Raw genomic sequence first — 212,917 nt, forward strand, 5'->3', positions numbered from 1 at the left:
CAGGGTGGGTGGGTGGCAACCTGTTTGCACTTATGATTGTTGCCAAGTGCCCTGTGATCCTTTGATTGCCATTGATCACCTCCAGTTTCCCCAGAAAGCCAAAAGGGAAGGCGGCACGGAAGATCACAAGTCACTGGGATGTGTCCCCCACCCCTGTACACCCTCCTCTTGCCCCTGTGCGTCTGTACTGACCATTTGTGCAACCTGTCTAATCCAAGCAGCAGCACCTGCAGTCTTGTGGTTTCTAACTTGATGCCTTAACCACACCACCAAACTGGCTTCATATTCTAATAGGCATGACTTGAGATGTTTATACGTTTTTGGAATATTCACCTCCAGTTTAGTTACATTCTTGCCTAATTCCAGTCATTTGATGGTCAAGTTGCTGGCACTGTAATAATTGATTATATTTTTGACTGTTGCCAATAGGATAGAAAGAAAATGGGTCCCAGTTGATTAGAAACTTGCTGCTATTGTGCCCATGGTTAAATAGTGACAGGACACAATGTGAAAACTGTCATGGAATCAGTCTTGTCTGATTGAAAAGGTCCTTGCACAGATTATCAGAACTCTCCTATAGCCAGTGAAAATCCTCAAAGACAGTAGTACTGCTTTAAATCAATCCGTGGCTATGTGGACCAAAAATTATTTCTACCAGGCAAGTACTTGAGAAACATACTAATTGCTGTGTGTCTTTGAAAGTATCCACCAGGATTCCAGATTATTGTTTAATGTAGTACCGGTAGGCTGGACTAGACAACCGATGCGCCATTGGGGTGTTTTCCCTTTTCTTGGTGTATGGGGGTGTGTGGGTTGGGAAGGTTGAAGAGTATAAGAGGTGCAGTGCAAGTCAGGGATGGTACCGGGGATGGCGCAGCGCAGGTCAGGAAGGATGTGATGGTGCCCAAGTTTCATGGGTTGGGGAAAGTGTACAGGAGGGCTGCAAGAGGTGTGAGTCAGGGACGACACGGGGCAGCACAAGTAAAGTATGCATAGGGTGCACAAAAAGTGCTGCATGGATTGGGGGAGGCACACGGATAGCGAGCTGGAATGTTGGAAACGCACAGGGTCATGGGCCAGGAAAGGTGTATGGAGTTCCTTTCTCCCTGTACCTCCCTTCCTTCCCTACAGATAGGTGAATGGCTCCTGCTGGGGTGGTGGTGATGAATGGGGTTGCAAGACTGGCTGTGAAGGTCACAAAACATTTAAAATGAAGAAGATACGACCGCAGCAGCAGCCAGTAGCACTGAAGCAGCCACCAACTTCCCCAGATTTCATTTCCTCAGGAGTCATAAGTCCTGGATTTTGTTCACATTCTGTAATTTATCTTATTTGAGGTATCTTGCTTCTAAAACTGTTGCCCTATGATGCACCCTTTTAAAGGTTATGGTAAGGAGAGTTTTAGAAGTAGATAGATATTGGGAAAAAGCTGGTTATACAGCACTTCAGTGTGAAGTGGATGAGCTGAACTTCATAGATACAGCATATATCAATGGTATTTTCATAGAGGAATCAACAGGAACTGTCAGATGTCCTAAGAGTAGAAAGATATAAAAAAGACCAATGTGTTAGCTGATAGCACCAACTGAGCCAAGTGGGTGAGTTCAAATACCTAGCCTGTTCAACTTCTGTATCAATAACCTTCACAACCACTAATGTAGTTGAAGAAATTATTATGCTCAAGTGGCTTTCACCAGTTTATTAATGCTGCCTCTGGAATATATGAGTCGGGGGGAAAAATTCAATAGCCACTTTTCTGTGGAATGGAAATGTGGATAGGTTACCTATAAAACCTTAAAGTTGCGTGATCAATTGTGGAAGCAGGATGTGATAGACAAGGAATCAGCAGATCATAGATGAGAACCACGCCTTCGTTTGGGAATGGATTTATCATGGTTCCTTGGATGACTGCTGAAAAAGCAACAGTTGCTTGGTTGGAAGCTAACATCCCTGTGTGACTCCCCCCCCCCCCCCCAATGCACGGTGGAGCTGAGCTGGGAGACAGTTTGTGTGCCCACAGAGAAGGCTCCGTGTGCCACCTGTGGCACGCATGCCATAGGTTTGCCATCAGGGAACTAGATGCTGGGTTTTTATCTATTTTCATTTTTGATAACCAATCTGAATGCTCATCTGAGCAGAAAACTCACGTATAAATTAAATCTCTACCAATCTACCTCTTTAATACTTATCAGCCATAATATGAGAGGATAGTATATACCAGTGATGGTGAACCTTTTTTGGCTTGCGTGCCAAAAGCAGGGGGGTTGAGCGTGGGCGTGCCACACCCATGTTTAGCACACGACTCCAACACGCTTGCACGCACAACCAGCCTTCCCCCCCCCCCCCCCATTTTTGGCATGTTTTCTTCGCCCTCGCCAGGTTCCAGAGGCTTTATAGGAGCCTGGGGACGGCGAAAAGTTTTCCCCGCCCTCCCAGAAGCCCTCCGGAGGCATGAGGAGTGTCCTGAACTTCCAGTTTGTCCATAGGGCTGGTTTTTCGCGCTCCGGAGGCTTCAGTGAAACTCCTGAAGCCTCCGGAGGGTCAAAAATGACCTCAAAAGAAGGCCAAAGTCAGCTGGCCAGCACGCACATGTGTACTGGCCAGCTGACAGAGCAAGCCTCATGTGCCCTGACAAATGGCTCTGCGTGCCACCTGTGGCACGTGTCCTCTAGGTTTGCCATCACGAGTATATACCATCCCAAATGTCTTCCAACATTTTACAATTAGGAGTTCAATCACTTTGCTAAAGATAGATATCAAATAAATGCAGCACATTACATTACATATATGGGAACACAAAATAGTGGCTGAGGAAAATATTGCATTTTTCAGAGAAGATGAAATTCTTTTCTCACTCAATAAAATATGCGCATCTATTTTTCTAAGTTGATTAAGGCTTATGTTCACTGGCCTCGGGGGATAAAGGTCTGAATGTAGACAGATCTGATTCCTGTGTGATTGAGCTCATACATCACACTAATCCACAATGTGGATGTCATTTTAACGAAGTGCTTAATTCATTAAAATAATTAAAATTAATTAAATCAGTAAAATGCATTTATTGCATATTTATTAGGCTTTAGCTGTTAGGACCCTCAGAACCAAATCAATTTTTTAATGTAACTTGTGACAGAACAAAAATGATTGTATTGCCATCACTTCCGTCTTATAGGTCTGGGAATGGTTGCAAACCTTCCAGTATTACTATGTGAAGCTCTAAGGACTAACTAGCTGTGTAAGAAGAGTTGGATTTACTGGAATATATATGGTATTTTTTGGAGTATAAGATGCATCTTTTCCAAGTGGGTGAGAATTTGGGTGAGTCTTATACACCAAATATAGCCCCACCCATCCACCCCCACCAGAGGCCAAAAACGCAAGGTGTGGAGGCAGCGATGGTCTGTGAGATCCCTGCAGCCTGGAACAGCTGATTAGGGATATTCTAGCAGTCCAATCCACAGAATCAGGCTGCAATCAGCCATGCAGAATCAGGCTGACCTGGCTGGTCAGAGTTTGCAGCAGCAATCACATTCAGAAAGAGCAGGATTCAAAATAATATACATTACCGAAAGCAGGTTTTCCAAAGTAGCAGTAAATACAAGCAAAGCACAAGCAGTTTCACTTTCAGTTCTAGGCTAAGCCCGGTTCCTTCCTGTCTCCTTGCTTCATTGGGTGACTTAGTTGCTATGCCTATCATTGGTTGAGCTTGTTACCATGTGTCAGCTGAATACCATGGATGTGGTAGGCAGAGGCAGGTTTTTTTTTTATTTTCCTCCCCAAAATTAAGGTGCGTCTTATACTCGAGTCCAGAGCATCTTATACTCCAAAAAATACTGTAATTCTTTTTAATTTTTTAAGAATGAAGGCATTAGTTATCCCGCTAAATATTTTGTCACCTATAAATCTGTTAAGCATCCTCTCTTCCTTCAAAATAAAATACGATTAAAAATCCCATTCAATTCCTCTCTCCAATTTGGTAAAGAATGACTGATGAGCACTTTTTAAGTCTGATTTTTGAGTCAGCCTTCTATCTACAATGGATGATATCCTAGTCTGTAGACAGTCCTTATCGCAGCTTTACAAATTAGGACTATTTCTAAGGATGTAGTTTCTCCCTTATTTTTTTAATTTAATATAATGCTCAAGTTTTAAAAGAAAACTTCTATTTGTCCTGGTATCTAATATTGCTAATTATTATGTAGTAAAAATAAAATTGATAAGCATAGTAGATTCAATGATGAATTATTTTTATTTTTTCCCTAAAGCCAGTCTACCTTAATCTTTGAAAGATTACGTACCTAATTAACAACATATATAAATATGATGGAAGGGTACAAATAGAATTCAATCCTTTGATTTATTAAAATGCTCATACAGGAAGTTATTAGATAAAAAATAAGTTTAAATGTATTCATACTACTTTTCAGTTTTTTCTTTACCTATGAAATGCTTATAAAGCCACTGTTTTAACAGTATTTATTATAAAGCAATGTTTTTAATAATATAAACTTTTATCTTGTGCCATGGGACATGGCTAAACCATGAGATCCTGCAGCTTCAGTTAACTATGCTGATGCCTTTAATGTCTTCCAGTGTATTTGCATTTATCTGAAGAGTGAGTTCCTGCATTAGTTTAGAAACAGAATCTTCTCCGTCTCCTGCTGCAGCACATTCCATTGTTTCTTCTGCTGTAGTGCCCAGCTGTTCAGAAGGCTTCATAATTGTCACTCCGTAACCATTGTTACTATAAATATGGTTATTTTTCATTTTTAGTTTAGGAGCAGGGAGGACCTGTTAAAGAATTAACATTTTAATCATTTCAATCTTTTTCTATTTAGTTATCTATTTAAACATGGACATCATTTCAAATTTTCCAGTCTGTCAGTGATATTTGATGTGAAGTGCAACTGAATTCATAAACTGGGCTTAGGGGAAGCTTATTAGTTTAGTATGTAATCTGAGTCCAGTCAATTACAAAAAGTAAACCATCACATATGGTTTAAGACAGAAGTGATTTAACTCACAGCTCAAGTGTGGCCTGCAAAACCACTTTACAACTCTTATGCCTTCCCAAGTAAGCAAGCTCAATAATTTCACTTTTCTTTTAAATTCTTTGACCAGGAAAATGCTGTAGACATAATTTACTTAGATTTCAGTAAGGCTTTGATGACATAGTCCATAACCTACTACTTGGCAAGATAGATACAGTTGCAAAAAAAAGTATGTGAACCCCTTGGGATTACATGGAGTTTTGCATGAATTGGTCATAAAATGTGCCCTGAACGATATCTAAGTCACAACAATAGTAAAACAGTCTGCTGAAAATAATACTACACAAACATTAGATGTTGCCATGGTTTAATTGAACATAACATGTAAACATTCACAGTGCAGGGAGGAAAAAGTATGTGAGCCCCTAGCCTAATGACTCCTCCAAGAGCTAATTGAAGCCAGGAGTGAGCCAACCTTGACTTCAATCTATCTGATGATATTGGATGTGTTGCTGTCCTGCCCTTTAAAAACACACACACGTTTTGGCTTTACTGGTTTCAAGAAGCACTGTCTGATGTGGACCATGCCTCGCAGAAAAGAGCTCTCAGAAGACCTACAATCAAGAATTGTTGACTTGCATGAAGCTGGAAAGGGTTACAAAAGTATCTTCAAAAGCCTTGATGTTCATGTGTCCACGGTAAGACAGATTGTCTACAAATGGAGAAAGTTTAGCACTGTTGCTACTCTCCCTAGGCGTGGTCGTCCTGTAAAAATGACTGCAAGAGCACAGCGCAGAATGCTTCATGAGGTAAAGAAGAATCCTAAGAGTGTCAGCTAAAGACCTACAGAAATCTCTGGCACATGCTAACATTTTTGTTGACACATCTACAATAAGGGAAACATTAAACAAGAATGGAGTACATGGGAGGACACCACGGAGGAAGCCATTGCTGTCCAAAAAAAATATTGCAGCATGTTTGAAGTTTGCAAAAGAGCACCTGGATGTTCCACAGCACTACTGGCAAAATATACTGTGGACAAATGAAACAAAAATTGAGTTGTTTCGGAAAAACACACAACATTATGTGTGGAGAAAAAAAGGCACAGCACACCAACATCAAAACCTCATCCCCACTGTAAAACATGGCGGAGGGAGCATCATGGTTTGGGGCTGCTTTGCTGCCTCAGGGCCTGGACAGATTGTTGTCATTAATGGGGAAATGAATTCGAGTTTATCAAGACAGGAAAACGTACAGCCATCTGTCCGCCAACTGAAGCTCCGCAGAGGATGGGTGATGCAACAGGACAATGACCCAAAGCATACAAGTAATTCAACACAAAAATGGCTTGAACAGCACAGAATACGCCTTCTGGAGTGGCCCAGTCAGAGTCCTGACCTCAACCCGATTGAAATGCTGTGGCATGACCTTAAGAGAGTGATTCACACCAGACATCCCAAGAATATTGCTACACTGAAACAGTTTTGTGAAGAGGAGTGGTCCAAAATTACTCCAGATCGTTGTGCAGGTCTGATCTGCAACTACAGGAAACGTTTGGTTGAGGTTATTGCTGGCAAAGGAGGTTCAACCAGTTATTAAGTCCAACGGTTCACATACTTTTTCCTCCCTGCACTGTGAATGTTTACATGTTATGTTCAATTAAACCACGGCAACATCTAATGTTTGTGTAGTATTATTTTCAACAGACTGTGTTTTTCTATTGTTGTGACTTAGATGACGTTCAGAGCACATTTTATGACCAATTCATGCAAAACTCCATGTAATCCCAAGGGATTCACATTCTTTTTCTTACAACCGTAAGTATGGGTTAGACAGCATCACCACCAGAGGGATTTGTAACTGATGGAACAACTGCACTCAATGTGTAGTCTTTAATGGAACTGTGTTTACAGGGAGGGAAGTATGTAGTGGGGTACCCCAAGGTTCTGTTTTAGGCCCAGTACTCTTCAATATCTTCATAAACAATTTAGATGAGGGAATAGAAGAGAAACCTCCAAGGTCCCTTCCAACTCTTATTTTGATTTTTGTGAACTAGGGAGGTGCTAAGGAAGAAAATAAGTACATTAAATCAGCTACCTCACACAAGTCTAAAAATATTGGCTTATTTGTTCTTCACATTAGCAATGTGTCTGAGGCAGAAAGAGCAACCATTTGAAAAACCTTCATTATTGAAATCTGCAAATGAAGTTTAATAAAAGCAAATTAAAAGTTGAAAAAATTGGCTGATTCTACTATGTGAGCACCAGTTTATGAGTGACAATCCTGTCAGCAATGATTTACCTTTATGTTAATTCCACCAAGACTACCCCGTGAAGAATCACTCATTCTGAAGTTATTGCAATGGTGAATTTTGTTATCCTCCAAGGTAGCCACACTTCCTGGATATAACTCAACACCAGCTCCCTGGGTATAAAAACAAATGTTAATATAGCAGTGATGAATGAAAATTCTAGTAGTTCATTGCAAAGGAAAATGAGATCTGGTTAGTCAGAAGAAAATGGAGACAAACTTGTCTTTTAATAAAACCCAAAATAGTCATGAGCAAAACAAAAAGGAAATCAAAATAGGTTTTTCTTCTTAAAGATGCAGTAACAAAATGTAACTAAATAAATCATAGACATAAAATGTCCATAACTCATGCTCTTTATCTTTCCTTATATATTTAGTTCAAAAAATAACTTTTTGAGTTGGTTGAATCGTACTTAAATCATACTATGTCATAATTATTGCTTACACACCCACAATATACACAAATAACTCTATTATGTTTAATGCACTCAGGTTTAAACCCACAGGTGATGGAAATCAATGTTTCCAATCATGATGTAATAGCAAACTACAGCTGTGTGAAAAAGTCTTGCACGCTTTACAGTTTACTACATTTTTTTAGATAGGCCATTGATTTTATATTTTATGCTAACTGCTATGCAAATATTGTTATATTTAAATAAATACTGGTGTTTTTAAGTGAAAAGCATAAGCTTTTTGCAATTTGGTGCTGTTTGGATGGGGATTGTGAATTATCTTGTATGCTTACAATGACTTTGAAAACAGATTAACTGATGCATACCCAGTGGCATATGTTTTGCAATTACTAAGGCCGATGCTAGTGTTTTGTTAACACTTTTATTGTTTGTGGCCCTGAAAAGGACCGTTTATGTAACCAAACATGGTTACTAATATGAAATTGGCCAGCCCTTATTGCTTATAAGGAGGCATCACTTCAGCATAGATTGTATAAGCCTTTGCACGTGATCTTTGGTGACAATGTGGTGTCAGGCTGCAATAATGGATTCCATCAGCTCCTGCTTGGTCTTTGGATGCTTCTTGCATATTTTGTAACCAATCTTGGCCCACAAGTTCTCAATTGGGTTCAAATCCGGGCTCTGAGCTGACCAATCCAGGAGTCGAACACCATGCTTCTTCATCTACTGCTGGACGGACTTGGCTCGATGACAAGGAGTGTTGTCATCCTGGAAGTAAAAGTCCTTCCCTATAAGTTGCTGAGCTGAAGGAAGCATGGTCTTTTCCATACTGCTTGGAATTCATGATTCCCTGCACAATTTGTATCCGACCAATACCAGAAGCAGCGATACAGCCCCAGATTATCACATGCAATGGATGCTTCACAGATAGATTCAGGCAGTACGGCCTAAATTCTTCAGCTGGAAATCTTCTGACATACTTATTGCATTGATTCCCAGTCAAGTAGAAATTGCTCTCGTCACTGAAGATGACCTTGGCCCACTGTTCGTTGGTCAAGTTGGCATACTTCTTGGCCCACACAGGTCGACGAAAGCAATGAGCATCTGTGAGCAAAAGTTTTCTTCGAGCCCTGCAGCCTTTGAGCCCTCTGGCAAGCAGTCTGCAACACACTGTGCTTGTGCACACTTTTACATCACGTTTCACCCCAAATTCTTGTAATCTGAGTTGAGGTGAGCTTCCTGTCAGCCATTGGAATGCATTGCAGAGCCCGGTCTTGCTGTTTTGTTGAGTTTCTTGGTCTTCCAGAGCGGAGCCTGTCATCAACTGAACCAGTTATTTGGTATTTGTCAACCACTCTGCTCACTGTGGTGAGATGGCATTTCACTCTCTTGGCTAACCCTCTTCATGAAGCACAATGATGCGATGCTGCTGCTGAGTACTGGTGAAAGCAAAGGCCTTCATCCTTGCCCGCAGCCAGAGCTAAATTAAATTTCTTGATGCTTTTCATGCCTATTTATAGTCAGAGAGTATAACAACATTGATTGGCTCATAGATTTAGCCTCTGTGTATTTTGATTGGTCAGCCAAAGCTCGCTACTGATTGGCTACTTTCGATCCTAACATTCTCAAAAATTCAAGTTGTTTGTTTTAGCACATAAACTCACTCAAAACCTTAAAAAGACTTTGACTATATTAATAAAAATTATGCATTTCAATCCAACTACAGAAATTTTCATCAAAGTACTAATGTTGTGTGGTTTCTATGAGTGAAAAGCTGTTTAAACATGTAAATACAGCTTACAACTGAAAGCGTGCAGGACTTTTTCACGCAGCTGTACATACTGTAATCCCTAATGAGTTTTGTTGCAAATTAAACTTCCAAACCCACACCCAAATGTCTTAACTGCTGTCAAGTGTGTTGTAACTACTTTGTTTATTGCCCCATACTCTTTTCTCCACAAAAAAATTAATTCCCTCCTTGGTCATCTGATCACAGTTGTGGCGCTTGGAAACCAGCTCACACTTTTGATCAGTTGCAGCATCTTGGAGTTATATCAGGGGGTCAAACTCACGTGTCGTGGGCCGGATGCATCACATGCAGGTCACCTACCCCAGCTCCGTGGAGGGGAAATACATCTTGAAACATCCTGTGATGCGGTGAGTTTGACACCCGTGGGTTATATGATCATGATTTACAATACATGGCCGCTGGGGAAGCTGGATTCACTTAACAACTATGGATTTATTTAATGACTGCATTAAAAATTGTTATAAAATCCGACTTGACTTATAATTGGAGTGATTTATGACAGAAATTTCTGTCTCAATGTTTGCAAGTTAAGGAGTACCCATAATCTTTAAATATTTAGACTGAAAATGTTTTCAATTGGTATACATCCCCTATTCTTAGGGACTACAACCAAGAGCAAATCTATAAGGGTTTCCTTGAAGCATCTGCTGATTCTACTGCATCAAGAGCCTATTTTATGTCTTTCACCTCCCTTAACAGGACTGGGTGAAATATAACTGCTAACCATCTTTTAATAATCAATTTCCAAGATTTCCAAGATAAGAAAATCTTAGAAAATGATATAAACTGAAATTTCCCTTTGTTGGGGTGTTGGCAAATCTTTCTTATAAGCTCTAACTGCTCTGCCCAAAGTATGAATTCAATCACCATTCAATTAATTTTACTGCCTATTGTTCAAATCTATTTATTGGCAATATTGTTGATTAATGACTTGTTTTTAAAAAGAAAAGGGATAAAAAAAATGTTGCAGCCTAGAGTTGTGATGGAGAACCTATGACTTGTGCCCGAAGTGGCGAGCGAAGCCATGTCACCTGGCACCCCACGGCATTGCCCGTTCCTCTTCCAGGTTTCTGATTGGCGCATGCGCGTGGGACAATCAGCTGGCCTTCGTGGGTGCGGAAGTGCCAGAAACTGGAAGAACTGGTCTTCCATTTTCCAGTGTGAACATGTGTGCCGGCCAGCTGATCGTCCCACGCACATGCGCGCCAGTAAATAGAAGACTAGCTGGAAACCAGAAGTTCATTTTCCAGTGTGTGCATGCCCGCTGGGCAGCTCCTCTTTCGGGTTGTATCCCAGACGAGCACGAGGTTCGCCATCATTGGCCTAGAGCAGTGTTTCTCAAACTTGGCAACTTGAAGATGTCTGGACTTCAACTCCCAGAATGCTGGCTGGGGAATTCTGGGAGTTGAAGTCCTGACATCTTCAAGTTGCAAAGGTTGAGAAACACTGGCCTAGAGGAAAAGGAACCTGAAGATGCAGGAAAACTAGGGGGAAAATGCTTAGTTCAGAGTTTTTGCTGCCATCTAGTGGTGGGTAAAATATTTAATAATTAAGGATAAAATGACTAGCTTATTGCATTAAAAAACTGGACGTCAGTCAACAATCAATATTTACATTAAACTAAATCTAAAAAAGACGTATCAATTAAGACTGCCTTTGGAATCTGTTTTGCATCTTACTAGTTTCATATTTTTGAAAGGATTTGAGAATGGCCAAGAGATTACATTAAAAATTTGGTTGGAAGGTAGCTACCAGATTGTAACTGCAAAAATGATGGTTATTAGATGACAACAAAAATTAAATGTTTGCATTGTCCCTATCTCCCTTCTAACGTATAGGTACTTATTGCTCAACTTTAGTAAATGTTTTACATTCATGCATTCATGCAGTATCTTGAATGAACTAAAAGCAAATATACCTGTGCTCCAGTAATTTCACTATTTGTAATTGTCAATGAAGCCCCGACGAGTACACAAACACCAGTTCCTTCACACTTCAATATACAATTCTCCACAACTGTGTGTCCAGATTCAACTACAATAATTCCATCAACAGTCCCTTGCTGAAGCAATGTAATATTCATGAATTTGACATTTTTAGCCCTAGATACTACAAAACTCTCATTAGCAGGTTCTGAAACTATCACAATTTCCTCTGGTTTTCCAACTCCTGAAGGAGAAAATGATATTAAAAAGCAACTTAGTATTTTAACACATCCAACCGCGAAAGCAAAATTATGATTATATTTTATTGTTTTCAGAAATATATATTTTATGGTTTTACAGTTTTTATAAATAAGCCATGTAGGGTTGCCTTGAGGCAAGATTGGGCAACAAACAAATCTAATACATCAAATTGATGATGGATGGATAAGATATAGATCAGGGGTTTCAAACCTGTGGCCCATGGCCGGATGCGTTACATGCTGGCCACGCCCACGCCCGGTTTAGTGAAAGGGGGGGGGGGAAATCCCGATACGTCACGTGACCCCACCGTGATGACACAGGTTTGTCACCCCTGATATATATATGTATTTCAGAAATACCAAATATGAAGTGTATAGTAGTGCTAAAATAGTACAATTAAAAAAAATAATGCAATCTTATGAGAACATGCACAGACTGATGCAATAGCAATTCCTTGGCTGATTTAACAATCCAGGGTGCACATATGCTAATCAAATATAATCAGCAGCAATAGTCATGATACCTTAAACTCATTTAAGCCAGACTCAAAGTGGTGGTGTTGGGGAAGTTGAGGTGAATGTCAGTTAAGTTTAAGTTTATTTGATTTATAGACCGCCCCCTCTCCCCGAAGGGACTCGGGGCGGTGTACAGACATCTCATTAAAAACCGTATACAAAAATAAATACCCTTAAATTCCCATAAAATCGAATTAAACAATAGGCTGTACAAAGTGATAAAAATTAAAACAACCTAAAACCCACCCCTAAAAATTTAAAGTACAGACTTGAGGGACTAAGCTGGGATTAGGCCAGGCCGGCTAAATTGAACAGGTCAGAATAGTTCCCTCAATAATTTTGGCTATTCAAATGGTTTCAATATATTGTATATATGCAATTACTTTAAGCATGCATTAAGAAGCTGTGACAGAGTAAAACGACAAATGTTTTCATATTTAAATAAGTCTCTGAAAAATTTACAAACCAAATTTACAAAGGCAAATTGTTCTATCCAATATTTTCTTTCACCTCAACAGAAAATTACAATATTCTTTCAATCTGGCAACTTTAAATGCAAAAAAGAGAGAAAGTATACTAATGCCTTTAATAATAATATCTTCAGTTAACATGGACAGATTTGCTGCTTTATATTCTCCAGGGAAAATAAGCACATTATCACCACTATAACAGCGGTCCAAAGCTATGTTTAGGTTCTCATTCTGTTGAACAACTGTATCAGAGGATAATTCTTTAGCCTAGACATATGAAAGAGAAAAAAAAATAACATTGAGAATATGTATGTATGTATGTATGTATGTATGTATGTATGTATGTATGTATGTATGTGTTTGTTTGTTCATCCTTCCACGGTTGGTAAATTGAGGACCCAGATTGTTTGCACCAATATGTTGACTGTAAACCACTTAGAGCAGTGATGACGAACCTTTTTCATCTCAGGTGCCAAAAGCACATGCACCCTATTGCATGCGCCTGCATGCCCACACCCGTAATTTAATGCCCCCTGTGCTGTGCCCCTGCGCATACGCATGTGACCTCCCCCCTGCTGCCCCACGCATGGCTTTCCTGGAGCTGGGGAGGGTGAGAATGGCCTCCCCTTCTCCCCAAAGGCTGGAAACGGCCCGTTTTCTGACTTCCGGTGGGCCTGGTAGGTCTGTTTTTCACCCTCCCCAGGCTCCAGAGGCTTTCTAGGAGCCTGGGGAGGGCAAAAAACGGCCCAACGTGCAAACTGGAAGTTCGGGAACAGACTTCCAGTTTGCGTGTTGGGCCGTTTTTCGCTCTCCCCAGGCTTTAGGAGGCTTCCCTGAAGGGAGCCTCGATCAGAGGGCAAAAAATGGCCAAAACCCAAGGACAAAAATCAGCTGGCCAGCGCACAGGGCAACACCTCGCGTGCCCTCAGAAATGGCTCTGTGTGCCCCCTGTGGCACGCTTGCCATCGGTTCGCCATCACGGGCTTGGAGAATGCTGTAGAACTCCATGATGCAGTATATAAATGTCATTGTTATTGCTATTTACTCTTTTAGAGTCACCTTAATATAAAATTTAGAAATTTAACACAAAATTCAAATAATGTTGCAATGATTCTTATGTTTATTTCAGTTGTATAAGTAGTTCCTGGGGAACAAAGCCCAATGTATGTAATGGAACTTAAGTAGTTATATTCTATATTGAGAGTTAGTACTAGATTGAAATACAACATAAAAATATTTTCTACAGACTTTTATAAAACATTTGCAATTTTAATTTATCAGCAATTTTAGAATCTAAGTTACTATATTGAACTAGTGTTTGCAAAGTTTTATTAAGACAATTCTTCCATGCAAGAACTCTTATGCTAGCATTTAATCCTGTTGTGCAGACTTTTGTATCAAGCCTGCAACTATCATCTTTTTATTATGGCACTGAAAAATACATTAAAACAGAGCAAATATCTTCCCAATGACCCGAAAGAATAGTCTTAATGCCAAATTATACTTCTTTGTATAATTACACATTATACGAAAGGCTTCTGCTAGTGAATGCAGCATTAAGGAACATCTATCAATCACTTGAACATTTCTTACCACTTCTGCTGTCACTGATTTTGCAACAATGTAAGTTACAATTTCCCCATCATGTCTGTGTCCTTTTCTACGCTTCAAGATCCTTGGGGCCAGGGGGCCATGAGCTCTAAAATTAGAAATAAATTCTATCACAATTAACTTTAGATCTGTGGTTCCCTACCAATGGTATCCATAATTACCGGTTAGACAAGTAGAATACAGAAAAAGGCTTTGATTAGCTCTTTTAAATAAATCTAATAATATGTTTTAAATATAAATATGCACCACTTGAGGGGAAAAAAGGCTTTTTGCTTCCGTCATAGTAACCTGAAATTCTTTGATATACTTAGTCAGAGAAATCCACTTCAGAAAATACATCTCAGATATATGTAAAGAAATTAAATCCTAACATATTTTCTTCTGAAAAAATAATTGTTTTAATACTCAAAATTTAAACTGCGGCTTAAATAACATTTGAAACCACTTTACTATTCTAAAAATTATTTAAAATTATTAGCCAAGCCTTATTATTTGTATAAGATATTCTGAAAGGCAAATTATTATTATTTAAATGGGAAGGTATTAGAATTATTAATTACTGAACTGGGGATACAATTAGCAAGAGATTTTAGAATATTTTTTTCTGTAATCAATTTTACACAATTTATTTAAGTATAAATGTTTACTTTTTAAAAAAGATGAAAAACAGAATCTGCTATTAATTTCCAAGTTAAATTAGCTTACATATTTTTAAATGAGTTTAATTTTTACAGCTTAAAAAGTAGCGTGAAATTCAGGGAAATAACATTTATTCACAAAATACATTGAACCAGGACTGAATAACACTAAACAGTAATTTTTTAATCTGCAGAATTAAATGTATTTTATTTTTTTATTACTCTTATGTCCTAATGCTTAATTTGAGCAAATAAAGGCAAAAACTCCTGGAACAATATTTTAATAAATTCCATTTAAAATAAATTTGCACTTATCAAAGGATGGTCTATTATTACTTATGAAAATACTACGGTAGTATTTTGAAAATGTATTAACAGATATCATTGTTTCTTAGGAGGTTGCCCCTTTCCAAATTACCAGAACTGGCATTTGAAACACATTTATTTATGGGATGAGACCTACTACTCAGATGGACAAAATCAAGCTGACTGGTACTAGCTTGGATCTTTATCAAACAATGAATAGATGCAAATGATTAGAATTTAAAACTGATGTAGTATAAACAGAACTAGCATTAGATACATTAGAACTAGCTTATAAAATGATACTCAGCATTTCTACAATAAATCATTGTAGAAGTTCTTATATTATTGCATTCCTGTTTATCTCAAGCTTGCCTAAATGTTTGTCTCAGTGATTTTAATGGAAATTTCATTAAATAAATAAAAATTACAATACATTGAATCAATCCTTTATTAGCATAAATGGGAATTATAAACACCTGAATTCAATGGAACATTTTTGAAAAAATATGTAAATAACATTAAAGAATTAGCAAATTTTCTAAAAATAAAATTGTGTTGACAATTATCAAATAAAAATTGGATAACACAACAAATGAAATTACCTTAAACGTAAATCTTCCCATATTTTCAACAGGCCACATAGCATTATTAATTCATAGTATTTTTTCCAACACTCAACAGCTTCTTCTGCTGTGGGTTCCTCCTTGACGTTACTTTGGTATTGAATTAATTCCAAATGCATGCTCTTGTATTTTTCCAAATTTCTTCTAAAGCGATGGGCAATTGGAGCTGGAATAATTCCATTCTGAATATCACACCAACTAAAAAAATTGTCAAACAGAAATTTAACTTTTGAAAATGCATATCATAAAATCAATTTTATAACTGGTAATAAGATGATGACTATGGGTTGGAATACTACCGTGCAATCCCCAATCCAACTCTCAAGTGTACGTTTGAATCCCCTATGTCTGAGAGTAAAACTGTAAAATTGCAACTTGAATGTGTGAAGAGTAGTTTGTTCCAGTAGGTCCTGCAGGTTGGGATAGCAATAGCAATTACTTATATACCCCTTCACTGTGCTTTACAGCACTCTCTAAGTGGTTTACAGAGTCAGCATGTTGCCCCCAACAATTTGGATCTTCTTTTTATTGAGCTTGGAAGGATGGAAGGCTGAATTAATCTTGAGCCGGTCAGAATCGAACTCCTGGCAGTGAACAGTGAGTTAGCCTGCAATACTGCATTCTAATTACTGTACCATGACAGATGCTTAAATGTTGTCTCATGTTTTGGATTATTTGTCAGATATAAATCGGATGATTCTGTGTTTATATGTACAGGTAGTCTGACTTTGGTATAGTAATGTTGTTATATTTTAACCAGATTTATCAATGTTGGATAATTCTAAGTGTTATCAGTGATTGAAGTAACATATAAACTTAGTGAACAAATAAAAATAAATTGAAGATATTCACACAGGCTGCTTTACTATGAAAAAGGTTAATCTTTAATGTGGATGTCAGAGAGCATGTATATTTTGGTAGGGAAACATTTTAATATGAAACCTTCTAGCACTACCCCAACTATGATTGTTAAAATTCTGGCTTAACACTTCATTTCCTGTTAGTGAGAATTAAGCCTACTTAATTCTACTTATGTCTACTTACATTTTAATTCTCTCTTCCATTAATGCAGCATAGGTCTCACTATTTTCATCATCATCCCAATCTCTCCAAAGGAAGTCATAGAAAAATCTAAGTAAAAACCATAATGATATTACATTTATAGTTTAATGTTCTATAAAAAGGGTGCAGGGAGTGAAAAACAGAAAAAGTATTTAAAATACAGCCTTTGTTGTAATATTTTCAGAACAGTATTTATACATTGACCCCTTTCATTTATCTCATTATTTATGCTATAGTATGGTAGATGGTGCATATTACGTTGTTCATTTCACAACTGAAACATTTTATTATCAGTTTCTTTTTTTATCTTACAATCTACTTCACCAAATGTGAATCTCTCTATATATGTAAATGTATATTAAAATTTTGTTTTGAGCTATTCTTAAAATATTCTTAATTATTTTAAATTAGGGAATAACATCAACATACTGTAGTTTATTTGGACCTCAGCAGAAACTTTTAGAGAGTACCTCATAATAATGTTTAATAAAATATAAACAAGGTCTAAATGAGATTACCGTTAGACACATAGTTGCCAAAATGTCCGAAGTCAGAGAGCTCATTAATAGTTCCACCAGCTGAAAGGCAAAACTGAGTGGATTGCTATATGACTCTGTACCAGAGGTGGGTTGCTGCCGGTTCGGCCGAACCAGTAGTAGCAGCGGTGGGAGGCTCCACCCACCCACCCGGAAGCACAAGCGCGCACAGGAGCGCGTCCGAATCAGTAGTAAAAAAAATAGCAACCCACCTCTGCTCTGTCCTATTCAACTTTATGTTTTATCAACACCTTCTTTCAAGAATTTCAGAGACTTATACAGAATACAGATGACATAAAGTTGAAAGGGGCATTAATACTTTAGATCAGAAAGGATTTTAAAAGATCTAATAGGATGAAATGAACAGGATGGATTCTAACGTCAAGATAATGCCATGGATGGAGAAAGAAAATCCTTAATACCAAAGCAATGAAAGAGGAAATATTAGTTAAATGCAACAATGAAGCAGGTAGACAGAGAATACAGCAATTTAAATCAGTTTCAGAAAGGGAATGGGTAAAGCATAAGCAGACTTGCACAATTGTATTACTATAATCAAGCTTTAAAAAAAAACACCTTAGCTTGGAAGTATTTCTTGGTGTGATTTACATTTTAGATCTGATATTGAGAGAAACTGCATCTAGGTATGAAAGTGTAAGGCATAGGTATAGGAAAAGAGAAACCAGGTCGGGAAGCAGTGCATGTGAAAGGGAGCTGAGTGTCCTAATAAAACCACAAATTAAACGTGAACCACAGTGTAATGTAGCTTCTAAATAAGCAAATGGGGTACAATACTAGGATTATGGACTCCAGATCATGGGAAGAAATTATTCCACTATACTCTGTCCTGCTCAGATTTCATTTAGAATACTGTGTATAATTGTATTTATTAAATTTATGCATTACAGTTCAAAAAGGAAGTGACTAATTCATAGTAGCCATCAATAATACACAACAGAAGCAATATCAATATTTAGTAGAATTAAATCATTAAAAATATTAAGAGCACTGTATTCTAGTAAAGTATTCTTTTTATTGTTTATCAATCCATCTCAGTACTGTTGATTGCTAATAAATCTCCAAAATTTAAAATAGATGCTAGGGCCAACTTTATATGCTCTGTGGTGGTTACTGATTTCTTTCCCAACTTTAGGAGTTATGAAATAAATGTTCATAATATCTGAATCTTAATGAAATGTTAGCTTTAAAATCAACATATTAAGTATAAAACAGATTAACATCAATTTAACATAATATAGTAAGAAACATTAAAATTCATAATTAAGCTTGAGAAAACATACCTCACAATTTCTAAAGCTTTGGCTATATCAAACACTACACTATCCTGTCCCTCAACAGGATATACTTCTAAAAGAGGCACACAATAGTCCATTTCTTCTAATATTTCATCAACTAACTGTTTTGGAATATTTGCAATATTAGAGGAAAAAGGTTCAGCTATAGATATGGAAACATTGAAATTAGCTGAAGGATTGCTGGGCAGTTTACAAGTAACCTAGAATGTAAAACAGAAATAAAACAATTATAAAATATAAACTTCTATACTTCCTAAATCTTTTGATTTTTATAATATAGAAACCCAATTCAGGGCAGTCATATATTTGAAGTATATAGCAGTTCTTTCATTATTTTACATCACTGCTAAAGAAATATGAATCTACCCTGGCCACCTCCCCTTATCCTGGTTGAAGACAATTCAATGTCTGTAGTACAAAAGATCATTGTTCAAAGTTTTTCCGTGGCTGCTTTCACAAACAAATTTCATTCACGTATACAATATTGCCAAAAATATTGTCCACTCAGCATGTAATCGCAGCATATATCAATCTTTAAGGTAGTGGGAATGATTTTCCTTATCTAAGCTTAAGGAGCAACCTTTTGAAAGACTGAAGTCTGAAACATAAGATGATGAGGAGGAGATATTCCTTTTAAATATCCTCACATATCAGTTTGCTATTTATAAAAACCTCTATTAGTATCAATAAATTGGTTTGGATATTGCAATATGAGACCAGAAAGCCCTTTATATCAGAGACATGTTGGGTTTCTGGGAAGAAAAAGGTAGCAGAGCAGATGTGAAGCCCCAGAGAACATATCCAACTTATAGGTGGAAGATCTTATGCCTGGAAAAGCTCTACCCGTATTGGTATTCAATAACATTTAAGCCATTCTACACACTAATTGTTTAAGCTACAACAACTTTTAAAATGTGCTATAATTAAAATTCACTATGTCAGATCCAGTCAATATCTATGGATTGGATTAAAAAAAAGACCATTGTGTCTGGTTGGCAGAAGTTATGCAAACTATTGACAGTCTTTTTGATGATAGCTATAGTTTTATTAGAAAGCTGGAAAATATTAAAATATATGTAATTACCTCAACAAGCACCCCAATAAAAGGTATGGGAATTTCTTCAGAATTGACAAAAAAAAGTTCTGGGTTGGTTTTCCAAATTCCAAGCCAATTTTCCTTCATCTTCAGTTTTCCTACAAGATACTTACTCACAGCTTCATTGGCATCTTCTGCCTTTTAAGTAACAGAAATATATATATATATATAATGTCCAAATTAGCACTTTCATTCAATGTTAGATCTGTATTTGACAATTGCCTCGAACTGCAAGATGGGCAGAAAATAAATTTATTAATAAGACCATTGCATTGACAAATTCACCATCAGTCGGTTGAAAAAGGCAGCTTATATAAACAAAAAAAAGAAAGGGATGCAAAGTCTTCACTAATGAGTTCTTCTCATAATTCTGTCCTTTTTATTCTTTTGCTTTTCTTACCTCAGATTGAGGTATTGTGTAAGAGCTTAGAGAAGAAAGTTGTAGTAATGCATTCAGACCTTCCCCAATCAGTGCCATGATAGGTGAATATTTTTACCATCAATTGCTGATGCACTGAAACCAACCATTTTGTTTATCAATCACTAAGTATGGAAAACCAGGACAGCATCAGTAAGCCGTGAGTCAGAGCAGAATCAATGTCACCGGGATAAGGACTAGCAAAAGGAGCAGCTCATTTCATGCTATTGAGTTTATTGCTGTCTAAAGGGTGGGTAGTTAGCACTTTAACGTGAAGAAAATCCTGTGGATAATACATTTTAAACAAGCCTGACTTGTGTTTAGTATTACTGATTCCATATACTAAAGAGTAGTAGTAGAATTAGAATAGAATAACAGAGTTGGAAGGGTCCTTGAAGGTCTTCTAGTCCAACCTAGTCCCTTCTTAGGCAGGAAACATTTACAACTTCTGGAGGCAAGTTGTTCCATTGATTAATTGAAGAGGGACTGCATCTCTTTTTGAGAATCAAATTCAAACATATCCAAAGGCTTAAGAGATTCTCTGATACTGAACACTTTTTAGCCACCATATACTGATATCTCTGGTATGTTTTATCTGGGGGGGAAACAGTTTTATCTATAGTGATCCATATTCTAACCAGAACAAACTGTTTATGCTTTAATATTCAGAAGCCATCATTACAAAATATGACAGTGAGAAACTTTACCAGGACTAAGTGGTTAATTTCAAACATGTCAATTACTGATGCTACCTCCCACTTAATTTCTGGGATGAATTCCATGGTGTCGCTTTCCTTTGCCTTCCTATCTAATTCACTACGCAGTCTCTCAGCCTCAACAACCATGTCTCCCTCTTTTTCTCTCTCTCATACACACACTCACAAACGTTCAGAAAATGAACATTTTCAAAAAAGCACCCCTTGCGTACGTTCCTCTGGAAGAACACAGTTAGAAACAGGCAAGCATAATGTGTACAATCAATGGATCCTTTCGAAGAAGTTCAGGAAGCTGCCACCGTCACACGAGGCCGGGGGTGGGGAGCGCAGAGGGAAAGCTTCACCGGTTCTCACCGCTTCCGACCCACCTTGCAACCCTTCAAGAGATCGTCGCAATACAGCGCCACCTTCTCCCGGCCGGTCAGAGCTCCCAGGTATGACGGGAATTCTCTGGGCAGGGGCCCAGCTTCCTCCTCCCCGTGGTCTTCCTCCCCGCCGAAACGAAAGAGACGGTGGCCCTTCGCCTTTCGAGGTGGGCTCTCCAATGAGACTGGAGACGTGCCGGCAGCAGCTCCCTCTTCTTCTTTGGCCACACTTTGTTTCTGTAGGTGGTCCGAAGCGCTCGACGCCATTTCTTCGCCGCCCTCGCGCCTTATTTTTGGCGCGCGACCGCCACGGCACTTCCACGAGGATGTCACGCCATTCGCTCGACTGGAACTAATTATTGGGGAACAAATAGCGCGTCGATGCGCGCCCACCAATCAGAATAGCGGAAGGCGCGCGCCCATGGTCACAAAGGGCGGTTAGCTGTGGTCTTCAAACGGTTACGTGCTCTCGAAGCGGATATTTCTTTTATTTTTTAAAAAAATTTGAATGTATTCGCCGCCCAACTCCAATAGATTCTGGGCGACTTACAAAAGTAGGGGGGAAAAAACACCAAACCACGTTAAAAACCACAAAAAAGACGGATAGTTTGGACTAAAGTAGCTTACCCCGCCTCAGATATTGCAAAATTTAATGCGCCAGGACTACCGAAAACAAACTGTACAAACTGTTGATGCCTATATAAATAGGGGGGGGGGGGGGGGAATGAAGCAACTGACCAATATTGCTTCAATTTGGAAAACTCCAAAACCATAACAACTCTTCTTTGAGCTGACCTACACTTTTAATAAACAAAAAAGCTAACTAAAAAAGATGAGAAGAAAAAAGACACTAAAGCTAAAAATGCAGAAAGAAAAGAAAGACAAAAATATAGTGTCAAATTAATCCGTGTCTTTTTTTCTAATCAAAGCTGTTAATTTTGCCATCTTGGCAAGTTCCATTATTTTCGCCATTATGGGTAATGTTAAATTTTTCCATTATTGCATCTAGAAAGCCTTGCTGCTTTTACTATATGCATTTAAAGTGTATTTTTTCCCTAACTTTGTCAATCATCCCCCCAAATAAAGTGGTTTCAGAATATTAATCTTTAAAATCTAAATTAACAAATGCATTGGAAGCCATTAAAAAAAAATTACATGTCCACCAAGCATGATAAATAGTCCCTTCTTTTCAGTGTGAATTCAAAGTACCTTTACGTTTTTGATATTTTTTCTGGTGACAAACTAATGAGACACTATTTCATACAAATTCTCTTTTTTTTTCTCTTTTCCATTTGTATATTATAGCCAGATTTTGTAGCCTATGTTATACAGACATCCAGTTTGGTCTGGGGGTTAAGGTACCAAGCTAGATTGGAATACAGCTTTTCACCTAGACCCAGCTATAAAGCAGGAGACCATGATTTCTAGTCCTGCTTTAACTACGGTGACCTTGGACCAATCCCTCACTCTCAGCTTAACTTCACCTCACAGGGTGGTGGTTGTGACAAAAATAGGAAGATGAAGGTTTGTTGGGTATATTCGCTACCATAAGTTATTTAGAAAAATAAATAAGGATATTAAAAAAAGAAAATACATTCTTTTAAAAATCTTATAAACAGCAAAATTGAATAAGACAAAACACGACCCCTAGACAAATAATAAAATATCAAACCCAGGCCTGGGACCAAAGTTTCAGGGCTTTATAGAACTCCTCTAGGAGAGGACATCTTCCTAGAGGGATGCTGTTCCAGAGGGTGGGAGCTGCAATAGAAAAGACACACTTTCTTGGTCCTATAAGGTGACAGTGTTTAAGGAAGAGGACCTAAAGGCACTTACTCTGCCAGAATGTACTGGAAAGGCAGAAATGATTGAAGACAAGTCATCTATCGGATACCCAGGTCCTGCCTATGCCATTTAATACAGGATCTGACAGGTAATAACTAGCACCTTGAGTTGCACTTGGAAGCCAACTGACAACCAATGCCACTTGTATATCAGTGGTGACATAAGCATACCTAAGGTGACCATTACTACACACGGCGCTGTATTTTGAACAAGCTGTATCCTCGGGGGGTGGGGGGATGTCTTCAAGAGCAGCCCCATATACAGCGCATTTCAATAATCCAATCGTGAGATGAGCAGGGCATGAGTAACTGTCTGAAGGTTTAATAAGCCTGAAGGTATGTATTGTGTACGTATGAAAAATAAAAAAAATGTGTATACATATAAAAATGTATGGACAGCCAAGTGATGTTTTAAAAGTAATATCTTTTAAAAATATTTATTACCCTTCCATTATTACCTATACCATCTAAAGAACTGTGATTATTGAGCAGACTTCAGTACAATCAATCAAATTATTTTTTAAAAAAGTTTCTGATGCTGAAAATGGCTCCCCAGTCCCTGGAAAAAATTGAATACATCCAGCTGTAGAGTCCAAATTACCAGTTCTTAAATAAAGATTTTTATATTGCATTTTTTTCAAGAAGTACCAAAATACTGTACTTAAAAGAGTATTTATATAATTTTATAAATGTTGTAAAATAAATGAACATGGAAGTAATCATTACCGATAAAAAGCTTCTAGGAAATGATCCATGCAGTGCCTCAATCCTGGCAGAGCAATATTCAATTTTATCTAGTTGTTGGCTAATATTCTACAGTATGTCATTGCACAAAATCTAGATTGCTACTTGCAAAATCACCTGAAGATGATGACATCACACAGCTTTATATATTTTTTCCTTTTCTTTCATGCATTTTTCCAGGGAAATATTCTGAATAATCCACGTAAAAATAAGCTCCAGTTAAATGGGTTATTTATTTTTCTAAATGTGCTTAAGATCAGGCTACATTATTAGAGAATTCAGCCCAGATGTAGCTAATCCCTAGATGGCAGTGGAGTATCACACTAGAGAGCCTATCTATTGGCACTGAGATTGGCTTCCTGTGTCATCAATACTTATCTTATGCACCTTTATGTGAGATTTCTGATCCATATGAAAATAATTTCAGAATTTGACATTACTTTTTATGAATAACTTTGTTTTGTTTTTCTGATAGTAAAACTAAACAAACACAGATTAAAAAAAGAATGAAAAATAGAAAAGCAGCACAGGTTCTTTAGGAAAACAAATGGAGGAATAGAATCCAAAGTTTATTATTTTATTTACTTTATATATCTCAAACAGGTGATTCTGGGTGGCAAACAATCAACAATAAACCAATTAAGAACACAGTACAAAAAGAAAAACATACATGCATACATATATTAGCTGATATTGCAGTCTGTAGATGTTCACATTATCAAGAAATGGGGCCCTTCACACACTTGGGACTTTCCCCCATTTTTTTGTCCAGGAGGACTGGCTTTTCGGATGTAGACTGCTTTTTAATTGGAAACTCCATTAAGCTAGCTAATTAAGCAGGACCGATTGATGCACTCATGATCTGGCCTTTGGAAGCACATTTTCAATGGGTGACCCTACTTCCCTGTCTCTTGGGTCAGCTCGCACCATTGTTTCTGCTTAGGTGAAGACACCTTCCTTGTGCTCTTATCACAACATTAATTCCTTAACATCAGAATTTGTTTCTTTATCACTGTTCAGCTGAGTTATGCTTCTCAGAACTAGGCAAATTAGCCAATGTGAAGTTAAGGCAGAGAAGTGAGAAGTTTCCCAGAAGGCTCCTATGGAAGGCAGAAAACTTCATGAGAAGGCAGTGCAGACAGAGATGCTTCAGTAGGAACCGATTCTTAGTGGACCAGAAAAGGTTTGGTCTGTGCTGTATCCCTGAACAATTGCATTTGGGAAAAGAGAGAGTTCCTTTTGTATAAATCTCTTCCCTACCATTCTCTTCTCCGTTCCTCCAAAAGGGCAAAAGGTCTTCCAACCACAATGCTCTATGGGTTGTTTGGAGCCTGATATCAACATTTTTTTATTCCTTTGCTGTACATAGTGACTGGTATCTTGCACTAGATGTATTGTTCCTTCTGCACAACTTTGAATATCAGCTCACAGGTGTCTTTTACAATCAGTTTCCCCACACACCTTCTCCTTCCAAAGGGAAAAAAAAACTGAGAAAAGCCATACCTCAGAAAGGCAGAAGACCAAGGGCAATAATACAGTTCAGGAAAACATGCCTAATTTATGGCAAGTTAAAGGAAGTGTGGGATCCCCACATGATTACATATGGTCAATAATTAAAAGTAATAATGAAAGGAATTGGGTGTTTTCAGGAACACATCTCCCAGCTTTTCTTTCCTACAAAAAAGCATTTTCATCCTTGGAATACCTTTCTGATAAAATGATTACAAAAAGAGGGAAGGTCTTTATTATCCAACAGCCCTTCAGAAAAATAATTTACATCTTGGAAGACATCTTCATTCTGGTAACTGATAACTGACAGTAACTGACAGTTTAGCCTTTCAATTGAATGGATGATGTCATAAAGTCATTAGAATTTCCAAGAACATGAGAGGCCTCCTTTGGGTTTCTGCTGAAGGTCACCTGCTCCATCTTTTCTATATACACCATTGCCAGGAATATGTCTTTAGGAAGCTACCAAATAAATCACCAAAGCTGCATATTTCTCATCTTTTGGCACAGAATGCATAGCTCTTTGGATGTAGCCTGCCTCTTTAAATAGAAGCTCCACTAAGCTAGCTGACTGGGCAAGACTCATTGATGCAGCTCCCAGTCAATTTCTAGTCTGATTCCCCTTGTGAAGCCGTACTGTTGATTTTTCTTCTTCTGCCATTCCTCCCTCCAAGCTGATTAGGTGCAGATACCTTTTTCTGCAGCCTTAAGTATTGTTAGATGGTGCTGAGTTTAAGGAGAGAAGGGAGGGAGGGAGGGAAAGAGAGAGAGAGAGAGAGAGAGAGAGAGAGAGAGGAGAGGAGAGAGAGAAAATTATGTACCTTGAGTTTTAACTTTAGAAGTCATTTCTTTTATAGCAATCCGGGACAGAAAAAAAATCTCTGCCAATGCTCTATAGCAAGATGCTCTATATAGCTTAAAAATACTGAACCCCAAGACACACAACCCTCTTTTAACCAAGTTCCAAGTGTTATGGGATTTGGCTAACAAGGGAGCCAAAGTATTAGATTTTTCCATTGGGAAGAAGTCACTGTTCTGGACTGGCTTGGTCAACCTTTTTGCATTCCAGCCAGATAAATGTTGTGTCTCCAAACAGATGCCCTGAAAGTTTCTACTCTTCATTTCTGGCTATAGATTAAGTATATGAGGCTTTTCAATGACATCTCTACATGGCCAGAAAGATACTAAGCTGGATAATATCAAAATTGCATAATTTTCAGCTTCCTTTTTCCAACAACAATGTAATGATTTCCAACAGAAAACTGATGAGCAGTAAACATTGGAAGGGAGTTTTGATTCTCCTCCTTAAGTTGGAGAGAATCTGCTTTTTTCTCTGAAGTCCTAGAAAGAGCAATGGGCATGGGATCTGATCAAGGCCAAGATGATGCCTCTTAGAACCACACTAACGAATCATACAGTCTATATAGTGAGTTTATAGTTACTTTTCAATTTTATTCTCACCAGCGTCTGATACTTGGAGATATGCTATTTCTGTTCAAAGGAAGTTGAGCTCGGCTTGCATTCCCTCTTCCTTTCAACACCCCAAGGCAGCTGTCCTGTGCATCTCTATTATCAGGACGGCAAGTTAGGTGCCTACTTAGGTACTGAGGTACTGATACATACCTCTTTCCTCACATTCAATAATTATTTTATTTTTGGGACATGTGAAGTGTCCAGTCCCTGGTGCACTGCCCATTCTGCAGAATTTTGAGGATTGCCTCTTCAATCTCTTTTAGTTACAGGTGTTCTTTGGGAATTCTGTCAACAGCCACCTGTTCCACTGTTTTCTGCATACCAGCACTGCAGGAAAATGTCTTTAAGAAGATATAAAACAAATTAGGAAATTACCGGACCAAAAATTTCCAGTAATAGAATGCTTTCTAAATGTGCAAAGATCACATTCATTTACAAAATTATTTTTAAAATGTGGGACAATCGGGGTGGTGGGTGACAGTTTAGAAAACCTCCCTCAATAGTTAAAAAGCAGAAACATCTCATTATAACAGAAATAAACAATTGGCAATGACATGGTTCACCCAAAACATCTCTGGAAGGACAATTTGCTCTCAGGAGAAATTATGGCTCATATGTAGATATATATCCATCATACTATATCCTCTTAGGAGGATATAGCATTATTATGGAGTTTGACTTGGTTGCCATCGAGGATTTGGACAGAATGCGTGGACGACTGCGACCTACCACATGTTTACTGGACCCGTGCCCCTCCTGGCTTGTACTGGCATCCTGGGAGGTTACACGTGACTGGCTCCTGGGCCTAGTGAACGCTTCGTTGAGTGAGGGGTCTCTTCCGGCCGCCTTGAAAGAGGCGGTGGTGAGGCCCTTGCTCAAGAAGCCTTCCCTGGACCCTACGGAGCTGGCCAATTATCGTCCTGTCTCCAACCTTCCCTTTTTGGCGAAGGTTGTAGAGAGTGTGGTGGCTTATCAGTTTCCACGACATCTGGAGGAAAATGATTATCTAGACCCGCGCCAGTCTGGCTTTCGCCCCGGGCACAGCACGGAGACGGCCTTGGTCGCGTTGGTGGATGATCTCTGGAAGGCCAGAGATAGGGGCTGTTCCTCTATCCTGGTCCTATTAGACCTCTCGGCGGCTTTTGATACCATCGACCATGCTATCCTGTTGCACCGGCTGGAGGGGTTGGGGGTTCGGGGCACTGTTTTGCGGTGGTTCGGCTCCTACCTTTCCGGCCGGACGCAACGTGTGTTGGCAGGGGAGCAGAGGTCGACCCTAACCCACCTTACTTGTGGGGTGCCACAGGGGTCGGTCCTCTCGCCACTCCTGTTCAACACATACATGAAGCCGCTGGGTGAGATCATCCGTGGGTTCGGGGTGGGATACCATCTGTACGCTGATGATACTCAGCTGTACATTTCCACCCCGAACCACCCCAACGAGGCCGTCGAAGTGATGTCCCGGTGTGTGGAAGCCGTACGAGTCTGGATGGATGACAACCGACTCAAGCTCAACCCCTCCAAGACGGAGTGGCTGTGGGTTCCGGCCCCCCGGTTCAACCAGCTAATCCCATCCCTGGCCATCGGGAGCGTACAACTTGCCCCCGTGGAGCGGGCGCGCAATTTGGGCGTCCTCCTGGATGCCCGGTTGTCCATGGATGACCATGTGACAGCTGTGGCAAGGGGGGCGTTCCACCAGGTTCGCCTGGTGCGCCAATTGCGCCCCCTACTGGACCTGGACGCCTTGCGCACAGTCACTCATGCACTGGTGACGTCTCGCCTGGACTACTGTAACGCTCTCTACATGGGGCTTCCCTTGAAATGCACTTGGAGACTGCAGTTGGTCCAGAATGCGGCCGCATGGGTAATTATGGGGAGTACAAGGTACTCCCATGTGACACCTCTCCTGCGCGAGCTGCACTGGCTTCCTGTGGTCTATCGGGTGCGTTTCAAGGTCTTGATAACGATCTTTAAAGCGCTCCATGGCTCAGGACCTAGATACCTGCGGGATCGTATTCTGCCCCATACATCCCTGCGACCAATTCGCTCACACAGAGAGGGACTTCTCCAGGTGCCGTCCACCAGACAGTGCCGGGGGGCGGCGCCTAGGAGCAGAGCCTTCTCTGTGGCGGGCCCAGCCCTGTGGAATGACCTCCCCCCGGATATTAGGATTACCTCTGACCTCCGCGCCTTCCGTGTAAAGCTCAAGACCCACCTATTCCAAGTAGCTGGCCTGGCTCAACCATAGTTTGATGATATCGCTCCTGACGGGTTTTTTAATTTTGTGATTTTATTTAGGGGATTTTAAACTGTGATTTTAATTGTTTCCATCCATCTGTCTACCTCCTCCATGTATATGTCTATTTTGTGTATGTATTTTCCATATTTGTATTTTATATGTTTTTTATTGTACGCCGCCCCGAGTCCTTCGGGAGAGGGTGTGGCTAACAAATAAATATTATTATTATGATTATGATTATGATTATGATTATGATTATGATTATGATTATGATTATTATTATTATTATTATTATTATTATTATTATTATTATTATTATTATTTTATGCAAATAATTTTATGCAAAATTAAGAAGTAAGAAACTGTATGCTGTTAAAAATCTTACTGTACAATTCACACTCTATATGCATTTAGTAGCATGTAAGCAATGATCTGAAAAGAAAACGAACAAAGCAAGGAAGGAAATGAAGTAATAAAAAAATATGAAGATGCCAAAACTGATTGTTAAAGAATTTGGGTGTGGTGATATAAAGCTAAATGCCCCTGTCCTCTATACCAAGATGTGGTGGTTGCACTCCAAGACCAATAAAGAGAATTGACAGATTGAAATACTTCTAAGTATCTATCTGCAACATGTCCACAAGAGGGTGTAAGATGTCCTGAACTTGGAGTTACTTTATGTTATTATCTTGTTTTCCCCTCTATTTTACTCTAATTCTATTTTATCTTATGTTTCATACAGTGGTGGGTTTCAATTTATTTTACTACCGGTTCGCTCGTATGTGCATGCTCGCGGAATGCTTCTGCGCATGGACGTCTGGGCACAGCCAATCACCGCTGCCACTACCAGTTTACCTGATCCAGGGCAAAACGGCAGAAACCCACCTCTAGTTTTATACTGCTTGACTGTGTTTTATTCAATTTCTCTGTTTCCACAGTTTTGGAACATACATTTTTTAGGTTTTATACAACTGTTACACAGTGGGGGCTGTATTAGTTTGTTACTTGATCATTGCTTTTAAGCTTTTTCTTTTATTTTATTGGACATTGACCATAATTAAATAGACTTGATTTGACTTGAGAGATTTAGGCTTAGAATTTTGTGGAACTGTATATATGAAACCGTAGACCCAAAATCAAGCAGATCATTTAAGCATTTTCTATCATCTTACAGAAATTCTGTACATCCAACAACCAGACTGGCCAGGCTTTGATCTGGGATCTTGAGGAAGATGATTCACATCTGATGGTTGTTCCAGTGAGATTGACACCCACATCATTTACCTTATTGTTCCTGTTATTTTACCAATGTGGCATGTAGTTATCACATGCTTTTCCTGTAGGTACATCCCCTACTTTGCTGAAGTCTTTTGTTAAACTGTTTTTATCTGCTGCTAAGCCTTTCCAGACATGTTGCCAAGCTGCTTTCCATTCTTGTCTCAGACATCATAGACTCTTTGTTGCTGTTTCCAGGCTGTTGTGGGTTTTTTTGTTTTCTTCCCTTGGTCAGTCAAAATTCATCATGTGTCTACTTCAGTTTGTTCTTCAGATGTTTTCTATAACATGATTAATGAGCAAGCTTGAACCAGCTGAAAACTAAGCCAGGAATTGAAGGCTGGCCATGAAGTGAAAATTGTACATCAGTCAGTAAAATCTATCTAGCTAACCAACAAGCAAAAAACCGAAGTGCAGAGTAAATTTGGTGCTGGCACCCTATGAAAAGAGAGGGATGGATAGAAAACTGGCTGGAAGACATTCCATGTACACACAACATGACTCTCAATCTGTCTTCTCCATTCTTCTCAGGCTTCTTGATCAGTTACTTTGATGAGTCTTGGTGAATGTAAGAGGTGCTGTGTGTATGTATGTAAGCAAGGCCTCATTATATTGCAATCAATAAAGCTAGGAGATTCATAAAAATGTCCTTGTGTACTATGTGTCATATAGTGAGACTCACTAGCCCTGTGGCGAACCTATGGCACATGTGCTACAGGTGGCACGCGGAGCCATTTGTCAGAGCACGCGAGGCAATGCCCTGTTAGCTGGCCAGCGTGCATGTGCGCGCTGACCAGCTGACTTCAGCCTTCTTTTGAGGCCATTTTTTGCCCTCCAGAGGCATCCCTGAAGCCTCCAAAGCACAAAAAACTGGTCCTACGGGCAAACCGGATGTTCAGGAACAGACTTACGGTTTGCTCATAGGGCCGGTTTTTGCCCTCCGGAGCCTTCAGGGAAGCCTCCTGAAGGCCCCTGAAGGCTCCGGAGGTCGAAAATCGTTCCTACAAGGAACTCGGAAGTTCAGGAATGGTGACTTCCGGTTTGTCCGTAGGGCTGATTTTTGACCTCCGGAGCCTTCAGGGAAGCTCCTGAGGCCTCTGGAGGGCGTCCAGGGGGGAGAGGAGGCTGTTTTCACCCTCCCCAGGCTCCTAGAAAGCCTCTGGAGCCTGGGGAAGGTGAAAAAACCACGGCAAAGGTGGGATGGGGTTGGGTGTCGCTGATCGTGCGCATGTGATCAAGGAAATGGCAAAAGGGAAGCAGTATACTCCCTCCCATATTTGGCCATACCAGGTGCTTTGACATAACACTTAATCATTTCCTTGGCTCAGCTGATAAGGGAGGAAAGCCCGTGGCTTAGTGGCTAATACAACTGCCTAATATGTAATACAGTCCAGGTTCACTTCCCAGTAAGGGTATGGCTAGCTAATGAGAGCTAAATAGCTTGAAATAGATCTATACTAGTCTCCCTTTATTTATTTATCAGCACAAATGAAACACAAATGTAACAAAGGCAACATAAAAAAATGGTTTTCTGCCTGGATGGCTCCTAGGGTGAGCCGAAAGACAGAAAAAGGGAAGCAGTATGCTCCCTCCCATATTTGGGGATACCAGGGGTTGTGACACAATACATATACATGTTGCATTTGTGCTGATAAATAAATAAAGGGAAGTTTAGCATATGCTGATATTTACAGAAGAATGAGTGGAATGCTTCTGTGGTAGGGCTGCTATCAATGCTCTTCTGGGAGGATTAAACTGTTATGCATCAGTATTACATGCAAATCCCTTGGAGCAGGACAACCAGTTCACACTGTCACTGAAAAAGCAGATGCAACAGTGAAAATCCTCTAGGCTTGAAATATTACAAGTTCAATGGACGTATCCCTGAGCTATTCTAAAACGTTATTGTGTGTGTGTGTGTGTGTGTGTGTGTGTGTGTGTGTGTGTGTGTCCTGACTTATCTAAAATCCTAAAGGAACATAATAGCAAACTACTTCTACAGCATTTCCCAAAAAACCCTCCATGGATTCAGTCACAAAGGATTAAGGAAAAATAAAATGCTTCCACACTGATGCTTGAAACACAGCATTGATGCTTCGATGTATCAATCTAGTCAATTTTGCCTCAAGGTATTCATTACTTTTATCTATCTAGCATGTAGGGCTTGAATTCTCTACATAGAGATTTGTTTCCCATTTCATCACTATTTTGAAAATACATCAAAATCACATACCTTTAATAAGAGTGAGGCTCTGAATAGTAATAACTGTGTCAACAGTATTTTCTATAATTCTGGGATGTTATGTACTATATTCTCACAACTTTCAGTTCTAAGATAACACAATCCATGCCTTTTGTTGTCAAAATGGCTGAGATTGGGCATTGTGTCACACCACCAACCACAGCCTAAATGGGATGCCTAGCATCCCTGTTTATAGCTCCTCCAGTATTCCAACAGCAATGATATGCAAATTGAAATTGGCAAAATAATGGTGGGTGTTCTCCCTTAGAAGGTAAAATTATCCCGGTCCACCCTTAAATCCTTCTAATTTTGGATAAGAACTAGCCTCCCAGCTAAGAAAGGTTACCCACCCATTAAAAATTGCAGTGGCCAGGATCACACACTCAGAGACACACAAATGCACACACGGTGGCATGTTTAGGACTTATCACTAGGCTCAGAATTTAACTTCCCTATTGCATGAGGATCCATATTAGAAAAGGTTTCACTGTTCATTTAAGAAGAAATGTTATTTTTCTTGTTTCTGAATGCTGGTTTGCATTCTGTCCAAACTGTACTTTCTTTAGACTATGTATTTTATTTTTACTTCAATAATCATAGTTTCTCCTTCTAAAATCTGAATGATACTATGGATTATTCTGCAATTGCGAGGTATTTATATTGGGTCAGAGCAGTTCAAACACTTACTAGTCTTGTTCAGTGTAGTACCGTGTTTCCCTGAAAATAAGACATGCCCTGCTAATAAGCCCAATCAGGCTTTTCAGAGCATGTGCCATAATAAGCCCTCCCTCGAAAATAAGCCCGCCCCAACTATTTAAGCACATGCGCAACTGGTCCCCGCCATTACCACTGTACCACCTACCGGTACAGCTTGCGGGGAAAAAAGAGGGCTTGCCGCAAAAACAGCAGCAGGTGAAGCAAAGTGCTTCCACCTCCCGCCCTTCCCTCCCACACAAAAAGAGTCCGGCACAAAAACAGCAGCAGGCGAAGCAAAGTGCTTCCACCCCCCACCCTTCCCTCCCATGCAAAAAGAGCCCACCGCAAAAATAGCGGCAGGCCAGCAATGTGATCACCCCCTCCCGCCTGTTCCTTCTCATGCAAAAAAACCCACCTCCCACCCCAATGGTAAAGGCAGCCTGCCTGGCTTTTTACAAGGGGATTCAATGGGCGAAAGGGCAAGGAACGCGACAGAGCTGGAAAGGTAAGAGGCGCGCCTCGCGGCCCAACAGCAAGGGGTGGCAGGTGGTGGGGAGAAGTGAGACGTGCGTCCTAGTGCTACCAGAGACTGACAGCTCCGCTGCATTCCTCGCCCTTTCGCCCATTGAATCCCCTTGTTAAAAAAAACCTTGCTAAGGGGACGGCAGGGAAGGGAACCAGGCAGGCTGCTTTTTACCATTGGGGCGAGGTGGGCGGTGTTGGGCCGTGAGGCACGCCTCTTACCTTTTCAGCTCCATCACGTTCCTTGCCCTTTCGCCCATTGAATCCCCTTGTAAAAAAACTGATTCAAAACAAGGGGATTCAATGGGCGAAAGGGCGAGGAACGCAACGGACCTGGAAAGGTAAGAGGTGCGCCTCGCTTCTCCCCACCTACCTGTCACCCCTCGCTAAAGGGACGGCAGGGAAGGGAACCAGGCAGGCTGCCTTTACCATTGGGGCGAAGTGGGTGTTGTTGGGCCACTAGGCGCGCCTTTTATCTTTCCAGCTCTGTTGCGTTCCTCGCCATTGTGTTCAGGGAAGCCCCTGGTAAAAAAAAATATATCTCGCGATTTCAATAAGATTGATTGAACTCGCAAAAAGGTTTTTTTTTTACCAGCCACTTCCCTGAGCACAATGGCGAGGAACGCGACGGAGCTGGAAAGGTAAAAGGCACACCTCGCTTCTCACCTGCCCCAGAAGATAATAAGCCCTCCCCTATAATAAGCCCAAGGCCATATTTCATGGGGCAAAAGAAAATAAGCCCCTGTCTTATTTTCGGGGAAACACGGTATACATCCTGCCCTTTATTAAAGTGTGGTTTCAATGGCACTGATTCTTCAGTGCTCCATGATGTGTTGTTCACAAAAATCAGTGGAATGTAGGTAATAACTAGGGATTTATTCTCTGTCTCCTTTACCTATCTGCTCTTTGTCTATAATATATAATCTCAGATCATGTCTTCCTGTTTTTGTTTCTGGGTATATATGCATGGAGTACATGCTGCCTCTTCTTTTGGTAGGATGTTATTAATTAGGTGTTAGGCTTTCCCTTTTTCTACAACTTATTTCCATAAATAAATCTCCTTTCTGTTATAGTGTAAGGCCTGCTTCATTAATCATGGCTCCAGTCAGATCTTTGTTCTCAGATATATTCACATGGCCACACAGTGAAGTTCAACACCTCGTCCCTCAGATCTAGCAAAATAACTAGCAGCAAGAAAGGTAAAGACAAAGACTAACAATGAGTAAGCAGCAGTTTGATATGAAACATGTTGAAGCTGGACTTGACGGAGTCGTGGATGTCACTAAGGTCTTATTTACTCATGAGAAGATTCTTTTGAAGGATTCTCTTTCTCAGAAAGGCAAAGAATCATCAGAAACACACTTCACATTCAAGCATGGTGCATCCAGTAAAACAGTATAGCATAGAAACCGAGTCTGAGGGGAATCATTTGTCAAGCTCAGTAAAATTGACTGAATGACCAGTAGCTGGAAAGGTAAGGTGAAATGACAATGAATACAGTAGCAATTATTCAGTCATTTGGCACAGAATGGTTGTGCAAGAAAACCCTATTTAGCAGTAGGCCACTAATTCTTAGCTCTCTGTTTCACAGACAGGCATTGCCCTGGGAGACACAAAGTCCAATGTAAATCCAAGATGTTGATGAATCCAACAGGCAATAGAAACTGAGTCCAAATGGAGACAAAAGGCAAGTATAGTGATAATGACAAAGTGAGCCAAAGCCAACATCAATTGCACTTTGTTGAAATCTGGAATTCCAAGTAAAGTACCCCATCTAGGGCTCAGAGATATATTTTTCTCATGGGAAATCTCAGTTTCTCCACAGATCATGATCAGTACTAGAAAGCATTGATCTTTACCTGTTGTTTCCTTTTCTCTAAACTTCCCTTTGAGGACATATGGGAAGCCGTGTCTTCCATCTCAAAGTCAGCTGTGTTTGGATAAGATATGGAACCTCCTACTGTATCTTGGCCAGAGAAAGAAGCTGTCTGTATTTGGCTTCACTTCTTTGTGAAGTTGCCTGAAGAACCTCCTCCAGTTCTTCATTCATCACTGATGGATTCCTGGCAAATTCATCTTTTGTCCTCCAAAACTTCAGGTTATTCTCTGAGTGGGAATTCTCCGGAGCAATGGAACCCTGGGGAAAAAACACAGTGTTGCACTTTTTCTCTTCCTCCTCCTCTTCCTGTAAGTCTTCCAAGATTAAATCATCTGCGTGCAACTGGGAAAAAAAATCTTGATTTATTCTAGTTTCTCTGTGCCTCAGCTCTTCAAGAAGAAAAGTGCAATTTCAAATCTATCGGCTATGTTTGATTTGAATTCTAATTAGTCTTAGGATTCTAGTTGAAAATGAAATTGAATTGAATGAAATCAATTCCATTCCCAAATGAGATGATTTTCAGAAAGAGTGAGAGGGAGGGGAGGGAGGGAGGTAGAAGAAATCTCTGGGTTCTTCTGAGGGAATCTATTTTTCTTAAGTTATACTAGAGTAAGCCTGTTCCTTCTGGTCCGTGCTTTCCTAGAAGATAGGGGAAAGATGCACTCCCCACCCCACCCCCGGTGGCTTTCCCCAAGGAGTACTTATCATGTTTCCCTGAAAATAAGACCTACCCAAAAAATAAACCCTAGCCTGATTTTCATGTGTGTGCCTAATGCAGGGGTGTCCAAACTTGGGAACTTTAAGACTTGTGGACTTCAACTCCCAGAATTCCCCAGCCAGCATGGCTGGCTGGGGAATTCTGGGAGTTGAAGTCCACAAGTCTTAAAGTTCCCAAGTTTGGACACCCCTGGCCTAATATAAAACCTACCCCCAAAATAAGCTTTAGTGAAGGGGAATGGGCATGGCCAGCAGGGAACTGAATTTGTATTTGCAAACAGCTTTATTTTTTGCATTATGAAGGCATAAATACGGAAAAGTTACTTTGCTGGGGAAGATGGCTTTTAATAGTTCTCACAATTCCTATCATGCTAGAAATCCCTCCAGTTACATTCCTTGGCTACCTAAGAGGGAGATGGCATTTAGAGACTTTGGCCAGGTAGAAGCAATTTTCAATTTTAGGGTGGTACCACAGGGTGCCTAAGAAGATGGAAAGCAATTTGAATGGCACTGCTGGACCTGTGAACATGTGAGTTCCTCCTCATGGTTGTCATTTGTTGAAGAAAGAAAAAACAGTTTGAGTTCTCCGCCCTCTCTTCTTCCATAGCTCTACCCAAGGCTCCAAGCCATGTCAACATATGGGAATAGTTATAGCAAATGCTTCCAAAATTGTAGCATGCTCTAACAGGCTATCACAGCAAGTGGTGACTGACCTATTGTTCTCTATTCCAAAACTATCCAGAAAAGTTGGGGTTATGGAAAGAAATAGCAGCCCAGAATTCTTGCATGGTTTTTTGGCGGTGTTTATCTGCCACCCCACATAACAACCTAGCTACCAATAGTAACATTTTGCAAGCAATAGGCGCTCCTTTTTCAGTTTGTGGAGATGTGTGTTTCTCTTGATACCAATCATTTGTAGACTGCATCAGTCCATGTTCTTTTAAAGCTATATTCTAATTAGCCAAAGTGTAATTTTTGGCTCCTGAAATAAGTTTTCTTGATGAAAATTCTCTTCTACTTCCTCCCACAGATCAAATTTCTACTCTCTTCTTTTTAACTCTTGCATTTAATAAAAACAGAAGATGGCTTAAGCTAGGGTCCCCTTCCAGCAAACTCTTTAGTATTAGCGCCGTGATATCTCAAGATGGCTGGAAAAGATAATGAAAGGAAAAAGAACCAATATTTGGAAGCTGAAGACTCATATCCATCAACATTGGCCAAGAAATGACACTCTTTATTTTGTTTATTTCATAAGACTTAGCAGTACAGGCAGGCAGGAATCATGGCTTAGTTTGGATTGGGAACAGCTTTACTTCCATCCTACACTCCTAAGCCATTCAAATTCCCTGATTGTTGACTAACAACAGGATCCTTGGCAGATTTTATGAGAAGTAAAAAAAGTTGCAATTGCACAAGGTCCATCTGTGACATTAACTTGAGGAGACCTCCCTCAGAGTTGAGATACAATACAATAGCAGAGTTGGAAGGGACCTTGGAGGTCTTCCAGTCCAACCCCCTGCCTAGGCAGGAAACCCTATACCGTTCCAGACAAATGGCTATCCAACATCTTCTTAAAGACTTCCAGTGTTGGGGCATTCACAACTTCTGGAGGCAAGCTGTTCCACTGATTGTTCTAACTGTCAGGAAATTTCTCCTTAGTTCTAAGTTGCTTCTCTCCTTGATTAGTTTCTACCCATTGCTTCTTGTTCTACCCTCAGGTGCCTTGGAGAATAGTTTGACTCCCTCTTCTTTGTGGCAACCCCTGAGATATTGGAACACTGCTATCATGTCTCCCCTAGTCCTTCTTTTTTATTGTTTTAATTAAACAAAAAAAAACACACAAAAACATTCTTCATTACATCTTCCAGAAAGCATGTCGATTGGTTACAAATAAATTTCGTCCTTCTTTCTATTAAACTAGACATACCCAGTTCCTGCAACCGTTCTTCATATGTTTTAGTCTCCAGTCCCCTAATCATCTTTGTTGCTCTTCTCTGCACTCTTTCTAGAGTCTCCACATCTTTTTTACATCGTGGTGACCAAAACTGAATGGAGTATTCCAAGTGTGGCCTTACCAAGGCATTATAAAGTGGTATTAGCACTTCACGCGATCTTGATTCTATCCCTCTGTTGATGCAGCCTAGAGATGGGGGAGTGAGGACCCCTACTTGTAGTGGAAGAGGGGTCTCAGCCCTGAGACATTAGTGGGGCATCGTCTGGGGAGAACCAACATACACAGTTGGTTTACTGAGTATGTATGTTGCAATTGCAGCTAATATAGTGACCTATTTTCCTCTTTCACTGGTATTTTGAAAATGCATCAGAATCATAGGCCATTTAATCATCCCTTACAATGGAGACCCTGAAGAGTAATCAATATACAATGGCATTTTCTACAATTCTGGGATATTGTACAGGATAAATCACAAAAATCTGGAAAATCTGAATTAGATAAGTGGTTAGTATTTTATAAAGTGTAAGACAGCCAAAATGAAGTACATTTTTATGTTAATAGGACATTTTAACCACATTTTTTTTGTTACAGTACATCTTCTCTTTTGCATCTTTTTGACTTTATATTGTAGATGGCTGTATTACAATCAGAAAAACTATCCAAAAATATACACCTGCATTGTAGGTTTTTTTTTTTTTAAAGTTAAAATTAAGAATGGCTCCTTTTGTTAACAGAATCAATTTTTAAGCAGTTTCTCAATATCTAATGGCCCCAAATGTATTGGATGTCATCCGTAGCCTGAGGCCTTGGAAATGTCCAATATTATGAGTTCTGCTTGCTTACATACATTTATTCTACAAGCACCTACATCCTTCTTTTATCACTTGGACTGAGTCTAATAAAAGCTTTAGCATTATTCTGCTCCTGTGTTGCCTTGTGGAAAACCTTTTTGGGTGAGATGAGAGAACAGTGGAACATTGTTTTTGATCACATGTGGAATATGTTTACTAAGGTATTAATTTTAGTTTTTAGTTCCCTGGCCGTGGAGCTTAATTTGTCACATAATTTTCTCATTGATTCATCTGAGCCAGGGTGGCGCAGTGGTTAGAATGCAGTACTGCAGCTAATTCTGCTGACTGCAGAAGTTGAGTCTTATCAGCTCAAGTTTGACTCAGGCTTCCATTCTTCCGAGATCGGTAAAATGAGGATCCAGATTGTTGGGGGCAACAGGCTGACTCTATAAACTGATTAGAGAGGACTCTAAAGCATTGTGAAGTGGTATATAAGTCTAAGTGCTATTGCTATTTTACAAATAGCATTGCTAAATATAGAATATTGCCATTCTTTGGCGTCCCCTGATGGATACAAGCATGTGGTAAAATTTGGTTCATCACTTGAAATTATCATATACATTCCCAGTGTCTTATCGTTACAGATGAAAATATAAGCATGTATCCGGTTTCTTTGAGTGATCCAGTTGCTTGGCTTACATGTACCTTAAATCAGAAAACTGGAATGAATTTAATTTTTTGTCAAGTTACCCAACTAAGAAGTTGCAAAATCTGTATCTGCGACATTTAGCTGATTTCTGTACATGGCTGTAATGTTCTTTTGAAAGAAAAATCATTGGGAGAGCAATTATCCTGCTTCATCCTGTGCCTCGTCTTCAGCGATTCAAGACCCATGTTGAGAATTGGCCCAAATGACAAGTCACAGAAATGGAGGAAAAATTTAGAGGAACTTTGGAGACCTTCCTTCCCGCATCACTTCTTTCTTCTCCCACGTCCATTTTCTGTGCCACTTATATAAAAATGATTACCTGGACCTATTTGTGCCATAATGGGAAGGAGAAGCTGAGGATGAACTCAGACTAGCTGAAATAAGTACACTACCTCCTTAAATAAGTTCCAGTATACATTTAGATTATTGCCAATCACCTGTTAAACCTATTTTGTCAGGTAGATTCTCCTTGCTTTTTTTTAGCACTATCCTCAGCTTTATAGAACATACAAGATAAGTGAAAGTTATCAGGAAGCTCAACTGTTGCCTTGCCCAATTCAACTATGGCAGTGATGGCGAACCTTTTTGGTACCGAGTGCTGGCCGCAACCTGGAAGAGGAGCTGCCCAGGGGTCATGCGCATGCCAAAAAAGTTTTTGTTTCTGGCGCGCATATGCACGTCGGCAAGCTAGTCTTCCGGTAACTGGTGCGCATGTGCATGCAAAGATCAGGTGGCGGAGTGCATGCTCACACTGGAAAACGGAAGACCAGCTCTTCCAGTTTCCGGCACTGCTGCATGCACAAAGGCCAGCTGATCATCGTGCAATCAGGAGCGCCAGAAACCCAGAACAGGAACGGGCAATGCCGCATGTGCCAGAAGACATGACTCCATGTGCCACTTTGGGCATGCATGCCATAGGTTCGCCATCACGGAACTATGGTCTTCTCTGATGTCATTGACTTAGACAGCAAATTAGAATACTATTTTTAGTAATTAAACTCACTTTTCAAAGTTCCCTATAGGGAATTGTGGTTATAAACTAGTTTTTATTACTTTCACTGTTGTAGAAAAAGATTGCCTTGCGGATGAAATTTGGGAGTATACCAAAGAGTAATTCCATCTATATAATTCAGAAGATTTTAAAAACAGACTTACAATGGAAACCAGAAACTTTTCTTCTAGGATTATTAGATAAAGAAATGGGAAAAAAATAGAATTTAGTAATTCCATCCATGCAGGTTTCTCAGCACAAGGTCGATTTATCAAAACTTTTGGGGGCACTGTTGTGCTACATAAAAACCCAGGGCTTGCTACAAAGTACCACTCTTTTTTTTTTGCTGAACAGTCGACTGATGTTAGCACAATTTACCCCTCTTGAGCTGGTCAAAATGTGAATGATGAATTATGGACACCAAGGCATTCTGGCTGGATGTATGCATCACAGGAAAAAGTTATTTGCTTAACTGTGTTTTATTGAATAAACCATACATTCACATTTCAAATTAAGCCAAAATAAACAAACCATGTAAGGGATTAGCAGATACTGTAACTACAGTTACTGCTATTCATAGGTAGTGGTTGGGTTCACATGTCACTAATCCCGAATTAACCTATTTTGAACAAGTGTATGTTATTGTTTTATATTCTTATTATGCTGATCCTGGAGTCAATGTCTTTGTCCAAAAACACATTGCTCAAGAAGCTGGTGCTTCCCAAGTATTTGAAGCTTTTACATTTGTCAGCTGGATATAACCAATAGCGATTTTTGGTTCTATGGGCTTGGTATTTGGCACAAACTGGTAAAGTACTTCAGTCTTGTTCAGCCTGATAGTCAAGCTGAAGAGCATAGCAGCATCTGAGAATTTGTTCAGCATCAAATGTAGATCATTTTCTTTGTGCACCAGAAGTGCACAGTCATTAATTAAGTTTCTTGAATGACTCTACAGAGGCATTTCACCCAGGTGTTCAAGCAGCAAAAATAAAAAAGAGAGCCATCCAAAGTCTCTCAGTTGGTACCTGACAGCTTGTGACAACATGCAAATGAGAACAGATTGAATAGGAAACCATTTTTTGCATCACTGGAAAATGGCAAATGCAGCTGCAATTGAAAAGAACTTGACTTGTCATTCCATTGTTGAGTAGCTAAATCAATTTTGTGAATTTCCTCGAGCATCTATAATGCCTCAGGATGATCCAGAGAGCCTCCCTGTTTACAGTGTCAAATGCCTTTGTTGGGTCAATGAAGACAGAATAAAGAGTCTTGCTCTGTTCAGTGCACTTCTCCTGGACTTCCCTTACAGCAGATATCATGTGTGCTATATTCCATTCTGATTGAAAGCCACAGTGCATCTCTGCAAAGTCCCTTTGTGAGACAATGACAAGTCTATTCAGGAGAGTGTGGGCAAAGATCTTCCATGCAATGATCAGCAATGAGTCCATTTGTATCGTTTCTGCTGTCTGATTTGCGTCCCTTATTCATGAAAAGAACTATAATCGCCTCTATGGATCAAATGTATTCCACACTTAATAATAACAACAAAAACAACAACAGTATATTAAAGCAACAGCAACAGTGGCACATCACTTTCCATATTTGTGACAGAAAAAAACAAAAATATTTGTTAGATTGGGTAATGGAAAGGCACACACAGGCTTAACGGTAACAACAGCTCTTTATTAAGTACAAGTGAGAACAATCCAGCGAAGGTTGAGTCTGACAACAGCCCTTTTATAGGGAGCTGTCAGACCCTTCGACCAATAGGATTAAACCTTTCTTCCCGCCGGAACAGAGGACCTTGGTGGAAACCACTGTAGTTAGAACAAGTATCTAACACCCCTCCCCTCTTGGATGGAACAATCCTACTTGTTATGTAGTAACGCAGATAGGCGGACTTTTGGGTAGCTTTGCCTGAACTGCACAGTTCAGTAGGAAGGGTTTCCTTAGACAGGTCGGACGGACATGTTTGCTCCGCAGCTCCGCTTGGTGGAAACTCCTGGAACCCTTCACAGGCTGCGGCTGGAGCTTCTAGAGCCGGTTCGCTCGGAGCTCGCTGCGGGCCTGCAACATAACCAGATAAGTTTCCCGGTACCCTTGGGCTTGAGCTGGCCATGGAAGGAGCGAGTGCTTGGTCCGTTTGGGTAGGGCTTTGGCTAACTCGTGCAGGTATTACCTCTGGTTGTCTAAGAGTGGAGTTGGAGAGGCGGCCACGGAGTTGGTCAATATGCCTTCTCCAATTCCTACCATCCTCGAGCTCTAGGAGGTAAGAGCGAGGGCTGGTGATGCCTATCACTCTGGCAGGAATCTACAGAGTTCCCCTGGCGTAGTTGTGGGTGTATACCGAATCCCCTATGCTAAATGTCCAAATCTTGCTTGTGGAGTCTGGGGGCGATGAAGCAGAATAATTGGGGTGTAGCGGGTCTACGTGGGACTTTAGCTGGTGATCCATGAGAAGCTCAGAGGGGCTTCTCCCTGTAGTGGCACTGGGTGTGATGTGCTGAATTAGCAAATAGTGGTCGACCTGTGTTTGCCAATCTCCCCGGGCCCATCCTAGAGAGGGCCTCTTTTGCAGATCTCGCCATTCTCTTTGCCTGACCATTGGAGGCTGGATGGAATGGCGCGACCAGGGCGTGCCTGATTCCCTGAGCTGCTAGGAAGGTCTCAAATTGCATGGCCGTAAATTGGGGACCGTTGTCAGAGACCAAGACATCGGGCAGCCGTGCGTGGAAAAAAAGTCTCCATCGCACCTTGATGACTGCTTCTGCCGTAGTAGAGGTCATCAGGACTACCTCTGATGTGATGACACTGGGGTAGGTCGGTCCCCAGCCAGTAAGCCCAACAACGGCTTGTGGTCCGTAACCAGTTCGAAGTCACGGCCATATAGATACTCATGGAACCTCTTTAATCCGGCCACTGCAACCAAAGCCTCACAGTCCAACTGGCTGTAGTTCTGCTCTGCGGCAGAAAGGTCCTGGAGTAAAATGCAATAGGGGCTTCGGTTCCATTGGGCATGCGGTGGCTGAGGATGGTGCCGACGCCGAACTGGGAAGCGTCGCAGGTAGAGCACCAATGGCAGGGTCTGGCTGTTTTGTACCAGAAAGGAGTCCGCCGACAGGAGTCCTTTTACTGCGGCAAATGCGGCAGCCTCGGCTCTGCCCCAGGACCACTTTGCGTTCTTAGCCAGGAGATGGTGTAAGGGCTCAGCAACGGTGGCTTTCTGACCCTTTGACCAATAGGATTAAACCTCTGTTCCTACCGGAACAGAGGACCTTAGTGGAAACCACTGTAGTTAGAACAAGTATCTAACAATATTTGTCCAAAAAATAATAATATTCCTTGTAGTCACAATTAGCTAAATCATTTTCAGGCTGATGTAAACATCTCAAACTATATTTTCTAAACATTCATAAACTTGTAAAAATATGTATTGAAAGCATCATATTCTGAAATGTTTATTCTGTCTTACAGCTAATAAATCTGCCATGCCATTAATACATTGTATGATGGTTGTTGCTGTGTAATGAAAACTAAAAACAATGCACAAGCTGTATTTTATTCCTTTCCCCATCAGTTTGTACCTCAGTTCTACAGTAAATCGGTATACAGAAATCAGCTTGCCTTCCCTACCTAGCCTGTCTTCCTTAGAAAGCAAACAGACATCTTACACAACAGCTAACTCAATCTTTGTTTGCATTCCTGAATCTTAAAAGAGCTATGGAGATTCCATGGTGATAACTGTCTCTGACTTAGGAACAATAAATCACAACTAGTCCTTAGCCCTGTCTGGCAGGACCAATCTACTATAGAGATGACAATGCTATCATTTAAATCAGATCATATCTAGGATAAATTAAACAGGAACAAGAGAAATGGAAATGTGCTATCATTTGGCTGCTTATGTTGACACATTGATAATATCAGCAGCAATATCTATTATTGATTGCTTTAAAAAAACAACTAAGAATGTTGTGTGTGAAAAGCTGCTGGAGGCAGTGTAACCATAAGAAAATATTAAAAATAATCTGTCATAAATGCAATCAATATATAAAAACCAGACATCTTGTCACACATCACAATGATTGAGAACAAGAATCTGGAATGCAGTTGGGAAATTATGATTATCTTGATTCATAATACCTGGAATCATCAACGGTTAATTTCCATACCAAGAATATCCATTAAGAAAGAGATTGTGTGTGTATGTGTGAGTTATACCCAAAATTTCAGTAGCTATGGCATTATTTAACCTTATGAGAATTAAGAAGGATTGAGTGGATATATTTACCCCTAGAACAAGATTCTTCATTAACATTTTGGTTGAACCTAATAGTAACCAACCTAGTCACAATCTAAATAAGATCACAAAACAAGATCATGTCACTAAATTCTACCTTTATTAGTTACCTGCAAATGTCCTGTTTGCTAAAGAACTAGCATAACTGTTGCTGTTTATTGTCAAAATGACCTCTGGACTTATATATCTTGCTCAAGAGCCATGCATTCTCCAATTCTTTAACTTGGAAATGCAGCTTAAGAACTGGAAGTTGAACCTACATAATTAGGGCTTGCTCTATTGCCATATTTTGGGGAGAAATTTGTGTTTTCTTCTGGCCTAGGATACTTGGAATTTTTCCACTACTGTTTTAGGAATTCTGTAATTTTAGGCATCTTTAACATATCAGGCCAAAACATCTTGATTTGCAGAATAAATTCCTCACATATTGTTTATGAACATTTGAATTAGGTTGCCCCCCCTCCCCCCAATAAATAGGCAAGGATGCAGACTTTCAAATAATTACATTTCTTTAGGAATTCAACTTGTAATATAAAGTGCAGTACTGCAGGCTACTTCTGCTAATTGCTGGCTGCCTGCAATTTGGCAGTTCAAATCCCATCAGGCTCAAGGTTGACTCAGTCTTCCATCCTTCCGAGGTGGGTAAAATGAGAACCCAAATTGTTTGGGGCATGCTGAGTCTGTAAACCACTTAGAGGGGGCATTAAAAGCACTGTGAAGCGGTATATAAGTCTGAGTGCTATTGCTATAAATGTGCATATTGCCTCTAGTAATCTGGATCCTAATTTTGCCTATTGAAGTTATATTGTCAAATCTTGTTTGTATAATTCTTCCTTAAATAGTTTGATATCATTTTTAAAATGGCCTTGAGTTAAATCATTATACGCAATGTTCCCCACAAATGTTCCCTCCTGTTGAAAGAGCACATTGAAAAAAATGCTTATGTGACTGGTGAATGTTTGGAAAAATACATACCATCAAAACATTACTTACTACAAAATCAGGAACTATAGTTCCATTATCACTTTGGTTTAAAATAACTGACAGGGATCCTTTTAAGTTTAAAGCAGGGGAAAAGTCGAAGTTGACTTACAGTTTGATTTGTTGTATATGAAGTATGAAACGGAATTTAAGGTTTTTTTCTAACTAAATATAAGCCCAACTGCAGGTAATTTATATGTTTTCATTTTAACCCATGATTAGCCAGACTATTCTTTTCTTCATTTGTTTCCTTTCTCCTGTGTTGAAATAGAAATGGTTGGCTATTTGGGACAAGATCTTCACCGTCTTCAAATGTTGGAATGATGGTACATAAGTGATATCCAAAATGTATGTATATCCAAGATGTATCTGGCCATGTGTGCTATTTATTTATTAAATGTTTATGCTGCCTGACTCCAGTGACATGGAGGTTCACAGTTAAAAACACATAGAACAATTTAAAAAATAAAATAACAAAAACCAAAGGATAAACGTGGCACAAATTTGACAGCAAAGAATGCATAGCTGTATTATCCAGGAAGGAGCTTCAATCACCCACATTAAAAACCTATAGTATATTATATGCTATAATCACTTTAGTGTTACAATAATTAACTGTGAACCCAGAACCTTCAAATCTCTTGAAAATTTACCATATACCAAATCAGAGCTAGTTTGGTATGTTAGACATCAGGCTAGAAACTGGGAGACTGTGAGTTCTAATCCCGCTTTAGGCATGAAACCTACCCTTTCTCTCTCAGCCCATCCCACCTCACAGGGCTGTTGTGGGAAAATACATGATTTATTTATTAGATTTTTATCTCACCTTTATTACTTTATAAGTAACTCAAATTAGCAAATATATCTAATAGTTCTCCTATTTTGGAGGACTATTAGATATCTTCATTAATTGAGTTACTTATAAAGTAATAAAGGCGAGATAAACATCTAATAAATAAATAGTGTATTTATAATATGCATTATAAATTGTGTATTTATAATATGCAGCTTGAGCATTTACATCTCAAAAGATTGAAATGTAAGGCCGTGCATTTTAAAAAATGTATTATGGAGTGTATGTTTGAATAAATGACAGATCACTTCATAGGAACTTTTGTCAACTGAGTATTTCTCTAAATGATTGAATTATGAGTGATTTAAAATATTTTTAGAGTACTACTGGTTTATGTCAATGCATCCCCCCCCCCCCCCCAATAGGATGACTTTAACATTTAAGAAAGCATGATTAGATTACGGTACTCAGCCAAGATACTTAGAGTAAGTGTGATTCAACTATTGGCTGTTTCACCTTCAAATCTGAATGCAAGCGTAAAAGATTGGCAACTATGTACTCATGCTTTATTTACTTGTACTAGGTAATCAGAGCCCATTCCTATCTAACAGAGACCGACTAAATGTAGATAGATTTGAGGGACATGGGACTGAAGTCAAATTGACTCATATCCGAATAAACACTGAACATCTTGTTGCGACTACTTATGCTCAGAGAGCAAATTTAATCAAAACGATTTTCTGCTTTAATTTCCGCCGAGTCTTAATTTGGGTATCTTTTAAATGAAAGCAAAAAACAAAACTCAAGTTCACGTCTTCCCAGAGAGCGGTAGTGTATCTTTTTTCTTCGCCCGCCGAGACGTCCAACTATTTATTTATTTTTAGTAAAGCCGTTTATAAAACCAACGTACAGTTGAGAAATCAGAGCCGGCGGGGTTTGCGAAGGCAGCGGCGGCGGCGGACTGTACTTCCAAGTCAGACCACAACTTCCAACTGCTGCGCTTTTCCTTACTTGGAAATAAGTTCCTCGGGATTCTGCAGGACTTCCTTCCGCGTAAAAACGCGCAACGACGGCAGAAGCTACATTCCTGCAGCGAGGGGGCCGGGACTCAAGTCGGCGCGCAACAACTTTTGGTTAATTTAGAATAGATTAATAAATTAATAAAATAAATAATAAAGTAATAAAATATAATAAACAAACAAATTAATTAACCTGGCCTGGCGGCGGGGTAGGAAGTTGAAGGCTTTGCTGCTATCTCTTCCTTTCTTCCCCTTACGGGCTATTTTTTCTGTTTGGCAAAAAGTTCCCACGCGGGAATCCTTCCCCATTCAGGACATTCCAAAAGGGAGAGGCGGAGGCGGGGGGGGGGGGGAGCCCGAGCCCGCGCCCGCGCCTGGAAGGACCCTGGTCAAGCCCTCTCCCCCCCCCCGCCTCCCCTCACCCTCCGCCTCTGCTGGAGGGCTGCGTATCCCAGCGTGCAATGCGGTGCCCCCACCCTTTAGCAAAGAGAGCGGAGAGTGGCTGCGTGCGTGTGTGCGCTGTAACTTTCTATGCACACTCGGTGGATGTGAGCGCTGCTGCAGCGAGCCGGGGCCCTCTTTCCTCGGGAGACAGCGGAGAGCAAAGGGCAGGCGGGCAGGCAGGCGAGCCACTTTTGCGGGGAGTGGCGCTTCTGGGCTCCGGAGAAGGAAGGGAAGCCGCAGGGATGGACGTCCGCTTGAACCTTGGGCTGCTCTTGCTGCTGCTGATCGGGCCGTGCGGCGGCGCCATGGACGAGTGCGCGGATGAGCAGAGCGGGCGGCCCCAGCGCTGCATGCCCGAGTTCGTCAACGCTGCTTTTAACGCCACCGTGGTGGCCACGAACACGTGCGGTAGCCCGGCCGAGGAATACTGCGTGCAGACCGGCGTCACCGGGGTCACCAAGTCCTGCCACCTGTGCGACGCCTCCCAGCCTCACCTGCAGCACGGCGCTGCCTTCCTCACCGACTACAACAACCAGGCCGACACCACCTGGTGGCAGAGCCAAACCATGCTGGCCGGCGTCCAGTACCCCAACACCATTAATCTTACTCTCCATCTCGGTGAGTGGTACCAGCCGGGCGGGGTCGGGGTGGACTAGAGGCTCTCGAAGAAGCCCTTCTCCTGATCCAGCCAATATAGCTGCTGCATTGCAGGCTGCCAAGTTCGACAAGGCATCTATCCTTCCCCCCCCTTTTTTTTTCTTTGATATCTGGCTCTCTGCCGACACTTGGATTTTGTAGCATCCCCTGGGCAGGAATTTGGGAAGGGTTAGGCCTCTGAACAGCGATCATCCTCTATGAAACTCTGGGGATGCCGTTGAAGTTTTTATTCAGGATTCTAGTAAGCAGATGTTGGAAGATAGTTTCCTCTTTGATCTGCCTGGTGGTGGATTTCTTTCTTTCAGTGGAGTAGGAAATGAAATGACTTTCTGCTCCCAGTCTTTTAACTTGTGTATAGTTGGTGAGTTGGGGTGAATTGGAGCGGCTTTCGTTGCTTCTTGATATCTGAGCACCAGGAAGTTGTGTTCTAAATGATGGGATTTTAAGCATGGGAGTGGAAAAAAGACTACGAATAAATGCAGGATCTCTGTACTGCACCTTGCCCAGGGTAATATTGTGGGAAAGAGAGTCAAATAGCACAATTGGCAGTTTCTTCTAACCATGTACATTATTTCTTTTCAGTAGCCTGCCAAAATATCTTGAGTTTTTCTCTCTCTCTCTACTTTTCCTAGTACGATTGTAAAAATGAATGATCACAAAATATGGGCTCTAGGTACATTGTGTATAGAAGTTGTTTGGCATACTTTTCGAATTGCATCTGTTGAGTGGGTGTCTGCACAGCATCTTTCTTGATTTCTTTTGGATTTTACTGAAAGGGCGATGGAAGGAAAGTCTGCATTATTCGCTTTGGTTGCTACTTACTAAAACAGGTGTCTAGAAAACAAAGAAACTTCATTTTTCAAATTAGAGAAATCCAAATGTACTGAAATAGCAGCCACACCCAAGATTAAGAGAGGCATATACTTTCACTTGTTTTGTCCAGTGGCGGCAATTAGTAATGTAAATAGCCATTGTGTTCACTGCCAGATCTGGAAAACTACCAGGTATAAGTCAGTGGCTATAGTTTACATACTAATTATATAGTTTATAATTAATATACTTTTAAGTTGCTAGATTTCCATGCCTTGGGCAGTAGCAGAGGGAGCCTATGGAAAAGCACTTCTGGATGCCTTTCAGAATGGGAGCAATTATATAATTTGCAGGAGTACCACAAGTAATAGTTACTTATCAAAAGCCATTTGTAGGTGTTTTTTTTAAAGGCATGAAGATGAACATTCTTTACTTTAAAATTAGAGTGTAATTTCCATTCTTGCTGTTCGTTCAGCAAAGTCTTCTCCAGCTTTGTGCATTCCAGTGCATTACCCTAACTAGGGAAAAGTACTAGTTGAGGTCCAGAAGTGTGAGGAATACCAGGTTGAGAAAGTTCGCTTGAAACTGTCGAAAATGAGCCTCACTGGCACATGAGATGACATATTGGGCACACCGTGATGCTTCCCTATTATTCATATTGATGTCATGCTCTTTTCCCGCTGAATTCATGATCAAATGCATGATGGAGAACTTTCCTACATATCCTTATAACCTGCAAAGAAGGATGGGTTTAGACAGAGCTTGGTTCACAATTTAGCTATGGTTTGCGAGATCCAATCTGGGTTTCCCAGACCAGAGGTTTAGTCTTCTGAGTTTTTGGATTCGTGCTGGAACCCATCCTCAGGGAAGTTCTGTCTACCAGAATGTTTAACAAACTATGGTCTGTTAAATCACAGTTTGGTGGAATATGCTGAGCTAAAAATGAAGCTATATTATGCTAAGTATGATACATGAACCTGGTTACCGATTTGTCCTTAGCCAGTGAATTTCATGGACAGTCAGCCTTGGTAACTTGGCACCCATTGTTAGATCACTGTTCTGTGATTACATTGGCGCTCCACTCTGCTAATCCTAATGAACTTAATTTAATTCTGTGAACTCTCCCAATCTGGCTTCCTCTGGGTATATTGGATTTAATTGATTTTTAATTAAAAGATTCTGAAAGTAAATAACCTGACATCTGACATCTAGCCAGGCAGGTGTCCATAGATTTTTGCCTGGGGACTCTTGCTGTGTATCATTATAGTCATCCTGAACTCTAACCCTCTGTCATTTTATCAATTCCTTTCTGAAACCCATGGTCCTTTCTCTTCTTACATTTAGGGACGGAGGCATTAATGAGCCTCTCTGGTCTTGCATCTTTCTCTGGCTAAAAGACAAACAATAGGCAAGATTTCTTTTGCTGTCTGTATACATATGTAGCTAGTTGGAATTTACTTGTTAAACTTAGACATTGTGGATTCCCCTAACTAAACAAGCTACTTTAGCTTTTGCCCTCTCATTTATTATTTCTCACTAACAGTTTCTTTCACATCAGTCCTGAACACTTTTGCCTGATAGCAGATTTATTTAATTATTCTGTATCTTTTATAAAGAGGCAGTTTTATCCTTTTCTCATTTCCTGTGCTGGTTGAACATGCATTCTTCATTTTCCTGTACAAAAACTCAATTTCCTTTTCTTAACTCTTCCACCACCATTCCTTGCCATTGTGGCAGGAATCTTAACTTTCCTGTCCCTTAACCTAATTCCTTTCTGCTTTCTTCAAAGTACTGGAGGGTTACTTGTACAGTTACTTGTACAGTTACTTGTACAGTTTGACAAATCGGTCTTCCTTGGGAAGATAATTTGGGGTAAGGGGAGACTTTCAGGTTAAAGATTGACTTGAGGCAGCAACATAAATGTAGAAAAGTTAAAACAGTCACCACACAAATTCTTGTTGCTTTAGGGAAATTGGTGGAGGGGAACTCTTCCATGTCACCTTTGTACATCTGGAGAGACTAAATACTTCAAAGAAGTATTCTGTCTCAAAGGTTAAATTGTAGCTTTGTAGTACTGAAATGGAATTTAAAATAGGTAACAAAGCAGTTCCACAGTTTATCCCATGTAGGAAAAATACAAAGGAAATGAGTTGTCTGAAAGAAATAATAAATTGTTGAGGCAGCATCTTAGCAGTTTATTCCATTAATTCTTTCTTGGTTCTTGCTTTGAACAATGTGTGTGGTGGAGAGAGATTTTGAAGTCTTGGATGTAGGGTTTAAAAAAACGAACTTTTTTTTAACAGAAAGTAATCATTTCGGAAGGATGCTTTTGACACTTCCTGACTGCAAACATTCAAATGTTTGCACACCTGTAGTAAGTGCAGTAAGTGTTTTTGGAGGGACTTTTATTCAAATATTATGATCAGTAGAAAGAAACAAAAAAAAGAACAATTGTTCATTTAGCAATTGCCCTGAATTTTGCCTGCCTGCATTTCACATTTTGAAGGAGGATGTTTGAGTTTCTGTTATCTGGATGGTAAACAGTGAGGTCGGGAATGGAACAGTGACTTATTCATTTGACTATATTAAAAATTATTTTCTACTTTGTTGCCATTTCTCAAGGCAGGTTTAACAACAGCACTGGGTTAATTGTAAAACTTGTTTCAAATGTCAATATTACTAAAACGTTCCTAATATTAATAGAACTGCTTATTTCTGACTTACAAAATTTGCAGACACCAAAAGAATTGTACTCTGGAATGCTACTTAACATGTTTCTGAGTTTATCAGTCAATATAAAATGAATACACAAGTTTAAAATGCTCTAATAAGCTTTAATGAAAAGCTATAGTTTTTTTTCCCCCTTGTACCTTCAAGTCAGTGTTGGTGGACTGCAAGTTCCTGCAGTTTTCTTGGCAAGATTTCAAGTCATTTGTCATTGCCTGCTTCCTCGGGTTGAGAGAAGGTGACTGGCCAAAGGTCACCCAGCTAGACTTGTACATAAGGCAGGACTTGAACTCACAGTTTCTTGGTTGCTAGCCTAATGCTTTAACTGCTATACCACACTGGCTCTCAGCGAAGGGAGTACAGGTATTCCTTGGTTACTGACTGCCTTTAACAACTGTTTCAAGTTACACAATGTAATGTTGCAGTTTTCTGCAGTCATGATCGCTACCTGTGGACTTTGCAACCAACTTGTGACAAGAAGAATTAAAAGAGAAGGTATAAGAAAATGAGGGGGGGTCACATGATTTGACGCTTAGCAGCTGTGCCAGTTAGCAACCAAGTTGCCATTCCTAGTTGTTGTGATTAAGCAAGGACTACCTATAAGGAATCTCACCACCACCACCCCCTTGAATATTCACATAAAAGTTTTCTTGGCAACCACATGGTAGTAACTTGCTATTGCTTTCTTGTGGATTGGACAGTCTAGTTCACAACCTAGAGATCTTCTTATATAGGTAGTCCTAGATTTAAAACTATTTGTTTAGCAACTGTTAAAAAGTTATGGCAGTACTGAAAAAAGTGACTTGTAACTGATTCATTGCAACATCCCCATGGTCACATTATTGCAATTCTAGTGCTTGGTGATTGGATGTATTTAGGATGGTTGCAGCATCCCTGGATCATGAGATCTTCTTTTGCAACCTTCCCAGCTGGTTTCTGTCAAGCAATGTCAATGGGGGAAGCTGGATTTCCTAAACGGCTGCATGATTCACATAATGGCCACAGCAAAAAAGGTTGTAAAAAGTCATGTGATAACTCATTTAATGGCTGCATTGCTTAGTAACAACTTCTGGTTCCAATTGTGATCATAAATCAAGGGCTATCTGTAATATCTTCAAGTGCTCTGCAGGTAATTAAAATACATGCAGAAGAACGGAGTGGAGAATTGGTTTGAAGTACATACAGTTCCTTTTTAAAATTTCTATTATATTAACAGTGTAGTTGAGCCCATGAATAGTAGTTGCAGATAGCTGCGCAGCTTTTGTTAGTACAGATTATAATTACTGATGTGTTGGCTGGGAATTGTTAGAATTGTTGTTTCATCATATCTGGAAGGCATTAGCTTAAGGAGAGGCCATATTCCAAATTCCATCAGTTTCCATCATTTGTGGCAATAAAAGTTGGGCTATCTATTCTTGACATTTTTACTGATTAAAGACAGTTTATGTTCTTACTGCTTTAGATGCATTGATGTTGTTATCCTTATTTATTACTTTAATTTTCCATTTGTATTTTGCATGTGTTTTTTTTCTGCCCTTTGCATCACCTTTGATGTTGGAAAAGAAAAAGAAAGTTAATATAAATATTCTGCAATTATGTTTGGGGATCTTGGTATTTTCTATATGCTGTTAGTGAAACAAGGCAAGCTATATTTATTGAAGATAGAAGAGTATATAAATGAGGACTGCTTTTAGCAATGAAATAGTACATCAGTACTGAGCTATTTTTGTATTTTGGTCATATTTGACATATACGGTATTAGCAAATCTTATTCGTTTTCTTTAAATGAACAATCAGAGTAAAAAGAAACACAGCTCTATGTATATCAAATCAATCTTTTTGTGGTGAAAATGCACAAAGAAAGTAAATTGCCTTAAATCAGTTTAGTGATAATTTGGAAATAGCTTTCTATCAGTGTAATTATAAAGCCAGATTAGAAAGAAAGACAAATTAAATCATCCAACTACTTCAGGTTGTTGTTGTTAGTTGCAAAGTTGTGTCCGACCCATCGTGACCCCATGGACAAAGTTCCTCCAGGCCTTCCTGTCCTCCACCATATTCTCGAATCCATTTAAGCTCACGCCTACTGCTTCAGTGACTCTACCCAGCCACTTCATTCTCCAGCACTATAGTTCAAAGGCCTCAATTCTTTGGCACTCAGCCTTTCTTATGGTCCAACTTTCACAGCCATACATTGCATACATTGCAACTGGGAACAGGTAGCCATCACCTAATAATGGTAATGGGGACCAGAATTTCTGTTGTTCAGCAACGTGGTCAAAAAGCATAATGCTGCGTGACTGCTTAATGACAGAAATTGTTGCACCTCCTCTTACTAAGTGAATCATTGTGGGTCATTAAGCAAGAAGGTCATGTGATCTCTGTTTGCATCCTTTTGCCTCCTTCCTCACTGACTTTGTAGGAAGCCAGCAAAGAAGATGGCAAATAGTGATGACAAGACTGTAGGGACGCTCCAATAGCTAGAATTTTGAGGACCAGTTTTAAATATCATTCATCCAGCACTGTTGTAAGTTTGAACAGTGTCTGACCAAGTGATGGTTAAGTGAGGACCAACTGTAATTTCTTCTAATTGCTCATAAGAGGTCTATCTCATGACCTGTTTTTTCCCTCCTTGCTTCACTTCCATTTGCTCTTCTTTGTTGTCAAGGTTCTTGTAGACTCCAGTGGAGTGTGTGTGTCTTATGTAGACAATGACCCAGCTGATTATGCAGCTGTCTGTCAAAGTGGGTAGAAAAAACACACACCAAGAGACCTGTTGACACTGACAGCATTAAAGCTTTTTCCATAGTCCAACACCTTATCTCTCTCTCTCTCTCTCTCTCTAGCCATTCTCCTTGGATTAATTTATTACAAGGATGGAATGAGTGGCGTGGCTGGGTCTGTATTTATTACAATTGGAGAAAATTAAAAAGCAAAACATCTATTTCACTAGGTTAGTTTGACAAAGGTGTGCTTGTTGTATATTCTGAGTTTGTTTCTTTTTAAAATTCAACAGATGCTATGACATGGTAAGCAAGAATTCTCCAAATCATTACAAGTGATACCTTCTGACTCTTATTTGTTCTTCTTGAAGTGTGATCCACTCTTCCCCATTCCCACTGGCTTATTTCAAGAGAAACAAATTGTAGCCAATCTTTTGGGCAGAACAGTCCATGCTTTGAGGGCTGTGGTCGATAGGAAGGGAAGCCAGTAATTGCTTTATCATCGCCTGCACCATTACAGTGTTCAAATTGCAGGTAGGGCAGAGTTGGGAAGTGTGGCGTCATTTGATTCTTTTCGCAGTATGGCAGCAGTATTGATGGGTAACATAACCACTACAGCATATTCTGCCTTTACATGAAGGTTTCTTCTATGAACTCTCAGATATGGTGTGAGAGGTCAAAGGTTTACTTACGTCTTTTATTAGATTTATATTTGGTCTTTCTTCCAGAAATTCAAGGCAGCAAACCTAGCGCTCCCACCTCTACTTTTCCATCTCCTCAATAACTTTATGAAGCAGGTTGTGCCAAACTTTATGAAGCAGGTTGTGCAACTAGTCAAAATCACTTAGTGAACTTTTATAGTTGAGGGTGAACTTTGAACTGGGTCTCCCTATTCCTAATCCATCACTTTAGCTTCTATGCTACTCTGTTTTCCCCAAAATAAGACCTCCCCCAGATAATAAGTCCAATTGGGCTTTTGAGCGCATGCGCTAAAATAAGCCCTTCCCTGAAATAAGCCCTCCTTGAAAGTATTGCAACACAGCAGCAGCCATGACCACACTTGCTGCCTCCTGCACCTCAAAAATAATAAGACCTCCCCAAAAATAAGGTAAAGAGTTTATTAATAAGACTCTGTCTTATTTTCGGGGAAACATGGTGCCCTGGCTGTCTTGTTGAAGGTGTTAATGTTCTCATAGTTTCTGAATTTGTAACATTCTTTCAAATGTACTCCATTTCTAGTCCTTTCCCTAGAGAAAAGCTGTAATATAAAATATTGTTCTGTTAGTCTGCAGGGAGGACTAACTATTACTATAGTTCAGGGTTGCCATGTTTTCCATTGGACTGTTATGATTCTGCTTTGCTGTATTGTCAGACATTGCTAGAGGAAGCAGTAAGATCTGTCTGGCTCCTCAGCTGGAAATGCTCATGCATTTTGGGAGTCATTTGGTAGAGAACAACCAAGCTGAGCAACCTTCATGTCTTGTGCCCAGTAAGTAGATTCCTGATTTGATTTAGAGTTCTACTACGGTATTTAAATATAAATTTGGCTGAACTCTGTCTCTTCTGGTGAAGATAAATCAGATAAATTTACTGCTCTATCAGTAAATAGAGCAGTGATCCAGATATGCAAAGAGCTTAAAAGCAATTCACTTTTAAAGTTACTAATTGGTAATCTGGTATTGACATCAGTATTTATGGCACTCAGAAACAGATTTAGTAATTTTGCCTTACAGCTTCTTTGCAAGTTTTTATTCCTATTACTATAGTTCAGAGTACTAATATTGTAATTACTGTATTTTCCAGAGTATAAGACGCCCCTTTTTCCCTCAGAAAAGAGGCTGAAAATCTGGGTGTGTCTTATACACTGAATACAGCATTTTTTTGCCTCCCGAAACTGCACCCCTTCACCAAAATGGCCATGCATAGCTTGTAGGAGGTTTTCTGAGAGCTCCTGGGGCTGGGGGGGGGGGGCAGAAATGAGCAAAAAATGGGCCGTTTTTTGCTCAATTCTGCCCCTCCCAGCCTCAGGAGCAATCTATAAGCTTCCTATTGTTCTATTTGTGACAAAAAACAAAACAAAAAAACTATTTGTGACTGTTTTTTTTTTGCTCATTTCCCCCTCCCCCCCCCCAGAACATTCTACATGCCTCCTAACAGCTATTCATGCCCTTATTTTGGAAAAAAAACGGGCCATTTTTAGGAGGTTTGCAGAGTGCAAAAACTTTTTTTTTAAAATTTGCCTCTTCAAAACCTTGGTGCACCTTATACTCCGGCGCGTCTTATACTCTGAAAAATACCGTACATTTCTGGAGTAGAGCTGAGGGCAGCATACATAGTTTCTTTCTCATAATTTACCTCTCTTTTTATTGCTTACTCTAAAGAGGTGAATGTCCCTAAATTTCTTATTGACAATTGAATGCTGATTTATCCTGGTTAATTTAGATCAAATTCAGCACATTTGGCCACATTGAGTGGCCTCAATTATTCTCCAGTGTTCCTTTCTGTTATAGATGTGGCTGTTTCTTACTCCGTGGTTGTATCACATGGTCCCAATAATGGATACCAGTGCCTAGTTTGGAGGTATTCCAGAAGTCATCATTGTCTTTAGAAGACAAGTTGGTGTCTTCTGATAGGAGCACTTCTTCCCAGCTTCAGTTTGTATACACATACCAACTGTGTATATTCCTGGACAGGATTGATTTAGCAACATTTGTTCATATATTGATAGTCTCATATTTTAATGATAATAATGTGCTGCATGAAGAACAATATTTGCACGTCAACCAAATGTTGCAGCTAATGCAGGATGTGTTGACTGAACGGTTGAGTAGAGTACCTGACTTGGACATGTAGTTGAAGTAACTATCCTGATACAAACCAGGGATACTTACACCCAGATTGAGTTACTAGATACAAGGCCTTGACCAATTTGCGATCAGGATAACAGTCAAATAATCTCTGCCATTATAGACATGGCTGGTCATGAGGACAACCAAGGAGGTCCTTCTCCATGTATTGAGATCTGAGATAATGCTTCTGGCATCTATGGCATGAGAACCATTTGAACCTTAGATGACTTCTCCCTTCTTGCTTAGTGTAAGAGAATCAAAACAAGCTTAAGGTAGGTTATAAGGTTTGGTGAAAAGATTGGAAGAAGCAATTCTTGCTTAGACAGCTAATCTTAGCCAAAAAATTCAGTCCATAAGCAAGGCTGCCATTGTTGGAGCTCCCAATTTGCTAGTCCATTTTAAGTTGTATTGTGAAGATCATATAGTTATGTTATTTTTAATTCCCAAGTTATTTTATAAATGTGGGATTTCATTGTGTTCCATTTGCACAAATCTCTTCTATTTAAATTTGAAGGGAAAGAGGTAAATCAGGATTCATAATGTTGTGTACATAGCCAGCCTCCTTTTAGAAGTTATCCTTCTTGAATTGCAGATCTAGCAGAGTTGTTTTTAAATTATACTTCAGTTTCCATCTTAAATGTAACATAGTGGTACAAGAGTGAAAATAACTTTAAATTGGATTGCAGCCTATTAACTATTAACTGCTTTACTGTACACAGTATGTGTCCCTTTTGAACTGCATAGGAACGTATTTTGTTTCCTGCTTTGAAAATAAACCACAGGCTTGCAGCCAAAGAGTTGGCTTGTTTTCCAGTAGAGTAGAGGGAGGGGTCACGCGAGGGTTATAACACAGCCTGATTGGTCCATTAGACTGAGAGAAAACTTCTTAACCTTCTGTCTCTCTTGTTGGTTCCCAATTTCCTCTCAGTCTGGACCAAGCACTGTGTTTGGTTCCTAGATAGTGAGTTTGATTGATTATTGATAGATTAGTTAGAAAGTATTCGGATTTGTCTATTGGCTATGCTAAATTCAAAATATGTGGCTGCGCCCAGACGAACAGCTCGTTCCTGTCCTCTGCAGGCAGGGAGAGCCCTGTGGGGAATCCTCCTCTCCCTGTCCGCGGGCCGGGCGCCTGGACTGATTCCCGGGTTGACGGGCGTGCCAGGCGACCCCTGAAGCACCAGGAGCCTTCCTCAGCCGCCCGCAATGCGCCTCATCTAGGGACCGAAGATCGAGCTGAAAAGCCGATTGGCGCAGCGCGCGGAGAAGCGCGTGAAGAAAAGCCGCCGCTCCACTGCCTTTGCCTGACTGCCTCCTGCCACGCCAGCTCACTCCCTTGGCCGCGCAGTTTAAAGTTTTTCCTTTTCGGCAGTCTGGGAGGCTCAGGGGCGAGCCGCTCCATTCAGTAGCGAGCGGCTGCCTGAAGAAAAACAGGCGAGAGGCTCCGGCGGCCATTTTGATTGCCGCCACGTGCACCAGGCCTACAGGCCCCAGGGAGCACTTGAAACAGCAAACGAATTCAGAGCCTGAGGCCTAAGCAACCTCACCGCGGGCCCTCCAGGGACCAGTTGCCTAGCCCTGTCAGCTGGCATTCGGCTCTCTGCTTCCTGCAGGCCCGGGAAGCTCAGAGGGACCTTGTCAACGAGCACGTGAGTGGGGCGATGGCAGCGCGTGCTGTTTTGGCTCAGGCCGCTCCTGTTATGGCCCAGGAAGACGGGGAGGGCTCCTTAGAACAGCCCAACGCCAGATCTTCCTCCTCAAGGCCTCTGGCTTCACATAGGCCTTCCAGGGCCACTGAGAAAGATGAGCTCAGGCGATCCAGGGCTTTGGAGAAGACCATTGCTAGGGCTGAGAGACAGGCCCAGTCATCCAGGCCCAAATCCAGATCCAGGTCACCCAGGGACCCCAATCCAAGCCCTTCTCCCCCGCCTCGTAGGGGTTTTAGCCCTTCTTCCCCCTCGGTGTCCCCTCCCAGGTCTTACCGAAGTACAAGGGGGACAAGGTCACCTTCCATCCTGGGGTCTCCTGAGGGAGTGGAGGTAGAAACAGTGGACCCTCTGGAAGGCACCTCCAGCGGTTTCCACCCTATCGGGCTCGGCCCCTCAAGGTCCGGACCTTTACCAGGATGAGGAGGCTGATCTGGATCACCTCCTAGAGAGTATAAAGAGGCTCATCTCAGCAGCCATCTCTCGTGGCATTGCCCAGAGGGATAGGGCCCCGACACATGCCAGGGGCCACTCCTACCATAGGTCTCGATCCGGGCCCTCATCCCCTTCCTTAATTAGTGAGGTCTCTTCCAGGGGGGAGGACAACCGAAATGACATGGGGTTTTCGGAAGACGAAGATGCTGCACCCCCAGACTCCCCCTCTTCTTTGAGCCTACTCCCTCCAGCCATGTTCAAGCCATTACTTCACAAGGCTAGGAAGACCACCAAGATCGGGACAGGGGACCCCACAGTCCCTCCTCCCAGGGATCCCGACATGGCCATGTGCTCTAACACAGCTACCAATAAGGAGGAGATCCCTGCACCCCCGCTATTTATGGAAGTGGTCAAAAATCAGTGGGCCCGCCCTTCCAACTTCTCCACCCCTGGCAACAACGATCGTCATGCCTATAATCTGGAACAGAACTTTACTCAGGCCCTCCAGCTCCCCACTATCGATACGCCGATAGCGGCCCTTGTCACCTCTTCCCCTGTCGTGTCAGGAGATGTGGCAGACAAGATGAAGCCGGAGGACAAGCAGGCGGAGTTGACCCTGCGGAAGAACTTTAACGCTTCTGCGTGGGCGGTCAGAGCAGCAGCCGCAGCTTCGTACTTTAACCGTACAATGGTGATGTGGCTCCGCTAGCTCCAGGATCGGATCCCAATCCAGGACGACCGCCTCCATCAGGACATCACTAAGCTTATGGCTGCATCCCAGTATTCCGCTGACACGACGCTGGATGCGGTGAAATTCGCTTCCAGCGCCTTGGCCACTTCTGTCACCTCCCGTCACCTCCTGTGGCTATGCAGTTGGCAGATGGACAACAAGGCAAAGTGAAATCTGGCCGCAGCCCCCTATTCAGGCCCCAACCTCTTCGGGGCGGCCCTGGACCCCATAGTGGTGGAAAATAAGGACAAAAAGAAAGTGATGCCTTACACCACCAAGAAGAGTGACTCCCGTCACCAACCATACCGCAGGCCCTCCTTTAGGGCCCTCGATCACGACCTACAGCAACGGTATCAGTCATTCAGGCAGGACAGACAGTTTCCGCGGTCTTCCTACCAGGACCGCTCCCGGTTCCAGCCCCAGTCTAAACGGCGCTTTCACGGAGGGGGCGACCGTCCCTTCCGCAGAGGGAAGTGACTCGAAACCGAGTCCTCCCATTGGCGGCCGTCTAGCTCTGTATGCGGACCAGTGGGACAAGGTCACCACAGACGCCTGGGTCAGGGCCACCGTCCGGTACGGTTTGAGGTTGGAATTTCTCACCAAACCCCCAAGGTTCTTCAAGATTTTTCCCCCCTCCAGGAGCCCGGAGAGGCGCCGCCTCATGGATCTCGCCGTGGCGCACCTCCTGGAAATTCGGGCAGTGGAAACCGTCCCGACTTCGGAACGCGGGTGGGGCCACTACTCAAACCTATTTGTGGTTCCAAAAACCTCAGGGAGTTGGAGGGCCATTCTGGACCTCAAACGCCTGAACCAGTTCCTTGTCTATCAGAGGTTCAAAATGTCTTCCCTAAAGTCCATTCTGGTGGGGATCAGACGGGGGGATTATCTGGCTTCGGTGGACCTGACAGAGGCCTACCTCCACATCCCAATACTCAAGGCCCATCGCAAATTCCTGCGCTTTTCCCACAGGGGAAAACACTATCAATACCGGGCCCTCCCCTTCGGACTGGCCTCAGCCCCGCGCACCTTTACGAAGGTCCTGGCGGCATTGGCGGCTCACCTGCGCTCGGTGCCAGTGACACTCCAATGCTACCTAGATGACATTCTAGTTCAAGCAGGCTCTCCCCTGGTGAAGCGTTTTCTCAAAGGGGCGGCAAACTTACGACCCCGCCGGTCCATAGATTTCCGACCTGGGATCTTCCCCTAGTTCTTAAAGCCTTAACGGGATCTCCATTTGAACCTCTTCGGGAGATTCACATGCGTCTGCTCACTCTTAAAGTGGCGTTCTTAGTGGCCATCACTTCGGCCAGACGCATATCGGAGTTGGGGGAGCTTTCTTCCTGGGACGACCTCTGTCTTTTCCATCAGGACAGGGTGGTCCTTCACCTCGATCCGTTTTTCCTCCCGAAAGTGAACACACCCTTCCATAGAGCCCAAGAGATCATACTTCCTGATTTTTGTCCTAATCCATCGCATGAGCGTGAGCATTTATGGCATAGGTTAGACATCCGCCGTGCTCTCCGCATTTATCTGAAGCGGACGGGGGGGGGGTGTACACGTAGGATGGAGGCACTCTTTGTGTCCTTCCAACCGTGGTCTCTTGGGAAGAAGGTGTCCTCCACCACCATCGGTAGGTGGCTGCGGCAGGCCATAGTCGAGGCTTATGGGGCTTCTGGTCGGGTTCCTCCTTCGGGTATTACAGCCCACTCCACGCGTAGCGCCGCGACCACGGCAGCCTGGGCTACTAGGGCTCCGTTCGAGGACATCTGTCGGGCGGCCACCTGGGCTTCTCCGACTCCCTTTATTCACCATTATCGGTTAGACATTTACGCCTCGGCTGAGGCGTCCTTTTGCCGGAAGGTCCTTCAGCGGGTGGCGGCCGATCCTCCCCCTAGGGCCCAGTCTACCCTCCCTGGGACGTAGCTTAGGTATGTCCCTCGCGTGACCCTTCCCTCTACTCTACTGGAAAAAGAACGTTGGTCTTACCTGAACATTTAAGTTGAGTAGAGGGAGGGGTCACATCCCTCCTTAGTTATGTTGAGTCAGGGACTGGGTGGGGGAGGACCGGGTGGCCCCCGGGGCTTGTTCCTTTTGTTTTTGGATCTTCAGATGCAGACTTCAGCATCAAGGAAACTGGGAACCAACAAGAGAGACAGAAGGTTAAGAAGTTTTCTCTCAGTCTAATGGACCAATCAGGCTGTGTTATAACCCTCGCGTGACCCCTCTCTCTACTCAGCTTAAAAGAAACGTTCAGGTAAGACCAACATTCTTTTTTTCTAATCTGTGAACTTTAGTTTTCTTCATTTCTTTAGGTTCTGACTCTCCACCCACATATTCTCTCCCTCTTTGCCTGTTTCCTCTCTTTAGTCTCTTCTGACTCGATCTTCCAATCATTAAATCTTCCATTGAAGACTTCCTCCTCCTCCTCTTTCTCCGCCACCGTTCAATTGCTAACACCAGTCTTTCAGCTATACATTTGTTTCAATTGGGCTATAACATAGTTGGGGGAAGAAAGAAGAAGAGACAGACTTGGATGAATAATTTCAGAGAGAATATTGGTGGAATTCCCAAGTGAGGAACAAATTAACCACCCTGGTACTCCAACCTATATATTTATCCATGGTGATTATTTTGAAAGTTGCACCTAACTTTGCTATTAAAAAAAACGAAGAGTCCTTTTTAACTAAAATAGTTGTTCTGTATTGTAATGATAGAAAATCCCAGTAAAGCATCAGATTGTATACTGGATAAATTGAAGTGAGACTCCTAGGCTATAATCAAAGAGAAGATCCATTCTCATTGAAGAGTGGACATGTTCCTGAACATTGTCTTTAGAGTGTCATCTTAGCTGAAATATCAATTCTGTACTTATTTAATCTTTCTTAGAATATGTACATAATTTGGAAGAAATCTGAGAACTCTTTCTAACTGTACTTTTTGTCAGGAAATCTTTTGGAGACTTTGTGAAGATCTGGGAATAGCTTTAGTGATTTCACTGAGGTATTTGTGGAGCCCTGAGGGGACACTATTTTAGTTAGACTCACAAAGGCTTGATTTATACATTGCAAGTTTCAACTTGAGTGCTTAAGGGATCTTTTTTTTAAAAAAATGGCCAGCAGTTGTTCAGTTCAGTTATATAAAGTTGCTGTTCAGCTCTTGATCTCTGCCCTGAACCTACGTTTTTTTTCTCCAAACCTCTATCCCTTCATCCTCACACCACTGGTGCCTCTGAGACACCAAGAGACACTTGATAATACTAAGCATGGCTGAGAATTTACTTTCAGGAATAGAATGAGTGGGAAATTATTTAAGGAGAAGGAGGTGACTGCGTGGCATTTTGCTATACAAAATAGCTGCTATTTGTGGTCTTGGACAGACTTGTGACAGAGGGATTTATCGCTAGTGCGGGCATTTATAGCTGTCCCCTGGCATTTTTTAATCTTACCTTTTATCTACTCTTAATACTTCTGCACTTACGTTAAAGGGTTTGTGAAGGTGTACTTTAAATAGAATGAATGTCCATGCCTTGGCCATTATTTTGTGTTGTTGCTACCATTGGTAGTTTGCAAATCTACTGAAAAGCATGTAGTGACTGACTGAAAGCCATGATATATCAATTCAAACATCAGACCACATTGTAGTTAAATTTAATCATTTGATGGGATATTTAAAGAAGCCACAGTGATGATTCCTCCATTATAGTTAAGAGATTTATGCTGGTTTATGGCTGTAATAGTTTTGATTTGATAGTTAAAAGATTGTATTTTCTTTGTCCAATATCTCTTTCTGTTGATTGTATCAAGTATAGTTAAAATTTATGTGAGGATGATGTTTACTAGGTTCTTCAAAACACTTTCTTATGGTTGGCTTATAAATCCAGAAAAGTTTCTAGGGCATAAATATTTTTTCTAGCCTGCTTATTTACACACTCCTATAACAGTCATTTGTTTGTATTGGTACTCTAAAAAGGATCGGAATGAGGTCTTATAATTCTTTTCGGGTTTATAAAACATTCACTCACTGTTTGTAAGAGTTGTTATTTGTTAGAGATGAGTTGCTGTTGGTAGCATGAGGAGTAAGAAATTGAAAAATGCTTGTTTATGTAATTGGAACATAACACACTTAATACAAAGATGCTGAATTGAATAGATGGGCTGTTTATGGGGAATGGAGGAAGATGGAAAATGTACTTCCTTGGTATTATGCTGAAATAGTGATGAAATGTTACTTAGAAGCCTGCAGTGTAAGCAGTAAAAGGCTTGGCTTGTGTTACTATGGCTTTTGTTATACCACAGTCCTAAAAACTGCATTTTACAATGCAGCCCAATTTCTCTTTTCGGTTTATCTTTACTGTGCATACAATACTATAAATAGAAGATGGAAATGTTTTAGCGAGGCCAGGATACATCACAGTATGTATTATTTCAGCAATCCTGAAATCACCATGTAAGTATTTATAAACAATTATCTCTATGTCCCAGAAATAGGCAGTATTTTTTTTTGTGACGAGTGAAGGCAAATATAGGTGCCCCATGATAATGTTGCAAGATCCAATCTGGGTTGGTCACTGGGACCAGAGGTTTAGTCTTCAAAAGCTTTGCTGGAGCTTAAGGAACTTCTCTCTACCAAAATATGTGTTTTGGGCTAGTCTGTGCTTCGTATTTATATGGTGCCTTCCTTTTGGTTCATTGGTGTGTTGGTGGCCAACGATTGGCTGTTGTTCCCTTGTGCTGCCAAGTCCTCAGATCCTAAGTCAGTGATGGGTTGCAGGCAGTATGCCCCAGTACGGGCGTACCGGAGTCTGCCCAGAGCACCGTTCCGGTACAGTGCTCCGGAGGGCCCACCTGAGCTCCTTACCTGTCCTTTAAGCCTTTGGTGCTTCCGCGAACGCACATGGAGCATATGGTGCCTGCGCGATGCTCCGCTGAGCAGTTGGAGCATCGCAGAGGCTTGCGGAGACGTCGCGCAGGCACACGCGTACGTGTGGGCGCCGATGTGGGCAAATCCGGAACCCACCACTGTTCTAAGTACCTGATAACCTTGTGGTAAATCAGCATTCCTGCTGATTGACAAGGGGCCTGTTTCTCAGACTTCAATCATTTCCGTGGTTATCTTTGTACCTACATGACCAACAATCTTAATAGGTGCAAAATTGAGTGTATGTCCTTGTTCATTGCAATGTGAGGCTACCAATAAGTTTGGGTTTCCTTGTCTGACTGCTCACTTGTGTTCTTGCAATCTGGTGGCTAGCTTCCACCCCCGTCTGTCCTACAGAGTTGCAGGGGGAAATCCCTGCAGGGGAATCTTGCAGGTTATCTCCAAGAGATCTTTGCAGTGCATGATTTGTCCTTGTACGGCAACCTCTGGGTGTTGTTCGATGCACACTTGCAGATGTATCTTTTGTCTGGAAAACATGGATTGAATGCAGTCCTTCTTTTCCACTTTCAAGGGCTTCAGGAAAGTATGATGCTGATTCTCTAAAGGGGCAAAATCATTTTTTTTTTACTTTTTTATTTTGGGGAGGTGGAATACGTACATTCAGAAGAGATACAGGAAGTTTATATGTGCCTTCACACAGGAAGTCTTCAACTTATAACCAAAATTGGGACTGGAATTTTAGGCACTAAGCGACACAGTCATACAGTAAGATGTCATAGGACTGTATTGCTTAGTGATGGCAATCCTCGCAATCCCCATTGTTATTGTTATGTTAATTTTTCCAGTCATTAGCTGAAGATCCTTCTGAGCTTGGTTCCTCCTAACCATAAGCCGCAATAAAATAAGGAATTCCTTCTAACTCCTCCTCTCCCCAAAGGTCTCTTTCCCACTTTTTTGCATTGCAAAGCCAGCTATGTGGCCCAGCAACCAAGCCAGCCATGCCTTGTCAGCAAGGAGATGGTAGCAAATTTCAGCTGGGAAAGTGGAGGACCAGGTGGCAGGGGTCCAAAAGGATACCATTGGCTGGAGATAGGTGGGTGGGTGGAGTTGAAAGCACTCCTGCATCTTAAGTATGAGTGGGATGCCAATTTTGATCACATGACTTAAGGGGTGATACCACAGTGTAACTCCAGACATGGGTTGTAAGTCCATTCAGCACCATCCTACCTTTGAATGGTTGCTGAATGAATGGTGATAAGACCAGGATTTCCTGTATTTTAGCAATTTATTTTTAGGTGTTTTTTTTTAAAACCAGAACAACTGTGTGTGTGAAAATGAAAGATTTTATCACAGGATATGATTCCATGGTGGGAAGAGTTGCTTAAGCCTTTGCTACCTTCTCAACAGAGCAGTGTTTCTTAACCTTGGCAACTTAGGTTGTGTGAACTTTGACTCCCAGACTTCCCCAGCCAGCATGGGAATTCTGGGAGTTGAAGTCCACACATCTTAAAAGTTGCCAAAGTTGAGGAACACTGCCCTGAAGGGCAATTAAGAGCACCAGGTTAGAGACCGGGAGATTGTGAATTGTAATCGTGCCTTTGACACAAAGCCACTTATTTAGGTGGCTTTGGGCCAGTCATTCTCTTTCAGATGTAGGAGGAAGGCAGTAGTAAACCACATCCGAAAATCTTGCCAAGAAAACTGCAGGGACTCGTCCAGGCACAATTGTCAGGAGTCTCGACAGCAGCAAAAAAAGCACTTTAACTTAAAAAATCCCAATACAGTATTCTTCCTAGGAATGGCTTGGAATCATTTTGAAGGCAGGCCTGCACAGGCACAATTCCCCCCCCCCCCTCCTGTTTCAATAACGAAGTATCTATGGACCTCAGATGCACTGATTATTGTGCAGGGTTCCCTTCCATGGGTGTTTGTTGTGCTAATAAAACACAGTGAGAAGAACAAAGGGATTTAAGCCCTTGTACAGAACCCTGGCAGTAAATAAAGTCACTACTTATCAAGTCAATCAGGAATAATGGGGCAGGGCAGCTCTGGCATCCTGCATGTTGCATCTGTGGGGAGGAAGTATAATTGCAGCAGCTTTTGACTGACCAATTATTTGTCTTCAGATGAATGTCACTTAGATAAGTTTGCAATACATATGCATAATGACTTTTCTTTTTGCTGAACTTGTAATCTGATTATGATTTATTTGAACAGATTTGCAAGCAAATAGGAAGTAAGAAGGTATTATTTCTGAATGAGTTTTCTGAAATGTACACAGTTAACCCAACACTTAGGTGAAAGGGAAGGAGTTAGTAATTCAAATGGATATTTAAAAATGTATTGCATGCATTTTAACTCTAATTAGTTAATAGCTAATTAATCGGTTTAATGAGTTAATTAAACATTTGTATGTGTATATAACTGTATTGAGTTTTTGAATCAAATAAAAGTGAGAATGCATGAAACACAAATAATAAAGTTAATCAGTTTTGTTTCAAAAGTTATATATCTAAAAAAAGATGCAAACTAAAAGAAAACAAAATGTGTACATAAATTGTAAGCTTTTTAAACTAGTTAACTAAACATAGCTTAATTCTTGCTTAGTCCGCATATATCTGTTTCTGTTTGTTATCAGAAAGGATATAAAAATCCCAACAACAGGAAGGACATGAACATTCTTACAGCAGGAAATCTTGTGTACTGTTTGACTTCAAAGATTCATATGGCATTGCCAACACTCCTCTTGATTTTTTCTCTAGTCACATTTTTGTGACCCCATTTTTGCATGCTTTTTTCGCCCTCCCCAGGCTCCAGAGGCTTTATAGAAGCATGGGGAGGGGGGAAACAGCTTCCCCCGCCCCCCTGGAAGCCCCCCGGAGGCTTCAGGGACCTTCAGGAGGCTTCCCTGAAGCCTCCGAAGCAGTCAAAACTTATGACCGTTGCTGTTTCCCAAGGCCCTGTGATCACCCTTTGCATCCTTCTGACACAGAAAGTCAATGCGGAAGCCAGTTTCACTTAACAACCATGTTACCAACTTATCAGCTGCAGTGATTCACTTAACATTTGTGGCCAGGAAGGTTGTAAAATGGGGCAAAATTCACTTAACTAATGTCTCACTTAACAGAAATTTTGGGCTCATTTGTGGTCGTAAGTTGAGTACTACCTGTAGTTAAGAATCACTTGAGTTTTGCTTAGCTCTTGGTGGAGCGATATACTTGATCAAATATTTCCTACTACCATAGCAGCAACAAATAATTATCTTTGTCCATCTCCTCAAATCACACAATTAAAATGATGAAAATTTGATGACTCTCAAGTGGAATTGTATGTGACGAGTTGAGCTTAGTTGTTATACAGCAAACAGATTTCTGGCTTAAACTTGTTCTCAAAAATGTGCTCCATAAGTCCAGAAATTTATTTGCATCATTTGAAAGTTATCTTCAGCAGTAATCATAGTTATCCATGAATAGCCAAGGAATACACAATGGAAAATCTGCATTGGCCATGGTTTGCTGGTTCCCATCCCTGCCCAGCTGCTATCCTAGCAACCTTTTGCAGTGTCTGGTATCTTGAACTTTGAAATGGAAAAAGCAGATCCACTGTGCTCTGTCAGATATCAGAGTCATTACATACCAAGGTAGGGAAGGATAATCCTCTCTTCATTTCCTTTGTTTTGACAACCCTCCTCCCATCACTAGTTTATGTAACAGTAAAAGGAGAGAGTAGGGGTACTCTTGAAATTTGTCATGTTTTGCTGGAAGACTAATAGCCGCTTCACCCTATTCACACATGCCTAGATCAGGTAAGCCAAGAACAAAGAATGCTTTGTTTAAGGGTGTGTAAATGTTCCAAGTGTGCAATTGGTTCTACTTTGTGGATCTTGGTGCTCTAATTAAAAGAACGCAGTTGTATAAATCTGGGCTAACCATCTAATTGTACAATACTAGGTACTGGATTTATATCAGATCAGAATACGCTCGATTCTAGCCCTTTTTATTTACTTTGATCATCACTCAGCCTTAGGCAGCTCCTAAAATCACATACAAGTTTAGTCTAATCTGGAAGCAAAGACTTCCTGATTCATATTGATTTTGTTGATTCCACAACAGTCAGGTGTCCACTTATTATTTTAGTACAGCATTATCTTGTTATGCTATTAAAAAGACAGACCCTTCAACAGGAAAAGCAGAAATAAGACTTTTATGTCAGATCAAATCCCTGTAGAGTTTTCAGGGTTGTCTGGAACAGCCTCCTGACATTTTTATTAATTTTTGAGAGATTAGATAGTTGGCATCTTTTGCAGACAGGGCAAGTTCTACAATTTCTGAAAGCATAGAACAGTGATGGAGAACCTATGGCACACGTGCCACAGGTGGCATGCAAAGCCATTTGTCAGGGCACGCGAGGTGCTGCCCTGTCAGCTGGCCAGCGCACAGGCTCGTGCTGGCCAGCTGAGTTCACTCTTTTTTAAAGCCATTTTTTGCCCTCCCCGGTTCCAGAGGCTTTATAGGAGCCTGGGGAGGGCGAAAAGAGCCCCCCCACTCCCCCGGAACTTTGGGAAGTGACTTCTGGTTTGCTTGGAGGGTCGTTTTGACTGCAACCATCATAAATGTCAATTACCAAGTGCCTGAATTGCAATCACAGAACTGCGGAGATGGCGTGATAGTTGTAACCTTGAGAGAATGGTCATAAGTCAATTTTTCTGAAACCATTAAACAAATAGTTGTAAATTGAGGACTATGTGTATTATATTTACAAAAAGATATTTTTACAAAAAGTTTTATATTTACAAAATATAAAATGTAATACAATATAATACAAAATTTTTGTATTATATTTACAAAAAGATATATAAAAAGATATATATATATATATATATATATATATATATATATATATATATATATATATATATATATATATATATATATATATATATATATATGTTTTCTGAGGTTTTCGCGGGTGTTTGTATGTATGTCTTTGGTTGTTCGGGTTTTCTCCCGCGTAGAATTGGAAGTGTCTTCACGACGTTTCGATGAAGTCTCATTCATCATCACCGATAATGACCACAAACCAGAAGCCAGACCACAAACCAGAAGCCAGACCACAGCTGCATTATTAGCCACTTTAAACCCCTCAGATCCATACATTAAGCAAACTGATGCCCACCACGGAGATGTGGCACGACCACAAACACGAAGCCAAACAACAGTAAAGCAGCTCACCAGCTCAAGTCCCTCTGCAACTCAGACTAACACAAGCACAACCAGGCCCCCACCCAAACAGAACACGCCCCCATCCAATCAGAGCACAGCCAAACTCCCATCCAATCAGAACACAGCCAAGCCCCCTACCAATCAGAATACACCTCCACCCAATCAAAATGCAGCCAAGCTCCCACCCAATCAGCACAAACCCCCACTGGCAGTTAAAAGGAGGAACCGGCTGAGATCTCACATTGCTCCTGGAAGCACCAAGCCGGAAGCACCAGCCTGAAGATGATGAATGAGACTTCATCGAAACGTCGTGAAGACACTTCCAATTCTACGCGGGAGAAAACCCGAACAACCAAAGACATACATGTGTGTGTATGTATGTATGTATGTATGTATGTGTGTGTGTGTATGTATGTATGTATGTATGTATGTGTATATATATATATATATATATATATATATATATATATATATATATATATATATATATATATATATATATATATATATATATATATATATATATATATATATATATATATATTGCAAATAATAGTTTAAAATAATGTATGTTAGCTAAAGATGTATTATTTCACTATTTAGTATGTTTTTCTTCAAGAAAAAAAAACCATTAAATATTATTTCATATTTTTCTTTGGCAATGTCCTTAATGGATTTTCATCTAACTTTCAAAGGAGACTATCAATAGGCAGGGCTCGTCACCTATTCTCTGTTGTACCAAAATATGCTTCAGTATTCGCTTTTCAGCATTAGGAAGAGCTCTAAAAAAAGGTGGGTAGAATTTAGATGGGAATCATTTGGTTAATTTCTGGGGGAAATTTGCAGAATGACACAAAGGGTTCTAATTCCTCGTTAACTAATGCCAACAGCATTTTCTCCCTGCTTGAAATGAAGAGAATTTAAGTAATCTCAACAAAGGGATTAGAAATATTCTGTACTTTGATCCTAACTCCTGATTTAGGGTTTGTTGGGTCTATTGCTTTTATTCGTCTTAAGCAAATCTATGTGACCTGGTTGCCTTTTTAACATTGCCACTTTTTATCAGAAGCAAAGTAAAGGAAGGAAGGCAATCAATGCTGTGTTTTTTAGAGATTATGGCGGATGACCATACATAGGGCTGAGAATTTTAGAAAAGTTTCTTTTCTCCCACTCCCTCTTAATGTTCCCTCCAGGCAGGAGTTAACTGATTAAATTGCATTACACGACTCACTGCTCCTCTGCTTTTTAAGCAGCCTAGTTATACATACATCTGCACATACAGCTAGTTTCTCACACCCTGGATTTTTTTTTCTACTCATGGTCTCAACCATCTCCTTTGCTTTTTCCTCTTGGAAGAAAACATTGATTGTTAGCATATAGGTTTTCTTCTGGTGGGTTAAATAATCTGGCATCTTCAAATTAACTATGTATACAGGAAGTAGATTCTTACTTTCTTCAGACTATATAGTATGTAATCCATGTACCTTTTTCAATAGTCACCATAACTGTGTGAGACATCATGGCTTGTTTGTACTGCCTCAATATATGCTTATATGTTAAAGTTTGGCTAATGCAAAATAAAACCACTTGTAATCTACCCTCCTATTCCCCCTCCTCCTTTTTCCATCCACACGCACGTGGCCTTCCCTCAGCAGAATTCTTGGCAGATTGAATGCCTCTTCTCTCATACAGTCCCCCACAGACCTGAAATTTGCTTTTGAAATTTGAGGAACCCTCTGAAGCAGGTTTCAGGGGAAAGGGCTTCAAAGGGAGGTAAGGGGATTTTTTTTTTTTTGCAAAATCACTGGATTTCTTTCATGTGCCGATGCAGTGTTACCGAAGCACAGCATCAGTGCTTCCATTTTAAAATTTACCATGTACTTAGCAGGTAGCCTTAGCATGTGTAGAACTATTAATCAGAAGAATTGTTGAAAACTTGGTTGCTTTTCCAAAAGGCCCTGAAGATATGGTTTTGCCAGCAGGCCTGGGGACCATGAACTGAGTGATCAAATGGGTGATTTGATTGTACAGGATTGCTGCTGCTTGTGTAATGACGGTTTGATGGCTTTTATGTTACCAATTTTTAAAGCTGCCCAGAGTCACCTATGTTTGAGTTGGACAATCATATAATTTTGTTTAATAAATAAACAAAAACAAATCTGGGCCCAGCATGTTTTACATATAGTATACCCTTATGGTTGTGTGGACTGTTTGAGATATTCAGAAAGATTACATGGAAATGAAAGAGTAAGTTAAAAATGGTGTTCAGTTTGAGAGATCAGTTGGCTTATGCCAGGGAATTTAGCCTAGAGTTTTCCATATGATGACTTATTTAATAATAAATCGAATATCCCAAAATAAATGGTGAGTTGTGAACAGGTGTGTGGGTTAAGTTCATTCTGTACCAAACTTAGCTCATCTTGCTAGGATGCAAGTGAAGGAGAAAGGCCCAGTAACCTTGGTCCTCTGGAGGCTTGTGCTTGATATTCTGCACAGATTCACAGGGCAATTAACCATTGTCGGAAGAAGGACCACCCAAATACTCCTTCACCAGCTGAAGCTTTTATTGGTGGCAAAGAGAGTTCAGGGCAGGTACTGGTGATGTGTAGCATCAGTGAACAATCACTTAGAAAGAGAGGATGAGATTCCAGGCTAGGGTAGGGTAGTCCATTTAGAGCAGAAAGGTTGGGCAAAGTCCTCTGCTTACAACCACAATTGAGCCCAAACTTTCTGTGGCTAAGTGAGTCATTTGTTAAGTGAGTTCTGCCCCATCTTATTACCTTTCTTGTCACTGTTGTTAAGTGAATCACTGTCCCAGAGGTGCTTTTTCAGGAGGCAACTGGACTTCCTTGTTTTTTCTTTGAAGACATTTCGCTTCTCATCCAAGAAGCTTCTTCAGCTCTGACAAGATAATGAAGCTATCAGAGCTGAAGAAGCTTCTTGGATGAGAAACGAAACATCTTCAAAGAAAAAACAAGAAAGTCCAGTTGCCTCCTGAAAAAGCACCTCTGGGACAACCATCTCTACAGATAATCACAGCAGTTGTTAAGTTAATAACACGATTGTTAAGTGAATTTGGCTTTCCCATTGACTTTGCTCCCCAGAAGGTCTCAAAAGGTGATCCCATGACCCTGGGACACTGCAACCGTCATAAATATGCACCAATTGCCAAGTGTCTGAATTTTGATCACTTGACCATAAGGATGCCACAATGGTTGTGTGAAAAATAGTCATCAGTCACTTTTTTCAATGCCGTTGTAACTTTGAATGCCACTAAACAAACTGTTGTGAGTGAAGGACTACCTGTACCTTCTTGAATGTTGATAATTTGCAAGGGAATATTTAATTGAATATTTAATCTTAATTGAAAAGGTAAACTTGTCTGTTTAATATTGCAGATAGAGGCTTAGGTGATGGAGCCATCAAATCCTTCCACTTAGAAAATTGAAATGACTGAGAAAACTACATTTTAATTATTTTGCTTGCCATTGGAAAATTCTCTGGTGGTTTATGAATGGATTTGTACTCTATTCACAAACTCAAACTAAGAATTACCACACCCATTACAGTGTGGGGAAAAGCTGATGAACATGAGTGTTATTACTTTATAGAAAGTTATCTTGGCAGAGGCTGAAAAATAGAGGAGATTTTTAGTGGAACGTATTGAATGCTACCTGATACTGTATTTAAAAATCCTTTGTAGTGGAATGTATTAAGTGCTACCTGATCCTGTGTTTCAAACAGGATAATTTCTACAGTTTTGGAGACGCATAGAAAAAGAGGAAAAAATATGCATTGATTACGTCATTTACTCAGTTTATACCCCAATATTTTCTCCAGAAGGCACAGGGTGATGAGCATAGATTGTAGGATTTTGAGAATCTTTCTAACAGTTTCCTTTGAAGTTTAGGGAGTGAATTTCTAGGAATCACCTGATTTGAATGACATGAAATAACGAATCCCATATTATGGACTTGAGTGTTTTTATATCTTTTTATTCCTTTTTATAGGTGATTATAAAATTGAAGAGTTTTATTTAAGCAGACCTAAATCACTTGTCAGGAATGTTTTGTAAAGCATTTTCTGCATTTGGTGAGAATTTCAGTAAATGATTTTTGATATCACCTTCTAATATTTTTCTTTTTCTGATTTGATTCTGTTGAAAAGAATGGTGGAATCATTCATAATTTGCATGAGTTTCGTGGTGAACCAGTTGCAAAAGTGCCCACCCATTTATTTTTCTTGGTGAGAAGCTTCTTATGATAGAGAAATATATTAAGCCACAAAAATGATTTTGTGTAAAAACAGTGGCAAAAAGCAGTTTCTACAGAGCTGTTTTCTTGATGTTCTTTTGGCAACTATGCTGTTTCAAGTTACAATAGTATGTTGGAAAAGAGCTGCTGGAATATTAAACTTATTAGAGTTTTTCTTCCTATTTGCACTGAGTAGAATAACACAACAGTTACTGATTTCGCTACTGTATTCTAATAATTCACCAAATCATAAAGCTGTCAACTGCTTTTTAATAGAGAGGGTTGTGAATGTGTTTAGTTTATGGCTATGTATTGTTTAAAACAAGAATATTAGGCTGGATAAACTGAGGGTCTGTTAACAGTGGGTAAAGGTATGCGCACAGTTTATTTGTAATTTCAAAAATTGTGCTTATGTTTACATGGTCATATCCCAGCATTGTAGCAAAGGAGCAGTTAATCACTAATATCGGTACTTTCTTTTGATTGATTGATTTCTGTGGTAATCTTGCTGAAAAGAAGGCTATCAAATTCAGCGGATGAACAGGAAGGAGGCTGAGACTTACCTGCACTGTGCAATTTACAAGATCCTTTTTTTTTGTTTGGAGGAAATTTGTGTTCTTGTTTATAACACATAGGGATTAACAGAAGAATCTCAAAGATGTTTGGACCAGCTGTGCTGCAGCTGCAGGAGGATTTGTTTATGGCCTTGCAATTGCTGTTGGAAACTTAATGTTTGTTTACAAGTCTTTCAGAAGTATTGTGCAAGTTGTCGCTGGCTCATTGGTGCAGATCTGAAAGATTGCAAGAGGATATTGACAGAATGTATCTCTACTAAGCATCTTTACTCTGGTTGAATGCATTTGCCCTTAAATACCCCGATGTGTTGCTTTAATGATGTCAGTCATATTGGGCAGCTGGAATGCCATTTCTATCATCAAACTTATAATTAAGGCTTTCCCCCTTGATCCCTGTTCCTGTCCAGGAACTGGGATATATGTGTGTGACTGTGTATGCATTTAGAGTTTTATCATTAATTGTATGCCTTCAATGCATCCATGATTTTTCTTAGGGAAATGTATGTTTTTCAGTTGTGTACATCTGAAAATAATTCCAAACATTCTAATATACATTTCTATGTAATATTTTGCATTTGTTTGGATACTATTTTTTGGGGGGGAGGGCAGAACAATTCTATAATATCTACTATTTAGAACTATACATCCTATTGAATGCCTTCCCAATTTAATCACAGGTAAATAAATACAGATTGCAGCCTAAATTTATTTTTTACGGGGAGTATTCAGCCATTAACTTTGGGGGTGACATGCATACCATAATGGAGCCTTCCCCAACCAATGTATGCAATCTTTTCAGTAGTATTTATGCTGACTGGGAAGTCTAAATTGGAAGACCACACATCTAGGAGATGCCCATGTTGAAAAAGGTTGCTGTACAGCATCTGAAATTAACCCCCGAGTTAGTGGGGCTTGCAAGAAATGGCAAAGATGCCAAAATGCCATGCCTATGATTATGCAATCACATAAATGCCATAATTATGTCTTTGCATCAGGTATTCTGATATTAACACCTAAGTTGTGGTACTGTAGGAATTACCTTGTCCTTTACCCATGATGCAAGCAGTATAAGGAAAGCAATGCCCAGATACTGTAGATAGTATAATAAGAAATTACCAGTGAACTCTGAACTCAACAAACAAATTGCAGGCCAGGAAACAGCTATAATGACACTTGAACTCTTCCCAAAAACATGGAGTATTATATACCGGAAGTAGAGAACAGGAGCAATAGGTGGTGCAAACACCCCTTTTCAGGACCTCTGTAACATAGTGTTTAAAATGGCATACACTTTTAGCCATTACGTGTTGTGCTGTAAAGTGTCTTGATTTAGGGCAGTGAAAGATCTCTCTGGTAGCACCTGCTTTAAAGCTATTCAAAGAATATATTCTAGGCTGCCATCCCAGCATGTGGATGCTGTGGCATGTTAAATATTGCCGAGCTCCAAAATCCCAGTGTCTTCATCATGTCTGGTTGATTTGGTGCTGGCAACATCTGGCACTTTGGTTGCTGTTCCTCTGCTACCTGCTGATGGATCATGGGTGTCAAACTCAATCGTGACGTATCATAACATTTTTGCCTCTACGGGGCTGGGGTGGGTCTGGCCTGCACGTGACGCATCGGGCCCATGGGCCACCAGTTTGACAGGTCTGATTTAGATGCTTTGGTCATCTAACATCAACATTCAAGAGGTCCCTGTGATTGAGACTCTGATTTCAGAGCCACAAGCATGTTCCTTGGCTTGCTATCTTTGTTAGACTTTTTCATCAACTGGTATCAGAAAAACTCTAGTGGTTTAAGGAAAACATCCCAGGACGTTTATCCGATGCTCCTGTTTTCTTGATAAGCTTCCACAAAGCTTTCTACAAACCATACAATGACTCTCGTGTGATTGTATGTTTCAGGGTTGATTGGAAAGGGAGAAGACTAGACTTTGGTCTCTTGAATCTTTCTAAATGTACATTACAGTGTTATGGATCTTAATCTCATTTGAAGCCTTCTAACTGCTGCTGAGTGGCAGACAAGAGGTAATAATTCAAATCTGTCACATTGGAATTCAAGTACTGCCTGGCTTCTGTTGAGGATTATATAAACAGTTGCTACTAAATTGCTTGTAGAATGGCTTATAAAACTGCTTTTCCCATTCTGGATCTTTCCATAGTTGTCCCCCCCCCCCCTCTCTCAGTACAACTCATGTCAGTCCCAGCAACAGGCTGTACTTGAGGAATGATGGGAGATCTGCAAAACATCTGGGCAATTTGTGGCTTTAGTACAATCTAAACCACTGTAGCTAATTTAGCAAATTATAGTTAAAATAATTTTTAATACAAGACATCGCTAAGCATGATGTACAGTAAATCTAACACCTATATTGTGCTAGTATTCTGTTTTTTAAAGAAGCTTGTTGAAATTGTTAATTGTGCTCTTAAATAGGATGAATGTTATACAAAAGCATAAAATTATCACTTGAACTATATTAATCAAGCCATTTAAAATATTAAGATTCCCCCCCCCCCCCAAATTTGGATAAAAGAAAACTCAAGTTTGAAGATTACTGGTAGTAAAAAAAAGGGCAGTTTTTCAAAATGAGGTAATGGAATCGCAAGGAATCAAGGAGAATGGATAAGGATTGATTTGTGGTATCTTATGATAACTGAGAACTAACAATAAATAATAAGTAATAATAAATGAAAAAAGTGATTTTGTTGGGGACTGTCTTACACATACAGATAAGTAGTTTCTCGTAAATGTAAATTAAAGTGGAAAGTACCTGAAACCCCTGTGTAATATTTATATTTTTGTATAAAAACTAATCGGAAAGTCTTGAGAAATTTGGCCTCTTTGCAAAGCCTTTGTTGTCCTTTGATTGTGGTAGTTGTTGCTCTGTTTAGTAGGAAATAAAGGAATGTACTTTCTTATCTAATCTCTGCATGATTCATTGCTCTGGCTTTGACTTCTTCCAGTCAACCGCTTTAGGGAATAGGTAAGCATGACATAGCTTTGTGACTCTTAATTCCACTGGGCTTGATTCAATCGGAAGCCCCATGGAATTATTTGCCTTGCTTGCCCATTATCTTGGTCAATATGTCACCTGATTAGACTTGCTTCCTTTTCATGGGCAACATTATTCATTCCAAAATCATAAATTACCTTTAAAAATATAACATTGAAATTATCTCCACTTTGAGTCGCCCACAGTCCATGCCTGCACTGAGCCAACTGAATGCATGTAGTGTGGCATGAAGTGGCTCAAAATCAGCCTATATTAGGTGCAGGCAGACAAAGGACAACGTAGTCCCTGTTTCTGATGCCCAGCAGTCAGTTTTATTTTTAGATTTACTTAGTTATTTTCTTCTGGGTGAGAATTTTGTTTGGGTTGTCCATTTGTAACAGTTCCCCAGTCGCTTTCGTGCCTTCGTCATCTGGGAGCGCTGACAACATTTCTGCCTCCGCCCTCCGCAGCTCCCGGGCGCGGCCGGATGGATGTAGCCACAGCAACACCGAGGCGGTCCGGGTGGACGAAAGAGCAAGTGAGGCAGCCTGATCCTCGGTCGCTCGCCCGCCGGACTGCCTCGGTGCCATTCTGGCTACCTCCATCTGGCCGCGCCCGGGAGCTGCGGAGGGCGGAGGCAGAAATGTTGTCGGCGCTCCCGGATGACGAAGGCACGAAAGTGACTGGGGAACGCCGAGAACCTTCCTGCCTCTGCTGGAATTCGCGCACTCCTCGCGACTGATGGTCCTGGCAGGAGCTCCAACACAACATCAACTGGCTGGAGCTCCGGACGATCCATCTGGCACTTCGATATTTCCGGACCGCTGTCAAGGGTTATCATGTCCTGGTCCTCACCGACAACATGGCAGCCAAGGCCCACATCAATCGGCAGGGTGGCACATGTTCCAGGGCATTGCACACCGAAGCAATGTTGCTGGGCAGCTGGGCAGAGAGACACCTGCGGTCGATCCGGGCGGAGCACATCACAGGGATCGACAACCATCAGGCCAACTGGCTCAGTCGAGAGATGAACAACAGAGAGTGGAGCCTGTCCCAGGAGCTGTTCCAGAACATCTGCTGAAGGTTTGGATGGCCAGTAGTGGACCTCTTCACCACTCTGGCCAATACCCAGCTTTCTTGGTTCTTCTCTTGGTTCCCAGGTCGTGGAACAGAAGAGGTCAATGCCCTTCGCACAAGGTGGCCAAGGGGGCTACTGTACGCTTTTTCTCCCCTCCCCCTCATTCCTGGGGTAGTTCAGAAGCTAGTCATGGAGCAGGCAGAGCTGATCCTGGTGGCTCCTCACTGGCCGAGGAGACCCTGGTTCGCGGACCTCAAGATCCTGTCAGTCCAGCCTCCATGGCGGATTCTGGAGGGGGAAAAAGAGCTGCACCAAAGGAAGCTAATGCACCCGGAGCCACACTGGCTGCAACTAGCCGTGTGGAGATGGAGCGGGAGTGCCTAAAAGGAGCTCAATTTTCTCTCTGGGTGATTAGAACCATAGAGGCCTCATGCAGAAATTCTACCTCAAGGATCTATGACTCTACATGGGTTTCCTTCGTTTCCTGGTGTCAGGCAAAACGGATTGAGCCCACCAGGGCCTCAGTCCCGCAAGTCTTGGAATTCATCCAGGATGGCTTAGAGAAGGGACTCGCCCGGGGTACTGTGCGCAGGCAACTAGCTGCCCTTGCCACGATTCTCCCACACGAGGGCCCGGTCCCTCTCACCCAACTACCCGTTGTGAAGAGGTTCCTTTGGGGGGGGGTCTCCAACCTGCACCCCCCAGTGGTGCCTAGATTCCCCATGTGGAATCTTCCCACCGTGTTACGGGCTCTCATTGAGGAGCCCTTTGAGCCGTTGAGAACAGTTAGCTTGAAGCATCTAACCCTTAAGGTGGTATTCCTAGTCACTATCACATTGGCTAGAAGGGTGTCACAGCTAGGAGCGCTTTCCTCCAGGGAGGACCTGTGCATGTTCCACAACAACAGAGTTGTGTTGAGGTTAGACCCAGCCTTCCTTCCTAAGGTGAATTCCATCTTCCGCTGTTCCCAGGAACTTGTTCTCCCGGATTTCTGCCCAAATCCGGCTAGAGAACGGGAACAGCAGTGGCACCAGTTGGACGTAGGACGGGCCCTGTGTATTTACTTGAAGCGGACGGCCTCCTTCCGGAGGTCAGAGGCATTCTTCCTATACTTCCAACCTTCGTCTCTGGGTAAGAGGGTAACGCCTTCCACCATTAGCCGGTGGATCCGCTTAGCCATCTCCCTAGCATATGAATCCCAGAGTTGCCGGTGCCGGCTGGCATCACGGCACACTCAACAAGGAGCGCTGCCACCTCGGCAGCTTGGGCCTCCCAGGCCCCGATAGATGACATTTGCAGAGTGGCTATATGGGCATCCCCATCGCTGTTTATCTGACATTACAGGTTGGACGCGTTCGCATCGGCTGATGCGGCATTTGGGCGCTGGGTGCTACAGCAGGTTATTGCAGAGCATGAGTTCCCCGCCCATGGGACTTAGCTTTGGTAGGTCCCAGCCACTCGCGCCTCCTGTCCCTCGCTCTGGAAAATGGCAGTTGGTCTTACCTGAACTGATATTTTTGGGGCTCGGACAGGAGGGTCCAGTTCCCGCCCTAGGTAGTAGGATAGCTGGGGTGGTGGGAGTTCTCCTTTGTGCCTTGTTTTCAGGTCTGGGGGGAGCTCACTTCGATGAACTGGAGAAGAAAGGGTGGAGCACAGAGGCGTGTCTTCAGCTTCATCCCAGTCTCGTGGCCAAATGGGCATGTCAATACTATCCACTGGAGCCTCCTGTCTGAGCCCTGAAAATAGCAGTTCAGGTAACACCAACTGCCATTCTTTTCAATTGAATGTACAGCAAAACTGAACAAATCCATTGAAAGAGATTCTTTGGAACATATGGGGGGAAAATGAAGCGGGATAGATGTGCATGAGCATATTTTTGATGAAACTACACAAATATGAGGTTTTTTTTTTTTTTTTTTTGCTATTTTAATGAAAGAAGGCATGCTTTGGACTCTGGCCAATTTAGTTTCTTTAACAGTATTCAACTCGTTCTGTATTATTTCAGAATGGAGGTAAAAGCTAGTATCCTTAAATGCTCTTCAAGTAGTAAACTAGCCTGAGTCGGAAGAAATAATTCAATTTCGGCCAGTATGCCTTTCAAAAGATTAAGTGCTTTAAATTATGCTTGAATGGGAATCATTATCTTGCAAAATGATACTGTACTTTCTCTACCCAGTGATCCCAATCCTAAAACTAGGCCATATCAGCGGAAAAACAAATTGCTGTGCAGTAAGCCAGAGACCTGTTGGTAATGCCACCTTTTTAAGGCAATGTAGTAGAACGGTGATTGAGGAAGAATATGTTTTATATGAATGAACAAATAAACAACAGATAAGATATATAGAATAGACCAGGTTCCCCAACTTCCAGGCTGTGGCCCACTACTGAGCTGTAACCTGTTCAGAACTAGGCTGCGCAAGCGGCAGGCGAGTGCATGCGCTCATGTGCAACGCTCCCATCACATGAGCAGTGGCCATCTTATGCTCGCGTGCGAAGATCCCCTCGTGTGAACGGCAGCCATCTTGCGCTTCCCTGCTTGCCAGTAGCAAGACACTATCCCTTCTCCCTCCCAACGAAGGTTAGGGACCGCTGGAATCTTCATCCAATTTTTTTAAGTTATGGGTATTTTTCTGTATTGCCTGGACTGTTTGTACTGTAGCACCAATGATTAAGGACTAGCATTGTGTGTGAACTTCCAGAGCTTGCCACAGCGGGGTGAAGTCTGCTGTACCAAGAAGAACATTTCTTTGGGGCATACACTTCCTTTGTAACTTAATGAGCGTTCAGATATGGTGATCAACGTGCGTTCCATTGGTCCCTGCTTCTGGGTTTAGAATCATGGGTTATATATTTGGCAGTGTAACATTGCAACAAAAATGTTCATCTGAAGCAGCAGCTTGAAATACTTAAAGCATGTGTGAGGGCGGGTAACATTACAGGAGCGATGTCATTCACTTTAAGTAAATACAGTATTAGAAACAAAGAATTTCTAAAAATTGCTTGCTAATTTTGTCCTGTTCTGTGGGCCTTCTCTAAATCACAATGTCAGTTGGCCACATGCCACTACGCTCCAAGTACTATCGCAACATATTTGTTATCATGTTAACTTTTTATTGTTTAGCTTTAGGTAAAAAAGGAACTTTTAGCATTTTACTCATAGACATGGATTGCTATATAAGTGTCCCAAGAGACAAAAGTTAGTGATTCCATTGCTTTTCCAGCTCTCCATTTCTATCCACATTTACTTTTGGTTCATTCAGTAGTTGAAGATAATAAGTAATTCATAGCTCTTCCAAGGACATTCTTTGATCTCATCCGCTCTTCTTATCCATTGTTTCCCACTTCCTTCAGTCTTGCTAAACATACTGTAATTCTTTTCTCTGGTACATTATCTGGAAGGTTATCTGCTTGCATTAGGTGTCTAAAGTAGGAATTTTTGTTTACTAGGCAAACAAGGGAAAAAAATCGGCCTTGATTTGGCCCAGGGCTCACAAATTAGCCTTTTTGGAAGCTCCTAATGCTTATAGTTATTCAAATCTGTAATTTGACAGCATCTGTCTTATCTCAAGTGTTTTTTATTTTTAGTGGCCAGCTTTCCCAGCCATACGTTACTGAGAAAATATTGAATTAAGTGTTTGGATTTTTTACTGACATGGAAGTAGCCTTACCCTTTATGATCCTAAGTACCGGTATATGTCATTGCTTTCCTTCCAAGTCTTAATTTCTTGATTAAGTTCTCCATTGTTCTCTAGTTTTAATTGTTGTTAAACCCAAGAAAACAAAACTATCTTCCATTTCCTTTTCTTCTCTATCAAGTAAGGAAAGATATTTGTTTTTGAGTTCTTAATATTGTGCTTGATGTTTATTTTTCACTTTCCAGTTTGACTTCATAACAAGCTCTTCTAAGTCTTCCGTCTTGGCTTGAAAAGTGCTGTTGTGCGCATATCTCACATGGTTAGAGCTTTCACCTCCACTTTTCTTTTGATGTCATCTCTTCCAGCCCTGCAATTCTTACGCTGTGTTCATTCCGGAGGTAAACAGGCACCAGGACAACCCTAGCTCACTCTTTTTCCCTACCCTGAACCTCAGTTTCTCTAAATTTAGTTCTAACAAATCAGAAAGTTTTCTCCAGAGAAGTCCAGTAGTTCCTTTGCAGACTATCATATTTTTGTTAAAAGTTTTCATGAACTGCATAAAAAATTATGCAGTTTTCTGAAAATACGTTGGTCTGAAAAATTGCTTCCAAACTACTAGTTGTTAGCTACCACAGATTAATATGGCCCTCCTCCTACAATGTCCCCAAAGCAGCAGCAATTATGAATAGTTTTGGCACTCAATTTTTCCTATTATGGAGTTTGTATGAGAAAGAGATAGCAAAGAATTAAAAACTCTTGGCAGAATTAGGTCCAGCCTGTTAAAAAAAAACCTGATAAAATAAATATTTATTCAAATAGTAACTGAGAAAATCAAACAAACTTCAATTACTTCCAGAATTCCATTCTCTCCTTTTCATAGAAAATTGGCACAGTGAGTAGCAGCTTGTGAGGAATGATTAGAGAAGAAGACACGGCAGGTCTAAGCTGACCGAAGAAAGCCAGTTTGGTGTAATGATTAGAAATGGGGAGGCCATAAGCTCCAGTCCTGCCTTAGAAACAAAGTCAGCTAAGTGATCTTGGGTCAGTCCTAGGAAGAAGGCAACGGCAAATCACTTCTGAAATGCGGCCAATAAAACTGTGTGCATTTGGCCATACAGTTGCCAGAAGTCAACCCGGATTCAGAGGTACTCCTACCCCCCTGGAAAAAAACCCCACAAAAAACACTGCCTGAAAATTGATGAAGGTTGACATTTCCCAGTATTTGTGTTTTGAACTCATGTAAAATTGCATCAAAGTCCTGCTGCTACTATCCTATTCCACTAGGGATGCTTTGAGGATGCATTTTCTTGTTTATGGATCATAGGAAGAGGAAAATAAAAGCCTCCATAGGTAGTTCTCACTTAACGATCACAATTGGGACCGGCAACTCTGTAGTGAAGTGACAGTTGCGAAACAAAAGATCATGTTACTGTGTTGGACTCATGGACTCACTTCTGCTGTGGTCGTTGAGTAAATCACCCACAGCCATTAAAAGTGATGTCACATGATTGCAACTTGCAGTTGTTCTGACTTCTAAGTTGACTCTAATTGTTTTGAAGCCTACTTCACTACTTGTGAAGTGTGCAAATAGTGATCCCATAACCATAGAATGCTGTGACAGTCATAAATGCCCATTGGTTGCAAATCCCACATGGCTGTGGGACTTTGTGACAGTCATAAGTGCGAAGACTGGTTGCAAATTCACTTTTACAGCGTCATTTAGCAATTTTGGTTGCAAAACAGGGAAGTAAATTATACCTTATAGAGAACTGCACTCTCCAGTCCATCCAAGTGGTGAGCCTCAGAGAAAGAGGACTAGCTGCTAGATGGGCTGGAGAGCAAGTGGCTTCATCTCCTGCATTGCAATTTGAAAGGTCAGCTGTTGGATCTCTAAAAATATTTTAAACTTCAACGGATAGTTGATAAATTTGGCACACACAGTCAGATAATCTCAGCTGTTGCTTAAGTGCTTTAGGAAAGAAAGACTAAAGCATTTAAATTTGTTTCATTAAACTTGTTCAGTACATTTACAGAAATCTGGGTTTTGTTACTTCCCACAACCCCAATGATGGAGTTGACCCTTCCACTTAAGTTTGCTCTGCTTCAGGACTGGATAGATCCTGCCTAGATATCATCTTGCCACTCGTTTTAAATGCAGTGGGTTTTTGTTTTTGCTCAAGACACTATCCCATAACGTTCTGCTGAGTAGTGAGAAAGTGATCATGAGATAGTTTTGCATCTTATATACATCCTAACTTAATGGTTAGGCTGTGAATGTGCCTGTTTATCTTTCAAATGAATCCAGAACCGTTTGTTTTGGAAATGTCTGCTAAAGACAGGATGCTTAAAAGATTTTGTTTGCGTCAGTCTGAATGCCACAAATTGTTTAGTAAAGTGACTTCTTCATTCATTGTTTAAATATAATCATTATGACTAATTAATAAAAAAGAGAGCTCTGCTAGCACTTGTGATAACCTGTAGTTACCAGTGCAGGATTATAGTATCTTCCACTATATCTACATCCAGAGGCAGATGCTCTTAAAATTACATTTCTTGGTAAACTGTTTCAGTTGCTTCTGTTAGAATGGTAGTATTCATTATGTGGTACATGAATTGTGTTATGCAATCTGTTGAACATTGCCTTGTGGTTTGTGGCCTGCATAATGAATATATTTATGGTTTGGTAAGAAAGAGGAGACTGAAATGAAGAGATCCTAACTGGGAAGTAAAGCAGATGGTTAGAATAGAGAAGCTTCCAGGTAAAAGTCCTTTGCCTGTCAGGAAAGCGATCCTAAGTATCAGGATTGCAGAATGATCTCTCCTGGATATACTGCAGAGCAAATATTGCTGATCTCTCAGTAACATCCCAGGAAACAGAAAGCTGCCGAACATGAATACCAAACATATGGCTACTATGGTGAGGAGAAAGACTGGGATCCTGAAAGAAAGCTGCCAGAGTCAGGAATAGGAAACATATTGGCATGGAAAATAAGACACCCAGAGCTGCAACAGAGTCTGCATTAGGAATCTTTGTTGGAAGAGACCCTTAAAATGGATCAGTGACTCAACACCCTCTTCTGATAGTGGGTAGTCCAAATAAATGGCTGGAGTAAAGTTTCATTAAGTTTCATATTAAAATAAACATGTTTAGGTCTGTCGAGGTAACAGACTTAATAGGATGAGCTGTTGTGACATTGCTCATTCCAGAGGGAAAGATCATCCTTACTTTGAGGCTGGTTCTCAGTGACTGCTGGCACATAAGGTTTACATTTAATCTGCCTTTTTTGGTCTTTGTTTGGAGCAAGACCCAATTCTGTTTTATTTGTGGTCTCTATGGCTTTCTGCTTGCAAAAATATTAGTCCTGAACAAACTATTCTGCAGTTGGATGTGTATTCACATTTTTAATTGTTTTTAATTATTCTTTAATTGCTAGTTAACGTATCTCAATTTTTACCCCTCATATTTTGTTCTTTAGGGTAGCAGCAAAGACTACAGTGATGCTTTAGCTGCAATTTTAAGTATGTCTAATCATATGAATTAAATGGAGCTTCTTATAATACATATGTGTAATTTAAGTAGTATTTGTTTAGAAAATTGTGCTGTTAAAAAGTACAACTGGGATAAAAACTAGACATTCTACCTCATTCCCTATGCTTGAACTGAATTTGCTTAAACTTTAAAGCACATAACACAAGGTAGCAATTTTTGAAATGTTTTTAAAACTGTTAGGTGTTTGTTTAGATGGACACATGTTTTTCTTGCCTTGTAAATGGCCTGCTGACTGTGGAATCTGAATTGATACCTCCATGCCAAGAGGTAGCTTCCTCTTCCCTTCCCTTCCCTGCAGTGTTCCTTGGGAGTTCAGATCTCCTTTGATTAAGGATAAACCAAACCCTCCTTTGAGTTCAGGAGTAGAGATCAGCACTGTTTTGCAATATGGACATGTGGCCATTTATTTGAGTTATGGAGAACAATGATCCATACTTTCCATGGTGTTCTGCAGCCCAGTTACCCATTGGGATTTCTACAGAGAGATTGTTTTTTAGCTGCAGCTGTGGTACTCTCAAAAACAGAGGAAAATAAACCACACCAAAGAAGCAAAGTAAAATAACAGGACAAGATGTACTTTGTCAGATGTTTAGACACTGGGCCAGTGAACAGATGTAGCAGATCTACTAAACGTATGAAGTTGGCAGTCCTCTTGGTGACCATTCCCACCTGCAAAGATGAAGGATGTATCTTTTTCAAGATCATTGTTCAAAGAAACTATATGGAATAACAGCTTTAACCCTTTTGTTATCTTGAATACTTTGAATTAGAAAAGGTTTCCTTTTCAGCCTTACTAAAATTTGTAGCTTTAATTGAGGTGCAAAGGGTTGTCATAAACTTTTATTTATTTATTTATTTTATTTATTAAATTTGTTAGCCGCTCCCTCTCCACAAAGGGACTCGGGGCGGCATACAATAAATAAAAACACATATTATAAAATTACACATTGTACGGAGGAGGTATAAAAACACAATACAATCATTATAATAACATAGAAATATTAAAATAAGTTAAAATTAAATACCCCAATGGAGATTACAAGTTTAAAAATTGCCAGGAGGAGTAAAATGGAACTATGGTTGAGCCAGGCCTGCTAGTTGAAAAAGGTGGGTCTTGAGTTTTGAACGGAAGGAGCGGAGGTCGGTGGTAATCCTAATATCCTGTCCATCTGAATGGGCTACTTCTTGAACTAGGTTTAATGTTGAGGAAAGTGGGAACAAGCCAGAAGCTGCCTTTGAGATATCAATGTTCGCATAAGTTTTTTCCTCTTAAATTCAACTCCTGAAGCATCTGGGGAGCTACACAAATCCAGTGTCCTCTAACTTTCTCCATTAATGATGCTCCTAGCTAGAATCCACCCTTGAGGATAAAAATCAAAGTAAGAGTCAACCAAATGCTTATTACTTAATGCAATCCCGCATTCTGTTTCTTGGTCATACTTGAGTATGGAGAAAACCTAAAAAGTTTGGGTTTGTTTGTTTTTTCTTTGATTTTAATTACCGGTATATGAAATGTTCCTCAGACCAATAATATCTGTTTGCTGCAGTTTTGTGAGAGATTCCTAGGTGCTTTCTTGTTCTGTCTGAAATTATAATTGCTGATAAAATTTAATGCAGTATCATACTAATAGTTGCATGTTTATTTACTTTAATAATAATAATAATAATAATAATAATAATAATAATAATAATAATAATAATAATAATAATAAATATTTATTTCTTAGCCGCACCCTCTCCCGAAGGACAATAAAACATATGAAATAAATATATAGACAAGACATACATATTACAAAAACATATACCAAGACATGTACTTTAAACATTTATATAGCTGCCCATCTTATAACAAACTCTGGGTGACTCCTAATCAAGCTACTCTACCTTGAACAGCAGTCTAAATATATATTCAAATAAAAATAAATAGCAGATATACAACAGATGCACAGATTATGCGACATTTTAAGCAACAAATTTTAAGAATTCTGTCAACATGACAAATTGCAAGTTTCCCAAGGAATCAATTTAATCAGGAGATAACAGCGGGAATTGGGTAACAATGGGAGAAATAAGGGTTCCAAATTTAATATGAATAATGTTACTGTGATTACTTAGACCTTATTCCATTTTGGATAAAAACTAAGGGAAAAAAATTCAACCTTCCTCTAGCTAGTCTCTTTGGATGTGTTGAATTGATTTATAGATATATTCCACAATCTAGACATTTCCAGAGGCTGCACTTAAGGGATAGGAATAATGCTCATAGTCACTTACAACTTAGTCACTCCTGACTGAACTATTGTAATGCAGTCTACATGGGGTTGCCCTTGGAAACTATCAGGAAGCTTCAATTAGCCCAGAATGCAGTATTGAGTATAATGGTAGGCATATCTCATTATGTCCATGAAGGTCTACTACTACGTAAGCTGCTTTGGCTTCCAGTAAGTTTCCAGGTGCTGATTATCACCTTCAAAATTTTACATGGCATAGGAACAAGTTACACAAAAGACTGCCTTCTCTGAAGAACATCTGCTCTCCCTATACACGCTAATTGCAAAGGCAGACGCTCCGAGTCTGATCGAACACAGGTAAGAGCCTATTTACGGACCTACCTTGTGGCATTGAGAGCGGCCAAACGTAGACATTGTGCCACTCTTATTGCGTCCGCGGATAACCGCCCTGCTGCCCTGTTTAGGGTGACCCGCTCTCTCCTGTCACAGGGGACGCGGGGGGCACCCTTGCAGGGTAGAGCAGAGGAGTTTGGGGAATATCTGCAGGACAAAGTCGCTCAGATCCGGCGCGGATGGGCCCCCTCCAGTGGGCCGGACGAGCCGTCAACAGTGAGTCTTGTGAGACCATTCTGGGAGGAGTTTGACTCTGTTGCCCCCGAGGATTTGGACAGGTTGTGTGGACGGCTGCGACCCACCACATGTTCAATGGACCCATGTCCCACCTGGCTGGTACTGGCATCCTGGGAGGTGACACGAGGCTGGCTTCTGGGCCTGGTGAACGCCTCATTGGGTGAGGGCTTCCTACCAACTGCCTTGAAAGAGGCGGTGGTGAGGCCCTTGCTCAAGAGGCCTTCACTGGACCCAATGGAGCTGGCTAATTATTGTCCAGTCTCCAACCTTCCCTTTTTAGCGAAGGTTGTTGAGAATGTGGTGGCATAGCAATTTCCATGACACCTTGACGAATCCGAATATCTAGACCCACGCCAGTCCGGCTTCCGACCCGGGCACAGCACAGAGACAGCCTTGGTCGCGCTGGTTGATGATCTCTGGAGGGCCAGAGATAGAGGTTGTTCCTCTATCCTGGTCCTATTAGACCTCTCAGCGGCTTTTGATACCATCGACCATGGTATCCTATTGCGCCGGCTGGAGGGGGATGGGAGTCGGAGGCACCGTTTTACGGTGGTTCGGCTCCTACCTCTCCGACCGGTCGCAATGTGTGTTGACAGGGGGGCAGAGGTCGACCCTGAGGTCACTCACTTGTGGGGTGCCACAGGGGTCGGTCCTCTCGCCCCTCCTGTACAACACATATGTGAAGCCGCTGGGAGAGATCATCCGTGGTTTTGGGGTTGAATACCATCTGTACGCTGATGATACTCAGCTGTACGTTTCAACCCCAAATCACCCCAGCGAGGCTGTCGAAGTGATGTCCCGGTGTTTGGAAGCCGTCGGGGTCCGGATGGGGGACAACAGACTCAAATTCAACCCCTCCAAGACTGAGTGGCTGTGGCTACCGGCACCTCGGTTCAGTCAGCTGACTCCAACACTGGCCATAGGGGGCGAACAACTGCCCCCCGTGGAACGGGCGCGCAATTTGGGCGTCCTCCTTGATGCCAGGCTGTCAATGGACGACCATGGGGGGCATTCCACCAGGTTCGCCTGGTGCGCCAATTGCGCCCCCTTCTGGACCGGGATGCCCTACGCACGGTCACTCATGCACTGGTGATGTCTCGCCTGGACTACTGTAATGCTCTCTACATGGGGCTTCCCTTGGGACGCGCACGAAGACTGCAGCTAGTCCAGAACGCAGCCGCGCGGGCAGTCATGGGGAGTACTAGGTAACACCGCTCCTGCGCGAGCTGCACTGGCTACCTGTGGTCTTTCGGGTGCGTTTCAAGGTTTTGACCACCATCTTTAAAGTGCTCCATGGCATAGGGCCTAGTTACCTGCGGGATCGCATCCTCCCACATACATCCCTGCGGCCAATTCACTCTCACAGGGAGGGGCTTCTCCTGGTGCCGTCCACTAGGCAATGCCAACGGGCGACACCAAGGAGTAGGGCCTTCTCTGTGATGGGCCCAACCCTCTGGAATGACCTCCCCCCCGACATTAGAACCACCACTGACTTCCGCTCCTTCCGGCAGAAACTGAAGACTCACCTGTTCCGACTGGCTGGTCTGGCATAATTCTTAACGTCTACCTCCTGGCATATATATTTCCTACTGGTTTTTTAGGGGACTTAATTTTATAAGACACTGGGGTTTTAAACTTTGTATATTTTAAATTATTTATTTAGCAATTACAGTTCTGTCTATTTTATCCTCCTCTTATTTATGTATTTATCCATTTAATAATTTTTAATTGTTATTATGTATGATGTTTTTGATATGGACTGTACACCGCCCCGAGTCCCTTTTGGGAGAGGGGGCGGTCTAGAAGTGCTAATTAAATTAAATTAAATTAAATTAAACCTCTGTTCATTTTTAAATCTTGTCATCTTATAGGACAACCATGGCGAACCTTTTTTGGCTCGCGTGCCACAAGTGGGGGGAGCGCAAGGGGGTCGTGTGCGGGCATGCCGCACCCATGATGCAATGTGTGACACCCCCCCAGTGCGCATGCGTGCACAAGAGGCGTGGACCCCCCATTTTTACATGCTTTTTTCACCCTCCCCAGGCTCCAGAGGCTTTATAGGAGCCTGGGGAGAGTGAAAAGAGCCCCCCCGCCCCCTGGAGGCCCTCCAGAGGCTTCAGGGACCGTCCGGAGGCTTCCCTGAAGCCTTCGGAACGCTTAAAATGACCCTCCGAGCAAACCGGAAGTCACTTCCGGTTTGCTCGGAGGGTCGTTTTAAGCGCTCTGAAGGCTTCAGGGACTGTCTGAACGGTCCCTGAAGCCTTCGGAATGCTTAAAACGACCCTCTGCGCACTGGCCAGTTGATAGGGCAGCGCCTCGCGTGCCCTGACAAATGGCTCTGCGTGCCACGTGGCACGCGTGCCATAGGTTCGCCATCACTGTTATAGGACCTAAAAGTGTATCTATCTGTGGTTACCTCTGTGTTCTGTAATGATTCCCCACCCCACCACCCAATCCCTGGATAATATAGCAGAACCAACTCTGCTTGCCTTTAGGAACTTAGTTCTTCCCCCAGGCACTAGGAATTATTTGAGTGAGAATCCTTTTTTGATTGTTTTGTATGTTGCCATTTTTTATATTGATAAGCTTGTTTTGGTTTTAACTTATTGTTGTTTTTTTATGCTGCTCAGAATCACATTATTTGAGTTGGGTGCCTTATAATGAGATAGACAGCCCAGTCTTGAAGGATTTGAATTAACGTGAGCTACAGCATATTTTCAAAATATATTTAAACTCATTCAAATTGGTAGGAATATTTCTGTCATATATCATCATCATCATCCCACCACCATCCTCCGACCACCACCAAAAAACTCCAACTAACCTAGCCATTGGCCAGGGTTCACAAAAATTGCTTACTGCCCAGATTCTTTGTGTTCCTCAAACAAATTTCTTCAATTCTCTTGACACATTTATGGGGCTAGGAAAAGCCAGGTTTTCTCATTTGTACAATCTGTTCTGCTATTTTTAACCTCCTCCAAAGTTAAGAACAAGCAATGTGAGTTTCACTAAAGGCCAAGAGTGTTTGCTCCTTGCAAGCTGGTGATTATTTGAATGTCTGCCAGCGAATCTGGTCTAGTGACTGACTAACCAGAGTGTAGAATAAGTAGAGACTTTTCTTTTAAAAAGTCATCAGAACTAAGCATCAATTATAAAGGGGAAATTGCTTGCCAAGAACATAATATAGAAGATTCTTGGATATTTTTTCCAGTGCAGCATTTCGTCTTGGGAAAATAATTACACATTTAAAAAATGGTCTTGGATGAAAATGGCTATAATTCATATTTTTGCATGGGAAAAGTATAATATCACATCAGCTGCATGACATTACAAGCTGTTATTTCATTGGCAGAATTCTGATTGCCCAATTCCTTTAAGTCACTTAAATTGTTAAAATTGTTTGTCAGTTGTGGTTGACAAATGGTTGTGGTTGTCCAGATGTTGAACCATTGATGTGATTAGAATCAGGTTTTTTGTTTTATAGTATCTCTTGTACTAGGAATTATCTGCTTTTGGCTTTATAGCTCAGATTGATAAATTGAATACTCTTTTTAAAGGCTATTTAGCAGGTATATGTCAGCATCTAGGGAAATAATTTACTGAATATTTGTACCTAATATAATATTGTTGATATCATTGTGTCTGTGATTAAATTTGTGGCCAAGAAGAATGCAAAAGAAACAGTTTTATAAGCTTAGTAGAGAAGAAAAATGTGTCAGGCTGTATGTAATAATTCTTAATACTTGCATGTAACTCAGTGGTTGCATGCAGCATTGCATAAACCACCTGCATAAACCCACAATCTAAAATAATGTAGAAAAATATGTGAAATTTAACAAGGCTAGAGAAAAATAAAGCCAAATAATAGAAAATAAGTAATCATGTATTTAAATGAAAGAGATCTTATTTTGAGGCTACAGAGGGCATACTATAAAGCCAGGATGGCGAACCTATGGCACGCGTGCCACAGGTGGTACGCAGAGCCATTTGTCAGGGCATGCAAGGCGTTGCCCTGTCAGCTGGCCAGCATGCATGTTCTGCCTTTTTAAAAGCCATTTTTTGCCCTCCCCAGGCTCCAGAGCTTTATAGGAGCCTGGGGAGGGCGAAAAGGGCCTCCTTCTCCTGGAGGTCCTCCAGAGGCTTCAGGAGCTTCCCTGAAGCCTCTCGAGCACAAAAAAACGGCCCTATGAGCAAACCGGAAGTGACTTCCAGTTTGTTTGTAGGGTTGTTTTTTGCCCTCTGGAGGCTTCAGGGAAGCCGCCTGAAGGTCCCTGAAGCTTCTAGAGGGCCTCCAGGGGGGCGGAGGAGGCTGTTTTCACCTGCTGTTATTTTTCCTGCTCCCGCCCCCTCCGCCGCCTTTCTACTGGCTTCCATGGTGGCGCTGCCATCGGGTTCCTCCTCGCCACCTCACCTTTGCCAGGGCTCCGGTGCCCTTTTCCCCTCCCGCGGTCAGTTTGCACCTGCCGTACAGCTCCCGTCCCGCAGGAAAACAAAGGCCTCATGGCTCCTCAAAAGCACGGTGGCAGAGGAGGAGGAGGCAGAGATAACGTGGGGCCCAGCTGAGGTGCTCCAAGCGGAGGGGGAGGCACCGCCGCCGCTGCCATGGGTGGGGGCACCGGCAGGAGCTTTGGCGGCTTCACCTCAGCTGCAGCGCCGGGCAGCAAATCCAACAGTGCTGTTGGAGGAGGAGGCGGCAGCAGTTATTCCAGTGGGGGCAGGGGCTTTGGCGGCTTCACCTCAAACAACACAAACTACCGTCAGTCGCCCCGTGCTCATCAAAGCAAGTGTGTGGAGATCCTTTGTGGGCGGCCACTTCTAGCCGCCTGCAAAGGACTACCCTGCGCTTGCTTTGCTGAATACGGGGTGACTGACGGTAGTTTGAGCGGCGCAGCCGGCCCCTAGGAGGTCCTAGGAGATCGGCCATGCCACATAAGCTCCTGCCGCCACCCCCACCCCCGTGCCCATGCTAACCCTAACCAGGACAGAAAATCTGAGGCCCCTCAGCTTCCGGAGCCTGTGACATTAGAAATCACTGCGTGGCAGTTGGAAATTGCTGCACGGTGCTTTCTTGCCACATGCGCGGCCGCGCACCCACGCACCTTAGAGGGAACATTGGGGGTCACACATTGCATTATGGATACAGCGCACCCGCTCATGATCCCCCTGCGCTCCCCCCTTATGGCACGCAAGCCAAAAAAGGTTCACCATTGCTGCTATAAAGCATGGACGGCAAACAGCTCATCTACAAACTGGCTATCAAACCAAAGAGCAGTTTTGGCAATTCTCTCAGTTTTAATCAGTGATTGTAAAAATGTCTGTAGACAATCTGACATGTGTATAATCTCTTGGCCCTTGGTTGAATACACATGCATTCCGTAATGTATTCTACCTATGAATTGGAGAGGATCAGTTTTTCTGGGCAATCCTCAAAAAAAAATATCGGTCTTGGGTAACCCATACAATGTAAATGATTCAGGATGTTTGTTTTTGGCCCCCTTTATTTAGACCAGGGGTGGTGAACACGCGGCTCGCGAGCCGCATGCGGCTCCCGGCCAAAATAAATGAGGCTCTTTGCCTCTTATCATTATTTAGTATACACGCGCTCCCTTTCGGAAGCTGGGGAGGTCCTTTGCAGGCAGCTAGAATGGGCCGCCTGCAAAGGACTTCCCCAGACTTGCTTTGAGGAGCATGGGGTGACTGAGGCTAGTTGTGAAGCCCCAAAGCCCCCACCGCCACCGGAAGAACTGCTGCCACCTCCTCCTCCTCCTCCTCTAACAGGCAGCACTGCCGGATTTGCCGCCCGGCGCTGCGGCTGAGATGAAGCCGCCAAAGCTCCAGCCGGCATCTCCGCGCGTGGCAGCGGCGCCTCCCCTCCGCTCGGAGCAGCTGAGCTCAGTCAGCGCTGGGTTACCCCTGCCCCCTCCTCCTCCGCCGTGCTTTTGAGGAGCCATGAGGCTGCAGGAGCCAGTAGGAAGGCGGGGGGGGGAGCAGGGGAAAAAAGCCTCATGGCTCCTCAAAAGCACGGAGGAGGGGGAGGGGGCAGAGGTAACCCAGCGCTGAGCTCAGGAGCAAATCTGGTGATTCTGTTGGAGGAGGAGGAGGTAGCAGCAGTTATTCTGGTGGCAACTCGTACTCGTCGGCATCTTCAGCAGAAGCCCTGCCCACAATGAAGAAAGCAAAGATGGAGCAGATCCACGCAGATGACATCGCTGCAACATGACTGGAGGAGGAATTCTGGGAGTTGAAGTCCACAAGTGTTAAAGCTGTCAGGTTTGAAGACCCCTGGGGGTTTTTTCCCTAAAGGGTTAGGGGTGCAAGGGTCTTGTAACTTGACAGCTTTAAGAGTTGCGTGCTTCAAATGCCAGAGTTTCTGAGCCAACATTTTGGTTGCTAAGCAGGAGCGTTGTTAAGTGATACTGATATTATATAACACTTTGAATTAAGCGGGTACCTTGAAGAAACATAACTTTGAGTTTCAAATAATACTGATTTCGTTGTTGTCTTAGGTGACATCTGTGAAAAAAATTAGGGTGCTCAGGCATGAAAATGTGCCGCTCAAACACTATACTTTTCTGCTCACATCGAAAAAAAATTAGAGGGAACATTGCTTCCGGGTCTGTTTTGGCAGGTCACTGCGTGGTGTGGCTCTCTGACTCTCACAGTTTAAAATTTTGGCTCTTTTTGTCGAACTTGTTCGCCACCCCTGATTTAGACAGTGTGTGGGAAAACATTTGAAGCATTCAGTGGAAGATTTTGCACAATTATTTAATAAAACATGGATTTTCTGTTGACTGCTTAATACCCTGATTAAGTGAGTAAAAGGGGAAGATGGCAACTGGGGACCCATGCTACAGCTAAAGTTATTGAATTGGTTGATTTTATGTTTTCTGGTAAATGCTTATATACTCCAGATTTTAAACATCAATATTTTTGGACTTTTACTTCCGGTGGCACCATAGGCGTTGAAGGACGTTCCTTTGGGAACACCAGCCTCTTGATCACGTTTAAGCTGCTAGAACAGCGTAAATCAGCTGTCAAGCGGCTTGAAATCTCTCCCCTTGGGAAAAGAGGGGGAAGAGAGCAGCCGGGCAAGGATAGAGCTCCCCATAGACCCCCAGGAGCAATTCTGGGGCTCGAAGGGTGAGAGCCCCCCAGCAGCCCGACAAGGCTCCGCATTTCGGACGCTTCTGCTGCTGCAGAAACAAAATGCCACGACCACCCCTGCAATCAATGTTTTAATCTACAGTATCACTTCCTTCTGTGAAGATTGAGGAGAACAAAGGGTAATAAAGATGGCGTCTGCAAGTCAAAGGGTGTGATCAAAGCAAAACTTATAAGGAAAGTATTAGTTAAGTGTTTGTTAACATCATTAAAAGACTCAAGACCTCAAGATTAAAGAAAACAGTTTTGGTTTACTAATGAGCTATACGATTTAACAAGTTTGGGGATTAAGTGGACTTTTTGGACTCAATAATTTGGTTGTTGGAAAGTGTGATTTGAATATTCGGAAATGCCTTCAAAACAAATCGAAATAAGTGCCTCTAAGAGTGCTGGAAGTCACCCGGCCCAGCCACCTAAATTGCAGTCTTTATTATCTTTAGTGGATACACAAACAGTGACATTTGAAGCTCTCCAAGGCGCTTTAAAGGCACAAGCCTCGTTTTTGCAAGAAAAAATTACATTTGCCCTTAAAGATGTGTCTGATGAAATGTCTGAAATTAAGGACTTAATTTAAACCCCCAATCAACAAATAAGAGAGGATATAGTGGATGCGTTTAAGGGTTTGTTTGCTTTTGTAACATCATTGGACGACAGGATGGAAGAAATTACTCAGTCTAATGTGAATTTGGAGAATAAAGTTGATGAGATTCAAACCAAGATTGAAAAATCAGAGGCAGGAGTTACAATGATACAATACAGAGCGATGGAATTTGCTTTGAGAATAAAAGGCCTGAAAGAAGATAACCAAGAAAAATTGAAAGAAATCTTTGCAGAAGCTTTCGCTCAGTTAATTGGTGAACCAAAAGCAGAATATGATTGGCAGATTGAAAAAAATTATCGTGTTAACTCATGGATTGCCAGACAGAGACAACTACAAGAGATATTATAATCTACTTTGTTACCAGGAAAACAAGGAATGGAATATTACAAGCGACTTAGGAAAGCAAATTACAGGTGGCAGGACAGGAGGTGGCAGTACTGAAGGAAATTCCTTTTAAAATATTGAGATCCAGAAAGGATTATGCATTCCTAGTTGATGAACTTAGAAATCGCCAGATACAGTATAAATGGGAGGCCCCAGCCGGATTGGTGGTGAATTATTTAGAAGAAAGATATCGTCTTAATTCAGTTTGGAAGGCAAAAGATTTTTACAGTAATGTACTAAAGGCTGGATATCCACCATCCAAAAGATCCAAATCCAAAAGAAGAATCAGAAAAATAACAGGATGTGAGATAGTAAAAAAGGTTATCCACATAGGAGTCTATATTACAATTTTAAATGGGAGATTACATAAGTATAATTATGACCATTATGGCACAAAATATAGATAGAGATGTATTAATGGGAGAACTTACAATAGTTTTTGCTGGGAAGGATAATAGTAGTAAAATGAAAGTTTTTATTTTTTCTTTAAATGATACCAAGATTTTTTTTAAAAAAAAAGGGGGGGGGGGAAGATGCAAATATGGAAGAATGGTAGAAAGGTATTGATAATTTTGTTTAATAATGATGGGAATATGGGAAAAGATTTGGGTAAAAAATGAAAAATTTATGCAAGATTAAAACTTGATAGAGAGTTTTTATAAGATGTTTTATAGATGGTCTTTAGCTCTTAAAAAGTTAGCTTGCGTGTATCCCAATTTATAATTTAAATGTTGGAAATGTGATTGTGTTGATGCTATGTATTATTATGTATGGTGGATTTGTAAAGAAGCTAAAGCATTTTGGATAAAAATATGGTGGATTATTTAAAATATTCTCAAAAAGAGGATAAAGTTCACTCTTCAGTTGTTTTTGCTAGGTATAATTACAGACTGTACAATTATAGAGACTAATTTGATTCTGAATTTAATAATGGCAACAAGATTGCTGGAAGAAGGAAGAATTGCTTACTATTCAAGATTTAGCAGAGACGGCTAAAATTTCAGCATATTGGAAAGACTACTCAGAGGAGAAACACAAGCTGGAATGGAGAAGATGGATTGACTATATTCAAAATAATCATTGGACTAAGGAACTTCAATTAGATTATGAATGAATAAGGAATGCTATAGTTTATCCAAACTTAGCTTAATAAAAGGGGAGTTAAAGTACAAGAGGGAGGTAAGATGTTATAGTTAGCTTATGTTAGTGTATGAGTATGTTAAATGTTTATACCCTGTATTTTGCTCTAGGAAGTTGGGGGGAGGGAGGGTTGGAGGGGTGGCAGGGTTGGGGTGGAGGGAGGGAAGGGGAAATATCTGTAAATTCTACTAAAACTTTTCAATAAAAAAAATAAAAAAAGATTTTTGGACTTTTGAACTGCAAAGGACACTTATTTGTATAAATATCCTCTGTTTCTGAAACTGCAGTACTGTTGTGACTCATACTTGTCAAAATGGTGTAGCAATTCTTCTCATTTTAGCAGAAGTTATTCTAGAACAGTCATAGACTTTTCCCAGGTGACATATTAGGACGGGGTTATTTCAGTGCACTGTATTGTGGCTGCTATCCAATGACTCTGTCAGGAGTTGGAAGAGTGTAAAGATGTGGCAGCTTTGAGACATACAAGCTCTCTCTAAATTCAGGCAAGATAGCATAGCCCTTTTACCTGCCTCTCCAGAGGCAAACTCTAAGCAGGGATGAGTTTAAAATAAAAAGAAGTACCTGTGGGTTGCTCAACTTTAATTCAGGATTGTAGCCAAGGGTGTTTTCTAACCTTTGCTATTGATGACCTCATATCATTTCCAATAACACTGTTTTTATTTCAGGTGTGGCAAGCAATCAAGTAGGGTGCCTTTCAACTAAATCTCATTGTGTTTGCATTAGAATAGCATAACTGTTTCCTTATCTTTCAGGAAAAGTTTACCTTGAATTGCAGCAGTCTCCAGCTTCATTAAACATGGCTTGGATAATGTAAATGCCACCAGTGCTGGGAAGCCCATCAAAGAAAGGAATTGCAATATTTGTTTCCCTGCTCACTGGAAAATAGGCTGGCTGATTAAAGTTTGCATGTACTTTTCAAAACTTACAGGGCTCTCTCGCCATCTGCAATGTTTGGCTTTGCAGGAGCCTGATAATGTGTCTTGTAATTGATAAAATTAGTAGTTTAAGATGGATTTGTTCTTAAGTGGTGTTGTCCCAGATGAAATTATGATCCTTTCATTGTTGAGGTGTTCATCTAATAACATATACTCCATGTTTCTTTCAGTAATTGCCCTCATTATATGTTCACAGGTAGTCCTCGACTTACAACAGCTCATTCAGTTTGAAGTTACAACAGTATTGAAAAAAAGTGACTTATGACCATTTTTCACACTTATGAACATTGCAGCATCCCCGTGGTCACATGAATTATCTTTGGATGCTTGACAATTGACTCACATTGATGATGGTCGCAGCTCCTGGGTCATGTGATCATCTTTTGCAATCTTCTGACAAGCAAAGCCAATGGGGAAACCAGATTCACTTAACAACCGTGTGACTAATTTAACAACTGCAATGATTCAGTTAACAAAGCTAGCAAGAAAGTTGTAAAATGGAACAAAACTTAGTTAACAAATTTCTCACATAGCAACATAAATTTTGGGCTCGAGGACTATGTACAGTTAGGTTCCCAAAATGATGCCCAGTTGTGCTGGCATGCCACAAAAATCTTCTTGTTCTCAGATTTTCTTTCCCACTTCACTTCTATCTATTAAAAATGTCCTCAAAAACTCAATACAACAACAAAAGCGGAGAAGCTGGCATATTCTAAAGCTAGGCAACAATCTTAAGCATCATCTTTGTTTTCTGAAATGTATTTATATCCCCAAATAAGTTCATAGGCTTTTTTTTTAAGGAAATAAAGCTGAGGAGCTCAGTACCTTGTTTGGAGGTGACCCACCTATATGGAAAAGTAGCAAGGACAAGTAGAAATAATGTGGCGAGGATAGAAAAAAAATAACAGTTGGTCTTTTGGTAAATTGGTACTTGGTAACTGTCTGTGCTCACTACAGCATCTATTTTGAATGAGCAGCCTGCTGTTTAAAGGGCTAAACATACTCTGATTCTTCCAGGTAAGATCCCCCAATCCAACAAAAATTGGAGAACCCTGATGTAAAATTCTCAGCCAGGCTAGTGAACAGCCATGTGCCACCACAACAGTTTTTGTATTGGTAACTCATTTGGCAAATGGTTTAACTCTTAAAGGCTTCCAGAAATATGTCCTCTTATCAGTCGTATGAACCTCCTAAAGCCAAAATGGTAAAACAAGTCTAAATCCTGATTCTAACCCTGATTTGGATAGCCCTGTGCAAATAACAAGTTTCCCCTTGGATTTATTATTTGATGTATATCATTTTTTTTTCATTCAGGAGCTTAAAGCAGCATATGTAGCTTTCCTATCTTCTACTTTTCCCCACAACAACAATCCTGTGTGGGTTGGCTGAGGAGAGGGATCTGAGTGAGTTTTCATGGTTGAGGGTAGCCTAGACCCTGGGTTTCTGGGCTTTTATCCCAGCGCTTCAACTGTACCATCACACTGGCTTTTAATGTTGGATGCAAAAATAAAACATCCTCAATGAAATCAGAAAGTATACTTATTAAATAAACAGAACATCAGACGGGAAATGACAAGGCATCCCCACACAGGCATTTGTTCTTTGTGTTCCAAGCAATTGTCTGGGGCTGATTTTATGCTGCATTTGATTTACCGCATTATTTTTCTATTTGACTTTCTTTTCTCTTGCAAGTAGCTTTACTATTACTGAGTGGCATGTAACATTTATTTCTGGTCTGATTGTTTTAAGTGTAAGCAAGAGGGCTGTGCAGCACTTTGGATTCAAAGGCAAAAATGTGTTTCAAAGCTGAATGGAATAATCCCTGTTGGAAACTCCTCAAACTAATTGTGCCTTTTTCTGGAATCACACAGTAGCAGTAGAGACCGGTTTTGTGATATCCAGGAAAAGAGTGAGCTGCTTTAAAGACTTGCAAACATATGCTATATTCACACCACCATTTGTCCCAACCACTCTTTTACTTCTGAATCATTTGCAAAGAAGTTTAAAATCTGGTTCTGGTTTCTCCCTTGTATTCCTGCCTTCAAGACTACTTCAAAGGTGCCAGTGTTTTTGTCTATAGGAAGACAATCAACATATAAAAAGCTTGTAAGCTGTAGTTAGAAGAATATATATCTACAGGCAGTCCTCAGTTTACGATCACAATTTAGCCCAAAATTTATGTTGCTAAGTGAGACACTTGTTAAGTCATTTGTGCCCCATTTTATGACCTTCCTTGCCACAGTTGTTAAGTAAATCACTGCAGTTGTTAAGTTAGTAACATGGTTGTTAAGGGAATCTGGCTTTCCCATTGGCTTTGCTTATCAGAAGGTTGCAAAAGGTGATCACGTGATCCTGGGACAATGCAACCGTCATAAATACAAATCAGTTGCCAAGCATCTGGATTTTGATCACATGACCATGGGGATGCTGCAACGGTCGTAAAAGGGAGAAAAGCATTAATAAGTCACTTTTTTCAGTGCTGTAGCTTCAAATGGTGACTAAACAAACTGTTGTAAGTCGAGGACTACCTGTATTGTTTTTAAGAGACACAAGTTGCAAAGTAGATTTGATACTTGTCTGACTTTATTCTCATTAAATGTAAAGGTAAAGGTTCCCCTTGCACATATATGCTAGTCGTTCCCGACTCTATGGGGCGATGCTCATCTCCGCTTCAAAGCCGAAGAGCCAGCACTGTCTGAAGGCATCTCAAGGGTCATGTGGCCGGCATGACTAAATGGCAAAGGCGCATGGAATGCTGTTACCTTCCCACCAAAGGTGGTTCCTATTTTTTCTACTTGCATTTTTGCTTTCGAACTGCTAGGTTGGCAGAAGCCGAGACAAGTAACAGGAGCTCACTCCGTTAAGCGGCGCTGGGGATTCAAACTGCCGAACTGCTGACATTTCTGATCAGCAAGCTCAGTGTCTTGGCCCCTGAGTCACCGCGTCCCACATTAAATGTATAGCTTTGCAAATATATTTCCGTTTATCCTCTCCTCTCTTCTCCCCCACCACAGCCCATATTCCAGATTTCTGATTGATTTCCATCAAGTTATAGGCCCATTAACTTATGGATCATTGTTTATTTAGAATATTCTGTGTTGCTTTCCTAAGCATGAGTGGCTTGTAGTTTCCTCTCCTCTGAATTGGATTTTAAGATTTTAGAAATAAAATGCATAAGAAAATTTTTGGGGAACTTTCTGTTTTTTAAATACCACTGTTGTGTCTGCGTATGTGAGAAAGAAAGCGTGCGTGTGTGAAAGAGAGGGAGAGAACACATTTCTCTGAATGAACCAAGGCGAAAGGCAGCTGCGTCCTAGCGTAACAGAGCGAGCAGCAATTATAAGAAAAATTGACTTGAATCAAGAGCTCAGTCTTACACCAGATTGTCACAGAATAATGTGTTAGACAGCTCTATGCTGTCTCAGGCCGCCTACATGCCAAACTCAATGGGCTCTTTGTTCCAGACCACATTAAAAGAATGCATGAGCTAATGGGGTGGTGGGAGTTTTAATGTAGTTTAGTATCCTGAAGGTCTTGCTAAATTTCCCAGCGGGTCCCACTATTTCCTGTATCCCTTCCTGCTTAAAGATGGAACTTTGTAGATAGCACAGATTTGTTTCCAAATGGCAAGAATGGCCTTGTTTAAATAAATGGGATTCTCTCCCCCTTCCACCTTCTTTACTGCCTCACAACAGCAAGCTTTGGTCTTCAAAGCTGAGTGACAGTATTGTCATACACAGTGGACTTTGTGCTGGAAATGCTTCAAATGGTACTAGCATCTAGAACGCTAAATTAACAATAATGACAACAGGTTTTTTCCTCTCCCCCCACCTCTCCCCCAACTAAAAAGCTCTTAGGTCACCAGCATTTAAAAAGTTTGTGGAAGAATGTAGTAATGAATTTGCAACAGCAGCTGGTGATTCCTGCCAGGAATTAAAGGCCCAAACACCCAGAGGGCCCACAGTTGTCTATCTGTGATGTACAGAAGCAAAAGAAAAGTTTGTGTGGCATCGAAAAAACATCACTGTTGACATCAAGTAAGCTGCCCTGGAGAGACAGAGCAGTGATCCCTCCTTTTAAGGGTGGGACAACACCATCAAAAAGTCTTAAAGCCAGACCCCTCCTGTGGGTTCTGAAAAAGAAGGGAGGGAGAGGGAACCTCAAGGGGGGATTTAATCCTGGATGAGCATGGGTCTGACTCACAAGAGACCATGGTGAGAAGTCAATCTTGCTAAGCTTTGCCCATTCAGGTGCTCCACAAAATAACAGGGAAACTTGGTGTGTGTGTTTGCGTGCAGGCATGTGCAGGCATGCATATAGATGTGCTGAGGGGTAGAATTACAGTGGTATACTTTGTGTTCCTAGCTAGGTACTACATTGTGCATGGTCTTCCAGGTTTGAATATTGTATTTGAAAATAGGGCAGAATTGAAGTTCATTGCCACAGTAGGATTCTTGGGGGACAGGGCTTCATGCTTAGGTACATTATGTGTTCCACCAGCTTGATATTTGCTCATTTCATACCTTAGATTTAGCTTCTGCTGAAAAGGAAAGTTTATTATCTTCTCAATCAAATAGGTGTCTTTGATTCAGTAGTTTATCCTTTTGAATTATCTGATATTATTTACAAATTCACAGGTGGCTATATGGTCTCTTTTTTCATAACTGTATACATGATGCTATGACATATGCTTTCTTGTAAAAAGCTCATCTTAATTTTTTCTTCTTCACAGCTTTGGTTTATTGGCAGACTTTGCTGATTACTTCTATATATTCTTTTAATTATGTTATAGTATTTTGAAAATAACAAAATCAGTATCAGTTTTATAAAATGTAGTGGTAGATGCCAGGCTAATCTCCAAGACAACGTTAGACATTTTTTTAAAAAAAATATTTAAAATAATCTTTATTTTGAACCTGAGGGGGCTAAACTAGTAGATGTGTAGATAGTGTGTGTGCGTGTGTGTGTATTATTTAATAATATATTAAAGGGGTTTGTGACATATAGGAGAACAGTTAGAAGAAGTTGAAGCTACTTTTTATATACCGTATTTTTTGGAGTATAAGACGCACTGGAGTATAAGATGCACCAAGGTTTTGAAGAGGCAAATTTTTAAAAAAAGTAGGTAGGTAGATAGAGGGAGAGAGAGAGAAATACAGTGGGTAGGGAGAGAGAGTGAGAGTAGGTAGGTAGATAGGTAGGGAGAGGGAGAGAGAGAGAGAGAGAAATACAGTAGGTAGGTAGGGAGAGAGAGAGAGAGAGTAGGTTGGTAGAGGGATAGAGAGCGAGAGAGAAATACAGTAGGTAGGTAGGGAGAGAGAGAGTAGGTAGATAGAGGGATAGAGAGAGAGAGAGAAATACAAAAGGTAGGTAGATAGATAGAGAGAGAGAAATACAGTAGGGAGGGAGGGAGAGAGAGTAGGTAGGTAGATAGAGGGATAGAGAGAGAGAGAGAAATACAAAAGGTAGGTAAGGAGAGAGAGTAGATAGGTAGGTAGATAGATAGAGAGAGAGAAATACAGTAGGGAGGGAGGGAGAGAGAGTAGGTAGGTAGATAGAGGGATAGAGAGAGAAATAGAGAGAAAGAGAAATACAGTAGGGAGGTAGGGAGAGAGTGTGGGTAGGTAGGTAGACATTTCCAGGTGTATTTATCCATGTGCTGGAGAAGGAAATCGTTGACAACCTGCAGCACCTAAGACTTGTTTCTGTTGGCACAGCACTTGATCAATGTAATTCTCATCAATCACTCTAATTAAAGAGCTTTCGGAAAGGGGGAGGGGAAAGTTTTTACACTCTGCAAACCTCCCAAAAATGGTCGGTTTTTCGCGAACACGGGCCTGTTTTTTTCAAATAAAAGGCATGAATAGCCTGGGAGGGGGCTTGCAGAATGCTCCTGGGGGGCATGGGGTGCCAAAAACGAGCAAAAAATGGCTTGTTTTTCATGAAAACAGGCACATTTTTTTTGTCAAAAAAATTGCATGTATAGTCTTATGGAGGCTTATAGAGTGCTGCTGGGGGATGGGGGGGCAAAATAGAGGCCCAACCTCCAGGAGCTCTCTGAAAGCCTCTATAAGGCTATGCATGGCTATTTTTGTGAAGGGGCAGGGCTTCGGGAGGCAAAAAAAAGCTGTATTCGATGTATAAGATGCACCAAGATTTTCAGCCTCTTTTTTGAGGAAAAAAGGTGCGTCTTATACTCCAAAAAATACGGTAGCCTTGAGTGAAAAGGTAACTTATCCAATCTTGAAATTGATAGTGCATAAACTGAGTCAGTTTATGAGGGTTCCAGTGATACGGGTCATCTAAGGATGTGCTCAAAAGTGAGGGCTGGGGGTGAGGAGTAATGTTAAGCTTAAGCATATTACCCTGAGCCAAGAAAAACATCAACGAAAAAAGCAAATAATGTAAAAATGTAAAAGTAAAATAATGTGAAATTTTAAAGATAGGTAGAAAAAAGATCTGAAGAATGAGAATAAAAGTAACCAGTTTAAGGTATAATATAAAATGAAATGATATGCAAGAGAAGGGAGACGTATGCTACAAATGAGGTAGAAAAAGATGGAGGTCAGAAATTAGGGAGATCCAGAGAAACAGAGTTACCAGCATGAAAAGCGCTAAGGCACCAGTGTGCGTATCATATTTATTAATGGGGTATCTCCCTCTCTCCCTACTTCTGCATATTATGTGTAATCATTGCTCCAATTCTGTAATGTTGGAAGGGGGATAAATCTAGGCTTATGGGAGTAGTGTCTTACCTCTGACTATTGTGTATGTTAATAGCAAATTCAGAGGAAAGCTAGGATACATTAGACCATGTAAACTTTAGAGAAGCTGTATTAATGATTAAAATGTGTTCACACCTATACCAGTAGTTGTGACTCTTAAGTGTACAGAGTTGGGTATGGCTTAAAAAACCCAATCTTCTTTCTGAACCATGTCTGGGCTCTTGAGTTGTTCTACATTTCCCAAATGACTCCAACTTCCAAAGGGATTCCTGCATGCATGGATGAATACTTTAGGGCTGTTAGCAGAAGCCGGAAAAAAAAAAGAGGAAAAATAGTTTCAGAAAATAGTAAAATAGAAAAAGTAAAATACTTTCTGTAGCCATGGTCAAGTATAAAAATGTTCATGAGGACTGTTCGAAGTAGGGACAATTCTCTTAGTTGAAAAGGGTATGGCTGTGATTTTTGAATCCACTCATACTGGAGTGCAGCCCTATTAATAGTGTTATAGCCAAACATTATGGCAGTGTTGCAAAACATTTCCAGAAAATAGCTACCACCTCCTCCTCTCCTCATCTGAGATTTATATTTTTCTGCCCACTTCCCTGTTTTGCTTCCTCTCTTCCAGCGCCTCGACCACATATGGAGAACCAGCACTAAAATCTTAGAAAGCTCTTGTTTTCAGGCTCAAACAAGGAGAATGGATAAAATGAAACCACATGCATCTTTGTGGCAAATGTATGTTTTCTCAGTAGAGTAAGCCAAAAGAATAGGGTGGGTGGGTGGGTAAAGAGAAGTCTGATTTCATGTGAAAAAGTGAGAAAAGGTTTAAACCTTCTTCCTGCCTATGCTTGTGCCAAATTGCCTTCTCCACTATTATTTTCCCCAATTTTGTTCCGAGATAAGAAAAAAAAAATAGGAGTAAGAGTTTTAGGACTTCCGTTGTTTACCTCTTGCCTTAATCATCCTCACTCACTTGGCATGATCAGCATACTAACAGGTAAGTTGTGTTTTCATTTAGGCTTTCTAAGGACTAATCAAAATTGATGTTGTTTGTAAAGATTTAGGCAGAAATTACCCTCCCCAGGATGTTTTTAAATTGGTTCAATAACTTCACTAGGATTTCTGTAAGAAGATTCAGCATGCCAGCACCCTATGTAGGACTTGGCTGGGAGCCATTGCTCCGATGGGTGTTAAAAGTATTGCACAGATAAAAAGTTTCCATTGTGCTTAATCTGAAAGGACCAAATGGAACAGAATGCCCCATGTGTGGTCATAGCCCTGTGTCCAAGCTGCATGCCAAACTTCTTATGTCTCACTCTGTACTCTGAAAGAGCTAGCAGCTAAAGAAAATGAGGTTTTGGGTGACTGGTTGAGAAACCTTTATTTTCCTTTTATTCCAGGGGAAAAATACAGCTTTCTGGCTACTGTATTCTAAATTAGGATTGTATGTTCACTTGTTATCGTGGACGTTTTTTGATGTGGAAATCTACTGACACTGTCTTCCTCGTTGCAGATGAGTTTCTGTCTACAAGGGTAGAGAGGTAAACTTTTGGAGTATAGATTTGTGTGTCTGGATGGAAGTTGGGAGATATTATTTTAGGGATTAAGTGTGCTCAGACCCTCCAATAGTTACAAAATGAAATCAGACTGCAATTCAAGTTAGTTCTTAGTACTGCTGATAATCAGAACAAGAGATTGGAAGGGCCATATAGATAATAAAAATTATATGGCTGATATATTTTTTTGGTAACTATTGACAAGAGAGAATTTGTGGCTGTTTTCAGAAGATTTTTATTGTTGGTTGTGGCAGTACAGCTTGGCAGCAAAAAGCTCTCCCATGGCTGTTTTCTCGTTCAAGTAGCATTTTCTCCCCCCACACACATACTTATGTTCTCCCAAATTTCCTTAGATGAGCTTTTGGTCCCAGAGTCAGATTAGTAGTGTTATTAAGTGATTTGGGCTGGGTATTGGGAAATAGTGCCAAAAATTCAAACAACATAGAAAAGAACATAAGACTAGGAGAATTTCAATTCATGCTTATCTTATGAAGGCAACCCTCACAATCTGTCATTTGTAGTAGGCATGCCAGCTGGCAGGGATAGTTTGTGATATAAATTATCCATCCGTTCTAAAGAGCAAGGGAACAAGAGAGCTTTGTGCTTTGAAGACACGAAAGGGGCTTCCTTTTCTTCCTTTCTTCGCTTAACATGGCATCTTTACTTACTTTTTCCTTGCTCTGTATTAATAATAGATTCCAAGGCTACAGCACTTCCTTTAATGTTTGTGTAAAGGCATGAATGTGCCTTGAAAGCTCTCTCTCCCCTCTGGAAGACATTTCCGTCTGTCAGCCTTTGGTGGTTTTTAATATTATTTTAGAAAATCAACCTAATGGCAAAGCAGGTAAAAAGCAAACTGGACTCACAAGGTAGTTTTGCACTAAAGGTATCTACATTTTCAGTGCCTGGTCCAATACCGTTCCCACAACAATCCAGAAATGATCAGTTGTCTTTGTCCCAATTTTTTTTTTCTGTATTACGATATAGAGCTCTACCATGGTTAACTTATTCTGTCCGAAGTTATTTTTTTTTTAAGAAACCAGAGAATAACTAATGTTAAAGTGTTGATTCATGGGCCAAGGAGTGAGAAATCTGTCCCTTTCTAAACACAGCTTGCTGCAGTTCCCAATATGGGTAGTCCTCGACTTACAACAGTTCATTTAGTGACTGTTCCACGTTCCACAGAAAAATGTGACTTACTGTATGATCATTTTTCACAGTTACGACCTTTGCAGCATCTCCATGACCATGTGATCAAAATTCAGATGCTTGGCAACTGGTTCATATTTATGACTGTTGCTATTTCCCAAGGTCATGTGATCCCCTTTTGCAAACCTTCTGACAAGCAAACTCAATGGGGAAGCCAGATTGACTTAACAACCGGGTTACTAACTTATCAGCTACAGTGATTCACTTAACAACCAAGGCAAGAAAGGGTCATAAAATGGGGCAAAACTCACTTAACAAATGTTTCACTTAACATCAGAAATGTTGGGCTCAATAGGGGTTGTAAGTCGAGAATTACCTGTAATGACAAGGATGATTTAAAAAAAAAACCTTTGAAGTGTAGATTTCCCAGAACTCCACAGACCAACTCCCTCTCTCTTTCTCCTTTCTCTTTTCTGTCCCCCCCCACCCCCCAAGCTGTCCATTTCATAAACAAGTATGTCCGGGTGACTTAAAACAAATAGCTCTTTTTATCAAGATCTTGACCTAACTTATGAAGCATGATGAAAACAAATACCAGTCGGATTTATTTCTAAGCCAATTTTGGTGTAGTGGCTACAAACCAGGAACTTGTGAGTTCAAATTCTATCTTGGACATAAAACCGGCCAGACGACTTTGAGCTAGTCACTCTCTCTCTCTCTCTCAGCCCTAGGAGGAAGGCAAAGGCAAACCTCTGAAATGTTGCCAAGAAAACTACAGGGACATGTCCAGGCAGTTGTCAGGAGTCAACACTGATTCAAAGGCAGAGAGAACAGGGAGAGGGAGTTGCTTCAAAAGTGTTTAATGTTGCATCCAAACTTAGTTTTTCATTGGATTTATATAGTACCATATATTTTTTGCTCAATTTACTTTACTTTACTTTATTTAGATTTATAAACCGCTCCCTCTCCCCGAAGGGACTCGGGGCGGTGTACAGTCAGAGTTAAAACACCATATACATACATATACATAGAGGAGGCGATATACAAACTGTACAGTAGTAATAAAATTAGAAAACAAAATTAAAATCTACCCCAAAATCTACCCCAAAATTAAAATAACTGCCAGGAGGATTAGAGAATAGGACTATAAATGGGCCAGGTCATTCCAGAGGGTCAGGCCCATCACAGAGAAGGCCCTTCCCCTGGGCGTCGCCCGCTGGCACAGCCTAGTGGACGGCACCCAGAGGAGTCCCTCTCTGTTTAATTTTTTTATTTTTAGACATACAAATACAATCAGTAGAATTCAACTAAGCACAGAAGTTACAGGCAAACACAGGTTTGGTAGGCAACCTTTTAAAAGGTTTCTTAAATTTGCTTCAATTCTGGGCTTACATGTCCAACGCAGTCTTGTCTTGGTTTGTAACTGATTTAGTCAGAGACCTAACCTGAAAATCTCAGAGCCTCAAAGCCTATCCTCAAGAGATATGATTATAGCATTTGTGCCTTCCACTTCCCTTCCTAAATGGACCAGATTTCATCCAGGGGCTGCCGGTGGTCTAGTTGATTCCTCACTTGCCATTGACCACAAGGTGCGGTGGGGTAAGTATCACTGAGTACCACAGAGCCTACAATTCTGTAGTTGTAGGAAGAAAGGTACATTTTCTCCCATTTGAGGGATAGCAGATATTCTCTCCTCTCTTCTAAGTGTTTGGTTGGGAAGACTTTGGAAAGCTGCTCCACCTTCATAAGGTGAATTACAGGAACTCCTCATTTATCAAATCAAATATCTTTATTAAAGACTATGACCAGACTTAATCCTCATTTAGCAACTGTTCGCATTTAGAACAGTGATTAAAGAAAAGCAACGTTACAACTAATCCTCTCATTTGTGGTCTTTGCAAGTCTGTAAAAGAAAGGGAAAGTTGAAGTAAACTCATAATCAGAGTTATGGCTTCACTTAGTAACAGCTTTGTTTAACAACCAAAATGAGGGCTACCTATAGTGTTGAGACTGCTGTAGCTGGACTGTTTTCATGTATTTTTTGCAATCTTTATAAGTGATGATGAATGTTCACTGTGGAAAACATTCGAAGTGCTACTTCTACTGTTCAGTGTGTGTATATTTGTGAAATAAAATATTCAAGATATTAACTAGGGAGGTTAAATACCTTTTAATAAAATGTAAACTACAGCACATCCGTTCGTGTTGGATGAAGTTAATCCTTTTTGCTTTGGAAAGCAGTATTTTCATTTTTAGGCAAAAAAAAAAAAAAAAAGCCCATCCTTTACCCATCCTTAATATTTTTGGCATCTGAATAAAGGCAAAAATTGGGATTGGCCCAATAGTCAATTGGTGTAAAGGCTTTTTACAGGCTGGAGTGATTGAAGAGCTGTTTGTTTTCTCTTTCAAATGCACCCAGTCAGATCGAGGTTTACTTCCCCATGAATTTGTAGTTAAAGTTACCAGCTTGGAGGCCAACGAGTAGTGAGAGATTTCCCTAGGAAGAACATTAGCCAGTGGTTAAAGCAGGGGTGTCCAAACTTGGGAATTTTAAGACTTGTGGACTTCAACTCCCAGAATTCCCCAGCCAGCATGGCTGGCTGGGGAATTCTGGGAGTTGAAGTCCACAAGTCTTAAAGTTCCCAAGTTTGGACACCCCTGGGTTAAAGGGACCGAAATGAAGTTATCCAGCATGTCTGAGAAAAATCAAAAGAGGGGTCATTGGTCTCTCTGAGCTTGGTTGTTTTCTTCCATACATTTCATTATCCAAACTAGGACTAGCACTGATGATGTTACCTAGTTTGGGTAATGAAAAGTCTACAAGAAAGCAACCAAGCACAGAGACCACCAAGGACCCCTCATTTCAGCCCTGAGCTACTAATATTCTTCTTATCAAAAGAATTCTGAAATGCAGTGGAGTCTCCATTTGTACCCACTACACTGTTTGAATTGTGAATCATAGAAAGCAAACACCAGATTTCATTGAGAGTGGAATCCATGAGGAAATACTATTTGAGTGATCAGGCCCCTCCATTTATAATACAATAATACAATAATACAATAGTAGAGTTGGAAGGGACCTTGTAGGTCTTCTAGTCCAACCCCCTGCCATTTGCCACAAAGGGAAACAAAATACATTTTGAGTTAATAACATTGACGGTTAGATTTATAGATTGAAGAAGTTATTTGAAATCAAATTAAGTGAAGATTATTTTTAGATCATACAACTTTGGATTTCAGCCATGCTTCTCATATAATTCCTTGAGGTATTATCAACATTACATTTCCCACTTTATTTTTCAGTGCACAGTAGTAAAGTTTAAAAGATATATGAAAATGGGGTTCTATTAAAGTCAAATGTATATTAAAACCAAATTTAATGATCTGTGTAATTTTACATTCTTTATGTAGTTAAACATAATTTAAACATAACTTTACATAAATGTAAGGGCATTGCCCACACTGATTTGCCAAGCAGTGTTCTTTATATTTGGCAAAGAAGTTCAAATTCTGATTTTGCTCATTGTTTCTGTGGTCAATTGAATGTGGATTCATAAACTTAAGATTTCAATGCAATGCAATACATTACAATATAAATAAGTGCAAGCTGAAGCATTTAATCAAGTAGCACTTGATATCCCCAGTTCTCTAATCTATAAAGATATTAAGTGTTCAAATCTTTGGAAGTTGTAATTGGGTAATGGGGAGAAATTAAACATACGTGCAGGTATACAGTACTTTTACTTTCATACCACTCACTTAAATGCACCCTTGACATATTTATTGAAATATTGTGCAATTCTCCTGTGCGCTGCTTGGAGAGTCCAAGCATGGGTTAATTCTGTCTGACTGCCCTGGACTGAATTAAAGATCTTTAGCCAAGCCTCTTGCACCGGCATCCCAGATTTTCAATAATGCCCGTGGACGTGTTACAATGAAGTTCCTATTAATAACCTTGATTGGACTCTCCAACCTAGCTCTTTTCCATTTTAATTACAGTAATCAGGTCGGTGAGCGTTTTAAAAATCTTTCTCTGCCAGCTACATCGATCTGCGAGCTGACGTGTCCTGGGCTTCACTTGGGAGCGCACGGCTGTCGGGCGGCTAAGGGCGATGGGGGAAGGTTGGAGTGCCGACAGCTCCCTCGGTTTTGGTGTCTTCGGGGCGCAGCGGCAGTGGTTTAGTGCCCGACCGCTCGCCCATCGCATTGGAGACATGCTCGGAAGCCTTCCGATTGATTTCTTGGTTGCAGCGGCCATTTTCCAGCCAAATTAAAGGTGGCCATTTTAACTGCAGAGGTTTTCCCGCCTTTTCAGCGCGGTGGACATTTTGTGGCCACTTATTGCATCACGTCGGTCAGAGTCGGAGACAAATTGCCGCTTCTCCTCTTGTTGCCGCCCGACTGTTCCTGCTTAGCAGAGAGTGTGGGGATCTCTCTGTCCAGCAATCTGGCGGGTTTCCTTCCCCACTACCAGCAAGGCTTGCCCCTTGGAGCGTCAGCAGCAGGTTTGACCACCCCTGGCCATATTTCTGCTTTGCTACCTGAGAAGCGCTGGGAGCAGTTGAGCTTGTGCCTCGTGAACTGGGCCCACCAGCACAATTTCTCTCCAACCTCCTTCCTCTGGACTGTGCAGCCTTGGTCTCCAGGTGGTGAGTGCAGCACATCTGCCTAGTCAAGGATCCTCCACAGCTCTTGCCATGGCAGAAAGAACTCCTGACGAGGCAGACCATTCAGTTCCCTCAACAAGTAGGGGGGTCGTTAGACAGGCCAGCAAGGCAGCCTCTGAGGCCCTTGGTAGATACCATCAGGCTGCGGGGAGGAAACAGGCCAGTGCCCAGGACAAGGTGGCCATTAGGCGCCAAAAGGTGCTAGAAAAGCAGTTTGAAACAGCCCAACATACAATCACATCAACTGCTGGGCCTCCCATGGGGGATTCACCCCAGGAGCCACCCCCTGTTGCCACTGAACAATCCATTGCAGATGGTGAGGATGAGGAACAACAATTTTCCTCTGATGTTTCCATAGCCTCTGCAGGATCCTCCAGCCCTTCGTTGGCAGATAGCACTGACCTATTTCAGTGTTGGCTAGAGGCAGAGGAGGATCTCCGACCAGTATTGCCCGTGGCTCCTTGGTTGCCCTTACCCCAGGCTGCTAAAAGGGCTCACCCGGTAGAAGATCAAGGCCCGGCCTTGTCTGCAGAAATGCAGGAGGTGATAACTAAGGCCATTTCCCAGGGCATTGCAGAAGGGCTGAAGCAAAAGTCCAAGCGGGCACGCAAGTCTAGCTCCTCTGCTACCCAGTCATGGATACCACCTATAGGGCGTCTTCCCCGCACTCTTCGCTGGATATCGAAGATTCTGCTGTAGACGAGGATGTCCTGCCTGAGCAGGAATTCTCTGGGCATGAGGGGGCAGTCCCAGACAAACCTGCATTTACTGGTTTATTTAACCAAACTTCCTTCAAGACTATTTATTAAGAAGGCCAAGACGGCTATCTGCACCCAAGCAAGCCACTTCTGAAGCAGTCGAGCATGGGGAGGGTCTCTTTGACGAGCCCTTGGTTGCTCAGGAAACAGTTCCAGTCCCAAAATTATTTCTGAATGTGGTAAAGCGCCAATGGGCCCAGCCTGGCACTCTGGCCACACCTAGCAATAGCGACAGGAAATTATACACAGTGGACGCTGCCTTGGAGGACCTTCTAAAACTACCTCAGGTGGATCTACCGGTGCAGGCTCTCACTTCCTCTTCCATCCTACCACACGACCTTCTAGAAGGTCTGAAAGTGGAGGACAAGAGGTCAGAAAAAGCATGCCATAAGACACACCGGGCAGCGGCTTGGTATGTCCCATGCTTGGACTCTCCAAGCAGCACACAGGAGAAGAAGCATTGGCTTACCTGAATGGTCTTCTCTGTGCGCTGCGGGAGAGTCCAAGTCTGCCCTGACATCTCTCCCAGTCTCCTCTCTCAGTCGACATCCTTTCCTTACAGTGATGTTTTATGATTTGTGACTAACCTTTGATACGATCTTGTAACAGACTTATGGAACCACCTTTGAACAGACTATCGGTCCACGCCTTCATCAAAAATCTGAGATTCCAGTGCAAAAGGCGTGGCTAAAAATCTTCAATTCAATCCAGGGCAGTCAGACAGAATTAACCCATGCTTGGACTCTCCTGCAGCGCACAGAGAAGACTGTTCAGATAAGCCAGTGCTACTTATAAGACCTTAATTGTGTTCTTTGGAAGTTCACATATACTTCTATACATTTGCATGCCTTTATAGTAGTCCTGCCTTCTGCATAGTATCCATGACTAGGCACATCTTCTGCTTAATCTGTCCAGTTAGTTTTGGGCCATCACATTGAAAGTATGTTAGTTCTCAGAAATGTGACTATTATTTGAAAGTCTTATTTCTCCACTTTGTTCTGTTTAACTTAGTTTTAGTTTTTGTGTGCAAAATATTCCGTTACTTGACTTACTGCCTATGTGGGATGTGGAGGGAAATTGGGGGCAGGTTACCCTTGTCCAATTTAGACACCCTTCTGGCTTTGAAAGCCCCATTCTATAATGCCAGCACTACAGTAACAAATTTCTTTCCTCAAATGGACAAAACTTTTATCTCTTGTGATTTGAGGAAGTTCACACAATAGACTGCCTTAATCATTGGCAGGCATTGATCAAACATGTTTGATGCAATAGTTATTCTCTTTTACAAGTCACTATGCTTCTTATACTCCGAAAAACTCGGTGAATTTTTAGAGCTGCAGAAATTTATCCTCACATGAAGTTCCTAGCTTTATCTTCACCCCAAAGTTTTTTCCGGGTCATAAAAGTTGATAGGAGCCTTGTTTCAACCACATTTCAGCTTCTAATCTGGCACTGAGGAAATCTCTTATCCACCCCAAATCTTCTAAAAGAACCCCCACTCATAATCAGTTCTAATCAGAAGAAAAAGAGACCCAAGGATGTTTCTCAGAACCCCATCTCCCCCATTCTACAGTTGCTGATGTGTCACCATAGCAATTGCTCCCATCTTTGATTCTACCAGTAAGGCTGCTGCTGGATTTGGGCTATATATTCTTATTTGAAGCTCCTCAAACTTGAGACTCAGTTTTAGAGACAAGAACACATAATAGATTGTTCTCCTTACTATCCCTCTGCGCTCAGGATTGTGATTATTGGACCAAAACAAGCTCCCTAGCAACCATTCTGCCTTTGGAGAATGCCTCTCTCTGGTTTCCTTCCATTCTGCATCCTCATATGAGCCATAAATCTTTTCTAAGGTTTGAATAATGAGCCTCTTGTCATCAGTCTTTTCATGGTCCGGATAATTCTCATATGCTCACAAAATTGCACATGATGCATAATATTGACGATTATGTCCTTTGATCATCGGCTTCATATATTCTTTTTCATCCTCTTCCATTCAAGCATCATAGATATCTACTTAACTATAGTTGCCATTCATTGGGATGACTGATAAGCCTATACGACACCATAATTAAACCACAATACCTGGTCCACCTCCTTCCCTCTGTAATCTTGGGGTGCAGACCACTTCCAGACTTTAGTCATGCATGCTCTTTAATCTTGTATGAAGATGCCTCCTTTTTTGCAAATAAGAGACACAGAGTGTATCTTTGAATATTCCTTTACTCTAGTCTTCCAGGTGCTTTATATTCCAACTTCTGTCCCATTCTCTAATACACAGATTTAATTAACTTTATCACAGGATATCAAGAATGTACAATATTCACTAGTTCGGGAAAGTAATGTTCCTGAGGACTCCGAAATATTCTTCTCCTCCATTGAAACTTATTATTTCTCTTCCAGGTCCTGCATTTCAGGGGATTGTTCTGTGGTTTCTAAAGAAAATGTTCTGCTTCACTATATACCAGAGATGGTTCAAGATATTCAAGGGATATCTAATGCCTAAATAGGAATTTTCCATGTGGATTGCTGTCTTTGGACAACTGAAACCATAATATTCTGGCATTCTCTAGAATATTTCATAAATCAGGGAGTTTTGCACATGCCTAGAATGTACCTTATCACTGATTCATCCTGGTTTCTCCATCTATTTTGCTACCTAATGTATATGTTGATGAATAGTTACCAAGATCTTTTGTGGAAAGAATCCTTCCCTATAGCAAGTAAAATATTTTTCATATAGGAGATTGTCTTTGCCCAGAAGCTCAGCAATCATCAATTTGCTGATTAGTATAATTGGTGACTTAGTGGCTAAGATGCTGAGCTTGTTGATCAGAAAGGTCGGCAGTTCGGTGGTTCAAATCCCCAGTGCCGCGTAACGGAGTGAGCTCCCATTACTTGTCCCAGCTTCTGGCAATCTAGTAGTAGTTCGAAAGCATGTAAAAATGCAAGTAGAAAAATAGAGTCCACTTTGGTGGAAAGGTAAAAGCGTTCCATGCACCTTCGGCATTTAGTCATGTCGACCACATGACCATGGAGATGTCTGGCTTTTCGACTTTGAAATGGAGATGAGCACTGCTCCCTGGAATTGGGAACGATTAGCACATATGTGCGAGGGGAACCTTTACCTTTATAAGATGTCAACATCTCTTCAGATGTAATACCCATGCTTCCAGTTTTGCTGACTCTTATGAAACCAATTTCTTGCTTTGTAAAAAAATTGTATAAAGTGAAAAGGGGTAGGTGCTGATTGTTTTAGCACCTATTCATTGTATAATAGTGGGACATCTGAGTCAGGTCCTTGCTGCCAGCAACATTCTGTACTCGCACATACTGTACATAGGCAGGAAATTAGCCTGGCCTTAAAGTTTTATTCTTCAAGGGCACTCTCCCTCCCCACATAACTAACTGTCAAGCATGCACAGTGAAGCATGGATGACAAATGTCAAGTTAGGTTTTCCAGGTAGAAGCCGTGTTTCTTGGCAAAATCGTTGATGGTGAAATGATTATATATATATATATAAGTCTTGGTGGGTGGGTGTGGAGTGCTGGCTTTGTTGCTATAAGTGGGTTGATTGGTTGGGTAGGGAAACTCCCCCCAAGAACCGAGACATAGAACAGGACAACGGCATCACCCTCCTCCCTTACATCAAAAGCACCACAGATAAAATCAGCAAAATTCTCCACAAGCACAATATCAAAACAGTCTTCAGCACTGACCAAAAAATAGCCAACATCTTAAGAAACCCCAAAGACAAGATCCAGCTAGAAAACCAAGGAGTCTACGAAATACCATGCAAAATCTGCCCAGCCACATACATTGGACAAACTAATAGGAGAATAAATGCACATATCTCAGAACACAAGAACACAGTCAGAAAAAAAGAAAAAACTTCCTCCCTTTTCCAGCACCTTAAAGCAACAAGACATGAAATTGATTTTGAAGGAACCAAATTAATCTCCAAAACAGAACACTTCAACAAGAGAATAATTATGGAAGCCATCGAAATAGAGAAATACCCCCACAACATGAATAAACGTGACGATACCTCCCACCTCCCAGACATCTGGAAACCAGCCCTAGTCAACAAACGAACCCCACCCACCACCCAGGTCGTTACAACACAAAAGAGCAACGGACATACAGCCAGCACCTCAGTCACACAGGATGATACGAAACAGCCGACCAATCTACAAACATCAACTCCATCTACCATTCAGGATGCAACTACATAGCCAATCAACCCACTTACAGCAACAAAGCCAGCATTCCACACACACCCACAAAAGATTTATAGAAAGACGACAGCTCCAACCACGCCTTACTCGCACAAGCACAAAGCCGAAAACACCAGCCTGAAGATGGCGAGTGGGTCCTCGTCAAAACGTTGCCAAGACAATATCAATCTTACACGGGAAAAGACCCGAATACAACAAGACCAGAAAAAAAATACTTATTAATTATATTTTATTTTTATAATACACCTCATACACATGAGTCTATATAATTTACAATAAAATAGACATATTACATACAGTAACATATATATAAAAGCACATAGCAGCTGAGCGTCATAAAACAAGCCAGGAGTTGGGCTTTATCACCGAGGACCTTGTAAAAGGCCAGTAGACTAGGAACTAAGCTAATTTCAGAGGCTGTGAAATTCCAGGCACTTAAAAAGTCTGAAAAGGGTCTTTTCTTGCTCCTCACCAGCAACATTTCTTAGCTGATGGCTCCTCCTGTCGAACTGGGCAGAACAGTAGACAGTCGCAAAAGTAATCTGGTCCCAAGTCATAATATTGCTACACCCTTTGCTATTTGTAATAGATTGATCATAGTTTAGAAGTTAAATCTATTTCACAGCATCTTGGGTGAAAATACTTTTTTAGTAGAGTGTTGGTACTAATGTTTCATTTTGTATATAACATAATTGTGGTTTCCGCTTCTCTACTTATTCTGCAAATCTGTGCTGTCATGAAAATCCCCACCAACTCATCCTATCAAGCTTTTGTCTGTAGTGAAGACCTGCAGCCTGTAATGAGGTTGACTCTGGTTTCCTGCCTTGCTTTAAAAATCTTCCCAAAAGACCTATTAGAGACCTTCTGGATGAATCTTTTCTCCCACTGGTTGTATTAAGGTTAACTAAGTTAACCTTAGTTAACCACACAATTTGACAATGACCACCATGTGGTGGCTCAAATTTCTTTGGCACTTAACACGGAAGCAATTAATTTTAGAACATTGAATAGGAATTAATTTTACTGAAGGATCAGTTATTTGGATAAAACTTTCCCCAGCTTTAGGCTCCTGGTTACAGTACCGAGCAATGAATTCCAAGCCAATCTGGAGTGATAACCAATTAATAATAGCCGATCAATTTGTAGATATATGCACTTATATCCAGGATTATATCTGTTCTGTACCAAAGGAATAGAAATATTTAATGAATGAACATTCTTTTCAGAAGATGATCTATAAGGAAGGTATATTTTCTATATAACCCACTTGCCAGATGTCTTGGTCAAAATCTTACATATTTGCCTGTCCCTCTTCTGTCTTCCTTCCTTTTTTGAATTGTGTGAGATTTGGGTGGGAGTGCAAAGCAGGCTCTTCTCATCAGTGATGGCTGAAGAGCAGACTTCAAAGCATTCTAGCATCATTAATTTTGTTCACTTTTTCCCAAGGTCCTGTTGTGCATATAGGAAAAGAAAATCACTTTCTCAATGTCCTTCCCTGCAGTCCTTCAGCAACATAGCACAGTTGGGAGTCTTCATGTTAACCCGGCTTCCATGGTTGACATACAAAACAATAGTGCGTCAGGGTAATTTTTAAGATACTTTGCAAATCTTTCCATGCTTTACTTTTAACCATGGAAAATGTCTATGCTTAACAGGTCATTTAAATTTCATGTTATGGTCAACAGTTTTGCAGAATGAAATAAGCATGGTTGGTATTCAGATTGTTTTTGGTAACATCAATCATAATTAGCATATTTCAAGAATAAGGTGTTTGTATTTCAAGGAGCTTACAATGTACAAATCATGATGGGAAATAAGAGAGAAAGTGAAGGAAGACACACACACACACAAACACACAAACAAACATTGTTACACTTAGTCATACCAGTAAGAAATGTGTCCAAAATCACTTTTGCCAGGGCTTCATGGAAATTGCAACATTTGAAGAGGGATTGGACAAAAAATAGCATTCACTGAAGTGAGTAGACAGAAAGGGGTTGCAGAGAAGAACTAAATTTTATCAATCTCATTTATACTTTCACTGCTTTGTATAAAAACAAAGAATGAATTCTCTCCTTGTTCCTGATATCAAAATTCCCATTTCTCTTGCTTCTTTTTGCTTAAGGGGCATCAACTTTATCCTGATCAAGGAAGGAGGAGGCATAAAGAGGTTCTTCTTATTAATCTGATTTCTTTTCTCTACTCTTGCAACTTCCAGTGGGTTTCATAGTTTGCTTATTTGTGTGTTTATTTTTTGGATTCTTATGTTCTGTTCCTCTGAAGGCCAGCCGGTCTTTGGGGGCAGGTTTTTAGTGGCAGCCTGAGGCTACTATTGGAAAAAGAGGCAGGGACATCTTTTATGAATTCTTAGATTCTTAATTAATTTTAGTAACCTGTTGTGAATTGTGTTCACTTCAGTTGGCATCACACCAACTTTTCAAATGTTTTATGTTTTTTATTTATTTTTCAGATCAAAAATTAGGTATTTTTGCTTTCAGACTTTGTTTCCTCTTGCTAGTTTATGTATCATTCTGTACAAAGTCCTTATTTTGGACCTACGGTATAGCTGAATGAGTTTTTTCACACCCAGACTATTATTCCCTTAATTTGTGTTTGTGCTAGAGATGGTGGGAGCTTGGGGAAGGCTGATTGGGAAATATTGGCTTGTACACTTAAGTAATCTATAGTTACACCAAGTCTTACGTTCTAAATATGAACCCTTTTCAATACCTGCTCTTAAATTTGGAGCTCCCTCCCTGTGGTGGTTCTGTCATCTTTACCCCTATCAGAAAGGTATTTGTTCTCTCTAGTCCAGGAGGAAATTATGTTGTGATTGAAGATGGAGTTTGTGAACACAAGCCTTTCTTATTTTCTGGTTTTTATGTTTTTGTTATTTCTTTGTGTTTAGTTCTTGTTTGTGCATGTTGTTTAATTTTGCGGTACAATTGTTATCTGCCCAGGGCCTTCAGGAATTGGCAGCATAAAAATGAAGTAAATAAAAATAAATAATGCAATGTTTGATTTGCTGATCCTATGCCTGTTATAAGCCTTAAACCACAGTGTTCTGTCTTCCTTTCGCAGAGAGGTGGTTTGGTATGGTGATTAAAGCATCGGGGTAGAAACTGGGCAACCCTGAATTCTAATTCTGCATTAGGCATGAAGCTAGCCTAGTGACCTTGGACCAGTCATGCTCTTTCAGCCCTAGGAAGGAGGCAACGGAAAACCATTTCCGAAATCTTGCCAAGAAAACTGCAGGGACTTGCTCCAGCAGTCATCAGAGTCAATAGTGACTCAAAGGAGTGTATTCATGTGTTCATGCATACCAGTGGTGGGTTCCAGATCCTGTTCCAACTGGAACGGTTGGAACAAGCCCGGCGTTGCCTACATGGACGTGCGTGGCACACGCATGTGTCGTACCTGCCTGCAACGCCTTCGCAAGGCTCCGCGATGCTCCAGCTGCTCGGCGGAGCATCACGCAGGTGCTGTATGTGCCATGCATGTGCACGGAAGCGCCGAAGGCTTAAAAGACAGGTAAGGAGCTCGGGCAGGCGGGTGGGCCCTCTGGAGCACCGTACAGAAATGGTACCCGGTGCTCCAGGCAGGCTCCGGTACACCGCATACAACCCACCGCTGATGCACACACCCAACATACACATACACACAACAAGTTTTAGCATTAGGAGAATGTAATTCATATCTCCTACACATTGTGGTATATATTACACAAAGAGGTTAATCTAGAATGAGTAATTTGCTCTTACAGGTAGTCCACACATAACAACTGATCAGTTAACAATCATTTGAAATTATGAATGACCCCTCCAAAAGTTACTTATGACTCAATCTGAAAGTTACAACTGCCATATATGTGCGTGCATGGACGCACTCACACTATGGTTACACGATCACATTATGGGCACCTTGGCAACTGGCTCCCATTTATATTGGTTGCAGTATCCTTTGGTCACAGGATGCTGCAACCAGTCATAAGTCACTATGATTTGTTACTTTTTAGCTGGTTTCCAGAAAAAAAACAGCCATTTGAGAGAATGGATTCACTTAACTCTATCATTCACTTAATGTTCATTGTGAAAACAGTACTAAAATTGAGTGAGGTCACATGGTAACCTGTTTAATGACCACAGTGACTCATAACCAAAATTCCAGGCTCGATTGTGGTCATTAAATGAAGATTACCTGTACTTTCCACTGATATCAAATGGATTTAAATTACAACAATTTTATTGTTATAACTATCATCATCACAGTGCAGCTAGTACTGCATTCGGTAACCATTAGGAAGTCATGAATTGCTGCCCTTTTGCTTAAAAAAACAAAAACTACTCAAGTTTTTCATCCAATTGTCTATGGGCTCAAATATGTGTACTTTTGTGTAAGAAAACAACCAACCCAGAGTATGAATATAATTTGTATGCATACCCTGGTTATTGTGTCAGTATTTGAAGTGACAGCTTATTTTGTTGCCACTATAAAGGGAGGGAAAGGAAGATATGTGTAAAATTGACTTTCTTCTGCGTATTGTATTACTGGTAAACTGTCAGGAAGTTCAGAACATTGCAAACGGGTTAGTGAAGTTTGCGCTAATTATTATATCCTGCTACAAGATCCTCACATGAACCCGAAATGCCTGTAGATACAGTTACAGGTGAAAAACTACAGCACTTCTTCTCTTTCCCTGTTGCAAATCTGTAGACTAAGTAGCGAGGAAATGCTGGCAGGTAATTCTGGGAATGGCCTTCTTTGGATGGATCTCCCATCATGCTAGGAAATGCTGTATCACACTGCATGCAAAGCACAGCTCTTTGTGAATTGCACACTTGCTGTGGGAGTTCTTTTTAAAGGAAAAACCCTTTTTAGGAAAAACAAATCTTGTTAATATCAGGAAACTCGGGTGCTCAAAAGTGATCAAGGGATATGTGTGTTACCTATGTTAATTGTTATGTTTGTGTGCCAGCATCGCTGTGTAAATAGGAAAAGGTGCCACTTGTGTAATAATATTACAATGCACAAATAAATCATTTCATGATTTATGAAATACCTATGTTAGGGAAGAGATGGCTCCGTTGCATTGGGTATATTAAAAGGTTGACTTAAAACAGCTATCTCTCATAGATCCTTTAATTAATTAGAATTCCTGTTCTGGGTATGGAGTTGGATTTATTGGTTGATCCTAGTTTGAACATTTGTGTTATTAAAATCAGGCACGATTGGTAAATCTGTAGCGTATGAACAGTATATACATATAGCAAAATAATGCCACTATGGTTTAAGATACAGGACAGTGTCTGTCTGTCTGTCTGTCTGTCTCTCTCGCTCTCTCACTCTCTCCCCCTCCTCCTCCCCCGCTCTGTTGCTTGGTTGCAGAAGTCCTTGGTTGGATATGATTGTGTATGCGGACATGCATGCATGCATTCTGCCCCGTATGATGTGAAATAGTAACAGCTGGTGTGCAGCTGTATACCTTGTCCTGGGAAATTTTCTCATAGCCAAGAAAGATTTGAGATTGAAGGTGGTTTTTCTGAAGCATTTTTATAGCCCTTTCCACTGTTGTAATTCTTGTTAAACATTTCTGACTCCCCAGGGGTCCTTCTCCCGTTGTTCTTAACTGCTTTACAAGTTCATTTTTCCTTATGTTCCTAGGATTCAGCCCATGCTGGAGTGGATGGCCTACCGGATTGTGAATAGCTAGATGTCTTTTGTCTTGATTGACTAAAAATGTTTCCTAGTTGGCCATCCAGGCAGCCAGCCGAGCTTCCATCATGGCAAAGCTTGGAAACAATAAGCGCTGTCCTTTCTTGCTACTATGTAATACAGGGGTGTCCAAACTTGGGAACTTTAAGACTTGTGGACTTCAACTCCCAGAATCCCCCAGCCGCTGGCTGGGGGATTCTGGGAGTTGAAGTCCACAAGTCTTAAAGTTCCCAAGTTTGGACACCCCTGATGTAATAGAAAGCTGTCAGGGCATTGCTGAAAATTTCTGAAAGTGTTTCTTTAACAGACGTGCCAGTGTTCTTGAACAGCAAAGCTTAGGAATGCTCATTTTATTTACAGTTTAGAAAAGGGTGTGTCTTGCCTGTGTGTGGTTTTTTCCCCCTTGAGCTTCTTAAACTTCCTTTTAGGGGGAGGGATGCTTTTGTGCATAGATCCTTAAGCTGCAAAAATCTTCATGCTATATCAGTGGACTTTTGTAGACATTAGTGACATTGGTTTTATCTGCTTAAGTGAATGCTGGATTCCTTCTCCTCATTGCTGTACCCAAATTTTGTTCCTTCCTTCTGCACTGTATATTTCTTATAGCTGAGAAGAGACCTCGTTGGAATGAGAATTCACTCCAAAGTGTGTTGCAAATTCAGCTTGGCTCTTGAATAAGTAGTACTCTTATCTTCTGTTGGTTTTCTTGCTGAAGAATCTCTTGGAATGATACAAGTAAAAAGGTTCCCCTACACTTGGCTAGGTTGGCAGAAGCTGGGACAAGTAACCGGACCTCCCTCCGTTATGCGGCGCTAGGGATTCGAACTGCCGAACTTTCTGATTGACAAGCTCAGCTTCTTAGCCACTGAGCCACCTCTCTTGGAATATCCACACAAAATGTATTCAGAGACAATTCTCCTCAGCTTTTTCCTTACAATATTTTCCATGATCACGGAGAGTTACCAGGGGGGCTGAAATGGGAAATGGGTTTTAGTTTGGGCTCAAAATAAACACAGAATGTTTCACAGTTTCTTTTGAACTGTTTAGGGGTGACGATGGTTCAGTGGAGCGGAAACTCAATGTTTAGATAGTTGCAGGTTGAGGCAAACAAAACAAAACGAAATAGGAAGATCTGACAGAGCAAGCTGGCCAGGCTGATGTGCTTCATTCAGTTCTCCCTTCTGCCTCTGCATGCACCTGCATTGGTTATACACTGGATCGCTCACCAATCTTCCCAATATCTTCTTCTTCTATTCCTGCCTACTCTTAGGTTCTACTCCTGATGCACAGCATGTTCAAGCCAGTCCCCTCCCAATATTTCCAAGACATTGGGCTTGTTAAGTAGAAGGTTGGCAGTCCGAGACCTAAGCACTACGTAACAGGGTGAGCTGCCACTACTTGCTCCAGCTCCTGCGCACCTAACTGTTTGAAAGCGTGCAAATGCAAGTAGATAAATAGGTACCACTTCAGTGGGAAGGTAACAGTGTTTTGTGCACCTCAGCATATAGCAATGCCGGCCCCGTGACTACGGAAGCATGTTTATACCATGCTGGCTCCCTCAACTAAGAAACGAGATGAGTATCACCCCCCTATAGATACAACTGGACAAGGGAAATTTTTACCTTTTTTATTTTTCTGTTATGTCACCAATTATGAGTAAATCTTCTTGTGAAACATCTCCATCAGGGATAGATAGATATATATGGAATAAGAGTTCAAATTTTGATCTGTATTTGGTCCATTCTTGGCAAAATACAAATGCTTTTGTGCATAGATCCTTAAACTGCAAAAATCTTCATGCTATATCAGTGGACTTTTGTAGAATTAGTGACATTGGTTTTATCTGCTTTAGTGAATGCTGGATTCCTTCTCCTCATTGCTGTACCCAAATTATGAGTAAATCTTCTTGTGAAACATCTCCATCAGGGATAGATAGATATATGGAATAAGAGTTCAAATTTTGATCAGTATTTGGTCCATTCTTGGCAAAATACAAATCTCAGTCTGAATGGGGACTAGTCAAAGCTGGATATGCTGTGCATTAAATGGTTTATGAACAGAATATTCTCACATAACCAAATAAGAATGTGGAGTATATCCTAATATGAATTTTTCCAAATCATAACATTTTCCTGAGGCATGGACCTTTGATTTCTGAAATTCCCAGCAGTGATCAGGTTAACTGGAGAATTCTATATTTAACATTAACATCTTGGAGGGCCTCCAGTTTAAGGAGAGTTTTTGTAACCAATCGTAAGTGGGACCCAGCTTAAATCACTGAAGTTTTGTGTCTTTGAAATTTACTAGAAACATTAAATACAATGTTTTGAAATTTTAAAAGTATTTGTAAATATGCAAATATACTTTCTGGGAAAGATAAACTTTATGTTTTGTTTGTGATGGACCCCCCGCCCAAAAATATTTGACAGAACGATCTTAAGGTGCCCCTTAAGATATAAAAAGATGCGGACCGCCCTTCTACAAACATTCCCAGTCCATGTGGGTGACAATTGTACATCAAGGTAGCATTTGTCCTTTAATGGGCTTTAAAAAGAACTTTTCTTCTGATTTCTTAGATTAGGTAAGAATTGTCTACATTTGATCAAGTTAAGAGCTTTTTTAAAAAAATCCAAAACAGTAGGTTGAAATTTCAGACAACTTTTAAACTCTGGAGTAATAGTTGTAATTTTGGAGGATTGCAAGAATTTCCCAAAAACTTAGATTAGAAGATGGGAATGCAGATACTTGGGAGTGCAATTCTCATTTGTCCTAGTCGGTTTTGCTAATGATCAATGATTACAGGAGCTGTAAATCTCAAACAGCTGAGGAATGCCAGGTTACTTCTTGGATAATCTTCATAGTTCCGGGATTTGTTACACAATATACTGAAAAGTTTATCAGAAGGAGAACATTGAACAAACCATTTGATAAAAGAGAAGTTTTGAAGTGACGCACATTCCCTGGAAAGAAACTCTCTCATAATAGTTTATGTGACATTTATTAGCTATATTTGGAGATACGCCAGCAACTGAAACAATCCAGAGTGGTGGCAATGGAAATTTTTTACATCACTATGGGAAAGGAGTGGGGTGCATACTCGTATTTTATGTCTTAATAAGGCTTGTAAACCCCATGCTATTATTTATTTCATTATCCACGAAGACATACTGTCAAAGGAGCTTCCTTTGCTTTTTCCTTCCTAGGATAGTTAGATTGTTAAAATATTTCCTTGATCCCTTCAATACAATGAAATGAGGAAGTGACTGAGATGCCAATTGTAACACCAGGAGGGTGATTGCACCATTTCTCTGGCTCAGCTTCAGCATTTTTCATATCATCTGTGGGCTGTGTGGAAAGTGAAAGAGGGAGTACAGTATATTATCTCCTATGGAAGGATATACATTAGAGGAGAGTAAACTTTATTCTTCTAATGTCAGCAGCATTGAGTTCACTTGTACATGAGTTGAGCTTGTAGGAATCTTCTCCCCCTCCCTTATAGTAAGCTGGGGGGAGGGAAAGTAGCATTTAAATAAAATAGTCAAAGTGTTCACAAATATTATCTTGACAGTTTTTTACAGTACCTGCTTTAAATAAATAAATGTCAAGCCCGCGAGATATACAGATATAAAACTGATATTAGTCAGACTTTTAAGGCAACATACAACTTAAGATTGAAATGAAGCTTGAACAAGGATTTCCAGCTGAGGTTCTCCCAGCCTGCATGCCTACTGTGCCACACCAAAAGTTCAAAAAAAATTCAGTGCAAAAAATGCCCACTCTTATCTAGGTACTACAACATTTTTGCTTGCCTGCTTGCTTTATTTTCAATATGTTCAAATTGCTTCTTTGCCAGTAAGGCTTCCAAGATAATAACAATAAAAAAGGACAGCAAATTAACAATAGTAATATTTACAACAAAACCACATATTACAATCAAGCAAAAATAACTTGAACAGCTTTGACTGCATTGCCAATATCTTTTTTGTTTTCTTCTTTGTAGGAAAGTCCTTTGATATCACCTATGTACGCCTAAAGTTCCATACCAGCCGCCCAGAGAGTTTTGCCATTTACAAGCGCACTCAGGAAGATGGTCCATGGGTGCCCTACCAATATTACAGTGGGTCCTGTGAGAAAACATACCACAAACCCAATCGAGGTTTTGTCAAGAGTTGGGAAGATGAACAGCAGGCTGTTTGTACAGATGAGTTCAGTGACATCTCACCACTCACCGGTGGCAATGTGGCCTTTTCAACACTGGAGGGAAGGCCCAGTGCTTATAACTTTGATAACAGTCCTGTCTTGCAGGTAAGAAAACTTGGAATCGGATCAAAGATTAAGACTGATGTGTTTCATTTCTTAATTTCCACGTCATTCCAAAATCTCATCATTCTCTTTTTTTCCTAGGAAACATGACACCTTTCATTCTTTTCAGAGTGGGTCCTATATAGACTATTAATATGCTTAGTTAATACATGGTCATGATAATACATGATAATATCAAGAGATTTTCAACGGCACCTACAAACTCATTTTCTTCCCATTTTCCCCAACTGATTAGGAATGCAAGGAGAGGGATCATACTTCCTTGCCATCCCTTCCTATAAATCTTTTCCCAAAATCAACTTGACGTGGTTGCCAAAGATAATATGTGATAAAGTGACAAAATTAGTGGACCAGAGGAATGCCGTCGATATAATTTACTTGGACTTCAACAAGGCATTTGATAAAGTAGATCATAACCTACTATTAGATAAAGTAGAAAAAATGTGGGTTAGACAGCACCACCACCAGATGGATTCGTAACTGGCTGACCAACCGCACTCAACGTGTAGTCCTCAATGGAACTGCATCTATATGGAGGGAGGTATGCAGTGGAGTACCCCAAGGCTCTGTTTTAGGCCCAGTACTCTTCAACATCTTCATCAATGATCTGGATGAGGGGATAAATGAGGAACTCATCAAATTTGCAGATGCACCAAGATGGCAGGAATAGTCAATACTCCAGAAGATAGGCTTAAGATACAGTAGGATCTTGACAAACTTGAACATTGAGCACTAACAATGAAATTCAATGGTGAAAAGAGTAAGGTTCTACATTTAGGCAAGAAAAACAAAATGCACAGGTACAGTATAGGTGGTACCTTGCTCAACAGTAGTAACTGTGAGAGGGATCTTGGAGTCCTAGTGGACAACCATTTAAATATGAGCCAGCAGTGTACAAGGGCTGCCAAAAAAGCCAACACAGTTCTAGGCTGCATAAACAGAGGGATAGAATCAAGATCACATGAAGTATTAATATCACTTTATAATGCTTTGCTAAGATAATATGTGACAAAGTGACAAAATTAGTGGACCAGAGGAATGCCGCACTTGGAATACTGCATTCAGTTTTAGTCGCCACGATGTAAAAAAGATGTGGAGACTCTAGAAAGTGCAGCGAAGAGCAACAAAGATGATTAGGGGACTGGAGGCTAAAACATGAGGAATGGCTGCAGGAACTGGGTATGTCTAGTTTAATGAAAAGAAGGACTAGGGGGAGACATGATATCAGTGTTCCAATATCTCAGGAGTTGCCACAAAGAAGTGAGAGTCAAGCTATTCTCCAAGGCACCTGAGGGTAGAGGAAGAAGCAATGGGTGGAAACTAATCAAGGAGAGAAGCAACTTAGAACTGAGGAGAAATTTCCTGACAGTTAGAACAATTAATCAGTGGAACAGCTTGCCTCCAGAAGTTGTGAATGCCCCAACACTGGAAGTCTTTAAGAAGATGTTGGATAGCCATTTGTCTGGAACGGTATAGGGTTTCCTGCCTAGGCAGGGGGTTGGACTAGAAGACCTCCAAGGTCCCTTCCAACTCTACTATTGTATTATTGTATAATATACATAGAGAACAGGGGTGGGATCCTACCGGTTTAACAAGAAGTTTGCTGAGCGCACTGACATGCATGACGCACGCTGTGCATGCGTGCACAGTTCACAGGAAAACAGCTGAGGCGCGGCAATCCACTCTGCCGCGCCTATCAGCTGGGCTTCAAAAGAGGAAATATAGGGGAGTATAATGCAGGGTCAGGCAAGCAGGCGCAGCTGAAAGTCGGAACAAAGCTATTCGCTCTCAGCTGATAATCGGAGCTACCGGTTCGCCTGAACCAGCAGAATCCCACCCCTGATAGGGAGGAAATCAAGATGGAGGCAGAAGCATTAACTTCCTTCTCTCTATGTGCAGGTTCCTATTTATTCAGTCAGGTCCTCAATTTACAAGAGACACCACCCAAAAGGTACTTATAACCCAGATTTGAAGTTCCAGTGGCCTCCCCCCCCATCTTTCTGCAGTCACATGACCACATTTTGGACACTCAGCAACCAGTCCGTATTTCCCGCCATGTGCAGCAGCTCACAATCATGTGATTGCAATTTACTGATAGGTACTTCTGCTCTCCAACAAAAGTGCCCCAGAGCAAATAATGTGTTCACTTAATGACCACAGCATTCACTTAATGACTTCAGCATCTGCTATATGACATACATTCATGTAAGGATATGTGTATGAAGAGTGGAGAGGCTATTTGTGTCAATGGGGAAGAATGCATGCATATGCAGGTAGGCAAGAAAAGTATAAAGAATGCTGCCTTCAGAAGTTTCTGTAAAGCTACTTTTAATATGTAACAAAAGATTTTGGATTAAGAACATACCAGCCTGGGCTAGAGGTCACAATACTTTACTTGTACTAGGCAGTGAGTGCATATATTTAAGTGTATATTGAATTCAGAACAAGACTAGAAGTAAAACTAGGAGAATGTTTTGATTGTTCCTCTGGTCCATAGTCCAGTTTCTAGCATTTTGGTAGGAGAAAACCAGTGCCAACTTTTAGCTAGTTACATTTATAATGATTCACACCTCTAATGAGAAAACCAGAGTTTCCCTTTTAAGGGAAAAAAGTTTTGCACTGAATTGTTATGATGTTTGTTTTCTCTCATGGGATCCATTAACTTCCATTTTAAGTTATTGTTAGCATAGTTTTAAATTTATTCTACATGAAGTGAACAGGAAGAGTATGAGATACTCTGAACACAAATGCTGTTATGCAGTGATTGTTTGGTTGTACTAAAAGCATATTACAATAGTTGTTTTTCGTTCTGAGAAACAGCAGAAATTCAAGCTGGACATCTACCGTATTTTTCAGAGTATAAGATGCACCGGAGTATAAGACGCACCAAGGTTTTGAAGAGGCTTTTTTAAAAAAAAAGTAGGTAGGTAGATAGCGGGAGAGAGAGGGAGAGAAAAAGACAGAAACACGGTAGGTAGGTAGGTAGGTAGATAAAGGGATAGAGAGAGAGAAATAGAGAGAGAGATACAGTAGGGAGGGAGGGAGAGAGTGTAGGTAGGTAGATAGGTAGGTAGAGGGATAGATAGATATAGAGAGTGAGAAATACAGTAGATAGGTAGGGAAAAAGAAAGAGTAGGTAGGTTGGTAGGTGGAGAGAGAGAGAGAGAGAAATACAGTAGTTAAGTAGGGAGAGAGAGTAGGTAGGTAAATGTTTCCAGGTGTATTTATCCATATGCTGGAGAAGAAAATCACTGACAATCTGCAGCACCTAAGACTTTGTTTCTGCTGGTACAGCACTTGATCAATGTAATTCTCATCAATCAGTTAAAGAGAAGGGGGGGGAGTTTTTGCACTCTGCAATCCTCCCAAAAATGGGCCTGTTCCCCCCCCCCCGAAAAAGAATGAATAGCCTTGGGTTGGCTTGCAGAGTGCTGGGGGGGGGGGGATGAACGAGCAAAAAACTACCGGTTTTTCGTGAAAACAGCCCCATTTTTTGTCAAATAAATTGCATACACAGCTTTATGGAGGCTTACAGAGTGCTCCTGGGGGTTGCGGGCTGGGGGGGGCGGCAAATTGAGCAAAATTGGCCCATTCTTTGCTCATTTCTGCCCTCCCCAGCCCCCAGGAGCTCTCTGAAAGCCTCCATAAGGCCATTTTGGTGAAGGGGGCGTGACATCGGGAGGCAAAAAATGCTGTATTCAGTGTATAAGACACACCCAGATTTTCAGCCTCTTTTTTGAGGAAAAAAGGTGCGTCTTATACTCTGAAATATACAGTATTTGGAACAACGATGTCTTAAATTTGCATTGGCTAGCAAACGAACCATGGCAAAGATAATGAGAGCGAGCAAGGTATAAAAATTACACATCAACACAGGACACAATGTAACCTGTTGTATTTACTGTGTATTTTGGACATTCTATATGTATATTTGTGGAAAAGTAAAACCCCGTACTTATCACTATGTATTTAAATTCTTTTATTTTCTCCCCCAATTTTGGGATTGAGAATCGGGAAGCATTCCAGATGGTTTGGAACAGAGGGCAGGGAAGGTGTGGCATGGAGCTAAATTCCACAGTATCCTCACATTCATAGGGATATGGCTTGATTATAATGGGGGTATTGAGATGACTCCAGTGTAATTCAGTGACGGGTGCACCATGCTTTCATGCTATCTGTTTTGCTCTCCCTAATATGTGGCAATCCTTGCCTGAAGCAAACATAACTTTTTGTTTTGTCCAAGACAAAGAGACATGGAGCTGAAAAAAATTAGAGAAATGTGGAGCAAAAAAAACTATATAAGGCTCTGACGTTAAAACTAAGCCCACCCAGCTTGGTTAAATGTCCACTAAATGACTCATTGTATCAGCATCCACATTGCACCTTGCAGAAGAACCATAATCCCTATCCATGTGTGGAAGGCACCCATTGGGGAAGGTTGCTTTATAGTTAATCAGCTTGCCCAGTTCATGGCCCCTGAACATCAAGAGCTTGATGATATAATGAACAAACTGATCAAGACTTCTATTGATCACAGAGATTATCCCAGAGAGTGCCCATTTCTCAGCTACAAGCTTGGTGGCCAATATGGCCACTAGGGGGCAACTCTGGCGGAAGAATTAGAATATGGACTTGAAATCAAAATTGGTAAAATTAAGGTCATTCAAGGGAAGCAAACTGGATTTCCTAATTGAGACTGAGGATAGAAGAAAGCCATAATTTAACCAAGAGAAGAAAAGAGCAAAAGGTTAAATTATATCACTCATTCCTTATCCCAAAGGTGCTTTTTCAGGAGGCAACTGGACTTGCTTCTTTTTTCTTTTGAATCCATTTAGCTTCTCATCCAAGAAGCTCTTGACAGAATAGTGGGGAATGGAAGGATTTATATTCCTTGCAGACAACTGGTAATGTGAGTCCTTTTAGAGCAGGAGTGTAAAACTGGCAGGCTAGATGCATCACGCTCTGGCCACGCCCACCCCGATTTAGCGAAGGGGGGTTTGCGATACATCATGTGATGACAATGTGACACTGCAAGTTTGACACCCCTATTTTAGAGGGTCGTTGAAGCACAGGGAGGTTTATCTGTGTCCTCAGGGTCTTCTGATTCCCGTAGTCTGCAATTTTTCCTCTGGAAATCCATTCCTACCCCCGCACCATTCAAAAGATGTTCATCCCAAATTGTATATCCACAAGTCTAGAGATTCTCAGTCATCCAGGCCATGGTTCTCCCAAAGGTGATTTTTTTTTGTTGCCTCCTGAAAAAGCACCTTTGGGACAACCATGACCTGGATGACAGAATCTCATTCATTCCTCATTAAACCCAAAGCAGATCTCTGAACCACTATAATGGTATGTAGAAAAGATGTTGGGAGACAGGAGGGAGAAATGTAGACTGGACAACTGACATGTAAAAGTTAACTTACAGAAGGAGACAGGATGTGGAATACAACCCTCACTAGGTTTATGGGAGAGGAGTTGGGAGATCTTGCAAAATTCTGTTAATCTAATCTGATAAGAAAGGTAGAGCTTGTACTCCTGGCTGTCCTTCTCTGGACTATCTCATTGAGTTAATAACTGTAAATGACTCAGAGCAAACTGGACTGAGTTACAGAAAGCTCAATCCAAGTCATACTAACCAGGTCATTTCCAACCCAACATCCATAGGGAGCATAAGAAAAATGACTATCTCATCCTCCGTATATGGCAGAGACTAATGGAATTTGTCTACCTAAGTCCCACATTATATCAATCTTGTGAGGTCCAAAGTCTAGCTCAATGGATTATGTCAGAGATTTTAACAGCCATTTTAGTCCTTGGCATCTCCAAAGTAAAAGTCAATCCTTCCTTCTGCCCTCACCCTAAAATCTAACTAGAAAAAAATTAGTCCAAACACAACATCATTCAAGCCATCAATATCTACTGAAAGACAATGGGGAAGTTTTGAATCTTAGACTGTCTCCTAGTTCCTTTTTATAGCATCATTTGGGCTGCAAAGCCTTTCCATTCATTTCCAGGATGATTAAGGCCTGTATTTATTCAAGAGACAGAAAATAACCATGCTCCATGGGGAATTTTGTCCTGTTCCACTAGAAACCCAACCATCACTGTCTCCTTTAGCAGACTCTGGGAAACATCTGTCACATGGCCCTCCATTTTTTCCCTCTACCAGCTTAGTTCCTGCACCTCCACTGAAGCATCTTTCAACAAGAAGATGCTGCAGATAATAGTTCCTAACAAGAATTAAAGTATCTTCTGATGTAAGCCCATCTTCAAAAATAGCTTTGGAATGTTCACTATCACTGCTATAAAATATGTCCCTTCATGGAACTTCCAGGAAATCATTCATTTCCCTGTTCAGTACCGAGCTCTTCCGTTCAGTCTATTCTCTGCCCCCAGGGTATTCACAAAGGTACTGGCAGCACTAGCCGCTCACATCAGGTCATTCCCAGTTCGGATTCTCTGTTACCTGGACAACATCCTCTTGTTGTCCAGGTCTCCAATTCAGGCAGAAAGAGAGCTCACCCTCACCATTCACACCTTGCGGAATCACGGGTTCGGGGTGAATCTCAAAAAGAGTCACCTCATTCCCAGCACTCGCCTTCTCCACTCGGGGTCTTGATAGACACCATGGTGGAGAGGGTGTTCCTATCCAATGACCGCATTCTCAGTCTGAGGGAACTTGTCAGGAAGGTGCTATATCTACGCAAGGCATCCCTTCTTCTTCTCTCCCAAGTCTTGGGCAAGATGGTATCCTGCTTCGGGATTGTCCCGTGAGCCAGGTGTCACAGCAGGAGCCTTCAATAGTTCATGCTTCCACATCAAAAGGCTGACAGGAGCAACTCTCCTCTCAGGATCCCCCTTCCCAGACAGGTATTACACTCTCTCAAATAGTGGCAGTCCCCGGCAATTTTGTAAGGGACCTTGTTCAGAGAGCTGTGCCGTCTCACACTTACGACAGACACAAGTCTGACAGGATGGGGGGCACACATGCAGGACCTAGTGGCTCAGGGTCAGTGGTCCCTCGAAGAGAGCCAAAACAGCATAAATTGGCTAGAATTGTGGGCGGTTCGCCTCGCCCTCAGACACTTCCACCGCAGAGTTCAGACCCGTCACATATTAGTTCTCACGGACAATACCATGACCAAGGCACACATAAACAGACAGGGGGGAACTCGTTCCTGGTCCCTGATGCAGGAATCCAACCTGTTGTGCCAGTGGGCGGAATCTCACTTGTCATCTCTCAGGGCAGAACACATCTCAGGGGTCTCCAACGTCCAAGCAGACTGGCTGAGCCAGACAACTATAGATCAGGCAGAGTGGACCATTCATCCGAGCCTCTTCCATCGACTGACACTACCGTCCCAGTCCTTAGACCTGTTCGCGATGGCAGACAACAACCAGGTACCCAGGTATTACTTGAGGTTCATGGACCCCATGGCAGAAGGAGTAGACACTCTCAGATGCCAGTGGCCCAAGGGTCTCCTGTATGCATTTCCTCCCCTTCCCCTCATTCAGAGGGTAATTCAAACAATGCTGGAGCAGGAGGCAGAACTGTTGCTGCTAGCGCCGAATTAGCTATGCCGGCCTTGGTATGCCGATCTAGTGACTCTGTCAATCTCCACCCCATGGCACATCCCACGGTCTCTCCTGTCTCTACACCAAGGGTCAGTTTGTCATCCCGACCCCCAGTGGCTGCTGTTAACCACATGGTGATTAGGCGGCAAGCCTTAACAGCTGATAACATGTCCCTCGACGTCATTGCTACCATTCAGGCATCACGCAGAAGCTCTACTAACCGCATTTATGATGCCACGTGGCGGACTTTTGCTCTGTGATGGTCCAACCAGACTGTTGACCCACTTAAGGGGTCCATTCCACAGATATTGGACTTCCTGCAGAGGGGGCTTGATCAGGACTTACCCCTAACACACTACGCCAACGGGTGGCTGCTCTGGCCTCTGTTCTGGACGGCCTGACATCCGAACATCTGCCTTCTCACCCCTTGATCCGGAGATTTCTCCGTGGAGCGTCCAACCTGCAGCTCCCTGCCATACATAGATATCCGATTTGGGACTTGCCTCGTGTCCTAGAGGCTTTGACTTCCACGCCCTTTGAACCTATGAGATCCGCTTCTTTGAAACTGTTGTCCTTTAAAATGCTGTAACCTTAGCCAGACGTATTTCTGATTTGGCTGCTCTTTCAGTCAGGAATGACTTGTGCATGTTTCATCCAGGCCGAGTTGTCTTACGACTGGACCCGACATTCATACCGAAGGTCAATAGCTTTTTCCACCGAGGTCAGGAGTTGACCTTACCTGATTTCTGTCTGTCTCCCCGTCATGAGAGGGAGCAAGTGGCACACTCTTGACGTATGTCGTGCCCTCAAGATCTACATCGACCGCACCACCTCGTTCCGCCACTTGGAAGCTCTCTTCATCTCCTTTCACCAGGCCTCCTTGGGTACCAAGGCTTCATCGTCTAGTCTGGGGCACTGGATAAGAGCCTGTATTAAACTGTCTTATGAACCTCAATCCATACAGGTCCCTGCAAACATTACAGCTCACTCTACACGCAGTGCTGCAACATGCAACACCCCCGAGGATTTGGACAGATTGTGTGGACGGCTGCGACCCACCACATGTTCAATGGACCCGTGTCCCTCCTGGCTGGTACTGGCATCCTGGGAGGTGACACGATGCTGGCTTCTGGGCCTGGTGAACGCCTCATTGGGCGAGGGATCCTTACCAACTGCCTTGAAAGAGGCGGTGGTGAGGCCCTTACTCAAGAGGCCTTCACTTGACCCAACGGAGCTAGCTAATTATCGTCCAGTCTCCAACCTTCCCTTTCTAGCGAAGGTTGTTGAGAATGTGGTGGCACAGCAATTTCCGCGACACCTTGACGAATCCGAATATCTAGACCCACGCCAGTCCGGCTTCCGACCCGGGCACAGCACAGAGACAGCCTTGGTCGCGTTGGTTGATGATCTCTGGAGGGCCAGAGATAGAGGTTGTTCCTCTATCCTGGTCCTATTAGACCTCTCAGCGGCTTTTGATACCATCGACCATGGTATCCTATTGCGCCGGCTGGAGGGGATGGGAGTCGGAGGCACCGTTTTGCGGTGGTTCGGCTCCTACCTCTCCGACCGGACGCAATGTGTGTTGACAGGGGGGCAGAGGTCGACCCTGAGGCCACTCACTTGTGGGGTGCCACAGGGGTCGGTCCTCTCGCCCCTCCTGTTCAACACATATGTGAAGCCACTGGGGGAGATCATCCGTGGTTTTGGGGTTGAGTATCATCTGTACGCTGATGATACTCAGCTGTACATCTCAACCCCAAACCACCCCAACGAGGCTGTCGAAGTGGTGTCCCGATGTTTGGAAGCCGTCGGGGTCTGGATGGGGGACAACAGACTCAAACTCAACCCCTCCAAGACTGAGTGGCTGTGGCTACCGGCACCTCGGTTCAGCCAGCTGATTCCATCGCTGGCCATAGGGGGCGAGCAATTGCCCCCTGTGGAACGGGTGCACAATTTGGGCGTCCTCCTAGATGCCCGGCTGTCAATGGACGACCATGTGGCAGCCGTGGCAAGGGGGGCGTTCCACCAGGTTCGCCTGGTGCGCCAATTGCGCCCCCTTCTGGACCGGGATGCCCTACGCACGGTCACTCATGCACTGGTGACGTCTCGCCTGGACTACTGCAATGCTCTCTACATGGGGCTTCCCTTGGGACGCGCCCGAAGACTGCAGCTAGTCCAGAACGCAGCCGCGCGGGCTGTCATGGGGAGTACTAGGTATTCCCACGTAACACCACTCCTGCGCGAGCTGCACTGGCTGCCTGTGGTTTTTCGGGTGCGTTTCAAGGTTTTGATCACCATCTTCAAAGCGCTCCATGGCACAGGACCTAGTTACCTGCGGGATCGCATCTCTCCACACACATCCCTGCGGCCAATTCGCTCTCACAGGGAGGGACTTCTCCTAGTGCCGTCCACTAGGCAATGCCAACGGGCGGCGCCAAGGAGTAGGGCCTTCTCTGTGATGGGCCCAACCCTCTAGAATGACCTCCCACCCGACATTAGAACCACCACCGACTTCCGCTCCTTCCGACAAAAATTGAAGACACACCTGTTCCGATTGGTTGGCCTGGCATAATCATAACTGCTACCTCCTGGCAAACACATTTTTAACTGGTTTTTAGGGGAATTGTTTTTAAATTCAATTTTATGGGATATTTGTTGGGGTTTTAAATTATTTACTCAGCTGTACAGTTCTTTAAACCTTTTTATCATCCTTCGTATCTATTTATCTATTTAATAATTTTAATTGTTTAATTTTATAGTTATTTATATGATGTATTTCCGATATGGACTGTACACCGCCCCGAGTCCCTTGCGGGAGAGGGGGCGGTCTATAAGCGCTCAGTAAATAAATAAAATAAATCTGCGGCTTGGTCCACTCAAGCCACTTTGGAAGAAGTCTGCTGGGTGGCCACCTGGGTGTCTCCCACAGTCTTCATACGTCATTACAAGTTGGACAGGTACGCGTCAGCTGACGCGGCTTTTGGGTGCAGGGTGCTACAACAAGTGCTTGGACAGCCCAGTCTTTGGTACGTCCCAGTCTGGCTGCTGTCTCTACGATAACAGGAAAATGGGTGTTTGTTCTTACCTGATACGCTCATTTTCTGGTAGAGTAGAGATAGCAGCCAGCCCTGCCATGGTATGGGTCACGCAAGGGAATTCCTTGTGCGGACGAGAGAGATACAGTGACTATGGACTTTCACTTTTTGCTCACAATTCTCACTTGAGTCTACAGTTTTCCTTCATCTGAAACTGGGGAGGAGCCACAAAGGCCCAATGACATCATAAGTGTAGACTCAGTCCGATTTGTTATTGGACGGAGTATAGCCAGTCTGGCTGCTGTCTCTACTCTACCATAAAATGAGCGTATCAGGTAAGAACCAACGCCCATTCTGCACAGAATGAAAAAAATAATACAGAACAGGCTTGAACCTGGGATTTTCTCTTCATATGTCCCAGTTAGTCTGAAGTCCACATTATAGGATGTGAGATCCCATATTCAAATAATCCAGTGTTCACAAGTTTCAGACTTGCATGAAAATAGTATCAACATACTTAAATTGGAGATCCACTTTTCACTTTTATGTCAATGCAAGTAAGAGGAAAATTTTGAAGCATGAATCACCTAAATTTGAAGATTCTGCTTGTTGAGCTGGGCAATTACTTCTAAGTAATTGTTTGGAGCTCAGAATATCTGTGTCCTAGGCTTTCTGAAATCCAGCTTGTAAATTAAAAAAAAAGTAACACTGCATAAGCTAATAATTTTTTTCTTTTATTTCATGCTCTGTGTCCCTTGTTTGATTTTTCCCCAGAAAGCAAAAAGTGGACAAAATTGGGCTTTGAGCATAGAAAATTCAGTATATACATACTTTCACAATCATGTTTTCAATTGATAGCAAGTTAACCTTTCAAGATGTTCTAATATTCCAAATATGCAGAGGTTTCCATTTTGTTATGGAGTCCAATTGATCTTTCTGCTGCTAATCCTTTAAAGTCCAGATAATATCACAAATCTTCATTGAAAATAATTTTTCCAAAAATGTGTAGACATGTTTCCTCCCACACACATAGCATGCATTTCTGATGAATTAATTCATGTTACATGATATTTCAAAATAGCAGTATTAGGCTGGGGTGCCTCTGTCTCTGTATGTCTGTGTGTATATAGAAACATTTCATATAGTAAACAGAATAGTTGTTGGCTGACAGCACTAAGTACTTTAGAATCCCTTGCAGTAATAGTAATACAGGGAAAGAGACATCATATTCTTTACAAAATAATTGCAAATAGCTATTAATAAACAATTATTAGAATGTACTGAACTAGATATTCAAAAATTTAGGGATGCTTGGAGTATTGTATATCAGTGAAAGTATGGATTCTGATATCTATGTGCTGTACTTGTATGGATTTAAAACTATTAAGGAGTATTTACAGTGCATTGTATATTTATGCAACTTGTACTAATAAAGGAGAATATTTGTAGCTCAGGGCTGAACTTGTATTAAGGAATTGATGGTCTGGATAATTGTTGGAGATCCAATACATTGCAGCAAAGGTTTGAATGATGTGGTCTCATGTGATAATGACTTTCTTTTGAACAAACCTAATTTCATATACAATATTAGCTTTATTTTGTAAGATGCACTGTTATTCAAGATGCTCAATTGTGCACCAGAGATTTGGAAACCAGCAGGAAGACAATAAAAATGGCCATTGCTTGCTTTTATGATCTCACACAGACAGAAAAAAGTGTTATCTGTTTTTGTTAGTTATATCATTGATCAGAAGAGATGACACTTCTTTATTTAAGTAGCCGTTTAACCCAAAAGCCCTATTAGAAAAACTGATGAGAACCATGGACTGTATGTTGGATTATGAACTTAATTTTGCATTGTTTCCTAGTTAAGTCAACTCAAACATGTTAAATTATACAATATGGTACATCAAAAGCAAAGCATCTGCTGTAAGGATTATAAAATAAAGAATGTTGCATGCTATTTGCTTATGTCAGTTTCAACCTATTTCATGGTAAATTGGGATTCTTTGCAGAAAAGACACCAGTACCTTTTGGTGATGTCATGTAATGTTTGGGTCTTCAATAGTATCTTTTACTAAAAGGGAATTAATCTAGTATTGTTATTGCATTCAAAAAGACATTTCTCTGTTTTGTCTTTAGTAAGTGTCCTTTTCTTCCTCATTCTGACCCAGATTTTAGTTCCTTTCCCATCTCTTCACCACCACCACCACCCCATTTTTGTGGCTCTTAATTTGCTTTCCTCCCATTTCCTTTAAATCAGTGTTTCTTAGCCTCAGCAACATTAAAATGTATGAGTGTATACACAATTCAAAAGTTGCTGAGGTTGAGAGAGAATGATTTAAATGACCTTGGTTTCTTCATGTTTGGAAAGCAGTGGCTTTTGTGTGTACTAAGCTTTTCCTGTGGTTTTCTTGGTCATAACTGATTCAGATTATGTGGTTTAACTTCCATTTTCTCTTGTAGGAGTGGGTTACAGCTACAGATATCAGAGTAAGCCTCAATCGCCTGAATACCTTTGGAGACGAAGTATTTAATGACCCCAAGGTTCTCAAATCCTATTATTATGCCATTTCTGATTTTGCTGTGGGTGGCCGGTAAGTAATAAATCCCAACTGATTCTCTTTCTAAAAGCTTAAATAATTGCTTGCTTAGGGCAGTCTTTCTCAAACTCTCATGCAGGATGGGGTTTTCTGGGAGTTAAAATCCACACGTTTTTAAATTGCTGAGGTTGAAAAACACTATTTTAGGACTTTGGTGTGATTTCATTCTCTCTCTGATGTGATATAATAAAAATGTTACTCTAACTTTACATTCATATTTAACTGATCCAGGAATTATTTCTGCATCCATAAGGCATATTTGAACTTTATTCACACTAAATTTCATCTTGGTTTAGATGCTTATGAAAATAAATGCCTTGCTTTTAACTGTTACATGCTGATCATGCTGAAAGTACAGTCACTGATTTAAGTACAGTATCTGTCCTAATGTGACTAATACAATCATCACATAGAAGGAAAGTCTCTTGTTATTTCACTCTCATATTTTCCATTAAGTTCAACTCCTTCGCTACCTTCTGGCTCAGTTTGCAAGCCGAAAGTCTGCCTTAAAAACGAATCTACTACTTTTCCAATAACATTATTCATAGCAACAACTTTCTTAGCAATCTTGTAAGATGGGCCAATATCTATATCCTCAAATGGAGATGAGAGGGGGGGAGACAGATGGGAGAAGGGGAGGTACATCCATTGGTGAGATAAAAGTTGAGCTTCCCAGTCCATCATGCATTCCCGTATCTTAGGGATGTGGTATGCTCCTAAAGGTAGTAATATGCATGCATTTCTTCACTTTGAAACTGCTTTACTGCCTGATCATGTTCATGCTTCCAAAAAATGTTATGTGCTTGCCCTTCCCCAATGTTTCAGGGTGAATGGGCAAAGGCATAGTCATGATCTGGTATGCTTGATGAATCAGCATTTCATATTGGCTTTTAATGGAATTTAAGGCCCACATTATGCCATTGTCCTTGCCTATAAAATGAAAATTGAATAATGTTCATTCCTAGAATCCTGGGCATAAAAGATCAATAAAGTTTGTGAAGTACTTAGGCTGCTTCTAAAATGTTATTTAAATAATTCAGAAGTCAGTAAGCAATAAATAGAGCTTAATATATTCAAGCAGAGACATGTGAGACTAGATTTTAAACATTTAGTCCATGTATGTCTCTGAGTTACAGCCAACTTCAACAGATAGCCCTTATTTTTAAGGATGAAGTGCAGAAATAAGTGAATTTGGCTTAAGTTGTACATTGTATTCTGAAGCAAAATTGGTGAAATTGCTCTTGAAGAATTGAAGAATTTTGTAATTTGGATCCAGATAGGATCTTTGAGAGACCAGCTTTGACCATGGGGCACTGTCAAGACAGCTCAGTGCATACGCTTGCTTGGAAAATTAGAAAAGCACAATTCCTTAAGCACAGTGGGATTTTTAAAAACACTTTATGACAACCACATTATTAAACCACATTATTAAATTGGAGATGTCAAAAGCTTTGGTATTTTTTAAAATAATTACAATCTTAGTTTGGTATGGGCAATCATTTGACAAAACTAAGGTTATCCTCTCAGCCCTTTTATTAAGAAGTTTGCACTGTAGCAAGATCTTCTCTCTTCTGGTGGGAATATTCAAGTCTTGCAGTCTCTCTGATATGAGTCAGTTTTTGCTTATGTGGGAAGACCAGACTGCTAGAGGACAAACTGCATAGTTTTCCTAAAATCTGTTTCTGCCTTATAGATGCAAATGCAATGGCCATGCAAGCGAGTGTGTGAAGAATGAATATGGAAAGCTTGCTTGCAGTTGCAAACACAATACCTTTGGGGTGGATTGTGAGAAATGCCTTCCTTTCTACAATGATCGGCCTTGGCGAAGAGCAACATCTGAGAGTGCCAATGAATGTTTACGTAAGTATGTATTGGGGTTGTTTTTTAAATAATCTGGTTTTATCACAAGAAGCCAAATCTTTCTGCCAAATTATTTCACCACTTCCTACTATCAAGGGGGTGGCAGCCAACTTTAAGGGCCTTCAATAAGTTTTCTTCCTTTTTCCTCTTGGCAAATTGTAGTACTTCCTGTCCTGGCTATTCTGTATCAGTGCAGAAGCATATTTTTAACTTTACCCCAGATGTCTTTGTTCATGTTATCTCTTGGTGTCTGATAAAAGTGTCTTGGGAATTTCAGAAAGTTAGGTAATCTTCCTGTTGGTATCTCAAAACTAGATCACATTAACTTACTGCTGCTTTGTTTGCTTTGTGTTTTTTTTAAGCAAATCTAACTTGTGAAATAAGTTCAGTTCTTGTTGATATAGTGTTGATTTAATATGGACTTCTGGGCTCAACCAGTTATAACTGAAGCCATTGTTCAGTGTGCCAAAATAAATAGATAAAATGACCCAGATTTTTTAATCTCAAGAATAGGGAAGTATTCAAATTAAGCTGATAAACAGCTGGTCCTCAAATTTTAATTATATTCTGTTGATGCTAATAGTATTAAAAAGTATCAAGATACCATGAAACAGTGTTTCTCAAACTTGGCGACTTTAAGTCCTGTGGACTTCAACTCCCAGAATCCCCCAGCCAGCATAGCTGCCATGAAATATGTTTGAACTGGTCTCCTGATCACTTGAAATTATATTTTGAAATCTCTGCAGCTTCTAAGACTACCATAGATATTTTATCTCCATCCAGGATGCTCACAGTGTGGGGAGTCAAAAGAGTTAAGATGGAAAATACAACTGTGTGATCAAAGCTCTGATTCTTTGTTGCACACAGCCTTTGATCACACAGTCAAACCCTCCATCTTAGCATTTATGACCCCTTCTTCACAGATGCCCTTGTTCACATCCATGAACTTTCCAAGACATCATAAACTCTTTGGTTGAAAGGTAACAGTGGTAATGGTTTTCTCAAAGCTGGAAAAAAAAACCTCCATTGATTTTTGGAATTCCTGCAGAATTGGGTCAAACACACAATTAAAATGTAGGAATTCAGTGTAAGATGCAGAATTCAAAATAATAATAATAATGATTGCTTGAAAATTAACAGTTGATTGCTAGAAAGTCAGTTTACAGTCACGGGGTAGATTGAGTGATTTGTGCTTGTTAAAATTAATTCTGAAACCTACAATTTTCAGCACAACCAAAAAGGTTCAGGTGACTGCTACTAATGTTAATATTCTTAGAAATTTGGCGGTATCAAGAAGAATTTTAGAGCAGACTTAAAATAGTTTGTTGTAAGTGTACAGCTGAGGAGTGACATATGATATGTGAACATCTGTTATAAGGTGACAATAACAGCATATCCTCTGGCAAATATCCCTTTTTTCTTCCATAACTTCCTCAGGAATGAAATTTGTGTTTTACTTATACGAAAAGGCTTTCAAAATAAGAAACAAAAACACTTGACAAAGGGACTTCTTTCCCTTGGCTGCTGGCCTATAGTTCTGTCTTTCTGCTTTGGTTTTGATTTTGTTCTGCAAAGATTTCTTTTGGTCTGTGGACATTGAAAACATAAAATTTAGTAACTTTTTTTTTAGCATTTTGGTTGAAATTCAGATGAAGAACATCCTATTTTTGGTGAGAAATGTTTGTTATAAAAACAGTCCTGTTTTAAGCTCTACTTCTCCCATAGAATAGAGCATAACTTACGGAATCTGACAATGATAGGAGAGCTCTTTTGCTGTGTAAGTGATTGGACAAAGCAGCAAAAATAAAAAATAAAAGTAGAATGGTGTAAGGACATGAGGCAAGATAGGAAAGGGATATTTAGGAGAGGGCTGCTTTCCTGGACCACAGATCTGTATTTCTTATAACATGCAGTATTGATCTTAAGGTACTGAAGATTTCTTAGACCATGGACTGTGATTTGGCATGTAGTAGCATCAGGTTCTGAGATGTTGGGAACAATCTACTACTCTTTGTTCCTAAAAACTACTCAGCGAGCTGAAAATAACTTTAGTTCAACATCTATTCTCGAAGTCAACACCTCTAACAGTGATAGGGAGGGAAAAGGGAGAGAGTTTTTCTGCTAAACCAAATTGTAATGCAGGTAGTCCTTGAATTATGACCACAAATGAACCCAAAACCTCTGCTGTTAAGCAAGGCAGTTGTTAAGTAAGTTTTGCCCTACTTTACAACCTTTATTGCCACAGTTGTTAATCAAATAACTGCAATTGTTAAGTGAATCTGACTTCCACATTGACTTTGCTTGTCAGAAACTGGCTGGAGAGGTTACAAATGGTGATCACATGACCCCAGGACAGTACAACTGTCATAAGTGCATGCCAGTTGCCAAGCACTTGAATTTTGATATAAAAAACTATCATAAGTTACTTTTTTCAGTGCCCCTGTAATTTTGAATGGTCACTAAACAAATGGTTGCAAGTTAAGGCATTCACCCTGATCCAGATTATCATTTGCAGTTGCAATATGCCCACTGTTGGAGCTTTTTGTCACTCATTTGCCAAACACAGGCTGGAAAGTAGGGAGTGGATCCCGGAAAGAATTAAGAAAACATTTGAAGCTCAAAAACAATGCTGCTTCAGGATTCCATCTTGCTTAAAAATTGATATAATTTTCAATGAAAGACTTTTAAGATAACAATGGCATTGTTAGGCTAAATCCTTTTAGTAACAAATCATAGTATTGGGACTTTTGATAACCTCTGATCTAGAGCAATGAGTAATGGGCAGGTATCCTCCTGGGAATTATAGAATGATCCAGGTGATAGCTCAACATATAGCAGGGGTGTCCAAACTTGGGAACTTTAAGACTTGTGGACTTCAACTCCCAGAATTCCCCAGCCAGCCATGGGAGTTGAAGTCCACAAGTCTTAAAGTTCCCAAGTTTGGACACCCCTGACATATAGCACTTGTTTTGTCCAACCAGGCATGGAATGAGTTAGTGCTATAGCTTCCAGCCTAGAATGCCAGCGTTTATCCATGGCATGCTTGGTATGCTGCAGTTGCACACCCATGGATCATGGGTTGAAATTACCCTCCACTCTGAAGTAGATAAACTCCCGAATCGCTTAGATTTTGAAAATGCAGCATACTTTTTTCTTGTTATAAAAAGTGCGCTCTAATCCACGGGTTTGAAAATTCAATAGTAAAGCTTGGAGAAATTAAAAGAATATTTTCAGAATGATGTCTTGCTTCCCAACTTTCATTCCAGTGGTCCATGTTAATCTGTGGCTTCAGCTGAAAGCGTAATAAAGCCAATGGTTAATGGCTCTTATTCTGCTTCACATCCTAGACATGAGCAGTTACATCTGTCTGTACTAAAGAAAGCAGAAGTATATATCTTTTATTTTCTCACAGGATGCAGCTGGGGGGAGTCTGGTCTCATTGTTATCTTTCCCTGAAGTTTGCATGCCAGAAATCAGAGTAACTGTGTGGGAGGGCTGTGGGAAGGGTAGAAACTGTAGCACAGCTGGGAAGACAGCTTGGTGGAAACTCCAGGGCAATCGGCAACATCTCCCAAGCTCAACATTCAGTCAAAGTGCTAGTCACTTTGTAGTGAGCAATCAAGTCAACCACGCCAAGTGGAAACAGTGTAGTTGTACCATAATGGCACTTATTACAGAATATACGCCCCTTCTCTCCCCTTGGGTGCTTTTATTCTTTGCCTACTTAGCCGTAAAGAAGAGACCATATCTAGTATTAGTGGGTTGGCAGCCTAAACTCTATTATTCTCTTTGGACATGGTTTTAGTCCGTATTCTCAATTATACAGATGTACAAATCGATCACCTGGGCCATTTTCTGCTTGTAAGCCAAGGTTTAGCAAAAAATCCATGCAGTTCAGAGTTCCCCACTGAAGTATCTTCAGTACAGATATCTTGATTTGCACTCAGGATTTGGGAGAAATTAACTTGAGTTATGAAAGAAAAATACTATTTTTTGTTTTGTTTTTCTTATTGGGAGGGTGTAGCAGGGAATCCAATCATCCTGGCCCTTCTGTGTTAATTCAAAATAGTGTAACCAGAGGCCATTCTGGCTCTGAATGAATGGGAAATAAATTATGAGAATTGAAGTCCAACACATCTGGATGTTGGGAAGATTTAACATAACTTTTTTTTTCTTTCTCGTTCAAAACCAATTTAAGGTCTTCTGCTGTAGTCAGAGCTTCAGCTTTCTAATCCAGGAGCTTCACTGATACTCTCTAGCTGTAGTACTTACAATACAATACAATACAATACAATACAATACAATACAATACAATACAATACAATACAATACAATACAATAGTAGAGTTGGACCTTGGAGGTCTTCTAGTCCAACCCCCTGCCTAGGCAGGAAACCCTATACCGTTTCAGACAAATGGCTATCCAGCATCTTCTTAAAGACCTCCAGTGTTGGGGCATTCGCAACTTCTGGAGGCAAGCTGTTCCACTGATTAATTGTTCTGACTGTCAGGAAATTTCTCCTCAGTTCTAAGTTGCTTCTCTCCTTGATTAGGTTCCACCCATTGCTTCTTGTTCTACCCTCAGGTGCCTTGGAGAATAGCTTGACTCCCTCTTCTTTGTGGCAACCTCTGAGATATTGGAACACTGCTATCATGTCTCCCCTAGTCCTTCTTTCTCTTAAGCTAAACATACCCAGTTCCTGCAACCATTCTTCATATGTTTTAGTCTCCAGTCCTCTAATCATCTTTGTTGCTTGTGGTATCCCTGTGAGGTAGAAAAAGAGAAACTACAGTAATGTGGTGGTTTTTTTTAAAAAAAAAGCAGCCTAAATCTAAAGGGCAATGAAAGAAGTGATTTATGTTTTCAACATGATAAAAATAGAATTTTGATTGAGGAAAACAATGATTCTGTCACCATAGGAATAATTTGGTTATCCAACCTGTGCCTGTCACTTTTCATTTCTGGGCCATTCTAATTACCTGAACTGAGCAATTTATTTTACGAGGGAACTTGAGTTCCCAGGTCATATTAACTGTCAGCAATATTGTAAGTGGTAAGTTGACAATTTGGAAAGGAATTTTAACCCACCCACCCCACTTCACAGCCTTTTAAACTAACCCGGGTTTGTGCTCTCCGACATACAGGCTGTAACTGCAATGGACGATCACAGGAGTGTTACTTTGATTCTGAACTGTACCGATCCACCGGCCATGGTGGCCACTGCTCAGGCTGTTTTGGTAACACTGATGGACCAAACTGTGAAAGATGTCGGGAGAACTTCTACCGCCTGGGGAGTGAAGAGAACTGCCTGCCATGTAATTGCAGTCCTGTGGGTAAGTATTAAGGAGACTGCTTTTCTGCATTTTCCCTTTATCTCCAATGTTTTCCGTAATATTTAAACAAGGGAGTTCGTAGCATACTTCCAGTTTTACAATTCCATTAAAGTGGAAAGCAAGGTGCTATGGCCAGAACGGGAAGTATATGGAAACAGTATCTGCATGTTGTAAAACTACACTACACAGGTCTAAATTTAGGGCTTAGTTTAGGATCTCAATTAGGGCTAGATAACTTTGGATGGCTATAGATCACATTTTATTCCCCCCTCCCCCCCCCTACAGCCAAAGGCTACATTGAATTCAACATTAATGCAGATTAGTCAAGGCTATATTAGGCCTGATGGGGATAGGGGTGTATTTTATTTTAGAACCATTTTAAGCTTATTTGAGGGATTTTGGTTGCATTTTCTAATTTAAAATATGAGAAAAACGTATGTCAATTTTTGGTAATTGAGGAGAGAGCTGAAAGCACTACAGATAGTCCTCGCTTTACAACCTTAATTGGGTCCATCAAATCAGTTGCTAAGCAAAGCAGCCACAAAGCAAAGCATCACACATCCATCCCAATTAGTGATGGCAGTTGTGTTGTTAAGCAACGGCGTCATGTGACCATGACTTACCAATTCCTGCTGGCTTCCACATTGAATTTGTTTGCTAGAATCTGATTAGGAAGGTCACAAATGGCGATTACGTGACCATGGGACATTGCAACTATTATTAACATGCAGTGGTTTTCAAAGGTCCAAATCACAATCATGTGATCATGGGGATGCTGTGGAACTCATAAGGGCAAGGATTCATTGTACGTTACTTTTTTCAGTGCCAATGTAACTTCAAAGAGTTGCTAAACAAAGGGTCATTGTTTTGGAGGATAAATGAGCCTTTTGGCTTCAGCTGGCCATGTGTGTCCTCAGTTTCTGTCTTAATCACACAATAAGCATGATGTGCAGAGCTTTGCATTTGGACATTAATACGACTGAAAGCTTCAGATAAGTTATGCATACTCTCAATCAAGACATTATCCAATTTTCAGGTTTAAAAATCATTCACGATATCAAGCTGAGATCTCCAAATACCAGTCTGATGTAAATTGTTTTGGTTTTGTTCCAAGTATAGACAGTGCAGCATCAGGGTAGAGTGGTACTGGTATATCATGTTTTATCATGCATTCAAGAATAATTTTAAAAACCTCAGTGAAACCCTCTAATAGATTTCATGGCACACAGGCAATCAGTATGTATTTAATCTGTATGTTGATTTAGTATAATATTTTGATCTTGAGTTAAGATAATGTTTTTGTCTGAGTAATTATTTCTAAATAATTATAGACTAGAAAGAAGAATATTGATTGTATGTGCTAAAGGCTTATTATAAGCTGAATAATTCCCTCTTGTTTAAACTCTGGGGGTTGATTCTGTTTGAAAAAAAAGTTGCCTAAAGGTGAATTAAAGACATCTTTGAAAATCAGGAGTTAGTTTCTCTTTGTCCAATTTAACACATTCTAGAAAAGTTGGGATAGCAATTCCTATAAGTTTGATAGAGCAATAATTTCAGCTATATTGATTAGGAATCCTAATGATCTAAGAATGTCGAAGATGAGGGGCTGTAAAGTATTGATATTTCCTGTACTTAAAAAGCAAAATGAACAGTTTAATGCATTCCACTTGGAGATATATTTGCATTGTAAATTAGCTTATGGAGTAAAAATAATTGACTGGCTTAAATATTGAACAATAGGAAATAACAGAATTCATGCTATTTTAGATATGGGGAAGAGACCATAGCTCCTCTATTGCATTCAGTTGTCTAGAAATTCTATCTGTGGTCTACTGAATCAATTTCAGAAATTGACATCTTTTAGAGAGAGTATCTCTCTTTGTAAAAGATTGGAAGGACTGCGGCTCAGATGTAATGAAATGAATTCCAAATAAGACTCGCAGTTGACATCTCTCCTGGTCATCAGGAGAAAAAAAAAATTCAAGCCCTGATTGAAAAAAATATATGGAACAACTGAGTCTGTGCAGTGTTAAATCTAATGGCTATACCTTGTGTGGAAAAAAGAATACCAGAAAAAAAGGTTAAACTAGAATGATTTTCCTTAGCATTTAGTTTTGTCTATACAAACATTTTATTATACATTATTTTATTTCATTTTGCTTCATTGATTGATTGCTGTGGAAAAGCCGGAGTTGAACTCTTGATGTCCATTTGAAATTGTGCAATCTAGATCAGAGTTAACCTAAATTCCAGTGAAAGTATTTACTAAAAGTAAAATCAATCTGAATGCTTCTGAAAGCTAAACAGTACAGGAGTATAAAGATTGTTTTAAACTTTATCAACCAATTCTGAATGAAAACCACAAGTGAAAATACAGAATTAAATTATCAGCATTGCTTTTATTTATTTGGTACAGAAAAAGGTGTCTTTCTGACTGATTAAACTATTGGAACTTGTCCTGGCGCATATGGATTCCACATAATTCTTGAACATAGTTATTCTACCCTTTGTCCTGAATGAAGTCACCAGTAAGACCTGAAAGCAATATAAAACCCTATTAGAGTGTTTAAAAATGTTTGTTCTCTTCCAAATCAGCAGAAGCCCTGATTTCTTCAAATCAGAATTTCCTCATGTATTTCTTTTTAAATCAGACTCCACCGAGAGCTACTTTTTTGCAACTTGATCTATGTACATCTGGACTTCACTTCCTTGTGACATTTCTTTTTTGCATTGGATTATATCATCCAGAAGTGGTATATGTTTTACAATTTGCAGCCACTAGCAAAGTGAGAGAGGGGAGATATTTGTGTCTGTTGTTCAGCATTAGATTCCTGCTGTGGATCACAAACTATCTTATAAAATTCCTCAGATACATACTCAATGTTTGGGCAGATGATTGGGTGTAATACCATGGAAGTTCAGTTCTTTCCACCTTGTGATGCAGTTGTCATCAAATGTAAAATGGAGATTAATCCCAAATTATGGGCCATTGCAGGGGAACACTAAATGAAGAGTACAATATGGGAAATAAAGAGGTAGCATAACTAAAGAAGTGTATTAAAAATTGCCCCGCAGTAGCAACTGATTTCGTCACACAGCACGTTTGCATTCTAGTTGTTATCAAATTCTATGAATCAGTTAGAGCTCTTTGTGGCAAACCATGCCTTCAGATGCATTTGTTCTGAATTTATATTTCAAATTATTTTCATAGTTTGTAATTTTTTCTTAAATAGTACTGTTCTCTAAAATGCATTACATTAACCAATTTTTTTCTAGACTATACTGCAGATATTGTACTCAGACTACTGCATATTACTAGTGGCAATGCCCACGTTTTGTGGTAATTGAGGAAATTACTTAACAACATTACTGTACTCTTACAAAATTATAAAAAGTACACTAACTGAAATTCACCTTTTTCTGTTTCTTATCAGATTTGTTAGTGTGAAATATTGAGAAATTAAATCCATATTTTTTTAGATCAATGTTTAGTGTGAGAAATTGCATTGACTGAAGAATTAATGTAATACCAAAGACGTTTGATGATTTTTATGTAGTGCTTTCTTCAAATATATAGACTCCATTTTTTAAGCTTCAAATGGAACAGACTGGGAATAGAATTTACACAGACTGGGAATAGAACTTCTGAATATAGATGTTTAACATGTTTATTTTTCTATTTAAGATTGCATATATAATGGGAATATTGGTGTTCCCATGTTTAATTTTTCCCTCCTTCCCTCCCTCATTTTTTTCCAGGTAAAAATATTTTTGAATGAATTTATTATTTAAAAATAACCGTGACAGAAAAAAACTTCTCCTTTCTAAATTTAGCAAAAGGAATTATTAAGAGAAAACTAAAAGTGGATTTTTGTGGGAAAGGACTTCTAAGCATACTTCTTGCACTCATTTAAAATACTTGGGCTAAACATATACTCTATTTAAGTATCTAAAATTTAAAAGTTTACCCACTTGCAATTATACTTTATTTCTGAACTTCAGCTTATGGTCCGTAGCATTTCAATTACAATATAAAAGTGAAATCCAAAATGTACAATGTTTTTCTAGAACTTTGCTTGAAGAGAAATAAATCACTATGAGGGAGTACTTTCAACTGTATTTTGTTTTCACAGGCTCCCTCAGCACACAGTGTGACAATTATGGACGCTGCAGTTGTAAACTTGGTGTGATGGGTGACAAGTGTGATAGGTGTCAGCCCGGCTTCCATTCTCTTACAGAGGCTGGATGCAGGTAAAAGTGACCCGGTCCTATAAGTAAAGGTGAAGACGGAAAAATGTGTGTCTAGATGTGTGCAAAATATTCTATTAGAGCAGTGTTTCTCAAACTTGGCGACTTTAAGTCCTGTGGACTTCAACTCCCAGAATCCCCCAGCCAGCATAGCTGGCTGGGGAATTCTGGGAGTTGAAGTCCACAGGACTTAAAGTCGCCAAGTTTGAGAAACACTGTATTAGAGGATGAAACAACCCATATTAGAACATTTGCACATCTCTGGTTCCTTCATTATTCCCAGTGTTCCAATTAGACTCTTTTCTTCTTGTTCAGGCGCTGCTCTTGCAATCCAGCTGGCAGCAGAGATGAATGCAATATAGAAACCGGGCGTTGCACTTGTAAAGACAATGTGGAAGGGTTCAACTGTGAAAGGTAAAACAATTTCTAGTAGGTGGAATCAAATGCTGAATTGATTGTGTTCTTGTACCCTCCTTAGAAGGAATTCAGGGCAACCTCCATGCAGATTATTCAGAAGTTTTTGTTCGAAAATCCTGAGGTTGCTCAAGCTAAGTGGTAACCGGATAGATCTACCTGGATACATCAAAAATCAAGATCCTCATCAACGCTTGTTCCAGATTGTGGAGAAGGGAAATTTTGAATTGGAATTATTTTGGCTATTTGGAAATTTACTATTATTGGGGAAGCCACTGTTGGAAAATGTCAGTTGGTCTTACCTGAACTGCATGTCTCGAAGATGGCGTGGGAGTAGTCACACATGGGTATTAACACAGCCCTTTTGCCCTGGAGGCTGAGGTAAATCTTGAGGCCACACCTCCGTACCTCCTCTGACCTCCCAGATTAACCGATGGTCATAGCAAAGAACCTGAAAGAGGAAGGGACAGGTAAAAACACAAACACATCCTTCCTGCCTGGTCCCTGACTGACCGCTGAGCTAACTCAGGCCCTTGGCGCGGGGCGCCCTAACGGGGGGGGGGGAAGTGACTACTCCCACGCCATCTTCGAGACATGCAGTTCAGGTAAGACCAACTGACAGTCTCCGAAGAGAGGCGTGGGAGGAGTCACACATGGGACATACCAAAGCTAGATGTCCTAGGGAGGGATTACTGGGCCTGAGCCCCACGAGAGTCTAGGACTCCCTGAAGGACCCTCCTTCCGAAGGCCGCCTCCGTGGAGGCATAAGTGTCTAGCCGGTAATGCCTAATGAAGGGCGAGGGAGAAGACCAAGCGGCAGCCCTGCATATCTCCTCAATAGGGGCCTGGGTGGCAGCACTTCTGGTGCCTCGTAGGCCTTGGAGATGGCCGATCTGATCCACCTGCTGATGGAGGCTGGGGAAACCTTGGCTCCCCGGGTGGACGTCTGGAAGGAGACAAAGAGTGCCTCAGAGCGTCTGAAGGGGGCCGTGCGCTTCAGGTAGATGCGCAAGGCTCTTCTGACATCCAAGCAATGCCAAGATTTCTCTCTATCCCTGGTCGGCTGCGGACAGAAGTCCGGCAGAACTATTTCTAAGCCTCTGTGAAAGGGAGAGTTGACCATGGGCATGAAAGCGGGGTCCAGTCTGAGGACGACCCGGTTGTGTAGGAATGAGCAGAGGTCCCTTCTGCTGGAGAGGGCGTTAAGCTCTGACACCCTCCTGGCCGACGTGATGGCCACCAGGAAGACTACCTTGAGGGTCAGGAATTGGAGGGAGACCTCTCTCAGGGGCTCGAAGGGAGCCTCGGTCAGAGCCTGGAGGACCGTGGGAAGGTCCCAGGTAGGGAAGCGATGGACCATAGGGCGCTTCAGGTTCGTCGCCCCCTTGAGAAAGCGCTTTAGGACAGGGTGCTGGGATAAAGGCGGGGCATCCACACCCCCCAGGACAGTGGAAAGGGCCGAGACCTGCCTCCTCAGAGTGCTAGGGGCCAGGCCTTTCTCCAGACCTTCCTGCAAAAAATCCAGCACCTGGGGCACGGAAGCCGCAGCTGGGACGATGTCCCTCGCTCGGCACCAGTCCGCGAAGGCGAGCCAGGAAGCATTGTAGATGCGAGTTGTGGACTGCCTTCTGGACGCCTCGATGGTCCTAATGACCTGCGCGGAATATTGGGCCTCTCTTAATTGTTCCCGCTCAATCGCCAGACGGTCAGATGGAGCCACTCCGGGTCCGGATGCTCCAGAGACCCCTGGAGCAGGGTTACTTCCCCCTGCGGGATCCTCCAATGGGGGGCTGAGGACAGATCCACCAGGTCTGCTAACCAGGGGCGGCGTGGCCAGAAGGGGGCTACTAGGACCATCTCTGCTCTCTCTGCCACTAACTTCCTCAGGACCCCGGGAATGAGGGGAAGGGGGGGAAAAGCGTAGAGGAGGCCGGGCGGCCAAGGGCAGTGCATCGCGTCCGTGTCCATGGCGCCTCTGGCTGGGAACCTCGATAAGAAGACTGGCAGCTGGGCGTTCGCTGGGGTTGCGAAGAGGTCCACTGTTGGATGGCCGAACCTCCTGCAGATCTGTTGGAAGATGGCGGGATGGAGTTGCCACTCTCCGTTGTCGACTGTCTCCCTGCTGAGCCAGTCTGCCTGCTGGTTCTCTATTCTGGAGATGTGCTCGGCTCTGATCGATCGGACATTCCTTTCTGCCCAGTTCCCCAGCCGGAGAGCCTCGTTGCGTAGGGCCTTGGAGTGGGTACCTCCCTGTTTGTTCATGTGGGCCTTGGCTGCCACGTTGTCGGTCAGGATCAGGATGTGGTGATCGGTCACTGCGGTCTTGAAGTGGCGTAGCGCCAGGTGAATGGCTCTGAGTTCCAGCCAGTTGATGTTGTTGCGTAGATCTGATGTCGTCCATCGGCCCTGGGCTATCCAAGATTCCAGGTGCGATCCCCAGCCGAACAGGCTTGCGTCTGTCGTGAGGACCATTCTCGATGGCTCCCTGAATAGGGACCCCCTGTCCAGAGCTGGAGTCGTCCACCAACGAAGAGAGAGGCGCACCTGGGGAGTCACGAGTACCTTGAAGATGGTGTCGCTCGTCCCGGCTCTCTGGTGTGGGAGCAGGAACCACTGGAGCTTTCTGGCATGGAGGCGAGCCCAGGGCACGATCCCTATGCAGGAGATGAATTTCCCGAGAAACCTGGAAAGAAGAACTACAGGGACAGAACGTGATTTGCGGATCACCTGCACCAGCTGAACAATGCTGTCCCTACGCTCCTGAGAGAGGGAGACCTCTCCCGACACCGAATCTATGATGGCCCCTAGGTGTTGGAGCCTGGTAGAAGGAGCTAGTTGGCTCTTCTCGATATTGATCGAGAACCCCAGGGACCTTAGGGTATCGATGGTGAGACCTAGGTCCTTCTCGGCTCTGGCTGGGGACCTGGCTAGGATTAGGATATCGTCCAGGTAGCAATGGAGCCGAACCAGGAGGAAACGAAGGTGACCCGCAGCCGCAGCCAGAACCTTGGTAAAGGTTCTGGGGGCTGAGGCCAGCCCAAAGGGGAGGGCCCTGTACTGGAAATGGTTACCCTCATGGGAAAACCTCAGGAACCTACGATGCTCGGGGGCGATCCTAATGTGAAGGTAGGCCTCAGTGAGGTCGATGGAAGCCAGGAAGTCCCCTTGCCAGATACTCTCTAGGATGGACTTAAGAGAGGCCATCTTAAACCTACGGTAGACTACCCTGGAGTTGAGCAGCTTGAGGTCCAAGATGGCTCTCCACCCCCCTGAACTCTTGGGAACCAGGAACAGGTTAGAATAAAAACCTGAACCCTTCTCCCCCTCCGGGACCCTCTGTACTGCCCTGATGTCCAGTAGATGCTGGATGGCCTTGCCCAGTAGGGCCCGTTTGGCCGGATCTGAAGAGGAGGCGAAGGTTCAGAATCTATTCGGGGGCTGCGTGCGGAACTCCAGGTGGAGCCCGAGCCTAACGGTTTGGCGGACCCACTCATCCGAGGTGACGCGATCCCAGGCATCCGCAAATAGGGAGAGGCGACCGCCGATGGGATGATCCTGGGACGGATCATTTGAACCTGCGGAAAGGACGGCCACCCCCCCCCTCGAAAGGGCCACTTGCCCTGCTGTTGGCCCCTGAATCTGTCTCTGGGAAACTGCCTATCCCCCTGCCTGGGAAACCTTGACGCCGTGTACCTCTGATTCTGGAAGTCCGAATCTGGTGGGCGATACGTCGCTCTCCTAGGATAGGGAGTCTGTCGGTGCTCTGAACGCCTGGTCGTGGTGGGGAAGACCTTACGCTTATTCTTGTCCTCCACAAGAATGGGATCCAGCGAAGAACCGAATAGCTTGTCCCCGGTGTAGTCCGCTCCTGCCAGGTGCCACTTTGCGCGAGATTCTGCCTGCCAGTGGCGCAGCCACAGCAGGCGCCGGGATGCTACAGAGGACAATAAAGCTCTAGAGGCATACTTAATCACATCCAAGGTGGCGTCAGCTGAAAACTGGGTGGCTGCCAACACCTTTGAGATGTCCTGCAACAGGCGCACTTCCGAGGCTGGGGTCCTGTCTCTTAGTTGCTCCAACCATAGGACTGTGGACCTGTTAAAGAAAGAAGCAGACGCAGCCGCCCTAATAGCCCAGGTTATCGCCTGAAATGACTTACGCAATACCATCTCGGCTTTCTTGTCCTCTGCTTTGAGACAGTTAGCAATGTCTCCAGTCACTACTGCGGAGGATGAAGCCAAACCGGCAACTGGGGTGTCCACTGGTGGTACCTGCAGAGCTTGGGCGAAGGTAGCGTTAAGGTTATAAAATTTGCGTTCATTGCCCCCTGGTGTAGGGAAGGATCCTGGCTTAACCCACTGGGATTTAAGCACCTCTAAAAACATTTCAGGATAGGGATCTCCTCCTTCTCTGCCAGGGGCCTGTGGAAAGGTCCCTTTTTTCTCCCCCCACCAGAGCTGGGGGTGGAAGTCGCTGGAGCGGGCTCTGTAGGAGAGTCCAGGTCCGCAGTGGCTCTGGCCTTACGCAGTAAGGAACTAAATAGGGAGGGAGGGAACAGCCCAGTAATATTGGGAGCCTCCGGGTTCTGGGCATCCTCATCCTCCGAAAATCCCACCTCCTTCAACTCTCCCTCCTCCAGTTCCGAGGTCTCGCTGGTGGTGGAGGGGGAGGGAGACCTGGATTCCCTGGGATCAGAAAACCTGGGGTTATCCTGATGGCCTCTGGTGGGATGTCGGGAAGACCGTTTTCTGGAACTCTGGGACTGGAGTTGCATCCCAGAGGTTATCCCCTGGACTATAGCCCTGGCGAAGACCTCCTGAAAGCTTGCAGGGAGCTCTGGGAGAACAGGGTGGAGATCTGGGGGTTGTAGCCCTTCCCCTGGAGCAGGAGACTGGGGGGCCAGTCGGTTCCTAGCAGGACTGGGTGCCCTGTGCCCAAAGGGGTCTCCCCATGTCTCCGATGGTTGGGCAGGAGAGGGGGGGGTGATAGAGAGCTAGGCCCTCTGCCTGAGCCCCTAGGTGAGCCTGGGGATCCAGCCCTGGCCTCTTCCAGGGCAGGGAGTCTGTGAGGCGAGCGGGACCTGGAAGGAGAAGGGCTGATGGTGGCCCTGAAGTTTCTCCTAGAAGCCCTGGTGGCCCTCATTTCCTTAGAGGAGGTCTCCTTCCTGGCGGCTCTGGGGTGGCCTTGCCTAGCGGAGGACCTTCCTCTGGTGACTGGGGGCCCCTTGGAAGTCCCCTCTCCCGGGTCTGAGTCCCCTGGGGATCTAGCCCTGGTCCCCCTGCTCCTCGTCTCTGCCATGTACTCACACGTTTGTTGATCACCACCTCCTCCTTCTGCCGGCCTCCCTGCTGCGTGTGTGCTTCTTCCTAGCTCTGCGCTCTTCTTAGCAGTTCCTGCCGCCAATCCGCGGCCCGAGAGCCGGCTCTCCACAATGTTTCGGCCCTCCCCGGATCACCGGCAGAGTTCAGGCCTCAAGAAGCCTCTTCCGGCTTCGGTGGAGTCTTCTGAGCGCTCTCGGCATCCGTAGTAGGATCGCCGGTCACGCGCTCTCCCACGTGCTCTTCCAAAATGGCGGCGATGCTAAGATGGCGGCCGCCGATCTGCGGCCCGGTTCTCTGCCGCTCGGGTGCGTTGGAAGCCGATCCTTTGGTTCCTGGCTCAAAAAAAGTCCCGCGAAGTTCTCCTGTGAGGCGCGCCGCCGCCTCAGTGGTCCTCGCGGCGCGGGGCTTCTCCCCCTCTTACGCGGCCGTCCGGCCGCCTGGGGGCTCGCGCTAGCAAGTGGAGAGGCTTTGGAGCTAGCTGCGATGAGCACTGGTGAGGAGGGGTGAAGAAGCAATCCGATGAAGAAAAATGAAGCTCTGTGAAAAAAAACCCTGAAGTCTTCGAAGAGAGGGAGAGTCAGGTAAAAACACTCCTTCTGGGCCGAAGGCTGAGGTTAATCTGGGAGGTCAGAGGAGGTACGGAGGTGTGGCCTCAAGATTTACCTCAGCCTCCAGGGCAAAAGGGCTGTGTTAATACCCATGTGTGACTCCTCCCACGCCTCTCTTCGGAGACTGTGTCATCTTCCAGCCCGGCTGCCTAGATTTTTGCTACCCAACTTGCAGAAGTGCAGCCCATCCAGAACTATTACTTCACCTGTTGTTTCTGAAAAAAATAACTTCTGTAGCAGTAGCATTTACTATAGAAAATATTAGCATTAGCATAATATGATAATACTGTTGTAGAAAACATGGCATGGATTTAATTGACGGTGACAGATTCAGCTCATTAAACATCCCTATACTTGAGCCAGTGGCGTAGCGTGGGTTGTCAGCACCCGGGGCAAGTAATTTGCGCCCCCTAACCCGAGGGCGGCCCGACTGCAGCTGCCCCCTGGGTCGGCATCAGTCAAGTGAGGCTCTCCATGCTGGCCTCCTGCCTTCCTCCCGAGGAGGAGCTCGGCAGGGCAGCAGGAAAAGGCTCGACTGAAGGGAAGCAGGTGCCGCGGGGGTGGGAGGCGCACCGGGGGCTTCGGGAAGGCGCCGGCTCCCCGGGGCGCTCCAGGTGGAGTGGGAGGACGCAGTGGCGTTGCAGCGGCGGGCAGATGGAGCGCAGCGCCGCTCTCCTTTGGCTCCCGCGGGGGCGGGGCGGCGGGTCTTGGCGGCTCCGCTGGGAGGTAGGCGGTGCGCAGGAGGGGCCTGGGCAGGCCGGGGAGCTTAGTTCGCGGGCCGAGCCGGGCGCAGAAAGAGGTGGCCACAGTCCGGCAAAGGGCGGCGTGGGGTGAGTCAGGGCGCCCCCCCAGATGTTGCGCCCGGTGCGGCCGGCCCCCCCTGCACCCCCCACGCTACGCCACTGACTTGAGCATATATGTAGAAATGCTTTCCTTCAATGCACAGATTTAGTCAAAGCAATGATACGTTCACCGCTCTATAATCCAAACTTCTTTTGCTTGGTGGTCAGAATATCAGTGTAAATTCTGCCTTCTTTTATTTTCATCTCACAACATTTTCTCAAGGTGCTGGCTGTGATTCTAAATGAAGGGAAATGCTATAACATTTTAGCATGAAAGTCTGTTATGGGTGTATACAGTGTATTATAGATATGGCTTTTAGCCAGCTTAAACTCTTTGTTTAATATTTGAATGTAGAAACAGAAAAGACAGATTATGAATTTCAGTGTTTTCTTTTACTTTTAGATGTAAGCCTGGCTTTTTTAATCTGGATTCCGACAATCCTAGGGGATGTATTCCCTGTTTCTGTTTTGGACATTCCTCTGTCTGTACCAATGCCGTCGGATACGTTACCTCCAAAATTACATCCACTTTCCAAACAGGTAAGTTTAAACTTCAGTTTTTCTTGATTAGGTTTAACATGCCATGTAAGACATAATGCTTTGAACACATTCATCAGTTTATTTTCTTTTGAGCAGAAGCATTGGTGCATTCACAATATAACATGATATAACATACTTTGTGTCCCAGTAATAAAAATCAAAACTTGTAATCAGTAAAATAAAATAGGGCTAATAGTCAATTTGTTAAACAGTTAGGAGAATGAAACATGTAATTATATCGTAACAAGCTATAATCTTTTAAGTAGGTGTTATATAATCAATGGTATTGTGCAATTTCTAACTTTCAGCTTCAGTTGCTTCATAGCTTGACTCAGAGTTGTCTGGTGTGTAACAGAGAACAGCTTTTTTTAAAAAAACTTAGCAATTCTAGATTTTTTTAAATCAAAGCATAATAGCAAGTTTTGTCATTGTTTTTCAGTTATTCAGTTGCTTCCAACTCTTAATTGTCCAATGGGTATCAGTTCATCAGGACTGTTAGCAATTCTTGTTTGAATTCTCCAAAGCCTGTGTTTATGTAACACTTTTGCCATATTTTCTAATTGCCTTTCATTTTTCCAAGCATTGGGATCTTATCCAGGGACTTTTGTTTCCAAATATTTCCAAACTATTTAAACTTAGCTTTATTATTCTTTTTTTTTTGTGAGCAGTCTAGTTACTTCCGCTAATATTGAATAATTTGTTCTTTTTGCAATCCAAGGTATTCTCAATTTTTTTCTCCAGACCAACGATCCAGTTCAAGAGCATCTGTTTTTCTTCAGTCTGCCTTCTTAATGGTTCGCCTTTCACAGCCATGGTTACAACTAGGGAAACCACAGCCTTGACAATATTTACCTTTGTTGCCAGTGCGATTTTTTCCCCACTTTAATCCTACGATGTCTAATTCTGTCAAAGCCTTTTTCTGAAAGCCCTTGTCTTTCTTTCACCATTCCTATGAATTTGTGAGCCTGTGGAGTTCAGATCTGCATATTACTTCAGCTTCTTTTCTGCCTATTTCCATTGTATTAGCATTGCCATTAACATCATCTAAAGGGTTTTTGTGTGTATATATTTTCATTTTAAATTGATCAGTAGACTAGCTTTGTTCTTCTTTCCTCTTCAGCAAGAGTGTACTTGGGTCTCCTCGTTTTCAGCTTTTAAAAGGATAAATTGATGTTTCTTCTAATCAAATATTTCTCATGATCTCTATACAAGTTAAACAAGATTGACAACCTGCAACCTTGGCACACTCTTTTGTCAATGTTGAACTATTTAATCATTCCATATTTCATTCTAATGATTCCTTTCTGGAATTCTTCAACCAGTTCTTCAACAGCAGATGAGGTGGCCTGCTATCCCCTGAACCATCCCTAATGTGTTGGGATTTACATAGTCAACAGCCTTAATGTAATTAGTAAAGCATCTTAATACATATTTTTAATTTTCTTTTGTCCTTTTCATTATCCTTCACATATCACAATGTATTCTTGGCTGCCTCTGCTTCCATTAAACCCATCTTATCCATGTGGCAATTTTCATTTTACAAATGGTTTAAGTCTGGGCTGTAGCATTTTGAGCATGTGAGATAAAGTGCAATTGTTGGGAACATTCTTTAGTAATGCCCTTTTATTTTTAGAACATAAATGTTATCTTTTCCAGCCACACGGTCGCTTGTAGAGTTTTCTATATCTGCTTATAAACTAGCATAATTTTGTCAGATTTTAAACATTCTACTGGTATTTCGTCACCTCCTGAAACTTCCTTGCTAGCAATATTTTCTTCTGTGATTTCACTTTCCATAATGTCAATGTTCAAACCTTTGTACATAGCATCATTTAGGAGATCTTTTTACATAGCTCTTCCACTGCCTCATCTCGCATTGTATCTTTCATGTAATAGTAAAGTTCTTTATATTTTGTAGGCAGTAGTAACCAAAGAAAGAGCCAATTTGATATAGTGGTTAAAGTATTAGACTAGAAACTGGAAGACCAGCTCTAGTCCTGCTTTACACCTGCCTTAGACCTTGAGGAGATAAATATTTCTTCAAGTAGTAACAAGAGAACATCAAATAGCTGAAATTATTTTCAGAATTCCACTCTCTTCTTTTCAAAGAAAATTGATACACTGAATAGCAGCTTGTGAAGAATGATTAGAGAGGGAGAAATGACAGGTCTATATTGACTGAAGAGAGACAGTTTGATATAGTGGCTACAACATCAGGGTAGAAACTGAGAGGTTGTGAGTTCTAGTCCCACTTTAGGCACAACTGAGTGACATTAGGTCAGCTACTCTCTCTCACTTGTACAAGGAGGCATTGGCAAATTATTTTTGAAATCCTGCCAAGAAAACTGCAGGCTTTTTTCCAGACAGTTTCCAGGAGTACGACTAACTTGAAGGCATACACGCATACAAAAGTATTCATGTAACACCGGTGTATTTCTTTATATCTATTGTAAGTACTGAATAGGGGAAAGTGTATGATCAGTTGATATTTTGACGGGATCTAAAACAAATTGTTGTTTTAGTCCTTACCCATCATATAATTAGACATGCATTCTTCATTCCACTTAGCATTATATGCTGCTAAATTGGGCAACTTTATTATAGAGTCAGCCGCCTTTGAAAATATTATTTAGTTCTTCTCTGAGATTATATTGTGGCCTTGAGGTCACAAACATTGACTCACCTTAGCTTTACAGATGTTGCAACAGTTGTAACAGTTGTTGCATGTTTATAATGTGAAAATTTGTTCAGACATTGTGATAACCATCCATTACGACAGAGGTTTTTAACTTTTTTTTTGGGGGGGGGGGCATAGAAGCTGTTAATTTAAAAATCGTCCTGGAACCCTTGATCAAGAAGCAAATTCTAATTATTGAAAATCATATTTATTTCTTTTTTTAGCCCTAACGTTCCATGAAACACAGTTTGAAAAACTCTGTATTAAGCCACATACCTCTCTCTCACAAACTATTTCAAGTTACACGAACAGATAAACCCCAAATGCCATGTGTTTGCTATGTCAAACTCTATTTTGAGTTGTTGCTCCCAGATTAGCCTAGAGATTAGTTATTGGCTTGTGAGTTTTGCTATCTGGTGAAACTTCTGATTTCAGAGTGGTTTATCTGCTGTAGGTAAGAAGCAAAGAAAGAGAGGGTGAATTGCATGAAATAATATATTGAACATGTGTAACCAATAAGGATAAGCCAGTAGTTCTGCTCATGATAACTTGCAAATGATGTGCCTGGAAAAGAGTGGAAGAAATGAAAAGTGTAGTTACTTCATTGTACATATATAAAACTGTGGTTGATCAAATGATAAATAAAAGTCCATTGACTAGAAAGGTTGATATTTTATTTTCACTGCTACTTTGTGAGCAGAGTTAATCTCAACATTTGTGAAGGAGGCTAAGTACCAGATGGCTGAATTAGGTCTATTCTGTTCCAGTTTACACTTAATAACACAAAATTCTCAGCTTTTTATTTATTTATTCATTCATTTATCAGATTTAGAGCCCACCCATCTCACTCACAGAGCAACTCTGGGCAAGTCTCTAAATCTGATAAATAAACTCTTGTGGCTAAGATCAAGTCTACTATCTATTCTTACCAATTTAAGAAACACACACAGTGGAAATTTCTACAATCCCTGAAGCAGGATTTTCTCCCTATATGGTTTGTGTAACAGTTTTCTTAAATCACAACATACTGTTTTCAATCAGTGTTGAAATCTGTTTCCTTTTCATGATGGAATTCACAAAGCAAGTGAATAATTCAAGTTAATTCTTCATGTATTAAGTAGAGCGAAATTCAACTTTTAACATGAGATGATTTCTTCTTCTGGCTTTCAGGAAAGGAACACTGGCATGCGGAACAGAGAGATGGCTCTGAAATCTCCATTCGCTGGATACCTGAGACTCAAGAAATATCCGTAATCTCAGATACACCTTTCCCCATCTACTTCAGCACACCAGGTACAAAGGAAGAATGACTATTTATACATAGATTATATAAGCATGTTTGCCAATAAACCTACTACCTTTTACCTTTACTTGAATGTGGATTCTGTTGCTTTTGTCTCAGGCAAATTCCTTGGAAATCAAATCTTAAGTTACGGGCAAAACCTGTCATTCTCTTTTCGGGTTGATAAGCGAGACACTCGACTTTCAGCTGAGGACATAGTCCTTGAAGGTGCTGGACTAAGAGTATCTGTCCCTTTGATTGCTCAAGGCAACTCCTATCCCAGCGAGAACACTCTGAAATATTCATTCAGGTAAAGATGTCTGTATTTTCTAATATGGAAAATGTCAGGATTGCCTGGAGGTAAAGGTTCTGGTTAAAGGTCTTTATTTGCATAGCTTAAAATATTAAAACAAATTGCTATAAATGGAATATTTCTTTACCTTAGATTGTAAATAAATAGTGCGAAATGAATGATTTTGATACATCCTTGGGGAATTAGAAATTACTAAAATCTGTTATTTTTTTCGGGGTGGGGGGGAATACTAAATTGTAGTTTTTTAACTGCAGTTTTAAGAGATACAACTCTGTTGGTGGCATCAACTTTTGCTCTGTGGTAGTAATAATCTGGCAGAATACACTATACTGAAATATTTATTTTCTCCTATACTTGAGAGGGCAGCTGGTAATGCTTTTATGATGGATTTAGTAGTTATGTAAGATTTTATTTTTAATAATACTTGGGGCAAAACACCGTGTGTCCCCCATCAATTAATTATCTACAGCAGGGAGTGGAGAGTGCTACAACCCAGCCAAAACTAAGCACTTTGCAACCTCATTAACTTTAATAGAGGAGAAATAATATTTGTTATTACTTTTCTGGTTTTAAAGCCATGGAGCTCTAAGCATTTAACTATCGCTGAGTTCCCAGCTGAACGTTCCATTAAAATCTTAAATTCAGTAATTCAACATTTCTTTTTAAATTGATTGAAGCTTCTAATCTGAAAGGTAAGACGTGTGGAAGTGATATGATTGAGTGATATGGTTGAAAGCAGCAGTTGCAAATTGAGAAGTAGGAAGCAGCCTTTATCTTGATTTTGCTCATTCTTGCTCTCCTTTCCTCACACATTTTATGTGCTGATCTCCCATCTAGGGAGTTTGCATGAAAAAAACCAGCTTGGTTTCAAAATAAACTCAAGCAGCTTTCTCTGGTTAGTCTCTTCCCTCTTCCCAATTTTCTGTCCTATCCTGCCCTGGACATTGGAATGACTTTAGATGGGCTTGCTGGAAAGCATGGTCCCCAAGGCAGATTTTGCAGACTGAAAGGAAACTATTAAAACAGAAGTAGACAACTCTAGGTCCCAGAGCTGCATGTGTCCTCAAACTTCATGCTTATTTTAGAGTTTCCTTCATACAGAATTGCTAAAAATTGAAATTCCTGTCACTTTGAGTAAAAATTAATGTGGCAGTAATATAGTTTTAATTTCACCCAACCCGCAACAAGAAAAAAATCAGAAAATGCTGGTGCTACTTATGTCTGTGATGTGGCCTCACCTACTTTGCATTTCTGCTACCCTGTTATGGTCCCCATTCTTAATTTCCACTCCAGAAAGTTAAGAGTGGTTGATCAGGCTTGCATTAAAAATGTCTTAGGATCCTAGTCCTAGGGAACGGGTGAGGAGCAAGAGATACTCGGTAAATGCAGAAGTCTTGTTCAGCCTTGAATGTACAGTCTCTCTGTTTCCTCACCAGCAGAGAAGAAAATTGCTTTTAGTTGATGGGTTAGGATGTGGCGCAAAGTACCTCTGCCCTTACCAAGAATATATCCATAGCCTACAACAGGGTTGTTTATGACCCTGTTATTGGGTAGGTGATAAATCCTCTGTTCAGGTAACTAGTAATGGCTGTTTCCTAACTTTTAACTCGGGTTAGTCTGAAGTGCAAATGCAGGGAGTAATTGGGAAGGTGTGAATGTGCCTATTTACTTGCCCAAGGACAGTGGAAGAGACAAGGCAAATGCATATGAACTTTTCGTTTATTGAACATTAGCAGAAGGGAGAGAGGCTGCTATCCGATAATATCAGACAAATCCTATTTAAAAGCAACATGTCCACCAGTCAGGTTAATTCTTTGGCATTTAAAACTGTTTCAATGCTACTTCCTTTTAGGCTCCATGAAGCAACAGATTACCCCTGGAGGCCTTCTCTCACTCCCTTTGAATTCCAAAAGTTGCTCCATAACTTAACAGCTATCAAGATTCGTGGAACTTACAGTGAGAGGAGTAAGTTGGTGGTAATTGCTGATGATCAAATTGAGTGAATGTCAAGAAATACTTTCTTTGCAGTTGCACCTACCTTACAGAATTCTTGGAATGTTTGTAGTGTTTCTTCCAATGTTTTGTTGCATGGCAAAACCATTTCGTTCAAACAAGTCTTTGCTTTAATCAGAAAGATGGATCTTGATTAGTTTGTTTTATGTTCCATGCCTGTTTCTTTTCTTTAAAAAAATATTGTAGTGTTCGCTATTTTACTGCATAAATGGTGGCCCCACTCATTTATGGTATGGTTTTTCAACACACAAAGCCCAACAGGGTCATGTGCATCCCTATCTTAGAACATTCGTTGTTTATTTTTATGAACCTTCTACCTGTTTCATAAAATTGGTAATATTAATATCTCCACATTGAAGATTTGGGATATTAGAATTCTTCACTTTTTTCCTTACGATGCTATCCCGCCACATCCCTGAAAGATTGCAATTGGAATGAACTCAACATACATACTAGCTTGCCACCTACACCCAAAATACAAAAGTTGATCAGGGCTTCTTAAATCAGGGTGATGAAGAGGTTGCCAAAAATGTCGTTGCATTAAAAGGGTCCACCTACCTAAGGAGGAAATGACTTCACTCAAGGGAAAAAATACAGAGAAATCCTGCTATGATTTACGTTCTTCTATTGTTAATGTGCAGGATCACCTAGGGTTGTGGCTGGAACTACCACCCCAAATATACAAACAGCTTTGCGTCAACAGCCAGCACCATAGACGTTGTGGAGTACGTGAGGCAGAGCTGTTCTTAAAGCTGTTCTGAAGCAGACGTTATAGGGCAAGCCCAGTTTTGAAGAGGAATCCCAGCACTGGTTGGGTTGAAAGTTAAGAGAGAAGGGGGAAGGAAATGCTCTTTTCTCTAGAATGCCTGGCTTTGCTGAACTCCCTCAAAGTGAAAGATTAATTCAGCTCTGAAATACCACTCTATCTGTCAATCTGCAAAGGTGGGAGTTTTTCCAGGTTTTTTTTCCCCCTGAGGATATATGCAGAAGGAATGGTGTGTGTAAATAAGTTTTTGCATTCCTTACCCACCCATGCTTTTACAGGGAGAATGTTTGGCTGGTTGCCACATCTGTGTGCTTCTCAGCCTTTACTGTACAAAGGCAAGGTATCTGGCCACAGTGGTATCTTGACATAGTGGGTAGACCCTGGTCTTAAAGTAATACTGACCCCTTGAACACCTTGCTTACAAATTAGGGACCAGTTAAATAATGTGATTATGGGTTGGCAAAATGCTGTAATACTTGGTTTTTATTGTATGCCACCCTGAGTCACTTCAGGTGAGATGGGCAGCTTCTTACAAATAAAAGGAAATGTGCCCTATGGCCTTAACTATAATAACTCTCTTTCCATTCTAATTATAATTAAAATGTGATTTTAAAAAAATTAAGAATAGAATCTTCCAAAATCTTTGATTGAAAAATATTGAGGTGCATTGATAAGCCTTGATTGATGAGGGGAGCCAGCATCATAATTTCCTTTTGTTGCTATCTAAGGCAAAATCATGATTAAGGCAAAGGAAGGGCTAATCCAATGAGTAAAGGAAGACCGCCAGGGCTATCTTCCTTAACCTGGCTCCAGACCAAGAAGTAATTATAACATGTGGTTCATTTCTTAGAAAATAACCTTTGCCTGGATGCTACTGCTCAAACATTAACGAGCTCACAAAATGTCTTGGATGGAAGTATACCATTATGTTGAATGGGAACTAAGGGGATCTCCTCAAATCCTTTTTCTAAAGAAAAAGAGATTACTCTAGTTAACCATGTTGAAGCATCACATTAAAGTGGCACACTTGGCATAGTCAAGCATGACCTGTAAATCCAATGTTTTAACAATCAAAAAGACCCCCCCCCCCAATGATTTTTTAATATTTTGCCATGCAACTTTTTAAGAAAAATTAAATGTTATTTTTTAAAATATAAACATTCCATCTTTTCTTAAAAACAGTGTATCGCCTGGGTACAAATATCTCTGTGCAATAACTATCAGAATTTACAACATCACTCACTACATTGATATTAATTCTCTAATCTAACAATTATAGTATATTAAACACTTGAGCATAGTAAACCTGTTCATTTTTCCCTCTTAACGTATCTTCTAATAAGAATATAATAATAACATTAAGCATAAGAATCCTCATCATCATAATACTGACAATTAACATATTGCTTACATCTCTATCATAACATATCTTCTATTCTTCTTTAATCTTTTATTTTCAACTTCCATCTTTACTCTCTAACCTTTGATAAAATAATTCCCATATCATATAACTTTTTGATCAGTGCAGAAGATACATTTTGATATGCAACCTCAGTCATCCCCAATTCTAACACAAAGAACAAAACAGCCAAATTATTAGGAACACATAATTATTCTTCAGGGTCTTTGAAGCAAGTATTGCTTGATGCTGGATAAATTTACATGATGCTTTAAATTATGATGACAGGGATGTTGTTCTATAATTGTATTTTATTGTGTGTGTGTGTGTGTGTACATGTGCATGTTTAAATGCTCTGTTTATGTTGTTTATAAATCACTGGGAATCCTGAATTCTTGAGCCATAGAAATGAGATGTACCGTATATCTCATAGAAATCAGATCTAACAACCAATTGGGGATTTATGTCAAGTCGAAACCCACAAGACAGACTTTCTGCTCTCCTCCCAAATATCAATTTAAAAACATGGGAGAAAATGTTGTGAATAGCAACAGAAGACCAAGGTTATTGGTGATGCTTGAGATGTTGGTTTGTGGAACTCTTTCCTCTCCCACATCAGCCAGAAAACAATGCTGATGCAAAAGTTAGGAGAAAGAATAACTTTTAATGACTCTGATATGGCTATGATTGGAAACTATAAACAAATCCAGCTCTGTTAATGTTTTGTGACTTGCCTGGAAGCATTGGAGCTCCTTTACTGTGTTATGGAGACTGTCAACAACTTCTATACATCTTGATGACATTGGGTTTTTTTCTTCAGGTGCTGGGTATTTGGATGATGTCACTATCGTGAGCGCTCATCGTGGGTCTGGAATACCAGCGACATGGGTGGAGAATTGCATGTGTCCAGCAGGATACTTGGGACAGTTCTGTGAAACCTGTGCCCAGGGCTACAGAAGGGAGACTCCACATCTTGGACCTTATAGTCCTTGTGTGCCATGTTTCTGCAACGGGCACAGTGAAACCTGCAACCCTGAATCTGGTAAAGAGAATCATGGGGGATATTGTTGGTGTTAGGTTTTGTTTGCATTTTGATATCCTGGATGAGATGATTATCTAGACCAGTGTTACTCAACTTTGATAATTTAAAGATGAATGGACTTCAACTGGTGGGGGAATTCTGGGAGTTGAAGTCCACACATCTTCACGGTGCCATGGTTGAGAAACACTGACCTAGATTATCACCTTGAATGAATGCCCTACTAATCTAATATTCTTCATTTTAGTTTTTAAATGTCCTATTCCATTCTTTTTATGTATAAAAGCATGTTGCTTTATCTACTCCTTTCCCTTGTCTGCATCTAAAACAGTATATTGTGCCACATCAGGAGAATTTCCTGTGAGATAGCTGCTGCCCTAGTGCTTCAGCTTCTGGATGATAAGCTTTCCTTTCTTTACCCCCAGGAGCATGTGACTGCAGAGATAACACTGCAGGTCCTCACTGTGAGAAGTGCAGAGATAGTTATTATGGTGATGCCACCACAGGCACCTCTTCAGATTGCCAGCCATGTCCATGTCCTGGGGGTTCAAGCTGTGCTGTAGTTCCCAAGACGAAGGAAGTGGTCTGTACCAGTTGTCCAGCTGGAACCACAGGTATGCTCTTGTTGGATTCTCATTATGAAGACACAGCTTCGACAAGCTCTGTTGCACTGCTGGGTAGAAGAGTAATGAATGGACTTGGAGTTGTTCTGTTTTTTTCAGCAAACATAGATGTTTCCAAAGTTCAGTTATATTGAATCTCATTTTTATGCAACAAACAAGCAAAGGAGAATTATTTGAGTAAGTATGGAAATGCCCATTTCTGTATCAATCATTCTGGAAATGCAATTTCTATGACAGCCCTGGAGCCTGGATCAAACATATAAATGTAGGAGCTTTGCCCATTTAGGCACTCCTAATTCAAATTATTGGATGATAACAATAGACTTATATACTGCTCCACGGTGCTTTTACAGCCTTTTCTAAGCAGTTCACAGAGTCAGCATATTGCCCCCAACAATTTGTGTCCTCGTTTTACCGATCTTGGAAGGATGGAAGGCTGAGTCAACCTTGAGCCAGTGAGAATTGAACTGCTGAACTGCTAGCAGCCAACAGTCAGCAGAATTAGCCTGCGGTGCTGATTCTAACCACTGCACCACCACAGCTCATTAATTACCCATGATAGTAATTAATAACTCCTTCCTTCCTTCCTTCCTTCCTTCCTCCCTCCCTCCCTCCCTCCCTCCCTCCCTCCCTCCCTCCTTCCTTCCTTCCTTCCTTCCTTCCTTCCTTCCTCAAAGGATTTATTTCCCCAGTAGAAATTCATACCTTGACCCTGGTTATCCATTCAGAGGAGAAACCAACTTTGCAGCCCATTAAAATGGAAAAGCTGTTTCAAAAACATGTATGGCAAATTTCCAGGAAAGCATAAGAAAAATAGCCTTTTTAAAATGGGCTCAGTAAATGCTTGGACCCATCCACTACTACAGCTGGTGGAAGAAATCACACTCCTTTTTCTTTTTTAATGACTGAACAATGTTAGAGTTGGCTCCAAGGAATAAATAAATTGGCCAATCTTGGCAAATGTGTCACTCTTAGAGGAGGCAGCTTTCAGATGGTTGCACAGAGTGTCTGTCCATGACTCAACTTGTCTGAGTCGTAAAAGTAAACAAAATCAACTTTGCTGCGCATTTCTGAATGCTGGATTTATTGAGGGTGTGTACAGTGTTCTTTATTTTTTCCTCCTTATCAGTCTGAACAGCCATGCTTCAGGCCGAGATCCTGACTTCTCTGAAAGTCCTTTGCTTCTAACTCTTTATTTTCTTTCCTGTCAATCGATTGCTAGATAACCATTACCATAACCTGCCTAGAGGCTATGGCTTTTACAGAAACGTGGCATCCAGAGCTTAGTGCATGCTTACACTTTTCAAAATTTTAAGTGGGTGATCCCAGTCTAAACGATCCCATTTTGTATAGGAGCCCTAAGCACCTAAAGAAAATATGTTTAAAAAGTGAACAAATCCATGTAACCTAATGCACATTTGGAAGCCATTAGGAAAAATATTCTACGATGTAGACCAAAATGCCTCCTACTAAATATATAATAAATGGATTCTTCTTTTACCTACCTATTTCCCAAACATTCTTGCCTCCCTCTTAGATTATAAAATGAATTGTGCTTTTTCCCTCTTAATGTTGCTGTTAAGTCTTGTTTCTTATATCCCAAATTTCCCCAAATTTGGCATCTTTCACCTGTGTGAATTTCAGCTACCCAAATTGTCAGCAGTAGCTCTGCTAGCTCAGAAATTCTAGAAGTTGAGGTCTGCACATTTGGAGAACACCCAGGTTGGGGAAAAGGTTGTTTAAAGAAGTTTCTTTAAAACCTTACTGCGCTGTGTTGTTAAACTCTGGTTTCCATTTAGCCTTTGATCTTCTAATGTTACTTCTTGTCAGATGATGGTTTATGTACTTTTTGCCTTTTCTTTGTTTTTGCTCTGCTACTTAACTCTGGAATTTGTTACCAGCTATAGCTTGGTCAAAGTAAGTACAATCCTGTTTTCCAAAAGCAGTGAATTTATTGGTTGTTCTATGCAGCTTCTGCATGTCACTTGAAGTCCATATTGCATGTCAGTCTGCCATTATTTCCCCTCCCCTCCTCTCTCCTTCTCTTCATCAATAAGAACAGTTTTTAAAAGAAACTGGTAACTGTTTTATTATTCAGCATTTCCTTATATTTCTTTTTGCCACCGTCATCACACCAATAAACACAGATACAAAACTTAAAATACAGGGAAACCAAACTTGAAACAATTAACAATGAAAGGAAGATGCCAACTAATTTTTGCAAGCCATAGCTACTGCTAGAAACTTGGCAACTTTTCTAGTGGCTGCCCAAGTTAAGTCTTGTTAAAAGAGGTTGCAATGTAGTCATTTCGTGAAACTACAGAAGGGAGTTTTATGTCTGGACTGCCTCAAGGGTCATTTTCGGTGCTTTGCAGTGGGTGTTTTAATAATTGGAGCATTATTTCCAAAGGGTCTGATTAAAATACTGGATTTATGAATGGAAAATGCAATCCTTATTTCCTAAGTGCTTTCATTGGCTTTGGAGAAGCTTCTTTCTTATCTTCCTTTTTTGTTGTTATAACTGGTGTATTACTGGTAAGCCAAATTGTGCTTCTGTCTCTGTACAAAAAGATCTGAATAACAAAGAAGCAGGTCTGAAAAGTGAAAGTTTTCCATAATTCCGCAGCTACTTTTCTACCTTACTCATTTTTTGCATGGATTACAGTATTTGCTTTTTTGTATGTTCTAATATACCTGTTTCCTGGGCCTACAGGTAAAAGGTGTGAGCTGTGTGATGATGGTTATTTTGGAGATCCTCTTGGCCAAAATGGCCCCAACAGGCCCTGTCGCCTCTGCCAGTGCAGTGACAACATTGATCCCAATGCAGTTGGGAATTGCAACCGCTTGACAGGAGAATGTTTGAAGTGCATTTATAACACAGCTGGTTTCTACTGTGACCGGTGCAAAGATGGCTTCTTCGGAAACCCCTTAGCTCAGAATCCAGAGGATAAGTGCAAAGGTAGGTGGGGTTTTTTGTTCAGTTAGTAATGCTTTTGTCACAGTCCAATTCTAGGACATTAGTCTGACCCTTTCTTCAGGAGAAAGCTCTTCCTCCCTCTCCCCCAAAATATTTGGCCAGAGGTTCATTTTGGAGATACTTCCCAGTACTTTCAGCAGCTGTTGTTTCTTCTGCCTCTGTAACAGAAGATTTGGCAAGTGCTTTCTTGCCTTAGAACCATTATCTTATGAGCAAGCAAAGACCTTCCTTCAGAAGCTGCGTTCACAGAACTATGCTTACCAAAATTGTCTAGCACATCTGTAGAGTTTGCACAGAAGCTTTGGTGGAATCTTGAGTCTGCTGAATGAAAGATAGCTCCTTTACCCTTCCTCATAGAACTTGGTTTCCTCGCCATCTTGGTAGCTTTTCTCTAAACTAATGAGTATTAGACTCTGATGTTAATGTAAAGGAGCAAATCTAGTAAAATAGAATACAATCCTTTTAACTTTTCTTTTGAAGCATCTTTCAATATTTGAAATAGCCCCACACAAAAAATTGACCGCTAGAAAGATGTCTCAGTTACACCCTGAAAGTAGTCTACAGTCCTCATCCGTCCATCGATCCATGGCTGCAGAAATTTGTGGAACCTGGAGAGAGTGGAGGATTCAGTTGTTCCATTCACATGAGGGATTATGTTTTCCAACTTGTATATTTATGGATTGTTTGTGATGTGATCAGAAGTAGTGGTTACCCCATCCCATCCCTGGTGGAACACTTTGTTTATAAATTGTGCCAAGTATTCTTTCTCGCCTATCCCACTGAGATGCATTGCAATATGTAGGCACATATTTGATGAGCAGAGAGACTAAATACTAAATTGGAGCTTCTGCATTTCCTTTGCCCTAACAGCCCTCTTGTACTCAAAAGGGGTTCCCATTTTCGAAGTGTTCCCCCTAGGCTTCCTGCGACTGTCCTCTGAATTATGTCTGGTTGGAAAACCCATCCTGATGCCTTTTATGTTTTCATTCTTGTAGCTTGCAATTGTAATCCTTATGGCACAGCAAATTTACAGAGAAGCTGCAATCAAGTAACCGGCCAGTGTGAATGCCTTTCACACGTCACAGAGAGGGACTGCAGCTCCTGCGAACCGGGTTTCTACAACCTGCAAAGTGGGCGTGGCTGTGAAAGGTGAGCTCTTCTTTCCTGACGCAGGAATTGAACGCCGGTGGCCTGGATGGATGGGACGTCATCAGAGAGGTTTCCCAAGAGCGGAGGAGCTTTTGTTAAAAGCAGCTGTTAAAATTTACAAATAGACTTTAAAAGAAAGCCATCTGCAGCAGGTTGTCTCTCGGTCTCCCCTGTGACCATTTATGCTTTGCATGCCTTCCTAAAAAAAAAAAAAAAAAACTCATATTGCCCTACCTTTCCTGAAACGAAGCCTCAATACATGAAATTACACGTGTGCACTTTCTTGCCCAGTTACTTCTGCTTCTCCTGCCACTGGTGCGTTTTAACCTGCTAACACTAGAAAGCAGAGACCTCATTGTTATTCTGTGTAGCACTTTCAACTCAACAGTATGCAAACATACAAGATGATTGCTGTGGCCGTCGACTATTGATTTATTTGTGTTGTTGGATCTTCCCATTAGTCTGCAGCAGATGGCAGCACCTAGCCAACCTTGATGTTCTCGAAAAGCTGAGCAGGGTTCAGCGTGTTTAATACTTGAATGGGAAGCCAGAGAGAATAGCAAGAGGGTAGGATGGAACCAGGAGGTGAAAAAACATCCCAGGACACAGTAGGAAACCCCTTTTCCTGAGAAAACTGCAAGGACATCTACTTGCAGTCTCCAGAAGTTGGATTCTGCTTGAAGAGTCTTCACCTTTACCTAACTTTACTTTAAGACAATGCAAATCATTAAAAAGGAAAAGGATAGAAAGCAAACTCTAAGGACAGAGAGACAATAAAATGGGGGCAGAGGAACCGATCTAAGAATCTAGCTTCTTTGAAACTACTTCTTTTCAATATTTAAATGCTGGCTTCAGAAAAGGAGGCCTTTGGGGATCTGGCAATCTGTCCTCACTCCCTGATGTCTTTCCAAACCGGCATCTAATCTAACCTTCTTCCCTGGAGCCCATGCATCTGGCTTTGTCCAAAAAGAGGGTGGAAATAACAACAAACATCAGGCTTTCTCATTTATTCAGTGTGTGGTGTGGGTGCCTCATCTGCTTTAATTTCATTGCAGCTACGGAGGTCAGGCTGTCCTGCTTGCAAAGGACCAGAGCCAAAAGGAGTCTCCGGTTTTATTATGTAGCTGGGAAGTTACATTATCTGTGTCAATTTTCATGTTTAGAGGAAGATAATGTTTCTGAGGGGTTGTACATGGAGCAAAAAACCTTGGACTAAAATCAAGGATAGGAAAATTCATCAAGTTTCATTCCAAACAAGCTTTCAAAATTCTGTCAAGGCTGAGAAGATAACTAAGAGTCCAAATGCAGGTAGTCTTCGATTTATAACCATAAATCGTGACATCATAAATCAAGGAATTCATGTGACTGGGTCTGATTTTATGACTGATTTTTGCACGGGTTATATCATTGGACATAAGATGGCCACGTGACTGCTGAATATTGCAATTGGCCATAAAGGTGAGGTTTTGCAATGAAGCAAAAATGCAGTTAATAGTTGACCATTAGGGTGCATGCAACTGTTGGAATTTGGAACCAGACCATAAGTAGCTGTTTTGAAGGGGGGAGGGGAACCCGTTGTGACTTCAAAAGGTCACTGAGCGAGGATTGCCTGTATATTGTTCTTATTTTATTTTATAATAGGCACTTTGTGTTAAAACCATTTGATTGAATATTAAATGTAAATGTAACAGTCTTCATCGTTCCTCAAATATTGCATCATTGAACTGGTTTAATTTACAGAAAGTAGATATTTTCTCATTGGAGCTTTACTGTGAATGCTGCATTTCCTTTTGACCAATTGTGTAGGCAAATGACATCCGTCTGTCATCCCACATTTACCTCCCTTTGGGCAACATGGTTTTTTTTTTAATGACATATTTAGTCAAATTCAGAACATGGCAAGCATAATGCACACTCTTGTTTCCTTACCTGTGTTCATTGAGATGCTCTTCCTCTGCTAGATGTAACTGCCATCCTCTGGGCTCCACTAATGGCCACTGTGACATTCAGACCGGGCAGTGCGAGTGCCAGCCAGGCGTTACCGGCCAGCGATGTGAGAGGTGTGAAGCCAACCATTTTGGATTTGGTCCTGAAGGCTGCAAACGTAAGGGGAGTGGGGAAGATGTATTTCCTGTCCCAACCCTTCCTCATCCATTTATTTTCCATCTCTGTTGCTCTGTATAGAGAATTTGTTCATTGCTACCAATGTGTCCTTAGACTTGGACATCACAGGAGGTTTAATTCTCCCCCACCCCCTTTGTCTGCCTCTTGCATGTTTTCTCATTTCAAGTCCTGCAAGGATGTTTTTGCAGTTATATGAGTCTTGCTTTCTGTCTCTAGGGCATTCAGATTGCATATACTGGTAGACCATCTGCTGCTCCTTGTGAATAAACACTTGCCCTGAATTTTGTCCCAGAACTGACCTGGTTTTTGGCTCTTACACTCCTACGCTGTTGCTGCGGAATGTGGCCTTTAAGCAACTAACTCAGATTGAGGACATGGAAAGTGTAAAATCCAGGACATACATTCCTCTTTATTTAATCCTCCCGTTTCCTTACTTTAAAAATAAAATAAAATTAGTCTTGGATGAATAGATTTGGATATGGTGAGCCACTGCGTTTATAACTATGCAAAGGAGGATTTGTAGAGTTAGCTTTGGAAATGCCAAGTGCATTCTCTTCTGTCATCTTCAAGATAATTACCTTACTTCCTTCTTCTCCTTTTGAGGAATTGCCATTATCATGTATCATAAACATATTGATGCCAAGCTGTAACGGCAGTTTGAAATGTTGTTGGGGTACAGCTTGGTGTCATTTAATGCAAAATGGGAAGAGGAAAAGTAATTGTTGAAGCATATTCTTTTGAGTCTAGTTTCTAATTCACATGCCCTGGTTTGTAAGTGGAGCTGGCATTTGGACCACTAACACAAATTACAAATATTCAAAGTTCAAATATAACTTTGAACCTGAACATATCTTATACAACAGAAATGTACAGCAAACATAGACTTTTGTCACATTATACAGGTAATCCTTGACTTGCGACCACAATTGAGTCCAACATTTCCTTTGCTCAGCAAGGCAGCTGTTAAATGAGTTTTGCCCTATTTTATGACCTTTTTGGCATAGTTGTTAAGCAGATCACTGCAGTTGTTAAATGAATCAGGCCAATGGCTTTGCTTGTCAGAATCCGGCTGGGAATGCTACAAATGGTGGGTCACATGATTCCTTGGCAGGGCAACTGTCACAAATCATGCCTGGTGGCAAGTGCCCAAATTTTGGTCACGTGACCCCAGAATGCTACAATGGTTGTTAAGTGGGAAAACCAGTCATAAGTCATTTTTTGTAACTTTGAACGGTCACTGTATATATTTGGAAATCACTGAGAGGCACGCCCTAACCGAGGCAAGGTGGGACAGGTATGACGCATCGAGTCAGACTATTTACAGTTACATTTGCTGCATCATTGTTTTTTTTTAATGGTAAAATAATACATGGTAAGTCTATATTCATGACAGCATAGTGAATCAGACAGTATAAAAAAATGAGCCACAAGGGCTAGACAGAATCCCTCACTGCTGTTATTTTCTTGGCATGTCAATATTCTTCAACTGTACATCCACCAGATGTTACAATACAATAGCAGAGTTGGAAGAGACCTTGGAGGTCTTCTAGTCCAACCCCCTGCCTAGGCAGGAAACCCTATACCCTTTCAGACAAATGGCTATCTAACATCTTCTTAAAGACTTCCAGTGTTGGGGCATTCACAACTTCTGGAGGCAAGCTGTTCCACTGATTAATTGTTCTAACTGTCAGGAAATTTCTCCTGAGTTCTAAGTTGCTTCTCTCCTTGATTAGTTTCCACCCATTGCTTCTTGTTCTACCCTATGTTGTAGGACTGCAACCGCTAAAAAGTCCAAGCTAGCAAACTAGTCTGGGTGGAAATTTGGGGAGTTCCAAAATTTGGCAACTGACTCATTCTTATGACCGTTGCTGTGTCCCAAGGTCATGGGATTGATTACCTTTTGCAACATTTTGACAAGCACAATCAACGGGGAAGCCAGATTCACTTAACAACTGTGTTACTAACTTATCAACTGCAGTGATTCACTTAACACAGGGGTGTCCAAACTTGGGAACTTTAAGACTTGTGGACTTCAACTCCCAGAATTCCCCAGCCAGCATGGCTGGCTGGGGAATTCTGGGAGTTGAAGTCCACAAGTCTTAAAGTTCCCAAGTTTGGACACCCCTGACTTAACAACTATGGCATGTATTTATGACAGTTACACTGTCAAGGGGTCCTATGACCTCCTATTGTAAGCTTGCCAGCTAGATTCTAACAAGCAAAGTCAGTGGCACGGTTCATTTAATAACTGCAGTGATTTGCTGAACAACTGTGGCAAGAAAAGTCGTAACATGGGGCAAAAGCTACTTAACACATGTCTCCCTTAACAACAGAAATGTTGGACTCAATTGTGGTTGTAAGTCGAAGGCTACCTGTATAACCTTTTCACCAGCATTTGCCTCCATGAAAATCTAGGATGAAAGCAGGTGTCTGGATCAATATAAAGTATTGATTTGCACACCAGCTTTTCCTCAAAAAGGAAAATCTCCTCAAATGATAGATTTCCACACCAAGCAGGATCAATCCCTAGGCATGATTTCTTGCTTTCTTCAGGCAAGGTTTGCCCATTTGCACTAAGTGTCCATCAGGGTCAAAAGACATGTAAAAGTGTCATTAGTAAAGACTGCTTTTCTATCATTGTTGGTTTAAAAAGCCGTACTGTGTTCATAACCACAGCATTGGAGGATCTTTCTTTGCTCTACTTTGTTTCTCAGAAGCGCTGGAACTTTCCATATACAGGTAGTCCTCGACTTAGGACTACAATTGAGCCCCACATTTCTGTAGTTCAGTGAAATACTTGTCAAATGAATTTTGCTCCATTTTATGACTTTTCTGGCTACAGTTGTTAAATAAATCACTGCAGTTCTTAAGTTAATTTCTTTGTTCTTTTAAGTTAGTTAGTTTGTTATGTGAATCTGGCTTCCCCCTCGACTTTGCTTATCAGAAGGTCGCAAAAAGTAATCATGTGACCCTCCCAGGATACGGCAACCGTCATAACTATGAGTTAGTTGCCAAACATCTGAATTTTGATCATGTGACGATGGAGAACCTGTAATGGTCGTATGTGTGAAAAATGGTCATAAGTAACTTTTTCAGTTGCCGTTGTAACTTTGAATAGTCACTCAATGAACTATGGTAAATTGAGGATTACCTGTATCGTATGTCCAATTTCTTGCTTCATTTAACGGGTAAAAGTCAGAACTGCCTGATTTTCTTAGTAGTTAAAGGCCACTTAGTAGCACCAATCAAGTGACATTTGAAAAGGGCTTAATTCATTGGTCTTCTAGGTATCCCAAGATTAAAGATTTTTCAGATTGTTCTTTTTTCAAAGGCCACTTCCCTGTTCAATATTTAAATGCCTTGTGTTTCCTCAGCTTGTGACTGTAACTCTGAAGGTTCCCGCTCTCTTCAGTGCAAAGAAGATGGCCGTTGTGAGTGCAAAGAAGGGTTTGTGGGAATCCGCTGTGACCAGTGTGAAGAAAACTACTTCTACAATCGATCCTGGCCTGGTTGTCAAGAATGTCCTGCATGTTACAGATTGGTGAAAGATAAGGTCATACCAACTACAAAATTTGTTGATTTTAGCTAATTTAGAGCCTCGGTGGCACAGTGGTTAGAGTGCAGTACTGCAGGCTACTTCTGCTGGCTGCTGATTGCCTGAAATTTGGCAGTTCAAATCTCACCAGGCTCAAGGTTGACTCAGCCTTCCATCCTTCTGAGGTGGATAAAATGAGGACCCAGATTGTTAGGGGCAATATACTGACTCTGTAAACCGCTTAGAGAGGGCTGTAAAAGCACTTTAAAGCAGTATATAAATCTAAGTGCTATTGCTAATTTTGCCAATCTAGAGCTTACATATTTTTATAATGGGGAAAATTAATATGATACACATTTGTGCTTGGCCCAAAAATGTTACACTGGGAAAAAATGTAATGTGACATACTTAAAAGCAAAAGCAGCAACAGGAATAATACAAAAGCTACATCAGTCTTAATTGTAACAGTTCCTAGAATCTGCATTTTACATATTTTCAACATCTTTTTCTTTATCCTTTTTATCTGGAGCCTTCAAAACCTGTGTGGTTGTCTTATTGATTTGTTGTTCTTTGGTGTCTCAATTGTTGCAGGTTGAGGAGCAACGGGGGAGGCTGCGCGATCTGGAAAATCTTATAGCTAACATAGGAACAGGTGATGACATCATAACTGACCAGGCTTTTGAAGACAGACTGAAAGAAGCTGAACGAGAAGTCATGGACTTACTTCGAGATGCCCAAAGTATCAAAGGTAGCTGGCTATGATCAGTTAATTGAGTTAGACCATTTGGCAGCCTATAATTTATTTCAGACGCAATCAGTTCATATATGTATATGTATAGCGCCATGTAACAGAGTGAGCTCCCATTACTTGTCCCAGCTTCTGCCAACCTAACAGTTTGAAAGCATGTAAAAATGCAGGTAGAAAAATAGGAACCACCTTTGGTGGGAAGGTAACAATGTTCTGTGCGCCTTCAGCGTTTAGTCATGCCGGCCACATGATCATGGAGATGTCTTCGTATAGCGCTGGCTCTTCGGCTTTGAAACGGAGATGAGCACTGCCCCCTAGTGCCAGGAACGACTAGCACATATGTGCGAGTCATATCATTATCAGCCATAAATATAGATATTTTTTACTCTAATGAAGATTTTAGCCATCTCTGTAGATTTCATCATCATCATCAGACATGCTTCCGTTGTGGGAGAAGAGATATAGTTTTGATAGTAACACTGAAGAAAGCAGCCTCCATGTTAGAGAGTACTAATAGTTGCAACTGTATTTTACATTTTAATGATTATATTATAAAGTACTGGATCAGATTAAATTTAAATAACATATTATAGATTATGTTTAAAGGTTGTTTTTGAATTTTATGATCCAAAGATTCAGTCACAAAAGAGAGAATTTATCTTGAGCTTTTCAAAAGTCTCTGTCATCAAAGGGAACTGATGAATCAAATGCATACATATATACTAATATCCACTGTACTTTTGAAAAAAAGGATTAGATGTGTGCTTCAGTCCTAAACTCTGTGAGCAATAGGAACAAAGTGGAGTGGGTTTGCTTCTCAGTTTTTTGTTTATGTACATTAATGGTGCTTCTTGGAGTATTATTAAGCCCACAAAACTTAAAATTTCTGCTTCATTATTTTAAAACTAGACTATGTCATTCGGAAGAGAAAACAATAGCATAGGTCTGTGATGGTGAACCTACGGCATCCGTGCCACAGGTGGCACACGGAACCATCTCTGAGGGCATGCGAGTTGTTGCCCTAGGGCAGCGATGGCGAACCTTTTTTGGCTCGCGTGCCACAAGTGGGGGGAGCGCGGGGGGGTCATGTGCGGGCGTGCCGCACCCATAATGCAACGCGCGATCCCCCAGTGCGCATGCGTGCACAACGCGCGCCCCCCGCCCCTTTTTACATGCTTTTTTCGCCCTCCCCAGGCTCCAGAGGCTTTATAGAAGCTTGGGGAGGGTGAAAAGAGCCCCCCCCCCAGGCCCTCCGGAGCCTTCAGGAACCGTCCGGAGGCTTCCCTGAAGCCTTCGGAACGCTTAAAACCACCCTCCAAGCAAACCGGAAGTGACTTCCGGGTTGCTCGGAGGGTCGTTTTAAGCGTTCCGAAGGCGTCAGGGAAGCCTCCGGACGATCCCTGAAGCCTCCGGGGGGGGGGAGGCTGTTTTCGCCCTCCCCAGGCTCCTATAAAGCCTCTGGAGCCTGGGGAAGGCGAAAAATAGCTTTTAAAAAGGTGAACTCAGCTGGCCAGCTGACAGGGCAGCGCCTCGCGTGCCCTGACAAATGGCTCCGCGTGCCACTTGTGGCACGCATGCCATAGGTTCGCCATCACTGCCCTAGGGCACATGCACACACTGGCCCCCTGATTTTCGGCCTATGAAGGGACTCCGGAGGGCCGGGGGAGGTCGTTTTTGCCCTCCTCAGGCTTTAGGAGGGCTGGGGCGGGGGGGATAGTGTGTGCATGCGGGGGGGGCAGGGGGGGCATGCACATATGCATGGAGGGATGCGTGGAGGGGATTGAATTATGGGTGTGGGCACACGCGCTTTTGGCACCCAAGCCAAAAAGGTTTAGCCATCGTTGGCATAGGTCATGTATGTCAGCAGATACATTTAACTCAATTTGTGTTAGAGATAAGTGAAAAACTTTACAGAAGAGATCATTTTGGGAAAAAAAACAGTAGACAATTTCTTACTGAATTATCTGGTCTACTGTGTTTGGTCCTAGTGGAGAATTGTCTTCTCTGAAGACATACAAAACTCACACTGCCCTAGGGTGAAAGGTGACTTTGCGAATCCTATATAAAAATCTATGCTCAGTATATCATCTTTTCTATTGTCATGATTTCGGCAAATCTCAACAAACCTTAAAGAAATTCATAATTTCCTTTCATTGTTGTATTTATTCATTGAATTTATAAGCCACTTTTCTCATTTCATAAAATCAATTAGTGATAAAAAAAACATGTGATAATACATTTCTATTTGCTCGTTTGTTTGTGTGACTCGTTGTTACTTTGCTGATTCCAGATGTCGACCAGGGTTTGATGGATCGTCTGCAGGAAATTAACAGAACCCTTTCAAGTCAACTTGGTCGGTTGAGGAACATCCAGAATACAGTTAGACAGACAGAGAACCTGGCTGAGCAAGCCCAAGCCCGGGTGGAAAACACAGAGGGGCTGATTGACAGCGCTTCAAATATGCTCCACAGGGCAAGGATGGCTATTGCCAATGTGGTGAGTGCCATTTGCATTTTCTCTTTACATTTCACACCCCGCGATGGAATTAATCAGGGATTTATGAGTGCTAGAATGATGCTTTTGAAAAAACGAATATTGCTCAATCAAATCTTTATTACAGGCATTGACCTGCATAATGAATGTGGGTTGTTTCCCCCCCCCCTTTTTTTTAGCCCTTTTAGGTCTAGCCCTTTTTTTGGGGGTTGTGAAATCATGCTGGGAAATGATGAATGCTGAGCAATACCTAGTAACATTGTAAGGTGGACTTATAATGAGATTCTCAAATGAACTAAAGATGCAAAATAAAGATGCAGTATATTTTTGCTAAGTAAGAGACGTTACACAAGATTGTCCAATGTATAGAATTTGATGGTTCCCAGTACAGATCAAAAAATGGCCCTGCTGCAGAACATTTTCAAGCATTGCTGGGGTGGGCATGTGCAAAGTCTTGAACTCTTGGCCTTGGTCAAGACTTTGACCAAATACTCCTTCAGGGTGGCTTGACAAAACATGGGCCCCCTCATTTAGGTATCAGAGTCCCTCCGGGGAGAGGGGGCGGTCTAGAAATCTAATAAATTATTATTATTAGAGTGATGCTACCACATCATTTGGAAGCACCTGCTGGACTGGCTTTAATAGTCTTCTGTGGAAGATGCTTTGGTTAAACCAAAGCAGTTGAAGGACACCATCTCAGTACTTCATGTAGGAATCCTGAGAGGAAGACCCTAATTTCTCCTTTCTATATCCCCACTTCAGAGATTGGGATGGAGTCATCTCCATTAATGTTGTCCCCCGTCCCCCATTGCCCTTGGCTGAATATAAAGCATTCTCTCTGCAAAGATACCAAGATTGGTATTCATAAGGAAACCTTGAAATCATTTGTACTCTCATACAAATAAACATGGCTGTACTTCATGAAGATGTGCTTTTCTTCGCCTGCACATTTTTTAATCTATCAATACACCATGTGAAACTGTTTAAGAACAATTATGTTTTACTTTATTTTTAACAAATACATTGAATAGCCAGAAAAACGTTGCCTTCTCCTTGCCTTTCCGAATGTTTGTGTTTTTGAAACAGCTTCACGAATTTCCAGTGACCGATTCAATTTTTTTAAATAGTTGCTTTGGGAATGGGTTTATGTAGAAAAATAATATGCAATCCCATATTTCATCATTGATTTACAAACTGGTATCTAGTAGGGAAGGACGCAGAAAAAGTATAACTTGAGTTTCATCAGCTTTGTTGATTTTCTAATTTTTCCATTTTAAACTTGTGGTTATTAATCTAGGATTAATGTCCTACATGTGGTGGAAGGATGCAGGAAATGAGGCCACTGCAAATTTCAGCCTGCAGGGCCCAGAGAAAATAGAGGAACAACACTAGATTGCTACATTTAGCAACACCTCTGTTTCTCATCTCTAATACAAACAACTGTTATCTGCTTATAGTATTGTAAAATGCAAAAGATGGCTTTTGAAAGTATTGTGATTCCTCTTTCAGTCTATCACTCCGCCAGAATCAACCGGTGACCCCAATAACATGACTATCCTGGCAGAAGAAGCTCGCCAGTTGGCTGCACGGTGAGAGATGCCCCCTTTATCTTTTTTCCTCTGGATAATCTTAACCATGCCTCTACTTGGCAGATTGTTGAGGAATCCAATGCTACCATCTCCCTTCTTTGTTTAATCTTTTCTCCAAGTCCATCATTGCATTAAATGGTAACTTGTCTACATCATCTTCAGCTTAAGATCTCCTCTTCAATCCTGTGGAGGAAGTGTTCTCTGCTTCCATATTCTTTCTATCCCCAAATCTCATTGCTTTAAAAAAAACATTCCCTTCTCTTTTCTGCTCTGGAAAGAACAGATTGAAAGAAACCAGGGGTGAAATTCAGCAGGTTCTGACAGGTTCTGGAGAACCAGTAGCGGAAATTTTGAGTGGTTCGGAGAACTGGCAAATACCACCTCTGGTTGGCCCCAGCGTGGGGTGGGAATGGATATTTTGCTGTATCCTTCCCCTGCCAAGCCCACAAAGCCATGTCCACAGAACCGGTAGTAAAAAAAATTGAATTTCACCACTGAAAGAAACCCATAATGGGGCAGTTATACACCATTACTCTTTTTTGAATTGTGTTGCTCATTGTGTTGCTCTAAACCAAATGCTACATCTTATCTATTGTATAAGTACACATGCATGCATACATACATACATATATACTGCATTACTTGTAAACGGCATAAACTGTATGCAACTTTTCTCTTTAAAGTTTATATGTGACAAGTATTAGCTTGGAAAGAACGGGTTGTCCACTTGTTTTCATTTAAAATGAAGGAATCCCATGATTTCCCCACTCATGGAAAACATGGGCCGCACTTGTGTTTTACATTTTAAAATATTTCTAATTCTTAATAGATTCATTCTGATTTTAAATAGAAGGCATTTTTAAGAAGGGACTCTGAGAGATTGAAAAAGCCTACTTCTAGTTTACAGTGTATCTCTAGTGTGATTATGGTATTCTTGCGACTCAATTGCTCAAACTGACTACAGCATCTGCCAGGCCTTTTTCTCCATCTTCTGGTTTGAGGACACTGGCATGTTCTAGCGAACCGAGTTCCAATCTATTGTCATGGCATGCCCCTCCTTCTCCCCCCCCCTCCATCACTATGCATTACTCATTTCCTGTTTGAGCAATACTGTTGAACAATGGGGATGAAGTAATCTGCCACAAGATTTAGAACAGAATCTTTGTGGTAATCCTTTCCAGCAGATGGGAAGGCAGGCATCTGCAGAGTTAGGTCAAAGGTGGAAACCAGAGGCGATGGAAGCATGGACCTGGGATAGTCTGGAATAAAGACTGCACCACTGCTTGCTCTCCAGGACATGATGCTAGGCCAGAAATCAGCCCACTCTCAAAATTTCCATGATGGTGCATTTGCCACACAAACAGGTTCTTGTTCAACTTCGATTGAGTTAGTTATCAACAGAAGACAATTCAATGCCATGCAGTTGAAAAATGATGAATTGGAAACCATGCATGAGGATGAAGATGCTTGGAGAGTAAAATACAAATAGTAACATATTTAAAATCATGTTTTCCATTTTTTTTGTCCCAGGCATAAAGCAGAAGCAGATAATATTGAGAAAATAGCTAAGGAAGCAAACGATACGTCATCACAAGCATATAAGCTACTCTTGGACACACTAGCAGGAGAGAATGAAACAACTAATGACATCGGTGATCTAAATAGAAAGTAAGTCTAACAAGGAAATGCTTATGGTTGTTTTGTTTTAAATATCTGAATTGCTTTTCAGAGTTAAACCTGGTTTAAAGAATAGTGAAGAGGAGCTGTTTCTCTTTTTATTTCTTAATCCCTGTCTCAGTCTGAAGAATTCAAAGAGGGATATCTATGAACTGCAGGAGTATTGAAATGCACTTTAATTGTATTTTACAGGACAAGAACCTTATTTTTTCTCTCTATTATATGTTTGCTGTTGAGGTTCTCTTATTGAAATGAAACATAGCAAGATAACTATTTCTTGACCAAACATACTAAATAGAAACAGGCACACCCTTTTTATTCATCACTTAATTTTGAATTGTAATTGAAATACAGTAAAAAGCGTTTGTATGACCGAATATTTGGTCTGTAGATTTCCCAAGCTAGTGCTTAAAGAATCAGTCACCCTTTAAATATCTTTTTCAGTGTCCCACTTCAATGATGACCAACCAATTAATAAAATTATCAAATAAACATCAGGTGGCAAACAACAATAAAGAATAGAGGGAGAGAAAGTAGATTATTAATGGACAGGAAAAGCAAGAAGAAAAAGAATAGGCCAAAGTGGGGAGGATTTGGCTGGAGAAAAATTTTCTGAGATCCTTTGTTAGCTGCTCCATGCAAACATAGATCCCATATACTGACTACTACTTGGTTATACTAGTAACAAGACGGAAGATAGCAACTACAATAATAATAGCAATCCCCAGGGGGAACACCTGATCACAAGCATTGCTCTATATGACAGCAGTCTTGTGACTCTTAACATGGTTTCCCCTGTCTATGACCACAATGTTGCAGTCAAGAGCGGTCAGGATAAATGATAAGCAGGTGAATTTTTGTTAAATAAATAAATTGTTCAGATTTCCCACAAATTGTGACAAATCAGCATTACTCACAACCTATGATTTCCTTCTTAGGCGGCTTTCTACCTGCAGAAAGATGACCACTAGCAATGTATATCAAGCAAGAAATATGTTCGAGCTTGCTATAAAACAGCTGCACTGGATACATTCCATTAGACTGTTCAGAGTTGGCTGTCTTCTGACAGAGACAAAACTTTGAAGTATTTCCAGGATTCCAGTCACGGGAAACAATGAGACTCCTTGCTCTGAAACCAATATATGTAGAAATCCATATTTGAAACTATACCGAAGTGTTTTCCTTGAAAGAAAAATATTAATATTTACTAATATTAGCAGGCTCAAGAGCATATACAGAGCAAATCTTCCCCCAAATTCAACAAACTCTGAAACCAATATATGTAGAAATCCATATTTGAAACTATACCAAAGTTTTTTCCTTGAAAGAAAAATATTAATATCTACTAATATTAATATTAATATTTACTAATATTAGCAGGCTCAAAAGCAAATACAGAGCAAACCTTCCCCCAAATTCAACAAACCAAACCAAACCTTCTATTTGGAATGATCTACTGAACCCCATCTTCTTTTATCTGCTTTTTTTTTCCAGACAAGGCTGTCTGCCTACAAATAAATAAATAAATAACTATAAGATACACACACACCCCTTATGCAAGGAACACACATGAATTCTAGCTTCCGATAGGAAATACCTTTTTAAAAATGGCAGTAATGTACTTGGCAAGTTGACAAATCTATGTCTGTAAGCACTTTTCTTCTGTCTGGCCTTACCTACTGTTTTTCTCTCAATTTACCTGCCCCATATTATTCAATTCAGTTTAAACAAATAACAGCAGCGCCATTACTGATCCTGCTGCTGTACTGACTAGATCAGGAAAAACAAGGAATGAGGAGAAGAATCACCGCAGAACAATCAACCCACTTGAAAAGGTGCTGCTCAAACCATTGTGTATCTGAGATTAAAGCCAAGACTTAGAATACAAGTGTTTAGCTTTAGGCTTTAGAACCCCACCAATGACATCATCCCAAGATGTTTTTCTCAGCCCTAACAGCCTCTTGGTAAACACCTTGTAATAGCAGCGCTACATGCTGCTTATGAAACTCATCCCAAGACAGCACAGGATCTGAAAGGATCTCCTTGCAAGCTGTATGGAGAAAAATGAACAATTTAAAAAAAAATTGGACCAAGTAAACAAGATCCAGGGTGGATTCAAAGCATTTCTCATGGGTATTGAGTAGTTAAAAGCTGTGTATAGCTCTCAGTATTTTGAGATCAGAACTGCTGAAATTAAATTACGAAATTAAAGTGGCCACATTGTAATACCTCCAAATTCTCCTCCCCCTTTTTGGGGGGCCTGTTTTGGCTTGCTTTGGAAGTCTTAAGGGTAAGAATATGAATATCTTTCTAGGAAATGCATTGTTCTTATACGTTTCTAGGAAATACATTGCTCAAATACAGGTTTCTAGGAAATACATTGTTCTCATACTAATCTAGAAAATGTGGAATTGAAGTCCACACACCTGAAAGCTGCTAAGAAATATTAGTTTAGATGTATTTCCCACCAATGTAGCTCTGGGAAGCATAAACTTGAAGGCAAATGGTTTGTTATAGCTTTTGTAGAAAAGCTGGTAGCTGTCAGCTCCAATAAACCTGGGACTGCTGATTGAATTTGGAAGCTGGAGGATTAAGGACTAGATCAGGGGTGTCAAACTCGTGTCGTCAACATGTGACATATTACTACTTTTTTTCCCTTCGCTAAACTGGGGAGGGCGTGGCCAGCGTGTGACGCATCTGGGGAGGGTGTGGCCAGCGTGTGATCCATCCGGGTTGTGCGCCACGATTTTAACACCCCTGAACTAGATGATTCAAGCAAATTGATACTGACTTCCAGTTTTAACAATACAGAAAGCTACAAAGTGAAATTTGGCTCGATTGTTGGAAATTGTCCCACAGGTACTTAATTACCTATTATGTTTGAGCCCCACCTTTCTACTTCTCAGAACTCAGACCAAGATACATCATACTCTTTCCTCCTATTTCATTCAGAGCTCTCTGAGGTAGATAAGGCTAAGAAGGATTGGAAGTTTATTGTCAACCAATAAACTTCCAAAGCAGGTTTGAGTCTGTTCTTTCTTCATTTAAATCCGGCACATTAACACTTGTATTGCCTTGGGTTTTTTTATAGTACTGTTAGTCCTCAACTTACGACCAGTTGGGCCCATAATTTCCATTGTTAAGCAAGGCAGTTGTTAAGTGATTTGTGCTCCATTTTACAATATTTTTTTTGCCACATTTGTTAAGTCGATCGCTACAGAATGTTTAGTGAATCATATCATTGTTAAGGGAGTCCAGCTTTCCTCATTGACTTTGCTTGTCAGAAGCTGGCTCCAAAGCTTGTAAATGGTAATTACATGACCCTGGAGCAGCCTAACTATTGCCACATGTCCGAATAGAATAGAATAGAATAAATTTAATTTGTTAGCCGCTCCCTCTCCAAAAGGACTCGGGGTGGCGTACAATAAAACCCCATACATATATACATATACATACAATACATATACACATACATAAAAACACATACACGTACCCGGAGGAGGTAACACTCGTTAAAAGCATACAATAGTAATAATAGAATTAAAATTAACAGTTAAAATACCCTCAGTTAAAATTACAAATTTAAAAAGATTGTCAGGAGCAATGGGATAAAACTATGGTTGAGCCAGGCCAGCTAATTGGAAAAGGTGGGTCTTGAGCTTTACACGGAAGGAGCGGAGATCGGAGGTAATCCTGATGTCAAGGGGGAGGTCATTCCACAGGGCTGGGCCCATCACAGAGAAGGCTCTGCTCCTAGGTGTCGCCCCCCGACACTGTTTAGTGGACAGCACCTGGAGAAGTCCCTCTCTGTGTGAGCGGATTGGTCGCAGGGATGTATGGGGCAGGATGCGATCCCGCAGGTAACTAGGTCCTGTGCCATGGAGCGCTTGCCATGGATGTTGATCACGTAACCATGGGGTTGCTGTAATGGTTGTAAGTGTAAATAAATTGTCATTAGTCACTTTTTAGTGCCATTGTAACAGTCTCTAAACTAACGGTTGTAAGTGAAGGACTACATGTAAGGATATCACAGAATATGCTATATTTTTGCTCTCAAGGTTCAATGTTGTCTCATATCATCTCCAGAGGTCAAACTAGAACGAAGGAAAGCCTTTTTCTCTCTCTTCTAACGGATGATAGGAGGGCTTTAATGAAGACTTTCTTGCAGCAAAATATTTGTGCCCTGCCATTGAATGCCTCTTTCCATTTGAGTTACAGTTTCTCTTGGCAAAAGTTGAATACCAAGATCAAAGAAAAAAATAATATTCTTAAATCAAAGCTGAGGAGTCTTCAGACCCTGCTTTCGTGTGACACATGATCCTATCCATGTTGCAAATCTCAACATCCCCCAAAATAGCCAAGAATGATCATTGGCTACAAAGACTTTTCTCACTCCAGCCTTAGGCCATTAGCCACACAGAGCACTAATGGGATACTTTTGTTTCTTAGGTATAACCAAGCAAAGAATATTGCCCGAGACCTAGAAAAACAAGCAAATAAGGTCTCTGCAGAAGCAAAAGAAGCTGGAGAAAAAGCTCTACAGATCTACGCAAATCTCACCACTCTGCCATCCATAGACACTGCAGGGCTAGAGGTATTTTGAGATGGGCTCCTTGCTGAAGGCACTTAGACATTATGGTTATCAAATCTTGAAAACTCTACTGGAGTATCGTAGATGACAATACTTGCAGTTTAACTTCGGCTGAGGAATTATTTATGAAATGCTTTTTAAAACAAATCATGTAAAAGACAGAATAACCCCAAGTTTAGATCAAAGTATATACAATAGAATATTTTAAAGCTATCTAACATGGATACAGTTTGGCAAGTAGGTAAAGTTTTTCTCCAATGCATCTAGCCTCGTAATGATTATGCAGGCACATCCATGTCTTTTTCTTGAAAATGCAGATGTCATTTTCTTGAGTATATCAGCATTCTTGGATCTAGGAAATGGAAACGTTTTCAAACAAAATAAATGAGGACCAGAAGGATTTTTTTTCAGATTTAACTCTTAAACAAGGCATCTATCTATTAGGAACTCTGTGAAAAGAACAATTAGATAGCTCAGTTACTCTGTCTTAATGTACTAACCAGTAAAAGAGAGCTGTAGTATACATACCTAGTTTCCAAAACACTATAAGCCAACCCTTTTTTCTTAGCATTAAATCTGACTTAAAATTCACTGTGTGAATTTAGCTTCCATGGTCATGTGCTGAGGACTTGATACTAGAATATTTTTTTCACTTCCCAGTCTAGGATTTCCAGGATCTAAAGATCTTCTTTCCACTTACTAATCAGGTTCAACCATGACTTAGCTTTTTTTTTTGAGGTCTCTACTCCTAAGACTTCCTAGGACCAACTATATAGGACCTGCTATATTTTGGTTACTCATGCTTACACCAGCACCCAAGCTATATCTTGAGGCCTTATGAAAACATTGCAAAACCCTCCCTTTCATCTTAATACATTAGGGGGAGGATTTGAAGGAGGCGACCTGCATAGGGCACAGTGGCAAGTCCCCAGTCCATTTATTTTGTGCAACATTTCAAAAAAAATTGTGGAAAAAGGTTACGATTCTTTTTTTAAAAAATAAATTATTTATTTATTTATTTTTCTTTAAAAAACAAGACAACACATACAGAACAAAAGCAGGGAGAAAAAACAACTTTCCTCAATTTCATCAAGCATGCCGTTTGGTTACAAGTATTTGTGCATCAGTTTTTACAATTAAAAATAAAGTCACTGGTTATCCATTAAATATTTAGTTAAATATTTCATTGAGCATTATGTGTTCAGATGAAAAAGATTATGATTCTTGAAGATCCCTGAAGACAGCATCTTCAGCATTCCATTAATCAAAGATGTTGCTACAGAGAGCACAATGGGATTTGCATCAGGTCTGGAATCTCTTTTAAGGGGTGTGTTTGATCCAATTCATCAGCTGATAGTTTTCTATGAACAGTCTCTTGAATGTGTAGGATGATATATCAGTTTAGGTTTCTCAAATTCACTGAAGCTGTTTTTCTTCCTGCCTTTTTTCCAAATTCAGAATGAGGCAAAGAACATCAGGGAGGAAGCCCAGGAGTTAGAACTGCTCATTAAAGACAAACTAAAGAATTATGAAGATCTGAGAGAAGATATGAGAGAGAAAGAATTGGAAGTTCAGAATCTTTTGGAGAAAGGCAAGACAGAGCAGCAGGTCAGTTATAACTAGCATAAATCCTTGTCCCTGATATGGTGTGTGTGTGTGTGTGTGTGTGTGTGTGTGTGTGTGTGTGTGTGTGTGTAAATAAATGATCCACTCTCATAATTACCACACATATTGCAGAACTGGAATGGTTATTCATTATACTCTTTCAGTGGTGGGTTTCAAATTTTTTTACAACCTATTCTGTAGATATTTTGTGGGAGTGGCTTGGCAGTCATGTGACTGGGTGGGAGTGGCCAACTTGATGTCACTCATCAGGAGATGTCATGGATTGGGTAAAATGTGGTGAAGCTCACTTAACAACGCTCTTGCTTAGCAACCAAAATTTTGGGCTCAATTGTAGTCGTAAGTCAAGGACTATCTCTACCTTCCTCTGCATGGCAGCCTTGTCCTAGTAAACTATTTCTCCTTTCTGGCAATTTTCCTCTCTGTTAGAGGCACCAAAATAATCCAAAGAATGTAAGGTTTCCTGCTGCAGCAGGGGGTTGGACTAGATGACCTCCTAGTAGCCTTCTAGCCCTAAATTGCTGTGCTGTTTTTCTTTCTTTCTGCTAACAAAGAAACCTGCCTGAGGCTCATTCTACATGCCTGCCAGATAGAGATAATGAGATAATGACCCTAGAGAAAGTTTGGCTCCATTCACAAGCAGGGAATCATCCAAACCCTTTTAGAAACACAATGCTCATATTGCACAAAACCCAAAACTTCAAAGACATAAAACCATATAACATATAACCATATAACCAATTTGTTCTTTCCTGCACCTTTTCAATTTAAAGTTATTAAGACTTGTGGACTTCAACTCCCAGAATTCCATAGCCAGGCATGCTCAGTTCCGATTTAAAGCGACAGCATTTGTTTTTCTCCTTTGCGAAAGAAGTTTCCTTCTTCCTTTTTTTTCTCCCTTCCCCTCCTTCCTCCCTCCCTCCCCCCCCTCAAACACACACACACACACAGAAGTTGGATTGGATTATCTCTCTAACCCCCTTCCCTCTCTCCCTCTCTCTCAAACACACACACACACACACACACACACACAGCTTCACTGATTACAAGTTGGATTGGATATCTTTTCCAATGGCTTGAAAGCAGCTCCTCTGCCATCCCCCCTCCCGCTGCCTTCCCCAAACACGTCCCCCATTGCAAATGCAGCCTGCTGTCTGGGTGGGAAATGCCTGGAATGCAATAAAGCCCACCCATTCACCTCCTGCTGGTAGGCTGGGGTGAGAGGAGAGGCAGAGAAGCCGGAGGGGAGCCATACGAGCCTTTTAAAAGAAAGGGGCTGGGGGAAAGTGTGTGTGCTACAGCATGGCTCTTTGCCTGGCTTCCTGCCTCCTCCTGTGGTCTCCTCAGTGCTCACATGTGCTCTCTCTCCCCAAGTGTAGTTTGATTGCCTTTTCAAACTTGTAATCAGTGAAGCTGGGCTGGATTTTTACATAGCTTTATTCGTATAAGTGTGTGTGGGAGAAATGGATGGGGGCCTGGGGAGGAAGTCACTACACTTGGGGAGGGAGAGCATGAGCGAGCACTGAGAAGACCACAGGAGGAGGCAGGAAGCCAGGCAAAGAGCCATGTTGTAGTACACACACTTTCCCTGGATCAGCTGTATAAAAATCCAGCCCAGCTTCACTGATTACAGGTTTGAAAAGGCAATCAAACTACACTTGGGGAGAGAGAGCACAAGCGAGCCAGGGTCCTTCCCTCCAGCCTTTGACCAAAGCCCTGTACAGTACCAGGAGGATGAAGGTTGAATTCCTCCCCCTCCCTCTGACCCACACGTACCTTTTCCAGCTGCTTCAGAGAGGCTTCAACGCTGCTCTTGCCTTGGGTCCTCTGAAGAAGCCCATCCGCCCTTCCTCCACAGCTGGAACGGGTTCTAACTGGCACAGTGGATTTGTGGAAACTCTTCTACCGAACTGGTTAGAACCAGCAGGAACCCACCCCTGTACTCTTTGATTATTTTCTTGAAGATACAGAGTCTGTCAACATAAAGTTTGCATTGTGTGGTACATTAGCACTTGTTTTTAAACACAGTTTTATTTCCATTTTATAACTACTAGAATGATACCACGTGATTCTGCATTTTTTCATATGATAATGATTGTCTAGAGCTCTGGGTAGTTTAGAGACTTTATCCTTTATTGCATCTAGTTATACTTTCTTGAAAAATCCCTCCCTTTTTATCCAAGTCTTAGTCTTTTTTTAAAATAAAGGATAATAAAATTTTACCTTTTAGACTTACCTCTGCAGGTGAAAATTAAGTTGAGGAAGAAAGTGCGATATCAGTAAATTACATTTGCAAGTCTTTATCCCTGCCCCATTTTGATAGTATGGGATGCATATAGTATAGAAATAAATCTAGAAAATGACCTTGCATTTTTGAACAGACTGCTTTTCTCGTGCTTGCACCATTTGAGCATTAGAATTTGACCAGATACACCAGAAGGGAGCATATGATAACTTATTTTGTATTTGCTTAGACTGCTGATCAGCTTTTGGCTCGAGCAGATGCTGCCAAAGCTTTGGCTGAAGAAGCTGCCAAGAAAGGAAGCAACACACTCCGGGAGGCCAATGAGATCCTGAACAATTTGAAAGGTAGGCAGCCTAGACTTCTCTTTGCACAGAAATCAAGGTGTTTTCTTGCTAAGTCTATTATTCTGGTTCTTACCATCTCTACCTCTATGATAGAATGTGTTCTGTTGAAAAGGCAGTTTTGTTTGACTTTGTGGGAAAGGCAGAATTCAATTTTATGGGAATGGACAATTTAATGGGAAGTAAGGCTAGGAACTAGTAATTGAAATCAGCAGTCAGAAAAGGGCAGAGGTTCCTAAATCCTTTAAGACTTTTTACTTGGAGTATATTGCAAGCTTTGTGATACTCATGCCATAGTCAGTGCAACCAATTATAAAACATGGACTTTAAAAAAAAAAAAACAATAGACTAAAAGGAAAATAATTTCTCTCCAAGCCAAGCCAAATGTCAGGAAGATGTAGGATCTAATCTCCAGATCCTAAGACTGTGTTTTTAATTTAAAAAAAAGTCATTATTTGTTTGCTATAAAACCTATTTTATAAAAGGATCAGTGAGACGCAGAAACAAGGACTTGACCAAGGACTTGAACACAAGGCAGAAGTGGGTTCTGAGTCCCAATGCCAAACCATATTTATCTCCGCAAAAAAAAAAATGGATAATGAGATGTACATATCAGAAACAAAAATCTATAATAGAGTTTTAATAGAAACGCAAAATAGCAAACTGAACAATAACAGGCAAGAAAAAACTGGGCAAGACACAAAAGTACCATATTTTTCAGACTATAAGACACACCGGAGTATAAGATGCACCATGATTTTGAAGAGGTAAATTTTTTTAAAAGGTTTTTGCACTCTGCAGGCCTCCCAAACCCTTTGCACACCTCGGTTTTTGCAACAACACAAAAAAAAGATCAAAAAGGGACAAAAATGAGCAAATACTGACCATTTCTTCCTCAATTTTGGCCCCTCCCAGCCCCCAGGAGCACTTTGCAAGCCTCCCAAACCCTCTGCACATCCATTTTTGCAAAGCGGACGGGGTTTGGATAGGCCAAAAATGTTGTATTCAGTGTATAAGACGCACCCAGATTTTCACCCTCTTTGGGGGGGGGGGGAAGGTGCGTCTTATACTCTGAAAAATACGATGCCTTAGAATGTCTCAAAATAAAAACTATTTTTTTTCTAAAAATGCCTGGGCAGCTCACGTGCAACCTATACTTATTCTTGGAAATAAAGGTAAATGCTTGCAACATTGAAAAACTCATTTCCTTGCTTCACGTGTTTCCAGATTATTATTTTTTTAAAGGAAGAATAAGCAACCATGTGGACCCCCGTTGTTTTCCAGGAATTGCAGCTCAGTGTTGGAGTATGTATTTTGTATGGAGATGTTCCCAGGCTCAACTCTCAGCATCTCCAAATAGTAATAAGAAAGACATCTTCTATTTCAAACTGTGAATAGTCACGGTCAATAAGAATAAGGCAGCCTTCCATGCCTTCATTCTTCCAAAATTTCGGGTCACAGTTCTCATCATCTCAGATCATTGGTTGGGCTGATGGGAACTCTGTTCTAAATCATCTGTAGGGCAAGGCAAATGCAGACAATGTGAAGTTGGATGTTACAATCATCCGATGCAAGTTTCCACCATGCATTTCAGACACAAGCCAACTAATTCCTTCAGAATTATAGCTATATATAAATTATTATTTAGGAACAAGTGTAAAACAAAGCAGTTTGTAAAACTTAAGTACAATGTTCATCTCACATTGGAGGGGGGGGGGTTCCTATAGAATATACTGTAGGGAAAATCATGATGGCCAAATGACCATAGAAATTTCTTCGGACAACATTGGCTCCCTCGATTAAGAAACAGGGATAAGTACCATCCCCTAGAGTTGGAAACAACTTGAAAGGGGAAACCTTTACCTTTATTTCAGTATTGAAATAAAGTGTTGAATAGTAACAAATAGGGATGATTATAACATCCTGAGACTAATCATAAATAATACTATGATTTTCATCTTTGCTTTTGCAAACTGCCAGTGGGGTTAATCTGACTGCCATTGGGCTGAAAAGTTGTCTGAACAGATTTTTGTATGGTCTACTGTAGCTGCACTTCTCTTTTCCCTTGGTTTCAGACTTTGATAAGCGTGTGAATGATAACAAGACTGCTGCTGAGGAAGCTCTCAGGAAAATTCCTGCCATTACCCAGACCATTATGGATGCAAACAGTAAGACCCGCCAAGCAGAACTGACACTAGGCAATGCTGCTGCAGATGCCAGAGAAGCAAAAAACAAAGCTGATGATGCTGAGAGAATTGCTACGTCTGTAAATAATGTAAGTCGAGGGAAAATATATATATTAGTAGGAGATTTCTGAGTCATTCAAAAAAGAGTGTCTTCCTCAATCCTGGGCAAAATTGTGTTGTCTATGAACCCAGTCCTCTACAGTTCTCTTGGAGAATGCAAAGCCTATTAGCAAGACTGTTGCCTAGCTCTTCTAGGAGATGGGAAGGGAACAACATATGTAGCCCAGCCATTTCAACTGAGCAATTAAGAAAATTTCAGTAGCCTGTAGGTCAAGTCACCACGTGTAAGGCAAAGATTACTGCAAGATGCTCTGACCCGATACTTTCAAGATTCACAAATGAGTCAAGAGGATTGTTGTGATGAAATGTCACAGTTGCTGGCAATTTTGGATTGCCTGAACTAAAGAGCTTGAGATCTTTCATAAATGTTCTTGTGGCATTAATAAGACTGTTAAATTAAGGAACCCATTAAATGCAAATGCACATGGATCTCTGTTGAAATAAGGGTGCCTAATTTTCTAATATTGGAATGTGTTCCAATATCTTCAATAATTTGATTTCTGCCAATTATAGAGTGCTAGTGCCACAAAGGAGATTGCAGACAACACCTTTAAGACGGTTACCGACTTGGACAAAGAAGTTGATGACATGCTAAAACAATTGACAGAAGCAGAGAAAGAGTTAAACAAGAAGCAACAAAGTGCTGATCAAGATATGATGATGGCAGGAATGGTAAGTAATTATGATTGCTTAAAAAAAACCATTTGGTTGTTTAAGATTCTCACCCATTATAGAGAACACAGTGTGCTATTCCCAATCTTTTTAACTAGGTAAAAGTACATACTGTATGTTTCTTGTCATAAGTTTGCAAAACTCTTCTTACCACTGAAATCACTTAATATTCCTCCTTTGACTACCTTGTTCCTGATGACATTTGCCATCCTATGGAAATGACATGACATCAAGTATCAATGAAAGAAAATTGATATTGGTGTGATCATTATTCAGTGATTTTAACAGGGCATTTGTAGAAGTGGGCATCCCAATTCATTCTCTTAAGTTTGGTAGTAGGACATGGCATCATTCCACATGTGTTCACCCATGAGTCACTGTATAAAATGCATACTTTACATTTAATGTTACAGGCTACACAAGCAGCTCAGGAAGCAGAAGATAATGCAAAGAAGGCAAAGAGCTCTGTGAACAATTTGCTGAATATGATCAACGAACTTCTTGAAAAATTAGGTATATTTATATATATATATATATATTTCCTTTCAGCTGATGATTTGCTAGAAAACCCTGCCCTAAATGAGTCAGGTTATTGCCTTTGGCTATTCTTCAAGGTTTTTTGATCTGCAACTAATTAATCTTAGCTAGAAAGGCTATGTGGCAAACAGTGTTTGAAATTATAGTCTAAATATTTGGAGGATATATTGTTTGTGAAAGATGGAGGATAGGTATTTCTCAACAGAGGATTACCTCTGCTCTTTCAGCAGTAACATTGGTATGTATGGCTATGTTAATCTTGGAAGTTGATCTAAACATCTCGTGAACCTATTTGAAATACTAACATACACAGATCTAGAATGGGTTGTAGTGATTTAAATGAAGATACATAAATAGACAACTCCAGAACTATCAAGTAGACAGTATGTCATTTGCAATCTAAATTTCTGATTAATTAAAATATAAGCAACAGTCTTCATGTATTCTATTATCATATTTGGAAAGGAGGCTATATAGGCTAATGAAAAAAATAAAAAAATGATGTGAGTAGTAGACCTATAGTTATGTCCATAAAATTGACACTATACTTGATGCTGGCATATTAATTTCTTAGATGAAATACAGAAGCACTTTTGATGGCCATTGCTGAATTATTCATGTATTGGGCTTTTTAAATATTTGTGCTTATTTTTTGTCTTTCTACATTGGCATGTAAATCAAACATTATCTGTGGAGGTCCTCTTCCTCCTATGTTGATAGTCCAGCCCTCACACCTCTTTTCCCCTGCTTTCAATCTCATTGTTTAGCAGAGATTTCCCTGGCCAGAATCCAGAAAATACAAAACTTTTTTTATGAGCCGGGGAGAACTTTCATTTGCTTTTGCTTACATAGCAACTCTTCACAGAACAATCTAGCAATCTAGTTTTGTGAAACTCTGGACCATATATTTCATTTCTTATATATTTTGATCTGATTTTCTAGAGAGAGAAAAATAAGTTTTATTTGAGTATCACAAGCTTTCAAGAATTCTTTAAATTTTTAAAATCCTAAACAGAACTGACTATTTCTCCAAAATTTCAAACATCCTACAATAGAATCTAAAAGGTCAGAGCAATAAAATGTAGGGTTGGATAGAGAAATTCCTCCCAAGTATCTCAAGATAATACAGAGAAGGTAATACAATAGTATAGTTTGCTGCATAGCTTCCGGTATTCTGCAAATGTCTGTGATCTTAGGTGTTTCAGCTTGGACTGATGGCTGTTCTGCAAAATTAAAGTATAATATGAGAGAGAAACTTGAGGGAGTGGCACAGGGGCCTAGAGGTGAAGCTGTCTCCTCACAATCAGGAGGCTGTGAGTTCAATCCTAAGTAGCAACAGATATTTCTCTCTCTGGGCACAGTGAGCTATTATCTGCTGCGAACTCCGCATAGGCGTCAGGAAGGGCATACAGCCAGTAAATGCTTAGCTCCATTCAGTCAACCCAACTCCACCCCAATGCAAGGGATTATAGGATCGTTAAAAGAAAAAAACGAGAGAGAAACCTTAATGGTGAAATGTTGGTAGTGAGCATAGGTTCATGTAAGAAGAAAAATATACATACACATGTAGCTAGAAAAAGAGATGCTAAAGCACAAATTAAATAAGCATCAGTTGGTAATATAAAATATTCACAATATCTACAACATTTGAATTTCTGAGGAGGAATTAAAAAAAAAAGCTTCGAATTGAGTGATTTTGTGGTCCAGTACAAATATCACTATATTTTGATTCACAGATTTCCCCCCCCCCCCCCCCCCAGCTGAGAATTCACAATTGGAATGCAAAGTTAAAGAAAATGTTCCCTTCTAATGTAGCTTAGCAAGCTAGGGTGATCTTAATTGTTTCTTCTAAAAAACACAACAACAACAACAATGGCAAAAGGCCGTTCAATGTTATACAGTCATTAGAGATTCAGTCTTTTTCTCCAATCTGGTAATCAGAAATAACTTTTTGTAGTAGATTGAGGGGACTTCCTAACTTTTTACTTTTCTATCTCTGTAGCACGAGTGGAACCTGTGGACCAGAGTCAGCTTAGCTCCATTGAAGATACTTTAAATGCTGCAAAAAATCAGATGAAGGATAGTGATCTAGACCGGAAAGTATCTGAACTTGAGAGAGCAGCTGAAAAGCAAGCTAGTGCCATCAATGAATACAACAGGGACATCAACACCATTTTGAAAGACATTAACAATCTAGAGGACATCAAGAAGACCTTGCCAAGTGGCTGTTTCAATACCCCATCCATTGAAAAACCCTAAGGGTGTGCCAAGGGCAGGGGGGGCATTCCCTCAATGACTGGTGAAACAGTTTTGGCTGTGGAGTGCCTTAATTCCTAGATGATGTTCTTCAGGACCTTGACCTCATCTCCCACACAGTTCGGTTGTTCATTCTTTCCTAGTTCGGGGGTTGGGAGGGGAAATGCAAGTTTATATGAACTAAAAGCAATTTAATTACCAGCCTTGGGGCATCAGAAAGTTATCAAGACATACACTCTATACGCTACTTTGCTCAAACACTCTACATTCTTTTTCTCAGAAATTTTAATTTACAGCATGATGGACTTTGTACCGAGAACTGAAGTAAGGGAGGGCACAAACACAGGCTCTTTTTTTTCATTCCCTTTTCCATTCCTGTATCTCCTGCCCTCCTGCAAATTGTTGTTGATCTATGAAGGAAATAGTTTGGCTACCAAAGTATTAAATAGCAATGGTCAGGATAACCACCCATTCCGAGAAATGCAGGTGGATTTCAGAATCTGCATTCTCCCCAAAGAAGGAGAAAGGGCTTATTCTTAAACTAGTAGCCACTCGACGTTTTGGTAGCCAGCTGCCAGCTTTTAACCTTTCTAGTGTGCAATATGTATATGTATATCTTGTTTCTGAGACAGTTCTCAGAAATGCTTTTAAAGAGTCGTGAGGAAGGAGTGGTATATTAGTTTTCCATGGTGCTAAAGCTTGGCCTGTAAAGCAAGCATGCATTTGGGCCTGTAAGGATAAAGTCAGGTGCTTCAGTTTTAATTGGAAAAAAAACTGCTTCTGGCCAGAATTGTTCCTGTCCCTGGATTAAGATGGACAGATTTTTTTTCTCTCTCTCTCTTAAAAATGAAAAAAAGAGATTTTAACATTTCTATTTGCGTTTGGGGGAGGGGGAAGCAATTTATTCAGAAAGAACGTTATCTGCCATGTTTCCCTCCAAAATATGAAGCTGTTATAACTTTATCTGGTCAAAACAAGCCCAAAGGATTTTGGCAGTTCTCTTTATATCAAATGAGAGATGGTTTTGCCATGAAGAGTATGTCTTTTGCCTGAAAGTACTGAATCCCAATAAAGTTTAGGCTCCCTCTTTTTCCCCCCGGCAAAACAAGAAAAAATGGTCAGGCCTCATTCTAGGGACAAATGTTTAGAAGTTGCAGTATTGACCAGCTGAGTTGCTTGCAACTCAGTGTGAATGTCTGTCCTGTTTAGAAGTTTTGCCCCTTTTCACTTTGGGAAAGCTTTGTAGGTGGAAGGTGGTTTTCTCCATAATCTCTCATACATCATCTTAAACTAGAAGAAATTGTGTCAGCCCTCCGTTGTTTCCTCATTAGTGTGGTCTGATGCTTCCACCCACCCCATCCCATCCCCACCTTTTCAGAACTGTGTGTACCAAGCCTTCAACACTATGCAACTGTGTACGTTTGCGTAGAGGGGAAGAAATTTTATTATCTGACACACACTGGTGCTATTAATTATTTCAAAGTTATATTTTTGTGTGAATGTGGGGGTTTTGTGTCTTTGTTTCAGATCATGGCTATTTGTGTGAGGACATGTGTTTCTCTCTCCTCTTCCCCTGTGTAAATATAATTGGTCTTGTTTCTAGAGGGGAATAGTTCCCTTCACTTCTTCATAATTAACACCCTACTTACACCCTTCCTCTTGTTGTGCCTTGCAGGGGGTGGTGGCAGTGATTAAGCATTTCCTGTCCAGACCTGCCCCATTGCATTCCCATATTGGCCTTTAATATGTTCTGTGATACTAACTTCAGATATATATATATATTTGCCTTTTATATTACCTGGAGGGCCAACTTCTTGCCCATGTCTTCTAAAACCAGCACTGATGCCCAAAGGATTTGGGGCCCTACCAATCATGAAGTGCTAACATATTTTTGGGCCCTTTTAAGTGATACTTTGTCCGCTGAGATTCTACATAGTGCAAAATAGGAAGCAGATCTGGATTTGTCTCCCCTTTTTATAGTGGGAGCAAAATATCACTTGAATTCCAAAGCTTCTCTGGATTGTCTTGTTGGTTTCTATTAACTATTTGAATTGATTCAGATGTTATGGCTATGAGCTTCTTGCTAGGCTTCTGTAGAAAATATAATATTGCTCTTCTTTTCACAGATAAATCTCCCCCAATGAAGACAATCATGTCAGGGAACAGGTTGAATTCTAGATCCCTTCCTCCCAGGCACACCATAGTTCTACATAGAAGGAAATAAAGAATGGTTTATAAGCACATGACCTCTTCGTATATTTCTCAAACTGGTATCAGGTATACGTAGTCACACCATTATATTGAGGATGAGATTATTGCTGTAGGCCCACTAGCAAATCTTGAGCTCAGTTTTCAACATGTACCTTTGTGTAGAAAAATCAAAGTTCAGCTTGGGCTTTAGTTTATGTTTTCCTAGTGTCTTCAATTCTAACAGTTCATCCAAACTCTACTTGTATCCTCCTTGCATTCATACATGAAGCAGTTAAGTGACACCAGCGGTTTCCATTTGACCAAGCCATTCATATGGCTGCATTCTAACAGTATCACCTGCCAAAAAGAGAAATATATATATATTTTCCTGAAAAAACAAACTGGGTTTAAGTAACAGATTTTGTTTTATTTTTTAAATAAATGAGACTTTATATGGAATCTCTTAATTACAAATACTGTGTTAATAATAGCCATTATCACATTTGTATAGGTCCAAGTTATTACTTCGCATAACAAAATAAGGCAACAGCTACTCACAGAAACATACAAATAGGTGCCACAGGAAACACCACCTGAAGAATTCCCCTCATTTAAAACACACACACACACACACACACACATATCTGTGAGCACCTCTTGTATGTGCCTTCACTCCCCCCCTTTTTTTGCTTTCAACCTCTGGTCTTGCTGCTTTAGGAGCAGTGAACAAAAACAACAAAAATGCAACACTTGGCAGTTTTTGTATAAAACAGTATTTCTTATTTATAATAAAGTCTGAATATTTGTAACCCCTCATATTCTGGATTCTTGAGTGTTCATTTGGAACGCCAATTTTTACACATGTGTTGGTGGTTGATCGCTGTTGACAGAACAGATTCTGTATAGGAGGTGAATAGAGCTCTCCTAGCGGTTTCTTCTTAAGTCCTTGGTTGTTTTTGCTCTTGGTAATCAGATTCCTGGTGAAGATCAGCTAGGGATTTGACTATATCCCACTTGCTGTGGTTTGCCCTGATATTCCATCCAGAGGTGGTATTCAGCAGGTTCTGACCAGTACTGGAGAATTGATAGCGGAAATTTTGAGTAGTTTGGAGAACTGGTAAATATCACCTCTGACTTGCCCCACCCCCATCAATTTTCTGCCTCCCAAATGGATTTTGCAGTAACCTTCCCCTGGAGTGGGGAGGGAATGGGGATTTTGCAGTATCCTTCCCCTGCCACGCCCACGAAGTCACGCCCACAGAACTAGTAGTAAAATTTTTTGAATCCCACCACTGATTCCATCCCAACTCCTGACCCAAACTGACCTCTCCATCTATGAGGGATATGTTTTCCCTTCACGGCCTGCTTTTTTCCTTCCTTCCAGTATGGAAAATTTAATTCAATAACACCTCCAGGAAGAGGTAGAGCAGATTATGTTGGCTTTGTGGGAAGTTTTCACAAGGGCTTCCTATGCCTACATGTTTTGGTCTGTCTTTTTCAAAATGAAGCTGAGTGTAGTTATTTGCCCAGATACTTTCTGTCAGGTTTGATGTCAGCCTTTTACTTGAGTCAAGACATACTACTTTCTCCCAACTTCTGTCTATCAGGTTTTCATATCTGGGATGTCTGTCGTGCTCTCACTTTTCTATTCAAACTGTTCAGCTCTATATTTCTGGGACTAGTGTTTATTCCTGGCCATCAAGACCCATTGATGGAATGTTGTTTCCCCTGTATTGCTCCAAGTGGATTGTGACCACCAGTGGTGGGATACTTCCAGTTTAACAACCGCTTCAGTGAGCTTGCACTTTGCATGCATGCAGCACTTGAAAATGGAGCAATTAGAAGCTCAGCTGCTTACTTTCCAAGTCAGCAATGATAAATAAAACAGCTGTGCCACGCAATTGAGATGAGCTAGAAAGCAGGAAATAAAGTCAGGATAGAGCAGGGGTGGATGAGCGGGGTCAGCTGATAGTTAGAGCTACTGGTTCACCCGAACCGGTCCAAACTGGCTGAATACTACCTCTGGTGCCCATCATTCAACTGTGATATGAGCTTGCTAAAGAGCCTTGTCCTCTTTGTTCTGCACTCTCTTCACACAAGAGAGATGGCAACATCATGAGCTCGCTCTTCCAAGTATTTTTCTACTACTATTAATTCTGAAGCTCCAGCTGGCCTGTCCTCTTCTGTCACTTTATATTGAACCAACTTTCTCAGGTAAGAAACAAGTGATTTATTCATTAATCACAATATATAATGGTTATTATAACTGCAGTTCTTTGGTCATTTGTGAATTCATAACCCACCCGCCTATTTTGCTGGGTCTTGTGACCTCACTGATCCTTTCGATCCACTGTGTTAATTTTAGGAACTGAAAGGGTTTGGAATGAATCATTCCTAGCAACATCATATACAGGGGAGTCAGGTACACGCCAAATAATTTTATAAGCTTTAGGAAGCTCTGTTTGGGACTCAGTGCAACTAATAACCTTTATCTGTGAATTCATAGTTGATGACTCAAATGACTGATTATTAGGCAACTAATTAAAGAAACTGTCAGCAACTAAAGAGTTCACAGAATTGACAGAAATCTCTGGGAATTGCTAGAATGTAGTTAAAGGAATTCCCCTGGTGGAATTTGGTTTCCACTGATGGAAAATGCTGCAAAGTTCAGTGTTTCACATTTAATACGCTTTCAATGACCAGAAGGCAATGGAAGCATACTGATGTTGGAAGGCAATGGAGGCTTCCTTGTTGTGTCTTTCTTTCATCTGTGGACTAAACTAGGCAATTACTTTTTAAAAAAATAACCACAAGAATAATCTTCTAAACTAGTTAGAGAAATTTTTAATGCTTCCTATTTCCAAATGGCAAAAGATAATAATTTTGATTTTGACCATCTGTGTTTCAGACATCTTGCAGACTTAGGCAATCAAATTGGTCACTTTAACAGCATGTGATGCATCCAGCCTATGGGCCAGGAGTTTGGCACCCCTGTTCTAGAGGTTAAAGCACCAGGCTAGAAACCAGGAGATTGTGAATTCTAAATCCTGCCTTAGACATAATAAATGGTGGACTGACTTTGGGCCAGTCATTCTCTCAGCCCAGAACATCAGGCTCAGGTGACAAGTCAGTCAGTCAATTTCTATCACAACCAATGGATCAACACTTGGTTGATCTGAAAAAAGTGCACCCTGTATTTGCAGGAAAAGCATTAGAAAGAAAAAGAATTATACAGACAGTTTACACAAGGACTTTTGACCCTCACTGGGGAGAGTGCTTCTCTAGAGAGGAAGTAGACAGGGCAAGACCAAATGAGACTTTACTTTCCTGCCTTGTTTGACAACTCAGCCTTAGTCTCGCCAAGGATGTTTCATATTGCTTGATCACTGGAATTGAGCAGCAGGGTGTGTCTTCTCTTTTATCTGCCACAGCCCTGCAGCAATAGAATTTGACTTCAACCTAAGCTTAAGAAAGGAATCCCTGAGGCTAATTTATATGAGTGGAGAAGTAGTCATTGATGCCTAGATAATGTCACTGTGAAATGTATTTTAGCAATGCTTGCAAATAGTTCCAATTTGCCATAGTGAGAATAATTCAATGTTTAACATTGTTGGAGACATCCACCTATGTTAATAATCTTAAACACAAGCAGCAATATTTTCATTTGGTTAAACATTTTTGGTGGGGGGAGGGAGTATGTGCAGCCTGCCTCAGTTCAAGTTTGGGATGGCCTGACTAAGGGTGGTCTTAGCGGTCATTACAATATTGAGTTTTGAGACAGAGCCAGGGGTTCACATCTTTTATCATCTAGAGACAAAAACATAGTTGTAAATCACATTTACGCACCATTCAAAGGAGACAATTAAAAAGCTAAGAAGAAAACCAGAAGCACTCCCTCCCCAGTAGGCAACACCCAGATAAGCAGGAATTAACACCAGACAAATAAACAAGAAACAATAACCTAATCAAAATACTATCAGGAACACCACACCTCCACCCACATTAATGAGGCAAGTTACTGTATATAAACAGGAAGCAAACCCATCACTCACTAGCCCTGATGATATTACCTAGTTGACTAATGAAAATCTGTAAGCAAACAATGGAGTTCAGAGAGCACCAAGGACTCAAGAGTTCAATTCTGAACTAAAATATTCTTTTTTATTGGGTTCACAACTTTGCCCAACCTTTTGTTTATAACCACTTGTCAGCCAGAATTGGCTGTGAAAATCACAGTATCTGAATTCATCTCACTACTATTAAAAGAAGTGGGCTATATGGATAACTGTTTTAAAGTTTCATCTAGCCATATCACTGAGGTACAACGTATATATAATACCTAGTCTGCCACTTGGATAAGCAACTAGTCTTAGATAATCTTTACCCAGGGAAATAGAACTTCATGTAGAGAATCCTATAAAATGAAAGAGCTATAGATCAAATAAGAAAAAAGCAGAATTTCAGAATGTTTTCTCTGCACTTAAAGACATTATCTTTCTCAATCAGCCTGCAGACTTTGAAAAACAAACTTTTGCTAACCACATCCCCCCCCCCCCTTATCACTCCTAACTAAAGGATGGCCAAGAAATAAGCTGTAAACTAAATTAAAGAAATTGTGAATGTGTAGTAAATATGTAGATAAATTCTGAATGCTGAAGCTAAAGCCAATTAGCAGAAAATACTACAAGTTCTAACTAACTGACCAACTGTTGCTGGAATTTCTCTTCCCAATAGTTTTGAGGGTATTTGGTGATCTAAATATTCCTCAAGATACATCTGAAGTTCTTGCCCAGGACTAAATACAACAGTTATGTGAAATTTTAATCTGCCTTAGCTGTCTCTTGGGGAGAAAGGCAGTCAGGATAAACCAAGGAATTAGATGGTCCTTGATTTATAAACCACAATTGAGCCCAAAATTTCTGTTCCTAAGTGAGCTATTTGTTAAGTGAGTTTTGCCTCATTTTATGACATTTTTTGCCCTAATTGATAAGCAAATCAATGCAGTTCTTCAATTAGTAAGATGTGAATCTGGCTTCCCTATTGACTTTGCTTGTCAGAATGTCACAAGAGGTGATCAGATGCCTCGGGATAGTGCAATCGTCATAAATATGAGTCAGCTCCAGCTGCTCGCGTGCGCGAAAGCCCTGATTAGCTCAAATACAGGTAAGGAGGGCGGGTGGGCCCTCCAGAGCACCGTACTGGAAGGGTACCTGGTGCTCCCAGCAGGTACAGGTATGCCCATACCGGGGTGTACCGGTCGTATCCCACCACTGCTCTTGCTTTTGGCTTGTCTGGCTGCAAGAGACCAATGGCTCAAGACTAGCTGTAACCTGCTAATTTTGGACTTGTAAAACATATATACTTTCTCCAAGATGTTGACTTTCTTGGTAGGTACACAGAGTGTTTCCATATCAGAGACAGATTGCTTGTGTGTCTAACCACACTTGGCCAAATAAAACATTCCATTCTATTCTAGGTGATTCATAACTATATTAGCATCCAAAGCCAAAATAGCCATGGAGGCATTGTGCCTGGTGACTTGTTGAGGAAAGAGCTTTTCCACAAGAGACCTGCAAAATCAATTGGAGCTGAAGAAGATCACTCTTTGATAATGCCTTCTGGAGAGTTGTCCCCGAGGAACCCTAAGAGCCTGCACTGGAAGTTTTCTACTGGGAGAAAAAAGAAAGTGTTCTTCTCAATTTGGACCACAGAAAAATCTGACCACCTACTTAAACATTGCTAATAAAATTAACCTGAATTACTAAAGAAGGTTTTTTTAAGAGAGTAGAGGAGGCACTGGTGGTTCCAGTTTGCTTTCACAATTAATTATCACTGCAAATTTGGAATTAAGTGGTGAGAGTTATTCCGAAGAAATGCCACATATGGAAGTGGGGGCTTACGTGTACGATAGTAAATGTGAACAGCTATCTGCTTATTTAGGTACATCCTAAATGCCACTTAAATCATAGTAGGTTCTTCCTCCCTTTTCTCAACAGGTTCCAGTTTGCCCCTATCAAGCATGAGCTTCAGTTGTCTTGGCAGTTGACTTGAGTTTGGGGATTCATGTCTCAATTAATCTCGTAGTCAATCAGTTGATTCCCTCTTAAAAAAATAATTCATTTTGGGAAATTAGTAAGTCATGAAACTTCAGTTGCTGGCTGCTCCAATCAACTGTGTGTAATGTACAGGTATGCGTTGAGGAAAAGGGTAAAATGTGGGGACAAAGTGTATTTATAAATAGCCAAACCACTATGATCAAACAATCTTTCTTGCAACAAATTATCACTTTCGTTTGTATTATACAGGTAGCCCTCGACTTATAACAGTTTAACGACTGTTTGAAGTTACAATGGCACTGAATGACTATTTTATGACTATTTTTCACACTTACGACCATTGCCGCAATCCCATGGTCACATGATTCAAGTTCAGATGCTTGGCAACTGACTCATATTTATGACAATTGCACTATCCCGAGGCATCTGATCACCTTTTGTGAGGAGGGAAAGAAAAGTCCAGAAGAACAATAACGGTGAGAGTCTCAAATTCAGATCTCTTGATTTTGAATTTCAAATCAGCTTTTCATCATCACTCAGATAATAGTTTTTGGGGTAGAAGGCAGACTATTCCGTCTTCTGGGAGTGCTAGTCCTATGAAATGGTTTCATTCAGATTGGAATTAGTTCCTGATTTCTAATTCTGAAACCTAGAGGTCTCTCCTCTTGCTTCCATGCCTTCTTGTTCATATTTTATCATTGGATTCAACATTGTTGTCATCTCCCAATTGCTTTCTTTGTCCCTGGAATTGCTAATAACATTTTCACTTTTCATTTGCTGTGGAGACACTTTGAAGCTCTTTGATACTCTCCATCTCTGCTGCCTTAGCATTCTGATGCCAGGCCTCGCTTGCCAAACTGACAGTCCAAATCAAAAGCGGATGATCTTACGCACAGTCCTATAGCGGTGCCTTTCCTGATTCTCCCAGCCATGAGCAACCACAAAACATCACCCTGTCTGAACCACCATCAGAAACTTAAGGCTGAGGAAGCTGTCAGACAACTCAAAAGATTAAGGAAAACATCTAAGCATTAATTACATAAAATTAGAGTTAGGAATCAGCAGCCCTGAACTAGGAGCTGTGGGAGGTCTTGTGTGATGTCACCATCAAGTTGGCTTTCGATGTAAAGAGGCTATGACATAGGGGTAGATATAGCTATGATGCAGCTATGTAGGGTTTCCTCAAGTAAATAATCCTCAAGTAAGGATTTCTGCTTTTCATCAAAGCAGAAATGTGGGGAGGAACGTAATTATTATTATTGGTATAGCAAGAGCTGAGACTCAGGTGCCATATGTTTTAAGAAGGTATTACTTTTGGAAAAGGTGAGGCTAAGACAGAGAATTTTTTTTCAGATAAAGGGTTAGCCTTCAGCACTAAGTTGCATTGTGCTTCAACAGATAGATAAAGACAAGCAAGACAAAAACTAAAAAAGATCAAATGTTAAATCAAAATTTCATTCAAATTATATTATAAATTATTAAAAGGACATTTTTTAAAAATTAAAAATAGTTTACCATTTTTTCCTTTATTAAATAGGACAATAAAGGGGCTTTGGAGAAATTTGTGTACTGGTGGTGGTGGAGATAGTGATGGGTCGCCCAAAGCTCTTAAACCCTAAACTGGTCTAAATGAATTGTGTGCTTTCTTCTTTACTCTTGCATTGCTGGTAACTATGCAAATCCAAATAATTGCTCTTGAGAATCAGTGGAACTCTGAAAACTGAAATAAAAGAGGATGAAGTTACTGGATTATTC

The 212,917-nt window shown here is 41.1% G+C and overlaps 2 protein-coding genes across 2 annotated transcripts; one reads left to right on the forward strand and one right to left on the reverse strand.

The window, feature by feature from the left end:
- Window positions 1–4,270: 4,270 nt before the first annotated feature.
- On the reverse strand, window positions 4,271–21,737 carry SHCBP1L (SHC binding and spindle associated 1 like). The gene is made up of 10 exons (XM_081946512.1): window positions 21,389–21,737; window positions 19,875–20,024; window positions 18,776–18,990; window positions 16,921–17,007; window positions 15,856–16,074; window positions 14,292–14,397; window positions 12,812–12,965; window positions 11,446–11,696; window positions 7,293–7,415; window positions 4,271–4,791 (listed from the first exon to the last, which is right to left on the reverse strand). The coding sequence occupies exons 1-10, from the start codon at window positions 21,650–21,652 to the stop codon at window positions 4,558–4,560; spliced, it is 1,803 nt and encodes a 600-aa protein (XP_081802638.1). The 5' UTR covers window positions 21,653–21,737; the 3' UTR covers window positions 4,271–4,557.
- A 26,803-nt stretch (window positions 21,738–48,540) lies between these two features.
- Window positions 48,541–205,922, forward strand: LAMC1 (laminin subunit gamma 1). Its single transcript, XM_081948795.1, has 28 exons — window positions 48,541–49,125; window positions 129,240–129,544; window positions 142,639–142,769; window positions 144,469–144,635; window positions 149,780–149,968; window positions 154,102–154,219; window positions 154,532–154,630; window positions 161,805–161,941; window positions 165,789–165,911; window positions 166,021–166,210; window positions 168,066–168,178; window positions 171,212–171,433; window positions 171,856–172,044; window positions 174,767–175,012; window positions 176,026–176,179; window positions 178,141–178,283; window positions 181,678–181,856; window positions 182,430–182,586; window positions 184,877–185,082; window positions 186,589–186,668; window positions 188,199–188,336; window positions 192,795–192,939; window positions 194,395–194,544; window positions 197,034–197,148; window positions 199,221–199,420; window positions 199,965–200,123; window positions 200,537–200,636; window positions 202,663–205,922. The coding sequence occupies exons 1-28, from the start codon at window positions 48,750–48,752 to the stop codon at window positions 202,917–202,919; spliced, it is 4,788 nt and encodes a 1,595-aa protein (XP_081804921.1). The 5' UTR covers window positions 48,541–48,749; the 3' UTR covers window positions 202,920–205,922.
- Window positions 205,923–212,917: the final 6,995 nt, after the last annotated feature.

The sequence above is a fragment of the Natrix helvetica genome, assembly GCF_964273705.1.
Source record: "Natrix helvetica genome assembly, chromosome: 3".
Classification (NCBI taxonomy): domain Eukaryota; kingdom Metazoa; phylum Chordata; class Lepidosauria; order Squamata; family Natricidae; genus Natrix; species Natrix helvetica.

Bases quoted from the DNA above. Each gene is read 5' to 3' on its own strand.
- LAMC1 (XM_081948795.1), top strand. From the start codon at position 48,750: ATGGACGTCCGCTTGAACCTTGGGCTGCTCTTGCTGCTGCTGATCGGG. The intron at 166,211-168,065 runs GTAAAGATGTCT...ACTTCCTTTTAG, and splicing joins ACTCTGAAATATTCATTCAG to GCTCCATGAAGCAACAGATT. The intron at 181,857-182,429 runs GTCATACCAACT...CAATTGTTGCAG, and splicing joins ACAGATTGGTGAAAGATAAG to GTTGAGGAGCAACGGGGGAG.
- SHCBP1L (XM_081946512.1), bottom strand. From the start codon at position 21,652: ATGGCGTCGAGCGCTTCGGACCACCTACAGAAACAAAGTGTGGCCAAA. The intron at 17,008-18,775 runs GTATGTTTTCTC...GTTTTTACTTAG, and splicing joins AAAGCTTTAGAAATTGTGAG to ATTTTTCTATGACTTCCTTT. The intron at 14,398-15,855 runs GTAATTTCATTT...TTCTAATTTTAG, and splicing joins TGGGAAGATTTACGTTTAAG to AGCTCATGGCCCCCTGGCCC.